The 288,358-nt window shown below is 38.0% G+C and overlaps 9 protein-coding genes across 22 annotated transcripts; 3 read left to right on the top strand and 6 right to left on the bottom strand.

The window, feature by feature from the left end:
* Window positions 1-47,777: 47,777 nt before the first annotated feature.
* Window positions 47,778-59,598, bottom strand: il17rel (interleukin 17 receptor E-like). Its single transcript, XM_046874417.1, has 18 exons — window positions 59,021-59,598; window positions 57,840-57,867; window positions 57,459-57,602; window positions 56,985-57,091; window positions 56,717-56,831; window positions 56,365-56,409; window positions 56,095-56,234; window positions 54,646-54,717; window positions 54,459-54,513; window positions 54,200-54,363; window positions 54,051-54,095; window positions 53,855-53,912; window positions 51,826-51,968; window positions 51,224-51,289; window positions 51,073-51,130; window positions 50,275-50,376; window positions 48,836-48,898; window positions 47,778-48,452 (listed from the first exon to the last, which is right to left on the bottom strand). Exons 1-18 carry the CDS (start codon window positions 59,129-59,131, stop codon window positions 48,313-48,315), a joined length of 1,656 nt encoding a protein of 551 aa, XP_046730373.1. The 5' UTR covers window positions 59,132-59,598; the 3' UTR covers window positions 47,778-48,312.
* Window positions 59,599-66,701: 7,103 nt separating this feature from the next.
* Window positions 66,702-94,533, top strand: LOC124401259 (protein phosphatase 1H-like). The gene is made up of 10 exons (XM_046873409.1): window positions 66,702-67,175; window positions 70,657-70,816; window positions 80,427-80,762; window positions 84,703-84,815; window positions 87,091-87,175; window positions 88,438-88,556; window positions 89,768-89,831; window positions 91,576-91,683; window positions 93,010-93,161; window positions 94,063-94,533. Exons 1-10 carry the CDS (start codon window positions 66,940-66,942, stop codon window positions 94,208-94,210), a joined length of 1,521 nt encoding a protein of 506 aa, XP_046729365.1. The 5' UTR covers window positions 66,702-66,939; the 3' UTR covers window positions 94,211-94,533.
* Window positions 94,534-100,564: 6,031 nt separating this feature from the next.
* LOC124400912 (ubiquitin carboxyl-terminal hydrolase 15-like) lies at window positions 100,565-125,458 on the bottom strand. Of its 4 annotated transcripts, none has more exons than XM_046872715.1 (22): window positions 125,324-125,458; window positions 123,682-123,809; window positions 123,170-123,300; window positions 121,805-121,931; window positions 120,820-120,965; window positions 118,622-118,683; window positions 118,098-118,187; window positions 112,650-112,794; window positions 111,632-111,805; window positions 110,456-110,614; window positions 108,343-108,567; window positions 107,435-107,518; window positions 107,253-107,347; window positions 106,707-106,895; window positions 106,496-106,608; window positions 104,974-105,249; window positions 104,747-104,817; window positions 104,545-104,660; window positions 103,409-103,558; window positions 102,741-102,844; window positions 102,533-102,621; window positions 100,565-102,402 (listed from the first exon to the last, which is right to left on the bottom strand). In XM_046872715.1, the coding sequence occupies exons 1-22, from the start codon at window positions 125,410-125,412 to the stop codon at window positions 102,187-102,189; spliced, it is 2,979 nt and encodes a 992-aa protein (XP_046728671.1). In that variant the 5' UTR covers window positions 125,413-125,458; the 3' UTR covers window positions 100,565-102,186. The 4 variants fall into 4 exon arrangements, with proteins under 4 accessions (XP_046728671.1, XP_046728672.1, XP_046728673.1 ...); XM_046872716.1 differs by having other exon boundaries at window positions 106,520-106,608; XM_046872717.1 differs by lacking the exon at window positions 118,098-118,187.
* A 2,315-nt stretch (window positions 125,459-127,773) lies between these two features.
* Window positions 127,774-136,542, bottom strand: LOC124400914 (sodium- and chloride-dependent GABA transporter 2-like). Of its 3 annotated transcripts, none has more exons than XM_046872719.1 (15): window positions 136,426-136,542; window positions 135,895-136,068; window positions 134,364-134,498; window positions 134,129-134,269; window positions 133,903-133,990; window positions 132,691-132,823; window positions 131,830-131,964; window positions 131,296-131,399; window positions 130,896-131,020; window positions 130,543-130,655; window positions 129,462-129,599; window positions 129,038-129,140; window positions 128,584-128,684; window positions 128,125-128,295; window positions 127,774-127,963 (listed from the first exon to the last, which is right to left on the bottom strand). In XM_046872719.1, exons 1-15 carry the CDS (start codon window positions 136,430-136,432, stop codon window positions 127,814-127,816), a joined length of 1,818 nt encoding a protein of 605 aa, XP_046728675.1. In that variant the 5' UTR covers window positions 136,433-136,542; the 3' UTR covers window positions 127,774-127,813. The 3 variants fall into 3 exon arrangements, with proteins under 3 accessions (XP_046728675.1, XP_046728677.1, XP_046728676.1); XM_046872721.1 differs by having other exon boundaries at window positions 135,895-136,102; window positions 136,426-136,537; XM_046872720.1 differs by having other exon boundaries at window positions 135,895-136,062; window positions 136,426-136,536.
* A 2,464-nt stretch (window positions 136,543-139,006) lies between these two features.
* Window positions 139,007-165,391, bottom strand: kdm5a (lysine (K)-specific demethylase 5A). The gene is made up of 27 exons (XM_046872536.1): window positions 164,608-165,391; window positions 163,753-163,830; window positions 162,633-162,755; window positions 161,760-161,930; window positions 159,030-159,230; window positions 157,998-158,076; window positions 157,763-157,854; window positions 157,199-157,357; window positions 156,909-157,028; window positions 156,636-156,794; window positions 156,250-156,431; window positions 155,359-155,521; window positions 155,159-155,278; window positions 154,847-155,041; window positions 153,451-153,632; window positions 153,170-153,294; window positions 152,932-153,082; window positions 151,752-151,869; window positions 150,999-151,354; window positions 150,681-150,819; window positions 150,407-150,586; window positions 149,607-150,329; window positions 149,219-149,347; window positions 147,672-147,813; window positions 147,111-147,328; window positions 146,381-146,818; window positions 139,007-139,968 (listed from the first exon to the last, which is right to left on the bottom strand). The coding sequence occupies exons 1-27, from the start codon at window positions 164,752-164,754 to the stop codon at window positions 139,735-139,737; spliced, it is 5,124 nt and encodes a 1,707-aa protein (XP_046728492.1). The 5' UTR covers window positions 164,755-165,391; the 3' UTR covers window positions 139,007-139,734.
* A 2,283-nt stretch (window positions 165,392-167,674) lies between these two features.
* On the bottom strand, window positions 167,675-172,939 carry LOC124400790 (aldo-keto reductase family 1 member D1-like). Its single transcript, XM_046872553.1, has 10 exons — window positions 172,821-172,939; window positions 172,185-172,346; window positions 171,908-172,075; window positions 171,106-171,222; window positions 170,911-170,988; window positions 170,335-170,457; window positions 170,059-170,168; window positions 169,414-169,579; window positions 168,417-168,499; window positions 167,675-167,876 (listed from the first exon to the last, which is right to left on the bottom strand). Exons 2-10 carry the CDS (start codon window positions 172,275-172,277, stop codon window positions 167,834-167,836), a joined length of 981 nt encoding a protein of 326 aa, XP_046728509.1. The 5' UTR covers window positions 172,278-172,346; window positions 172,821-172,939; the 3' UTR covers window positions 167,675-167,833.
* A 156-nt stretch (window positions 172,940-173,095) lies between these two features.
* trim24 (tripartite motif containing 24) lies at window positions 173,096-186,671 on the top strand. Of its 6 annotated transcripts, none has more exons than XM_046872540.1 (18): window positions 173,096-173,835; window positions 174,737-174,858; window positions 175,794-175,941; window positions 176,515-176,644; window positions 176,734-176,850; window positions 176,956-177,070; window positions 177,809-177,955; window positions 178,038-178,152; window positions 178,374-178,768; window positions 180,932-181,066; window positions 181,148-181,268; window positions 181,703-181,760; window positions 181,867-182,002; window positions 182,112-182,350; window positions 184,936-185,068; window positions 185,174-185,248; window positions 185,420-185,572; window positions 185,877-186,671. In XM_046872540.1, the coding sequence occupies exons 1-18, from the start codon at window positions 173,550-173,552 to the stop codon at window positions 186,252-186,254; spliced, it is 3,003 nt and encodes a 1,000-aa protein (XP_046728496.1). In that variant the 5' UTR covers window positions 173,096-173,549; the 3' UTR covers window positions 186,255-186,671. The 6 variants fall into 6 exon arrangements, with proteins under 6 accessions (XP_046728496.1, XP_046728499.1, XP_046728498.1 ...); XM_046872543.1 differs by having other exon boundaries at window positions 173,097-173,826; window positions 174,740-174,858; window positions 176,512-176,644; XM_046872542.1 differs by having other exon boundaries at window positions 173,097-173,826; window positions 176,512-176,644.
* Window positions 186,672-188,993: 2,322 nt separating this feature from the next.
* Window positions 188,994-198,667, top strand: LOC124401122 (fibulin-1-like). The gene is made up of 15 exons (XM_046873112.1): window positions 188,994-189,069; window positions 189,919-190,030; window positions 190,253-190,385; window positions 190,467-190,605; window positions 192,068-192,136; window positions 192,747-192,842; window positions 193,909-194,046; window positions 194,137-194,274; window positions 194,406-194,549; window positions 195,718-195,843; window positions 196,436-196,561; window positions 196,643-196,762; window positions 196,895-197,026; window positions 197,105-197,228; window positions 197,845-198,667. The coding sequence occupies exons 1-15, from the start codon at window positions 189,015-189,017 to the stop codon at window positions 198,224-198,226; spliced, it is 2,034 nt and encodes a 677-aa protein (XP_046729068.1). The 5' UTR covers window positions 188,994-189,014; the 3' UTR covers window positions 198,227-198,667.
* A 389-nt stretch (window positions 198,668-199,056) lies between these two features.
* On the bottom strand, window positions 199,057-237,475 carry LOC124400785 (potassium voltage-gated channel subfamily A member 5). 4 transcript variants are annotated; one of them, XM_046872546.1, is made up of 3 exons: window positions 234,790-237,475; window positions 201,439-201,699; window positions 199,057-201,320 (listed from the first exon to the last, which is right to left on the bottom strand). In XM_046872546.1, the coding sequence occupies exon 1, from the start codon at window positions 237,161-237,163 to the stop codon at window positions 235,529-235,531; it is 1,635 nt and encodes a 544-aa protein (XP_046728502.1). In that variant the 5' UTR covers window positions 237,164-237,475; the 3' UTR covers window positions 199,057-201,320; window positions 201,439-201,699; window positions 234,790-235,528. The 4 variants fall into 4 exon arrangements, with proteins under 4 accessions (XP_046728502.1, XP_046728501.1, XP_046728503.1 ...); XM_046872547.1 differs by lacking the exons at window positions 199,057-201,320; window positions 201,439-201,699 and adding exons at window positions 225,423-225,644; window positions 225,725-225,857; XM_046872545.1 differs by having other exon boundaries at window positions 199,057-201,699.
* Between the last annotated feature and the right edge of the window lie 50,883 nt (window positions 237,476-288,358).

Genomic DNA, 288,358 nt, shown 5'->3' with positions numbered 1-288,358 from the left:
GAGATAGCTAGCCAGCGTTTTTTCGATCCTGGGGCAACGACCTGAAGCCACATTCAGTCCTACTATATTCATATTATTATATTGTATTTATAGTTTCTATCTAAGTAATCATTTGATTGTTGATCATAAATATGATAATATCTTATGTGTCAGGCAGTCATTCATGCAATTATATGCAAAATCGTAATCCTATTAACCAGCTACTTTAATTAGGGTACAATATTCACCAATCAAATATTTATTTATCAATCATTGGACACCTATTTGAAAGCTGGCAGCCTGCATGTTGCTTTGACCACCTTCTTCCATATGGATACATTTTCTGTTATGATTTCAACAAGTCTGGGCAAACTATTGAGGCCGCATTTTAGATGTCATCATGTAGGCTTCTTACGAAGTATTTTACAGTATTTAAAAACTTCAAAAATACAAAACAAATATATTTGAATCAACTACAAATTACAAAATTGTTTTTTATATTAAAAATACATGTATGATAAGTACTGCCCATCCCTGAGCACAGTAATATTTTGCTTATAAATTTGCTGCCCATGTTTGATTAACATAAATCACCAGAATGCAAAAAGCAGCGTGAGAAAGGCAGACAGATTTGTAATTTACCTGTTAGTTCAGAATGGTTATAAAGGAATAACAAAACATTATTTTTTCCTCACTGAGGTAGAAGCAGAGACAATAATGGAGCAAGGACAAAAATGTTTTTTTTTAGCTGTGACTGAGCATCTGAAGTGTTCCTTCAGAATGAGACAACTAAAGTGAAGAATCGCTCACAAGGCCTTTTCAAAAGATCGATCTACTCTCAGTTTCATAATGGCAGTATTTTCATTTTGAGTATTCTTGCAAAATAGTTCAAGCACTTTGCTTTACAATATCATGTGAATGAAGGCTAAAATAAACTTTCCTGCCGCTCACAGGGGGAATATTTTATACATACATACACTACAAAGATTTTTTTTTTTACCTTCACATAAAATGAATAATCCAATACATTTAAATCTAAATATCAGTATTTCACATAGCCTCTCTTCCCACTGGCACAAGCATTTGTTTTTATCATGTATTTATTTCTTGTAATTTTGTTACATATACAGTGAGGAAAATAAGTATTTGAACACCCTGCTATTTTGCAAGTTCTCCCACTTAGAAATCATGGAGAGGTATGAAATTGTCATCGTAGGTGCATGTCCACTGTGAGAGACATAATCTAAAAAAGAAAATCCAGAAATCACAATGTATGATTTTTTTAACTATTTATTTGTATGATACAGCTGCAAATAAATATTTGAACACCTGAGAAAGTCAATGTTAATATTTGGTACAGTAGCCTTTGTTTGCAATTACAGAGGTCAAACGTTTCCTGTAGTTTTTCACCAGATTTGCACACACTGCAGGAGGGATTTTGGCCCACTCCTCCACACAGATCTATATATATATATATATATATATATATATATATATATATATATATATATATATATATATATATATATATATATATATATGACATTAGCATGAGGTATTTTTATACAAATGTGGAAGACAGAGGATAACAAGTAAAATGTATATATTAGGAGTGGCAGCATGTGGCAGCAACACAGTGCATGGAGACACAGGTCAAGAGCCATGTTAATGCTCAAATCAATATCAGAATAAGGAAGAATTATGATCTTAATGACTTTGACAATGACAGAAATGCATGTCACAATATGCATATATATATATACAGGAATCATCTCTAGGTTATGTATGTAACCCTAGTTCCCTGAGAGAACGAGACGCTGTGTTGAAACGCTTTGGGAACGCGCCTGAGTGTTCATGCTCTGAAATAATGTGTGTGTTCAGTCAAAAACTGGACATTAGCCGTCACCGGCAGGGTGACATCACGACCAGGAAGCATAAAACGCACATTGAGTGAAGCCATCACCATCTTCTGTAAAGGAGAAGGAAACACACTGCAAGGATGCCGGAAATGTGGCTTAGAGACGCAGTGTCTCGTTCCCCCAAAGGAAGGGCCGTAGCAGAAGAGCAGCAGATCGGTTTTACTCCAAGGACCCGTCCTGTGAACGTAAGTGTTTACTTCTTGTTTCATGACCAGATCCTGCTGGGAAGGATCAAAGGAGGTTGCGAGATCTCCTGGGCCACTATGATGCTGGGTGTAATTCAAAGAGAGAGAGAGCTGGAGCTGGCCGTGCCCTGAAGCACCATGGGTGGCAGGGTTAACGGACCAGGTCCCTGTGGGGGGCAGGTTGTGACACGGGTGTTAGAAAGCGCTCATCTAATTTACTGGATGAAGGCACTTTCTGCTCATAAACCAGCCAGGTTATATCAAACTTGGCAACGGCACATGTCACAACCTCTATAAGCTAATCAACTTCGGTATTGCAGAGCGTGACACCCATCCCCTTCTCTGAGGAAGAAAGTCGGAGCTGCATGGGCTCATCACAGGGGGAAGAATCCGCCAAAAGGCGTGCTTCTGAAGCCTGCAAGTGAGCGCTGGTCTGTGCAGGTAAAGTCAGAGATTGGGACAAGCCCGTCTCAAAACCCTCTGCAAGGTCCATCTGCGAACCCCACGAGCTGGCATGACACTCTGCCTCGGCAAAAGCGGGGTCAGAACCGTGTGGAGTAAGGGCATCCTCCTCAAAGAGTGCCCAGTGGGAGCGGAACGAGCGCAGAGACATGCGAGCAGGGTAAGCGCAGTTGGGTTTCTCAAGAACCGACTTAGCGTGCTCCGCTCTCAAGCAAGCCACACACAAGCTATGCATACCCCCCCTCTTACGTCCCCACCAGAGGTGATGGGTCTTTCAGCAGGACAATGACCCAAAACACACTTCAAAAAGCATTCAGAAATGATTATAAACAAAGAGCTGGAGAGTTCAGAAATGGCCAGCAATGAGACCAAATCTGAATCCCATACAACACCTGTGGAGAGATCTCAAAACAGCAGGAGGCATCCTACAAATCTGAATGACCTGGAGCAGTTTGCAAAAAAAGAGTAGTCTAAGAGTAGTCCAAAATTCCAGTAGAGGGGTGTAAGATACTCATTCATGGTAACGGGAACTGATTGATTTCAGTTATTTTTTCCAAAGGGGGTGCTAACAAATATTAAGAGTGCTAATTTTTGTCCAGTGCATTTCTTGGGTTCTGTGTGGAATTGTATCAGATTTGACTTTTCTTCTTTGTTTTTTTTTTTTTTGTGTTCTATCGCAGACAAATAAAAAACCATGTGAGAACCAAAACATTTAAAACTGCAACAATATTCTGAGAGAAGGGTTGCATTTTCGGACAGAATTGCAAGGGTGCCGATATTTTTGTCATTGTGTGGCTTTTTCAATCTACCACTGGTGTATCATTTCCTGGATATCACACACCACAGACATATGCTAGCCTATGAAGCTAACAACAAACACGGCAGAAGGCAAAAAGAACTATGGTTAATGGAGTCAGCAATGTAAACATGACTGAGAACAGAAACATTCCTGATCACCTGATCATCATCATCCTTTCTCTGCTTGTGTTCTATATGGTGGATATACAGCCTGGATACATTCATTAGGTAACAAAATTTGAAACTCATTTGTATTAATATATTAATATAATGTGAGGTCCAGTTACCAGCGAGACACTAAAACAGGTAGTAGTAATGGCTACTTTTTACTTAAGAACAAGCCAGAGCCCAAATTTCTCTACTTTAACTTGAGTCAATAAACTGTGGTCAGTACTTCAACTTTCACCAGAGTATTTTAAAACATAGGTATCTTTACTTCTACTTGAGTAAAGGATGTATGTACACCTCTGTTATGGAAAGCGTCCCCGGAAAGCTGAAAAATGTAAAATGTAATAAATAATAAATAATATGCGATAAATAATAAATTATAAAATCCTAACTTGTTGACTTACAAGTAACATCTATTGGGCATTGAGAATCAGTAACTTTGTTTTACATATCACATCACTGTGTCATGGATTGGTTTCCAATAACAGCACAGTCTGTCAGTTGTTACTCCTTATAAAGTAACTATTTTTCTGAAGCAGCCAAGAACCTTTCATCATGTCTCCTGTAATGGAAATATATATTTAAATGTGGGCTACTTAAAGCCAATTTGCCAGAATCAAGGCAAATACAATATGCAAAGGCAAATGTAATTCAAGAGGGTTCAGCGTTGGTTAGAATGCAGAATGCAGATTTGTGCCGGTTTTGGCTTGCTGTGCATTCTGGATAGTGGGCCAGATCAGCTCAGTGGACCCAGCCCAAGTATTATGATACATCCGGCAAATGTTTGAGCTATTTGAGTAGAGTACTAATCATCTGGATAAAGTTTCTTTAAGTGCACTGTAGTTATAACTGTCATAATGTCTTTAGCTGTGTAGTAAAATGTTTTAAAATAGCGCAATGCAGTGGCCAATGCATGGTCTCTGCAGTGTCCTGCTAAAAAGCAATAAATATTTTCTGACACATAGAACAGTCTGTGTGTGTGTGTGTGTGTGTGTGTGTGTGTGTGTGTGTGTGTGTGTGTGTGTGTGTGTGTTATCTGATATGCTACATTAAGAGCGAGAGCTGTAGCACATACTGTAATATACATGCAGCATTGCAGTAGATATGTATGGTAAATATTAGTGCGCCTGCATGCAGTGTAGAATTTGTGTGTGCATTTGAACGTGACTGTGTGTGTAGGCATTAAATGCTGCAGCAGCACAGTGGCTGGGCGGGCCTTGGTGCTGAATGGCTGCCAGCACAACCCCATTTCACCCAGCCTCGTGCTGCAGCAGAACCCAGCACAGCAAAGCTTTATTAATGTAACACGACCCTGCTTCTCTGTTTCTCCTGCCTGCTCACCTCCTCATCTCCTCATCTCTCTCTCTCTCTCTCTCTCTCTCTCTCTCTCTCTCTCTCTCTCTCTATCTCTATCTCTCTCTCTCTCTCTCTGTCTCTCTTTCACACACACACACACACACACACACACACACACACACACACACACACACACACACACACACACACACACACACAGACATACAGAATCTGGACATGCATGCCTGTAGGGAATGAGTAGCACTTGCTGTCGCAGTGCAAAAAGCATTGCTTTGACACATCTGGCCTGGACAGTTTTAATCAAGCCAGAGGGTGCCGGGTTCATTCTTGAGCCACACCTCTCGCTTCTCCCGCCAAAACCCGAACACGTCCTGTCCACGCTGCATTCTCAAGTGGTTTTGCACACTCTCTTGCAAAAAGTTTTTTAAATGGTTCCACTTTATTAAAGTCGGTGTATTTTCATAGACGTAAAAAAAAAAAAAAACAAGTAGCTAGTAATGGAAAGGCTAATTTTCCTATCTGTTCTTTAATTGGTTAGATGTGATAACATATATAATAATATGTGTGTCTTACACAGAATAGATGTAAATGAACGTTTTGAGTGAGGTGCTTGTCTTGCTGTGTGGCTCAGGTATGGGGCTTTGCTCTGCATATCAGAAGGAACTCATTGACCTGAAAAAGGAGCCGCACCCTGCCGAGACTGCTCTCTCTCTCTCTCTGATCCCCTGCTGGTCCTCGTGAGAACTGCGGTCTTCTGTGCCATCTCTCCTCCTACTCCTCCTTCTCAAGAAGCACAGACAGAGGCCCAGTGTGTGTACGGGTCCTCCCTGCACACAGAAAAACAAACAGTGTGCTTTTTCTCCACAGCCTCGCTAACACAAAAAAACAATTCTGATCTGTAAGAGACTCAAATCTATTGCTTGCTTTCCCCCCCGACCAGTAGCCTCCTTTTCAAATGAACACAGCTCAGCCTGTTCTATTCATCCACTGGCTAGAGAATGAAGTCGTTTTGGATCATAAATGGCCCAGTCAGCGTCGGTTAGCATGATGGTGCGCATTCCGATTGTTTGTCATCGCAATTTGTCTTGAAACTATGGGATGCCGGCCAGAGAAATACTCATAATTTCTGATGAGCAGCTAATTTGTTATGGTGCATAAGCCTGACAGACGTTAAATTATTGTTACGTTTTGCTGGCCTCTTGCTGATTTCACAGTTGTTGGAGAATTATGAGCAATGATCCTGGCTTATCTCATGCCTTTTTGTTTCTGCCTGTGGCTCTGGTGCCACTCATATAAAAGCAGCCACCCCTTGTGGCCGATGGATAAAGAAAGAGACAGATGTTCATGGATGAATCTACAAAGGTAAAGAGATAAACTGTACCACTTCAGTGCTCTTTTTTCTCCACATTCAAACTGAAAAAACTTTCCGATAACATTTATTCGAGGAAGTTAGTTTGACTGAACAAAATCCATGTCATGTCTCTTTTCACAACTAATGTCACTCATACCCTAAACAACAATACCTGTAATCTCCAGCCAAAAAAGACATACTATAGTTTGGAGGGATATCCACCAACCAGGCATACCATTATGGCCACATATCAGGCATAACATTCCCCTTTTGCTGCCAAAACAGTCCTGACCTGTCAAGCATTAACAGCAATAACTTCTTCAGCAATTTGAGCTACTAAGGCCAGCCTTCGCTCCCCACATGCATTATTGCGTCTTGGCTGCCCATGACCCTGTTGCCGGTTCAACGCTGTTCATTCATTGGACTATTTTGATGCTCTTACCCAGTCATCTAGCCATCACAATTTGACCCTTGTCAAACTCATTTAAATCCTTACACCTTACCTTTATTTTTTCTGCTTGAAACACACAAATTTTGTTCACTTGCTGCCTAATAAATACCACCTACTAACGGTACCATGATGAAGAGATAATTAGTGTTATTCACTTCACATGGATATGTGGATTACATGCAAAATTCCACACAGAACAATAATAAAGAAATAAAACAGCATTGTCTTCAAAAAAGCACAAACACTATTGTCCATCTTCTAATATTTAAATTCTTATTTTCTGTCAATATGATTATCTTCATATATTCATCTGCATATTATTTATGTATTCCTGGCATGGTTTATTTCCTCCCTTCCCTCAGGCTTCGACTCTTATAACTTACTGCTATTAATATTACACTTGTAGCAGCTGTCTGCTCATAAAGCTCTAGAGATTCCCCACACGGGTGTGATCTATGCTGATCTGCCATAATCAATGTGTATTATATATATGACTTGCACTACTACATTACAACATGAAAATAATGAGTACCAGCAGTTTAGATACCAATATACTCCTGGGAACATTCTGGCACTGGATGTTCCCTACATCAATTAAAGATACGAGAGGGCTTTTGATATCATCGTGTGACCCGTAACAGGGTTGTTACTCACTTCCGAGACACAACAAAGGTAGAGGTTAGGAAGGGGAGTTTATATAGTAAGTGCATGGTCGTATGAGCGAGGGCCTGTGTGGCCTACAGATCCATGTAAGCCCTGTATGCAAAGCATTAGTATATGCCGATTGTGTTTCTTTTGCTTGGCTTCAGAGAGAAATACATTGTTTTATAAACCCACCGTGGAACCTTGTTAATGGCCGAGTTTTGGGTACATGTGAGTGGGCAGGGGTACAGAGATTGCATTTTCACACACACTCTCCAAAAAACGGCATATTTAAACACTGGAATAGGGGTTGTCATGGCGACTAGCTTGCTCCACTGAGACTGTGTTCTTACAGAATCCCGAATATGGATGCCATTGTAACTGGGAAACACCTGCCTGCACAACATTCATTTGCTTACACATTTTTATTTCATACACTGTAAAGGATAACAAACTTATTATCTTTTGAAACATTGGTACATTCCTTAAAATGTTTCTACTCTGTTAATCATCTCATCATTCTTATAAGTAATCCATGCATGTCTATTGCATTTGCTAATGGCATAATATTATGATGATCCAAGCAAAAGAATAACTCACATTTGCGGTAAAATGAGAGCTGGTTTGTAGCACCAGCTTGCTAAAGGTGACAGCAAGGTCACTACCTACTTGACCAAACCAAATCAAAGAATTAGCAAAAACCAAGATGGGTTGATTCTCTGGAAAAGGTTGCCTAAAATTGCAAGCAATCAATGGAATGAGGGACATGATTTAGAATATAAACTATTACAATGACCTTATGAGTCACCATCCCTGTTTTCCATCCTGATGAAATGAGAAATTGAAAAATATGTCTGTTTTTGACAGTGGTTTGCATTCTTTCCTCACTTTCTCTTTTCCTGCACACTTTTTTCTAGGATAAAGAGGAAAATTATCATTCTTTTTGCTGCATCCTACAGGAGTTTATTTGGCACCGACAAGTACTAACAGGGGCCATTTTGTAGGGCACACACTGTGAAACCTACATCCACTGAGAACCAGTGACACTCTTTCTTCTGTTTTCTTAAATAAAGGAATAATAAATTCCTATTTTCGATTTTTGCTCTTGAATTCTTACGGTCAGATTGGTGTGTCAGTGGCAAGGACGAAAAACATGTTCCGATGGTCTGCACACCATTAAGATAAGACAAATGGGTATTAAGTTCCTACAATATGGCTGATAGTGGAGCAGAGGCCATGCTTACTGGAAGATAACAAACACTGTGCAGCCATCAGATGTTAATAAGCATTAGAATTGTGACCATTGACATTTGATGTTTTCAGCATGCCTATCATCTTCCTGTAAATGTGGCCACTTCTCTTCAATCAGCTCTTGCTCATTTACTGGAATTCCAGGCCTACTTGGGACTTTTGCTGCCAGGTAGTGAGTGTGTTTTCGGTTCTAGCAGCCTGGTGCTAAAATCTCTCCCCCTTTCATCTCAGAATCAGCTCTGATTTTATGACAAAATGTGAGTCACTCTCTTTGCTGTTTTTTTCTCTGCCTCACCATCACCCAAAGAGGACAAGACAGTCACGACACAGATCTGTGGAGATGAATCAGTCACAAGAAGCATATAGAATAATTTAAGAGATGAGGATAACGAGAAAATTAAGGCACAAAAGGAGAAAAAAGACATTTCATTTGATAAGAACAGAGGAGAGAAAAAAATAAGAGAATGATGGGGGGGGTAAAAATAGGGGAACAGATCGAGAGATGCTGAGGTTTTGTTGGATCAGTAACGCACAGACAGCCAGCGCTTGTGCATTAAAGAGGGAGGGGATTCCTAGGAAAGGAGTGGGAGAGCCTTGCTACTGTGTGTGCCACCCCCTCAATGTGTGTGCATGCTTGAGAGAATGAAAAAGATGAAAAGAGAGAGACGGAGGGGGTGTTTCGACACACACCCAGAATCCCCCTGCAAAAATACTCTGTGCATGATAAACAGAAGACACTACCTTTATGCTTTCTCCCCCCTCCTTCTGTCTATTTTACTTCCATCTGCTAAAGCAACAGAGAAAAATGAAAAAGGAGAAGGCAAGGTAAAGTATGAAGGCAAAAAATGGCAAGATGACGGAGGGAAAAGAGCAATAGTGTGCATGGTTGGGAAAGGCGGGAGGTCTGCAGTGCAACAACCTGAATAATTCATGCTCTGTCTAATAGTGCACACCCAAACAGAGAGGCAGAGAAAGAGAGAGAGAGAGAGAGAGAGAGAGAGAGAGAGAGAGAGAGAGAGAGAGAGAGATTTTGGTAGGTGTGTTTTGCTTTTAGCTTACCACTACAGTCACGTTCAGACTGTCTGCAGACTCACTCAAGAATCATACAGCTGTCTAATCCCACAGACACACTCTTTAAAATATAGCTCAGCTTAAACCTCATGATTTCACTTCACATAGGACGTTTCCCTCAATGATCCAGACCCAAATCTATGAATATGACCTCAAGAAAGAGGCATAGAGACATTCAGTATGAGTTCAAGCATATATATTTAAGCTCGCATGTAGGTCTCCATTTTTTCCAAAAGAAATATGCTTTAAATCTGGCCAGCAGGCACATTCTAAGAACCCATTACTAATTCCATTGGTATTAACACACCATGGTGGTATGATGGAATATGAAATACCACAGTAGGTGGGAATGGAATGGTTTAATAGCTGACTGGAAAGCTGTAGGCGAAGGTTTTCCATCACAGGAAAAAGCTCCGGCTGACAGAGACTTGGTTTGGATTAGGCTTGTACAAGTTAAATTATGTGCAATGTAGTCATAACTGAAGCCTGCACTATAAAAGCCACAAAGTTGGTTTTAAACTTTCAAAAATGACAATATAATATATTGTTTAATAATGTGTAATAATGTTTAAAGCATTGCAAAACAATATTTAAAAGTGGATTGATGTTTCAAAGAACATCGCTTTTATATAAAACGTATGTCTAATAAACATTTATAATACAAGTTCTAGTCACCTTTGCGGTGGCCGAGAAGTGCAAAACACATTAACAAATCAGTAAACAAATTATCACATTTGAAAACACTAACAAATCCGAAAACAAAATAACAAATGCAAAAACAAAATAACAAATGCAAGAGCAAATTAACAAATCTAATAACAGATTTGTTTGTTTGTGAATGGAAACTTAGAGATCATTGGACGAGACACCTGTCATTCAAGATATACAAAAAGTATGAAATCTAACTTTGTTGCTTGTACATGCGTAAATTTCTCAGTTTAATTTAAACTATTTTTTTATTCTATTAGTGCACCTTGAAATATAAGAAAATAACAGAAGTAAACATTGGCAAGCAAGGAGGAAACTGTTGTACTTCCTGTATATCTTAAATGACAGGTGTCTTGTCCAATGATCGGTAAGTGTTCCATTCAAAAACTATTCCAAAAAAAACAAAACACAAACAAAATAACAAATCAGAAAACACATTAATGAATAAGAAAACACAATGACAGTTCAGACAAACCGGAAAAGGTAGGTATAGTTTGTGAATGGTACACTTACCGATCACTGGACAAGACACTTGTCATTCAAGATATACAGGAAGTACAACAGTCTTTTTATTTTTATTTTATTCTCTGATTAAGCAATTAGCCATATACAAACAATGTGGCAAAAACAAGTACAATTTACATTACAGTACATAGAACAGGTGCATAAAAATACAAATATATACACATATTTAGTGGAAAGAGGAAAGAAATTGATAAATAAATACATTATATTATTTATAATATTAAATTATATAATAATAATAATAATAATAATAATAATAATAATAATAATAATAATAATAATAAAATTTAATAAAAAAAAGAATAAAAATAAACAGGGCTATGGTTTATTCTGTAACTCATATTTTTCTATAAAGGACAAAATTGCATTTTTCTTTTTAATGACTTTTTACTTTTGTAAAAGAAATAAACTCATTATATAACTGCAAAAATTACAATGAATTTTGGTTTTACATTTAAGTATTTCGATTTGTGTATATAATATTTTCCCATCAGCAGTATATTATTAACAAGAAAGTCATCTTTGTTATTGTTCATTACAAGTCCAAAGATAATGTCTCTTACAGTGAAATTTCTTAGATAGGGAGCCTTTGGGTAAAGCCAGTTATGGATATCAGACTATAAAGCATCTGAAGTAACAGTCTGCAGCAGGAGAAAGTTTGAACGTATGTGTAAAAGTGTACAAACTAATCTTTATGTCATGATATACTGCAGCATCTCTAACATCACTGCATATGAATGGTCTTCTTTAAAGTAGATTTGAATTAATTCCAGTTTCTCCTTGCTTGCCAATGTTTACTTCTCTTATTTTCTTATATTTAAAGGTGCGCTAATCAAAATAAAAAATTGTTTAAAGTAAACGGAGAACTTTACACATGTACAAGCAACAAAGGTATAAGATTTCATACTTCCTGTATATATTGAATGTCAGGTGTCTCGTTCAGTGTTTGGTAAGTGTTCCATTCACAAACTATACCTACCTTTTCTGGTTTGTCTAAATTGCCGTTGTGTTTTCGGATTTGTTATTTTGTTTTCTAATTTGTTAATTTGTTTTCTGATTTGTTAATGTGTTTTGCACTTCTGGGCCCCTTAGTTGTATGAATGAGATAAATGTAAGTCATTCCTGGATAAGGTCATCTGCCAAATGCCATAAATGTAAACATAAATGTCAATAAAGGTATCTGCTTCAAGGAACTGAAAGCAAAATTCAACTAGTCAGAACAAAGAGGCATCTGTAGATGCTGACAGTCAATTGCCACTCTTGTTCAGGTTTTGTGCATAATTTAATAATGCCTTTGAAATAAGCACTAAAAGTCCACAATCTTTCTGATGGAAATTTTCAGATAGTAAACTGTACATAGGTCAGTTTACAATTATGGATAGGTCTTAAATTACCACTTTCAAAGTCCACAAAAAATGGAATCATTTAGTCTGTCACTTCTTATGCACCTATTACTGCCAGAGGTTTTTTTCAGGCTATTGTTGTTTGTGCCCACCTCCCAATTACAACAACAGACAGCGGATTGACTCGAAATTGCTCCTAGGTGTGAATAAGTGAGTGTGTGGTAGTGTGATCTGCATTTCGGTAACTGACATGTCATTTAGAGTGTTTCTATTCCTTGCATGTTGTATTTAAAGATTCTGGATCCACCACAACCCTGACCAAAATCATACCAGTGCAGGTCAAGAGCTACATTTAATTTTCAGACCAAAACTTCAGAATAGTGAACCTGTGTTTACTGTAGCCTCAGATTCCTTTTCATGATGATGTCTGCTGCTGTTGTAGTCCGTTCATCTCAAGGTTTACCATAATGTGCATTCTAAGATGATTTTCTGCTTGTCTGCTAGTCATCAAGAGTCATTATTTGAGTTAGCAAAACCTTCTTGTCACCTTCAGCTTCTTAACTGTATTTCTCAGTATTATATAACATTTATCAGTTGCATCAGTTATTAGTTATCATTGCACACTGTTGTATCAGTTATCACTGCACTCTGATAGTGTTTGCTAGTGTTTTGCACAATAAAGATTTTTATTGTTTCCAATAACACTCTGCTATTTTGGGTTATTTTTCAAGGCCTACAGTGTTGTTTTTCTTTCTTCCTCCAAACAGTGTTTCTGAGACTTTATCTTAATTTAACCTGTAGGACAGGAGCATCAGCCCAAAGAGTCATGTACAACAACCTCTAATCCTCATTTATAGATTATGGGGTCACTGGGCCTGTGGACAATTTTTATCCAAGGCCATTATCCATTTGTTTAATGTTATTCAGCTGTATTGGTCTGGAACTTGCAAAGCTCCACTCACATTCAGCAGAGTGTATAAGGCTTTAAGCAGGTGGTCTGCTAGAAGGAAACATGAGAGCATGTGTGAGATTGACAGCTCATGGTATAGCCCTCACATTCCTCTGAAAGCCAACACCAATCTGTCAGTTCATTCAAATGTTTATGTCTCACTGTCAGTTCAGAAACATTCAGTCATCATTCTAATTTGTCATCTGATATTTTTGGCACATTACACGCCTCCGGTATATTTCCATCAATTCAACTATATCCTAATTACTAATATAAGAAGCATAACACATCTTTGTGGCTTTTATTAAATTCGAAAACATCTCTAGTTATTCTTTGACTATCATTGTGTATTTGCCCACAGATAAGTTATTATACGTATTATTCTCAGATTATAAAATTGCTACACAATAATTTTTTTTTTATGGTTCCTAAAAGTAAAATAAGTTTAAAACATTTTTAGATTTACTTTTAGATTTAGCTAAAAAGCACAAATACTAGGACTATGCCATAAGTGGTCACCTGCTGCATTGTTCATTAGAACTCAAATGTAATGCAAAACTGAGGTAGAAAGGGTCTCCAGCTTTAAGTTCTTGGGAGTCACATTTCCGAGTATCTATCCTGGCATCAGAACACTTCAGCTCTGGTAAGGAAGGCATAACAGCACCTGTACTTTTTTGAGGAATCATAAGAAAGCTCATCTGTCCCCAGGGATTCTAACAAGTTCTTACTGCTGCAACATTGAGAGCATCCTGACCTCCATTGTATGGTATCGAGGCTCCACTGTGTGTAAACATAAAGACCTGTAAAATGTGGTCAAAACCGCTCAACACATCACTGGCACCCAACTACCTGCCATTGATCAACTTCACCACAGCAGATGTCTGTGCTCACAACATCATCAAGGACTCCTCACATCCCAATCACAAAGTGTTTACCCTCCTTCCATCAGGAAGGAGATACAGGAACATACGCAACAGAACTTAACTAACAGCAAGTTGCGGATTATCTTAAAATTCTCGGGAATCCGCAGCGGGACCAAATGTTCAGTAACGTCAGGAATAACATCTTAAATAATGTATTGTAAATAATGTATTTGGTTAAATACTTTACAATATTTTTGTTTATAAAGTCACATAATGTCTAGATAAATTCACTAAGGTACCATAGGGGCTGCAGGGGTGTGGATTTTCAGAACTCGCAGGAGGTTTTAGAACGTAACCCCCATGAGTTCTGGGGGACCACTCTACCCCTCATTCTCTACACATATTGTGGCTTACATACATCTGTACTAATATTTATATATAAGTATATAATTAAATACTTATTTACATGCATGTGTATCTATATATTATTCAGCTTTGTGCACCTTTTCTTTAATGGCATAGCATTAAAAATATTTATTTGTACTTTTCAACAGTCAGCACATTTTTTTTCACTGCTATAGCCTTTATATTTATTCACTGTATACATCTATCTATCTATCTATCTATCTATCTATCTATCTATCTATCTATCTATCTATCTATCTATCTATCTGTCTGTCTGTCTGTCTGTCTGTCTGTCTCATTATCTGTCTCACTAACTATCGATCTTTAATAATATTACTGTAATTCCTCATTTTACCATTGTTGTCATTAATTCATTATCATAAATACGTGCACAAAAATGTAAATGTGCAATATTTCTGAGGCCATATATTAAATGTATGTTGTGGAACATGCTGAAACAAATACATTTTATTTACAAGCTTCTCTTAATTACTTCTACCTAATACAATAAACTTCATATTTTATAATAGGAAAAGCATGATTAGAAAATCATATAATATGTTAATAAACATCAGGGAAACCATTCATCATCAGTATTTGTTTAAAATCTAATTCCTCATTATTTTCTAGGAAAGCTTTATATATGAAATCAAAGGATATGGCCTTTCAAGTAACAGTTGTGTGAAACCTACACAAGAAGCTTGAATTATTTATCTAACAATGCAGAAGAGCTCCACAGCCATTATCATATTAGCTTCAAATTCCAGCTGATCACTTGTTTCCATAGGAGCCAGGACTTTAGACACCTCAAATGATCTCAATTGCTGTTCCTGGGCTCATAGCCTTAAAAGAAGAGCCCATCTGATTGCTTGCTGCAGCGACATGGGAATAAATGTTTGCACTGCTTCAGCTTCACTGCTGGTGTGTGTTGTAATTGTGTCTCGGGAGGCAGAAGTATGCTGATTGTAATAATAAACACTTCAAATCCAGCTGTGAGCTCTGATGTTTGAAATGATTTGATAAACATGACTGGCATTGGACTTCACAGTGTGGGAGATATTATGTGACAGGATGATTTAGTGGGGGGGCTGTTATCAACATCTGCCTCACAGACATGTGTAGACCTATTTTGCTGGATTTTGTCTGCTACAATTTTGCCTCTGCATAACAGCTCCTAATGTCATTCTAGTTCAACAATAAGGAAAGTCTAAAGCCCAGCATAACTAATAGCACCTCTAAGCACATCTAATAATAGGATTAAAGGATGCTCGCAAAACAGCTCAGTAGGCCAAATACACTGAATTTGGTGCATTCTGAAGCGTCCCAATAAAACAAAATCTACCAGTGTATTTCTCCTGTGATTAATTGAGGGAACCTGAGCTCATTTAACACACAGCTCATACTTTTTTCTTCAATTCCACCTGCTGAGAGCAGCAACTGAAATAGCAATGCAGAGAAAGAACAACTCTGGGTTATTGAAAGTGCTGCCTGCATGAGATTTTCTTGGTACACTCACATCTAAGAGATGCTTCCCTCTGCAACAGTCAAAACCATGCTGGATAGTGGAAAAATTAAATTAACCTCTTGGACTGCAGACATGCTAAATGCCTAACTATAACAAAAAAACACACGATTTATCTAGCATAGCCATCTACATTACAGGAAATGCAATAGAAAGAAAAGAAAATATTAGCCTTACTGTATATCAGCCTATAAATGTACCTGCATGACTTGACCTAATGACTGAGAAATGAAACAGGTGTATATGTATGTCTTTTCACCCTTAAATGATCCAAAAAATGCAGTGCTAGAAAAAGTGAAAAAGTCTGTCTGGTTGGAAGAGATCTCAAGTGACTCCTCGCCTCAGCATGCAGTGTCTCGCACCAATCTCTCATCTTGTGTGACCCTCGAATCGTGGCTGTTGCCAAGGCAATGCGGCACAGACATGGTTTATCAATCATGCTCTCTATACCCCTCTTTTACCATTTCCTCTTTTTCTCCCTCACCTCCGGCTTTGCCCTGCCTCAGCACTGAACTCACTGCCCGCTTGCTGTCACATTCATTACTTATAGTCCTCTGGGATTGAGCACAATATTGATTCTGGCTATGCTATACCCACCCATCTTCTCCAGAGATGCTAGACTGGCGAGCTCATTACTTTCTGACGTCCCTGTTTCCCTGTAAAATGGGAAATTGTTAGTCTGGTACAGGAAGTAGTTATTGATCTCATGATGCGATCTGCATCCTGCTTTCAGTTCATGTTCCAATGCCAGGATGATGTGTATGTGTCAAAATTAATCTTATCAAACCCCATTAACCTAATCAATGATGGTTTAATCATCTAAAGAGTATACACAATTCTTTTGCTATTGCTAAAGTACTGTTATAAATTCAGAGAATTTACTGTCTCCCAGTAATGTGAATTATTAAATAAACTAGACATTGCATGCTAATTACCTCCAATTATATAATTTTTTTCGAAATGCAATCTAAGTGCAATGGACCAGCACTCGTTTATACTTTTGTCACTAGGTAGCTAGCAAGTAGCTTCCTGTTTATTCAATACATAACGTTACAAGACAAAATTTCTACTACTAAAATTGCCCCATAGTTCCATGCATGTAATTGATTGACAGCAGGGGAAAGTTTGAGAAGTAGAAAATAATAAGCAGGTAATGATTGATTGTAAACATCTGTACTTCATTAAAACCAGCCTTCTTCTCAGCCTTCTTCTCAGCTTATCTTTTCCAAGTAAGCTGCCATGACCTGAAAAAAACATAAGCCCTTTGGTAATGAAACTTGGGCAGATCTGCTGGCACAATAGGGAAGGAGAATCAGTGGCCTATCCAAGAAGTGAAAGTTCATACACCCACTTTCCCTGTTCAATACCTGAAGTATAACAGGGCCTCTCAGGGAGTTTTATTTTCCACATTAACATAGACTTTGAGGCTTCATGACAAATCTGAAAACTCAACTATGAGGTAAGATGAAGTAATGGAGGCTTTGAAAAATAAACACCATCCTAAAACCATAACAACTTAAAGAAAAAAGGTGTATGGGTTATTTGAAATGGTTACTCCAAAGAGATAGGAGTAAAATAGAGTTACAATAATCCATTCTGGTTGCCTGTGGAGAGTACCTCCCATTAGAAAAAGGACAATCAGTTGGAAATTTTGAAGGACTAATTCAATCCCTTACTGACTGGAGTAGCCTATTTGGCTCTGTTCAGTTTAGAAGGTTCCTGCAGGTTCTACATGGATTTTGTATATTCAATTCCACACTTTTAAAACTTGCTGGATATTGTCGCTTTTATTCAATACTGGATCTGACTAACGGTGGATTCTCTTGACTCAAATACATGTGGAAATATTACATTTATAAACTGTTTGAATTTCACCAGTATGAAATTTATTTTTCCATTTGTTGAAACCTTGACAATGTGTCAGAGGCATATATGCATAATTATCTGCCCCCACAGTTCATATGCATCACATGTAGTGTTTGAACGATCCTAAAAAGTGCTGTATATTGTTGGGTATACCTTTATATTCAGATTTAGTAGCATACCAAGAGCTTATTTTATAACTAATAACATTTGGCATCTTTTTGTCGTTCATATTCCAAGGTCTCACTTTGCCTGTAACATACAATATTAGATCTAATTCAGTTTTTAAAGAATGCAGCAAAACATCTACAGTGACTATTTTGGAACTTTTACCAGTTTTATTTATTTTAAAAATTATCTGGAAAGATTTGTCCTTAAACTCGTTTCAGAAGGTTTATACAGAGAGAAAAAAAATAAAAACTGGCACTGCTGTCAGTGTCATTTGGACCAAAAAGGTGCATGAACTCCACAAACTTTCCTTGCATTTAAAGCATGAAAAGCATTTAGTTAAATATAGAGTAAAACTGTTTATTTTCTAGTATTTACGATGCCAGTGGACAGCTTCTATAAATATGAAAAAGCAAGCGCTATGAATGAAGTATTTGCCTATCGGTCCATATGTAGTGACTACAGTGTCAGACAAGCGGTTTCCTTACATAGTTTGGAAAATTATTACATACTGGCGAAATCAGAATTATAAATAAATGTTATTACATAGTGTTTGCATGGTAAAGCAAATCATCAATGTTGATTAATGTCAGTTCTTAACATAAAGCTATTGTAAAATATAGCAGATTTCTTTCTCTCAATTTTCTTGCTCTGAATCTCCTCTCTTTTTTCTGTGCTTGTGCACATACACACATGTGAACAGAAGGCCCTCACACTTGCACATAAAGACACAGTTTACAATATCATATGGAAAAAAGGCATGTTTCAATTAGCAGCTGAGTGTGTATAGAGGGGTATAAACAGTGGGGCTCTGGTTACAGGCAGGCCAGCCTAGCCCACTGAAAAGGCCCATAGATCTATCAGGCAGCCCATGGAGACAGGCAGTCTGCCACACTACCAGCACCATGTGTTAAGGGTGTGTGTCAGTGCATATTGGTGGGTGCATGAGGGGGGTTGTGCAAACACTGCTGTGTGTTTGTGTGAAATGCACACTTACGAGGGTCTATGAGTAAAAAGTGTGGAGGATCCCCCTGTGCTCTCTGCGTCACTGCGAGAGGTTTGGTTTGGTGGAAAACCAGTGCAAGAAGACACGACAGAGAAAAATTGCCCTGCAGAAACAGAAGTCCTGTATGACCTGAAAACCCCCTTAAATCCCCTTCGTCTTGCCCCCTGGCATTAATGAACATGGATCAGTGTAATAAATGGTCTGTGTATATACATTTAAGAATGAATAGCACTACACATATGATGACTTGTGTGTGTGTGTGTGTGTGTGTGTGTGTGTGTGTGTGTGTGTGTGTGTGTGCGCGCATGTGAGTGTGTGTGCGAGAGAGAAAAAAACAGAGAGAGATAGAGAGGGAGAGATAGGGAGAGAGAGAGAGAGAGAGAGAGAGAGAGAGAGAGAGAGAGAGAGAGAGAAAATAGGAGAGCTAAGAGAAGATCCAGAAGCTGAGGGAATGACAGCTCAGCACCATGTGCTCCTGAGTCTAGTAGATACATATGGCAATATAGATTTAATTAGGCTGATTATTTGAATGATTGAATATTTATGTCAAGCATGGGGAGTGACAAAAGACAGAGAAAAATGAGGGAAGAAAGTCTCTCTCTCTCTCTCTCTCTCTCTCTCTCTCTCTCTCTCTCTCTCTCTCAATCTCTCTCTCTCTCTCCCTCTTCTCCCTGCAACTGCACAACTCCACTGCCCTCCCTCTCATTCACACACATGTAATCTGTCTCACTCCTTCTGGCTTTTCATTCCTCTTCTCTCCAGCGCGTACCTCCACCTCTCCAGGCTCTTCTCAACCTGTTCACTACTCTTACCACAAAACATAATATCATCCGCAAACATCATAGTCCACGGAGACTTCTATCTGACCTTGTCCATCAACCTGTCCATCACCACTGCAAACAGGAAAGGGCTCAGAGCCGATCCTTTATGCAGTTCAACCTCCACCTTTAACCAGTCGGTCATTCCTACTGCACACTTCACTGCTGTCACACTGTCCTCATACATGTCCTGCACCACCCTCACATACTTTGCTAAATGTATGACTATAGCTGGCCTGATCTGGTCCTATGTAGGACCAAACAAGTTGGTTCCAAATCTCAGCCTCAGCAAAAATGCTTCATTGTCAAAGCCATTTTTTTTTTTTACAAAACCCATGAACATCTATGTTTCAGTTCATGAACAAGCTGCATTGTGCACACAACTCAACATCCAAACAAGTCACAAGTCCGTTAGCCTGTTGTACTCTCTTGACGCTTTTTCTCTTTATCCTCTCTCTTCTGTCATCATCCCTATCCATTGGCAGATATCCCCCTTTAAATTGTGGAATTAATTTCCTTTTCTGTGGCTGCAGACTTCAGGTGGTTTCACCTAACAGCTGATAAAACATATAAGTAACATTTAACTTCCTCATAGAGCTTTTTGCCATGAGGTGCCATGTTGAACATCCAGTGTCCAGCATGAGAGAATTGTACTCAAAGCACCAAATTTGAACTGCTCTTATACAAGATACTCAAATTTGTATGGTCATGTCAAGCAGAATAAAACATGATCATGATGAATAGGACATTTGGCTTTGCATGGTTATACAACATACATTTATAGCTGTTATCACTTAGGGTGTACTCATTATTGTTACCAGTTATTTTGACAATAATGGCTTTATGTTGAGTTATTTATATATTGAAATAGTAAATCTATACTACTATAAAAGCTGCACATTGACTACTCTAAAATATATTCATTTCTACAGTATTGTCCCTTGAGAAGAAATACTTAAATGGTTCCTGAAATGTGAGGGGTGTACTCACTTTTGTGAGATACTCTTCTTACTGTTTGCAGGACACTTGCACACATTTTTTGAAGTAACTCTGGCATTTTCAAAAACTAAGCACTGATCTTCTGTGGATGTGGGCTGCCTTAAATCCCTCTGTCTTGTCATGTAATCCAAGACAGACTTCATAAAAGTAAGATCAGGACTCTGTGGGGGCCAAACCATTACTTCCAGGACTCCTTGTTCTACTCTAAACCAAAGATTGTTCTCAATAAAATTGGCTCCATTTTGAGGTTCATTGTCATGCTGCAGAATCAAATTAGGGCCAATCAGTCACCTCCATGTTGGTTTTGCATAAAGGATAAGTATCTGCCTGTATTTCTCAGCATTAAGGACACCATTAATCCTGACCAAACGTGCATCCCCATACTTGCAGGGAACCTCCACCATGCTATACTGTTTCCTGCAGACACTCTAGTTGCACTCTATCTCTCACTTTATTATTGCATTGCTCTCCAGTCCTTTACCAAACAACTCATTTTTCGATATAATCAAATATTTAAGATTTTGACTTATCAGTCCAAAGCACCTGCTGCCATTTTTCTGCACCCAGTGCCTTTTTTTTGAATAGTTAATTCACTTAGCCTAGTTTTTATGTCAGATGTATGGTTTTTTTATAATTCTTCTGGTCAGTCTTCTCTGGACAGTAAATAGGTGCACCTGGGCCATCTTTTGATGTCGAAGGGAATTAAGCATGATCTTTCATTCAGCATTGAGTTTCCTTGGCTGACCACTGCGTCTACAGTCCTAAACATTGCCCGTTTCTTTATGTGTCTTCAAAATACAACAGTCTTCAAGAAACACCAGTTTGCTATGAAATCTTGCCTGGGAGAGAACATACTGATGAAGTATAACTACCTTGGGTCTTGTTGCTGTGCTCAGTCTTGCCATTGTGTATAACCTGTGACATAAAACTGTCTTACACAATTTCAACTTACTGGCAGATCTTGGTGTACCTCACCCAGTTTTAAACCTCGAACACAGCCTAGTCACGTGATTTTTATTAATTCCATTAAACATCAGAAAAAGTCTGACTGTTTGGTTCTTTTGAAGAGACATGTGCATGCAGTGAGTTCTGGATACACACATTAGGGCTGTCAATTATCTTCAAAGAAATGTTTTCAATTATAAAATACATTGAAATTGATTGATTGGAAGTAGCATTTATTAAGCAAGTTAAATTGATATGTTCCATGTAAAAAATATTTGTATTTTATTTTGCCAGCAAAATAAATCGCTGACTGTTACTTTTGCTTTGACAGTCTTTCCATAAATGTTAAATATAGAGCACAAGCTTATCAATTTAATTTTTTTTTTATTATATATATTTTTTATTAGATTATGTAAATTGTGTGCCATACAAACATATTTTTTTTATAGGAAAAATATGCCATTAGAACAACCACATTAATACAATTATTTAAATCATTCACTTCAATTACAGAGTGAACAAGGGAAAACAGATTTGCTGATATAAATGAATATAATTAATGAACATCTTATCTGAGCATTCAACATCAATGTTATATAAAACATTACATTATAAAATTTACATGGGCAAAACACTTTTGGCTACCGGTACAGAAAACAAAAGATTGCTTCATCACAGTGATATTAGAATTATATATCAGAAGTTTTCAGAAGTTATATATCAGATATTTCTGATATCAGAAATATTCCTTGTAAACTTGTTAATTCAATGCATAAAATAAAACTTTCTTTTATCAGCAAGAGTCCTTTAACTACAAAGACACGCTAGGGTTAAGTAACTAAAGTAGAATATGCAAAAATGAACAGTGATTTGTTTTTTTTATTCCTTTGAATATGTAAATATTATGACAAGTGAAATTCATTCATCACTAACACATGCACATTTCTTTTCCTCTCTTTCCCTTTCTTGCACTCTGTCTCTCTGTTTTGCCCATGCCTCAACTGATTATCCAGGTCCTGCCATCAGCAGGCAGCACAAACTTACTGCTTGACTGTGTTTGAAGAAGGGGGCAGGGTTTGAATCTACCACTGATCTACCGTCAAAATGACAGGCAACACCCTGCACCTGTCTCTGGTGGGCTAATGGGGGCACACGGAGTGTGCCGTGTGCTCTTTAGCCCCCCCTCAGCTCACTCAGGGGGGTACAGAATGATGGAGAGTATGATGGAGTAGCCCTCTGTGACTTCCCTCTCCCTCCCTCCTATCTGCCACACTAATTGCCCCTGCTCAACGGAGAGTGGGGGAGGAGTATAGCACTACAGCCTGCCATCTGTTCTTCCTCCTGACCCACAGCTCCAGCCCTCCTTGGGGAACTCTTGCTGCTTCTCTTTCCTTGCTAAAGGAAGCTGTAGCCTGGGTATATCGACTGGGCATGACACACTCTCACCCTGTCTAGCACTGACACATGCACATACTTACACATTCACCCATACACAATAGGGCTGGTAACAAGTGTCTGCCTCCATTGTGTACACTTTCATTGTTCTGCACTCAGAAGTGACAGTCATTAGTGTAGTCTGTAAATGACAGCACAATACAGAAACTGTGTTTTACTACGAGTGGCCTAGAGTAACTCTGACTTATGCATAATGTCATCTGTCTTTATGTCAAGCAGGAAAATTGGTTTTAATGTAATGACAATAGTGTTAACTTGTAGGGAGGAGATTCAAGTAGAGTTCGTTTTTTATGGAAATCCAATTTCCTCCTACAGTGAGCACAAGTGTTTTTCATGTCTGTTAAAACTTCTTCTGTCTGTTCCACTGCAGAGCCACAGAAAGTAGCTGTTCAGATCATAAATCCTTATGGACATAGTTTGGTACTGAGCCATTCCCTACATCTTACAGTTAAAAGGCTGCTGCTCGGAGCAGCAGAACTGCTTGGGTGGGATGCCTTAGTGGTGTTAACATTTTTCGAATATTTTTCAATGCTTCACTATATATCGTTTTACTTTTGCTTTTAGTAAAATTGGAAGCACAGCACAGCATAAAGGGTTGGTCAGTAAAGGAATACTAATTGTGCTAAAAAGGCAGATGAACCCAAATAAAAGGAATGTTTACTTATTGTGTAAAAAAAAATGCATGACAATTTTTGAAAAACTTTTATTCGGGTTTTTTACTTTTTAAAATGTGTTCTTCGGGTTCTTTAATTTAGGAAAGACTTACTCTTATAGCTTTAAATCCTCTAAGAAATACCCCAGCTGGACAAAGAAGGTCAATGCAGGTCTGATGCTACTTTTAAGGAACAGTTTAAATCCAATTTTCACTTGTAAATTAAGCCTGCATGTAATCAATATGATTAACTTCAAATGCACAACTAAACTATTTGTATAAACAGTTTAATCTAGAAAAAAACGCACTGTATGTTCCACAGAGAATAACCAGCTTGCTAACATAGTACAGGTTTTGGTCCTGCACATTTTATTAGCGCTGCTCTTTTTTTTCCCCTGCTATAATACACCCACTTCAATTCAAGGGTTGTTAATTAGCTGTGTAGTTGGATCAGGTGTGCTGGGAAAACACTAATATAAAAAGAACAGTATGTACTTTTAGACCAGGGCTCGGAATCTGAGTGCCAAACAATACACAATGTACAATCTATCAGATACTCACATCATTTTTGAGTAGTGAAATAAAACCTTTTTGCCAAATGCCTTGGTAGAGCATTTGTAGAGACTATAATTACAGGAAAACTGTATTTTATTGGAATATATTTGCATTATGTCCATAGAAACTCATTCAATTTTCAACCAAAGTGAGAGTATGACTGCCAAATGGCCTTGTGTCTGTCTGTATAAAATGATGTAAGCAGCTATTTTGCACATTAATATGTATATCTCTAGTTTGCAGCAGAACAGAACAGCAGAACACAGAACAGAAACAGTCATTATTTGTAGCTATACATTTCTTTGGCTGCTTACAAATACAGCTTGTTCCTGTCATTTTGTGGGCTATGTTTAAATTTGTCAGCATCCTTGTGTTAAAACAATACAGCTGTGTAGCAGCTGAATGCACACACTCAAACCACACACATGCATGTACACAGACCTTCTCTCTATAGTAGTTTACTGTACCAGCTCTACAACAGTAGCTAGTGTCATTAAAATGCCCTCACTGCCATATGGGAATTGTAGAATAATTACACTATGATCCCCTGAGGTGAGCAGTGTGCAACCCTGCCTGAAGCATCTTCAGGGAGACCGAGGTGCTCATTAAGACCCAAGAATCAACGACACAGTCATGCATGTATTGCAGTATCAGGCATAGTACTACACAAGAAAGGAAGGATTTCAGAAATGTCTTGACATATGCGTCATCCGTGCAGTATTTAATTAAAATAGTATTAAAATGGACAACTGCATGCAGAACAACCATCCTTATTACTGTTTTATCAGATTGATTAAGCATCCCAGGTATAAATTCAGATGTTCTTTTTAAATAGAACTATTTAGTGTGGGAGGTTGTGGGAAATCCAGAGAACACCTACACAAGGGAAACCCATAGTGGCCAAGCAGAAAAGAAAATATTTTTATGGTATGGATATATTGAATTTATCGCTCAATAGAAAGGTTAGTTTACTAAGCTAACCAGATTTCTCCAAATGTCATTAAGCTGCTTATAGCTAGCTATCCATGCTATGAATGAGTAGTGACTCTTTTTGCATTTTAAAATGAGCATCAAAATGAATTACGAATCAGTATTACATAATGACATGAATTTACATATAATGCCATGAATATAAAAAAGGACTATAAACAATAACCCTCAGATCTGGAAAATAAAACACTACAATATTTGTTGACTTTCCTGTAGACTGTGTGCAGTATATACAGTTTATATATATATATATATATATATATATATATATATATATATATATATATATATATATATATATATATATATAGTACCAGAACCACAACACTCGGTACCTTGACACTCGTGACCTCGATAGTTCGCAAGATGCCGCAAGTGGCTAGAAAGTTCGAAATAACATTTCGAAACAGTTTGTGCTAATAAAAATACAATATACTATTGTATTATACATTTAAATTAGTAAATAAAACATTTATGACAAGTAATTCACAATTTTTGTTGAGTTTTCCCCTTGAAAAAGGAACCATCAAAAGGAGAGACTCAAAACCGTGATTTTTGGTTACTCGCGAGGGGTCATAGAACTTAACCCCTGTAAGTATCGAGGTTGCACTGTATACAGATTTATATATATATGTATATATATATATATATATATATATATATATATATATATATATATATATATATATATATATAGAGAGAGAGAGAGAGAGAGAGAGAGAGAGAGAGAGAGAAGAGAAGGAAAGGGAGAGAGAGCATCTGTCACACTCAAGGTCTCGGTTTTACAAAGTTAAATTGAAAAAAGCTTCAGCACTGTAACTGCATTTGACTGGCGCCACAGTTATAATTCCCCTCTCTGACATGGCAAGTGTTGTTTGAACCTACCGCCCCCTCTGTGCACTGGCAAAGCACAAGCGGGAGATTGACCCGCCCATTTTTCCCTCTCCCCTGCTGAATCTCCCTCTCTGAGGCCATCTGATGGGCTCCAAGTGCAGGTGGACCTGCTGTGCCACGGAATGCCATTGTGAACAGTAGCTCAGAGGCTTCTGATAAAATGCCAAGGGGGTAGGCTGCTATAATGGCCACTGGGCTTTGTAACTGTGGGAGGCTCAGGTAAACCATGCTGCTGTTTTTCAGACTAGTTTCATGTGTGTACATTATAAGCTAGCAGTACTGGGGTCTGATTCTAGCCTCTAGATCAATGTCAAAACACCACAGAGTAAATTTCTTTTATCTGGTGCTTTGCTGCATAAAGCTGCTGTCTGTTAGTGAGAGTATGAATGCTTATACATAACATAGTGTACTCATTCAACTCTTTTCAAATCAGATGTGCTTTTGATGTATTTATTTTTCTTGTTTCCATTTTGCCTTTTGCTTCAATTAATTTTAAAATCTCTGTAAAGCACTTTGATCATCTATTATGCAATTAAATGTGTTGTATAACAAAGATTTTATTTGACTTTTGGACATAAAAGCCTTTCTCACAGAACCTTCACTGAAACTTCAACATGTCTCCTTGATCATAGGAATCACGCAGGGTCTCTTTTAACATACACCCACTCTTCCTTTATAGATTTGGTAAAGTTTGGCTTTCATGGTGCTAACAATACTGTTATATAGTCAAATAAAACATATTTTTGGCTTTTAAAATGCCTGTGGAAATAAACTTAATGGTTCACCACTGGCTGTTTAGCACCTCTCTGAAGGTTGGTTCCTGGCTGTCTATCTACGCATCCCCTAGTTGGAGGTCAACCAGTGCCCTTCAGCAGATGGTACTCCCCCAGCTGTGGCCCATTGGGAGAAAGTGTGTGTCCATTGTGTTTGTGTGTCTAACATAAAAACAGACATAACAACAGGGTCAGTAGGGGGTCGGTGGGGTCAGAGATCTAGGTGGCCACAAACCCAGGCACTCTGCTGAGCTTAGCAGTTCCAGTCAACAGTAATTAGCTGTTCTGAGCTGTTATTGGTCATGAGCCATGCACATGTGACCTGGTAATTCCTTTGGTTTTAACAGACAAGCCATCGGATAAACTGTCTCTGATAAATAAACAACCCAACCACCCCCCTCACCCCCCAATTGTAAAAGCTGTAGATTTTTAGTAATAAAATGGCACAGAAATCAGTGAAAACAGCCAAGACAATCTCACAGGTAGTGCAAGAGATAAAAGGTTTTTTGTTTTTGTTTTTGTTCCGCCTAACCCTTTTTATCTATAAGGGATCTGAGTGCTGAGTTTGATGGGTTCAAGCAGGGAGCTTAGTTCCTTTGTAACAGGCTGCAGGAGGTGCATGAATCAACACTTTAAAAGTTCACCTCTACTTTGAGCTTAGATTTTTCCTCTTCCTTGTCTGTGTTCTTGCTCTGTCCTTCTCTCATCTCATCACTATCAGTCTCAATTTTGCTCTGGAATCCTCAGCTTCAATGCCTCATTCCTTTCTGTTGACATCATGGCTGCATGCTAAGTGCTGGGTTTATTTAAGGTAAAGCTCTTCTACCAAAGTCCTGCCAGTTAAAGTGCCATGCCTGAACAATGGGACACTGATATGAGCAAACTGCTCAGAAACATAGATTCACTATTTCTGTTTGCTTTTTATAACATACTTATAATAGGATGTCCATGGCTACAATGACACCTCTTGAAACAATGTCGATGCAGTAGACCATATTGCCTGATGTCTTTAGGTGTTTTGGGAATGTCTGTGTGTTATTTAGCCATCTTATGGTGTTGCATTTGTTTTTGTTTTTACCGAATACAGGTTAAATCTGAAGATATTGATGTATTTTTTCATGTTTTGTTTGTTTGTAGTAGAATTGTAGTTTTGAAGGAACACTCGTTTTGAGTGTCAACACTTAAATGGAGCATTTAGTGGAAAAAACGCCAACCTTATCCAATACTGCCATCTTCTGGTGCAAACATCAGCCTTACCTATAAACATGCTAATTTTTAATTCTGATCCCTGAGATTGTTGGTGAGGGCTAAGATGGTCAGCAGTCAGCAGTTTCTCCTTATAAAATGAACTACTTATCATATGTGTCTGGAGTTGTCTGACAGTTTTGGACAGGTGCTTATAGCTCTATTTAATTCCCAGTTGAAATATGCACTGATGTAGCACAAGCACTTCCTAGGAAAGTGAAGAAAGGAAAATGGAGAAAGTTTTTGTGTCACTGGTGAGCGAGTGGAGGGTGTAGCCGGATGGAACGAGCAGCAACACCTGCAGCTGATGAGACTAATCAGTGTGCTCAGTGTGTTTTAGTCCAATAATGCTAATAAAGAGGAGCAAGACACCAGCCCCGGGGAGAGATAGGGTTGTCGAACGGTGACTAAGCGCGGGCAGGCGCCTGAGAAAAGATGTACTGGCTGGCGAGTGCATTCGGGTGGATGCTAAGAAAAGGTGTGCCGGTCTATGAGGAAATTCGGGTGGGCCTGCCTGCCTATCTGTGAAATGTGTGCCAATCCATGAGTGGGCACTGGCTGGCGTCAAAGAAGAAAGGCGTCCTGAATGTTCAGGGAGAGAGGTATGAAGCCAGGGACACTTTGCTGTGGAGGGAGCGGGACCAGGCAAGAAGGAGTGCTGCATCCTGTCAGCTTCTCTCCCTCTCTCTCATCTCTGCTCCACCAACCTTCTTAACCCACCCACCCGCTCCTTGGAGTGTGGGAGCATGTTCCACCAGCTTCTGCCTCTCATGACGTAGGGGATTCAGGTCAAGCCAGACAGTACCCTGACCTGAGTCAGGTGTTGGGGGTATGTGCCAGCCGTGAGCCAGTGGAGGGTGGAGCAGGACGATGGCAATAAAGAGGAGCGAGAAACCAACTTCAGAGAGAGAGCCACCAAGCACAGATGTGTTGCCAACAGACGTCAAGATGGAAAGGTGTCCCAAACCACGTGTGTGTGGGTGAGCCCCGGTGTGAGTACTGGAAAGGAAACTGCAGGGGTAAAAAGGTAGATATGTACAAAACTTTTGAAGGTCTATTTTTCTTTCAGGGTGGAACCAGTAAATGTTACAGTTTTGTGTTCATTAAAGTGAAATTAAATCAGCCATTATATTTGTTGTTATGTTTCTCCCTCTCTCTCTCCTTCTCTCAAATTTAAAACAACATGAGCACAGCTAGGAACTGGTACAGGTAGAAACACGTTTATGGAATATACAAACAATATTTAATGATGTAAATGTGTTTCTACCTGTACCGGTTCCTATCAATGTTTCTATCAGTAACACTTAATAGACACAGTTAAACAAATCATATTATATTTCATAGCAGTTGTTGACCAGTTACATAACGCTTCACAGACCTGTGATGGCTTGAAATAAATATTTATTTGTTCCTGAATAGATAGCAATTTCAGCCCCGTATCCAATGCATACCAGTTAAAAAAAAAAAATTAAACCTTTTTTTATTATTATTATTTTTTTTATGAATGCATATCAGTATTCCACAAGTACCATCATGCCTTTGAAAATTTGCCTTGGACAATGGAGTGTAAAATCCTTTCAGTACCAGGAAAATTAATGACGTGAGTCAACTCAAGCGCTACATGAACCACACCAGGCTTAATACTGCTTGTCCCCAGAGAACTTGAGCTGCTTTTGGGGATGCTTTGGGAACGATTTCACATTGTCCACACTCTGAATCACTTGCCACCCTCAAATTAAGATAATAAGAAATGGAGCATTCCTTTCATTCATGCAATCCTCCCTGCCCCACTGGGGCACTGTATCCAGAGAGCACTCTTTGAAAAGTGTGAAGAATTTTTTTACCAGACCTTAGAGGCCACCATGTGTTGGTCATTCGGACAGCACTTTGGTGGTTTCATACAACAACCACCAGGGGGGTCCGCATTCTCGCCTCCTGTACAAGCTGGCACGTCAGATCCTCCTGTGGACCCAGGGGAAGCTGCTCTCCCAGAGGGCAGCATACATCCTAGACCACTTAAATGAGGGAGAAGCCACACTTGACCTAAATGTGGTGGAGCAAATCTAGGAGAGATTTTCCCGAGCAAGGGGGGGACCTGTTGTGACTCAAGAGACATTGCACGGTCCCCTCTGGTTCTCAGCCCATCCCTGTGCTTGTACACTGTCAGTCCTGCTGCGCTGCTCCCAGGAGTTCTGGAGAGAGTTCACCGGGACAGAGTCTGTCTCCTCCTGGTGGCCAGGCAGGCCATGGTTTGCGGACCTGGTAGCCCTTCTAGAATACCCTCCCTGGGAGATTCCTCTATGAAGGGATCTTCTATTTCAGGCAGGTGGCTTCCCTCGCTTAGATCCAGAAATGCCTGGTCGGCCAAGTACTGAAATTCCTTCAAGAACAGTTCACCTAAGGGTTGGTTCCGTCCACCCTAAATGGTTAACGTGTCGGTCATTGCAGCCTTTCATGCCCCCCTCGCAGGGCAGTAACTGGGTAAGAACCCGTTATTGACACGTTATCTCCGCGGTACCCAGAGGCTACCAAGGTGCCGTTAAGGTTCCTCACAGTCAAGACTGTGTTCCTCTTGGCCATCACCTCTCTCAAGAGAGTAGGAGATCTTCAGGCCCTCTCTGTGACCCCTTCTTCCCTGGAATTTACTTCAGGCATGGCCTGTGCTTTCCTCTACCCTAAATCAGCTCTTTATCTGCTATGGCCCTCCAAGGAGAGGTCTCCTTGCGAACAGCAGACGGTGAGAAGAGTGGATTGCGAAAGCTATTTTATCTTTTTATGAGCCCTCTGTTCTCCTTGCTCCTTTTGGGGTCAGAGCTCACTCGATTCAGAGTGTGGCATCCTCTAAGGCTTTGTCCTCTGGAGTTTCCCCCCCAAGGCTGTGGGCTGGCACATGCCACTGACCATGTCAGGTTTAAAGCCTTGACCTCAGTGCCACTCCTAGCTCCTTTGCTTATCCACACTAGGCAGGGATTGGTCAGTCTGGCATGATTGGACTCCATCCCAAGCGTTGTTGACGCAGCTCAAATTCCTGAAGGGTAACGTCTACAGATTATGTATGTAACCATGGTTTCCAGAGGGAACAAGATGCTGCGTCTCCAGGCCACACTGCTTGCATCCCTGGGTGCTTCCTTCCCTTTTCATGTGCTTTTTTATCTTCCTGGTCGTGACGTCTGCCCATTGGTGATGCCGCATTTTCAGTTGGACTGTTTGCCCACGTGATTTAGAGTGTGGACAACATGGAAGCCTTCCCAAAGTGTTGACGCAGCGTCTCATTCCCTCAGGAAACCAGTTGCTTCTGCACTTCCTACAGCTGTCTTACATACAGTCAGGCATAATTTTGTTGACACCAATCAGGCATAGCATTATAACCACCCACCTAATATTGTGTTGGTTCACCTTTTGCTGCCAAAACTGCTCTAACCTATCAAGCATTAACAGATAAACTTCAATTTGAGCTACAGTACAGCTAGTCTGTTGGAACAGATCACATGGGCCAGCCTTCACTCCCTACATGCATCAGTGAGTCTTGGCCACACATAACCTGTCACTGGTTTACCACTGTTCCTTCTTTGGATCACTTTTGATAGAGACTGACCATGGCAGAGTGGTAACACTCCACAAGAACTACAGTTTTTTTAAATGCTTTGATCAAGTCAACTAGCCATCACAATTTGGCCCTTGTCAAAATTGCTCAAATCCTTACACTTGCCCTTTTTTTTTTTTTTGCTTCTAACACAACACTTTTGAGGACAAAATGTTCACTTGCTGCCTAATATATCCCACTCACTAACCATAATGAAGAGATAATCAGTGTTATTCACTCACCGGTCATATTGTTATAATGTCATACAGTTATTTCTGGCCAGGATACTTTTAAGCAATATTATAAACAAATGTTTACAGTCTGTCTTTATGTTTGTTAGTTGTTCTCTGGTTACAGACATTGAATGGGGCAATCATCATACCAAGGAAAGAGCTCTTATTGATGCACAAGAAGTGATCTGGAACTCAGTTAATATATATTTTCCATAAATCTGCACCAAATTATTCCCAAAAGGCTATTCTCTCCATTTCATAGCTTTTCTTTTGGTAGTGCTGCTTGTAGCAGTGCATGTTTATGTTAGAGTTTCTATCTAATCATATTTCAGCTATCATTTGTTGCAAGGGTCAAAGAAATCTGCATTTAGGCCTTCAGAACAGTACAGGCACCTGTAGTTTAAAATAGATGACAATAGAGGTGTTGCTTTAATCAATCAGATTACGAGTAAGCAACACCAGGGATTGATGAATAATAACAACAGCATTTTCATGTCCTTTGATTGAATGATCAAAGATGGTCACATCTGTAGCAGACTCAGTTTATATTAAAATGAATATTTATTTATAATTAATATAATTCTGTTTTTTATTCCAAAATGGCTGACAGAGGAGAAAAAAAATATTTGGTCACAAATATACAGTACTTATATGGCCAGTTTCAAGCCAGACTTTTTAGGAAAAGCTGAATATAATTGAGGAAAGGTCAGCCAAAGCACTCAAAACAGTCAGTAAACTTATTAAAAACCATTTATACATTTGCATTTTTCTTTCCTGTAGTATTTGCATAAAACACACAATTTGCCTTAATTTCAAATCAGAGAACTTAAAAAGTATTAAAAAGGAACAAAAACTCCAGAGTGGACTGTATTTTTTGTAATTTTATTAGATTAATATTGATACTTCTGCTAAAGGCATTGGCAGCAGTGAAAGAAGACTTTATGAATTTTGTTAATATAGTTTCTTAGTAATGGCATTCATTCTTGATGCATGAGATACTTGTCTGTGATGCATCACTCTATTATACTGCGTTTCTGTGTAATATTAATGGTTTCTATGGCCATGGTAATGATGAATTTAGGACTAGTTCACTATTGTGAAATGCACAGCCCTCTACTGACACAATAGGGTATTTATACTAATCTGTTTGACTAATTAAATTTTAAATTTTGTAATTAACATGCACATGCATTCAGTGCTATTTGCAAAAATGATTTGTAGTCTTTATCAAAATTAATTACTCATGCTAATTATAATAATTCACAAATTATAGTACTAAGCCATGAAGAAGAATTAGTAGTGAGTGGTCAGGGCTAGCAAAGCCTTTTCTGCTGGCCTAAACTCTATCTGAAGCACTGACCTACATATACAACCTAAATTCTAATATTTGTTCCATTTAATTGTATTCATTTATTTCCAACAATTTATTCTCTTCATTTTGTAGTGTTTCTCTTGGCTGCACTGCTTCCAGTACGTGTATGTGAATATTAGATTTTTTGCCCAATCAAATTTCATCCTCTATTTGCTGCCATGTCAATCTAATCTGCCCAGGGCCTTCAAAGTCAATACTGCTGGCCCTTTTACCATAAAGAATATTAGTAACGGGTCTGTTTCTTCAACCAATCAGATTTCATATTAGCCTCACAGGGCAGCTAGCTGGCCCAGAAAAGCGTCAGCATTTTCCCTTCCTCTGATTGGTTGGTCAGAGGGAAACTGTTACAGCCAAGTTCGACTGGCAAACACGTGTGTAGCACTCTGCACACATTACTATATCTGAGTTTGACTTTTTTTACCCCTACGGAGAAAGAGAAATTGATTTGGTCTCGGACATACTTGAAAATTCATTTTGAAGAAAAGCTAGACATGGTGAGGAGAGGTCAGCCAACCCCGAAGCTACCTAGCTTCAGCCCAGTAAAGGGTTTGTTTACCACTTCCAGTTCTCCACTAAGAGTGGCTGGGGTTGATTCCCTGACCGGGGATTGAACCTGGGCCGCAGCGGTGAGAGTGCCGCATCCTAACCACTAGACCACCAGGGGACGTCATGTTATTTGACAAATATTGATTCTGAACTGCTCCAGATGATGTGGGTGGCACAGTTGCAGTGTTGAGGGTTGGAGTCTTAACTGGGTTTCTCGCTTTAGTAAAATGGTATTCACTCTCCATACGCAAAATGCCTCTCTCTCTGTAATGCCACGCGTTGTTATATTCCGTTTTTGTATAGTATTGGTGGTTTCTATAATTGCAACGTGATAGTGGTGGTATTAGGAGGTGGATTAAGACAGGTACATCCCCACTGAAGGCCCAGGTACCAAATGCACGGCCCGTCACTGAGAAGAATAATCCACAATGTAAATGCACTTATATCACAATGTATTTGTAAATAGAGTTTTAATGAGTAACAAACTACAAAACTATTAAAAGATTACTAACAGACCAGCACTTACTCAGTGCGATAATATTTAACAATGTTTCACTGGCTTCCAGCCATAAATGGAACTTGGTCCAACACATCTTATTATTTTGTTGTACTACATTGATGTGTGGCATTTAGACACAGCTGAAAATGTTGCACTTGTTGTAGCTATTGAATGGACAAGCCATAAAAAAAGCCTTTTTATATAATAATTTACAATGTTTTTCCTTTGAATTATTGTTTAACTGTGAATAAATAAATGCTTATATTTTTCAAGACCTTAGCCAGTAATCCTTTTACCTTTTTAACATTTATCTCTTTAATACAGATTAATTTAAAAGTCAACTGTCCTAATATTATTTAAATGTGAACAAAAATAGGGTATGCATGACAGCAATAGAGATTTATACCTGACATCTCCTTAATCAAAATCTAATATTTAATATTTATTCATTTTATTAAAATTGTCATTTAATTATAGTTGACATTATTTCATAGAACTACTTGATAATAATAAATGCTTTACAGGGTCAATATGAATAATATTATTAAAGCCATATTTATGTATTTATTGTGTATATGTGCTTATAACATCATTCTATAGTTTAGTGAGTGTAATTACAAACTGATATATATATATTGCTGTTTTATTTATATCATGTACATCATGTAAATAGATATTACATTAATTATAAATAAATGTGTGTTCATCATTGTCAGGTTTTGGTTGGTTCCGTAGCTTGTAATCAGACTTCCACTTTATGCAAACCTGTCAGTTCGTGCTTTGAAGGAAACAAATAGATTCATTCATGTTTTTAAATGTTGCCAGGGATATAAAGTGTTTCCTTCATTTGTTTAAAGCTGAAAAATGCCACAAATAAGGAAATAACCTACATTATTTAAGAGGAAGCTCTTTTTTGTGCCGACGGCCACTTAAACACAAGCACTGGCTCTCCACACCTGCTATGCCAATAGAAACATTTGTCACATGATAGCAACCAAACACCACACAGATATAAACATCACCATGGGTGGGACAGGAAGTGTGTGATAATTTGCATACTACGTACTGTAGTATTAGTATTTTTAGTATAGCAATTGTATCTAAATTATAGGCTCAGATAATAAGGAATTGAAGTTAATTATATGATGACTACATATTATTATTAGGTATATTTAAATTATTTAAATAATAATTGTGAAATGCGATTTTGAAATTCTAAGTTTTCTGAGGGTGGGGGCTTGTGGTGCCAGAAAACTTTACATAAAACGTCTCCAGGTTACATATGTGACTATGGTTCACCAAGGGAAAGAGGTGCTGTGACAACAACAATGCTTTGGGAACGCTTCTGTGTTGTCCACACTCTGAATCACGTGTGTAATCAGTCCAGTGGAAAGCACAGCGTTATGGCAGGGTGCCATAATGACCTAAAAGCTTAGAAAAGCACATGAAGTGAAACTTGTGCTAGCTTCTGAATAGGGGAGGAAGCACTACAGGGATACAGGCTGTGTGGCATGGAGATGCAGGGTCTTATTCCCTTGGGAAACCATTGTTACATGCATAACCTGGAGACGTTCAGGAACCTGAGCTGTTTCAACAACGCTTTGGGGACAAGACTGACCAGTGTGGATGGGCACAGCTAGGTCGAAGGAGGGAGTGGCACTAAAATCTAGGCTATAAAACCTGACAACGGTCCAGCCTGCAGCATTGCAGATGTCTTGAAGGGAAACTCCAGAAAACAAAGCCTTAGAGGCTGCTATACTCTGAGTTGAGTAAGCTCTGACCCTGAAAGAGCTATTAGGAGGATGAAATAGCATCCAAAACCTACCTGCCGAATGTCTGCTTGTTCGCAGGGAGACCTCTCCTCAGAGGGCCATAGCAAACAAACAGCTGCTCCGACTTCCTCCACAGTTCCGGTCTGTTGACGTAAATGTCAAGTGCTTGCACTGGACATAATTGGTTGAGCTTCTACTGGTCTGGGACCTGAAAGAGGGGAGGAAAGAATGCCTGGAGCATAGCAGGTCATGGGACGACAAGGGTACCTACTTAATATACCCTGGTTTAGAAAAGAAAAAGGCACTGGCCATACCTGGAGTAAATTCCAAGAAAGAGGGGGACACAGAGAGGGCTTGATGATCCCCTACTTTCTTGAGAGAGGAGATGGGCAAGAGGAACAAAGTCTTGACTGTGAGGAACCTTAAAAGTACCTTAGTCAATGGCTTAAAGGGAGGCTCTGACAGGGCCTCCAAGACAATGGCCAAGTCCCACGCAGGCACTCTAGACCTCTGGAAGGCCTTAGCCTCCAGGTACTGTGGAGGAAACATGTCACCAACGGGTCCTTGCCTTCAGGGTGGAACTGTTCTTGGAAAAAATTCAACACTGGGCAGTTAACTGAATCCAAATGGTACCGCTCGAACCATGCCAAGAACAGGTACGCAAACCATGGTCAGCCTGGTCACCATGGAAAGACAGACTCCATCCCAGCAAACTCTCTTCAGAACTTCCGGGAGTAGTGTCGTTATGATCGGGGCTCGAACCAGGGTCGTCAAAGTGAGAGTCTAGCGCTCTGAAGATCTGCCACAAGCAGGGCCAAGGATTTACATGGAGAGAGGAACAAACACGGTGGTGCAAAAAAAATATTTATTGAAGAAACAAAGAGAACACCAATAAGCACGTTTTTATGCAAGCCGACTGAGATCCCGAAAGTGACAAACGACTCTCAGCCTATACCCCAAGAGATAAGAAGAAAAACACAAAAACCTCAGGCTAAGTAAAAACACACAAAGAAAAAAAATAAAAATAAAGCAAAAACAGGATAAAAGAGCAAATGGAACAAATGGACAGATCGCGGAGCAAAGCCTAGCAAAAAACATGGAAGATATCGGCAGGGGAAAACCAAAACCGAGCGAAAGGTAAGAGGAAAACTACCACATAAATAGTCTGTAAGGCAGGAAACTAAAGGAAGCACTTGCTGACCTCTAGCGGATACAGGGAAAATTCCTGACACAGTACAACAGGAGGGAAGGCCTGGGCCATGCCTGTACCCTGGCATCCAGCCCAATAAGGGCTGGGGGTGTAAGAAAGCACCAAAGGGGACAGTGTGATGTCTCTTGAGGTCAACCTGAGGTCCACCTTTACCTGCTCTGTAAAATCTCTCCCAAATTTGCTCCACCACATCTGGGTGGAGATGCCATTCCCTGGGACTTGGGCCCTTCCCTTAAAAGGGCATCTACTCCCTTTTTTAAGTGTTCTGGGACATAGGCCCACAGGAGGATCTGATGTGCCAGCTTATACAGGAGGCGAGATCACAGACCCCCCTGGTGGTTGATATAACACCCATAATATATTGGGGCAAGGAATGCAAGGACGAAAGCAATGCTTCGTGTACTTAGTCGCTTTCATTTATTTTTATTTTTTTATTTAACACTTACCAAGACAAACACACACAAAGCGCTTCCTGAATAAACAGATGCTGGTGCCGGTTTAACTCCATGTGCTTTTGATAGCTTCGTGGTCGTGAGGTCACCCAAAGTGTTGCTGTTGACACAGTTCGAGTTCCTAAAGGGAAACCAGATTGACCTGACAAGGAAAATGAAAACACTCACACAAGGGCTATACTCAATGAACGTCAAAACAAGGATATACTGTCAATGTCACATGTGAGTGGAATGACACCTTAAAAACAGCAAATGTTTAATCATTTTGCAACTTCAGATAATATGAGTCACTTGGACATACCATCCAGAGTGGTTTTCTATGAGGCATCAAATGTAAAAAGTTATTTTATAGATGTGTTTCTTTGTAGGTTTTTTATAATATTATTATAAATAATTATAATAATAAAATACAATCTATTTGTTGTTCAAGGAGGCCCACAAGGGCTTATTTAAAACCTCTGCTTAAATAAATAAAAAAAAAATTAATTAAATTAAGAAAATAACTAAATTATAATAACAAATATGTAAGTATTTAATTGTAAATGACTTGAAATTAATTATGTGTCAAAAACCCAGGAATAAGTACTTCAAAATCAAATATAATGCATAAAGTGAATAATAAGGTAGAAAATATATATATATATATATATATATATATATATATATATATATATATATTAAAGCGCAGCTCTGAAATGTTCCTTTATATATCTTTTATATCATGTTAAAGTAGAAAATTTCTTTACTAGATGGGATAAACCATTCCATAATTCAATACTCCTAATTCATATAACATTTTGTCCTCTACAAGTGAGAATTTTAGAAAAATGAAAATCTGAAAATGTATGTATGTGACAGTGGACCTTGCGAATTTGCTTTAAAATACATTCTAGATTGCTTTGGAATGTTTCTGAAATAAAGAAGTATATGAAGTATACAATATGTCTAGTGTTAGTCTCTTGTAACCTGTTCTCTCTATGTTGCTTACTTTTCATTCATAGTTCATGTTTATGATTCTAAGGTCTATGTTGTTTCTTTTATTTGCTAATTGCATACAAAATAACTTTTATTAATTGCTTCTCCTTGTATCTATTTTCAGCCAACAAACATGACGAACTACACGTCTCAACCCACGTGCCCACTGTCACGTTCACAGTGACTGGACTTATGCACGCCCGTTTTCAAACAACACAGCCTTTGTTTTTAAACTGCCAATTTGCCTTTGACTTTGATTGTAACCTGGTTCAATGAATTTATGCTGTTTCCTGTTCATTTGAATCTAAAAACCTGTTTTTTGAAAAGAAAGTGTTATGATTTGGAGTTGCTTTAGTTAGTCAGGTTTAGCACTGTTATGTGCCTAAAAAATTAGGTCAGCTGACTACGTAAATTTACTGAATGACAGTTTTGTGGCAGGGTTAACGAGCCAGGTCCCTCAGGGGGAAATGGGCACCAAGAAAGCGGTGCTACACCCCCACGGGTCACCCCTTAGTAGATCCGGTCAGGACCTCTTGGTCAAAGCCCTCTTATTAAAGAAGACAGTGCCTAGAACTGTCATCTCACAGGGCTTCGGACCAGAGTGCCACGCGGGATCCCTTACAGGGGGAGAACGCGTCGTGACACTCTGTGTCTGCACTTCCCAGTGGGAAGTGCTGGGTTGTGGTTGGGGCTGCGCCCCCCAAGCAGCTCCATGGGAGCACCGTGGAAGGTACCACTGGAATGCCGCCGATTGTTTCTTCGCTTCCTGAAACCTTTTTACTACAGGCAGGTGAGGAAGGAGAAAGGGACAAGCCCATCTTCAAACCCTCTGCGAGGTCTATTCTCAAATCCCAGGAACCGGAATGCCCCTCTGCCTTAGCAAGAGCGGGACCAGAACCGCGAGTGGTGGAGGCACCCTCCTCCAAGAGTGCCCACCGGGTGCGAAGTGATCGCATAGGCATGTGAGCGCAGTGCTGGCATTCGGCTCCCTTGAATTGACTTAGCGTGCTCTGCTTTCAAACATATCCCCCCATGATATATCAAGGGCAGTGAGGTACACACTGACAAAAAGTGTGGTTGGATTTCTTCTATGCCTTCTTTTTTTTTATTTTGGAAAAACAGACCAACAATAATACAATTTTACACAGAGCGCTTTGTTAACAAACAAAAGCTGGCACCAGCTTCACATTTGATACTTCCTGGTCGTGATGTCACCCGGCTGGTGACAGCCTGCCTCCAATTTTGACTGATTGCACACATTATTTCAGAGCCTGGACAACGTGGCCACGTTCCCAAAGTGTTCCGACGCAGCACAAGTTCCTGAAAGGGAACAAGGTTGTGGTTGCAAAAACAAGTTTTCTTTAGGCAGATGCTTGTATTTATAGTATTTAACATTTTTATTTATTATATATTACTATTCATTAAAGATTTATGTCTAATATTTTCAGGTATTTACACATTTATATATATTTTATATTTTTACATTTGATTACCACAACAAAGTGTTTCCTGTGTTCACAGATTAGCTGAATAGAAAAAGCATTTAACTTTATGTTTGTCTTCCTGGTTTTCTAAAAAAAGATCCTGAGATCTCTCCTCACTAAAACTAAAGGTCCTAAACATGTTTAAGCATAACAAAGCCCCTGTACAAAGCTATGTGAAGACATGACTTGGCAAACTTTAATAACAGCACCTTAGGAAAGAAATTACAGTACCAACTGCATCCCAGACATCTTTACTTAAAATCAGTGCCTGACCTCATTAATGCTCCTGTGGCTAAATTACCAAATCCCCACAACCTTGATCGATTGTTTGATTGGTTGATTAATTGATTGATTGTTTGATTGATTCATTTGTTGGTTGATTGATTGTAGCAGGATAAATTGCAATGACACTCTACTGTGGTGTAAAATATGCCTTAAGATGTTATTTTTCATGAAAGATTTGTTGTGTTTTAATATTATAATTAACAATAATTAATATTTATTTATTAAAATAAAATTATACATATTAATTAATTAAATTAATTAAAATTAATATAAATGAATATATAATAATTAATTCATGCAATAATAATAATAATAATAATAATAATAATAATAATAATAATAATATACAATTAATGATATCCTGTGTATTCCATTTGTGTAGATCATTCATCACCTTCAGTTACATAAAGGTGATGTAACATGTAAAATACACATGTAAAAAAAACACAGGTTAATTATTTTCAACCAGGTATCACCTGGATTGTGATTACCCATATAAAACAGAAATAGCTGCACTATTTAGGTATTATAGTCAATAAAACTTCTGCAACCCACCAATCAGGTTAGAGCGTTCGTTCTTTTTGAACTTGTTTTGATTGCCACTTGGTGGTATCTACTTGGCATGAACATACAGTTCAGTGTCTTTTCAACAGCAAGCAGAACATTTTGAGAGTGATAAATGATGGAAGAAACTCCTGACTGAAACTTGCCACAACACCTATGGCCTTATTTGTGTGAAGTACTTAGACAATACAACCATCTTTTTGGTTATGCAATAACTAAACTTTAAACTACGGGAACACACCCATGCACTTCACTCCTTTCCTCAAAGGTCAATCTTTTTTACTTCAATTGGTTATGTAATAATAGAATAGAAAGACTCTACAATTCTTCCCTCCCACACTAACAATATCTATTTATTAGCACCAGTGGCAACATCAGTTCTGGTGCATAGAGTTTTTGGTCATTGAGAGAAAATTGTCTCATTCATTAAGTGTCTGAATTTTTTAATGTTTATTATAAATGCCCATGAACCTGGTTATATTTACAGCTTCAGAAATGAACACATGTATTTGACCATAATTCTTTCCTGCTAAGTACTAGTACCACATTTTTTATGAGCATGATTTTACAGAAGCAGACTATAAAATGCTTACTCTATCCAATTATCATTATCTAACCGTACTCAACAAGCTGAGAAAGCACCTAACTCAGGGTAGTTTCAGCGGAAATGTAAGCAATGTGTCAGCCTTTTCACAGATGTTATGGTAACACAATGTGCCTGATAAGAACTGATATCAATAATAAATAAGTATAAATACTATACTGAATTGATATGGTAAATTAACCATCCTCATAAATGTTAAAAGTGCTGAGACACGTTTTAGGCTGTTGAGGTCAAAAATCCTTCTTATCAAGGATAGGAATCATTCAACAATTAAAAGCTTAAGTGAAAATCTTTTATTTGTTTTAGTTTTAGACAATAACTACATTTCTGGTGATTCCAAACCGCTTCTATTTTACAGTAGTGGAGACCCTGTGAGGCTTTAGAAATGTTTATATTTTGCTGCTTTAAATTAAATTAAATGCAGAAGTCCATGAAAAGTTATTTAAAATTCAGAACATAGATTTGGGTCTGTCATGCACTCTGAATTGTGAGATCTTATATACATAGGTATTTCCATGTCCATATCTAGTCAGTTGACTGCACTTAGTACCAATTCTGGATTGCACAGTGAGGCCATTGTTTTCTGTGAAAATAGAGATCTGAATCTTTAAGTAAGGTTACAATGTGTCAACAAATAATCCACCCTCTTTGTTTTTTTGCACAATGTATGGTATTATAGATAATAATAATAATAATAATAATAATAATAATAATAATAATAATAATAATAATAATGTTTTATCAACACAACGCATCTTCTACCTGATTGTATTGGCACAGTAGTTACTTGACAGTTGTGCATCTTCCTCAGACACAAAATCACTTGCAATTTTTGCTCCCCCTGGTGGGAATTTTCTTTGGCTTGCATTAGTACGTGTAAACTCTTTGTGGAAATCCTAGAAATGTTGCCGTACTAGATGTCTTGTATTTACTTTGAGCACATTGATATGATGATTTAAATTTTCCTTTCACTTTCCCTATCAGTACCCCTAGCTTTGCTGGGAGGCATTTGTTGTCATATTTAATTGCAAGGAGAACATCTAAGGAAGTACCTGGCAGAAGAACAAACTTATTAAATGTATACCTCAGGGCATGTATGTCTGCCCTTGTCACTGACACATGCTTTTAACTTAAATAATGTATATACTGTAAGATGATATATAAGCTTTTATTTCCTCATCTAGATGTGTTAAATAACTTTTATACCATTGGCAGGTAGTTCAGCCAACTTCCAGTTAAGCAAAAATTGAAGGAACAGATAGACTTAAAGTATACTAAATAAATAACACAATATTTGACTGCATATCCCTTGTTTGAAATAACTGTAACATGCTAGCATTACCAAACTTTAGCATTCATGTTTTGTGTTGCTTTTTCAGGCTAGTAAATCAGTTTCAGTTCAGTTGTGTTTGTGTTGTGGGGGTTCTCAATCAGTCTTTAGGTGAAATGCATGCTCAGTTGGATTAAGGTCTAGTCTACTTTTTTCTCTTGATAAAGTCCTTTGTTGTTTTTGCAGTGTACTTTAGAATAATGTCTTGCTGTATGGTGATGTTCACCCAGTTCAATTCTCTGCTTTTCTAAGATGGCAAAGAGAATGTTGCTATAGAACTCAGAATTCTGCTGTTGCCATTTTGAATGACATCAGTTAAGATTAGTGAGCTTGTTCCAAAAGAAACCATCACCATGACCATCCTCCTCCTTGGTTGACCAATAAGCTTGTAGGTGTTGGATCATGAACAGCTCTTTTTTTCCACACTTTTTCTTCATTTCATTTCACGAGTTCATCTTGGGTCCAAAACTTCTGTGGCTTATCTTTATATTTCTATGATTTTCAGTCTGGCCTTCTACATATATTTATTGCTGAGGAGTGGTTTGCATCTTGTGGTGTATCTCTATTTTTCTGTAGTCTCATTCAAGAGGTGGCTTGCCTTCATCCCAAACCATGAAAATGTATTTATTTGTATTTATTTTTTTTTACAACAAAACATTCTTCTAGGATGAAAACCAGGGCTCAAAACAACAGTAAAATGTTTTACATATTCATTGTTTAAACAGCTACTTTAACAGGGCGCACATGGGCAATAAGAAACATCTGTCACATGTTAAAAAATTACTGATCACTTGAAAAATGTCTTATAAACAGAGGTCAAACAAAAGGTGTCGTTCTAAATTTAACTTATCTAGATCTAAATAGAAGGAAATGAAAGCAAAAAGTCTGACACACTATTTCATATTTATCTTTTGATCTGTTAAACATATAACAAAAACTTTAGAATTGACCTTGTCTTTTGGTTATACAGTATACAGATAGACATATACAGTCCTGTATATTGGGCCATTCATAATTGAAAAGTTACCCTGATATAGAAAAAGAGTCCCGTAATTTCCGGACTATTAAACGCACCCAAATATAAGTCGCACCCACTGAATTTTACAAAGATTTTTATTTTGAACATAATTAAGCCGCACCTGTCTATAAGCTGCAGGTATCTACATTGAAACTAATGAACTTTAACAGGTTTTAATGAAAGACAGTGTCTGTTACACGGCTTGTATCTAAACAGTAGCCTACCAAGAAAGTCATTATTCACTGTCTTCCTCCTTCCTTTCACAACAATTTCTCTCGTGAGTTTATTTTTTGGAATCGTCGTGCGTTTAAAAATCACCATCGGTGAAGCTTTTCTCCCGATGCCGTGCAGCTCAGAACACAGATGAAGTGCGTTTTTAATGCCCGGTTGTTTTCAGCGTGAGTAATGATTCACATTTCCTGTTAACAGTTCGAGTGAGCGGCAGGTCAAACATCAGAGGAACCTCATCCTTATTTATGATGTGGTGCGGCCCGATTCAGTGGGAGCGCATCTGATTTAATATAAAGAGTTTTATTGGTTCACCTGAACCCGTTCAGCAATTTCATTGGTCTAATGTTATGGGGCTTCGCTGTTTAAGCCGCGGGGTTCAAAGTGTGGGGAAAAATAGTCCGGAAAATACTGTAGTTGTTTTGCAGTGATTGTCTTTTCATTGCCAATCAGGCATTTATTGCTATAGAAAACGATAAAAAAAAATGAATTTAGTAAAAAATACCATATGGACCTATACTGTATTTGCAGTCAGCAGTTGATTTTAGAACCAAAACTTGGATCCACGCAATCATTCTTAAGACGTTTGAGCATACCCTGTTTAGGCGTACCACTGTTGTGTTCTGAGTTGCTATGGTGGCTCTTTTACAACCAGCCTTATGCCAGAGAAATGGGCCAGTACAGATGAATGACGGTCACATGTTTTGCTATGATGTCAAATAGAAGCAGATGATCACTCATCCCATTTGTAAAGGCAACTGGTTGAGCATGTTTGTTTAACCAGATTCCAACAATGGTATTTGAGCCAGCTAATCTAGTCCCCTCTTTTGTGTTAATATCCAAAGTTATTCACCACGCCCTGTTGCAGTGACTACCGTATCTTACAGTGCTGTCACATATTTTCAATATGCAAGTGCTCAACCCTGTAAGTGAAACAACTTACACCCACCTTTGTATTGAGATTTCTTTTCAAACCAGCATATCAGCTCTTCCCTAGTAGACTTGTCGGGAGCATGTCTTTACAAGTTTCAGTAGTCTCTACTATCAATGAAGCAGGTCATCTTCTTACGGGAGGCATTGATCCCAATCCTAATTTGCATCTCTTACTTCCATCAATATGCCTTCCTCTTATGTTAGTGCTACCAGCTGTCTCTGCTGAAGTGGACCTCAGTTTTATTGCTTGTGTTAAAGGCCACTAAAACACACCAGGTCACATGTTTGCATGTAATGGGCTGTACAAGGATGCTTCAGATTTGTGCTGTTGCATTGCCACTGACAGTTAAGAGCCTTTATATTTGGTCAATGTCCAGTGCCTGCAGTAAATTATTTCTCCATGCAACACATGCTATGAATGTAATGCAACATGAGTAGCAGTTAAAGAAAAAAAGTTGTTGGCTGGATTCACGTATCTACTTCAAGAATGATAGTCGTCACTCTTGGAAGCTGTCGTGTAATATAGGATAGTACAGTATTTGAATGATTTCTTTGTTTCATTTTCTTTATCTTCCTTTCTTTTCCTCTTATTAAGGGTAGGGTGTGGCTAGTGTCTTTTAGATTTTATGTCCCAGGTAGTCATTTTAACCTTTAACATTTGCAGTTCACTCAAAGGACAAGCACCACGTTTTACACCTCTATTGGTATTTCGTACCACAGTGTCGTTACCCCAAACACACACACACACACACACACACACACACAAGCACACACACACAAGTTTATGCCTGGCATTGGCGATTCCACCAAAGATGGGTGTGGCTCAGGGTCCTTTAAAATGTCCTGAACCACACCAATTGTAGCTCAGAACCTCTTCTCTGAGATGGGACTCAAACCCTTTGAGGCAGATCTTCCAGCAGGCTTTACCTTCAAGAACTTCTCCAACTCTGATCTTCAGGAGATCCTGGAAGAACATCTAAGACCCTCCCCTAATGGACTCTTCAAGAATTCACTTTTTCTACCACATCCGGACTCTTGTGCAACAAAAGCCAATGCCAATGCGTGATTAAGCTTGAGTCCGTTATTTTTTAGGTGAATTTGAATTTCTTGATGATTCTCATTTAGGTTGTGGTTATTTTGAAGTTAAGGTTGCCATTCCTCTTTCTTCCTTTTTAGTTCTCTTCCTCCTTTTACATATTCTTAACTTTTTGTTACTTTTATTCTTTTTTATTAATTTCTTTCTTTTTGTATATTTGTGTAGTTTGTTCTATATTGTGTTTGTCTCATTCATTAAACGCTGTATTTATAAATTATAATACAGCATGTAAATGATCAAATAATGTGACTCCCATTAAAGCAAACTAGGTGCCTTTAACAAGTTCTAGTTTACTCTTTGGTTTAGGGTTAGGGTTAGGGTTAGGGTTAGCTCACCATGAACGGTCTCTTCTAAAAGAGCTCATTACTGGCTTGATTTCTCTGCTGTTTTTGTCTGAAAGTAGTGGTACCTGATGTGTTTTTTTTCTTTTGTTGTAGTCAATTCTTCTTGAGGTTTGATGTCTTGTACATTCTAAAAGCATGATTATTCTAGCCTTACAGTTTAAGCCAGTTGTTCTGGTTTGATTTGAATAAAGTTACTGACTTGTATCTGCATTGTGCTACTGTTACTTAATTGGCTGATTAAATAAATGCATGAAAGTGCAGAAAGTGCAGAAAGTGTAGTTAAAATACAGAAGAAAATAAGTGTAAAAATGTTTTATTTATAAGCTGCTTAAATGAATATATAAAAAGATCAAGCATATATATGTAGCAGGCCATGCATTTTATACCTAACACTTCAGTGGTGTCCTACCTGCATCAATCCACCCCCTAATGTCATAATTTTTATGCCACGGCTATAGAAACCATAAATATTATACAGAAATGCAGAATAACAGAGTACTGCATCACAGACAGGTATTTTATGCAGCGAGAATGAATGCCATTACTAAAGCAGGAAACCCGAATTTATACAAACAAACGTATTTTTTTACGGCAGCCACAGCTGCACCTCACACTTGATCTGTAGCAGAAGCTTCAATATTACACCTTATAAAAAGACCTCAGGTTTTTCTGTGCTTTTTTTTAGTGCACTACAGTTTTCCTGGGAATTTGAAGGCATGTTGAGGGCGAATTGGGTGTTTTTCATATGGGAAATAAAATGCAAAAGAATAAATAGTTCAAGAAAAAGCGTAACAGCGTAACAGTTTTGAACTGTTTTAGAGAAGTCCTTTCTGGCCCTGATAGGCTTACTACTGATATAGTAAATTATATCAGTAACTTTCTATTTCAAGCAGTAGGGGTTTGGTCTGTGAAACCTGTGCAAAAAAGAGAAAAGCCCAAACTCTGAGATTAAATAATCATTTGGCAGCAAATGAAAGTCATGGTTGTCAGTCAACATGTACTTTATAGAGAACTTTCACATACAAAATGGCAGTGTTTAAACATTAATAATATCAGAACCATGTCAAGATAACAGTGACATTCAACAAAAACAAGTTTAAAAAAGTCTAATGAGAATATAACGTATCACATAAATAAATCTATTTTGCTCTGTAACACAATATATATATATATATATATATATATATATATATATATATATATATATATATATATATATACGTAACATTTGTTTGTGATTTGTTTGTGCTTTCGAGCCTGTTTATTTTACAAAAGACCTGTATAAATGTTTTATAATACCAAGCTATAATTCTACTCTCATTAAATTACATATTCAAAGAAGAAATAAAGTGCAAAATAGTCACCCATAACAACAGTCTACATCAAAATACATAAACAATAGAAGCAAACATAGAAATATATAATTTTATGGTATGTTTTTAGGAATCTAATATGAAAAACCATGAAATGCAAAACAAAATAATCCTTGAAACACTTTCAGAGTTATACTTCTTAGTGATTTCTGAAGTCATTCAGTAGATTGGACATCTCAGAGTCTTGTAACTGGGAGCATACTGAGCTAGTTCTCTCATCAACTATTGTCGTTGATATCAGCTTTGAGTTCATCCCCTCAGTTTTTGGAGAGAATAAGGCTGAAATGAAAATATTATTAGATGCTTTAGAGAGAAAATCATGTCCAGCTTCAGATTACTGCAAACTTAATTGAATCACAAGTTAAATTTTTATACATATTCTTTCAGATGTATATAGTCAAACTGACAATTGAAAAAAAGCTAGTGTTTAATATATTTAATACCAAATATGGTAAGTATTTACAGCCCACTAACTCGCATTCCTATTTGCCTAATCCTCCTCATAGCACCCCACGATCTAAAGGTGTATGATGATCTTACTAATCATTTATTAGGTGAATCATGTGAACTAAATGTGTTAAATATACTAAACCTAGACACAGATACAGTGCATGCTTATAAATGCAGACAGGTCTGGCATAAGATAACAAACTTAATCTTACCTGTGTGCGGTCCTGGTAAGTGCACAATGCCCTGAGCCTTTATCGTCCTTTTGCTGTAGCAACCTGAATCCAATTTAAATTAGCATAATGTTAGTTTAAGATAGCAGAGTATATCTGAGTAACATGTATTGGTTTTGCTTAATTTCTATCTTGGGTAGTCAATGCATGTCCTTTTGCATAATCAATGTATATTAAAAAAGGTTTATGTGCAGGTTTTCCAGCATAAGAACAAAAGAAAGTCATTTGTTTTGAAATGCTTTAGCATTTTTGACCAAATTTTTTTACCTTTTGTTAATTATACTTAAAACACGAATAGGTGATATTTCACATTATTTAACTCGAATTACTCTTTAACACGGAAAAAAACTGTCTACCATGTCAATGTGATCTTTTAGATATGACCACCAAATCAATACAGTAGCAGCAGCCAGAATTACACTAGGAATTTCAAACAGACCTACAATGCTGTCAATCAAACCAGATTATTTTCAGTTGGCTCATCTGCATTTTTACTGGAGGAAAAAGAAAACTGCTCTTTTGGTTTACTTTGTGTAATAAGTCTATTGTAGTACCACCAAACCCAAAAGAGCAGAGAGCTCAAACATCTAAGTATATTCCATTCTGTGGATATAAATTCTCTGAAGGACAAAATACTTCTAAAAAAGGAAACAGCCACTAGTTGGTGAATAGTTAATGAACTGTGCTATTGATTTCAAACATCTGACTCATTAAGGAGGAAATAGAGTGGTAACGATGACTGTCCCATTTTTATTTCAACATTTTGTAAGTAAGAGTATGAATATTTCTTATTATTTGTTACTCGTTATACTCAGTGGACAGTAACAATATAAATTTAATTTGTTACTATACTTAAGTAGCTTTTTCGTCGTATCACGAGAAACATTTAGAGAGGAATAAATGATGGAAGAAAATTCTGACTCGAATTTGCCACAAAACCTGTGGCCTTGTTTGCATGATTTTAAGTAGTTGAAAAAAAGGGTTTTGGCTCATGATAATTGTAATAGATATCAATCACTGTTTGACTCATTAATATCATTCTATTAATAAATCAGTGAGCTGAGAGTAACATTAGAGCCTTTTCACCTAAACTGAGTTGATTAAGCAAAGAGTCTTGTGACAAAAATGCTATTATGAACATTACAGCCATAATAAATCATAGTACTTTGGATACTTGAAGGCAAAAACCTTCGTAGTTCGACTCACTTTTTACTGGAGTAATTTTTATTTCAGAAGTATTTCTACTTTTTTTTTAAATAGATGCTTTGTGTACTTCATCTACCACTGGTTATACTTATTTGTCAGCTAGCAAGCTTAATTCTTCAAGCTTCAACTATCTTGAAGCTATAATGTAAAGCATTTAGCAATGATACTACATTAAAATATACAATACAAGTATATACAGTACATATGCAACTCACCAATCATCGTAATGATCATCACAGCAGCAGCCACAGCTACAGCTGTAATCAGGGTCATTGCTGGCACAATGAAATGCATGAGTTGAGACTGACTTTCACTGTCTGTGAGTTTGGAGGAAGAACATGCGGCAAAGTGAAGAGAGAAATGTATGTTTTAACATACATGCATTTGACAATCCACATAAACTTCCAACAATTTTTTGCATATTTCAAAAAGGAAGTAAACCCAACCAAAAAGATTCATTACGTGCTTTTTTGTGTGTCGAGAAAGTAGCTGTAACATGTTTGCCTCAGGGATTCTAGAGAGCCCTTTTATTATACCTTGGGCGCATGCCATGTGATCTCATATGTGATCAGTGTGTCATTAGACGTGCTAGGTCTTGTTTAGTAGTTTGATACTGTTTTCCTCCAAATTCCCAGATAATGGTTGAAATCCGAGGACTAGCCTCTTGACAGAAAATGACATCAGAATAGGTTGTCATCAGATTGCTGTTTTTAAAGATATCTTTCGAATGACAGCACAGTAGCGCAACAGGATGCATAGAATCACTGTACAATTTCCCATGTCCTTCCCAATGTATGAATTTGTTTTTGCTAGGTGCTCCAACTTCCTCTCACTTCCCAAAAACAAGTTGATAGGTGGACTGGGCATTTCATTCAGATGTATGTTTAGACAAGTGTGTAAATGTGTATGCATGGTGCTCTTTGATTGGAGTCTTATTTAAGGTATATTCCCATATCAATCACCGGAACACTGTAACCCTTACATTTAAAATAAATATCACGAAGAGAACTTACAGCATGATGGTTGGCAATAGAGAGAGGTAACTCCATATTTTACACCCACACGCTTTGCCTAAAAAAATATATATATATGGTTTTAATTCATGCCAAGCATTAAAATAATTAAGACACTGTGCAAGCATTTTAGAAATTTCAACTTCTTTACCTTGATACAGAGACCTGGTGTACACAGATCCAAAGCCAGATTTGGCTGCACATGTTTAAATTTGTCCTGTAGAATCACAAGATACAGTTTGTTTGATCATATCTTATGGCCTTTTTTTCTTTTTTTTTCTTTTCATTGCGCATTCAAAAACATGAACCCTTCCCAACAGGAACCAGTGGAACTTCTGGAGTTTGTTGTTGTTGGGGTTTGTTGTTGTTACAGTTGTTGTAGGTGTAGTTCAATTATTTATTTTTTAATGTATGTATGAATGTTACTGTAAGAAAATCTAACAATGCTGTCAAGTAAATAGAGTTTTTTTTTTTTTTAATAAAAAAATAAATAAAACACAAATAAACAAATAAATAAAAAGGTCCTGTTTCTTAATTGCTCATAATTAAATTGATCATAATTCACTCACAAGCAACTTCAGTTGTTTTGCTTTGTGTGTGTGTGTGTGTGTGTGTGTGTGTGTGTGTGTGTGTGTGTGTGTGTGTGTGTGTGTGAAGTTTTTGTAGTTCCTGTATTGCATTTCCTGTACTTTATTTTAGTTGCCTATATTGTTCCTCTAGGGCTCATTAACAGCCCACTATACTCTGACTTACCATATCAACTAGGACAGTTTGTGTGTCTTTGCATCCAGAAGCCCCTTTCTTGTAACACACACTCAACGAGAGACTGCCTTCAACTTGGGAAGTCACAAGCAGTTGTGGCCGGCCCTGGTCAGTCGAAACTTCTACGTCCCAGGCTAAAAGAGATGTAGTTACATGTGGGTTTACTTCCAACAAACTAGCAGGCCAAGCATTTGTAAAGCATTTATATTAATATATAAAGGTTCATATAAAAATTTGCCAAGAAAATAGCTTGGAAAAACAAACATTTTATTTAAAAAGTAAATGATGCATTTACCCCATCAAAGACATCCATTATTAATTTTTGTATTTTAATCCATTTATTAGTTTAAATAATTGGACATATAAAGCAAATGCAGCTTACACAACACAAAGCTTGAAGGCATTAAATTAAAAATAGTATTAATATTACAATTATACTTAATTGTGTCAATTGTCTATACTTGGTGTTTAAAAAAAATGAAAACCATCAGTTACTAAAGATGAATGAATTCTTATTTATCTGTGAGATTGTTCACTATTGGTTTTGTTGGAAGATATTGTGGTTGATAATGATTTTAGGGTGTTTCCAATTTGTTATGACTTTTAAGATGAAAAGCATTATAAAATAAAAACATAACTTTAGACACAAAGCTTTTTGCTAGTCAGTTACATTTTGGTATGAATATAAAATGTATATAAGATAAAAATAAAACATAAAACATTTTTCTCTAAATTACAATGCATTAAAAAAATTGCCATTCATTACTATATTTTTATTCAAATGCCACAAATTAGGAGAAAGTTGCAATTTCTTTATAGTAGATAAACATATTGTCCCACACTTTTTGGTATAAAGGACACTACTGTTCCACACTTTAGTGTTTTCCAGCTTTTTAAAGATCGAGTTTTTTCTGATAATTTTTGCAAAGAAAATCAATGCAGGGAAATCCCTAACCTATGAAACAAAAGCAGTTCAAGGAAATCTCTAGGCAACAATGCCCTTGAAGAAAGCACTGTTGACTGAGATGATTTTCCCCAATGAATGTAAAATTTATTAAAAAATCAGCTAAATGAATGTACTTTTTGTAGGTTGATGTTTGTTAATTTTGAGACTTGCATGCATAAGGTAGTACAGTGGAACCTCGGGTTACGAATTTAATTCGTTCCGGTACTTTATTCGTAACCTGAAAAGTTCGTATCCCGATACAAATTTCCCCATAATAATGAACAGAAACTTCGGTAATTCGTTCTGGACAACCAAAAATATTAATTAAATAAAAATAAAGCCAATATTCACTAATATTATTTACTTTTAACATGTTATATTAAAATCATACCACATAAAAACATACAAAAGAGGAAAACATCTTTACGGGTACTTTCCTTTGAGAAGACTCGCTGCAGGAGACGACGTCAGAGAAGGGGAGGAGGGAGAGTTATTGTTTGAAGGAGAATCTTATTATATTATATTATTTATATATTATTATATATTATATTATAGAATATTAAAGACAGTGTTATTAACACGAACGCTGAGACAATTGTTGCATTAGAGGGAAAATGAGAGCTGTTTCTTTAAGGCTACTATCAGTTGGTATTGAAGTCCAGAGTGAAATTCATTATGGGTATTGTACTTCGGAAAAGACTGTAACCCTGCTAATCTATCTTCATAAAAACAAGTAAAGTGGTTATGCATCGGGCTAATGTTGTCCATCTCATCATTCCACGAGCATCAACTAACGAATTGTTACGCTGCCGCCGGGAAAAGTTCAAGCAGATAAGTAACACGATGCTCTCGCTAGGGACACAGGATGCTAACTGATGTGATGAGCTGCGTGGATAGAGCAAAAACAACCAACTTGCCTGCGATTTTTTGGTGAGCGACGTTCGTATCCCGATATATTGTTCGTAACCAGGGGCAAAAATTTTGATGAACTGCGATTCGTAACCTGAATTATACGTATGCCGGGGCGTTCGTAACCCGAGGTTCCACTGTATATTAAGGAAAATAATGAATTACCTGGGAAATTCCCTCCTGAAAATGGGCACTTTATCCATGTCCCAGCCTCTGTAACAAACTAAAAAGTAAAACACATTAAAGCACACATTGTTTGAATGTTGAATAGGAACATGCTAAAGGAGTGTCTGCAATAAAACTTGAGGCAGGAGGACACAGTGTCTGATCAAAGGCACTGAGGTTAAGCAATAATATTTACCTTCATGCAAAGCCGAGGATGAGGATCCACTGCTTTATATGTCACCTGAGAAGAGGTTTGTGGTTACACAAGTAATTACTAGAATTCTTAGTTTTTATGTGTTTTTCTTTCCTGAAGCTTTCATCAACTTATTTTGTTACAAAGCTCACCATTCCTTTGACATATTTCTGAGAAGAGTTTGCAAGTTGTTGGCACACGCCTTGTTCTTGCAGTTCACACAGTGAAATGACTGCATTAACTTGGCATGAAGCTTCCCATGAAATTGTCTCCTCCACAGGGTCAAAGGTTATCCCAGACCAGAGTTCCTCAACACCTATAAAACATCAATTATTATATAATGTTAGTACATAATTATATGGTTCAAACCATTACCTGTATTGCTTATTAAAGAATAAAGTTCACACTTACGGTTTTTGAAAGGGCAGACTCGAACTCGAGAAGCATCAGTCATGACAGACCAGCCCTATGACAATACAGCATAGCGAGTTCTATCATTGCTACTAAAAAAAAGCAAATGTTTATGTGTGTGTGTGTGTGTGTGTGTGTGTGTGTGTGTGTGTGTGTGTGTGTGTGTGTGTATTTAATCAGTTAATACCTCAATACACAAGCAGGGGACTGGCTTGGTGTACTTCAGAGTGATATTTTTGACTGGATTCTCCTTTTTTAACTGTAACAGGAAACAGGAGTGATTGGAAAAAACATATTACGTGTGCAAAACTTCTCTCTGAGTTTATCTTCCCAGCAGAAGATGGTAAATCATAAATGATAATTGGCTTATTTCTTTATAGCCTTCATGACAACGGAAATTAAGCTCATGGTTACAACCATCATTGTCTGCATTCTAAACTATAAATGCAATATAATTCCTATAAATAACTATATGCTGTTTAAATGTTCATACTGCCTCCAGGTGCTTTTGGACTTACTGTAACTATGGGTCAAAACACAAAATGCTCTTCAAAAAATATAGATTTTTTGTGATGATTGGCTTTCCACATAGTCTATTCGATCTTCAGTGAAAAGAAGAAACATGAAATCATACAGTGTTTTACTGAAGAAAGGAAGGTTTATTATTATATTTTACCTTGATAATCATTAAATATATACTTTTGCAGTGAATTTTTCTTACACTTCCACGTGTCAGGAAATGAATGTATTTTAATTGTAAAACTTTTGACATTGATCCATATGGATTAATCAATAAAAAAAATAAACTTCAATTTAAAAGACTACAATTTGAAATGATTCAAAAATGAATAATTATAAGACAACTAATGTGTAAAAATATAAATAATTTTAAACAATTAGATATACTAGCACAGTGGTTTATGCTTAACCGTGATATTCTCATTGTCTATGTCATTATTATGCGTGAGTTAACAGTAGGATTACCCCGGGAATTCTGAACAATGTTATTCACATATTGATTTAAACCTACTATATTGTAGAATACTGTACAGTAGAAGATTCATTGTTATGAAATATTCTGCTATAACCTTGAGACATGAATTAAAAATTTTTTGTATTGTGTGGAAGACTGATGCTTTCATCTCTCCAAGATTTAAGAATGTTTCGGAATACCTTGTTTTTTAACCTTACCAATTTAAGCTTGCTGAAACCAAGAAATAATTTATCTTTTAGGTTATTTACTGTTTCTAAACATAACTTTTTTCTGTTTACTTTCTTACATCTCTAACTGTGTTTGTATTTTGTCCATTTTTAATATATTTTTTCCAAATGTTGGGAAAATATTAAAATAGATCAAGCTTCTTAACTACTATATAATGCTGGTAGACTTCATAAATATTTACATAAAAGGCTTCAGAGTTTTTTAGCATGTAGGTTCCTCAAACACATAAAACAAGACGCATTCTAATTGATGTTGCACAAATCAAGCTAGCTGTCAGTGTGGACAGTGACCTTGATATCACTAAAAATGTATATACATTTGTTTGATTTCATAAACAGTAAATGTCAAAATTCTAATTCTAACTTTCATACATTCATGTGTCATGTGTGTATAAATATTTAAAAGGCAGTTTACCAGAACGTGAGCTCCAGTCCCAGCGCAGATGTAATCCTTGTGGCAGAGTCTAACATGGTAATCCCTGTCCTCCAGCATATCTGACACACTTATATGCAACTCCTTTCTCTCCAAATCAACTTCATAATCAATCTTGCCAGCTGCCAGAAATAATAAGATTTTTCATGACACCATATTAACCTCTTTAGATTATCTATTCTTTTTTTCTTCTCCAGAAGTTAAATATTTTGGAGATTGAAATAAAAATTTAGACAATAATTTCAGACTTACTAGTGCACTCCGGGATGTTTCCTTGTAAATCTTTGTTGCTGCAGGCTGACAGAAGAAAATAGAAAAAAGAAACCTTTTGATTTGACAGGATAATTATCTACTGTTTTAAACTTGCAATGAAAACATCTACACTACACAACAATTACATGTGGCTGGATAAGGATATCTGCCAAATGCTATAAATGCAGGTACATTATAACATAAAGCTTTGTCATTTTGGGCTTGGCCCATTTTGGCTCAGGAATGTAGTGTTACTAAATTTGGCATCATGACATTTCACTTAAACATAAATGAAATTCTTGTGCTTTTGTACTATTTCTCATCTATCATGACACCCCACCCCATCCCGTACCTGGTACATGGTATGCTCTTGAATGAGCCACATTACAGAATTGCGGCCAGGTTTGAAGAGTTACGTAAACGTCCTGCCCGATGCCTACTTCTACACAATTGTCCTGAATGTTCACCTTCCATTAAAAGACACACAAAAGCAATCAGTCATCTTTTCTTCAAAGTCTCCAAACAAAGACAGTTGCTTCATTTTATTTTTTAAATATGGCACAAAATTAAACAGATTAGCATCAGAATTAAAATTGTGCATGAAATCTAAACAATAGTACCTGATGGTCCACCATTTTTTCTTTTTGTGTACGTGAGAAGCTCAAGAGCCTGCACTGTTCCATCATGGCTGCACTGACAGTGCACATGTAAATGCCTTGGATGTGTTCTGGAAGAGAGGAAAAGACTTACCGTCACTTACAAAAACCGGTTTTTGATTATGTACAGTGAGAGACCAATAATAGAGTGTATTAGTCATGTGGAGAAAGAAGACAATGCGGACACCTTTAAAGATTAGATTTGCAGGGGCATCCTGGTAATCACACTAACTAGAATTTCTCCTTGTATGAGTCACTCGAGTAGAGAAGACCATGACTCATAGAGTAATGCAGCAGGAAATAACAATGCTATATCTAACCTCCTACACTACATTAACCTGCGCTAAATGAACTTTCACAGTTAATCTAAAACTAACTTATTTTGCTTGCAAATGAATACCGAGTTCATTGACTTTCCTGAGAGAAGATTAAACCTACTCTTTAGCTGTAAATGAGTGTTGACTTGGAGGTGAAGAGAACACTGTCGAACTCCTTCACATCTCATCACTGTGGAGATGCTTGTGTTTGTGAACACATCACTGGACATGCCATTCGGCCGTTTCTTGCATTGGTTGAATGACACTGTAAAGCACAGATCCTGTCAAACACATATTCTAAAACATAAGCCATGACTTCAAAGAAAACTGAAAATACTACTGAAAAGTAACAGACAAATAGAATGCAAGTCATGGCAAGTGTTAGTCGAGTAAATCTTTGAGTTAACAATCTCAGGAATATCTGCATCAGTTTTACTTGTAAGATCTCATCTGACACAAGTTAAGCAGCATGTATGTGATCTAAAATAGAAATAGTACTCACAATGAGGCTTTGCCTTGCAACGGAGTCCCTGTAATTAAAGAAGCCCAAATTACAGTTCAATTTCAGGTTATCTAATACACAGGATACCCAAACTAAACATAGAACTGTAGTAATGCTGATTAAACTTAGTCATAATAGTCCTGGCAAGAGGAAGCAGCTGAGAACAGTAGGGGTTTGCCCAGAGTGCTCTGCATAGGCCAACATCCTGGTTGTTCACACCTCACATGAAGTTATGACTATATTTATGCATCCTCATCAATAAAGTCCTTACTGGATATTTCTAATGTAACTGGAACTTTGGCTATATGCTTCCTTATGTTTAATGCCAGTAACTTTAAATATAAATATTTCTAAAATGCTGTACGTTAACAAGTACAAATTGCATCAGTATGAATCAGTATTAGTCATGTTTTTTGCAATATTAATATTTAATAAGAAAGAAAGTACAGTAAGCACAGCTGTTCTGCACAATTGTGTACATTTCCAATGGCAAGACCGAAAATGGAACAGGAAACATAAAAATCACACTTTCATATTGTGTGTGTGTCACAGCACTTAACCTATAACTTAAAGTGATTGACTAAAAACCATCTAGTTTCCTGGTAAGGTAATACTTATACTAATTTAAATGAGTGGTTTATTTAAAGGGAGCACATGCAGCACAATTGCCAAAACAGCACTGCCTGGAACTTTTTACTGAAGTTGAATTATTCAAAGAAATCTGTAGAGATGACCTGTGTTTACATGTATGTCATAATCAAAAGATACGTTTGTATACCATATAAGGATGTGAGCAGTTATGCAGGACATCACAGCTGAGTGTGGTTTTTAATAGTGACCATTCCAATGCATTATGCTTTTATTGGGAACTTATATCGTTACACTAGTTAATGATCAACCCGTTTTAATTGATCTTTAATTGCTTATCCAGTGTTGATTGGCCCACTATAATGGCAATTGCACAATATATTCTCAATAGAGATAAGCAGCTCTTAAAAAAATATGTAAAAAAAAAATGTACGGTTCTATTATGCTGTTCAATGTTAAATATTTAACATAGTTAAAAGAATATGCAGTGAGACACTAGACCTTAGACATGAAAGACTTGTCCAGCATCACTAGGACTTAATAACACATTGGTTTATAGCCAGAATAAAGTGTAATAACTTTAAATCAAATACCTGTGAGCAAAGGGATTGACATTGTTCAATCTTCATTACTCGTTCTCCATGCAGTCTGGAAGTGCAAATAGCCAGCAATAACAGTAGCAGTAGCAGCAACACACTCTTCATGTTCAGTAAGAAGACTGGAGCTGGTGGAGAGGTGAACAGCTGATGGACTAAGGACAAGTCTGCTGTTCTGATTTCTGTTTCCTTCTATGGCTTTATAGCCATTAGATTTTAAAAAGAAGGTGATGAGCTCTTATTATATATGACCAAGGGGGAGGGACTCTTGCTCTCTCTCTGTCTCTCTCTCTCTCTCTCTCTCTCTCTCTCTCACACACACACACACACACACACACACACACACACACACACACTGACTCCTCTATTTACGCAAAGTCCACTCTATTCACATATGTTCTCTATTCTAAATTTCACATATTCACATATGTTCTATATTCTAAAAGCCCCTCTTTATACTTTATTTATGTAAAGTTTTTAAGAGTAGATACTATGAATAAAACACCTCTACAGAAACCTACCTTTCTCTCTGTCTTTCTTCTCTAACTAAATACACTATTTCAATCTTGTTCCTCCTTCCCTCCTTTCTCCTCCTTTCTCATCTATGCACATTCTTACTATTTCTTCTTTGCTCTCTCTTCCCCCCTACCCGCCCCTGCCCCCACCCCCTCTCTCTCTCTTTCTTTTCTTCTCACACATGACCCTTCTCTTGTTGGATTCACTGCTTACTCATCCATAACCTTTCACTTTCTGCTTCTACTTTTATCTCAGTTCCTCCTGTCTTCTCTGCCTCTCATACTTTGTTGCCCCTGTTCTCTACCTCTGCCTCCTCCTCTGCAAAACCAAGCTCTATCTAATAAGAATCAGCCTCTAGGTGGCTTTTTATCAAATTTTGCCTTATGGCATGTTTTTGTCATGTTTTGTGCCATAAGGAATGTAATTGCTGATCATGACTGCTTGAACATGCTTTTCAAAGGAAATGTTAAACTTACAGATTTCCTGGTCCTTCAACAACTCTGTTACCCAGGCCAAGAGAGAACTTATAAGGTGTTAAGGTGTGTGGCAATAACGTGCAAGCAAGCATAACGTGTTGATACTGATTAATCCTTCCTGCCAGTTTTGTGCAACTGTACTGCTGTTGATGTGTTAATGCTGATTGTAACTGTCAACTTGAAATGAAGGTGAGCATTTTATTGGTGCAGGTGCACAGGGAAGCGGTACAGTTAATGAAACTGCTGCAGAGGTTAGTCAGCTGTAGAGCTCAGTGCTAGTTTGCGGTCTTTAGCAGAAAATAAGTATGTTTTTTTATACATTTATTTTATCAATTTATTTCATCAATGTATTTTTTCTGTACATGTTTTGTCTTGTGTTTCAAAATACACCTGCATTTCAAACACCTGGGATTTGCAAACATTTGCACTCAACTGTATTGAAGATCAACTCACACAATGCAAGCAATTGTGTGGTTTAATCTGTGTTATTGTATCATGATATATATTTTTAGCAACGAGGAACTATAGAATAAAACAGAGCAAAGCGTCATAATACTAGTAGCTCTTCCACAGGTGCTTGTGCTCACAATTGATTTCAAACACTGTTGCTTGCTGGCAGCCAAAATGTACCAGTTACCACACAGCTGAAGGTGCTTCTCAATCCTGATTTTAGATTACTTCATGTAAGCCTCTATCATGTTTCAGTTTGGTCTGCTATTCTTTAAGTTCCAAGCAAAATCAACACCAGTGACCTTTTCCTTCAGAGGAAGACTGAAGACTGTAAGACTGAAGAACTTTTCACTAAGCATTGATTCAAGAAACAAAAATAAAGCTTATTGAATTACTTCCTCTCTAAAGATTTGGATTTAAGTTTTGGATAAATCCAATACATAAACCAATGTAATACTTATTCAAAGTATTCACTGTTGACGTACAGGAGTGATATATGTACAGTGCATTTGAATGTTAGAGCATGTGACATCAGTTAGTTTGGTAAAAAGGTCATGCAGAACTGTATTCATTTCCTTTGTCCTGTAGAGATACCACAGACAAAATTCACTTGTTCAGTTTCAGTAATCTGACCCAGAGAATTAGAGATCAGCCCTACAAAGTGTGTTATCAGGTTATCTTAATGGTTGATTTGATTTCTAGTATTACTCAGTCAGCATAATGGTTGAATTTGAGATTTGCTTCATTATTACTGAAGAAAAAGCTCCATGCTTTATTTATTTATTGGTTAGTAATAATTAATAGCCAAACAATTGATTGTTTCGATCATTTTGTTTACGACTTTGGCTTGTTATCTTTCAACTGAGCTACTTAGATCATTCAGTGCAGGAAACAAATATGAGTTATATGTGCAATAAAGTGCAAACGTCACCATTAAATTAGGAACATCAGAGTGGAAAAAGGAAATGTGACTCTGTTCCTCAACTAATGTTTTCTTTAGATCCGTTTTTTATAGCCAAAGGTCACAGTGACTCACAATGCACAACGTCATTAGACATAGTCTCTCTACATGCTGATGCAATTGTTAAACATTTCCTAATTAAGCATAAAGGTAACCAAGCACAAACTGTAAAAAGATTTTAGAAACTACATCCATTCAAAGCATAATGTCTAGTCTAATCATGAGCACATTGACTGCTTGAGCGTGTAGCCATTGTTGTATTGAGTTACAGTACAGTACAGTATAATACTTTTTTCTAAACACTGCTGTGATTGTGAAACTTGAGAATGACACATATGACTAAGCAGTGGCACTAATCGTTTAGCACAGTGTTTGGTTACAGCAGAACTAGGTCACTTGGGTAATTCTGTGAATTTAAAAATTGTCCACGTAGATGCTAGATTATTGCCAGTCTAAATGTGTACCTATATAGTAATTAATATACTATTAGGTCTGTGAAGAAATTAATTGAATAGAAATAAAAATGGTTATACATAAGATTCTTGTACATGCCCACGAAACAGAAAAAAAGAAAAAAAAAATCCTAGCTTGTGTAATGATGAGTCATGTCTAGCACTGGGTGAATGATGGAAATATTGAGGAGGATTATTTTCCTAGGAGATGTACAGAGTGGGTGCATTCTTTCCAGGCTGAATAAATGAGATGTCTATGCAGCATGCAGAATCTAATTAACTGAGTCACTTGACTGTATCTATCACGGGACTTTCTTTTAGTAGGTACCAGGAAAAAGGTAACCAAATTAACTGACTTCACTAATGTGCCACTTTGAAGTAATTGCTTTAGAAAATAAGGTCAAAGTCAAAGTCACATAGTAGCTTTCATTTCAAAACTGTATTTACATTTTTTAGATCATACACTGTCACTATAGTTTATTTTTTTTATATTGTCTATTGCCCAATTATTATCTTATAATTTTTCTTATCAGCCTAGTGAAACTAATCATTGGTAAACGACTCCACCTACTGGATGCAATTGATAAATACCTTTGACCTGTTCCAAAATAAACAATACATTATTTTTCTGTAACACTTTATATTTCTTAATATATTTATTTATATATATTTATTAAAAAAAATAATAATAATAAAAAGTACATAACAATTCACAGCCTTTGCTCAATACATTGTTGAAGCACATTTGGCACCAATTATAGCTCAAGTCTTTTTGAGTATAATGCTACTAGCTTGGCACACCAATTTTTGGGAAGGTTCTCCTATTCTTCTTTACAGAATCCCTCAAGTCCAATCAGGTTGGATGGGGAGCATCAGTGCACAGCCATTTTCAGTTCTCTCAAAAGATGTTAAATCAGGTTTAATTCTGGGCTCTGGCTGCACCACTCAAGGACATGTAGCCACTCTTTTGTTATCCCAGCTTTGAGCTCAGGGTCATTTTCCTGTTGGAAGATGAACTGATGCCCCAGTCTGAGGTCTAAAGCGCTCTGGAGCAGATTTTCATCAAAGATGACCTTGCTGCATTAATCTTTCTATCGATCCTGACTAGTCTTCCAGTTCCTGCTGCTGAAAAACATCCCCACTGCATGATACTGCCACCATGATGCTTCACTGTAGGGATGGTGTTGGGCAGGTGATGAGTCTGGTTTCCTCCAGACATGACGCTCGTCATTCAGGCCAAAGAGTTCAATCTTTCTTTCTCATGGTCTGAAAGTCCTTTGGGTGCCTTTTGGCAAACTTCAGGCAGACTGTCATGTGCCTTTTACTGAGGAGTGGCTTCTGTCTGGCAACTCTACTATACAGGCCTGATTGGTGGAGTGCTGCAGAGATGTCTGTTTTTCTGGAAGGTTCTTCTAACTCCACAGAGAAACACTGGAGCGCTTTCAGAGTGACAAGGGTTCTTGGTCACCTCCCTGACTAAGGCCCCTCTGGCTCGATCACTCAGTTTGGCCGGGTGACCCACTCTTCGAAGAGTCCTGGTGGTTCCAAACATCTTCCATTTATGGATGATGGAGGCCACTGTGCTCATTGGGCCCCTAAATGCTGAAGAAATCTTTCTGTACCCTTCCCTAGATCTGTGCCTCCATACAATCCTATCTTGAATGTCTACAGACAATTCCTTGGATCAGTGGAAACAGGATGCACCTGTGCTCAATTTTGGTTATATATATATATATATATATATATATATATATATATATATATATATATATATATATATATATATATATATATAATTATTATTTTTTATTTTTTATTTTTATAAATTAGCAAAGATTTCGAACAAAATTATTTCATGTTATATATATATATATATATATATATATATATATATATATATATATATATATATATATATATATATATATATGTTAGTTCATTTGGATTTTATTTTTTTTTTTGTATATTTTTGTCAGAATGCAAAATGCAAAGTGAGAGAACAAAACAGAAAAAAATCTGATCAATATTTTATGGCTTCAAACCAGCATCAATTCCTACACTTGCCCAAGTTCAGAGATTTTGTTGGTATCAGTTGTATGATTAACTAATTATATGAAGCAGGTCCTAATGATCATAATTTTAAATTTAGGCTGAAACGCAGTCATTAACTGAAACAGAAACAGCTGTGTAGAAGGTTTTTTTTAAATGGTTGAGGAACAGCCAAACTCTTCTACTGAGGGTAGGTCGTGGAAGACAGTTTCATGTCACAAGTCATACACCACGGCAAGACTGAGAACAGCCACATGACACATGGTAGTTATACTGCATCAGCCAAGCCTCTAATGAGATTTAATTAGAAGCACAAATATATGGGCAATGTAGAGGAGTGTAGATGCAGTGGTCAGCCAGGAAAAGATGAAAGACAGGTCCAACATGATATTTCCCTTTAACATCGAAAGATGTCCAGCAGTGCTATCAACAAAGAACTGGTGGAAACCAGTTGGACCTAGGTACACCTATTTACTGTCCAGAGAAGTCTGACCAGAAGTCATCTTCATGAAAGAATTGAGGCCAAATAGCCACACCTCTGATTTAGAAACAAGACTTAGAGACTCAAGTAAATTATGGGGTGCCACAAAGGTTCAGTTCTAGGACCCCTGCTTTTCACAATATACATGCTTCCCTTAGGAAATATTATTAGAATGCATGGGATTAGCTTCCACTGTTATGCTGATGATACCAAACTATATATCCCATCGAAACCAGACGATACAGCTCAATTGTCTCGGATAACTGAGTGTGTCAAAGAATTAAAAGATGCATAACTTTCTATTATTCAATTCTGATGACAGAAATTTTGCTCATTCACCCAGAAACCAGTACACAGAAGCTCCAGCATTTTAACCTGCATTTAGAAGGATGTACTGTAACTACTACCCTAGTTTAACAGTAAAAGACTTGGGAGTTATTTTAGACAGCAACTTGTCCTTTGAAAATCATATCAACCATATTACAAAAATAGCCTTGTTCCACCTTAAAAATATTGCTAAGCTAAGAAACATGTTGTCTATATCTGATGCAAAGAAGCACGTCCATGCATACATGACCTCCATACTGTACTATTGTAATGCATTACTATTTGGATGTCCTGCATCATTAATAAACAAGCTACAGTTTGTCTAGAATGCAGCAACCAGAGTTCTCACAAGGTCGAGAAAATATGACCATATAACCCCAATCTTATCATCCCTGCACTGGCTACCTTTAAGACTACAAACTACTGCTACTTACTTACAAATCCCTAAATGGTTTGGCTGCCATGTATCTATCCAGTCTTTTAACACGTTACAATCCGTCACGCTCCTTGAGATCTCAAAACTCCAGACTTCTAGTAGTTCCTAGAATAGCGAAGTCCACTAAAGGCAGTAGAGCATTCTCACATTTAGCTCCTAAACTTTGGAATAGTCTTCCTGGCAGTGTTCGGGACTCAGACACACTCCCCCAGTTTAAGTGCAGATTAAAAACGGATCTTTTTAGCGAGTTCTACACATAACATATGTTACATATCATAACCTTGTGCTCCAGTACATCTGATCACATGCACATTATCAACTTGTGCTTGCTAATATTATGAACAGCAGCTACGCTAATTCTCCCCACTGCTTCTCTCTATTTACCCATCCAGGGGCATCCTGAGGTTGTGCCAGCTCCAGTCACATCCCACCTCATGAAGATTATGGACCTTTAAAGAAATAGATGCCGAGCCTGCAAACATCCCGAACCATCTAGAGATGTGCCAGCGCCATTTGGATTCCACCTCATGTGGAGTTTGGACATTGGACCTCTTTGAGTGTTAAAGGCTCTGGCATGGGGAAGCTGGAGTTGGATCTATGATGATCGCAAATGTTGAGCTATTTTATGAGTTGCTCAGTAGCTCCTGTTTCCAAAATTTCAAATGACTGTATAAGACTGTAGAAAGGACATTACTTTTAATCTTGTATTCCGGTTCTCATGTTAGTTCTCACTCTCCAGTGTTCTGTATTGTTTTAAAGACTATAATCACACTCTTGATTTCAACCAAATGAGGATGGGTTCCCCTTTTGAGTCTGGTTCTTCTCAAGGTTTCTTCCTCATAACATCTAAGGGAGTTTTTCCTTCCCACAGCCGCCATGGCTGCTCATCACGGATAAATACACATCGTTTACCTTAACTCTTAATTTCTGTAAAGCTGCTTTGAGGAAATGTCCATTGTCCAAAAGCGCTATAGAAATAAACTTAACTTTACTCAACTATGTATAAAATATAGGAACTGGGGTGCAGAAAAAATGCCAGAGGTGCTCTGGACTGATGTAGAAGATGTGGAATGTTAAGAAAGTAACATGTTTAATGTAAACTTTTAAGAAAGTGGCATTTGTAACGTAAAAGTGGCAAGTGCAATGTAAAATTTAAGAAAGTGGCATTCATGACACAAAGTGTCATGTGCGATATTAGTAGGATGCATGTGTGATGTAAACTTTTAAGAAAGTGGCATTTGCAACGAAAAAGTGGCATGTGCACTCAAACATTTTAATATGACAGGTGCGGTGCACAATGGTAAGAAAATGGCATGTGCAATGAAACATTTTAATATGACAGGTGCGGTGCACAATGGTAAGAAAATGGCATGTGCAGTGTAAAATTAGAAGGAGGTGACAAGTGCATTGTTACGAAAATGGCATGTGCAGTGCGCAGTGGTAATAAAGTGGCAGCTGCATTGTAAATAACTGGCATGTGCATTGTCCAATCACAGTGCGTCAAATCATGCAGTGGGCGTGGTTTTGGACGCAAACTCAGGCACAATGGTTGGTAAACCCTAGTCCGGCTCGCTCTCAGTCACATGACAGATAATCCGGAGCGGCAGTTCCGCGTTTGTTGCGACAAGCAGAGCAAATTACAATGACAGGCGAAATGGATACTCACAGCAGTGTCTATCTGTATGGTTTTGTGTAATCGTTTCCGCTGTGATCGCCTCTCGGGTGGACCTCGGTGGAAAAGCGGAGTGGCGTGGGGACCTTCAGCAGCATGTTCAGCAGGGTCAGGTCGGCCGTGGCCAGTTTGGTGGGCGGCTTTATGGCCGGATCATCCAGCAGCGGAGAGAGAGCCAGCGGCGCGGATTTGCCGATGAAGTTTCCGTACGAGAGGCCGGTGTTCCTGGGACTGTCTCAAGACGAGGTGGAGTGTTCGGCTGATCATGCTGCGCGACCCATCCTCATTCTCAAAGAGACCAAGAGGTTACCGTGGGCAACTGGATACGCAGAGTAAGTCTCCACTGAGCAGCTGTAATGAGTCCTTCATTAACCTCCATTATGCCTCTTCACTGTTTAGTTTCACTAATTTCAGCTTACAAAAGTTGTGAATGCACAGGCTTGGTCTATTGCAACACACTGAGTTTCCTATGTGCAATAGGAGGACATGAAGAAGATGCTGTTGCTGTTGCATCAACTATAAACCACGTCCTTTTTTTGCAATGTATACACAAGACCCCTGAAATGCTGCATCTGAAACACCTGTTGTCCTGTTTTTCATTGTACTGTACACTCTGCTCAAGCCCTCCTCCATCTTCCTGATTGGAAATCCATATTACGAATGTGTGTTGAGAGTGTGTTCATTATGGTTGATTTATGTCAGGTTTAATTTGTATATACGCAGGTGCAGCTCTGCCCACCCAGTGTGTAGAAGTGGCTGAAACGCATATTGGAATGAAAAGGCTCTCTGTTCATATCATGTAAATAACATCATCTGATGTACAATACACATTTAACAATTTGCATGCATTATCTGCGTGTTCTAGTATAACAGTAAAGAATAAAAGGCCAGACACTGGATTGTCTGTAATGTCTTACTGACACACAGTGACCCATATTAGTGTGTTAGGAAAATTGAAAGGAAATATGGAGAAAACCATAGTGAGAGCAAGTTCATTTGGAACATCTGATGGAGATGTTTAAGCTTTAGTTGCACGTTTTCTGTAAACATAAGGCAAAGTGATAATTCATTTTATTTCATTCCATATATATATATATATATATAACTTCCCATGAGTATTTTATAAGAATAATTTTTAAAAACCAGTCACCACAGAATTTGCTGTTACTTACAGTTAGGGTGTGGATTGTGCAAGCTATGAAGCATCATTGGACACAGGAAATGCTTCAGGCCTTCAGGGTGTGCTAGTGGACACTAGGGTTCATGCAACCAGTAGTGTTATCAGAACATAATTCAATATTAAAAATGTCATAATTATATATTTGAAGGCAACAAATCCCACATTTTGTATGAACAAGATTTAGTAGCACACTTTTAGTGCACAGCAGGTATCATTGCTTAAAAACTGATTCCTTGAATGTGGGTTTTCTCTGGGTTCTAAGGTTTCCTCCCAGAAACATGCCAGCCCAGGATAAAGTAGTTACTGAAGATGCATGTACAAAAGAATGAAATAATAATAATGAATGATTGAGTAGTAATGTTAATGGCCCTAATGGCATTTGTGGAAGCACACTTTCCTTATTTGCCTATGCCCCATAATTCTGGTTAGACCCAATCTGCATTTCGTTGCCTTGTACTTGTACATTTGTAATGACAACAAAGTTGAATCTAATCTAATATTTTAGGTGCTGCTTGGATATTTTATGTAGGTCATTGTAGTGTTTTCATGATTTGTGCATGTTTGAGAGTGTATGCATGCACAGGCCTGGTCTAAATCACATTCCTCCAAAGGATAGAGTGAACTCTCTAATAGTGGTTGCACTACTTTTTTTTTTTTTTTTTTTTTTGCTGCAGCTTTTTAATTTGAGTTCAGCTGAAAGATATGAAACAGCTTTGCTGGTTTAAAAAGAAAAAGAAAAAAAAAAAAAAACACTTATTCATGCTTTTAAATTTTTTTTGCTGATAGAGCAGGGACGGCTTCACCAGGAATTAAGTCACGAAGAAAATGAACTCTAGCATTCTCCCACATCCTAGTATCTGAAAATATAGCACTTATTCTGTGGTCATTGACGAAGGGGAAATCATTTAAAAAAAAAAAAAAGTATAATTATTATTATTATTTTCATCTGAAATTGCAGGGCAGTTTGCACTTTACACAGATGATATGCATATTTATTATAGTATTCCAGTTTCAGATACTGCAAGTGAATTTGTCTGTGTGTTATAATGACATGCTCCTGTTGAACAAATGACATACCTTCGATTAGCCTGGGGTGAAGATGTGCAGCATAGCAGAAAATTATCAGTGCCTGACTTGAAGAATTTTTAGGCACAGAGAATTAGTGTGTCTGAGGTTTCAGTTTTATCTTTTGAAATGATCTCTTGCAATATTTGTGTCCTTCATTAATTTTTTTTAAACTTTCCCAAAGCTCTATTAAATATACAGTCATGAGTTAACACAAGTATACCGTTCTCAAGTTCATGTTTTTAACCATCAATGCATAAATTACAATTGTATGGTCTTCATCAACTTATGTAAACATTCAGAAACCAGGTGGGGAAAAAAGTCCTTTTTATATTTCAGAAGAAACATATTTAGCAACAATTTAGGTTGAAGTAAATGCTATTTGTTTGTGCACCGCTCAATTTGGATCCTGCCACAGGATCACAATGATGTTGAGGTCTGGACTTCTTCTTCTGGCGATTTAAACACCTTAATTTACATTTACGGCATTTGGCAGATGTCCTTCTCCAGGACTGAGCAGTTGGGTTGGTCAAAGGCCCAGCATTGGCAGCTTAGTGGTGCTGGGATTTGAACTTGTGATCTTCTGATCCACCTCCCTTTTTAGCACTGTTTTACAGTTTCCTGTAATTTTGCACCACCATGCTTAACAGTTGGTATGAGAGAATCTCAATCTTAGTTTTATTAGGTCAGAGGATAGTGTTGCTGTTATACACACACTGCTGGGAAGATCTTGCAAAAAAAAAAGTTCTCACTGTAGATTGGTAAATTTCACATTGTTTGAAGATGGCTTTAAAAGATGGTCTTGTGGCTTTATCAAAAGAGCCAGTGTTGGGCCCTTGAACAAACTCCCATTTTCTTAGTCATGGAGCTCTAGTGTGTAGGATTGTTTTGTTAAAATTTTTTTATAAAGCATGATATTCTTGAACTGTTGTGAGTCACCCTGGCTGTTCTGTAAAAGTAATACACAGTCAGAGCTGTTTGGGCTTAAATTGGCAGGTATTTGATAAAACTGGGTCAGATCTGCCCTCTTTTATCACACTCATAAGAAGTACAACCAGTATTTTTGGTGCAGCTTTGCACAGAACTGTAAGCATTTCTCTTTCAAAAAGTCCTGGGCATTCAGGATTCTATACATTGTATACATTGAGTGTTTTGCTTGCGTTTGCTCTTGGGTTTTGTAAATATGCAAGTAGAATTGTTAGTTAGGAAAAATTATTTTTCCCTAAAGCTTAGCACACTGACATTATTTAATCTTTTTACCGGCATCCAGCTTATTATTCTGCCTTAATTGCACAGTTTTCTGTTCAGAAGATGAGAAATACAGCAGCCAAGCTTGTTTCACCACAATTTCTAAATGTTAAGAGCTTGCTTACTTTATATCATGGGATCACAAGTGCGTCTTGTACTCAAATGTCCTTTTCTTTTTAGATTTTCATGAATTGGTGTGTAAAACTGTTAATAAATGCACATTTATAACATGTCAGCACTGCTGTCATTTACAAAATGATCTACATGTGTAAAGGACTGATTATGAGTACATAACTTATTTTTTTCTATGTGATTGTCAGGGTGATAAATGCTGGAAAAAGTGCTGTAAATGAGGACCAGGCCTGCTGTGAATTCATGGTGGTGAAGAAGAGGCCCACTGGGTCCTTCACACCCTGCAAACCATCCAAGAGGAGATCTTCACTGCCTAATGGAGAGGGCCACAACCTTTCTGAGAGCTCAGTGAGTGCTGTGTTTTGTCTTCTCAGTTCTTCGAGTGTTCTTACAGTATACAATATTTATCACTATTTATCACATTCATCTACTTTCACCACAGTCTTTTCACCCCATTTGTTTCTGTTGTGCAGTATTATTGCATATTGCAAATTTAGATTTTTACAATTTGCAGGAAAGTACATGAAACATTTTTTTTCTTCCGATACTAATGCATTTACCTTTTGTATCTGATTAACTTAAAAAGGAAAAACAGTTGTGACGTGCAAAACACTGGAAACACAACTACTCGCAGCTTGCATAAGCTTTCGTTTGCCAGTTAGGAGACTTTCTGTTCTTGTTTTAGTTCTGAGATTGGTGGTCATCTTGCATGCACAGCATGTTTAATATATTCCTCAGGGGATTTCGGATATTCTTGTTACATGATTTTTTTTTGCTGAGGTTTTGGATCATTGTACTGTTAGTGTCTCGATTGACCGTGTCACATTTGATTACAGATTTTGCTGATATTTGCTGTAATCTGTTCCTTTCTCATCCTGTACACTTTTACTGTGCCACTGGCTGCAGCGTACAACCTAATAGATTCGCCTAAATACCTAACGTCAAAATGTTTTTCTCAACAAACGCCGCTCCTTTTAAATCGTAAAACACATTTTTGATAATTGTGGCCAGAGTTCAACTTTTCCTTATCTAGATGTTGTTTTACATATTTCAAATATTTTGTGTTGTGATGACTTCCGATGACTTTTCCATTCATATCATAAAAGTGCAAGGCATTCGGCACGGCAGAATGGTGCATCACCACTCCTCTGCCAGCTAAACCTTCCTGAGTGTCTGTCTGTGCCTTACTGGTTTTTCTGTTGTTTCAAATCTTGCCTTTATTTCTACACTTTCCCCTTATCTGACATTTTTAATTACATTTTGAATAGTGGAAAATTGCAAGCTAGAAGCACTTGATACAACCTTCCTCTGCTTTGTTGGCAGATTGTAGTTCATTTTCAGATCCTCAGCAGAGAAACCCGCGAGTTTTAAGTTTTATTGTTTGAAGGGTCAGAGACTCTACTACACTCTACAATTGTCATCAGCTGACAATGATCATTTTTGACCTTTCTAACAAGTCCTGATGAGTCAGGCTCAACAAATTCATTATCTAAGACTACAACTGTAAGGGGGATCAAATCTTTGTCCATTAATCCATTTTTTAAATGTAAAATATAAAGTAGCTGTGCATTAATACTCACTTCATATTTTGAGGGGTTTTTTTTTATTTATTTAAAGAAACAAACGTTGTTTGGCATGGCTTGTTCATACAACTATGCCACTGTAGATCATCACATTGAGAGGAAATAACATTATTTCTAGGTGACAGCAAGTTCCTTAATAGTAAAACTAAAACAATAGCCAATATTTTTATAGACAATGGGAAACTGTGTAATTTGTGTTTCATTAAACAGATTTTGAACGTTTTGAAATGCTTGCTATTTAAATACCCCAACAAGCTGTCTAATCAGCATATGCTGTTTATTTTTAAGAGCCCATTTTAGCTCAATGGCCAGATTGTGAATGCTAGACAGCTGGGTCAGGGCATCTAAAAAACTGCAGCTCTTGTGGGATTTTCCTGGTTTGCAGTGGTCAGTATCTATCAAAAGTGTTCCACGGAAGGTACAGTGGTGAACTGGCGACTGGGTCATGGGCAGCCAAGGCTTGTTGAGGCACGTGAGGAGTGAAGGCTGACCCGTGTGGTCTGATCCAACAGACAAGCTCCTGTAGATGAAATTGTTAAAGAAGTTATTGCTGACAGGTCAGAACTGTTTTGGCAGCAAACACAATATTATGCCTAATCAGTGGCCATAATGCTATTCCTGGTCGGTCTATATCCGATTATTTGAGTAATCAGGCAAAATAAAGGAAAACTGTTTAAATTTCTTGATATCCCACTGATGGCTATGGGTTATTCTATTTAAAATAATATCTTCACAATTTTCCTCCAAAATAAATGAACTAACATATTTTGATATAGAACATTTAATGCCATCCTCTTTGAAATAGAGGCTTCGCAATTAAATCCTGCGACATGCAGTAAACTATAACGTACGATTCATTTCTGAATTCAACAGTATCTAAGTTTGTCTATGACCTTATCTCAGTTACTCTGCACATTCCTGTTTCCTTTATATCACCCTCAGTTTCAGCCCACACTCAGAAACATGTGCTTTCTGTGTGTACTTGAGCATCCCAGAGTCCCTGCAGTCATATCACACTGCAGTCACAATTACATTCTTTCTAACTCCCACATTATTTTTGAGCCACATGAGTCATCATGTGTTTCTCCCCCTCACACTCTGCCCTGGACTGATCAGAGCACAGAACATGAGCTATGCAAACAGTTTCATGGTCAAAATTTCACACACAATCGGTACAGTTTAAAGTTTACACAGGATGGTGTGCAAGACTGCAAAACATCCATTGACTGGTTGTATGTTTTGGTTAGCTGGTTGTTTTTCAAAAAAGTTTTTGTCAGTTCAGCAATCATTATTACAGCCATTATAGGCTCAGTAACAGTAACCTAATTTACTACTACTTCTTCTTTCGGCTTCTCCCATTAGGGGTCGCCACAGCATTTGCCTCTTTCAAACTAACTACCTGTATGTCTTCCCTTACCACATCCATAACTCTCCTCCTTGGCCTTCCTCTTTTCCTCCTTCCTGGTGGCTCCATCCTCAGCATTCTCAAACTAATATACCCAATGTCCCTCCTTTGCACATGTCCAAACCATCTCAATCTCGCCTCCCTCACCTTGTCTCCAAAACGTCCTACATGCGCTGTCCCTCTAATAAACTCATTTCTAATCCTGTCCATCCTCGTCACTCCTAACGAAAACCTCAACATCTTCAGCTCTGCTACCTCCAGCTCCACTTCCTGTCTTTTACTCAATGCCACTGTCTCTAAACCATACAACATTTTAGGTCTCACCACAGTCCTATAAACTTTCCCTTTCACTCTTGCAGATACTCTTCTATCACAAATCCCTATCCCTCTCATTTACACGCATGTACTCTGTCTTACTCTTACTGACTTTCATTCCCCTTCTGTCCAGTGCGTACCTCCACCCCTCCAGGCTCTTCCCAACCTGTCCCCTACTCTCACCACAAATCACATCATCATCTGCAAACATCATAGTCCAGGGAGATTCCTGTCTGACCTTGTCCGTCAATCTGTCCATTACCACTGCAAACAGGAGAGGGCTTAAAGCCGATTCATGATGCAGCCCAACCTCCACCTTGAACCAGTCCGTTGTTCCTACTGCACACTTTACTGCTGTCACACTGCCCTCACATACTTTTTTGACACACCTGACTTCCTCATACAATACCACAATTCCTCTCTCGGCACCCTGTCATACGCTTCCTCTAAATCCACAAACACACAATGCAAATCCTTCTGACTTTCTCTATACTTTTCCATCAACATTCTCAAAGCAAATAATGTGTCTGTGATGCTCTTCCTCGGCATGAAACCGTACAGTTGCTCACAGATGGTCACCTCTTCTCTCAGCCTGGCTTCCACTACTCTTTTCCACAACTTCATGGTGTGACTGATTAACTTAATTCCCCTTAATCTTGAAAATAGCTACCAGCACACTCCTTCTCCATTCCTCAGACATCCCCTCACCTTCCAAAATCTTGGGTTAGAACAACCTGGTTAAAAACTCTACTGCCATCTCTCCTAAACATCTCCATGCTTCTATCGGTATGTCATCTGGTCCAACTGACTTTCCACTCTTTTCATCCTCATAATCGCTGCTCTCACTTCTTCTTCACTAATCCTATCCACTTCCTGCTTCACCATCTCCACACCATTCAACCTTCTCTCATTTTCCTCGTTCATCAGCTGCTCAAAATACTTCCTCCATCTTCTCAACACACTCTCCACATCCTTCCCAGCTCAGTCCCTCTGCCTGGCCAATCGGTACAAATCCTTTTCTCTTCCATAGTGTCCAACTTCACATACAGCTCCTCATATGCCTTTTCCTTGGCTTTCGCCACATCCCCTTGTTCTCCTGATAACTTTTCTCATCACTCTGTCAATCCCAATTCTGTTTTGCCAACCTCTTCTCCTTATGCTTTTCTGCACTTCCTCATTCCACCACCACGTCTCTTTGTCTTTCTTTCTATTTGCAGATGTCACATTAAGTACTTTTCTACCTGTCTCCCTTATTACTCCTGCAGTAGTTGCCCAATCATCCAGCACCTCTTCAACACCACTGAGCCCCTGTCTGACCTCTTACCTGAATCTCATACTACAGTCTTCCTCCTTTAGTTACCACCATCTTATTCTTCTTTCAGTCCTCACTCCCCTCATCTTCTTCTTCACCTCCAAAACCATCCTACAGACCACCATCCGATGCTGTCTAGCTACACTGTCCCCTACCAACACCTTACAGTCTCCAATCTCCTTCAGGTTGCATCTCCTGCATAGAACATAGTCCACCTGTGTGTACTGTGTACACCTCCACTACACTCTTACTGTACTCTTACTTCAGATTCACCCCTACACCCTTTTTCTTTCTATCCACACCATGATAGAACAGTTTCAACCCACCTTCAATGTTCCTGGTCTTACTCCCTTTCCACTTGGTCTCCTGAACACATAACATATATACCTTTCAGCTATTTCTCTCCCTTTACCAGTCATAGTACCAACATTTAAAGTACCAACCCGAACATCCACTCTCCTACAATTCTCCTTTCCCTGCCGTCTCTGTAGATGTCTTCCTCCTCTAATTCTCTTCCTTCGGCCAACAGTAGCCCAATTTCCACCTGTACCCTGTTGGCTAACAATAACCTCATTTACTTTAATCTTGTTATCCTGTAATGTCTATTAATTATTCAGTAACAACAGTGAGACTAATCTGGAAAAAGTGAATGACCTGCCTGGTGATTAAGGGGTTAATTTATTGTTCCATAATGCGACTTGTTTGATTCTGAAACTGTAGACAGGTATTAGAACTACACAATATGTAACCTGATAATAGCTATCGCAGTATTGATCTGTGTAAAACAGACATCAGTGAAATTTATATAAAAAAAGGAAATATTTTCTTTCCTCTGATTTACTGACCTCTCTGAGGTTTTGGATTTCAGTGTGTGTATCTTTTTTAGAATTTGTTCCACTGACCTGATTTAAAAGCACAATAAAATGTCAGATTAATTGAGGACGATCTTTAACTGGGATTCAACGTTTTTACAGTTAATATTATTTAATGTAAACACAATGGGCTTTTTTTGTCCATATTCTGCATTTAGTTCCAGCATAATTACCTAAAAAACTAAATAATAAATGCTTATTTCTTTGACTGCTTGTCTCAGGTTCCCAGCTCCCCTGCTGTTTGTGTTTCCTAAGTGCCTGGTTATGCGCTTGAATTAGATGAGGAAAGCCATCAAATGCAGCATAATGTATTCACACATCCTGTGCATACATCATCCTTCACATCAAGGGCATTATGTGATATCGTAGGATGGCAGTCGTTTATATTTAGATGTACTCATGTGAATTGTTTATATTCTCTGTGTGCAGACTAATCCTTTTAGTGCTTTAATCTAGCTTTGAGGGTTGTACAACTTTGCACAGAAATTTAGTTTATAGAAACAAGATATTTACAGTTATTTACTTTAAATAGTAAAGGTACAGGTTAATAAATTGAAATGCTCATTTGTTGCACAGGATTTACTAAAAACGGCGGTTAATTCTTTGTACCTGGATTACCCACTTATCTGGATCGTATTATTGACGATTTGACATGAGCCAGGATTTTTCAGTTCTTTCAAAGCTCATCATGTAGTTGCTGTCATAGCAACAGATCCGTGAGCAGGCTTATTTCACGTAAACAGGATTAGATCATAGCTTTATAAGATGAGGTGGTACGGGAAGTGTGTTGCAGCCATGTCCTCTCTATTGTTACAAGAGCAGCCTGTTGCAGAAAAAGCAAGAAAAGTACAGGTGCATAATGCACGATAAACTGGATCCTGCAACATTGCAAAATAGTTTACTTTAAAAAAGATGTTTTTCGTACGAGTAAAAGATATATTGTTTTTCTTTGTTAGACCCTCATAATAAAAGCCCATCTAGTCAAGTACAGTATTAATAGTGTTTATTTTTAAACAGAATGTTCTTGTATCTATTTTTGTAAAGCAGAAAATGTTCATTGTGTTCATTGTGCTATACAAATGAAAATGAATCAAATTGCATATTCTGACTTTTACTTGTTCTCACATAGTGGGTCCTGTGTTGGCTCTGACATAAAAAAGTAATATCTAATTTCATTTCAATTCAATTTCATTTATCAGAAACTTTCTGCATGTATCCTTGTTTTGAGGTGTTTTCTGCCATTTTAATACGGTTTTAAAATTCTTGATAACCTTAAAGCTATAACTCTTGCTCTGCAGGAGTAAAAAAAAAAAAAACGTGTGCGCTCTTTGGCCATTGTACCACTGACCAGACAATCACTGTGTTGCCGATCATGGTAGCGATATACAGTATAAAGCCTTTTCAAGCCATGCATGACTGTGTAATTATTTTAGGCAGCTCGATCCTGATATACTAATCACATCAGCACATGTGTTGAAAGAACCTAATTAGCCAGAAAATTATCACAATTAAATGATCATGGATGTGTCATTTGATCTCGGATGTGGTTAGTGATGCATGAAGAACAAGCCTCTGCATAAACTACATGTGCCAGTTTATAAGCAAGATTATTTGCACGTGTTATGGGTTCTTGATATCCAAAGATTCTAAAATTTGAAACTGAAGCTTAACCTTGTTCACTTCCACATAATTGTGCATCTAGTATATTTCCAAAGCTTCAAGATGTGTAGAAATGTTCACAATAAAATACAAACACAAAATAGTACTTTGCATTCATATTGTATTCATAAGGTACTTGTTGCAAAGAAAGAAAGATTTGCTGCATCTATAAAGTGCAAAGTGATTTTTTATGTTTAGTATTTTTGATGAATTGCTCAAGCAATTATCATTTATAGTCATGTTACTTGGTCATGTGATCGCTGTACCTGAAGATGTGTTTAGTTATTATGGGTGCCTAAATAATATATTTGCATAGACACCTCCCTGGATTTTTGTACTTTTAGAGCACATTAATAAAGGGAACTCCAATACAGCATGTTGTTTTGCTTATTAATAAAATGTACCTTTTGTAAAAAATAATGTTTTGAATTTTTTTTTAGATTGATAAATTACAGTATATTTTATGAATGTTGTCAATAGTTTACATGCAAACATTTAGTAGATCAGGTTCATTGTGTAAACTAGACATGTTCCTTTATTCATACACTTAACAAATAGTGTGTGTAAATAAATAAATAAATAAATAAATAGTCTTTTTTCTGTGCAAGTATTATAGTGCCTAATAATCTAATGACAATTTTCTATTACCGACAGTGGTGGCAAAAGTACACATCCTTCACTCAAGTAGAAGTACAGATGCTCATGTTTTAAAAGACTGTAGTTGAAGTTCTGACTACACTTTTTCATTCAAGTTAAAGTAAAGAAGTTTGGGCTCTGACATGTACCTAAGTAAAAAGTAGCCATTACTACTACCTGTTTTAGAGTCACGCTGGTACCTGGTACCTGTTCCTCTAATAAACTCGTTTCTAACCCTGTCCATCCTCATTACTCCCAACGAAAACCTCAACATCTTCAGCTCTGCTACCTCCAGCTCCACCTCCTGTCTTTTACTCAATGCCACTGTCTCTAAACCATACAACATCGCAGGTCTCACCACAGTCCTATAAACTTCCCCTTTCACTCTCACAGACACTTTTCTATCACAAATCACTCCTGCCACTCTTCTCCACCCACTCCACCCTGCCTGCACTCTTCGCTTCACTACTCTAACACACTCTGAACATTACTTTGCACTGTTGACCTCAGGTACCTGAATTTCTCCACCTTCACCACCTCCTCTCCCTGCAACCACACCACTCCACTGCCCTCCCTCTCATTCACACACATGTACTCTGTCTTACTCCTACTGACTTTCATTCCCCTTCTCTCCAACATGTACCTCCACCTCTCCAGGCTCTTCTCAACCTGCTCTCTACTCTCGCCACAAATCACAATATCATCCGCAAACATAGTCCATGGATACTTCTGTCTGACCTTGTCCATCAACCTTTTAATCACTATAAACTTAAAATAGAGCATGAAGACAAAATATTCTTGTAATTGTTAAAGTAATTGTGCCGTTTTTAATTACGTAAATCCTCAAGACACCAAACAGAATTATTACTATGTTTCCCCACGGACGATTAATAAGGTGATACCGGAGAAACGGTACCTCCTATAACTTTCATACCGATTACATAATGAAAGAATACTTGTTTTGGATGTGAATAGTTTTATTTGAAAGGCATCTTAAGCTTTCTATACATGTATTTATTATGTCTGTGAGGCAAGTATTCACTGGGATTCAGATTGTTTTATTTACGTCTGTGAGGAGAGGCGACAAAGATGGCAAAGAGCGCCCCCTGTCTGTTTTCTTTAGTTTACAAAAACAGAGTTTTGTTATTATGGGTGTATACAAATTAGAGTAGACCCTTTACAGATTCAAATGATGTATTGTTTTTATCTGTATATTAACTTAATAATTTAATAACTTAAATTTAGTATTTTAAATTCGTTTCGGCGTTATATGGTGAAAAATGCCACAAAATGCGCCGGCTCTTTTGTTGACCCCAGAGGGATTTAATTGCATCATGGCGGATTTTGGTGTTTGATTTGAGACTGTTTACTGATTTAACGTGTTGATTTTCACAGCTCTCATTAATATTTAAAAAAAACGAATTTAAGATTTTGTTACCAAATGAATGTGTCCAGGCTGAACATCCACCATCTAGAACACAAGCAGAGAAAGATGATGATGATCAGGCGATCAGGAATGTTTTTGTTCTCAGTCATGTTTACATCACTGACTCCCTCTGTTTCATTCACGTTACCCCCAGACATCTTGTTGCCTTCTGCCCTGCTAATTGTTCACTTCGTAAACTAGTCAACGCCTGTGGTGTGTGAGAGCCAGGAAATGATACACCAGTGGTAGACTGAAAAAGCCGAGCAATGACAAGAAATAGGTTGATGGGCTGGAAACAGCACGCAATGAAAAGAATAAATATTGATCAAATCACAAAATAGATTGAAACTAAAGTAATGAGGATGGATTGAAAGTGTAAGAAGTAAAAAAATACAGATATTTGTGTAAAAAAAGAAATGAGTGAAAGTAAAAAGTTGTCTAAAAAATAAATAGTAAGGTAAAGTACTGATACTAGAAAAATCTAATTAAGTACAGTAATTAAATATTTGTACTTTGTTTACTTCCCATCTCTGTCTATAAGTACCTTTTATAATGAAACCTCTTTTGTAACCTTTGTCCAACAATTATTTTTAATCATTTATACATATGATTCTTATAATAAGCAATTTAAAGATTTGTCTGTTGGTAGTACTATAGTATATCAAATTGTAAATGCACTTTGCTGTACACTGTATGCTGTTTTTTTTTTAAACTGTCTGGTTTCTCTGCTGTATGTTTGTGCATCATTAGATGGAGAATGCGGAGCTGGTCTTCCACTACTGGGCTCTGTTTGATGGGCACGCTGGCTCAGGTGCAGCTATAATGGCCTCCAGACTGCTGCAACAGCACATTGTGGAGCAGCTCCAGGAGATTGTGGATATCCTGCAAAACCCAGCATTGCTGCCACCCACTGTAATGGGAGACGACCTGGATCATACCAGTACCCCCTGCATGCCCCGAGCTCTAACACGAGCATCCTCGCTGCGCAACTCACCCTGCACAGCTGCGCCACGCTTTTTCACAGAGAAGAAGATCCAGCACGAGAGCCTGGTGATTGGCGCCCTCGAGAATGCCTTCAAATACATGGTGAGGATTGTCTGAGGTTTGTGGACTGCACCATCATAAAAGTTACTGTTTGTAGTTTTATCCTACATATTGTTTTTACATAAGTTTATATAACTTCAACATGTATTTATGAAGTATTATTTCAGTTTGCTCCACTTCTAAACATGGATGTAAACAGTGATTAGAACATTGTGTCATAAGACTACACAAATCAATGCAAAAGTGTGGGAGGCAGAAATCATTAAACTAACAATCAGTAAAAATGTATCTATCACAGATACTTCACTCAGAAGTCATCTCTGTTGCTATAAAACCTCTATATTAGTTCATTTGAAATATATGGTTGCAGAATTAGATGTTTGTTCTGCTGATGCAGAATTATATATCATTACCGTATTCTGACAGAGTTTATCATTCTGTTTGGTATACTAGTAGAATGACTGACTAGCCCTTTTTAATTTTTTAAAATTTTAATTAATTATATAATTTTATTTATTTATATTTTTTTAATGTTTTCCAGGATTAGAAACTTTACTGATCAGTCATCAGGCTGTTCTATAATTCCATCCAGCACTATGATGTACTCAGATGTAATATTATCTCTATACAAAAGTATGGAATTAGCCCACCTCTATTCATACAAAAGGTCTATCCGAATAAAACTGAAAGTGCACCCTGGTCTGTAATAAATGTGTAATGAACTCCTCACTCATTCTCATGCAGTACGTATAAATTTAGAGGTTAAAATATGATGGTTTTTAAAATGTACAAAAAATTATATGTAAGAGTTAGGGAAATTACAGGTTAAAACTTAAAAAGGCCTAATGAGACATCTTATCAGCTACTTAGTAATATATACAGTTATTTTTACATATTGCTGATAGTACAGAAACTTGAATATTGCTGCTACTTTTAATGTAAGGGTTGGTATTTATATTTACCATTTTCTTAATGATTTTATTATAAAGTACATTATTTTCAAACTGTCAAAATAGAATCCTGGTGCATAAACACAAGTGCTTTTATAAAGGCCTTTGTCCAGTCAGTCGTCCATTCATAGTCTCTGGACTAACAGTCCCTAATGATCACTAATGATCATGACTCTTTGTTGCCAGTGACATTGTTTTGTGTCAGCAGTGTCACTTGCAATGTAATTCTTTCCACATACATGCTTATTTTAGTAATTGTTTACAGGCATAAGGTAATTATTTGGATTTCCAGGCTTAGCTAATGTGTGGAGCTTAAGTATTACGGAAATGTTTTCTGCCACTAGATGGCAGCAATTGATCTGATGTGCAGGCAAATTGCCACGTGACTCATTGGATTCCTGGACTGAAGTGGCTTTTATCATGATTATTATTCTTTAGCAGAGAACTAACAAATGCAGAAAACACAGCTAAATCAGATTTACACTTATGAGGACACTGAGTGTACAAAAAAATAATAATTGAATGTGCTCCATTTGAACAGGCCCCCTAAAAGTGACCCCTTTTATCAGTTAATAAATATCATTAGAAACAGAAATATATTACCAATATCATTAGAACAGAAGAGAAGATTCTTCTTCCCATGATCATCAGGAAATGCTCATTATCTAGCTTTAGATGATTATGTAATCTTATTGTGTGAAATGTGTTCAGGAAAAGGGTTTGAGGGAATGCCTAAAATGTACACTTGTCATAATTTACTGCCTAAAATGGTGGCTCAAGAATGAGATGGTAAATGGAATCACACACCGATGCAGATATAAAACTCGGGATGTATTTTAATGATTATCATGTAAAAAAGACGTTATGGTGGACTGGGCCAGGCAAACGAATGTTGCTTTCTTCTTTACTTTTGACGTATTCATGTCTTTACAAAAATACTTGTAAACGTAATACCTGTTGGACACAAATGGCAAACCGATCACTAATATCTTCAGGATGGAGCACGACACATGATGATGCATGTTTTGTCACAGCTCAGTGTTCCAGAGGGAGATCATTATAGTCAGAATGTAACACTTTACAATTTAAAAAGTTAAAGTAGATCATTTTAAAGGAAAAGCTACCATGGAAACAAACACACACATAGACACTCAGTATTAATACAATCATCAGATGGTTCATTTGGAAGCTCAAGGGGGAGCTGGACAGAGCTGTACTGCACTTCCTCCCTCCCGCCCCGAGACCTTCTGCTCAGTCCACCGCCTCCTCTTCATGCCCGCTCCATCTTCGATCTGCCTCCTACACACCTCTATATACACTGACTCAGCGCTCTGATATACCCCTGTGCGGGCCTGGTCTTCCCAAGTGACTCTGCCCCCCTGAGATGAACAAAAATAAGTATGGTATCTCACTAGAACTGAATTTCAGTTAAGTATGTTCTTCATCTGTATTGTGCTATTAGCAATGTGTCGATAAGACTAATAGGTGATGGGATTTTCCATTTATTTTTTATTTTTTTTACTGTAATTTTCCGTTTTTTTTACATATTAATGTTTTTAATATTCATACTAATATTTCTGTATTTAAAAAATCTATATTACCCATAAATTATTTAATATATACCGCAGGAGAAAGTGTGAGTGAGCAGAATAAATTTCTCACACTGCAGTAAGCACTCATTTATTGCACTCATGTTGCATTTTACTGTTATTCAGGTAGATTTAGTTGTACTAACAGTGTAGGTCTAATTCCTTATTTTTATATTATACTCCATCTGAGCACGTAATACTAGAAAGAGAGAAATTTCTTGCTATGAAATGGACAACCTCATTAGGACACCGGACTTTTCCTGCTTTTTGTGGTTCATCCTCACAAAGTAGAGTTCTGTTACCACAAAGTTGGTGACAGACAATAGGATAGAATGTCTATTGTATGCAGTAGCACTAAATTTTCCCTTCATTTCGACCGAGACTCAAACCTGTTGCAGCATGCCATGGCCCTATGCACAAAGAAAAAGAAAGAAAAATGCTTTTTACTAGTAAAATTCTTTCTTCACATATCCGAGTGATGTTAGAAATCTGGGGTCAGATTGCAGGGTCATCCATGATACAGAGCCCCTGGAGCCCAGAGGGTTAAGAGCCCAGCTCAAGGGCCCAACAATGACAGCTTGACGATACCAGGGCTTGAATCCCTACCCTCTGACCAGTAACCCAGAGCCTTAACCAACTACCTTTTCCCCAACTCTAATAGAACACATTTGGGATGAATTGTAATGCTGACTGCACCCAAAGCCTCATGCCATTGTGGCTAAATGAGCACAAATCTGCAAACTACACTCCAAATATTTAGTGGACGTATAGAGGTTATTATATATACAGGAGATATGTAGTTATTTCATCACATAGATGTTTAAAATGAGAGAAGGCTCATTGGTGTTTTGCCATATTGCTGATCAGTCATTTTTCCTTCTGCAGGTACTGACATGCTTGAGTCTGAATAGGCTTTGAAGCAAGAGAAGCTTTAAATACAGAGCACAGTGTTTAATAATTATTTGTATTCTCTGTACATAGCAGGAACTGTTATATAAAAACAGTGTGTGTAGAATGTTCGAACACAAGTTTTTTTAGGACATTTGTTCATCTTGGCAGATTTACAGAAATATTTTCAAGTCAAGTCAAGTCAAGACTTTCTCAAACAGAAAGAGACCGAATTAGTGCACTGTTCAGCTGGACAGCTTCAAACTGAGGCGATTGCACGAAATTGTCAAAATAAGGCTGTTTATTATGGCCAATGTATAATGTTAATCACAGTTATTCCTCACTACGGTTCAGATCTTCTAGGAATTAAACCATTGTATTGTAACTTTTTATTCACTTTGATGAATTTATAATCTTCTATTCATTAAGTTGTACACAATTTTGAATCGCAGTGACTATTAGATATGAACAGATGAATGATTATTAATGTACAATGATTAAATGTATAGCTAACAACACATTTGTCATGATAATGGGTGTTTGTGTGTGCATTAGGATGCCCAGATCGAGAGGGAAAGAGTTGTGTATAATATCACAGGTGGATGCACTGCACTTGTGGTGGTGTTTTTTCTGGGCAAGCTGTACGTGGCCAATGCAGGGGACAGCAGGTGAGTCACACCGACCACAGCTCATTATCCCACACATGGTACATCCAGCACTGAACACACTGAACACACTGAACTCTCTTGATTTTTCATTAGCGCACAGTAAGGCTTGTAGTGCTGGTGACACTGGTGATCCACTCTTACTTCTGTTCTAACATCATGTGTAGTTACCAAATAACACTAGTCTACAAGGAGAAAGCCTTGGAAATGAAAGCAGCTACATTTGACTAGAATTGGGTCACTAATTAAGGAAAATTAAGTCATTAAAAGGTAATTGGCTCCAGTTTCCAAGATACAGCTTCAGGTCAAAATTGCATCAAAATAATTTAAAATTAGAAGGAAGGTGTCCAATTATGCGCCATAACTTATCTGCAAATTGTGAAAAAGCCATGAGAATGGTGTCACACCAATCATTATGAATGTATCTTTTTATCGATACCAATAACATTACTTCTCATTCATTTATTGTTTATTTATGTAACATGCTTTTTTTTTTCTTCATGAAAAACTGACCAGATTGTGGGTGAGATGGTCCCATTGCTGTGTAGCTTCCCGGATTATTAAGATACAACCTCAAAATTAAAGTATTAAAGTTTCTAAAATAAAATGTGAATATCAGATAATTACAGAATACAAACATCAGATTAAACGAGAAAGTTCCACATTTATTTTCTATCTAAACGCCGCTGTTTGCTTTGTCTCTTGTGAACTGTAGTCGGATCATCCTTGGAGAGATTCCAGCAGTAATCGGCAAGCATGGACAGACTCTATTTCTCTTGGTATTTTTTCTCTATGCCTGCGATGTCTTGGTGGAATCTCTCCCACAGTTATCTCCAATCACTCACTGCCCCACAGTGCAAAGGGAAATAGTCTACATTTCGTGTATAAAAAGCTAGCCAATGACGCAGTTGCACATGTAATGGTCCAAGGCCCAACTCTTGTCCTGATCTCCTATTTTGCATCCACGATGCCTTATTTTTATCATTGCTGTTATACTGCGCTTTTGAGGTGGCAAATAACTTTGCGACACATGTATCAGCTGTTGTCTGTGTTGTTTACACAGTTTTGGGGCATCTTTGTTTCTGAGGTAAAATATCACCTGACTGCTGACTGAAATGTTAGGCAATGACACTTTCACAAGCCACCAAATGTCACTGTATGATGCGTAAATCTGACCAAGTTAAATGTACTTTGCAATAAAAGAACAATAAATTACAGTTAAATAATAATCTTTAGTCCCAAATTAAAGATAAATGTATTAGTTTTAATTCAGATACCCATTTCATTGTTCTACCGTACTTTGTTGAGAAGTTATGAGGCATCATGACAGACGTCATCAGACAGCCCCCTCCCTTATAGGCAAATATACTATGCTGTGTATAGATGATTATAAATCTTTATCGTGAAATATCTTGGAACCATTAGCTAACCAGCACATTTATCTCCTGTTTTCTAATTCATCTCATTAAAATATGTAAGAATTAGCACATTTTATTTCAGAGGATAAAGACCAGTGTAATCAGCGCTGCAGATTTTAACTGGTCCTAATATTTAGGTTTAATGATAACGGTGTTTATCAGGGAAATTTGGGAGACAATGGTGGTGTAATCAGTACAGATGACTTTTCTTTATTTGTAGAGTATTGTTATTGATAATGTTGGCCTACAGATGACATCGAATGACTTATGTATGTGCAATATTGACTCACTTTAACGTAGCTTAATTGTGTAAAACATGCACATAAGTGATTTGATAATTAACAATTGATTGACTTTATAATAACTGGGAGGTTAAATGTTTTGCTAAACAACATCTCCGAGCATGTATTTTTCTTGCGGCAGTGGTAGAAGTCACTGTAAGCAAGCTCTTGCAGTTCACCAGCCTGATTTCGTACATTTTATGGTGTAAATGAGTGGTTATTTGGTGTAGGATGTGGTGCAAAAATAATTCAGCCTCACTGACTTTACCTTGGAAGCTCCCTGGAGAGTGAGAGAGTGAGCTCCACCAAACAGTCCCAGAGTTGGCATTAAATAGTGTGTGTGTGCCTATTAATACACACTCTAAACAGCCTATTCTCGCGACATCCTTAATTTGTGCTGGCGCACACTGAGAAACATGGTTTGGTGTAGCTGTTTCCTTTTCATGCAAGCGAAGGCTGTATTTAGCAGACTTTCACTGAGCTGCTGTTACAGTTTTAGGTCTTAATTAACCTACTTTTCAACAGTTAATCAGTTTACAATGAACTTTAGTTGGTTTTCTGCTTTGTGTGTTTTTTCAGAGCTATCATAATCAAGAATGGTGAGATCATCCCCATGTCTGCAGAGTTCACTCCAGAATCAGAGAGACAGAGACTGCAGTTTCTGGTTAGTATAACATCAGTGGAAATCTGCTGCATTATAAAACATAACATCATAAAAGAGTAATATACAATGATTGACATTAACATAAATTTTACTGAAGCATTTTTTTTTTTCGGTCAAAGTGTTTATGATTAACCAGGAATAAAATATGTTGGGTGTCAATAATCAACGGGGTGGTATAAATGTGGCAGGATGCAATGTGGAGTTATAGTTACCTTCTTCAAACTGGCCCTAATAATGTTATTTATCTTATTCTACAGAATTCTGCTAACAACTGCACATCTTTTTTTTTGTTTATTAATAGACTACATGATCTAACTGTTTAGTTTTTATGTTGCTTTTCAACAAATCGCTATTGCATTTTTGCACGAACCATTTTGTTGACATTTTGTTAAATTACAATGTTTACTCCCGTACTTAGTTCTCTTTAACACACCGCACTGTGTAATATACAGCAGGTTTACTGGTATAGGCTCTTTTGTGTTTTGTGTATTTGTCCTACACTGTCTTGTGTTGTCTTTGCACTGTCTGTCTTGCACTGTTCGCACCAGGTTGCACACGATGCACTTTATGTGGCGAGGACTCTTACTAGTCCTAAGCTCTGTTTTTTCTGTTATGTTATGTTAAAGAACGCTGTTTAATTTCACTGTGTACTGCGTCAGCTATATATATGCTTGAAACAACAATAAAAGCTACTTGACTTGACAAGACAAGTTAGTTCCTGTTATTGCAAACTGTATAGCAGCTATAAACAGTCACACACCTTTTGTTCTTTCTTGAATTTAATAAGATCCACATTGATCATTAGACAGACGTTGAATGAGTTATTAGTATAGAACCTATTTGATATATTAGAATGGCCTTCACTCCCCACGTGCAGACTTTAACCACTGCAGTCTGGGAAACACCCCACAAGAGCTGCAGTTTTAGAGATTCCATGACTCAGCATTTTTCCTGCATCTCGCATTTTATAATCAGTGTTATTCACTCACCAGTCATAATGTTATAATGTCATAATGTTATGCCTGGTCAGTGTATATGTAGAATGTAATAATATAAGCCCGGGGCTTACTTACAGCCTATAATGCAATCTGAGCTGTACTGTTTTAGAAAATGGATTTCCCAATTGGAAAATAACCAACTTGAATTAAGAATCCAACAATACTGTGGTTATAGTCATGATTCATAATTGCTAGAAGAATTGAAGTTTATTATATGAAGTAGAATATTAGATTATCATATATATGTGTATCATTTGTGTGCAGGGTTACATGCAGCCTCATCTCTTAGGCGGAGAGTTTACACACCTGGAGTTCCCTAGGAGGGTCCAGAGGAAGGAAGTGGGTAAAAAGATGCTGTACCGTGACTTCACCATGTCTGGCTGGTGAGAATACTGGAACATGTGTGCTATGACGTGTTATAAGGAAAGCGCAGGAGAGCTGAATTCATGATGTCAGGGGTCATAAAATAGCTTTAATTCACTCAGAACAGTAAATTCCTTAATGTGTGGCTTCAATGGTGAAAATGGCAAAAAACAACCGAAAAGCCACACAAGCATCTATACTTTTGCACTTATTAACAAATTTAGGACCTGTGTACATGCGAATTGTAAATGTCTTTAACCATACACATGCTGAACTTTGTGGTCTTCATATGCACTTTGGAACACACTTGTCACATGTCCAGTTTTAGTTTACAAACTTAGGTCTTTTTAATCCGTAAAATACTTTCAAATGTCTAGTCTAATGGATTTTAGCAAGATGTGATACATTACCAAGGAACAAAGGAATTTCATAATAATTTTTGAAAAATAATATACAAGTTTGAACTATAAAGTCCTATTTGTATAAATCTTCAGCACTATTAAGATCCAGATTTGTGATGTGCTCTCTTATATACATAATGAGCTGCTTTTGGTTTTCCTTCTTTCATCATACTTTTTTTGTATTGTTGATGTTTTTTGTGAAAGCAAAGGCGCAAATGAGAATCTTTCCATCAGACAGTTTCCAAACGTGTTTGCTTTTCCCCTGCAGGATGACCTTAATTTACTCTCTTGTGTTTGTCTCGAATTTCAACAGCCATAGTAGCTTTGCTAGGTACCGACTATTGATTGTTTTTAAGAGCATGATTTTAAAACCCAGTCAAGAGATTAAAGAGTGTGATCTCCATCTGATCTTTTAGGATCCTTGTAAGTTGCATTGTGTTATTGAAGAAAGATGTTCTGTGTGATTATTATTCTTCAGGACACACAGTGCAATGGAATACAGCTTAAAACAATTTAATCGTTTTGGGGGGAAATTTGTTTAATAATTGATAGTAATAGCTCAGTGGTAAGGTTGTGAGTTTAAATCCCAGCACCAACAAGCTGCCATTGATGGGCCCTTGAGCAAGGCACTTAACCCCACAAATGCGATAATTCTAAATCACTCTAGATATATATATATATAATATTGGTGCCCTTAAAATCATTGTTAAAAAGATGGGTGCATGTAAGAGATGTGCGTTTGTGTTTAAAGCACAAACAAAGTTTAAACTTCAGTCTGGTGTAAAAGGAAAAACTATTCAACAAGCTTTTTATCTCTGACCTGCTTTCAGGGCGTACAAAACCATCGAGGACGAGGACCTCCGATTCCCATTAATATACGGCGAAGGAAAGAAGGTAAGAAGGCGATGAGTTAACGAAGGTCCATAGAAAGAAGAGAGTGAAAAATGATTGGATGATCTTACCGGAGCAACAGCCATGGGTTCAGCACTGCTCTCTAAAATATAATACATACAGGAATGTGGAGGAGGAAAAAAGAGATAAATAGAAGGTGATGAGTGGAAGTGCTGAGTCTGAGAGAATGAGGGCAAGGGTAATAGTATGAGAGGAGTGAGAGCTTAAGTGTGCTAGTGGGGCCGATGAGCAGAGAGCTTTTCTGTGTCTCCCTGAGGCTCGGTCTGCTCTCTGCTCCTGAGTAAATGCTCTCAGTGGAAAGTTGCTCTTCTGCAGACTGTTATTAGATACCACTGTCGCTCAAATCACCGAGCTGCTGCTCCAAAACCCGGAGGAGCTGTCTGACTGGACGCAATGAACACACTACATCTGGTTTCTTGCACACAAACACTGACACAGTGTGCTTTTCTGGCTCTTTCTATGGAGGGCTACACTGGGAATATAGTGCAGAAGAATATATATGGGAACTGTATCCCTGATATGTTGGTGACAGTGCCATTAGAAGGAAAGACAAATAAATTGCAAAGAAAGACTGGATAGACTGGAAATGTAATTTAAATACATTTTCCATAAACGTTTCTAACCTGAGGGCTCAATTGAACCTAATTTAATAAACAGGCTCAGACATTATGTCTCCAGTTTGTCAGCTTTGGCATCGTCATTAGTATTACTTTTATTACCATTGTGCAATTACAATACCAGAGCATGTAAACTTAAAGTTTCCATTAAGCAATGGTGGACATGCTCAGTCTCCTAGTTCCTGTCCTTCATCTTACCCCCCTAGATGCCAATAAACACTTATGTCTTAACACTTAATGTATTATTTTCCTGACTTGCTTATCTATTGCTTAAAACTTGACTTAGCTCATTAGCTTGAACTTACTTCTGTATATTTTATGCAGTTTCCTAAACAGAGAGCATTTTTGGGGCAGCGTTTGCATGCCCAAACAGATTGTGTTGACTTAAAGTAAGCAGACAAGCTATACTGTATTTGAAGGCTGTTTATTATCAGCACACATACCATTTTGACTCACCTTCTTCTTTATTTTGAGGTAAAATATGGTGCTGTTTTATGATACTGACTTATATAAACTAAGGAACCATAAGAAATTTGCAGTCTTCATGTGACCATCCAAGCAGCACACAAACATTACCTCAGAAGTGTAAATACTTCCCAAATATAGCTGTCTTCCAAACTGTATGATGCTGATTTTTTTCTTTAAATCTTACTCAATTTGGTTTGCTCATAAATGGACCTTAAACATTAATCTACTGCATGATAATTATAGAAATTTCACAACTTAAATTCCCAGGGAAACCCAAGTTTCCACAGATCATATTCGAGACTTGGCTTGAACTTGAGTAGCAATTTATTTACATTGGAGAGAGTTGGATTTGAGGATGTAAAAATGGACCAATTATTGTGATTATATTGCTGGATATTGGATTATGAAATTTTAAAACATGTCCTACAGTATGTAAAGAACACATTACTTGATGTGTTTCCTCCTGAACAGGCATGAATTCTCTGTTCTAAAATTGAAAAATCACAAGATAATAGCAACAGCAACTATGTGCATATATTGGGCAGTTTCAGTAATGTTTATTGCAGGTACTGTAGGGCAAGATTTTAAGGTTGGGGGCTGGAAATCTAACCAGGGTATGATGGAATGTGTTTCCTCCACAGGCTCGAGTGTTGGCTACAATCGGCGTGACACGTGGGCTCGGTGATCATGACCTCAAAGTGCACGACTCTAATATCTACATTAAACCATTTTTGTCCTGCTTTCCTGAGGTAACTTACCAGACACAGCTGTACTTTCAGTTTAATTTTTTTTTTATTTATTGAATTTTTTTGTCAAACAAGATTTATAGAAATCTTTCTTAGATTGGAATTCTAGCTTTTCTACATTTTGGAGTGTCCCCTGGAACTGAAAATGATTAGGGAATATAAACTACTAATGACTAATTTTGAGGAATAATGAGCAAATATATCATGATCCAGATGTGGAAAACCAATGAACATTCTGTAATTAAGCCTTGTTAATATTACACAATGTGAAGAACATTGATGGTAGCTTTCAAAGTCATTATGTTGTCATGTTATCATGCAAGCCGTATTTTTACTGGATTCTGTGAAATGACTGTTAATGAATGAGCAATAATTAATGTAAATAAATCACTTATCACTGTACATCTGCCATTATTTTAGAAACTGTATTCCACGAATGTTGTTCAAGTTGAGGAGTTTTCAGATAGAGAGCAGAGCAGGCTGCGTTTCTCTTTCAAGCTTGATTCTCGGACTTAGGGGAGCTTTTTTTTTTTTTTTTTTGAAGTGTTGTCTCAGTCAGTCCTTTTGGACTTCTATAAATTTTTTTTTACACATTTTAAATCTAAACACGTAAGTGTTCATTCGTGTACCTTCAATGCAATAAAGATACCTTTATCATGTACTTTCTAGTTTACCTATTTCTATAAATGAAAGTGCAGTTTTACAAACTTGCCATCAGATTTGATCCTGTGCAACTCTTGCTCTGATTATAGTGCACCCTCGAACAGCTTTGGATGTCTCATTCGCAGAAAGTCTCATATCCTGACATCCAAAATTAAAAGCTCTGTTTTGTGTCTTCCCTGACTGTTTGGATTTTTTGCAGTGCTTTCGAAACTTCCCTTTCTCTCATTCACCACAGACTCTCTGATCTTTCTTTCCGCTTCTTCCAAGCAACTCCTTTGATTTTTAATTCATTACACTTGGAGTTCAGTGAGAGTTCATCTGGCAAGCTGCTGTTATCTGTGGCTTAGCAATACTTGCCCTGATTTTGCACTTTCGTTATGCTTTTTTGCTTCTTCTTCTCCTTCTCCTTCTTCTTCTTCTTGCCAGCCATTTTAACGAAACAACCTGTATTTCTTGTCTCCTGTCTGCTAATAAGGTGCATTAAGCTTCTGACTTGTGCTTTTAACACTTTACAAACCATACTTCTGTTGAAAAGGCTACATGGCGAGCTATTACTTCTTACTCCACATGCTCACTTTGTCTTCTGCCCTACAGCCATCTCAAAGTTGAAGATGTTATATAATCTACTGCAATACTGGAAAGTAACTCTCTTGCTTGTTTGTGCAGGTGAGAATATATAACCTGATACAGCATGAGCATGGCACTGATGATGTGCTGGTGATGGGCACTGATGGCCTGTGGGACGTTCTCTCCAATGAAGAAGTGACCGAATACGTCACTTCTTTTCTCGCTAACTGTAATCCCGATGACCTGAACAGGTACACCCTTGTTTGCGCATAATGGGAAATATTATCTTAAAAGTATCTTTGCACTTTCGAAGGAATGCAAATCAGACCACCCTGATTTCTGCATGGTATCTAGTTAAATTTTTACTTTTATAACACTTTTATGTTTTATTTATGACACTTTGATTTCACATCCTTGTAATTTACTGATATGATAACAGCAGCATAGCCTAGTGGTGGCTGCCTGAGTATAGCCATTTCACCTATATATTGCTTCTGTCATGCTGAGAGGCATGCACGTTTTTTTTGGCTACATTTGAAGGATTTCTAAATATGACTGAACTAAAATGTTTGTTTATGCACCTTCACTTTTTATTAGACCATATGCTGGTTAGGTTTACATTATCACAATAATCTTTGAAATCTACAAAAAGCAGCTAAACAGTTGCTAGGACATTTATAATGATCGGCTAAATTATATTAAGTCTGCATATTCACTGGCAGGCCAACAATGTCATTGTCAGTAATCAGTTTTTTAGACTAATTGTATTGTAAATCTGCAAAACACCGATGAGGTATGAGGATGTATTTATTGATGGAGTCACTCTGGATTTAGGGCGTCTGCAAATTCCATAAATGTAGATTCAAAAGTAGACTCTTTTACACCTAGAGGCAAGTTGGCATAGCCAATCCATCTACTGTAGAAAACGTTCAGGGACTCAGGGAGAACATTTGAACCCCATACAGAGTAACCTGAGCTCATGATCAAACCATAATAAACTTTGATTGGCCATTTTTGGTTGGTGTACTTCAGTGGGAGTGAATGAAAACATGTATGAATTGCATTGTTGGCCAAGTTGTTCCTTTAGGTATTGAATGTATTTGGAAAAATATATATATATATATATAAAGTAATAGTTAACTGTTTCTGCAGGTACACCATGGCAGCACAGGATGTGGTGATGCGTGCTCGGGGCACGCTCAGGGACCGTGGATGGCGTATAACAGACGACCGCCTTGGCTCCGGTGATGACATTTCCGTTTATATCATCCCACTTATGTATGGTAACCGACAGTCATAAAGCAGGGGTTTCTCTTCTGAACCTGTCACTTTAATACACACTTAGATATCTTTCCACAATCTGTAATACAAAGTGTACAGTAGACAGAACAACATGTATACAATTCCCATTTCCAGACACTTAACAATAATCCTGTTTGGTGGTAGTGTTTGTGTAAGGCTGGATGAAGGCATGTTTTATTGTTATTTAGCAGGGAATATGGATGTGTAAGAAAATGAGCATTTCCAAATCTGTAATTCCATTTTTTAATGGTTGTTGTTCTAATTCATATCTAAGTGCTCACTACATTTGGTACATTTATTAATTAAGCAATATTCAAGGTATTCTTTAATGGCTCTATGTTGTAAAAATCATTCACGGGAGCAGGTTGAAGTCTCACTATATTCACTTTCAGCTTTAGAGCCGTTTCTCTCTCTCTCTCTCACTTTCTTTCTCTCTCACACACACACACACACACACACACACACACACACACACACACTTGCGTTATGACCTTCTAGCACTTGATTTGTCATTGTGGTGCTTCTAAGCAAGGTTCATTTGATCATTAGGAAAGTCAGTTTATCCTAGATTACTTTTTCAACCATGATAGAAATGCATTATATCTCAGGATAACATTGGTGCATATACTATGTGTGTGTGTGTGTGTGTGTGTGTGTGTGTGTGTGTGTGTGTGTGTGTGTGTGTGTGTGTGTGTGTATATAGATACATATAAGTGTGTGTGTGTGAGTATATGTCACACAAAGAGTATATGTCTGGTATTAAGTATATATAGAATTTGTGTATGTGTGTGTATATATATATATATATATATATATATATATATATATATATATATATATATATATATATATATATATATATATATAAATACCATCCACAAACAAAGCATTTTCAGCATACTCTGTTAATTGTGTTTTCTAAACACCTTTCTGTTGCACAGTACAGCCAATGCAAACATTTTACCCATTTCTACACAAAGTACATAACTTACTTGCCACTTTTTAAGGTATACCTACCCTTATATATCTATACTATACTCAGTGGTCATTTTATCAGGTCAGCCTACCCTCAGTAAGTGTAGGTGTGTAATTACAATCTGTAGCCCATCTTCTTGCTATGGACAATTTGCCAGTTCCTGTCTACGCCACCCATTATTGAAAAGGAACATACAAATGACCACCACCATGTGACGCTCACAACACAAACTGCACCTGATAGAACAGCCATTAAGTGTAGCTACACAATTTGTGTATTGTGTCTTAATAAACTACTAATTCAGTGTATGTCTTAAATTTAAAGTGTATTGCTTGTGTTCGCTGTCATGCCGCTTAAGACTATATAAATATGCAGAGCATTACACACACGTTTTTCCAGCCAATCAGATTTGAGATGGATCTGAAACTGAAGGCACACCAGCTTTTGTCCACGGGGTTAATTCTGCTTAATACTACTGTACATGTTAGAGGAACCAAACACCAGAACCCATGCTTGTAATACATTCCACTTTCAATAATGCCGCTTGCATGGAAATGTCTTGTGCAGCATTGTAAATATTTTTTCATAGACAATATGCTTTTTATGTACATTATGCAGTATGAATTCAGTTGCGATTACTGTTTATTAGAAAACTAAACTAAAGATGGGCTGATTTATGTTCAATTTTACATTTGCTCACCAAAAGCATCATGTATGTTTATCATTTAGTAAACTATGCCATGCAATGCCAACCCTGCGAATAGAAGAATACTGTAAAACTCAGGGGTTTCAACGGTATGGAACGTATGAATGCAAAACCCAAGCATTAATGCTGCTTTTCAATTGGGAGCTTTAATGTTGTAGCCCGTGTGTTTGTGGTTGTTTATCTGCAGCACAATCTTTTGTGGAGAAATATTTCAGCATGTGATGTCTCCAATGTAATGTGTGAATTGAAATATTGATATTTTTATGACACTTAGTTCCAAAAGAATTGGTTCGTGTAAAGTGCCAAATTACTCTGTAAATTTACAAGTGAGTTTACTTATAAGAAACCTATGTTGTTGTTCTTTTTCCTGTATGGAAAAACTTCTTAAATGAAAGCCTGTACATGTGCATGTTATCAGCTACCAGACGTTTTCTTTCTGTCAGGTTTTTTTCTTATCCTCAGAGCTGTTTTGCAGACTATGTGGGGTGGGTATTTATTTTTTCTATGTACCGTATCAGATCAGTATAGTTCTAACAAGTGTGATCTTGGCAAATTGTTGAACTTGATTCTCCCATGTGAATGTGAAATGTACAGTTTGTATTGTTTAACGAGCTGAAAGGATATTTTTTAATGTTTGTGTATTTTATGTGAAGATAACATTTTCATCATATTTTTGTTTTTCATTATGTTTCCAAAAATAATAATAATAAAAAAACAACAGATGATTATGATGACATGGCTTTTCTGTTTAGATTACTGCTTTTGAGTTTGTATATCCGACCTCTATTACCGTTTTGATCTTAATGTTTGCAAAGTTCTGTAGTATATTAGAAAGGAAGATTTAACCTGAGGAGTGTGTGTGTGTATATGTGTGTATATGTGTGTATATGTGTGTATATGTGTGTGTATATGTGTGTGTGTGTGTGTATGTGTGTATATGTGTGTATGTGTGTATATGTGTATATGTGTATATGTGTATATGTGTATATATATATATATATATATATATATATATATAATCAATGTCAATCAATTACAATTTTTGGGCAAGATTAATGGCAATGATCATAAAAAGGCATGATTTGTTAACTTGATTAATGAATCACAACTTAATCGCCCATATCTATCTGTTCTAAATGTACTTTAAATTAATACTCAAGTTTTTAATACTTTAATTAACATGGGCATTGACAAATATGGATGCATTTTGCAAATATATGTTTCTTATTAGTAAACCAAACTTAACATAGAGCTTAAAGATAAAATATTGTAAATGTTAATTATGGCGTTTTAAATGACGTAAATCATCCGGACACCAAACTTAACTTTTGCTGTGTTTCCACACGGACGGTTTTAATGGCCGGATGTGTGCATCATTTTTGTGTTTGATTTGAAACTTGCCGCATCAGTAAAACAAATGTTTTGTGATTAAAAATAATTTTTCGGTGGAGTTTTTTTATTATTATTATTTGAGTGAAGAAAGAATACATACATGGATAAATTAATCGTCATGAATAAATGTTGCATTCAAGGTTTTAATTTCGCCTCTTAAAGAGGCGCTGCATTAATCGTGCATTAATATAATATAATATAAAAACCTTGTCATGTTTTTTTTTTGTTTTGTTTTTTCATCTTCTCCACTTCATCACATTTTGTGCTGTTGATTCCTTGACACCTTGCCCACTGCCCATGGAGGGAACAGTTTGAGTGTGCTAGTGGAAAATTCACTGCCTGCCGTCAGAGAGGTGGGAGATTTCCGAGGGTTGCTGTGGAGGCACAGAATTCTGAGATCAGTGAGCCATCTGCTCAGGACATATATTTACTTCATCACCAGTACCCTAAACTCAGGTTTAATCTTCTTATCCTCCCCTAATGCCATTCTTAGTTAAGTCCCATCTACTTTGCCATGCAGCGCATGTTTTAGGACATTATACCGACACTGTCTGGATATTTTTAAAACTCTCATCTCATCAGCTTTCCTCTCACAGGGGTGCTTTTGACACTTGCCAGCTTTACTCCTGCTGCCTACACTGATGAACATTCATTCTATGTTGGCTATGGTTTGCTAATAATGCTGTAGTAATGCCCAAATGGATTACTCTAAAGATCTGTAGATCCCAAAAACAGTTTATGACCCAGGCTCACACTCTCAGCAGGATAGTGTAGATTTATATTTAATCATAAGGACTTTCTTGTGCTCATCCTTGGCTCTTTTCACAAGCTGCTCATACTAAATATCCTTCCACCACAGTACTACTTGTCTCTACATATATTTACTGCATTGAAGCCTGCAATGTCACCCAGAAGGCTTTTCCTTTTGAATGTGCCTCAAGATTCCTTCCTCATATCTCAAGTTTTCAACTGTTAGCTTAATGTTGAATAATCTTCATTCAGATTGTCCCAAAGCTGCTTTACAGTCTATAGTTAAATGCTTTATACAAATACATTTTGATTGACCAACCACAGCAATGATGAGTACTTACACAAAACTTAGACATTTCAAGCTTTTCGAGCATCACAAGCATGGACCACATTCTGGTGAATGTGAACTTCTCAGAATGACTGGGTTAAAACCTGAGGGATGTGAAATGTATCTCAGGATTTGCAAATTAATTTCTACTTTTGATTTTGAGCTACTAGGCAAATTAAATGGGTAATGAGGTTAAAAATAATTGATTACTGGAAAAAATTATCTAAACCCAAATTTATACAAATGGATCGAATATACAGAAAAAGAATATAGAGACACAAACAAAGACACTGGACACATATTGGGTCAAATGTTTTTATTAGTTTAGACAAGAATTGAGCAGATAGTTTAGATTAAAAAAAAAAAAAAAAGACCAGGTTTATAGATAGATGACTGTTGGGTAAGTTCATAGAGAAGGTCTTGTAGATTCATCACCAGCTCTAGCAAGGCAGTGTTTTGCGCCGTCATCTCCATCAGCGGGCAGAGGAGCGACCCGACCAACAGCACAAAGCACTACCTCAGCCAGCACATGGTACTCATCTCCATCAGCAGCAATACAGGAACCACACACACACAAGAAATGCATGAAAAGTGGAGAAATTCAAGCGCATGCACAACCAGCATCAAGCACCATGAGAGACTTAATGCGTGTGTATGGCGCCATTTGGGGATTAAAGACACACGAAGATCCGCTGCTGGTAGTCAAGCAAAATGGTGCACATGATGGTGCACCAAATCTATGCAGATCCACATGCAATTTATTACAAATAAAAAATAAAATAAGATCAGTCTAACTTTAATCTAAATATGAAATACAACTAGAACATTCAGGTCACACCACAAACATTTATACTTACACGTACAAAAAAAAAAAATTCCCGATGGCGACATGTGCACGTGAAAAATAAATCACTGCAAAGTACAGATTTATTACTGAAACGCGTGCATGTGGCTCGTGCACACACAATCTTTCTACAAAAAAAATAAAAATTATGCCTGATTTGATCTGTAAACATCTCAAAATTACTCCTATAGCGATTTCTTTAATTATAATAACCCAAAAAAAAAGGCATAATCCTGTATCATGAACCTGACCGAAACCGTGCACGCGCCTCCCGTAACCGAAACGAAAAGAAGAAAAATGCCACCGCGGCATAAAATTCGCGGTACCGCCAGGCAACCGGAAAAGGGCGTGGCCTATATTTTAATTGGTGGAGCTCGTATAGAGGGCGGGGCAAAGTCTGCTATTGGTGGGGGTCGTATAAAGAGCTGGACAAGGTCTTCTATTGGTTGAGCTTGTACATAGGGCGGGGCCAAATGTGTAAAAAATATATGTAATGGAAGCCATAGTAACTCAGTCTGTTTCTACCACTAGATGGCACTAGAAAAGAAACAAAATCGCTATTTGAACGTTCCATTGAATTCTTACATGATTGTATTTTTTTTTTATAGCCCAACAAAACGCGTTCATATGGGAAAAGGGAAGTGGTAACTCAGTGGGGCAGATGTTGGCCTGCCAATATGAAGGTCGTGCGTTTATTTGCTCAGCTGTATAATTGAGATAACAGTTTTTCTGGATAAGAGATCGTCTACCGAACGCCATAAACATAACTGTTGTATACCACAATTGCGATCACTTTGTCTCATTTCTGTCTCATTTAAAGGCATTAAGGTTGTCGATCATTCATAACTGTTACAATCAAAGAAACATCTTTTCTATAAAGTATGGTGAGATACGTGCACTGTACGAGGATTAGTGGATTAAAACTCGACAAACATCCTTAAAAGAAACAAAGCAGATGATGTATAAGACTTGATGAGATGTACCCCATTGTCATGCAGCCACAAAAATATTTAAGCCTTCTTGTATTACTTTTGCCACCTCACAAAACGCACCCTTAATAAGGGTGCTAATAATTCTGCAAACCGACCCTGTAAGAAAACTGCTGCAGAATTGGCGAGTAAACCATCAGGCCCTTGCCGGCCAATGCACCTGACACCGTGTGGGTACTAAAAAATAAAAATAATAATAATAATAATAATAATAATAATAATAATTCTGCAGGTTCAATGTAATTTGGTCTAATTACAGATCTCTCAATACAAGACTGAGGAATAAAATGGACAATTTGGACTGCATAGGAAATATTCAAAGTGACTTACCTTAATGCAGCATGTGCAAAGGCAAAAAGGCAGCAAAAGACTTTACACAACTTTATTGAAGTTCTGTATATAAATACACATGCACATTTCAAATGTAAACCCAAGTGAACTCAAGTGCAGCCAAACGCTGAAACCCCCGTCGTCATGCAAGGATGTCAGAGTTTACCTTTACAAAAAAAAGACTCCAAGCAATAGCACATCCTTTAACAGACCTAAATCTCAGTCTCGTATATACTCCTAGACGATACATATTCTCTCTTCTTGTGGTTTTAAATACATTTGTTTTGTAATGCTTACATATAAATAAATTAATTTATCAAATGTGCACTCACAGAGTGAATTATTATATACATTATTTATAAAGCCTACCAGTCAGCCTCACACAGTCTGATTATCCCTGTGCCCACGCTCCCTGTTACACAAAGCACATACAGCAGTAGCCCAACTCTTTCGTGTAGTTCATGTTAAAGGCGAATCAATCACCCTCCCCAAACCCATAAACTAAAACTAGCAAAAAAACAAACAAACAAACAAACAAAAAAACGAGGTATCAATCCAAAAACAGGTCAATTCTGTAGTCAAATACATTCTGGCTGCCAATTGGGGAGAACTGGCAAATTTCAGCAGTCACTAGAGCATGTGTGTGTTAAGGAGTTTGTGTGATGAATAAGTGAGCTTGCATCCAAGACAGCATCTACACTAGGGGTGGGTGTCTGTGTGTGTGTGCGCGCTTGTGAGTATGAGAAATGCAAATAAACTAATATCTGTGCAAACAGGCAACAGTCTGAGATTAGATTTAAGGCGAGGTGATGGAGGCAAGAGACAAACCTATTGCATCACCGAAATGTTCATAATCTCATTAAAAAGCATCTATGGTGAAAAAGAACGGGACTTACATCTGAAGCAATGGTAAAGCTATGGTTCTTAAAAGACATACCTTTAAGAATAAACTTCTGATATAGCGTAGAGTCAAAAGACCCTTATTTGCTAGGCTTAAGTTACCCTAAAAATCCATAAGGAGGCATACAGCAGCACAAGAAGTTTTTACATTACATTATCAGTGCGTTTCTGGACACGTGTGAAATAGCTTCTTGAGCTATTTTACCATTGGTTTAAAGACAACCGTCTGAGCAGCTGATAGACTGGACACCAGAAAGCTATATTCCGATTCTGCAGTATTTGTGGCACTAATACTAGCTCTAAAAACAAAATGGAGTGTGCAACAAAAACAGTCAATGAAATTTCTTTTACCTTAAAACCCCAGAGGTTCACTGTCCATCCAATGTTATATACAAGGCAAAAGAACCATAAAACCTATAAATGTGTCTCTTCAGGAGAAAACAAAGAACACCACACTACAATGAAGGATACTGAAAGAGCAACATTGTTGACTTTCAGACACATTTAGAACTCTGTTCAGCTAGTTCAGCTAGCTTTCTTTTAGCATCAGAGCTTGACATGTGTAGAAGGAGCAGAGGCAGGGGAAACCTTGTGGAAAAGGGGTAATAAAAATAAAATCACCCTGCTGTGTTAGAGGCTCAAATCTCAAGGGCTCTCATCACCTAGCCCATCCAGCTGTGGTACTTTCTGGACACTCCGCTCTCGATATGGCTTCAGATAACTGACCCAACCATCCTATGGTGCCAGCTCTGTCTCATCTCAGTTGGTGTTCATGGAAATATCATTTGGCTCTTCATCCGGCTCATTGTCATTTAGGTCTTCCTCCTCTTCGTCGTCATCTTCTTCACTCTGCCCGTTGACCCCTTGTGCCAAGCTGCTCTCTTGCTCCTCAACGTCCTCGCGGTCTAGAGCAAAGTAGCCTGTTCCTTTTACCGTGTCCTGACGCTGATAGAATAGGACATACGCTGCTTTGGACTGCAAACACACATATTTGGGTAGATGGTTTGTACAACCATTTCTTGTGTACAAATAAAGCATAGCATAAATCCCCCCAAAAAAACAAAAAAGATGAATTGAACTGATAACTGTATAGATAATCTCTCACCACAATCTGATCCTCACTGACAGGGGATACAATGCTGTCATCAAAGTTGTACCACTTGTCATCGTCCTTGTTTTTGGCATAGGCCGTATCTGATAATTGCAACAAATTTACGTGATTGAATATGTATATTAAAGCAACCTGAAGCTGGTGGCAATGTGTGGGTTTTGTGTGTGTGTGCGCGCACGCATGTGTGTGCATATACACTCACAGTGGCCTCCTCCCATTCCTCCATAGTGGTTAGACACAGCAATGAGGTTGTAGCGGCAGGGCCCAGCATTGGGGTTAATTAGGAACTCAGACATGTCCAGGTCACTGAAGGCCAGAGAACAGAGGTCTTTGTGTATACAAATTATACATTAAGAATGTACATGTAATTAAACACTAAGATAAAAAAGAATAAATAATTAATTACAGGTGCTTTGATATGCTCTGAGGTGAAGCAAAGTAACCGTAACATACATTTTTCTAGCACCGCGTTTTTTTTTTTGTTTTTGTTTTTTTTTTTTTTTTTACACCAATCACCACAATTGCTGCTGATTGTCATTTCGATTTATTAAAGAATAACTATAAACTGGTAAAAAATACTGTCATAGATATATATTTATTTTGGATGATTAGCAAATTAGGTCACCTAAAACTTTTTTTAGGTGATTTGGCTTGCTGTAACTACGGTCTGAATCATGTTTTTCTTTTTAACTCTAAACTGAGCAATCAGCAGTAGAGTACAATATTATTACACATACAATACAAAAATAACCTGAACCATACAATCTAATGGTCTTCTCATAAACATAAAAAATTGCTTATATATTGATTGCGTGGGTAAAATGTATTTGCACGTCACGTAATAACAAATCGAAGCTTATATGAGCCTACCGAATAGGAAAGTCTACTAATGAGTCCAGTTTGTCCCTCATATAGCGGCTATAAGAGAAGCGTTTTAGATGGACCACTAGTACAGGAGGCAGGGACCACAAGTCTAGCTTCTTAGTGGCTTGCTGGTGCTGCTTACAACTGGGACAGTACCTGGAATTACACACACAATTTACACACACACACACACACACACACACACACACACACACACACAATTTACACACACACACACACAATTTACACACACACACACACAATTTATACACACACACACACACTTTACACACACACACAATTTATACACACACACACACAATTTACACACACACACACACACATTTACACACACACACACACACACACACAATTTACACACACACACACACACACACACACACACACACACACACACACACACACACACACACACACACACACACACACACACAGATTATTAATATTAAAAAAGCATTTCTATTTGCAGAAAAAAATCTGTGCTCTCTAGTGTTTGATATATGATACCAAGTAAAGAAATTAAATAACTAAATCACCTCAACACATAATAATAAGAGATACACTGTTTTTAATTAATTATATAGTGAAATGCTGGGTCTGCATTTCCATGGAAACTAAATTATCATACTCTCAACCGTACAATACTGGCAGGACTATAAACTGATAAATTGTGGTTTGACACTAAATGATGAGAATCTTGTGTATCAGCAGCCCCTCAAAGCATTGTCTTCCTAATTGTGTCTGTCCGGCAATACAAATCAGATTCTTGCCTACATTGTTGAACTAAAATATAAAATGTTCATAATATTAACCAGCAGAAGGCCAGCAGCTCAGAGGCCATATGAAGTGAGCCTCTGAGCTGCTGGCCTTCTGCTGGTCATATCCTCTTGGCCAACACTTTACTCAACACAAAAGTCATACTCGGGTGTGGCCCAAATTTCATGGATGGATTTGTGTAAAAACAATCAATAAATCAAATTTCCCACGGCAAAAACATCTTGGCTGATCACCCATTAGTGAAACAAATGAAAGACTATTTTTTGAAAGATTGTGTTATTTCTAAATAAACTATTTCTTTAAGTATCATATAGAAAAGGCAGAATGGACATGCCAAAACTCACCATGGGTCCTCTGCTCCTAACTTTTCTTTTGTAGTGAAGAGTTCTATGCAGTCCTTTAATTTAAAGAAGGTCTTTTTCTGAGGTTTGTATTCCATGCTTTCGTGCTTATCAAAGTCCTGGGGCAAGAGAGCCATGAACATGGTCGTGAACAGTGTAAAGAAACACGAATGCCCAAAAAAAAAAAAAAAAAACCCAATCTTACCTCCACTACACTTTCATCAAAGTATTTCTTCTTCATCTCTGGCTCCCAGTCCAATGAGAGATAGGATCTGTCTGCAGGGTAGAAGGGAATCATGATCATAGGAGTTTACATCAATATGCTACTAATATATAAAGGATGCAATTATTTGAATGTTGTCAAAATGTATAAATAACCACTGGCAGGTTATTGGTGTAGCTATCGTTTTTTAACGATTGATTATGTCATACCACTGAGTCGAAGGTGTCCCTCATCGAATCGGATCTGTCGTGGCTCTTCTTTAATGAAACTCAGATCGGTTTTGCCCATGTTGTTAAACTGGAATGTGAAAAGTCGCTTTTTGTGGCCTGTGAGCTGCTGGCCTTTTGTCGCGTTCTCTAGGCCGACACCGTTTTCCAGGTCATTGTCCCCGCCCACCGAATCCTCTGATTGGCTGTTGTCATTCTCTGACGGGAGTTCCTGGTCCTGACTGGATTCATCATCCTGTTCATCAGTTTCCATTTCACCTAAAATCAGATCGTCTATTATATAAAGACAATTTTCTCACTTGTACTTAATTGGTTGTTAAAAATAAAAAATAAAAGGTTTGCATAATATTCGACTTACTGCAAATGTATTTGACTAAATGAACTGTATATGATGTATACTTCTAAATTTTGACAACAAAAGTCTATCACATGCAAAATCCTTTATGTAAGCACATGCCTACACACTTGTTATAAACTGCATCCAGTTCAGACTTAAATGCAGCTTAGTTTTAGTTGTTTTTGGATTAGTATCAGCCATCCTGCACAACTATTCGCTATTTCCTTAACATCATATACTATATACTATGACTCATAGGAAGAGCATCTGATATCTTTTGTACACATTTTATACAATATTAGGACCTTGAGGACTGTAATCTTGTTAGATGTCAGGCCCTGTGCTGGTCTGCCAGTAGAAAAGAAACTGCCTAAACTTTTAAAATTGTATCTTTTTTAATTTTTTTATCATTTAAAAGTAAGTAACGAGTGTCTGATCATTTGCCATGTCGGGCGATTTGCTTCTTTACATGGAAGTAGCTGGTCCTTAATCACATTAACTAAAACATACCACGTTCTAGCCACAAAAGACAAAAGATAGGGTTGAATAAACACCCAGACACACAATAAAAGAAGTTACATGAGTTGTGTGGATGAGACTACAGGTCTTAAAAAAAAAAAAAAGATGATTGCTGTTATTTTACAAAACAGCTTTTATTTTAGACAAGTATACATCGATTTCTGAAAGGATTTTGGTTGAGCTAAATTTCGCTTATTAAGGACATTATTATATTTTGTAGTTTTGTCTAACCATTGCCTTAACCATTATTTCAATGATTTGCCAAACCATTCACAGCTAAACATGCTTTACTAGTAGTAATGTGGAAAAAATGTTTATACAGAACTCATTTGGGGAAAAAAATAAATCTGTATAGTTCATAAACTCACCGATCACATATCTTGTGCTGTTAACTAGATTTAGAAATGTTGAGCTTTGACTTAAAAAAGAGAAAATATATATATGTACACAAAATGCAAACTAGAGGATCTTGGCTGATGTGAGTCAGCAAAAATGTTCATGTTTCTAAGGTGACTTTAGCTTATCTATATTTACCCTGAAATGATGAAATATCAAGAACTTGAGTTTGCTAGTACTTAAACTAATGAACATGCTTTCTGAGAACGCAAGGGCATTAGATTAAAGGATGCACCCAAACAGCATGCTTACTGGGCGAGCCCTCCTCCAGAATACCGTTAGTGGCATTGCCGTTGATAGCGTGCTGCTTGGACAAGTGTGTCTCGTCACAGTCCTCTTCTTCCAGAGCAGAGCGCACAAAACGACTGTGAATGTGACACAGAGAAATATTTGAATAACTGTGCAATAAAAGTTGCTACTGAAAAAATGACTTCAGGCGGGAGGGAGAAGGTGGAAGTCGTACCACAGACGGAGAAGTAGCATGTTGTAGAATTTCTCCTCGCTGAGAGTGCGTGGGATGGTTACGAGGAAAGGAAGGCCAAACAGGGGCGTACTGCTATGGTTATAACCAGACTGCTTATACTTCTCTCTCAGGTGCACAGGAATCACTACATGCTCGGTGTCCTCAAGCCGGTTTACTCCGACTTCAAATCTGTACAAAAGAAACACTATATCATGCAATTAAGACGAGTTTCACACAGGTAAAACTAAACTTCTTACCAAATAACCAAAAAAAAAGCATGTATTACATGACTTCCTGAACTAGTGGCATCAATCTAAAGGTATATACTGGACAGAAATATAATATATTGAATTGAAAGCTTCAGTCACAAAAAAAAAAAAAAGATAGCTCATGTATGTATAGCATGTTATGACTAACACTGATGCACAAACAGCCATGGGGATAAGGAGGATCACTGGACCTGCTATGTGACTTGATTTCAAAATTTGAAAAGCTTTGCCAAACAGTATATTCTGGTAAATAAAAAAAACTAATCATAATACTTACACATATATATCATCCCTTTCCATTATACTGCTCAGGTTCTCGTTGGTGGCAAAGATTCGATGGAACCGGTGATTGTAGATATCAGTGACAATCATCTAAACAAAATAAAATTTGGTTAGCAAATAAGTTGACTGCAGTAATGCTGACTTTGTGGCCTAGACTAGTTAAAACTGACTGTTCACCTTTTCAGCAGGGACTCCGCACAGGACCGAAAGAGAAGCGCAGAGGTCTGAGATGTAGCCGACTTTGGGTACCGTCAGCTTATACTATAAAAGGTAGAAAATTATATTGGATATTTATTGACTCTCATCCAAAGTTTCGATTTTCACTTATGAATAAAAAAGATAATATAATAAAATAAAAGGTTGAATAAAAAAAACTTATTAAAACCATCAGAGCAATCAGTATGTCCCTCATGACAGTGATATGTGTGCTCAGTCTGGCAATAATGTCGAGGGTGTGATTAATGCATAGTGCATGCAGCACAAATTGTGCTTCTCCGCCAAACAGCATGGCTTGCTAATAAATCCAAACCCAGTACAAGCTGTACCCCGTCTATGGAAGTGTCACTTTAACACAATGTCAAATGGACCCATGAAAGTATGAGGAGTTTCTGAAGCGGTTACTGGATGGAGAAAAAAAAGAAACACAATAAAATCCTATTTGAGAAATCTGGCATATATCCATTTAGCACATTGTCCTGTTTTCTCTAACAAAGCGACATCCTGAGCAAAAGATAATGCCAGTGCACCCAAATGTCACACTCATTGTGATGATATTTCACTCTCGGTGTTTGTGACCATAATTTGTTTCATATTATCATTCACGATGGGAATAAGTAGGGTGTTACCTACCACACCTCCCCATTATCCTACACAGGAAGCAAAAACTGAGAAGCCATTTGGGATATACTCACAGGGGATACATTTTACATGGATCACAAATAAGATATGTAAAATCAAGCTGTGGCAAATAAGTGTAATATTTATTTCCATGATCATACAGTGATCTGCTCGATTACCATCTGTAAGTCCTGGGGTATTTTGCAGAGATGTGTGGCACCATCTGGTGGAAAAACACTATTATTCACCTGCATGGGTTTGTTGAGGGGGTCTAGCCGCACCAGATAGACCTCCAGTGTTCGCTCCTTCTTCATGGGCAGAGGAAGCGTCAGGTAGCAAAAAGGATCAAAAGTCACAGAGATTTTCGAACACACAGGGCAGACCAACGTCGACTTAAAGAGGCCATGAAAAATATCTACGATGATTGAATCGTTCCTCTTGATGTGGTTCTCCCAGGCCTCTTCGGCTACTACCTGAGAAGCAAACAATTAGATTCATTGAAAGCAGTACTGATGTCTGAATAATAATTATAAGGAATACAAATTGCAACAGTTAACGATTGGCACATGAAAACAATTCTGTATTGTAAAAGCTGCTATAGAATTATATATTGTCTATCATATGGTCGCAATTTAAGCACGTTGTATGGCAGGATTGAACCTATATAATCTGAATTACTTATACATGTTTAAATCAAGAAGAAAATGTTTACTTTAAATTGTAATTTAAAAAAGGTCCATTAACATTAAACATTAAAAGGTCCGTTATCTTTTTTAATTATGAGAGTACATTTGGCTGTAAATTAAGTCAAGATTATTTCTATAGCGCTTTTCACAATGGACTTTGTCTCAATGCAGATTTACAGACATTAAGAGTTAAGGTGAGCGATGTGTATTTATCCCTGATCAGCAGCCATAGCGATGGTGGGAAGGAAAAACTTCCTTAGATGTTATGAGGAAGAAACCTTGAGAGGAACCAGACTCAAAAGGGGAACCCATCCTCATTTGGGTGATATCAAGAGTGTGATTATAGTCTTTAAACAATACAGAACACTGGAGAGTGAGAACTAACATGAGCACTGAAATGTAAGATTATGATTAATGTCCTCTCTACAGTCTTATACAGTCTTTTGAAGTTATGGAACCAGGAGCTACTGAGCAACTCATAAAATAGCTCAATATCTGAGATCATCATAGATCCAGCACCAGCTTCTCCTCCGCCGGAGCCTTTAAACAATCAAAGAGGTTCAATGTCCAAACTCTTCATGAAGTGAAATCCAAATGCTGCTGGTACGTCTCTAGATGTTACGGAATGTTAGTCATATGATCTTTAGACTATTAGTCTTTAACAATAATGAAATAATATTTCAGTGTCAGCATTGTGTCAAAAGTGATGTCAAAACTGGTGGCAACTTTCTGTACATGTTTCATACACTAGATGCAACAAACTTCATACATTATCCTGCCATCAAACATCATCCTGCCCAGCCACATATGAAAGATCAGAGCAGTCAATCAGGAGTGCGCTTATATGTAAAATTTAAAACGAAGCAAACCAGTGCCTTTGAGTAGAAAAGTCTGAGAATAAAAACATGTTCAGGACTGAGGAAATCTTTGGCTGCATAAATCAGGCATTTGCATACAAAAACGACACTTGCATATATAAGAAAAGTATGTAAATGTACAGTACAGACCAAAAGTTTGGACACACTTTCTCGTTCAAAGAGTTTTCTTTATTTTCATGACTATGAAAATTGTAGAGTCACACTGAAGGCATCAAGGGCTATTTGACCAAGAAGGAGAGTGATGGGGTGCTGAGCCAGATGACCTGGCCTCCACAGTCACCGGACCTGAACCCAATCGAGATGGTTTAGGGGTGAGCTGGACCGCAGAGTGAAGGCAAAAGGGCCAACAAGTGCCAAGCATCTCTCGGGGAACTCCTTCAAGACTGTTGGAAGACCATTTCAGGTGACTACCTCTTGAAGCTCATCAAGAGAATGCCAAGAGTGTGCAAAGCAGTAATCAAAGCAGAAGGTGGCTACTTTGAAGAACCTAGAATATGACATTTTTCAGTTGTTTCACACTTTTTTGTTATGTATATAATTCCATATATAATTCTACATGTGTTAATTCATAGTTTTGATGCCTTCAGTGTGAATCTACAATTTTCATAGTCATGAAAATAAAGAAAACTCTTTGAATGAGAAGGTGTGTCCAAACTTTTGGTCTGTACTATATATGTTTGTGTGTTTAAAATGTGAAATTTTATTCACTTGTTTTCCAACACTAAACATGTGTTTCTTCAAAAGTCTGAGAAGAATTTATGGCACAGGAAAAGGCAGATGAAAAAGGGGTGAGGTACCTTGTCTGGTCTTCCGTCAGCATCTTTGAGTTGGATGTAGGGCTTCTTCCTGATGCGGTTTAGGTCCTCATGCAATCCGTCGAGAAGGAAGGCTAACAGTTCGTGGGAGTCCTGTTGCTGATAGCCTGAGAACTGAGGGGCAAAGCGGCCCACTTGCGTCTAAACACGCAGACAGAACACATTTGTTGATTTATGAACCACTGAATTTTGCAAATAGTTACTTTGTTTTACTGCAACATTTAAATGTAAACTCGTTTCGCTTAATCAGGGTTTCTGCACGTTTCACAAAGTCAAATTTTAGACTTTTTAAGACCATTAAGGAAATTTAAGACTTGAAAAACAAACACTATTCTGGCGGATGTTGTTTTTCACCCTTTGCCTTTCCATGGTCACTTTCTCATATTGTTGTTATATTGTTATTTATATGCTTGAATGCATGCTGTGTGTGTTGACTGATCGGCTCTGTTATAATAACAAATAAAAAAAATAAAAAAAAAACACCATGTTGTTTGCAACTGGCCTTAACCAAAACTTAAATTCCTTTTTTTTTTTTTTTTTTTTTTCTCTAAAGCTAAAAAAATAAAATCCATTTAACATATTTGGTCCAATCCTAAAGAGAGATTCGTGCCAATAACCAAGTTTTGATTGGCAGTTGCATGTTAGTCTTATTTGTAGTCACAATACAGCAAATTATATTTAGACTAGCGAAAGAACGAACTACAAAACCACAGAAACTAACAAGCAAAAACATTCTAAAGTGCTGCACGAGCATTTCAATAAGCATCAGAGGTAGCATTTCATGGACATCAGAACATTTAGACCTGTATTATTTTATTTTAGACTTACAATGGCATATTTAAGACTTTTAAAGGCCTAAAATTTTAAGACCCTGTAAAAAAAACCCTGTTAATTTAATAGTCTGATAAAGTCTCAAATACGGATGCCATTGGTAACAATAATCTTAACATCTCTTTTGTTAATATATCTAAATAAATTAAGGAAATAACTTGGGGATTAAACCACATCTTAAACGCGCTACTACAACTCGCCCACAAAAAAATAACACTAAGATACCCACTATATAGACAATTATGCAGATACCACAATATATAAAAACAAATAATTATCTCAAGCTATTATTCATGGTTTGTTCTGTTGTCAAATTTACACCCTTACCTTGAAAGGTCTAGGAGTGACATAGCTGTATTTGCCAGACCAGAGCTGTTTGATGAGCTCAGCATAAGCCTTAGCGATCTCTCCGTTCATTCCTAAAGGGTTATCTTCATTCAGCTCATCCTGATATTTGTCCTTCAGGAAGTACTCAGTGAGTGGAGGAATATTACTCAAACACTGCAGGACACAAAGATGAGGTAGAGTAAGAAACATTCAGACTGCATGGAGTGAAGTCACAGAAGGTAAAAGGTACACTTCCAGCTTTCGCATGAACACTGACTGTTGCAAGTGTCATCACAACACTCAGCACTACAAAGCATCAACGTTCATCCTGCTGGCCCCTGCAGTGAGAGTTTGTGCTGAAACCACAAATTCCAATTTGCTGAGGCAACAATACAGCCTCCCAAGGTTTTTTCGGTATTTTTTAAAACCTGCAGTCCATCATATTATACTCAACTCAACACTCAAGGTTTACAATTAGACTTTACATTCACTGGCCTCTTTAGGAGACAGAAAATTAATCAATTCATCCAGAAACAGAAAGCACAATTCCTGATTAAAGCAAATTATTTATGATCAAGTAAACAACATTCTTCTATATTTTATATCAGACATCTAAATTTCAGCCCAACACATTGGTAGTGCATGCATTTTTTTTAATGTATGCATGTGCACAAATTGAGCTGAACTAACAGACTGCTTCTGCTCCCGATACAAATAAAACTAAATTAAAATTGAACTAATAATAACGCATTATACTTTTCCTTCAGTATTTATTTTTCAAATGTAAATTTAAAAGTTGTGTACGGTCACCTCAGCCACATAATTAGATCAATAATTTACCTTTTAAATATCACACCAACATGCTGATTATAGATACAGGGCATGTAACTTTCCTAATAAAACAAACATATTCAAGCTATAAAACATGCACCGCTAATGGCATCACAGCAGTGACCAGGAAAACTGTAGTCTGGTAGAGAAAAGGGGTAAAACATTAGGAGCTAAATCCATGACTTACCTGTGTAGCAGAGTTCATAAAGCATGTATTGCCCATGTTGGAGAGCCCACAGAGGCCTGCTTTTTCACTGTGCCTACTCTGGTCCGAGTACTCGTAGCTGCTATAGGGAGGGTAGGATGACAGGCTGTAGCTAGAGTTTTTCACACTGCAGTGAAAGAAATGCCAAAAGGAGAGACAGAGAGACAGATGGGGGAATACAAGAGGAAAAAAATTATAATTAATAAACAAGGCATGAATCCGAATGCATGATCCAAAAAAATGATCACAAAAAAAAAAAACAAACAAAAAAGAAACGCTGACTTGACTTTCCTGGTTCCATAACAAAATAACCTAATCCTATTATTACTAAGCCCATCCTCCTAATTCCTAAAGGTCCTACAGTCCGAACTGTCCTCCAGCACATGCAAACAAACTCAAAACATCAAAACCGGCATGCTCAATGACTACGATCAGCGCTCCAAGTCTCGCATGTCCTCCCCGCCAAGGCCCCAGTGAAAGCACATGGCTTTGCAGCAGACCTCTGGGTGCAGTGCACGCCTCGGTCCCATTGATCCGGCTGTGTGGTGTCGCCACTCAGCACTCTCTCGAGCCTCTCCGGCCTCAGGCACCACCAGCAGCAAAGGAGCATCTCCCCTCGGCCGCCATGCCCACATAAACATGCAGAGAGACAGAGACAGAAAGAAAGAGAGAGAGAGCGCGAGAGAGAGAGAGAGGAGAGGAGAAGAAGGATAGAGCAGTTCCCAGTTACTGCTGAAGCAGGGGAGCTCTGCAGGCCAGGAGTGTCATCCGAGCTTGTCCTGTCCCTCCCGCTCCAAACAGGAGAGATGGAGAAAGAGAGCGTGAAGGGAAGGGGGAGGAGGAGAGATGGTGGGTGATATTTATAGAACAGCAGCAGCAGAAAGCTAGTAAAGCAGCTTCAGTTGCTGGCAGGATGATCAGCTGGGGAGGGGGGGGGCGAGAGAGAGCGAGAGAGAGAGAGAGAGAGAGAGAGCGCGAGCGCTGAGGCTGCGGTACGGTAAGCAATCCAGGTGCTAAGAACTCCGGATGAGACTTGGTACAGCACTCTTGTTGTGTGACTAAGCATTTCTGTGGAGAGCTACGATCCAATACACGGAGATGAGATGCCTGTAATTGAGCACACCAGCCTAAACACAGCACTGGATAGTGCACAAAAAACATTGTATGAAGGTCAAAAAGACTGCAGAGTATGCAGAGCTAAAAAGCATGACAGACAGAGATGGAGAGAGTCAAAAAGGAGGAACAACAGAAACATACAGAAATAAAGCAGGAAAAAAGCAAAGGGAAAGAAGAAAAGAAAAAAAAAAAAAAAACAGCTACCTACTGTTACCCACTAGATGAGTGGTTAATTATTTATTAGGAACTACTTTAGCACATCTCTATCTGAAACAACTGAACTGCAATTTAGAACAAAAAACCCTGTACCATTCTAACAATTACAGGATGTCAAATTCTGCCTTCTTGGCAGAATTGTCACTGCTACAATTACATGAGGGAAAATGAGTTGAGTAAAAGTGAATGTAAACAGGAGGGTGTGCTCAACATTTTAAATAGATTTGATAAGCGAGATGTTGCATAATGTGGCGGTGCTGAAACCTAGACACAAGCGGTGTCTTAATTCAACCCGCTCACTATACACCGCACTATTTGGGCCGCAGACATTTTCAGCTTGTCCGAATTCTCAGCAGACAAATTATGCTCCTTTTATAAATGGACTGTAAATCCAGAGAACTGGTGCACACTAGAATACAAAAAAATAAATGCAATCTGCGATCAGTTTAAAATGTACAGAATGGATGGATGGATACAGTTCAGAGCAGTATCAGACACTAGGGCTGACAAAAAAAAAAGTACAGTAATCCCCCGCTTTACCGCGGTTTGAATCTGGGTTTAATCGCAGAATTGCATTTGTCACATAACTAATTTGCTTGGCTGATTTTCCCGGTCTCTCACGGATAGCACGATAGAGCAAAAATCTTATAGGGAAATCTTTTTTGTGGAGTTATGTTGAAATAATAAAATGTATTAATAAAAAATATAATTATTAATTATAAAATGAAGTAAAATGTTAATACAGTACTGTATACATAAAATAGCATTTTTGGGGTGGTGTGCGTTTATCGCGGTTTTTCGTTTATCTTGGGTGGTTTTGGAACGTTACCACCGGTATAAATGGGGGAATTACTGTAATTTGCATTTTCCCCCGAAAGTCAGGTGAAGAACAAAACCTAAACAAAGACATTTAAATTGCAATATGTTTTACTACTGCTTTAGAAAAGAAAGGCTTTCAAATCTACCAAATACTCTATAAATAATCCCTTTGTTTTGCGAACATGTTATTTCTTCATGATCTTTACTCTTTTTATATTCAGGCACTGTCAATATAACAAAATTGGGACAAGTTATAATCACCCCACAAGGTCAGAAATAAATTATTCACATTATTAATTCTCTACCTCGTTCTGCATTTGTGCTGCAGATATTTCAGTAGTATTATTGCCTCTGGAGAGTGTATCGGTATGATTTCTGAGAAAATGACACCCTGAAAAGCTTTTTCAGCCTTGAACACATTTTTTGCTATTGAAGCACAGTTCATTTACTTTCTGCTTCTTCACATCTGTCCAGGTGTTGTATCTAGAGGACAAAAGTCCAGTACACACTTCTCTAGTTCAAATAAAATTATATGAATGAGTTCATATGATAATGATATGAATGTTCCATTAAAACAAAATGAGGAAGTGCTCTGTACACCTGTATAATGTGCAAGTGGAAATAGTTTTGCATCAAAGATAACAACCATTATTAGATCCTTTCTTCATCGTCTGTCTCGTTACTGTTTTTGGTTTCCCCTCTCACTATTCAAACAAACTGGAAGCTCAAGTTAAAGATTTGGGCTACAGGTAAGAAGTTAATGAGTTTGAATCTCAGTAAGACTAAACTAACACTGATGGAATATATATTTTTGAAAAAAAAAAAAGCCTTAAATTAAAGACAGTCACCTGGGTTTCTGTACAGGTTGTTGAAATACAGGTAGTCCCCGACTTAAGATGAATGAGATGCATTACAATGGCACAATTGTAACTTTAAAAAAAATCATTACGTCGAGAAATGACCTAGCCTACTCAGGAGTCTTAAAGAATGGTGACCAGTATGGGGTGGTATACAGTATTTTGTCAATTGAGCAATTTATAGTGCCATATTGATAAAATTGTGGCAATGGACGTGTGCATGAGCACCAGTTCCCGAGTGAAGGGCAGAGCCAGACGCGATCTTTTCCAGTGTCGGGAGACGCCAATAAAAAGGAGAAAGACGGGAGCTAAAATTGGGCTTTGAAACACCATAAACACAGAAAAAGAATAAACACCAAAACAACTGAACTCGGTTGACAGCTAGCAAGAGTAAGACATCTCACAATGAGGAAGAAGTTTTAATTAAAATGCTATGCGAAAATGTTAATATTAAGATATTGTAAGTCACACCATCGTAACTCGGGGACTACCTGTATCATGAACAAGTCTATAACTATATTATTCTCGCACATTAACGGCAACCTCATTATGTCACCACCCACAATTTTTTCCCCACTAAGGTGATTATGTGCTCTTCTGGGTTCTTAATACAAACACAAAATCTTTGGTCTTATCTTGTGCTGCCTTATGTACTCTATGTACAAGCTGCTAATATACCATAGTACCTCATAAAATAATCATTTAGTACTCATGAATATAACGGTCAACAAACAAGAAAAACACAAACATTTTACCAAAGCAATCATACAGACAGCAACTTGTATGTGAGTAGTTTTATAAACGATGGCCTTCTCAAATGCATGCAAAATGGTGAACCTGTGACTCCAACAGTGTTTAGAAGTGGATATTGATGTCAACGCTTCTTCAGGCTTGTGTCAGCATGCAGCAGAAAAAGAGAGTGGCAAACACACGCAAGATAGTGAACTAGTGGACACTACAAGCTAAAACTAAACCTGTGCTTTCTTAAGCACAGCTTCGAGGGTCAGTGTGTGTGCTGATCTAAAATCCTCATTTCACCAATGTGCTGATTCTCGCACATTTTAAAATGTCAGCATTTCATTCCAAGGTTATAAACTTTTCTTTAAACAAGTGAGCACCTCACAATATAAATATTCTATTAAATGAAATCATCTCTCATCGACACAAAATGACAACAATTTACACAAGATGGTCCGAAAACAAAAATTATTACAGCTACATGTTCATTCCTCAAAATAGATCCAATGTACATGAATCCTCAGAGTTACAACAGTGGTCCTGAAGCTACAAGTCAGAAAAATTTTACACTGGGGTCCAGAGCAGCCTCTAAGTAAACCTCCAATATAGTATACCAACAAAGAACAAAATGTATATTCTCTCACTGTATTCTCAGCAAATTCAACATTTCATCAGCATTCACAAGTAACATTGTGCTACAACAAAATCGAGAGGTTAGGGAGGGGGAAAAGGTAGTAGCAGAGATGTTGGTGTCTCTGGAGGGTGTTTGAGACTAGTACAATTAGCTTGAATAGTATGACACGTAAGTAACGTGTAAATCAACCAGCAGCCACACACCCACACCAGACAAACTGCAAGTCAGCTGTCTCGATGGTAATCATAATAATTATAACAATAATTGTGTCACTTTCTGTCACTCTGTACTCTTAATATGAGGTATAAAAACTGTCAACTGCAGCATTTTCTGCCTGCCTTGCAGTCTCTTACACACACTTTCATGTAAAAAGTGAGTCTGGGGTTAAGAAGGAAAAGTAAAAAAAAAAAAAAGACATCTTAAAGTAAACTTATATTACCTACATATTTATATGAGGTAACAAAACTGAAAAATGTCTGTCTTTGACTATTTAAAAACAGACTAATGTAAAAGTCTGGGATTAATAAAATAATCTGATGAAATTATAACTGATGCCACGGATTTTCTCCAGAGGAAAGCCAAACAGATCTTGAGAGTACTTAGATCCACTGTAAGCATCCCTAGTAAGCTACAGTAAATAAGTGGGAATAACCTCCACCTAATTTACAATGGATTAAGCAGTGATACACTGCAGAGGAACCCAACACACACACAGACACTCCAAACTGGCTAAACATACACAGAGAAGCTCTGTCCCAATACTCCAAATTGTTCCTGCCCTCCTTTCCCTCATTCTCGCAGCCAGAAGAATATATCCCACTGAAGACAACGGCCTTGTTTTAAAGATTTTGCTAGAATTTTGCTCTCGACGCAATGAAAATCTCTCATTACTGGATGGCGGAGGACGAAGGAAAGGAGGCTATTTGGCGTACTTGGCTCTACAGAGCACAAACACACAAACCCATGCTACTGTTGGGTATGTTGTTAATGATTTAAGACCCGCCCTCCCATAAACCCCTCCCAGTGAACCACGCCCTATTTGGGGCTTACTTCCTGCTGCTGAAGCTGCTGCTATGATTGTTTGTGAGAGATGAAGGGGAGATCTTTGGTAAAGCAGAGAGATTGGAAGCACCAGATGACCTTTAAAAGATAAAAAAAAATACCATGAGTTAGAAAAAAATGAAAGCAAAGACTTCACAGCCTTTTACAGCCGTTTCTTTCTTCTTCTTTTTTTATAAAGAATGAAATGGGTTATGGAAGCCACGTAAGCAAAGTATAAACAGAGCGTAGAGGTTATGCACAACATGACAAACAGTGAGAAAGAAAGGGATGAAAGAATGAGGAGCAGGAGAACTAAACTAGGAATAAGCAATCGCAAGACTCCTAGACATTAAACAAAGAATACACTGGAAAGTAATGAGTTCATGGAATAGTTCTAGTAGTATGATTGGGAGACCAACGACACTAAATAAACACCTACAAGAAATATGAGTGAGAGACAAACATATTTAGACACTTCAACTGTTGACCTGCGATGGTGAAATGCAGTGGAGAATAATGTATAAATCACTTACTTCTGTGTAGAGGAACCTCGAGGCCAAGTTCCATCCTCGTTTTTCTGCTCTATAACAAGAACCTGCAAAGAAAAGGTCAGCAGTGTCACACAGAATGGCTTGACTAATGTATGGTGCAGCTTTAATAGCCAGGTACTTGTGATTACTACTTGCATGGGTTTCAAACAAAACTGCAACATACACTATTGAGACACCTGACTTTTTCAGGCACATGCGATTCTTGTCAAAAATGTTACATCAAATTTGGAAGCACACAATTGTAAAAGATGTCTTTGAATGTGGTGGCAGCATTAAATTTCCCTTCATTTGAGCTAAGAGACCCAAACCTGTTCCAGGATGACAATGCTCCTGTGCACAAAGACAGCTCTATGAAGATATGATTTGCATGGGTTGGAGTGGAAGAGTGGGTCACAAGGAGCCTGCTATAGAGTTTTGACTTCAAACCTATTGAACACCTTTGGATTTAATTAAAACTCTGATTGCACACCAGGCCTCCTCACCTCACCTACTTCAGTACCTGACTTTACTCACACCTTTTTGGCTGAATGAGTACAAATCTCCAGAACCACATTCCTAACTCTTGTGGAACATCTTGCCAGAAGAGTGGAAGTTATTTTAACAGCGAATGGATACCAAATGTGGAATGGGACGTTTTCAAAAAAAAAAAAAAAAAAAAAAAGCAAATACCAATTTTATGGTCAGGTGTCTGCACACCTTTATTTATACCACTTTACCAGCCTGATAAATGTTCTAGTCCACCAAATAAGTAAAAAAAAAATAAAGAAATAAAAAAATTACAAAATGTAATAAAACTTTTTTTTTATTTTTTTTTAGCCTATAATAGACCTAAATTGAATCTTTATTCTTCATTGTATTACACTAGAGGGCAAAATGCTCTCAGTGCTATAAACACAGCCAGATACAAAATGTGCTAATATTACCTATTTCTTCATTAGCATGCTAATGCATTTTACATGTAATTTTAGATAGATCCATTTAATATATGAAGTCCATTTTAATTCACTAAAAGACTGAAACAAGCAAATTACGGTTTGATATTAGAGAGATTGATATTCTTTGTATCTCTATATCCTTGTAATACATTTCAGTGTCATCCTGATGTTTAGTCGTGTCAGAATGTACCTTTCATATAAATGAACACATTTACAGTAGATCTGCTCGTGTTACAGGTCACTACATTGTTTTCTTCCAGCCAACTTGACTTTGGACTATAGATATATATAATGTGACCTGTTGCCACGGAATCTAGAAATCTTTCTGGTCTATGCTGAATGACTACACAGAAATGCAAACTGCAGTTGAACAGGTGGGACACACCCCCTGCTGCTTACCATCAGTGTCCTTAACATAAGCAGCTGTCCTTTTACCAGTCAGTCCAGAAACATCTGAAAACAACGAGGACCTTTTATAACGTGTTCAAAAGTGGGGCTGAAACAACACCAATATGGTAGCCTGCTTATGTAAAGGGGAAGGGTGGCATACAAACCAAAAATAGCCCCTTAAAAAGCATGTCAGAAAAACATGGTGCATTCTGTTTCAGGAAAATAATCAGATGGTGTAAAGTGAAGCTGAAGGATATTTTACAATTGCAGCATGTCCTAAAGTGTTTTATTCGTTTAATAATACAGGTATGTGGCAATGATTGAAATTCTTTTTTTTTGTAAGAATATAATTTATTCCTTTTTAGTTACATGTGAGCTATAAACTCACCATCACTTCTCCTGAGGTTAATAAAAGAATAACACATTGCAGCTTGTTACCAAGAAACTGCACAAACACAACAGCCCTATACTTTCCATTCTGATGCTGAAGACTCCCCTCTATGAAATATTATACATCTTAAACAAACCATCATATCAGGGATCTTTCTGTTTAATAATATTTGTTTTAAATAATGGGGAACCTCTACCTCAAAAGTCCCTACGAATTCACATTTCTTAAAGCGATAATGTATCTGAAATACTCCTAACTATAAAAGTCTGCCAGTGTCAGCCTCATTACTGAACTATTCTTCGTCAAAGCCAAACCACAATAAAACTCGAGATCATGAATAATGTTTAATTAGAGCAGTACGGTTTTAATGAAAGGAATAAAGATTTAAACCACACAGAGAGATTGAGAGAAAGAGATGCAGTGCTTCTTATGAGTCACAATGTTCACATCTGTTATTTTCCTACCTGCCCCTGGTAGAGTCCGGCATCTTGAATGGTGCTGTCTGGTTTGTTTAAAGGCTCAAATGTGTTGCTCATGTATTTGTTCCACAACCTGGTCTCCTTTTCATCAGGAATGCTGAATAGTTTGCGCATCTCCTTTTCAATAGTGTCTGCGAGGGACATGTCTCATATTAGGAATCACTGAATTCAGACATGCTCTGTAGTGTGTCTAGTACAGGTTTTAAATAAATAAATAAAGAAATAAAACAAATAAATAAATAGATTAATAGATAAATAGATCATTAAGTCAAAGCAATTTTGACATTGGATTCTGTTTTCATAAAGCGAAACTACTCAAAGTTGAGCCCTCAATGCTTTTTAGTTGCAGTGATCAAGGTGTTTGAACGCTGAAAGACTAATGAAACGTAGAACAATGCAAAAATGTATTTAAAGAAAAAATAAATGAAAAAGTTTCCACATTAATAATAACATTAACAACAAATTTCCATTACTTTAACCCTTTTTGTTTCTTAACTAAAATGCATTTTGAAATTGCAGTTCCATCAATTTCCCTTTGATCTACAATGGAAAAAAAAGCACTTATTCAACAGACTGATTCTTTTCATTCTGACAAACAATTTAAGGCATAAACAAGTTAAACACATGTTGCCATCCAAATTAAAGAAACAGATGGTCAGCATAAAAAACACTTATTTGCTTGAATAAAATTAATTATTCATTGAGGAGAAGAAAAAAACTAAAGTATTTGCTTGCAAACAGTAAAGAAAAAAGATAGATAGAAAGACAGAAGAAAAAAGAAAAGAAATGAAAAAAAGAGAAAAGATTTAAAGAAAAGAAAGAAAGAAAGAAAGAAAGAAAGAAAGAAAGAAAGAAAGAAAGAAAGAAAGAAAGAAAGAAAGAAAAGAAAGAATGAATTGAGAATGGCAGTCAAGCATCACACTGGATTGCATTTAAATCACCAGATCATAACCAAATCACAAAAACTTACCTATTGTGTCCGCTTTACTAAAGCGTCTAGTGATGACATTGTCCATGTTGCTGTCTTCACATAGCTTTAACTCGGTGAGGTAGACCTCCACTTTGCAGTGCTTCACAAACATACCCTGCTCAACCACCTACAGAGAGCAAAGGCAAAATGCAGATGGGGAAATTAAATTGTTTAGCACAATTTTATTCCTCATTATTACCCAACTGTAGAAAATAATTTTGCAAATTATAAAACCGCAGCCAAAAAAAGCAGTGTGTGAAGTGTGTGAAGTCATTGCTCTATAACAGAAAGCACGCAAATGAGGGACGCTTAATTTAGCAACCAAGCACAGAGACAGCTGAAGGATCCCCTACTATTTATTTCACACCACTCTGCCACTAGTGAACCAGAATGATCTGCTTCATGTTCTTGGTTCGCGCTTACTGTCGTCAACATAGCCAACGTTTATAAATTAACACGGTGACTCCTACAACTCTCAATAGTAAAATGACTTGACTCTAGTCATGACTGCGATATTTGTTCTGGCTCTAGCACACAACTGCTCACACCCTGTCTCTCCCTCTGACCTCAGGCTTCATTCCTCCTCTTTCCAAACAAGGACACACAATTGAAGGTGCCTAGAATCCTCCAGGCCACGTCGCGCACCGGGCAAAATGCTAAATCCCAATCATCCTCCGTGCAGAAAGTGAGGAAAAAGAATTAACCTCTTGCATGTTGTGCCTAGCAGATCGCTCCATGTAGCGTTCCAGTCATTCAGAGTACCTCTTAAAATAGTAACGCATGGGCTACTCGATACCCCTCTGACATACATGGCAAAAAGGGGAGGAACGATCTGGGCTGAAGAGAAACTCCAGAAGCGGCCATGATGCCATGACTGGGTAAATCTGAATAATTAGCATGACTACCTGTTATAAAAGAAGTAAGGCAAATAATAGAGCAGAGGTAAAATAGAAAGACAAACATTTTCAGATTTCATCTATTATCACTTTATGTAATGTAAAATCAAAAACATATCAGTATAAAAAACAAACAAACAAAATAAATAAATAAATAAACTCACTTTAGGAACAGACCTATGCCTCAAGTACAAAAGCACAAACAAATTCAGAATGTATGTTATATTCTCTAAATAGAGTACACAGTGATGACTGAGATAAATAGAAATGTCTCTGTAAAGAACTCTATGCAAATATGCCACACACCAGAATCTTGCCAGCTGTCACTGAGCACAAAACAAGCTTTTAACACGCCCAAAGCAATCCAATCAGCACTGAAATAAACTGAACTGATCGGTAGAAGCATACAGTGCACTTTATATAGACTTTGTGACAACATATACACATACACAGAATGATAAAACCATACCTTCCGAGCAATTGGTTCCTGGCCCTCGGTCAGCCCATACCAGCTCACTAACTTATTCCATCCCTCGGTAGGCACAAGGATGTAATCCAACTCATCGATAAGATGCTCCTTAATAGCAAGAACGTCCCCATCTTAAAGTACAGACACAAGCATTGATCAGTTGTGCGGCTAAGAGAGTACATTTTTAATGGGAGAAAATAAGAATTTATATATATATATATATATATATATATATATATATATATATATATATATATATATATATATATATATATATATATATATATATATATATATATATATATATTTATATATATATATATATATATATATAAAATACATACATACATACACACACACACACACACACACACACACACACACACACACACACACACACACACACAAAAAAACTCTCAACAGTCTCAGATTTGAGGCAGATCGTCTTACATTTTTTAACGTAGATATAAAGCATGCTTTAGCACTGATGTTCAAGAAAAGCTCTGGCTAACCTTTAAGGAGACCCGAGTTGTCCACTGGTCCAGGGTAGACATGCTGATCTCCCATCTGGTACTTATCCCAACTGTCAAAGCCCACATATTTTTTCCACTGTTTGAACCAGTGACTGTCTATTAAGTACCTGTTAATAAAAAGTTAAATTTGTATAGTTAAACCTCCACATAAAAAAAAAAAAAAAAAAAAACGATGTGCCCATGTAACAAACTGTATACCAAGAGATCAGATTTACGGGAAAACCTTTTTTTGTTAATTTAGTCATCTTGGAGCATTGTTTCATTTGACTGTGTACTTTACCAGTATTTAGTCGGAATGACATTAAAAAGACAACTTCAATATTATTTCAATTAAAACAAGAAAAACAACTTTAGGCCAGTTTTACGTTTCAATGTGTTCTGTGTTATACCAAATATCCACCAGCTGTGTTGTTATAAACCTAAATGTAAACTTTTAAAAAATAATCTAAAATAGTCTCAGTCCCGGTCCTGAAGCAGCTCACACTGCGCATAGCGCATAGCGATTGCGCAATATTTAAAATAATTAATAAATAAATAAAATAAAAATAATAAACGAAATAGACAGTGATCTAATATACAAGCTCTTAATATAACATCCATCAAAACTACCAATATTAGACCGATCAATATGATCCTGGAGTTGAGATCTTGCTGTATCTACAGTTACATCAGAGCTTTCAGTCCATGCAACATAAAAGAGCGGGTGTACTGTGACAATCAGTCCCAGTCCTGCTCCTAAATCAGCTTGTGACATGAACACACTGATCACACGGTGCATTTCAATATTGAAAAAAATATTAATAATAAATGGACACACATCTGAGGCTTTCACAGTCAGTGAAAATGCTGCTACAGTGAGCTATAAGCTCTTAATATAATATCCATCAAAGCAACCAGTATTAGCCCGATCAATATGATCCTGGAGTTGAGATGTTGCTATAGTTCTACAGTTACAGCTTTCAGTCCATGCAATATGGAGGTGCAGGTGCGTTAAATGACATTGTTTGTCTCAGTCCTGTTTTGGAAGCAGCTCATCACTACACATGTGAATGTGTCTCTGCTCTTCCTCCTGCAGGTATGGTAGAAGGGCTGATGAGTCAGGTGTGTTAGGGCAATTTTTGATCTTGCTTGTCCACTAATTTAAATCACAGTAGGTCTATGAGACAGTAGGATGAGTTCTGGGAAAGGAAAGGCTTACTGACATGGAGAGAGAGTTTCTATATCGAAGAGAGATACAGATGACAGGTGTCAGTCTCTCGTCTCCGCCCTGGCAGACGTTAGCTTGCGAGCTAACAAGCAACTGAATGCAAGCAACTAAATACAAGCTCTGACACGGACATTTTAAAGAGTCTGGGACGTATTTTCTAAATAGATTATTAGCCTAATATATATATATTTAATGAGGGTGGGTAAAGTAAACAGTACGCACGAGGGAACTACTCTATCAATATTTTGCTCTAACGAACGCTCAGGCCGGCTAGGCTAGCTGCACCGTTAGCTAGCTGTCAACACGGGCCGTTAGTTCCGCGAATTTTTCCCGCTGACGCCGCGCTTGTCGCGAGGCAACCCGGGTCACCCGAGGCTACACCTCACCCTAGGAAGCGTGCTGTTAAACTCTCACCAAGTGTCTCCTTTCCGGAGCTGAGTTTTGAGCAGCGTGGCGACCTCTCCTCTCTGAGTATCCAGATCAGCTGCTCCTCCCTCCGCCATCTTTCCCTTAGCGCCTCGGCCCGCTGCATTGTGGGATAGCGCGAGCGTCACAGGCTTACGTCAAGATGAACGAAGAGACGCGTCTGAGCCAATCGGTTCCAACATTGCTGACACGTGACCAGAACAGCGCCTCTGATTTGTTGCTCAGTTCCGAACCCAGGGAGTTAAATAGGGCTTTTTGAACCAAGCGATTCAGGAGTCGACTCCTATTTAAATGACTGAGAATCGATAGAGTCAATTCCACACACGTGTCAAGTGTTTTATAAAACAGAGTTTAAATGATACATGAGTTTTAAAGTTTTAATGATACATTTTAATACAGGTGAATAATTTTATTTAGCATAGGAATATAGAAAAGCACTGATGCTGAAACTAGTTTTGTCATTTGGATAATTAGTATTAGTATCAAACAATTCAGTGTTTATGTGCACAGTATTTATTATTATACAGCTAAATCATCTATACTGTACTGATCGGTGCCACAGTGTCACTGTGTTCACTGTCTTACTGTCTTTTTTCACTAAATATTGCACAATTGCACTCTATGTTCTGCCCCAGTTAGTTTTGTGTAGTTCTCTGGGGTTTTTTGTTTGGTTGGTTGTTTGTTTTTTACTTTTTGTTAGTTTATGTTGTCTTGTGTAGCACGTTGGTCTTAGGGAAACGTTTCGTTCGATGTGTACTGTATATGGTAGGAATAACATTAAAAGCCTATTTGACTTGTTTGATGTTTAAAAAGTGTAGAATTAACTCCAGTTTTGATTTCATTAAGAATCAATATTTAAATAAAAAAGCTTTGGACTCAGATTGTAAAGTCAACTCTTGATTACCCATGCCAAAAATAGGACTGGGATTCACTTTAAGTTCCCCCTCTTTGTTATCAAGGCACATTGTGGAAATTGTATACTAACTTGTGTACACTATTTGGTAATTATGTGGTAAGATTCTGCAGTGCATTGTGAGATTTCCTAAGCAGACTTACAATGCAATTTTGCTCTTTGATGGCACAACTTTCCAAAAGTGTGCAAATGGTTTTAAATTTATATTGAACATAGTCAAGTTTTAGCCATAATTTTAATGTTCACCTATTAGCCAGTAAGTCCAAAATGTGGCATACAGTACACTCACTCTTTTGCTAGTTTAATGAGAACGTCTCTACAGCTGCTTATTCATGCAATTTAGTTAATAATCACCAGTTTAATCGCTCATGTCTGCGTTTCCATCCACAGAACTGTCATTTTATGATTTTTGTTTTCTGCACCATTATGTGTTCAAATTAGAAACAGTTTTGTGCTTTTGTACAATATTTAAAAAAAAAAAATTAATTGTAAAAAGTTTATTAAAATAATTATATAAAGTCACCTTTTCTTGTGTTTCAAAGAAGGTTTATGGTTGAAGTTATTATTATTATTATTATTATTATTATTATTATTATTATTATTATCATTATCATTATTAGTAGTAGTGTAGTGGGGAGTTTTTTTTATTTTTTATAAATGAATATATGTATATATCTGTGCATGTGTGTGTCGGGTGGGGAAATGTTAAGACTCTTGATAGGTTCCTTTCTCCCCTCTGTGTTTCAGCAGTTCAGCACAGCAGTGTAGCACAAATTGATCGGCACAAACTGTACTTGCATGCATCTGACACAAGGCATTGGAAATTAATAGGATAAACAAAATAACTAGAGCGAACTAATTATTTTGTAGACATTTGTTGAAAAATGAAACTGTGGGGGAATTAAAATAAATTGGTAAGTAAGTCAGAGTTGTGTTCACATATTTAACGTTTTTTTTTTTTTTATAAATATGAGAAGTGCTATTTTTTCACTTGAGCCCCTGCCCCTCAAAAGGTCTGTGCACATCCCTGGTATAAGTCTTAATAATGGTAGTATTGCTGATGTAACATTCTTGAAAGTTTAATGACATTAATTTCCAAAACTTATAAATTCCCCCCTATTATATTTTTATTTCAAAGGTAAAAGCATTAGGAAAATTAACATAATACACCATGTACAGTACATTTAAATTTAAAACAATGCAACAGATAACAAAAAATAATGAATACTAATAATATATATTTCAATATTTTTTATTGTATTACTTCTGTAAGAAAAAAAAACCTAGGGGCTATTTAAAGCATTAAATGCATGCAGTCATTTCATCAGGTATCTGACTTGGCATATTGTGCACAGTAATATACAGTCTGCATCAGCACCTGTATGATATAGCAATGCTCAGAGTATTACTAGAAAAGAAGATTATTTTAGTCCTTCTAAGTAAAGAAGGTGAGCATGCACATGATTGTCTACTGATATAAAACCTTTCTTTCTCTCATTATTTATATGGTTTTTTTTCGCTGATGTGAAACATAACTATCCAAATTATGGCTGGTACGTAAAGTTCTACAACTTTGTGTCCATCTGTTGCCCTGGATGGGAGCCATCTTTATTAGGAGAAGCTGATTCTGTCAAAGCGAAGACACCGAGCAAACTCTCTTGTTCCTTTTTGGTTCTGGGTAAATCAGAAGATGGCCTGATCAGGATTTGTATACGCTGGAGACAGAGGAAGACAAAGAGAGAGAGAGAAAGAGAGAGCGAGAGAGAGAGAGAGCGAGAGAGAGAGAGAGAGAGAGAGTAGTGGAAGGAATTTGTTTTCAGTTGTACTCTTTAGAAGTCTCACAATATTAGATAAATTTTTGTTTGAGGAATCATACTTCTTTTAGAGTTCCTTTTGTGCTGACTATTTTGTAGATCATCCATGCAGGGATACAGAGCATTGAGGGCAAAGCCAGGAACCAGCCTAATACATAACCCCACCAAGGATATTCATATTCATTGTTGTATTTAAGAGGTGTATATTTAATGAGGGAAAACGCAAAAGTTCCCTAAAAACAGAAATAAATAAATTAGTTAAATGCAGCATTTACTCTCAGTGGTCTCAGTGTGTGGCCAATCTTCTGACTACAGTGTAATAATAATAATAATAATAATAATAATAATAATAATAATAATTACAACAACAACAACAATAATAATAATAATAATAATAATGCAATTAATCAAGCAATCAGTATTTGTCTCAATCTGTCTTCAATTATATAATTGGTAAATGTGATGCTTGCATCTATTTAACCTTTTTAACCGTGTCTAGAATAGAGTAAAGCGTGTCTTACAATGCAGGTGACTGGGGTGAAAAACATCCAGCAATACTTAATCAGAGGGCCTGGGCGGTAGCCAATCATGTCCTCCATATTATCATAGAAGCGATCTGCACCTGAGAAAACAAAGTGTCATATGCCCTCAAAAGAGCAACAAGTAAAAACATCAGTCATTTTCTTTATTTCACCTAAAACTGCAAACTGGACAAGAAGAAATTGCCTAGTCAGAAAGCACTGGAAGAGATGAGTGTTATATAATTATAAGATTTTGAAATATATTAAAACTTTTGCTGTGTCATTAATACAATTTTACCTGACATATTCTTTAATATATGTTTTAATGCTTAAGGCCAGTATTGATATTAAAGGCAATTTTGAATATTATTCATCTTACTCTGGTCAATTATAGGCCAATATTGAATAAAGTTTATATCACTATCATCTTCTATTACCTCCAGTTATAGCATACCATAAATCCAGGCAATGCAAACCGTCTCAAATATGGCCATGAAGAGCAGACACATGCCAGAGGCTGCGTAGTAGTCAAAAAGCTGGAAGACGTACATCCCACCCTGTTTAATATAGAATTAAATATTTAGGTTATATAGGAGAAACAAATCTAAAAGGATATTTGCTCAACAGAGACATATTCAGAGGACTTCAGCTTAACCAAAACCAGTATGCACACACACTTACGTCACAGACAGACAGACAGACAGACAGACAGACAGACAGACAGACAGACAGACTAGCCTTAAGTGGGAATTAGACTGTCCATACTCCCAGCAGTTGTTCCCTGTTTTTTTCCCTTTTAGATCAGAATGTCTCTGGTAATCAACCCAGTTAACCAAACTAGATGGTCTGTGTTTTTATTGCCAAACTGAAGTGCTTACTTCCATCAGCATAATAAGTCCCATAAAGAAGGAGATGATGCACACCACGAGCAAGAACAACTCCCTGCGGTTCTTACGGCGAAACACCGTGGGATGCATGTCAACTATGGCGGTAACCAGGCTCTCTACACACACAAACTATGATAAAAGAAAAAAAGAAATTAATCAATTGCTTCAGTGAATCACATGATAATCACAAAGTTTGTACCACAAAAAGAAAGGTTTAAATACATGTTTACGAGAAACAAAATATCATCTGATATCAAGACTCAAATGTTTTTTATATTTTAACAACTGTATTCAAGTGCAAATATAAAACCAACATCTTTCCCTTCAAGTAAAATAGTTTGACAGAGTTTAAGTTTTATTCGGGGTCTATCACATCATGCCATTGTTTAATTTTTACATGACAGCAAGCCATGATTTCTTTTAAGCACACCAGTTAGCTTCCCATGTTATCTGCTGCCTTAAGTTCAACCCAATTCAGATGTGTCCAAATGTAGATCCATATCTGCACCAGAACCTCATACCCAGCTAAATTTTATTAGTAAATATTAATCTGTAAAGAGGACACAAAATATGCACAATATTGCTTAAAGTATGTGGATATCTGACCATAACACTCCAATCTGTCCTGGAATATTTTTTTCCATACCCATAAGCATTAATTTAAAATGGGAGTTGGCGCCCTCTTTGCTGGGATCACAGCTTCCATCTTTTGGGATGGTTTTCCACTAGATTTTGTGGCGTTTTTGTGGCAGCAATATTGAGGTAAACCCCTAAAAGGTATACAGTGAGGTTAAGGTATGTGCAGTTTTTCCAAACTTGGCAAAACATGGATTCACCATAATTAGCTAATCTTGAGAAAAGATTGAAAAAATATATATATCCTGAAGCTATAGCATACAATAACGTATGCTAAACTGTGTATGCTTCTAGCTTTTATGACAGCAGTTTGGAGAGGAACCACATATGTCTGTGATATCATACATGTCTACATATGTTATAAAATACATGCCAATGAATGCAGAGAAAAGCATAATTAAAGATATTTAGGAAAGAAAAGGGGCTAATCACTAACCTGGCTGTCCAATCCAAGAAAAATAATCATGACAAAGAAACAGCAGGCCCACAGAGGAGAGAACGGCATCAATGTTACAGCACTTGGGTATGCAATGAAGGCAAGACCAGGTCCTAAAATGTAGAAGAACATTGTGAAATGTTCTAATAAGTAATTTTCAACTTACATATGCATACAACTGTTAAAAAATGCTCGCTCTCTGCAGTGGAAGGCAAATGATTTTAATATTAATTCACATTTAATAAGGTGATGCTGAAAATACAAAACATAAATAAATAAAACAGACACTGTTCAAACACTTCATCAATGCACATAATTTCTGATAATTCTGCTATTTCCATAGAGAGACGTACCGGATTCTGCCACTTCTGAAACTGACACATTCTGCTCATATGACATAAAACCAAGAATGGAGAAGACGGCAAAGCCAGCCACAAAGCTTGTACCGCTATTTAAAAAGCACAGAGCCAAGCAATCCCTGTGACAGAAACATTTGTTACTGAAAGCTGCAATTCAAAATTTCATATTGTGTGTGTGTGTGTGTGTGTGTGTGTGTGTGTGTGTGTGTGTGTGTGTGTGTGTGTGTGTGTGTGTGTGTGTGTGTGTGTGTGTGTGTGTTTTCTCAGTCGTATTCTTGACACTTGGATCTAACTGATCTCCCTGAGATGATATGAGGAAGAATGTCCTTGACTGGATATTCATTCATCAATTATGATCAGTTGTCCAAATACCAATGATGATCATAGGTAATACCTGTAGCAGTTGTTGTTGTACTTGTTGTAGCTCCCTAGAGCTGTAAGACACCCTAAGCAGAGGGCATATGAGAAGAAAATCTGTGTTCCTGCATCCATCCAGACCTGGACAAAAATATCAAGTAAAACCAAAAACAGTTGGTCACAGCAATATCTACAATAATGTGTGGTACAATTGAGACCAATCTCTGAACAATCTAGCATTGTTCATATTAAATCCATGTCAAACTTAGCTCAAAGGGCAAAGCATTCAGAGTTTCCAGAGTGCTGTGAACTTTGAAAGAATGTCACTAAGCAAGCAAAGCTGATTAAGAACACTAAAACAAAAACATTTAGCCTGTGTGCTGGGGATCACTCTGTTTGTAATCTCCATTCTGTGATCTCCATCCCAGAACCCAGATGGCCTCAGTAAACACTCTGAACGCCCACTGAGGGTCTCGACATTGAATAAGGCACCTGTCTGTTGACTCTTGATGCACCATGAGAGATTTACTGAATTTAAAGCGACAGAGTCTTATGGTAGAAAAGAGTCTACCTGTGGATCAGCTAAACGTCCAAGGTCAGGGTACAGATAAAACTGGATTCCTATGCTGGCCCCTGGCAAGGTGAGACCCCGAATGAGAAGCACCAAGAGCATGATGTAGGGGAAGGTAGCGGTAAAATACACAACCTGCAATAAAAAAGACAAATTATCATATATTAATAATTATGTATAACATGATTATATAAAAATATATTACTATAAGTCAGATAAAACAGCACATCGAAAAACATAGAGGAAATTTGTTATAACTTGATAGTGTCTATACAGCAATAAATTCCTTCACTTTTTACTAGCAATGCTCATGTCATTAGTGTTATTACTTAGTTGGTGGATGCTCGAATAGGCTTTGTACCTAATTTTTCTGTTAATAATCGCTAAAACCATGTGTTATTTCTCGCAACCTAAATAGGACAATACATATAGGCCTTGCATTGGTTTTCCCCTCATTAAACCTTGTTGGTGTGAAACTGTTTGAAAACATAATTTCTTTATTTCCAGTAGCTACTTTATTCTGGTCAGGTTCACAGAAATACATCATGTAAAGGACACCAGTCCATCACAGGACACTTAGTCATTTAGTCATTCAACCTACATACTGGAGTTTTTGTTGATCAGGGACAGAGAAAGGGGAGGAAAACCAGGTGGACAAGAGGAGAACATATAAAACTCATAGCCAGCAACCTGAGCTAACCTTAAGTGTCACATGATCTCAATATAAATAACCTTGTTCCTGGAAGGCCAGAACATAGCAAAACAAACAGCACCATGAAGACCAAGGAGGTATCAAAACAGCATATGGCACAGCCAAATAATATAATGTTTGCTACATCTCCTAGCCTCTAAAAAACCAACCTTTCCAGTAGATTTCACTCCCTTCCAGATGCAGAAGTAGCAGCTGATCCAGGCCACAAGCAGACACAAGGCCAGATCCCAATTTAGGGAGCCCATGTGGTCGATACCCGAGGAGAGTCTCAACACCCTTCTCCTGTTCCCATGTACCAAACAGACATTATTTCACTTCAGTGGTATATCTGTTACATCCATATTTTTTAAAAGTATCTTTTAAAACATTTTAATTTCCCTTTTGATACAAATATTCTCTGAATACTTATATGTTTACTATCTGTGATATGTCCCCCCTATTCTTCTAAAAGCGTTTCAATCCCTTTAGTGACAACATCCATCCAGATTTTTTTTTATATCGGTTTTATTTTGCTTGAACAATTTGGCCTATACCTCATACCCTGTCTGTTATAGCTGATTTTGAATTTCTCTCTTGCTGCAGGATAGAGCCCATTTTAACTATTTTTGACATTTCATTAATAGATGTAAATTTTAACATAAAATTGCTTTCACACAGTTTTAGGATTTAATCAACTGTTTTGCAATATGACACTTTAACTCTGGACTGTCACCTTAACTCTGGACTTGAACAGCACAGTGCCACTTTATATCACTTAAATTACTTTGATTTTTACTTCCAGTATCTGCCATACTCATTTATGTATGTACATATATTAGTATATATTTTATATAGTTTATACGTTTTATTTATCTAACTTTTTTATCCTTAATTCAAATCCTTTTCCAAAGCATTTCACTGCATGTCGTACTCTGTATGTATGTGTATGTGACACATAAAATTTTATTTGATTTTATTTGATTTAATCCCGAGCTCAGGTTACTGTGTGTCCCAGTGTGTTTGGGCTTTTTCCGGCTTCTCTGGTTCAATTTTACTTCCCAAAAATATGCCTGTACACTATTCTACTATACTCAACTCAAAAATGCCTGTGTGTGTAAATCAGTGTGTGACTGCTGATCCGGTGTAACATCAAGGGTATATTCTTGCCTCATGACACTGGTTAGTTTAAAGCACTTACTACTAATAAAGAAATTAATGTAACACAGTGCATGCAAACTTCTGTTGTTGACTGTAGAAGTGACTACACAGTCAAATTCCGAGCATCAAACAAATGCCCAATAAAAGAAATTATGAAATCCCCTTATTTGAGACCATTTATTTCTAGAAAGCAACTGATCTGTTTTTTGTTTTTTTGCACTTACTCCCAAAATTCAATGACAGGAGACGTAGCATTAGAAGGCATTGTGAAGTTGACAGAATCATTCCTCTTATGGAACTCCACACAAGTGTCTTTAAAAAAAACAAAAAAAAAACAAACAAAAAAAAAACAAAACAAAGCACAACAACCAATTACCATCATGACATGCACTTTAATAAATATTATAACAAAGACTAATAGGCAAGGCAAGTTTATAGTCATATAGTCACCTTGATTCCATTCATTTTGACATGAAGACCATGGCAACTCCCAGGAAAATGAGTGGTAGAAGTAAAAGATGGCCCAAGCCAGAACAATGATGTAGTAGAAGTTTAGTAAGGTTAAAATCACCTGCGTCCCATAGCCCAGACCTGTGGAAGACATTGTCAGGGAGGACACAAGACAGGAAATAATGACAAAAAATGAAAAGGGCATTTGATTCGGTAAAAAGTATAGATGTTTTACCCTCAAAAAGAGGGCTGATCTTTCTCCAGGCAGTAATACCACCTTCACTAGTATATTGGCCTAAAGCAGTCTCTAAGATGAACACAGGGATCCCACAAGTGAACAGGAAAATCAGATAAGGGATGAGAAAGGCACCTGCAGTTTTTACAGAAGAAGAAAAAAATGTTTCATATAACAAAACACACAGGGGATGAAGCTTAACATCTAGTAGTATTAAAGCTACATTTGTAACAAAATAAAATACAAAATGTGATAACTTTATTGATCTAACCACATTAAATTAGATTTGATTCAACTGTATAGTTATGGTGCAAGATACATGTACAGAGCCAATTAAATGCAGATAGCATCTAACCAGAAGTGCATAAGTGGCCTATTTACAATAAATAACAGTGGATAAATAGGGTATGAGATCGATATGTACAATGATGAGAGTAAATAATGTACAGAAGGTGCAGTAGGTAAGAATACATGGTGTGTATATATAGTTATATATAATATACTATGCAAAGATTATGCATAGATAGACATGTCAGAAGTTAATATACTCAAATGATATGATCATGATAATAGTTATGTACAAGTATGAATGTATGTATGATACAGTATATACAGAATAAATATGGGTGGAATATACAGTCGTGCAATGATAAACATGAGTTATGGATGGTGCATAAAATGCGTAGTGGATAAGCAGTGCAAAATACACAGAAAACAGAAAATAAAGCAGTGCAAAATACACCGAAAGTGACAATGCAGTAGTGTATCCACATGCAATCATCCATTCAGACAATAATGTAGAGGCAGCACAATCTATAAAATCATGGTGGACAAAAGCTTCTGTTTCACCTTCAGACTGGGAACAAATTAGATCTTAGTGGTTCTGACTGTTTCTAATTTAAACATCTAGTAAGTGGCAGGTCTGAGTTAAAATTCCTTGATGAGAGATTTCCAGATTGCTTTAAACTGACAGAAAGGCTACAGAAAACTTAAATAACAACTTTTTACAGCCTTGGTGAACAGAAAAACATCTTGCAATGTACTTCTAAAATCCTGAGGCAGATGGACTCCAAGACCACACCAGGTTTCAGTTCTATCCTCCAAAAGTCTGAAGCTACTACATACAGGTTCACCATAGGATGTAATTAAAGACTGGGAAAAATCCAGTTGTGCGTGCTGGATAGGGAGCGTATATGTAGTAGATGAATATAGATGAATTGAAATTGAATGTGGTTGTTTAAGTATTCTCAGATTTCAAAGGTTCCAAAACAGTCACATCTGACAGCTGCCTGAAGAAAACAGTGATGGGAATCCAAGCAACTGCTGTCACTCCAAACTTTTACTTCTAACATATCTTCATGGTCCTTAAAGTTAAATACAACCCTCAGGCCTATTATAGATTTTTTTAAACGACATCCAAAATTATAAATCTTTGGTAACATGAGAGAGCCTACCATTATCCAAGTGGAAACATCTCATTTACACTCTTTAGCAGCCACATTGCAGCTTGTGAGAGAAGAGAAACCCTTACCTCCTCCATTCTTGTAGCACAAGTACGGGAATCGCCACATGTTGCCTAAGCCAATGATGGAACCAGCCACAGATAAGATAAATTCCAGCTTGTTGCTCCATTGTCCTCTTTCTTGGATCTTCTCTTCGTCTACTTCGCAACTAATTCCATTAGCGTGGCTTGTGTTGGCTGTATCTTTTAAAATATTTGAAACTGTGTAGTTGTGCCACTGAACATCGCATTAATAAGACAAAAAGCAATCATAAAAAGCTGAGATTACATTTTATTCATGGAAATATTGTCTTTCTCTGGTTTTTAATTTGGTAGATGCCTTTAACAATAGTGAAATTCACCATAATTGAGATTGTGTCTCATTGTATGTATCAGTGGTTCCTTTTAAGAATGAATGAAACCCCTTTAGAATCTAATAATAAAATAATCTCTAATGGTTAGAATGATTTACACATGTTAGAACATTACACATAATTTAGCCACAATATCAGCCATTCTTTTACCATAGTTACATTTGATTTGCACAGCCTTATAGCTTACCCTTCATTGCACCAAAGTACAACTGCAGCAAGTAAAATTCCAGCGTACAGTCCGGTTGTTACTATAGAAAGAAAATGCGGGTGAAGGTTTGAGTGTGTAATCCAACCTCATACTACTTCCCACTAACCCCCTCCCGAACCACTCCGTCCCCCCTACACCCGCCCTTACTCAGACACACACTGTGGATATGTTTTAAGGCCCCACACTAATGACTGTGAAGTTCCACAGCATGCAGAACAGCCACTGAGGGGAAAGAAACGTGTGTTTCATAACGTTTAAATCTGTGGTCTCAAATGCAAGCAAGGATTTTAGATAAATAATGAACATGGGTGAACTACTATTTGCACATATATTATTTGGATCCAAGTCCACAAGTTCAAGGTCAATGACCTTACTCAAACCCTTTTTAACTTATCTATCTATCTATCTATCTATCTATCTATCTATCTATCTATCTATCTATCTATCTATCTATCTATCTATCCATATATATATATATATATATATATATATATATATATATATATATATATATATATATAGTATCTCACAAAAGTGAGTACACCCCTCACATTTCAGCAACCATTTTATTATATGTTCTCAACAGACAATGATGTGGAAATAAAACTTGAATATACTATAGTCAATGTGCAGCCTGTATAGCAGTACAGATTTTCTGTCTTCTGAAAATAACTCAACATAAAGCCATTATTGTGAAAATAGCTGGCGGCAAAAGTGGGTAAACCCTATGTGAACTGTCAAATGTCAAAACTGTGTCCAAAGTGTCAATATTTTGTGTGAGCACCATTGATATCTTGCACTGCCTCAATCCTCCTGGACATGAAATTCACCAGAGCTGCACAGGTTGCTGTGGGGATCCTCTTCCACTCCTTCATAATGATATCACAGAGCTGCTGGATGTTAGACACATGGCAATTTTTACACCTTCCGCTTAAGAATGCCCACAGGTGCTAAATAGGCTTCAGGTCTGGAGATATAATTGGCCACTCTCTCACCTACAGCATCCTCAGCAAAGCAGTTGTCATCTTGGCAGTGTTGGGGTCGTTATTATGTTGGGGTCATTATGATGTTGGAAAACTGCCATTCGGCCCAGTTTCTGAAGAGGGTGAATCATGTTTTGTGTTATGATTCAAAATGACACATTACATGTTGGAATCCATATTTCCCTCAATGAACCACAGCTCCCCAGTACCAGCAGCACTCATGCCCACACCATGATGCTACCACCACCATGTTTTACTGTAGGCAACAAATGCTGAATACCATCTGAGCCGAACAAGTTTATGTCTTATCAGACTACAGGACATGGTTCCAGTAATTATGCTCTTGAATTAGTCTTCCTCAAACTGTTTGTGGGCTTTCTTGTGAGCCAGCTTCAGAAGAGAAGGATGACTGGTATGCAAACTGACTTTTTGCAGTGTGCCGTGTATAGGTTAACAAGCGGACCTTCTGCTTCTGTTTTTTTAAGCAGCTTCTGCACCTGACGCACAGCAAGAGGATTGAACTTTTTTTAATGGAACCAGTCTTGGAAAACCTCTGTATGATCCTGGCCACTGTACTGTAACTTAGTTTCAGAGTGTTGCTGATCTTCTTATAGCTGAGGCCCTCTTTGTGGAGAGCAACAATACTAATTTTTAAATCCTCAGTTTTTTTGCCATGAGGTGCCATGTTGAACATCCAGTGGACAGTTTGAGAGAATTGGACTCAAAGCACCAAATTTTACTGCTTAAATACAAGAAACACAAATTTGTATGGTCCTGGCAAGCAGACAAAAACATGGAACATGATGCGTAGAACATGTGGCTTTGCATGGTTACACAATTTTACTCACTCACTTTTGTTGCCAGCTATTTTGACAATTTTATTGTTTTCAGAGGACAGTAAATCTATACTGCTATACAAGCTGCACATTGACTACTCGAAAATATAAAAATATAATGTATTAAAATCAGAGAAAGATGATGTTGCAAACTTAAATGACTCTCAAAACATCAAATTTATTTTCAGTGACGGCAAAAACCAGTAACTGTATTATGTTATATATTTGTTTTCTCTTTTTGATTGGTCTCATTTAGCTTTGGCAATTTTATTTTTGACATTTCATTTAATTTTATGGTATTTGGCAGATGCCCCTAATCCAGCATGACTTACAATAATCTCATTTATACAACTGAGCGGGAGATGGTTAAAGGCCTTGCTGAGGGGCCTGGCGCTTAGTGGTAGTGGGAATTGAACTCACAACTTTCCGATCAGAAGTCCAACAGTAACCGCTGAGCAACCACTTATTTTTACGATTATAATTATAATTGTTTCCACCACTTTCATCCATAAGTTTACCATTTACAAAAATATTGTTACTATTATTATTAGTTTTTCTTCAATTCTTTATCATTGAATCCCTTTTTATTTTGTACAAAGCTTGATTTTGAAAGATGAAAATGTTGAAAGGGTAAAAAAATACTACTACTTAAATACCAATGTAAACTCCTAACTTCTTTTAGATTATTCTTAGAAATTTGTAAGATTTGCTTACACACACAAGAACCCCCTTAACAAAGGCTTTCACTAGGAATTGATTTAATAAAGTTGAGCAACAAAAACATCCACAAGGACTCATTAATTCTTTAAAATCTATTTACATCATAAATATTGAACCTACATACATCCATTTTAAACTAGTACTAGCTACATATTTGCGTGGTAACTTGTTTATGAAACAGGTGTATCCAACAAATAGCTTATTAATCCTCCTCCAGGGCGTCAGTGATGAGATGTCTGAAGCAAACCCGCGTTGCTTTGTGGGATACTTCTTATAATGGATGACAGTTCATTTATGCAGGTTAAAACAAAGCTGTGTAAATCCAGTCTGATTCAAAAGACAAACTAGAGCTGATGTGAGTGTGAAGAAAGGACACACAGTAGTCTTAGACTGAGCTGAGCTCTATGGTCTGACAGTATAGCGGGGGGAAAAAAACAGATTAATGACTAGTGGAAAAATGTAAATCTGTACCATGTAGCAGAGTCTTTTCCCAGATTGTTTACACCTTTAAATATCCATATTAATTGTACAAGCCCATGCACAGAATCCTTAAATGGATTCACCTCAGATTCAAGCAGTCCAGTTGCTTTAATTCATGCAATATCCTCGTCCGTATCGTTAATGCAACAATCACATGAGATACAAAAACTCTGCTGTCTGTTTCCCAAGCAGACAAAGAAGGACAGCTTGCAGTGAAGACGAAACAGCAGTTGTAGGGTGTACATGTGTGTGTGTGCACGTGTGTTGTGCTAGCTGCCCTCCTGAACCTCTGCTTGGTACAGGGGGGAAAGAGTCTGTGTGCTACACATGGCTGACGCCATTACAACAGTCTCTATGCCCATTTTGACTCCCATCACTCCTCCGGCTTTACGTGAGCAAGCCGAGCAGATGTAGTCTTCGTTCTCTGCCATCTCGCACGACACGCCCACACACACCTGATGGAACCACTCGTCACATCCGCCGTCACACTGAACCCAGTCCACCTGAGAGCAAACGTGAGAAACTGTGATATAAGAACATATATAAGAGTGCTTTAACTTTTACTCTTTGCATTTGTAAAAAAGTGTGGATGAACTGTGTGATGCTCCACAATGCAGGCTACAGTAACATCATTTCAATATTAATCCATCATTCTATTACATGGTTGTTTTTATAGTAACAGTTGATTTAAAAGTCCCTGTAATAAACAGTACACCATATAATCTATTGATATGATTTTAATAAACATGTTTTTTTCAGTAAGCTGACAGGGTGAAGGTTTCTGCTAGAAAAAAAATTTATGGGATTTTTTATGGAAATGAGGAAACAAAGTTCTTCACTATGGAGAGTCTGGTGAGGGATCGACTGTTAATTGCTTCTATAATGTAAAAACCAACAGGAGCCAACTTGTTTCCTGGAGATTTGTAAAACCCCAAAAGTGTGACATTTGGTTTGGAAATTATTCAAAAATCACATTTTGTGATGTTATGGGAAAATAATCCATCACTTCAGTCCACATTACACAGCTCCAACATGGATTATTTTCCTCTAACAGCATGCAGAGTCACCTGTTCTACCTTACTTGTACCTTATACCTTACAGAAGTTTTGACAATAATCCCAGCAAGTATTATATTAATACGCTTGTTATAATATACAGTGCAACCTCATAACCCGCGGGGGTTTCGTTCAATGACACCTCGCGAGTAACAAAAAATCTTGCGGGTCTCTCCTTTTGATGGTTCCTTTTTCAAGGGGACTTGTACATGTACTGTAAACTCAACAAAATATGTGAATTACTTGTCAATAGTTTTTTAAACATGTTTATGTAATTAATTAGTACAAACTGTTTTGAAATGTTACTCCGAACTTTCGAGCCACTCGGGGCTCCTCGTGAACTATCAGATTTTTGCGAGTTACTCCAAGTCCGGTTCCAAATGAAAAATCACAAACTATCGGAGTCGCGGGTTTCTAGGTTCCACTGTATTATTATTTTAGTAGTAAGTAATATGTAATATGTTTGGAAGGTGAGTCCAGTAGCAAGCACAGTTGTAACTAGACTTTCTGTAACAGGCAGGGAAACATTCAGATAAGAATAAACAATTGAAATGACTAATGTCTTGTTTGTCTACGATGCTGTTTGCATCCAGCCCTATAATAGCACATTTATTTTCCTCTATCCACCTCATGAAGCAGGGATTTTAATAAAATGTTGTGTGCTACTATACAAAAACTTTTAAAAAAAAATTAAAAATAAAAACCATTTGTATATTAGCACAGTTTAAAAATAACATTGTGTGCATGTTCTAACTCATACAATGCTTCATGTTTATATCCAGAAGAGCTAAACTCTCACTAGCTTCTTCCAGGGGGCATTATGGGATGGAAAAACAGACAGACTGTTACTGAAGCTGTGAGCTTTGATTTGACATGTTTGCAGAGGTATGGTATCCTTAAGCCTTTGAATTTTTTACTTGTGTATATATATGTATAAGAGTCTGTCGAATGTTTGAAATCACTTTTTTGAGTCGCAGCCATGTTCATTTTGTATGAAAGCCCGTTTCCGCCTGTAATTTTAAAATAATTTTTTTTTATAAAAAACAAAAACAAAAAAAAACAACAAAAAAAAAGGTTATTGTTTTTCATCTCACAATTCCGAGTTTGTATCATGCAATTGTGGGAAAAAATAAAAAATCAGAACTGTGAGATAAAAATTACTTTTTTTTAATTCAGTGCCGGAAACTGGCTTTCATAATTTTGTTTCTATCAAACTAGGTAAAAATAAAACAACTAAACACAAAAATTGGACATTGAATAATTGTAAGATGGGGACAGAGGAGTCCAAATTTGACATTTTTTTTGCTTGAACCGAAGAACCTATGTAAGAAGGAGAAATGAGTTGCCTCACATGCAGGGGGAAGCTTCATGGTTTGAGGTTGTTTTGAAGCAGGGAAGGCTGCAGACGTATCCTGGGTGAATGGAATACCATTCCATACTTCAACAACATGCAATTCTGTCTGAACTGCAGCTAATTGAATCCAACTTCATTCATACAAGAAACCGACCTGAAGCGCATGTCAGAAATCTGTAAGGGGAGTGTTCTCTATGATGGAAAGCCTGCTCAGTAGTGCTCGGGTTCGATACTTTTTTGAGTACCAAACCGAATTGCCTCGATACTATCGAGTATCGAAAAATTAATTTTTGTTCGGTACTAAATTTCAATACCTAAAGGTTAAATTTCGTCAACACCAGTGAACCAGTAATCGTGCAGTGTGCTTGACGTTCCCAAATCAAATGCTATAGCATAGATTTCATATGTGTTTAAACGATTAAATGTGCGGCTACATTTCGCCAAGGTTGACGCAATTAGTGTGCAACACAAAATTTGCAAGAAGATAATTGCTGCCAAGACGGGCAACACATTAAATATGATGAAACACTTGACCGTGCACGGAATAAACATAAGAGCAGAGACTTGCTCCGTATTCGACTGCGAAAGGGCCGAGCTGGTGCAGTCATCATCTCAGCATTTTCCTACTTCAGGGCCTATTTTAAAATTACCACCACAAGAGTCCTCCATTACCGATGACGATAGCGGCGCTATGACTGGGGCTCGGCCATGTAAACAAACATACAAAATCGGCTAACTTGTAGTGCTACATGCTTGTGTACTTTTTAAGTTAAGGTAACGGTTGTGCACAGTGACTTAGTCCTATTTTATAGGATCTACGCTATGTAACGTTATATACTGTTTTGATGGCTATAGCTAGCTAAATCGATGCTATAAGTGCTTTAAGGTTAACAGTAACTGATCAAGTTGAACTTACTGTACATCGAACTTGTCATCTTGTTTAAATGTCCTTACCCGTGGCTGCATTAACAGGTTTGTTTTCATGTTTTTTCCATTTTTCACATTAATGTTATAGCCTCTGACCCTTAAATTAGGAGACCAGCAAGTGTTAACCCATTTACACTGGCAGAAAAAAGTAAGGAAAAAATGAATAAAAAAAGGAAAGATGAATGCCACAGGCCCGTCACAAAGTTTATTGTTAAAGGTTTGCTCCCTTTTTCTACAATGGAGGCTCCATGGTGAAGGAACGTAAGCTGTAATTGGTGTTGTAACTTTATCATTAGGATGTTGGCCAAGTTTGTAGGTAGTCTCTTAACCTAGATAATGTTTTTTTCTTTTAACCTTTTATAGTAAGCAAAAATTGTAAAACAATACTATTTTTTAATTTTGTGTTTGATGTCAACTATAGGATGATAAGCGCCTTAAACCCCAGATATCAGTCCCCCAGCCGAGACATGCTCTCAAACACCCTCATACCTCCATGCACACCTGCAGTAGAAAAATAAAATGTCAAGAAAGAGTTACAAGAAGTGAGGGATGTGGCTGTGACTGCTGAGGGCTGGACCAGCATTGCACAGGAACACTACCTGACAGGGTCAGTCCACTATGTGAGAGAGGGCTCCATGAAAGAGAAAGTCCTACATACAAGGGCAGTTTAACACATCCCAGACAGAGTAGTTGCTGTAACAGTGGATAATGCAGCAAACATGGATGCAGCAGTAAAAAAGGACGAGTATTAAAAAAATTGCTGCTTTGCTCACACTCTCAATATTGTTGCTCAGAAGCTTTCCACTATAACCTCAGTCTCACAATGGGCAGGAAGGATCAGAGCAATGATAGTTGCCTGGCTAAACCAGTCCTCAAAGAGAAGAAGCATCTTCTCGGTAGGTAGAAATCCCAATAGATTAACCTTAGTGCAAAACATTTTGGCCAAATCGTTTAGAAAAATCCTTTGCTAAATGCTGTCATCCTTGATGTGAGAACAAGGTGGAATAGCTTGTTCCTCATGGTGGAGAGATTCCTGGAGCAGTTCCCTGCCATCCAGGTCACCTCCATGGACCCTCAGCTTAAGAAATCAATGGAGAAGGACAGGTAAAGAACTCTGTAATTAACTTATTCCATTTTCAGTGAGAACCATTGTGCTCATAAAACTATAGTCTTGCTAATGGATCTGATTAGATTTTACAGACTGCAGAGAGTTTCTGATGAGGTTTTTCAGAAAAGCAGAACAGTTTGTCAAAGTTACAAAGATACTTTACACTTCAACCATCTGCATCTCTGCTGAAAGGAGCCCAACCTTGGGTCAGATTCTGCTCATCTTAAATAGACTCCAGCACCACTTCACAGTTAATGAAGAGGACTCCTCCTTCATAAAGACAGTCAAGGACACTATATGGAATGACCTCTCAAAATAATACCAGGTGTGAAGTGTAATCCTGAATTCTCACTTGTTTTCTTTAGGATTATTCAGGGACTCATACTGTTTTTGTCTTGAAGGGTGGCAGCATCAGATAATTCTTGGAGGAGGGCAGAGCCTTGGATCCTAGATTCAAGTCAAACGTGGGAGATGAAGTGAGGAACAGACTGGAGGAAGAGCTGATGAGAAGGACCTCAGAATAGGTGTTAATTCTTATTGGTAATCTACTTCTCTTGAATTGTAGATCAATGTACGTGACCTTCATATTCTATTGAATACAGACTCCGACCGAGCAGATAGAACAGGGGCTCAAAGTGAGAGCAGGTGACCAAGATGACAGCTCATCTGATGAAGACAGTGCATATATACAGTGCCTTGCGAAAGTATTCGGCCCCCTTGAACTTTGCGACCTTTTGCCACATTTCAGGCTTCAAACATAAAGATATGAAACTGTAATTTTTTGTGAAGAATCAACAACAAGTGGGACACAATCATGAAGTGGAACGAAATTTATTGGATATTTCAAACTTTTTTAACAAATAAAAAACTGAAAAATTGGGCATGCAAAATTATTCAGCCCCTTTACTTTTAGTGCAGCAAACTCTTTCCAGAAGTTCAGTGAGGATCTCTGAATGATCCAATGTTGACCTAAATGATTAATGATGATAAATAGAATCCACCTGTGTGTAATCAAGTCTCCTTATAAATGCACCTGCACTGTGATAGTCTCAGAGGTCCGTTTAAAGCGCAGAGAGCATCATGAAGAACAGGGAACACACCAGGCAGGTCAGAGATACTGTTGTGGAGAAGTTTAAAGCCGGATTTGGATACAAAACGATTTCCCAAGCTTTAAACATCCCAAGGAGCACTGTGCAAGCGATAATATTGAAATGGAAGGAGTATCAGACCACTGCAAATCTACCAAGACCTGGCCGTCCCTCTAAACTTTCAGCTCATACAAGGAGAAGACTGATCAGAGATGCAGCCAAGAGGCCCATGATCACTCTGGATGAACTGCAGAGATCTACAGCTGAGGTGGGAGACTCTGTCCATAGGACAATAATCAGTCGTATACTGCACAAATCTGGCCTTTATGGAAGAGTGGCAAGAAGAAAGCCATTTCTTAAAGATATCCATAAAAAGTGTCGTTTAAAGTTTGCCACAAGCCACCTGGGAGACACCAAACATGTGGAAGAAGGTGCTCTGGTCAGATGAAACCAAAATCGAACTTTTTGGCAACAATGCAAAACGTTATGTTTGGCGTAAAAGCAACACAGCTCATCACCCTGAACACACCATCCCCACTGTCAAACATGGTGGTGGCAGCATCATGGTTTGGGCCTGCTTTTCTTCAGCAGGGACAGTGAAGATGGTTAAAATTGATGGGAAGATGGATGGAGCCAAATACAGGACCATTCTGGAAGAAAACCTGATGGAGTCTGCAAAAGACCTGAGACTGGGACGGAGACAGACAAGAAAATGATCCAAAACATAAAGCAAAATCTACAATGGAATGGTTCACAAATAAACATATCCAGGTGTTCGAATGGCCAAGTCAAAGTCCAGACCTGAATCCAATCGAGAATCTGTGGAAAGAACTGAAAACTGCTGTTCACAAATGCTCTCCATCCAACCTCACTGAGCTCGAGCTGTTATATAATTTTTTTTTTTTTTTACTTATTTTTTCATAGAAGATGTCAAAGCTCTCTGCCCTTAAGGAGCTGTTTGCTGTGGAGGACATGGCAGTTAAAGCAAGAACACAGACCACTGTCAGCAGCACTACAGAGAAGATTCAGACAGAGATAAATCAGTACAGACTGCTTAAGTCTACACTGTCCTCAGTGAGTCCAGTAACCTGGTGGTGGGACATGAAGGACACTCTGCTAGTGCTTTCAGATTTGGCTACAAGGTATCTCCGTGTACAAGCAGCATCCACATCCACATGTTTGTCAAAAAACGATAAAAGTAAGTGTTTCCAAACTTTTGACAAGCACTGTCAATACACACACATTCCCCATTCCCTCTAGTTTTGACAAATGGGTCTAAATAGAACCATCAAATAATCATTTCATTATTATAATTCATGCAGCACAGATCAGCTGATTAATGTCTGCCTTTATCATCAGGAGGACCGGAAATCTCTCACTAACCTTGTCCTTGCATGGTCTCTGGCAGTTTTTTGCTGCACAGACAGCATTCTCATCGTTGGAGTCTTCTGCACCCGACCAGTCATACTTCGAGGGAATGTCTAGAATCTTCTTCTCCTTCTTCTTCTCCAGACCCTCCTTGGTGAACTCTGCTTTTGCTGCAGCTTTCTCCTTCCGCTTTCTTTCTTTTTCCTCCTTGGCGAGACGCTTGGCCAGTTGCTTCAGCTCACGTGACTTCTCCGGGCTGAGTTTGAGCTTCTTTTTTTTGGGCTTGCCACCAACCTCGAGTAGCCTTTTCATGTCTTTGCATTTGGGCCGGCCTTCCATGCCTGTCGAAGCCAAAAGTAACTGCTGCTCAGCTCGCTCTAGTTTCCTCTTTCTCTTCTTTTCCATTTCCTTGACCTTTAGCTTTATTGGCTTCTCCAGCAGAGTGTCTTCCGACTGAGGAAGTGCAAGAAAATTGAATATTTAAAGGAAAATTTGTTTGAACTAAAAATATACTGTACACTGTAAGGTGGTGTGGTTGCAATAACAAGCTCAAGAGAACTTTTAGACAAAATGTCCTAAACAGTAACATTTAATTTACAAATTATTGTAAAAGGGCCCAATGTATCTGAATGTAGTGTAACTTATTTTAATCACCACTCTGTAGTGCCTTTTGAAGTGAAATGGCACAGCGGTGGTTTACCTTTTTCCCTAAGCATGCTTAAGCTAACTTCCCTGAGACACTCACCTCCACCTGCAGGAAGCGCTCCTCTGAGGGTGGATGTGTGGCCTGCAGGATTCTCCAGATGTGCTGAGTTTCATCCAGAGAAACCTCTAAAAGGTCTCCCTCCATCATCAACACCTCCAACTGGCCCTTGGCAGCCAAAGACAGTTCCAGCACAGGAGGCTCCAAACTGCGTGGCACCAGGGGCGTCTTCCTGGGCTGTTTCCGTGGGGTGGTCGGATCTAGAAGAGAGATACAGAAACCAGAAAATGATCTGTTAAACTGGCTCAATCGATAAAACATTCATACTTAGTGCTGTTTTTTTGTACAAATCGTTGAGTATAAACTTCATAGAGATGCACTCAAATCCCACATTTTCATAATTCTATTCCACAAAGATGTCATGACTGAAACCTATATCTGCATAACCAAGTGTATGTATGCAATTTTGATTCACCATAAAGACAAATCTGGAAAAAAAATATAATTAGAGCTATATTCTTGCCATAAATTTCTTAAACGTTCATCACATTTCTGAACATTTTGAAGATATGTCATATATAAGGTGCTTGTGAAATTACTTACTCTGGGGACAGGACTTTGAGGCAGACGAGTAGGCATGTTCAGCACAGAAAGAGGGTGTGGCCGGCCACATGTGACTGACAACCTCTTCTGACTTCACAGGGATCTCATCATCACAGAACAGGTAGGGCTTTACTTCTGAATCCTGCAGAAAGAGGAAAAAATATATTACCATAATTTCCGGACTATAAAGCGCACCCTTATATAAGCCGAATATAACTTTTACAAATATTTTTATTTTTAACATAAATAAGCCTCACCTGTGTATAAGCTGCAGGTGTCTACACTGAAACGAATGAACTTTACACAGGCTTTACCGAAAGAGAGTGTCTGTTACACGGTGTAACAGGTGAAATATGTTGTGGCTCCTTTAAGAGCAGAGCGGCATTTTGCGTGTGATACTGAGAATTATGTGTTTATTATTTTCTGATGCTCATTTCTAAGTTTCTTTGTCTAACCCATAACGCTGTTGCCAAAAAAATTAAAAAGCACGAGTTTTGGAAACCTGTCTTTGCTTAAAGGATTTTATTTGCAACTGGAGTTAGTGAGCTCTCCCTTTACCCAGACTCAACGTGTTACAACGGCTTGTATCTAAACAGTAGCCGACCAAGTAAGTCATTGTTCACTGTCTTCCTCCTTCCTTTCACAACTACTGTATTTCTCTCGGGAGTTTATCTTTTAGCATCGTCGTGCGTTTAAAAATCAACACCGGTGGAAGTTTTTCTCCCGAAGCCGTGCAGCTCAGAACACAGGTGAGGTGCGTTTTTTCGTTTTCGTTCGGAAATTTCATTGGTCTAATGTTATGGTGCTCAGTTTTTTGGCTTGAAGTTTGTGAAACCGGGAAAAACCCAGGAAAAATCCATAAATTAGCCGCTTCGTTGTTTAAGCCGCGGGGTTCAAAACGTGTGAAAAAAGTAGCGGCTTATAGTCCGAAAAATACAGTAATATGAAAAAATAACAATTTAATATATGTATAAAAGCGGAAGTATAACCATATAAAACCCAATGGCGTTTCTGCCTAAGCAATTAATGCTCTCACATATAGGAGAGTTAAAACATACAGTGTACAATAAATCTATAAGACTGGTCTATTATATGGGCACAGATAGATATGTCAGCAATATCATGGTTGGAAAAATAAATAAATAAATAAAAAGGAAAACAATAAAAGCGTGTGTTTAATCGCTAGTGTAGCTGAGCACTAGTTTGTGAATGGCGAGCGGTCGCGGAGGAAGCGAGTAGTAAGGATCACCCACCTGTGCATGATTCAACTAAGGAATGCAGTGAGCGAGGTAGAAAATAAAAAAGGGAGAGGGAAGAGAGCCGAGAGAGAAAGAGACAGAAATGCCAAGCCGAGTGTGTGTTTGTATGTGTGTGCTTAAACGCCAAAATATAAGTAAACATAAAAGCAGTTCAGACTATGGCAAAATATGCCTTTTATTTCTGTATTGATACTGCCATCTGCATCCCATATTTTCCCACCTGAGCCAGAGAGCTCTTCACACCACGAATAAAATAGTCTACCTTTTTTTCATTTTCTTAAAAGATACCTTCACGTTGTAGCCGTAAGTCTCACGGATGTCCTCATCCGAGTCCGTCTCCTCATCATCATAGTCTAGAGATGGCCGTGGTGAAGTTGTCCTGTTGAATCCAGCCTGCTGGAACGTCTGAATGTGTCCCTGAGAGGAACAGATGAAGGAGCCTTGATTAGTCACACATACTGTATATTATAGCACAGTGAAATTCATGGCTTGCATTTCCCCACTTGGTAAGAACTTAGGGGGTTTTCTAACACAAACACATGCCATACCACTGTAAAGTTGAGTTTATGCAAGGTTAGTTTTATAATTAAAAAACAATCCAGAAGACTGTATTAAATATTAGATAATATTAGATAAAGTTGCTTTAAAATAATAGTTTTGGAGGTCACAGTCTCACCTGTAAATCTGGATTTGCAGCAGCTTTCTGCAGCTCAGCATTGATTATCTTCTCGGTCTTCTCACGTGCTGCGAGCTCCACCATGCGCTGGCTGAGCACAGACAGTTTGGCCAGAGCAGAGGAGAGTTCATCAGTGGCCAAAGCTTGCCGTGCTCGGTCCTGCCAGCTCATGGCACGCTCGGTCAAACACTGCAGCGCCTCCCCCTCAGGCAGTCGCACAGGAAGTTTCTGCAGCGACACTAATAACGAGAGGATGGTCTCAAGTCGGGGTCGTCTTGAACGCTGGCATAGTGGGCACAGAAACTTTGACTCTTTGCTAGCACTCTGCCAGCTGCTGCCCGTTGTCAGTTTCTTCTGCGTGCCTGCTTTAGGCAGAGGCACACATGCGCCATGGAACCAGTCTTTGCACAGCTCGCACTGTAGCATTACACCTGCAGCCGTCTTGCGGCACAGGCAAAAGCGAACTTCATCGATGCGCTCGGCCATGCTCATCTTGGCCAGGTTGGCGGCTCGCAGCGAGTGCATGGCTTCTGCCTCCTGCTGCTCCTGAGCCTTAAAGGATGCCACCACAGCAGAGGGCGTACGTTCCTCGTCCACAGTCTCATCCAGGTCACTCAGGCTTTCCACCTCTGCACCTCGCTCTTTTTCCAGCAGCTCTTTCGCTCGCCTGCGTTTACTTCTGCTGCTGCCGTACACACCAATGTCAGCCCGCGGACTCAGAACCTAAGAGGCAAACACGCAATGAAAACAAGAAAACGAGGCAAACGCTATATTTCCTTGCCTTCCGTGCCGTCTCTCACCTGTAGCAGCGTGTATGTGGAGTTTTTCTTAAGGAAGGTGCGCGCTGTCCTCTCTCTCCACGCTCGTGCTGATGCCACCTGGGACTCGACTTGTGGCAGGGCATCCAGACGCACAGGAATGGATCGTCCCCTTGCAAAAAGAGACTCCAGCTGGTCCAAGTACGCGTAATTGGTGCCGTTCTACCCCCATATATATAAAAAAATAATACAGCTCATCAGTTCTACACAGAAATTTCTATACACCTTTAAAATGCTTTATCTTAGCTCTATTAACCTGGATGGCTTCTACTCTTGCTGTCCACTCTTTTGCTTTGTGAAGAGCTTCCCGAAGAGCCAGAACATTCGGCAGATAAGCAGGGATGTTCTTTGCCTCTACGACAATGCTTTCCAGGGTGGCCATACTATGTCGAGGTCTAAAAGAAACATGAAGTACAGTGTATAAGTTCCTTTTTTTTATAAACCATGAAAAGCTTTAGCATTACTGCATATAAATTACCTGCATTAAACCTACCTGCTCTCGAAAGAACAAGCTTTATAAAGCATGGAGAAAAAAAAAAATCATCTCTGCATGTGTGTCTGTTTTGGTGATTACCTGGCATGTAGGCATGCACGCGCCTTGTCCTCCCAGCGCTCAGACACTGTGAGGATTTCTTGCAGCTCAGCCATGGCTTTCTCCACAGCGTGGTGCGGCGCCAAACCCACACCTGAGTCGATGAGGCGTTTCATGAGCTCGAGCGTGACGCGTTGTGGCTCATGCAGGGTGATACGGACCTCGTCTAGCCAGCGAGCCTGCTGCAACTCCTGCTTCAAACGAGCCAACTCCGGCAGCTCCACATCAAGCCCCGATCCAAGCTCCACCAGAACCTGCAGCTTAGCTGAGTCCGGGGTCTCGTCTGCCAGGGCCAGTTGAGAGCGCTCATGGAAATCCTCCACATTCTCCAGCAGCTCCTAAAAATAGAAGAACTTAGTGATGGATAAGATTGAGAAGTTGAATAAGGGTGATTCTGGGTCTAAAGTCATTTTCAAGTGCACCCGTGGCACTGCTGCTTGTTTTGTCAATTCTAGATGTTCATGAGCAGACTCTTCCTATTTTTGCTCTTCCACAAAATGACTACTGCTAAGCCATGTTCATCGATGAACAGCTATGTTCTAAAGAAGTTCATAATTCAGAACTTTGATTCAGGCAGTGCAACTGAGCAAAATCTATTCAAGATTCTTCCACATGCAATAAAACAGCAGCAGCATTAACTTAATGTTGAGGTTGCATTAGATTTACCTAGAATCACCATCAGACATACTTTGGCTGCAAGGTAAGAAGAGTTTGAGAGAGAGGTTGGTGTCTTACTTTCACCTGCCGTGCCTGGCTGATGATACATGGCAGACGGTACAATTGCTCCACAAACGCCTTCAGCTCCTCCACAGTCAGCTTGGTGCGTATACGACTGATCTCCGGGCGCTCCCTCCTTAAAACCATGTTAATCAAACCCATCAGTTGGTTAAACAACCCATTTCCAGCTAATTCTTCATCTAGACAAAGGCAAAATCTATGGCTTTTGTTCATGGAAGTTGCATGCACAGGAACAAATCTCAACCCAACCGATCACTTTAGGAAGATCATCAAAACATGAACTGAGAATATATTTTGGAGAAATGGTGTTCATCTCTCTAGGAGAGTTCCAGATACTTCCTCTTCTTCTTAGAATCTGTGGCAAGTTTTGCCGAGCTTTTCTGGCGACATCTGATAACCCAAAACTTTACTACCATACATTCCCCTTTATATGCCTATATATATTCTATATATTTCTTTCGACTTTTCCCATTAGGGGTCGCCACAGCGGATCATCCGTATTCATGATCCGCATATTCGATTTGGCAGTGCAACCCTAATGGCTGGGGTTGGTTCCCTTACCAGGGATTGGATAATTGCTTGTATTTATGTTAATCAATGACAAATGTAACATCAATAAAAAATAATCTGGAATGTAATAATACCAAAAATTACATTGACAGTGTTAGGCAAGTTTCTCTTACCTAGAGCAACTTACAATCATCTTATTTTTATACACTGATTAGGTGAGAGTTAAGGGGCCTTTATTAGGGGCCCAGCAGTGACAGCTTGGTGGTGCTGGGATTTAAATTCACAATCTTTTTTGAACACCTTAATGGGGAGGTGGTAGCTTATTGGTTAAAGCATTGAACTTAGAATCCTAAGGTCATGAGTTCAAATTCCCACCACACCAAGCTGCCACTTCTGGGCCCCTGAGCAAGGTCCTTAGGCCCATAGCTGTGGATGAGATAAATGTAAATCGCTTTGGATAAGGGCATCTGCCATATGCCATTAATGTAAATGTGACCACTGAACTACCACTACATTCTATTGAAAAAAGAACACCGCTACGTATTTTTTATAGGGACCTTACAATGCATATGTAATTCATAAGTGTGTTAGGAATAAATACATATTACATATCAATACATATAATGCATACATTAATTAACAAGTATTTAATTTAAGTTTAATTTACTTGTGCCTCTGTTTGTGATTGAGCAGAAGCTGCGCTACAGAAGAGCAAGTCTCTGCCTCCTTCACCATCTCTCTCATCTTACGGTACAGATTGTTCTCTGGGTACTTCCTGTCCTCTGCGTCCTCCAGCAACACCTTCAGCTCAATCAGATCTGAAGGGAGATATAGAGAAGAGATCAGTGTGTTCGAGTGCCAATGTGTGCACTTGTGGTTTGTGTGTGTGAGAGAGAAATAATCACCTTTCTTGCTCTTCTGGTCAGCTGACAGTGCCTCACTGACTCTTTTTGCCCAGGTGTCGTATGACTGGGCACGAGACTTTACCCCATACAGCATGGCAGGGAATTCCTCTACATCATACCGATACCTGGAACCCACACACAAAGTTCAAGAATCTGTCTGCATTACAATAGCTGACAGTAATTTATTATCTAATGTGGAGAGGATACACCAGCTTCACATAGCTGCATGACACCAGATATTTAGGATTATATGATGTCTGATAGTGTGTCTGTGTGCTGACCTGAGGCACTTGTTTGTAAGAGGACAGTTGCAGAGCTCAATAGCATGGTGCAGACAGACTAGGCGGTCTGGACTGCACAAGCACGTCAGAGCAGATAAGAAGCATGTGGTTTTACATTTGTAACACTGCCGCTCATCATCTGGAACCAACTCAAACGCTTCCTGTTCCAAAGACTGGAGCCCCTGCAGGCACAGAGTGGAGAAAAAAAAAAACTTTTTACCAAACTCAGTTATTTAGAAGCACCAGCCAAAGTAGAGATATGGTAAAAGAGAATGTAAAGCTATAATAAGGTTTTATTCAGTGTATTTTCCTTGGAGATGAGGCGATAAGCGGAGGCGGAGGGAAAACTTGTTTTTTAACTATCACTCCTGCACACTACATATCCCTTAACTTTAAATTTTTTACTTTTTCTTCTTTGCTTATCTTAATTTTCGTCACAATCTTCGCTTTCTGGCTTCGAAATCGCCATCTAGCAGCGGCGTCTCAAGCTCGTATCTCAATTTTTTGCTCGCGTATCAAAGCAAAAAATCAACCGAGTGACCGCTCCTATCTCAAAAAACTTGTATGTTGGGGCACTCGTATGTCGAGGTACCACTGTACACATTTATAAGATAATTATAATTCAGTATAACCGTGGTCATAAATCTGGCAAGACTGCATGCAGAAGTCTGGCGTTAGAAAATCTAAATCAGAATCAGGTTTATTAGCCAAGTGTGTTGACACACACAAGGAATTTGGTTCCAGCTGTTAAGTGACTCTAAAAGTACAGACATAAATAAAACTATACATTCGGCTTGGACTATACAAGACAAAAACAGACTATACAAGACAATGTGAGACAATATAGACGGTATGAGTATTAAATAGAGATACAGATTATATGACAAGGTAAGTAAACTGGTCAATCTAAGATTAATTATATTACATTAACCTTTAACACATAGAACAAACTTTTTTTAAAGCTTTATTAAAGTTGACATAACGAAGCTTCTTGGATAGAGGCAATCATATTTTCTTTGCATGAATGACTGTTATAATGCAAGAGATCTCGTTTTGCAGATGTACCACAACATTAAACAAAGTTTGTATGAGGTGTTGTTCATTTATTCCAATTATTGGCAAATTATTGTTGTGTAATGGGGGAAAAAAAGACTTCAGGACACGCTGTTAATGGAAAATCATCAGCTTTGGGCTGGTAACAGTAACTACTTTGCATCAGGCTTTATCACATGATGCCACTGTGGAATAGTTTTCTTATAGCAGTATCCATGTTTTAGTTCTTATGTAAAGAGCATACACAACATTAATTAATCGTCAACAACAACAACAAAAAAAAAAAGGTCTGCAGATCCTAAACATAGAATGTAAAATGATGTACAAAAAAAGGGTGTCTTACCATGTCCAGCACAGTCTGACGGAGTTTGCTTTCCTCCTCAATCACCTCTTCCAGCTCTCGGCACACGACTGCTGCCAGCTCCACATCCAGGCTCTCAGGGTCCGCCGCCATCTTACACAGAAGCTCCTCGTGGGAGAACACACAGTAACGCTGCAGCCGCCGGTAGTGTGCCACGCACTGGCGGCCCATGGGTAGCTACATGGTGAACCGCAAATAGAGGAATAATTAAACAAATACACATACTATAGTAATAGAATTAAGCCAAAGATGTTTTTGCTGAAACATTGTTGAAGAGAAGCTTGTCAGTGTTACCCAGTCTGCAGTGCAGAAGTTGACAGCTTCGGCAAAGTTGTAGCCCTGGTTGAAGCCGCTGTGATAGGCTCTCGGGAAAGTCACCACAAATTCCCCAGCGCATTGATTGGTCCGATAGACCTGTGGAAGAAAAATATCTGTAAGGTCTCAGTTAAAAAAAAAAATCTGAACTTGTCAGCTGTGCAAGAATGTTGACCCACTGGAACACCGTGCTCCATCAGAACATTGGGGTTCATGATGGTGACCAGCTGGTGCAGGAGATCAGGCTGAGAGTCAAAAAGCTCTGGTGCCAGTTTCTTCATCACCGCCTCTAGTTGCTCTGCAGCATGAGCTGGGACTCCGTACCAGGTCTTGGGCTCTCCCCTGATCCACAGAAAAACAAAATGACAACATTGTATCCAATCAGCATCATGATACAAATACCGACTTATACAAAGTGAACTGAAAGTTTTACTGATGCAAATTAAAAAACATAGTAACAAACAAAATATCTGTGAATTTAACATTGGTGGTGATTTCGTCTTATTCCTGATATCCAAGGAAAACCAATTCCATCTTGAAATTATTCCTCACTGATATAATGATGTTAATCTTTTTTTTTAAATTATTAATAGATTCAGTGAGATTTAGAAATGCAACAGTTCACCTTTACATCTCTAGTTATGAGCTACACCAGGGGTCCCCAAACTACGGCCCACCCCGACATTTTGAATGGCCCACTGAACAATGCCAGAGACGTATTTTGACTAATGTAATTTTAAATATATGTTTTACTCATATCATATCTAATTCACTTGTTATTTTTTAGAGCAGGTGCTACTGCATGCAAGCCAGTGGGAAAAATTTAAAGAGACAACAAAAATGGCCAAATGTTTGAGAAAGAGAAATGTTGATTCAGAATGCAGGGTGTTTAAACAAAAGTGGACAAGTGATTCATTTTTGTTCAATACGAAGATGTCGGTTTGTCTCATCTGTCAAGAAACAGAGTCTGCGTACAAACAATAATTTGTGCAGACACAGACAAAGGTTTGGGGACCCCGGATCAACTGTTATAGCAAAGCCTCTACATGCTGTCTTGGTGCACATCTTACCAGTGCAGATAGTTAATGGAGTAGCTCCAGTGGTCCTCGATGTGCCAGCAGAAAGAAGAGAAGCACATGCCTACGTAAAGCCATGGTACCTTCATCCCTGAGATGTCTGCATTAATATGGCTGAGCACAGACTGCTCCAGAACTGGCATGTTGTTCAGGTTCCAGCCTGAGTTGGTGTAGTCCTGAGAAAAACAGCTTCATTATTAAGATGTGGTGACATCATTGGATTAACAGAAAAATGAGCTGAATATGCAGAGCTAAGACGCATATATACTTACAAGCAATTCTTATTATACACCAAACAGGAACACTGCATGTAAGTGTAGGTAGGGAGCAACACAATCTTTTAATAATTATTGTCAGGAAAAAAAGTAACTTATGCTGACCTCCTCATCGCCCATCAGTCTTCTTTTTCCATCTCGGATAGGAAATCCGCTCCCGACATCTTTGGAGCTGATATCTGCTCCATACTCGACTATCACGTCCTCTTCTATGCTGCTTACTAGCCTCCAGAACTCTTTCTCCACCAGTTCTGTAGGTACCATCTTTGAAGTTTGCAGTTCAAACAGCAGAGTTAGCAGCAAGTTATAAACATGTAGGATTTTTAAGTAGAAAATGCGTGTCGTGTTATTGTTAGCCATTGATGGCATTGTTCTTACATGAACGGGCATGCTGAAGTAGTCCGATTTAAAATGGTCTGCCATTTCGCCGAAGCTCTGGAGTGTGTATTCACGTACGGCCTGCTCAAACCCAAATGCCTCCCGGGGCTTGTTGCATTCCTGAGGGATAAATATGAGGACCATCAACCCAAAGGAAGCATTTAGCAGTGCCTACAAAACCCAAGCCTCAGAAGCTAGGACAAACTAAAATTTAAAATCTGTGGATCTGCAGGAAGTGGTTTGTAATATCAGGGAAATATGGCTGTGGAAAGAATCTCAGCTTTGCATACCTCTGCCACACATTTGGGGCAACACCAGTCACCTTTGGGTACATCCTGAAGCGGTGGGATCAGGCAAAAGGTGTGGTAGCTATCATCACAGCCATCACACAACAGGAGGCGGTCCTCCTCGTCACCCCGCCCACACGCCATACACATGTACAGGTCAATCTATAAAATGATAAAAATTAAGATTTTCAGTGGAACCTCGATACTCGCGAACTTGACACTCGCAACCTCGGAGTAAAATTTCAAAACCGAGTTTGTACTAATAAATTACATCAAAATATTTTAAAAACTATTTTATTGTTGTATTATTTATTTTAAAGTAGCAAATAAAACATGACAAGTATTTCACAATTGTTGAGTTTTCAGTACAGTACATATACAATTGAAAAAGGAACCATCAAAAGGAGAGACTCAAAACCTTGCGATTGTTTGTTACTCGTGAGGGGTCATAGAACGTAACCCCCGTGAGTATCGAGGTTCTAAACATTAGTTTACATGTAACACAAAAAGTCTTGTGGTTTAGTGCAGCAGTCATTCAATTACTTAATACAAATACTTCATACTCACAAAATTGACCTCCAGAGTCTCTTTGCGTGGACGCATCTTAATAGCAAACGCTTGAGCCTTCAGGTGCTTCTGCTTCTTTATGAAAGAGTCATCTGTATCACAGAAAACCAAACACTATTCTGAAACCATGGATGCTTCTTTGCACTGAAGAAACTTTAAACTTTGTAGGCCAGAACTGACAAAATCACTACTATTCATTCAGTCTCTAAATAAGGTGAAAGTGTGTAATTCTTACCTGCTGGAATGATCTCAAAATCCACCACTTTAGGACTGGTACTGAAGACCTGCAAACCTTTGGGCTCTTTGTTTTCTCTCTAAAAAAAAAAAAAAAAAAAAAAAAGATTTTTGTGCCTGAAGTTGTGGTGCTCTGAGAAGACACAACAAAGTAAGGGATTGGCCTATGTCCTTAATGCACTGTGTGCTGTTGGTAGCTGGGAATTCTGTTCTGATAAACAGACCACATTTCTTCCTATTGCTCTGCATGTGGGTGTTTGAGGCACTCAATACAAACACAAAATAACTATTATTTTGAGAAAGAGGACATTTTAGGGACTCTCATGTAAACTTTAAATCTCCAGAGTCAACGCAAAAATGCTTTATTGCGATTTCCTTTTTTCAGCAGGACTTAGCACCTGCCCAAAGGGCCAAAACTTCTAACTGGTTTGCTGACCATGTTACTGTGCTTGTATGTAGATGGCAGAGAATCTATGGGGGATTTGTCAAGAGGATTAAACAATTCAGTTGAGTAAAGTCAGCTATTTCAACAACCTGGGCTTTAATAATGCCTTACGGGTTGATCGCCACCATGCCGCACTACATTGATGCTGTAATTTATGTGGAAAGAGGCTCTATCAGTGCTGAGTAAATAAATTAACATTTCTGTAGAATAAATACATATTTGAGTGATCTTGAGAGAATGGTCTAATATTTTGAGATACAGCTCAAGAACAAAAAAAATCCAGTAAGTCATAATCATTGAAATGGTTAGGTTATATTTGAAATATTTCACTTTGCATGCAATGAGTTTAGAAAATATGAAAGTTTCACTTTCGGAATTAAGTGACCATATTCTCCATATTCACATTGTTTTTAATTAATCACTGTGAAAAAATCTTTTAAAATATTGCAGAAATGTTCATCATCATAATTCATATCTCAAACATTTCAAACGAAAACAAAAGGTTACCACAGTAAGAATTAAAAGGCAGACATGTGCACACTACATCACACCTAACCCCAACTAACCATGAAGACTTCTACAACTTACCTCAGACTTCAGGCGTCGTGAACGTCTCTCAGGGAGATTGTGCTCCCTCTTCTGTGACTTGTCACACAGACCCTCTCTCTCCTTGCTTTCCTTCTCTTTATGTTTCTCTTCTTCTTCATCCTCATCCTCCTCACAGCCCCGCTCTATTCCTTCATCCGCCTCTTCAGTTTCGTCTCCTTCCTGACACAGCCGGTGGATGCCCTGAAACATAAATATGCCAATGTTTCGAAGTGGCGCTTAATAAGATGACTTATAACATGGCTATAGACGCCTCTTAGCATAAACAGGAAACGTTAGCAATAATAAATATTTTCAAAAATCATAAGGTTTATGTAGTTCCTTTATAAATTCATTAATGCATAAGTATATTTTCATGCCTAATAGCTGAGTCCTGTCCATATTTTGTTATCTGATCATTTGTATTTTCACGTCACCTGCGCACATAATGAGCCTCTGTTCAAGTTTGTTCCCGAGGGCTCTATGAATCCGCCTATTTGCTTAAAATGGCATTAAGAAGTCTAATAAAGAGCAGTATGTAATGGTATTGCCCTATTACATTATTATTTGAAGATCGTGCTGATTGGTTGAATATAAAAGTCTGTATATCTGCAGGACAAACTGAAACTAAGAATTTTATAGCATAGAAATAAAAGAATTATTGTGTTCGGTTTTACAATTGACATCATAAATGACAATTTTCTATTCTCTCTCCCTCCCCTAACAACTACTTTTTTTTTTATAATAACTTTGAATGAAATGTTCTTTGTACATTTTTAAAGAAAACCATAAAGCAGATGTTCACTAGACTTTTTTCATTTAGAACCTGTGGTGGATGCAAACATTTGCACTAAACTATGGCCACTAATTTGACAAGCTGGCATTGCCCTAACAAAGAAAATTTGTTCAAAATAGCTTTACATAGATGTGTTTTGTTTCCGCAACTTTACAAGTCACCATTATGTACACCAAAATACAACCGTAAATGTATTGGTCATCGTTACATTTTTTATCTTATATTCTGACGTTTTGGACAATTTTGGCAGTAATGTACAGTAAATTAAGTATATTTTTTTTTTTTTTTGGTTAATGGTCTTAAGTACTACAAGTATCCATTTACTTTACATTGTATTTCCACTTTGACTTATTTGAATGTGAACAATGTACTTTTTATTCTACTACTTCTCAGGAAAACATGCTGTTGCTTGCTACTTTGTAGTGAATACACAAATTCGCTGACCACAAGCGTAACCCTGGCGAGAGTTTGTGTGATATGTGTAATGGTTCTCTTTGTGTCTGCCCTAACAATAGAAAAATCCTTAAAAAAAAAAAATGGTATGATATGAGTGTCTGGCAATAAATTTCATTCATAATTACAATACAATTCTAATAAATCAGATGTTTTGCCAACCTCTTTCTCCTTGTGCTCTCCCGCACCTTCTCTTTTCAGATGTTACACCAAGTACCTTTCTAGCTGTCTCCCTTATTACTCCTGCAGTAGTTGCCCAATCATCCAGCACCTCTTCAACACCACTGTGCCCCTGTCTGACCTCTTCCCTGAACCTCACACTAGTCTTCCTCCTTCAGTTTCCACCATCTTACTCTCCTCCTCTTCTTCTTCACCTCCAAAACCATCCTACAGACCACCATCTGATGCTGTCTAGCTACACTGTCCCCTGCCAACACCGTGCATTCTCCAGCCTCCTTCAGGTTGCATCTCCTACATGGAACATAGTCTACCTGTGTGCACCTTGCTCCACTCTTATATGTCACCCTATGATCCCCCTTCTTCTTAAAATAAGTGTTCACCACTGCCATTTCCATCCTTTTAGCAAAATCCACCACCATCTGCCCTTCCACATTCCTCTCCTTAAAGCCATACCTACCCATCACCTATGTTCCCTTTACTTACAAGCCCACTGAAATCTGCCCCAATCACCAATATTTCATTCCGAGGTACACCTTCTACCACTTCATCTAACTCACTCCAGAATGTTTCCTTCTCCTTCATCTCACAACCCACTTGTGGAGCATAAGCACTGATAAACTCTCTTTATCTCCACCACACGCTTACTGTACTCTTCCTTCAGGATCACCCCTACACCATTTCTCTTTCCATCCACACCATGATAGAACAGTTTAAACCCACCTCCAATGTTCCTGGCCTTACTCCATTTCCACTTGGTCTCCTGAACACACAACATATCTACCTTTCTCCTCTCCTTCATATCAGCTACCTCTCTCCCTTTACCCGTCATAGTACCAACATTTAAAGTACCAACCCGAACCTCCACTCTCCTCCACTTCCTCTTTTCCTGCAGTCTCTTTAGACGTCTTACTCCTTTCCTTCTCCTCCTTCGGCCAACAGTAGCCCAATTTCCACCGGTACCCTGCTGGCTAACGATACTTGTGGCGGTCGTTGGTAACCCGGGCCTCGACCGATCCGGTATGAATTTCTCTTTCGTGTTCCACATATTTGATTTGGCACGTTTTACGCTGGATGCCCTTCGTAACACAACCCTCCCCATTTATCAGGGCTTGGGACCGGCATTAAGAGTGCAAAGGCTTGTGCAACCCTAATGGCATTTTTACAATTTTCACTTACACAGAAATGTATATTTTGTGTGCTTCTTTCACTACTAAGTTTTGGTGTTAGACCACATTCTACATCTTACTACCATTTCTGTTAAACTATCATTTACGACGGTCAGGAGAGTGTAATGCAGAACTTACAGAGAGTGACGCTCCAGACTGGAAGAGCTCGTATGGGTAGAGGATCCTCTCATAATGAGAGCGCAGCAGGGACCCAATGTTTTTTCCGGCTGGGAAACCCATACGAGTGGCTATCTTGGACCAGCGCTTTTCCCTACAGACAGTCTCAAACCCTCCCTCGGAAGACACGGTCTACAGGAGAAAAATATTTTCATAACACAGATATGAGGGACAATCGGAAAAGTAATAATCATTCCTTGTTTTTTTAATAGTATATTTAAACAGGACGTATGACAGACTAAGAAAATCCTTCACAGGGTGAAATTTTGAGAGAATGTATATTTCTGAGGTAAATAAACTCCACAAAAAAAGAAAAGAGCTATGATAAGCACATTATACAATATCAGCTGAGATTCTCTGGAACAGAATAATCTTGGGGGCCTGACACAAAATCCCCCAAATCCAGTTCGGTTTTTATTTCTGTGTGGGACTAAAGTTAAATGTAATCACAATAATAATGCTACTATAAGAACATCTGTAGTACATCATATGATTATAATTACGTATAACAAAAGTAGGAACATGTCATGCAAAATATAAAAATATAGCTAATGCTTCTTTACATTTTGACTCCAGTTCTCTTTGCATAGACAATTCTTCCTGTCCACATCTCAGTTTTTTGTACAAAACAGTGCAGAAAGACATGACACTCGCTGTGTTGCATTTTCCCCCCCAAAACCACCAAACATACATGCTACAAATTAAATAAATTATGATCGTTTTAAACAATTGTATTTGTAAGCTAACTTATTTTACTCCTGTGAAAAAAAACTAAAGTATGTAGAGTCCTGCTACAGTCCAGCATAATGCCTAATGTCAGTGAGGAAACCTTACCTTACTGAGAAGGTACAAGTCCAGGATTTTTCTCTCCACATGCGGAAAACGTAGTTTAGAGCCCTGGAGTTCCCAAAACTTTGCGATTTGATCCAAGAAGTTAAGTTTAACTCTGGTGATCGCCTGAGGGGGAAGATATAAACACTGACGAATTTACAACCACAGTTTGTTTGAAGGAACAGCCTTATATAAAGATACTTGAAACAACTTATGGCAGGTTATTTCCTTTACTCAGATCAGATGCAATGAAAATGGATATAATCAGTTAGACAAACCAGGCGGTCACTATTATACATTTCATTAAAAACCCAGACAGTGTCTGAGAAGATACACTTGAGTATAATATTCATTTAAACTGTATATCCACCTACACAAATATATACAGTGACAAAAAAGCGCTTCTAAACGGCCAACTAATATTATTAAAATGACATCAAATTGTTTGATTTATAAATCACAATCCAAAATTTTTATTAGACATTTACAGATTAGCAGCATGAGCTAAGTGTGATAGCCGAAACACACTCCAGGGACACATCAGATCTCTGGTAGCTCTTTCTAAGTGTTATTATAATTTTTTTATTTCTCCAGACACATATTTTGAGACATTGGCTATAACAAGATTGCACTTATGCATTTCTTCTATTTGTTTTAGTGTTGAAAGCAGTAAGTATAAACTTTTCAGTATCAGTTAAGTTCAGAGAGAGAAAATACAAAAAATATCTCGTACCACATGCGTACCATTTGCTTAAAGTTGAGCAAATCCCAGCTTACATTGTTGCACCGATGCTTTGCGCTTGCAGGTGAAATTGCAGCTCATCGCAAAGCAAAAGTTCACCTCTTGCTTGTTATTATGAACACAGGTATAAAAGTGATAAGCGACAAAACCAAACGCACCCAACTGCCCTACTACTATAAATCACACTGGTTTGTCTTGATTTTTTGCTAAGGGTGTGCAAACATTTGCACTTAGCTGCACTTATTCCATTCAAAACTAATTTAAACAGCACAAACGTACGCAAAGCGAGGAATCTGAAAGCGAGTCACTGTGCACGGGAGAAAGTGACAGAACGAGCAGAACAATGGTGTTGCTGTTGAACGAGCTGAGAGGAAACCTCACCTCGAGCTCATTGAGCCGCTGGACTCGCGGTGTAAAGCGGAAGTTGCGCACATCACATGCAAACGGGGGCTGCCAGTCCTACACCGGGAAAACACCAAAATGAGAGAGTAGCATTTTACCCAGTGTTTATACCATTTAACTCCATTCACTGTAGGTAAAGGATAAAACATTACACAGACAAAAGTTTGTGGACACTTAACCATAAGATTCCTGTGTGCTTTCTGTCTGATCACTGCAATTTTTTGCTGTTATAATAACCTCCACTTTTCTGGGAAGATGTTCCACTAGATTTTGGAGTGTGCGTGTGGAGATTTTTGCTCATTCATCTACAAGGGTACAGTGTCTCAGTAATATTTTAATTCTAACATCTGAAGCCGGATTGTGTTTTGTTGGTGTTTAATGTGTTATGCACATTTATTAAGATATACATTAAGATTGCTTGGGTACACTTTCATTTTTTTAAAGATATAATATCATCAGCAAACAGCTAACAAAGAGTGACTGATATGATTTCTTATTAATTTTCTTATAATAAACACTGAACCTATTGACCTGTAATATTTTGCCATGGGTTGTGCATGATCTTTCATCTTTCTGCTATTATTTATTAAAGAGTACATATGGATTGTATCCAATAGTTCAATGATGTCCTGTGTTTGACAGGAAGGGTGAAATATATTTCAGATTAAACATGGCTGTGTGTGTGTGTGTGTGTGTTTGGACATGATGTCCTCGGCACACAATTAAAGGACCCTGAGTGTTGTTTCCCAGCGGTTGATTTACTCTGCCTGCGTCCAAAACAGTAAATAAATAGAGCCACGTGTAAACGTGAAGCTGGGTGGAATCTGGATTAACCTGAGGTGGTCTGATCTTGCAGATGCCGCATTTCTCCGCGATAGGTCTGATCTTGCTGATGAAGCCGAGTGGATCGGAGAAGTCCTCCCAGCTCGGCTCAAACACCGGACACTCAGGAGGAGGCAGGAACTCTGTGTACACCGCCATGATGCGGCTCCAGAACCGGATTCTTCCCCGCACAGCAACGCGATCTTCACACGCTTCCGATCCAAGCAGACATGCTCTCCAAAGCTCTCATTACTGCACGCGTGATCAGGGGTCGCGAAACGGCACAAAGACGCAACTGAGATACCGGAAACTTCTTCATGTCCAGGATCTCATCGCCATGATTGTGGCCTTCAAGTACAAACGACGTGAAAACAACCCCATTCAGTACCACGCACGAACATTTTATCAGCTATACAAACACAGCACGGTGTTATTTACCCCCAAAATACCTCCCCTGGGTGCAATTCCATAAGGTGTAGGATGAAGTCTGTCTTCTGTTTCTAACAGATCATTGAGTCAAACCCAAACCTCCACTACACCACTCCCGAGTTCGTTTCTCCTACCCTCTTTTAGGCAAATCCCACCTCCTACAGTCGCACGTCTCTGATTGGTTAAAGTTGTTTTGAAATAAACTACGAGCCAACCACAGCGCGGAACTACATCAGCGACTGACCAATCCTAACACACGGGGCGGGATATCTCGGAATACGGGTGAGAAAAATAAAGCAAAGCCTTGCCACAAGCTTTGTAAAAAAAAAAAAGTGACTATTGATATTCACATTGACAATAAACTCTATATTTTCAAATAAAAACACATTTGGGTCAAATCTGTTTTAATGTTTTATATAATGCATTCTTAACGTAAAACACAAGCTTCTTTGTCTTGAGCTAGGTAAGCTAACAAACGAAGTGCAGGCGACGCACAGTACTGATGACGCCACACCGGAATACACCGGAAGTATACATTTCACCATTCGTTTTAATTTCTATAAAAAATCCTCACACGCGTTAAACCGCATCGTTTCCACTCATTCGTGCGTGTACAACTGCAAATAGCCAAAATGAACCAGATTTAATTTCAAATCACTGCAGTTGTGATTAGTGGTGATAGTAGAGAGAAGGTTGAAAAGGAGCATGGAGAGGTGGAGGTACATGCTGGAGAGAAGATGAATGAAAGTAGGAGAAAACAGAATACATGTGTGTGAATGAGAGGGAGGGCAGTGGAGAATGATTACTTTCACGCCTCCATGTTTTTCTCTACAGTGAAGATAGTGTAAATGACATTGGCTGTATGTTTAGGGTTGTTGTCCAGCTCTCCCGTGATGGTATTGCATGATGAATGCCTGTCATTCTCAGCATTGAGGGCACCATTAATCCTGAACAAATCTCCATTTGCAGAAGTGCAGCCCCAAACTTGCAGGAAACCTCCACCATGCTTTACTGTTGCCTATAGACACTCAATATTAAACTACTTGTTTTTTTTTCTACAGCCAAATATTTTAGATTATTGATCATTTTATATACAGACTGTATACCAGTTTCTCTCCACAAGCCAATCGACTACTCAATACAAAGGGACAGGACTGACACACACTAAATACAAATGAACAAATTGCTGGTAAAATATTCAGTGTTTACATATACTGTATTTATTATTATATAGACAATTCATTTGCAAAATCTCAAATCTAATATTCCTGGTTATATATGTAATATGCTGTTTTTGCAGTAAATGTTGTACACATGCGCTTTATGTCCTAGTTAGTTTTGTGTAGTTTTTTTTAATTGGTCTTATATGTAGTACATTTGTCCTGGGGAACGGTGTTCGTACTGTATGTGGTTGGAATGACAATAAATGCCAAGTTGACTTGACTTAAAGAGCTGCCGTTTTGGAGATGCTTTGACCCAGTCATTTAGCTATTACAGTTTGGTTCTCATCAAAGTTCCTGTGGATGTCATGGATATTTGTGTTCATCAGCCACAAGGGTTTTATGAAAGGCAGGTACTGATGTAGATGAGGAGGCCTGGGGTGCAGTCAGCCAATTCATCCCAAACGTGTTCAGTAGGGTTGAAATCAGAGCTCTATAGCAGGCCACTCAATATCTTCCTCTCCAAAGCATGCAAACCAGATCTTTAAGGAGCTCACTTTGTGCACAGGGGCATTGCCATGCTGGAACAGGTTTGAGTTTACAAGTTCAAGTGAATGTAAAATTTTATTATAGCGCATCTAAAGACGTCCTGTACAATTGAGTGCCTCCAGCTTTGTGTTAACAGTTTGAAATAGAACCACATATAGCAGGAAAAGTCATGTGACCCAATACTTTTGGCAATAAAGTGTACCTTCCTTACTAGGTGCCAGTCTAATGAGATAATCAATGCTATTGATTTCAATTGGCAATGGATTTAAAATGATGGCTGACTAGTGTATATTTGTGGTCTAAATCCTCTATATTTTCTGGATGCAATAACTCTAGAAAGATTGGTAGTGTTTTTTTATTTTGCTTTTCTAACAAGAATTGTAGTGTATCAAGACAAATAAAGACCAGTTGCATCATTTGAACTAAAAGAATCTGAGATGTCCAAAGTAGCTTGTTCTGGTACATGGAACAGTGGCATCTCTGGCTCTTCACCAGTTGCTTCCAGTTCCATCCAAGCCTCATAACAAGCCTTTTTATCCCAGCAGTAAATTTGGCTTACTTCAGCAGTATTTAGGGTTCTTGTTATTAAGGTTTTTAGACCTGCACACACAGTATCACTGCTATCTACTGTCTTTTGCTGCTTTCATTGGGTTGTTCAAGTTGCAAACGGGGACACAAGCACCAATTATTATGGGATGCAACACCTATTGAACACTGACAAAATGTACAACACAGTACTTTTTTTTTTTGGGGTACTTCTGATACTTCTAAAAATCTTATTTTGATCTTTAGACATTTTATCTTACTGTGTTATTTACTCATAGAACATTTAAATAAACCTGCCACATACAGGTGTGTATATTATATATATTAATTATATTATATGAATTAATATATTAATACTAAAGGCCTTAAATCAGAAATACAAACAAATGCAGGAGTGATGTGTTATAAAATTATTTCTTTTATTAATTATGAGGTAATTGTAAGATGAAATAATGGGGCATGCTAATAATATTTAAAAAAATGCATTTATATCATTTATATCATACATTGTTTTGTTTTTTTGCTCTAATCTCTTCATTCTTCATTCTTCATCTCTAATATTCTTCATGGAACGGATATTCGGGATGATCACTCCACCTACAAACAGAGAAACAATGATTAGGCTCAGATCTGTTTATTCAACGATCAGCTCTATGCTTGGATACACATACACTCTGTGGACATAAGTGTTGGCACCCCAAACCTTTTATTGCAAAGCTAGAAATGGACAATCATAAAGGATGTCTTTTAAAATAAATTTTCCTTTCACTTGAACTAGGAGACTCAGACCATATTTTTTTTATGGAAGGCCTTGAGTTGCCTGCTATGGAGCTCTAACCTTAACAGAACACCTTTGGGATGAATAGGAACACTGACTGCACCTCACGCTACTTCAGTACCTGACTTTACTAACACCCTTGTGGATGAATGAGCACAAATCTCCACAAACACACTCCAAAATCTAGTGGAACATCATCATTCAGTCATTTACTTAAAAGAGTGGAAAACAGAAAATAGGCACTTAATGTGAAAAAGGATGTACCATTTGTATCCAATTTTTTTTTTTTACTACCTTGAATAAATATTTGTCAAATGAATAAATACATGTCAGTTAAAAGTTGTATATGAATAACTTACATGAGAAGCTCCACAAAGCGAATGTTTTTGTTAAGCCCTTCAATCGCCTTCATTTCATCATCAGTCAAATTGAAGTCAAATATCTAGCAAAAAAGATAAATACATTACAGTTAGGACAAAGACGTCAAATATATCATATAGGTACACATCTCTTTTTGTAACCCTTGTACTGTTGCGATGAAGATAGCCTCAAGACACGCTGGTGCAATGTGCAATGATTTGCTGGTTCGAATCGCAACCTGTGCAGTGATTCAAAGCAGTAAATCATTAAACATTACAGCAGTGTTGCCCATGCTCACATCAAACACCTGAAAACCAAATTGGGTTCAGCTATGTTTAGATTTTTCTAATAAATAAAATGAACTTAAATAATTGATTCAATAATTAATTCATCCTATAGCAAATCACACCACAGTTAACTTTTTTTTGTGCTTTCTAGTAACTTCTAGTGACCTTAAGTCTGAGAAAATCACAATATAAAACTGGCCTCTTTTTTTTATAAAAAAGAATCTCATTCAGAAATATAAAATATTTTAAAAGGCTAATATCGTAAAATGAACATTTTAACAAATCTTCTGCACTTGCTGTGATAAAGAAACCTTGTAGAACTTTGAATTAACCTAAAACCTACATGTCTTGTTGGTTATTATCTAGTTTTTTTTTCTCATTAATTTTTTTATGGTCGGTAGGGGTTTGTTGCTGCACCAATCAATTTATGACCTTGTTATCATGCCTTCGGTGGGCTGCATAATGTGTGGCAGATAACTGGGTAATAAGTAATCTTTATGGATGTTTGAAGAAATGTATGTGTGTATTTGACATCAAACATTTTAACCATTATCCCAATTTTGCGTTTTCATACAAAAAGACTATATAAGGAATTTTCCTGTTTCTGGCTTTACCACAAACAGTTTAATATTTGCCATTCTGGGATTGGTCTTTTTTTTTACCCCAATGGTTGTACTTACTTATAGATTGTTACTGAGAGAAAACAAACCTCAAAGTTCTTCTTGATGCGCTCTGGGTTGAAGCTCTTTGGAATGACCACTACACCTCGCTGCACATTGAACCTAAGCGCTACCTGAGCTGTGCTCTTCTTATACTTCTTAGCAATGGCCACCAGAATCTCATCCTCCAGCATAGGGGGACACTTTAAATTCACCCTATGTAACAAAAACAAATCTTTATACACATAGAAATGAGTGATGAAACGATTCAGACTTGTTTAAAGCTTTGGCAATTTTTTCCTGTTAAATATATTCAGTGTTGGATTTTTTTGCTTAATGAAAGAAATGTCTTTTTTGAATCATTTGTCTTAAATAGGTCCTCTTTATTTAGTTTTAGGATTTAGGTGAAGATTTGATCACATTTCACGTCAAATTTGTACAGAAAATTGCAGATTTGAAAAATGAATAAATGCGCTTAGCTATAAAATAGTTTCTACAGTATGTCAGTTGACATTTGGTCATTTATTAGCTCCTATATAAACAGAACTTCCGCAGATATGAACTTCCTTATTGACATTTATGCTTTACATTTTTTTTTGTTTCCAGATTTTGTCTGTCTATCTTTATTCATTTGGCATAAAGATCTGCCATATGAATTCTTATAAATGTGAAGTGAAGAAGTTTTTTTTTTTTACCAAGATGGATCTCTGGATGTTCCTAGAGGACTGTATCCAACAATGACAATTTCATTCTGCTTACAAAATTCCATCATTTTAGGCTGAGTGAAGTACGGGTGGCATTCAATCTATATATATAAAATAATAATAAAAAAACAAAACAAGTACATCATTAAGAGCATGTAATGCAAGTGCATCAGTGGCAGTAGCACTAGGTAAAGAAAAAAAAAGCTTTCCATTGATTTGCCACACATAGGGGGCTCTACGTGCAGCATGCTATATGCTAAAGATTACCTGATTCGACACAGGTTTGTACTTTAGACCTGGCTTATTCAGAATCAGCTCGAGCTGCCGTTTATTGAAGTTAGACACGCCGAGAGATTTTACCAGCCCTGCGTCTTTACAGGCCTCTAATGCCTGAAAGGTGGGAAAAATAAACATAAAAAAGTTAGAAAACTGCTGTATATGGGGGAAACTGTGCAAAACTTTATATCGACACTTTGTTTACATGACTTTAATTGTATGTGTGACAAATAAATTGTGTAATGCTGTGTAATGATGACCTGTGCAAATTGTTTACCAGGGATAACCAATTAAGAGATAAGAGACTAAAATTGACAGAGCCTTTGTTAAATTTGTCTAAAAAGGATCACCACATATGAAAGGGATTTCAGGGTCCTATTAATATCAGTAAGGTCTATATTGTTTATTGGTGAAATACTGATAAATTACAGGTTTTGGATGATAGGATACATAAAAATTGTTTTATATATTATATATATATATATATATATATATATATATATATATATATATATATATATATATATAGTTATTTTTTTATTTAATCCAAGCAGCACATTCAAATACCTCCCATGTGGCACAAAGGTCTGTGTGATGGTAAATATATTTCCCGTTCTCATCCTTTGGATGGAAAGTATCCCCTGGCTGGGGAAATGAAAATCAAATCGTATGCAATCAATTCACAAATAATTTAAATATCTGCATGAATTGACGTTTCTGCATTACAGTACATTGTGGATGATGTGAGGATGGTGTAAAGACCTTAAAAGCTATGGGGAGTTCGATGATGTAGAGATCCACATAGTCCAGTTGCAGTTCTTTGAGAGTTTGTTCCAGTGCTGGTCTTACAAGCTCAGGAGGATGAAACGTGTTCCACAACTGGCACGAGAAAGAAGACACTGTGGTTAGATTAAAGAAAATATAATTTTTATATAAACAATTAAATACTCATTTACAGCATATGTTTCATTATACACCATCATGCCATTGTCCATATCCCAACTTAGAAAACTGGGTTTGGAGCTCAGGGTCAGCCATGGTGCGATCCTGGAGCAGAAAGTGTTAAATGCCTTGCTTGGCAGTGTTGGGGCTTGAGCCCCTGACCATCTCTTCAGAAATCCAGATCCAAATTTGCAAATATAAACATTTTTATTTGGCCATTCAAAATCATATAGTATTATCAGCCAGATAGCTGCTATGTTGTGCCATTATGGGTGCCTACAGGTCTGTAGATCTGTAGCTGGAAAGTGTAAAACACCTAGAAGCTATAATTTATCATCAACAATAAAACAAAGTTTTCTGACATTGTCTTCAGGTGTCTTTGTACAAAATCAGCCATTAGTAATCATACCACGTTATGCTTAATAACTCTCAACCAAAGAGATTATTTTACGATGTAGAACTGTGCTTGCAACAGCTCTGAATACCGTACAGTAACAAAGTACAAATACTAAAAGCACATTACCTTCCTTTCCTTCCTATGGGTTCTAACACAGCTCATGATGTCTTCCCACAATCCAGCAACAAATGTTTTTATCTTAAAGGAAACACACTTGTCATTTACCTTTCCACAGTAGTAAATGTCCTCTCTTTTCACTGTCCCATCTGCAATTTTGTCTCGGATGGCTTGGCCGACTTCATGCTCATTGAAATACACCAAAGCTCCATCGATGTGCCTGTATCCAACCTCGATAGCCAGCTTGACTGCGTTATACGTGGTTCCTTTAGGAGTCTAAAAAATTTAGTAAATGAAAAATGCAGTAGCAGAAACAATTCCAGAGGGATAAAAAAACACATCAGGGGGGTGAGTGAAAAAATGAGGAAAAGCTGTATCTCCTTACCTTCCGAGGGTCTCCATAGGTCCCTATACCCATAAGAGGCATTTTCAACCCATTGTTCAAGGTGACAGAATGACTTTTAGCTGTCAGCTCCATTGCGTATTTTTTTTAAAATCCCAAATTCCCAAACGAGGAGCTCAGCTTGAACTGACGGTCAAATCAGTTCTGCAAAGAGAAGCCACATGTTAAATATCTTTGCAGGTTAATCAGTTATGCTGTGATTGCCAACTTTTAGTCGTGGCTGTTGACCCTGTTCAAAGGGTGTGCACACACATTTCTCCCAAGTAACAAAAAAAGAGGGAAAATGTTTTTCAGACACATGGTGTATCCTGAATTGTGATTGGACACAATTATAGAACCTACACTATCATGTGCTTAAAATAGTGAATAAAGAGGACCATTAATAAGCCATACAAATCACTGATAACCAAAAGTAATTGGCCTTTGGAAATTAAGCTCGACCTTTTACCAAAGAAAAAACCTGTTATAAACAGAGCCTTTAACCTTTTAACTTTTGTTACAGATTAATTTACTTGTTTCCCTTCTTTAAAAAAATATGCAAATATTAAGAAATTATTAGTTATAGTTAGTTAATGCTGATTCTCTTTGCTATGCATGCTGTTTAAAGAAAAGACTAACAATTTCTTTTCAGATTTCTTTCCTTCTCCACCCAGTCGATGGAGTCCACAAAGTGGGTGGTGAGTTGTGCAGAAAAAAACGCTAACAGAACAGTGGAAGTTTGACACGTCAAGCTTGCCGTAGTCGTATTACTGCGGCCTCGTTACATTGGCTAAAGCTCAAATAGGTCCGTCTTAAATATCTAGTACACTAGGTCTCTCCTATTTTGTGTTGAGTAGTGCACTTAGGTAAAGGGTACAGTGGTGTATTTGGGTTCCGGCCCATCTGTTTGTTAGCTATCGGCCAGCGATAAACAGGATTTCGTAGCTAGTTAAATAGATACGAACAAAAAGCTTTGTTTTTGAGTGTAGTGTTCGCAAACGCATAATAATACGCAGTAAAGAAAGTGTATAACTTGGGTTTCGTCCAAAATAATTTCTCTAGGATGTGTATATATATTTATGAATATATTTTTTAGAATTAGCCTTTGGCTTGCTAGCTGCTTGCTGTTACGGAACTAGCTGTTTTTATATTTATTTTCTTCAGTGCTAACTGTTGGTACTTAGCAATGACTCTCTTCAATACGAACGAGTCTTTTCATTAGAAAGTAGCAGGTTTTCGGTATTTCTTCTTCTATGATGACACCGGAATGCGTTTGCTAAAGGCTCCTCGAATCCGGATCTTCCTTGTTTTCTATACACTGGTGTCATTAGAGTTATAGTTTTCAGGCCCACGTTCTGAGACACGGTCATGGAGGAGAACGGAGAAACGCTGGAAGCCGACGATCTCGTGATCATCGTGGAAAACGAGGCCGAGAGCAAACCAATCCAAGAGGCCAAACAGAAAGAGGAAGGCAGCCTGGGCCTGCTGGACATCTGTCCCCTGTGTAAGCTAAGCTTCCACAGCAGGGAACCCAAACTGCTGCCCTGTCTGCACTCCTTCTGCAAAAGATGCCTTCCGTCATCATCGAGGAACCTGGGATACACCGAACAAGGCACGAACCAGCACATGCCGTCTGAGGGACAAGGCAAGACATGTATGATCACCTAAAATCATCCTCATTCCATACACACGCTAGGATCGGACTGTCTCTGTTTTCAGGAATCCTGTGGATTTTGGGGACAATACTGTAGAAATTAAACTTGAAATTATATATTTTAGAGTAGTCAATGGATTCACTTTTGTTGCCAGTTATTTTGACAATGATAGCTGTATGTTGAATTATTTCCAGAGGACAGTAAATCTATACTGTTATTTAGACTATTCTAAAGTATATCCAATTTTCATTTTTATAGTATTGTCCCTTGAGAAGAAATACTAAAACGGTTGCTGAAATGTGAGGAGTTTTGAGATACTGGATGGATGGATGAATTGATAGATAGATGGATAGATATTTTATTTAAATTAAGCTGAAAACTTTTCAAATGTGATGTTTTTTTAAAGATTATTTCATGCCACTTTATACAAGATGGTCCCAAAAGTCCATCAACAAATTCTTCTACAGCTAAAAATGTCAATATGTCTACAGTAGTGGCCATGGCTATAGGGAACAGTACGTTCTGACTGAGAGGAAAAATAAACACTACTTCTCTTGAACTCATTCTAGGAATGTTTGTTTATATCAGCCCATTTTCGGCACAAGCCGCAATCCTGCTGATCGATGACGCAGGTGGAAAGTTTTCATTTTCTTCAATTAGTCTGTATAATCTGACACTGACGTATTATCGATTATAGAGTTTGGGATTTTCTCTCATTGATCATATTAAAATCGTGGAGGATGTGTCACTTCCGCTTTGTAGAATTTATTATATGGCCTGTTGTGGACACCTGACCTAATCATTCAGGACCTCAGATGACCATATTTCCATAATTTGTAATAAACCTTGTTGTCTAGGCCATGTTGCAGTTTGAGACTAATGTTGCTTGTTTGCACTCAGCAGTAAACGTGATCCGGTGCCCAGTTTGTCATCAAGAGTGCATGGAAGTTGAGGTCTTGGATAACTTCTTTGCCAAGGACACCATGGAGGTGCCTAGCAGCACTGTAGAGAAGACCAGTCAGGTACATGCCTTTATTCCTAACAAAAAAATTTACTGTGAGCAATGAATAACGTCACAAAGCAGCTTCAGCAAGTGTGGGAAAAAACTGAGTGTACATGAGGATGAAATCTTAGGCGAAACCGGGCCACCTTCTTCCGTGTGACCGCTCATTGTAGTGTGATTGAGTTAATACTCTATAATAAGTTTGTTTATTTGTTTAGCGCTTTTCACAATGGACATTGTCAAATTTAAGAAATAAATGTATGCACTTACAATGCACAATAATAAGTGAAATGTAAATCATAGTGTTGGGTGTGATGAAAATCATTGAGTGCTACTTTTTTCCCCAATAGAGTTTTTTAGATTATAATTGTTAGAATCTTAAAAGAAAATCCTTGAGCCCCTTGCTTTAGAGCACAATCGCAGTCATTGCATTAGGCAAAGAAATACGATTTAATGTTATTGGTCATGGTGGAGCATATCAACAGAGGCAGGTCTGCATTTTCATCCTAAATGTAGTTAATTTCTAACACATTTCTCAAACTGTCATGTCTCTTTCCTGTCTGCTCTGGAGTGAAATACTCCATCACACCCCAACAGTGATCAATTATTGCATCATTGGGTCCTGAATTCTCTTTATTCAAATAACAAGTTTAGACTTAAGTTCAATCTGTCATGCAACATAGTGGATATTTATTAGCTTGTGCTTCTGTGAACTCCCAACCCCTCCTCAATGTGCTAAACCATTGTTATTTTATCAGTGTTAGGCAGTTCAACAATTTTACAAGTCATAACATCTCATTAAAAAAAACCCTCGTACTCTAGCACAGTCTTTTATTCTACAGGACAAGCAGAAATTCAATACAGTTCCATTGCAGCATCTCAGACCAAGCTCTGTTCGAACTTCATTTCATGCATCACCTGCTAATGCTGCATTCATCCTCTTTTTGCTTTCAGCTGTGTATGAGCTGCGACGACAACACGGAAGCCACTGGGTTCTGTGTGGAGTGTGTGGAATTCCTGTGCGTCACCTGCATCGAGGCTCATCAGCGTGTAAAGTTCACGAGAGATCATACGATCAGGCAAATGGAGGAGATGTCTTCAGGTAACCGAACTGTCTTTATACATGCAGGATGGAATCAAAGTTAAGAATCTGATTTTGTATATTTTTGCAAAATAAAACTCGATGGGGTGCACTGTAATAGGGAAATAATAAATCACAGGATGATGATGTGTGTTCTGATGTGACCTGCAGGGCTGTTATTACCTCAGAGTTGATTATTGTAAAACGCACAAAAGTAAAACTTGTCATGGCATTAAATTAGATGGTTTAATTCTGACCATTTCTATTATATTATCCTGTATTATCGACTAGACTTCTCAAAAAATTAAAGTTTTATATAAAAATGTCAGTTGTAGACATTTGGACAGCTGGTATCAAGATGAGGCTTGTGTGTGTTTCAGTACAGCCTGTACATATTAAGATCTATTCAGGGAAGTTCTGGCAGGAAAAAAAAGTCAATAAAACAAACACGAAGAGTCAACATCTGTCAGTCTATTAGGCAGAAACATCCGATCTTTGCCTGAATTCAGCTACAGAGACAAATATATCTAGATAATGATTACTGACTGTTATTGTGGTTAAAAGCTTTTTTGTGGTTGTTGTTGTTGACAGAAGCAATGGGTGCTTCCACGCAAAAACCGGTTTTCTGTGATGTCCACAAGCAAGAGCCCCTGAAGCTTTTCTGTGAAACTTGTGACCGTCTCACCTGCAGGGACTGTCAGTTACTCAAGCACAAGGACCATAAGTAATTATTCCAGTCTTCCTCGTTACCTCGGTTCCACCTTTTTACAAAGTCGTGCGTTTTAAATCAAAATCTTATGACATGCTTTGCAGCTACCAGTTTCTGGAGGATGCATATAGAAACCACAGGGAACACCTAGAGAAGATGACGGTCCAGCTTCAGGACAAACGGAAGGCCATTGGGGAGGTGTCTGACACTATAAATAATGGGTAAAGTATATTTCCGTTATACCTCCCTGTGCAGTGAATTGACACGCAATGTTTCTAAAGACATAGGAAACAGTCACGCTTAATGGTTGCCTTCTTATTTAACAGCCTTCAGCAAGTGGATGAAAACCGCAAGACTGTCACCAATGAGATTAAAAAGGCAATCTGCAATCTGATTATGGAAATAAACAGAAAAGGGAAGATCTTAATCAACCAGCTTGAGGTATTGAATAGTTATTGAAGCACTTTATGCAATGGAGCAGAATATTTCGACCTTATCGATAATACATATGTGATTACTATGAACATGAATTTTCACCTGCATGGAGAAAAGAAGTAAAAGGCCTTGGATTTAAGTCACCTGACACTTGTTGAAATCAGAAAATTTAAGTCTGCGACTGTATAAGGAATACAACAGTACACCCTGAACCCACTGTTTGGAAAAAAAAAATTGTATTCATCACATACACATACGTACAGGGTACGACATGCAGTGAAATGCTTTATACAACGGTCCGGCATGAGGGGAATAGGGTGGGGAGAAAGAAAAAAGCAGATAAATAAAGTATAAAAACTATATAAACTATATAAAATAAAATATAAGAATATAAGATATAAAGGATATATAAATATATGTATGTGAACAAAGAGAAAAATGTATATACAAAATTTTTTTTCTTCTACTTGTATTCTTTTAGTAGAAAAATAAAATATTCAATTTGGACTTCCAGAATGTGTCCGGTATCTGTGTGCAATCAGGCACAAATCGGTATCGCAGAACAATAAATCTGTATAAGACTATGTGAAATCTTTTAGCACTGGCAATTCAGGAAAAGTTTTTGTTTGTGGTAATCACATGTGCCTCAAATAGAGTTTGATGCAAGATTGGGTTTAAATACAGTTGAAGTATTAATTTATAAAGATTTAGTGAAATGGTTATAGTGGATAATTCTCTTTAAAGGCACTGACGAAAGACCATGAAATGGTGCTGAAGAAACAGCAGGAAGACATCTCCTCCATCACCAAGCATCTTGATCATGTGATTAACTTCACAAAGTGGGCTACAGCCAGTAACAGTGGTACCGCGCTCCTGTACTGTAAACGGCTGGTGAGAGTTTTTCAGCGCAGTCAGACATGAATACTCTGTGTTCGGTGTTGAGTTTACAAATGATTTTTATCTCTACTTTCAGATTTTGTATCAAATCCAGTTCCTTCTTCGAGCAAAGTGCAATACTTCCTACGTTCCTCAGAGCTCAGTTCGCTTCCAGTGCCGGGCTGCTTTTTGGGCTTCAAATGTTGACCTTGGTAAGACTGAAATCAGGGACCCAGCCATGACCTTTCGTTAATTAGTTTTTTTTACCCTTTGCTGGAAGACCTCAATAAACTACATACTCATTACATGCAAAAACGTAGAGAAAAGATTTTGGTTGCTAGAGACATTCATTAAAGCCGTAGTTGCTTGTCGTCACAGGTGTACATCTATACAGGCAATTGTAAGCTTTCTCTAAATATATTTTCTCCATCAGGGTCCCTCGTGGTAGAGAAAAGCTCAGCTCGGCAGCAGGGTGGCCCCCAGCCATTTCCTTTCCATCAGATGAACCCGGTCCCCAGGGGTGAGGGGCCCCCTTTGTCCCTCACAGGATCTCAGGCTCAGCAGCACAGGCAGAGCACACTGGCCCAGCTGCAAATGCAGGTGGAGAAACTTGCTCAACAGCCAAACCGACACGTGTCTCCTAATCACTGGTCTTGGGGAATGCGTCCCCCTGGGCAGCCACCATCCACTAGACCAATGCAGGGAGGATCACCTTCCCAGAATTTAGCCGGTATGCCCCAGCAGGCTTGGAGGTATGGCAGCCCGCACATTAATACAAGAAGTCCACCGACTCTGATCCAGAACTCCAGCATTCCACAACAGGTAAAGGTGTGAGAAAACCCCAATACTCAAATACAACTTTTAATTTAATAATGATGCTCTTCTATGTTTCATACAGTGACATGCTTCATATGGTGTGAAATAAGTTTCTTCAATACGCTGGTGGCAGTATATTCATAAAGTATCTTACAGAAGTTAGTACACCCCTCACATTTTGGCAACCATTTCAGAAGATCTTCTTAAGAGGCATACTATAGAAATGAAACTTGGATATACAGGTGATTCTCAATCAATTAGAATATCATAAAAAAGTTGATTTATTTTGGTAATCCAATAAAAAAAGTGAAACTCGTATATTATATAGATTCATCACACACAGACTGATATATTTAAATTGTTGATTTCTTTAAATTTTTTATATAATTGCATATGCTTAATGAAAAACCAAAATTCAGTACCTCCAGAAAATGTGAATATTGTGAAAAAGTTCAATATTGAAGAATCGTGGTGAACTCTAATCAGCTTATTAAATCCAAACACCTGCAAAGGTTTCCTGAGCCTTTAAATGGTGTCTCAGGCTACACAGTCATGGGGAAAGACTGCTGACTTGACAGTTGTCCAGAAGAGGATCATTGACACCCTGCACATGGAGGGTAAGACAAACGGTCATTGCTAAAGAAGCTGTCTGTTTACAGAGTGCTGTATCCAAACACATCAATGGAAAGTTAAATTAAATGAAAAAATGTGGTTGAAAAAGGTAAAACGAAGCCTATTAAAGAATTTGGGGAGATTCAAAAAGAGTGGACTGCAGCTGGAGTCAGTGCTTCAAGAGCCACCACACGCAGACGTATCCATGGGCTACAACTGACACATTCCTTGTGTCAAGCCACTCCTGAACAAGAGACAACGTCACAGGTGTCTTACCTGGGCAAAGAACAAAAAGGACTGGACTGTTGCTCAGTGGGCCGAAATCGTCTTTTCAGATGAAAGGAAAGAAAGTTTTGCATTTCATTTGGAAATCAAGGTCCCAGAGTCTGGAAGAAGAGAGAAGAGGCACAGAATCCAAGTTGCTTGAAGTCCAGTGTAAAGTTTGCACAGTCAGTGGTGCTTTAGGGATTCATGTCATCTGCTAATATTGGTCCACTGTGTTTTATCAAGTCCAAGGTCAGCACTGTCGTCTACCAGGAAGTTTAATTGTCAAGAGGAAAATGAGAAACAAGAGACCCCAAAAAAATGAAGAAAACCTGGGCTTCTACACCACCTCAGCATTGCCATAGACTCATCACCTGCATGCCACGCCCAATTGAGGCAGTAATTAAAGCAAAAATGAACATGCTTTCCAGAAGGCCAACAATTCACTTAAAATGTTTTTTTGACTGATTTTATGAAGTATTCTGATTTTTTGAGATAGTGAATTGGTGGTTTTTTATTAAATGTGAGCCACAATCATCAAAATTAAAAGAAATAAACACTTAAAATATAGGTCTGTGTGTGATTGATCTGAGTTTTACTTTTTGTATTGAATAATTACAATAAATCAACTTTTTAAATGATTTTCATGTTTTAAGCTGCACCTGTATTTTAGTAGTCAGTGTGCGGCTTGTATAGCACTATAGATTTACTGTCCTCTAAAAATAACTCAACATACAGACATTATTGTCAAAATATCTGGCAACAAAAGTTAATACACCCTAAGTGATTACAGCTGTATGTCGGGTGACCACCTCATGGCAAAGATCTCTCTTAGTATTTGAGAATTAAAGTTGTTGCTCTCCACAAAGATGGCCAAGGCTATAAGCAGACCAGTTACACCCTGAAACTGAGTTACAGTACAGTGGCCAGGGTCATACAGACGTTTACCTTCTATTCTTAACAGACCTCGCAAAGGTCGATCAAAGAAGTTAAATCCTTGTGCTGTGTGTCAGGTGCAGTTTTGGCATGTTCACTTAGGGTGTACTTACTTGTTGCAAGCTATTTTAACAATAATAGCTGTATGTTGAGTTATTTTTAGAGGACAGCAAATTTGTACTGCTATACAGGCTGCACATTGACTGTAAAGTATATCCACATTTCAATTCTATAGTGTTTTCTCCTGAGAAGAAATACTAAAATGGTTGCTAAAATATTAGGGGTGTACTCACTTTTGTGAGATACTGTATTTACATAAGATAGGGGTATATTGTTACGCTAAATCTTACATATCTGTTTCAGACCTTAAGGGGTCTTATCAACAGTCCTAACTTCCCTCCCAAACCTATGGACGTGCTTCAAGGACCTTCTCGCTATTCCCAGAATGCACCTCTCCAAAACACTGCTCCGCACGCATCTCAGGTGTCTTACATGCAGGTAAATAACACTGTTACGGTTTCAGTCTACAAGTCATGGTTATGTGTAGTTGGATAAAAGTTTGCAATGTTTGCTTTGCAGAGAAACATGATGGAACCCTCATACCTCAGCAGGAGAAGTGACCCTTCTGTTTCTTTATCAGTGTCTGGCCCGAGAGCTAGTTTTGTTCCAACTCTGCCCCCTACTATGCATGAGAAAAATGGTGTGTATTACAACTTGGAAGTTCAATACTTGGTTAATAGACAATATAGATTTTATACACAAGCCACTACTTTTGCTTTTTGCTTATTGTATTTGAGTTATTAAACGCTTAAATCTGGAATATATTCCTCTGATAAGAAATAATGTTTTATAATGAATTTGTGATTGTGACCAAATGATGACTGGTTCTCTTTGGTCTGATTTTCATCATAAAGATTGACCAAAACTCTAGAGTGGGTGGCCATAAGATAAAAAAAAAAAAGATAAAACCAAAATTGTTCTGTGTTATTGGTTCATTCTTGTTACAGTTAACATTTGGCAAATGTGGTCAAAGTTTTTTAATGTGAATGAGAGTGTGAATTTTTTTTTTTCTTTTTATAAAATGAAAAAGAATTAATATTCAAATCGATATTTACTCTTCCCTTTTGTTCTTAGCACCAGTAAGACAGATTTCTCCCATGTCTGCACCTTCATCATCAGAAGCAAGGACCGGGTACTATCGCTATATACAAACTGTCTTCTTCAAGAATTTGTACTTCTTTCTCTGTGTTTTGCTCAGAGTTTTATGTTGTGGCAATTAATTTTTTGTACAATTTTAGGGCTGGTCCCTGGAAGCGTTCGGAGCCTCCAGCGAGTGGGCCAACAAGCCTTACAACCAAGAGAAGGAGAAAGTCCTCTCCAGGGCCAGTCATAGTCATCAAGGATGAACCTGAAGATGACGACGAAGTTCGATTTGTAAGTATCTATGTTATATCTGGTTTCCAGGATCTATTGCACATTTGGATCTAATAGATCAACCATGTTCACTGATGCGCAATCCCTTCGTGTTTGTTGTGTGTGGTAGGTCCAGACCACTAACAAAGCTAGTCTTCCAGATAGCACAGGCGTGCAGTCTCAGACCCAGCAACAGGGGTCGTCTCCCACAGAAGAGCAGCAGACAGAGAAAAGCCCTGAACCTGAGGAGGACCCTAATGAGGACTGGTGCGCTGTGTGCCAGAATGGAGGAGAACTGCTCTGCTGTGATAAATGTCCCAAAGTCTTCCATCTCAGCTGTCATATTCCCACTCTCAATGCATCGCCAAGGTAAATTTTTTTGCTATGCCTGTGTATATGCATGAAATGTCTCCTTCAGGACTGGCAACCAACAGACCCTGGACCAGCCTGATTAAAGGCTTTAATCGAGCCAATCAATGATTTTCGAATGTGTTTATATCAAAATTGACCATTTAGTTGGACAGCAAGGATTACTCTGCAAAGGGGCAAAATAGAACAATATTGTCAGAAAACTGGCGAGCTAAATATTTTATGCTTTCTGTATTTCCATATATAAATGTAAACACTTGTGTAATCTTTGAATGCACAATTACCGTATTTTTCGGACTATAAGCGGCAAATTTTTTCCCGCGTTTTGAACCCCGCGTCTTAAACAACGAAGCAGCAAATTTATGGGTTTTTCCCGGTTTCACAAACTTCAAGGCAAAAAACGGAACCCCATAACATTAGACCAATGAAATTTCCGAACGAAAAACGAAAAAACGCACCTCACCTGTGTTCTGAGCTGCAGGGCTTCGGGAGAAAAACTTCCACCGGTGGCCCACGACGATGACAAAAGGTAAACTCCCCAGAGACATACAGTGGTACCTTGACCTACGAGTTTAATTTGTTCCGTGGACGAGCTCGTATCTCAATTTGCTCGCACATCAAATCAGTTTTCCATATTGAAAATACTTAAAATGGCATTAATCCGTTCCAACCCTCAAAATGACACCCCGTTTTTATGTTTCATGTTATTAAATTGGAAAATACATTTCTAAATAACAAATCTTGTATAAAAACATAATAGAAAGAGTATGTAAAGATATAATAAGGTTTTATTCAGTGTATTTTCCTTGGAGATGAGACGATTTGAGCTAACGAAAACGCCTGTGTGTGTGTGGAGGGGTGGGGTAGAGGTGATAAGCAGAGGCGGAGGGAAAACTCGTTTTTTACTATTACTCCTGTACACTACGTATCCCTAAACTTTAAAATTTTTACTTTTTCTTCTTTGCTTATCGTAATTTTCGTCGCAATCTTCGCTTTCTGGCTTCGCTTCGCCATCTAGCAGCGGCGTCTCGAGCTCGTACCTCAGTTTTTTGCTCGCGTAATAAAGCAAAAAAATCGACCGAGTGACCGCTCGTACCTCGGAAAACTATTACATTAATGCACTCGTAGGTCAAGGTACCACTGAAGTTGTGAAAGGAAGGAGGAAGACAGTGAACAATGACTTACTTGGTCGGCTACTGTTTAGATACAAGCCGTTGTAGCGCGTTGAGTCAGGGTGAAGGGAGAGCTCACTAACTCCAGTTTCAACACAAATCATATAAGCACAGACAGGTTTCCAAAACTTGTGCTTTTTAATTTTTCTTGGCAACAGCGTTATGGGTTAGTCAGAGAAACTTGGGACCGAGCATCAGAAAATAATAAGGACATAATCCTCAGTCACACACACATAATAGCGGAAGAATGCAGTGACGTTTTGTTCCCAAAATGCCGCTCTGCTTTTAAAGGAGCCACAACATGTGTAACATGTAACTGTGTAAAGTACGTTAGTGTAGACACCTGTGACTTATACACAGGTGCGGCTTATTTATGTTAAAAATAAAAATATTTGTAAAATTTAGTGGCTTATATAAGGGTGCACTTTATAGGCCGGAAATTACGATAAATCTTTTAGTCTACTTTTATATTGTATTATGCAAAGATTGACCCATTTTTACCAATTCTGATACCTAGGTTAGATCATTTTTGCCGATAACCAATTCTCTTCTTCTTCTTTCGGCTTCTCCCATTAGGGGTCGCCACAGCGGATCATCCGTCTCCATACCTCCCCGTCCTATAAATCTGCCTCTTTCAAACCAACTACCTGCATGTCTTCCCTCACCACATCCATAAACCTGCTCCTTGGCCTTCCTCTTTTCCTCCTTCCTGGCAGCTTCATCCTCAGCATTCTCCTACCGATATACCCCATGTCCCTCCTCTGCACATGTCCAAACCATCTCAATTGCTTCCCTCACCTTGTCCCCAATACTTCCTACATGCGCTGTCCCTCTTGCCAATAACTGATTAATCAACGGAAAAAAACTAAAAAACACTCCATGTAAAATATTACTGAACTTTATTATAAAAAAAAACCAGCACTGAATCATGAAAATGTGCTAAGTCAAAGAAATATGGATATATGAATTATATCAATGAATATTGAGGAAAACAAGACATAAATAAATCTAAAGATTCAAAATAAATAAAACCAGTTATGTCCAATATGAATGGGGGGGGACCCTTCAAATAAACAGACTGCTGCGTCTGATTCACCTCATACCACTCTTGTACCGTATAATGCCACCCGGAAAAACTATCCGTGTGGAATTTTGTCAATAGCTGACTGCTGGAATTATCAGCTATGTGTGATTTATTTATTTATCATTTTGCACTTTTTCTCAATGTCAGTTATGAAAACTACAGTGTACATCATGTTTAATAATGAATGTATGTTATAGTTAAAATTACATTTAGTATGCCTTCGCTTTTTGGCCATAGAAGCCACACTTGAGAAAGCATTGTATAAATTGCTGTAAGACTATATTTAGAAAGTGCGGTTCATTGCCTTCCCATGATGTTTTCGTCTGCAGTGGCGAATGGTACTGCGCATTCTGCCGTGATCTTAACGAACCCGAAATGGAGTACGACACCGATCGTAGTGCAGAGTCTAAGAACGTGAAGCCCGATCCTGATTCGGTTGCTTTAACTCCTGTGGATAGACGAGTATGGTCCAGTATTTTCCATTAATTTGCTAATTTAATGTACATTTTAATTGGTTTTCATGTAGCAGTCAATAATGATGTGCATTTTCTTTTTTTCATCAAACAGAAATGTGAGAGACTGTTACTGCGCATCTACTGTAATGAACTCAGCACCGATTTCCAGGAGCCTGTAACACCGTCCGTAAGTTCACCCATACTCCAACAGCAATGATGTACACACAGAGGAGGCGTAATGGTTTAAAGAAATGTCAACTTATATGATGATCTCCAGGGTCTGGCGTTTAGAGTTGATTGTGCAGTTATGATGCGAGAAGCGTTTTTTCTAACAACCTGGAATATCTGTTTTATACAGTCAATGCCAGAATACAACGAGATTATTAAAACCCCAATGGACCTGTCTAAAGTGAGGAGCAAACTGGAGGGCAAGGAGAATATCAGTTACAGCACAGAGGACTTTGTGGCAGACATAAGGCTTATTTTCAAAAACTGTGCTACTTTCCACAAGGTATCATTTTCAATTTTTTTACATGGTATTTGAGGTGATAAAAATTTACTTTTCAGTAGAAATGTGTGAAATGTATTCTTGAAATATCTATACATGCATAGGCTTTTTTTTTTAAAGAAAAAACGATGAAAGAATTCTAGACCCGGGCTGGCAAACATTTCGTTACTCATATATTGTTGTCCATACTTGTAAAATGCAGCATACTGAAAATCAATAATAACACTGCACTGTCTATTGTAGGTCATACATCAAAGATGATATAATAAAATGTAACCACTAATCATGTGAGTGTGGGTTGTTTTAGGAGGACACGGAGATGTCCAGTGTTGGAGCTAATCTGGAGAGTTATTTTGAAGAGCAGCTGAAACTTTTATATCCAGATCGGACCTTTACAGATGTAAAAGCAGAAGAGCCAGCTCCAGAACCAGAACCCGCACCAGCTGCTCCATCTCCGAAAGATACAGCAGAAGCAGCAACGCAGTCACCAAAAACACTCATGCCTGAACCACCTGCAGCAAATGAGGATGCCGAAATTCCTAATAAAAGTCCTCCTAAGGAGGAACCTCAGACAGAAGAACCTGCGGAAAATACTGAGGGCACGGAGAAACCACAGGAAAACTGTAGTGCTGAGAACACACCTGAGGAAGACCATGATAAAGATCAGAATGGGTCATCAGCCTAAAGTGTCATCCATCTTTCTTCATGTCTCTCATTCTTTCTCTCTCTCTCTCTTTCTTTTTCTATCTGTTTCCCTCTCTCTTCATGGACACTTGTGATTTTTCACCTCACGGTGTATTAATTCTGCAATAATAGGAATATTGCATACAGAATCACGGTTAAAAAGAGCAATATAGCTCATTAGGGTATGTAAAATAGGCACAATAAATGCAGATGTAAAAAATAAGATCATGATTTTGTTTTTGAAAAACTGCGTTACTTTGAAAAATGCAAAATTGTGTACATTATCTGTGCTTCTATTATGATCGATTCTAGAAATAGAATGATTTGACTTGCTTTATATATTTATTTGTCTTGTACCCATGTTTAAGTTGGTGCTCCAGAGAAGAGCATGCTTAGAAATAAATTAGATGAACTGTTAGTCTTCGCTTTGTTGTCCCCCTCCCGTTACCTCTATCAATTCAAGGAGAGTCAATTCAAACTGTAGGACCAACCCGTCGCCTAGCGGCGCCCAAAGGAATTGCAGGGTGAGGGGAAAAGAAAATCCTGAAAATGATGCCTATCTCTTGCCTAAGTTTGTAATCTAACACTTAAAAAAATTATATGGATAATGATTGTAATTGGACAATGTTTTCAGTGTATCTTGATTATGTAGAAACTATGCTGTAGATTTTATGCTACAAATTCCCTTGTTTTTAAATAAATGTTAACCACATAAATCGTTTAAATTCAAGGTTTAAGCAGAAAAACAAAACACAAAAACATTTTCCTTCACTGGCAATACAGCTGGTAACATTGCAACCTCCCGCATGCAAATGGCCCTGGATTCAATCCTGGGCTCTAGTTTTAGTTCAAGTTTCTCATGTCTGCATCTGGTTTCTTCTGGACTGTCTGGTTTTGTCCCACTCCTGCACAGTGCACTGGTGACTATATTGCTTCAAGAGTTTGTGCATGGGCTGGTGCTCCAGCCAGAGACTATACTTCACACTCAGGACTAAATTATCAGGATCAAGTGATTACATACAATGTAATTTAACCAACCAGTCTTTATTATCTTTTTTCTACATCATTACTGTTCATCAGACTTTCATTTTAAAGCAAATGTTCATTAAAGGTCAAATTTATATTCCAGGGCATTTGCGAGAGGTTTCTATAACAATTTTGTACATTCACAATTATTTACTGTTATACTGTTGTTTTTGGTAGGTTTTGAGACCGGTCATATAGAGTACCATCAATTTAAAAGGGGTTCATCCAGCACACTAATGCTCTGGCCACTTTAGCCACAAACTGACTGGAATATAGTTAGAATTAAGTCAAAGCATGATCAAAAGTCTTCTAAACTTTAATGCAATCATTGCTTGTAAAGAGATTTCTGTTTCAGTAGATATGGACCCAGATATTCTGTAAATCCAATCAGAGTTAGATAAGGTGAAAGTAATACTGGGCGACAATGATTTTAAAAAAAAATCTCTTTTTCAGAATGTTTGACCGATTCACGATTTCGATTTATTTTTTGTATAACTAGTCAACTTTAAACATTACTAAAACATGACTGAAGTGAAATTCTCTTTATAAGTAATCTGAAAATCCATCTGGGGAAGGAATAATGTATTTTTAGTGGGCATGCCGTAAATTAAGTGGTCAACATAAAATTCTCTAGTTGAATATATTTGCAGAAGCAATTCTTGGCATAAATTGTTTGGCATTAGAAAATGATGACACTAATAACATCTGGCATTTTGCAATTTTAGGTGGACCTGTTGCACTTACCTTCGAACAATCTTACCATACAGCATGGTGTCTTTGTCACAAATCCTGGAATAAATTAGTGGTACTGCCGCTACTGGTTGCAACAGACTTTCGTCATATTTTGCATTTGACAAAAGTTTGTTCAACCCACAGAACACACGTTAGTACCCTACTTTGAAACAAAGTCATCCTGATGTGAAGAGCCATCTAGGGTTATTTCAACATCATATGAGGCATCATGACATGCATCAAGAGTGAGTCATAGACAGATGTGTGGGAGAGAATCCGTTAATTTTACAAAATAAAACATTGTTCAGAATTAACTAAAAAATACAATGAATATAATTTAGGTTATGAATTCTATCTGTGCGCCCCGGTACCAATTAACTCATGGACCCGGGGGTTGGGGACCTGTGCCGGTGCCGGTGCGAGGCCCGGGGGCCACCGCTGGTTTACACCATTGTGAGATGGTTTACATTGTCATCACCAATCTTGGTGGCATTACTTCAGGTGCTGTATTACTTCAGGCATATTTTGTCTACATTTTTTCCGGTGATGCATAGTAAAATACAGACTGTAGGTATGTTACACATAAAAGCTAAATATGCACATGCTAAACTTTCTGGCAACACTCGGTATCACCATGTCATGGACTTCCATGGCAACATGCATCATTTAAAATCTTAATTTCACCGAAGCTATATGGCACTCTGCAGGTTTTCATATATTGTATCATTGTGCTCAGCAAATATATTACTTCTCACTTGTTTTTGGGATCAAATTCCCTTCAACTTTCGGTGGGTTTTTATTGAAAACTAATTTACTGACAGACAGTAAGTCAGTAAACTTCATGGAAATCACATAAAAGATATTTAAATAAAACACATTTCTTTTAAATCACACAATGATTGGATCATTATGGGGGTGTGGCAGTAGGAAACACTTTCCACTGTCTGGGCTTGTGACACCTCAGTGTAGTCTTAGTCCGACCTCTCAAGGACACAGACCAGCTATGGCTTCTGAATGGAAAATAATATTCATTGCATTTGGGGTTCTTTCTGTAGAAGGTAAATTTTGTGTTTTACACTTTCTAAAATACTATATATATATATATATATATATATATATATATATATATATATATATATATATATATATATACACCATATGTAAAACAGCATAGACAGGAGATAAAATAAATATTATTTTATAAAATATAAATTTTGGGTTTTTAATTTTAGAATTTGCATGGTGATCTGAATGTCTCAGCTCTCTATTATATTGGAGTTTGCACGATACCTCAGCAGAGCTACACAAGGGTCGGTCAGACTGAGGAACAGTCTTGGCTGTTCAGAGTACAGACCTGAGGTGACATCCTATCTTGCTCCAGACATTTAAAATGTGGTCTGTTGTCACAGCTGACTGTCTCAGGGACCCCAAACCAAATTACTTCTCATTTCTAAATAGGTGTTCACCTTTTATTCATAATTCTCATACATATCAGTTGTTACATTTTACTAAGAAAGTTTGGGCAAATTTGTGGCAGTCCTTGTTCTGTGTATGTGTATCCAAACATTGTTAGCAGTGCCCAGCCACCAGTCCTGCTAAATCCTGCTTTTAATGTGGGTTGTCACACTTGCAAGAATGACAACAATGATTTCTTGTGTAAAAATCTGTTCTGTTCCTTTCTCAGGGAAGAATTGTTTTGCAGGCAGCATATAAATATTCAACAGTACTTTACTCTAATTTTCCTAATACTCACTCTTTCATTCTATTTTTGTTAGATTGTTGTTTTTGTTGTAATTTTAACTTGTAGATTTTGTAGGATGCAAAATGGAGAAACACACTCACTAATATTATTCACTAATAAGCTATGTGTCCTGTATCTTTGTAAAAACCTATCCTAATCTCTTTAGCATTTGGCCATGAACAGATGTCTTCAGAGACGTGTTGTAAAAACGGGCGAGTCTATGGTCTGGGCAATCAGCATTGTGCTTCCCTTCCTCGTCTATCCCACTCCTTCTGCAGGTAGGAAAACACCTGGTTTGGGCCTCCATTATAACTGTTAACACCCCAAATGCTATGTTGAAGGTTTTCAGGAAAGCAATAACTTCTGCATAGTTTTAAACAGCTGCCTGGCCCCCAGGCTTAATAGGCACCTCTTTTTGCAGAAAGCAAGTGTGGATTAAAAATAAAACTCTGGTCAAGCTACAGTGTTCATGTGCTCTGTGTTTCTCTATTCTGTGCTAGGATGGCTCAGAAACAATGTTGTAAAGCTGCGCTTGAAGAAAGTGTCTGTACTGATGGCATGGCCAGTGCCAAAAGAAATGAAGTGTGTGACATAATTCTTCAGACGGACCCTTTTAAAGTCAACACTGCCAAGGTATGCACCTAGTTTCATTTTTTTTTTTTTTTTACATAAAGTGTATATTATTTGTTCCATGTTTCTCTCTTCTTGCTCCAGATGTGCTGTGAGTGCTGTTTGCTCGGGCTGCTGACTCAGAGAGAAAACCATAGCTGTGAGCTGCAGATTCCTATCACTGTTCACTGCAGGAATGTAGCAAGGGCCTGCTGCATGGAGAAAAAGCAAAGCTTAGTAATAGGTAATTACATTGGTGAATGCCTCATTTTTCTACACAACACACTCGTACACAACACACAAGCACCTGTCCTGTTACCAGTGTTGGGGGTAACGCGTTACAAGTAACGTGCGTTACGTAATAATATTACTTTTCTGGAGTAATGAGTAAAGCAGCGCTTTACTTTATAAATGTACACATTAATATCTGATTTACTTTTTAAAAAAATATAATGCGAGTTACTTTTCTGTTAAATTATTTTGCATAAACAAAATTAATACTGAATTAAAATGAACGTAGCCACGTAGATTCGCGCACTCATACGTGCAAGCAGCAGGAACAGAAGCTGGTCAGAAGCGGAGATGGCAAACCAGAGCATTACATTACTGTGATGGAAGTATTCTTATTTTAAAATAGTCGAGGAAAAGGAGAAAGGAATAATGGTTAAGTGTAGATCATGTGTTGGTAAAAAAGCTCTTGTCAACTGCAAAAAATACCACTTCAAAAAAACAAAACAAAAAACATCTGAATGCAAAGCACAGCACTACAGATGTGTGTGTGTGTGTGTGTGTATAAGGTTGAATATATGCAACATCATGCAATGTTGCATATATGGAAATGGAGACAGAAATATAGAAAACTTTCCACCTCTGCTGATCTATTGACTGCTCAGAATAAAAGTTTTCCACATGTACGATGCCATCACAGAGATAAAGAGCAAATTCACAGCTCATTTGCTCTTTGTGGGAAGATAAACTGCCACGGTCACTGATAATAGCGCGAACTTTGTAAAAAGCGTTCAGAATGTTTCAAGCTGATGATGAAGAAGAGAATGATGTAGACGAGGACGAGGTCATGTTTACGGAATTGCACGAAGTTTTATGTGATGACAGTGAAAGGTATGTTCTCCCTCCACATCACCGGTGTGCAGCCCACACCCTCAACCTTATATACACAAACAATAGTTACATTTCTTACGGCGAAGGCAGATTGAAAAGCAGTGTACAGAAGTGTGACTGGAAAGTGTTCAGCCTTGTGGTCAAAATTTAGTCGATCATCTTATTGTTCTCAGAAGTTATTAAGCATTTTTAATGTTTAAGACATGTATTTTGCCCTAATATAACTTATTTCTTAATGGCAATTATCTATTATTACACCTGTTACACCTGTAAGGCGTGAAAGAGATACAAGTAACGCAAAAGTAACGTAATATAACGCATTACTTTCCATAAAAAGTAACTAAGTAACGTAATTAGTTACTTTTTTGGGGAGTAACTCAATATTGTAATGCATTACTTTTAAAAGTAACGTTGCCCAACACTGCCTGTTATGTTGATTTTCTACAACCTCAATTCCAAAAAGGTCTGGATATTGTGTGAAATGTGACATGATGCTACACAGTGCTAAACATGGCCCTGTCTGAACTTTTTTAAAATACACATACCAAGAAATAATCAGCATAATACTTGCTTATGCTTTCACACAGTGTCACCTCTGCTGAATAACACAAACACCAGTGATGAAGGTAATGCTCAAGACACTGACATATGTGCAGGTAAGGATTAATCTCTTCAACCTGAAACTTGAACCTCTATCTATCTATCTATCTATCTATCTATCTATCTATCTATCTATCTATCTATCTATCTATCTATCTATCTATCTATCTATCTATCTATCTATCTATCTATCTATCTATCTATCTATCTATCTCTATATATCTATATATCTATCTATTAAATAACATTATAAAGCAAGGGTTGGCAGCAAGTGAGTCAAGGTTCAAATACAGACTAAAATATTAGTGAACAATAAACTTTAGCAGAGCCAATCACGTACAGTGTGTCTGGCTTTCAATGGAACTGCTTCCCTTGTAATTATTGATGGTGTGTCTAATTATTAATGACATGTATGGGGCCATATTATCTGCTCAGATGTGGTTCTAAGCTGTATGGTTTCTTGTCTTTTCTTGGTTTGTGGTTTTTACTTACTTGTGTGGTCAGATCACTGCTTGCTGTACTGCAAAATATGCATGCATTTTAAATGCACAGTTGTTGAGAGTATATATATTTTTGTGTTGTTTGAGAAATATAGTTTGAGAAACAATTATCATTCTTCAAAAATGATGAAGTGAAAACATGCTCTGACATTCGTGTTTGACATAGAAGGAGTAACGAGATGCTCTCAGCTGTGTGTTGGAAACGGTTCTTGTGTCTGCTTGAGAGGTTTCCGCCTTAAATCTGATGGCTATAGCTGTGAGGGTAAGTCTATTTTCTTAATTTACTTTTTTATACTTTCTTTTTTCTTTTTCAGTTTTTGTAACAAGCATGCAAAAGTAGTTTTAATATAAAAAAAAAAAAACTTTCCCAGGCTGAGACAAGCTAGCTAGCTTTGGGTTTGGCCGACCTCTCCTCACGATCTCTAGCTTTTCTGGAAAAGTCTGTGACCAAGTCAATTTCTCTTCCTCCGTCAGTCATTGTGGGCATAAAAAAAGTCTAACTCAGATGTATTGTGTGCAGAGCGCTACAGACGTGTTTTGCTAGTCAAACTTAGCTGTAACAGTTTCCCTCTAACCAACCAATCAGAGGACGAAAAAATGCTGACACTATTCTGGACCAGCTGGCTGGCTCTGTAAGGCGAATTTGAAATCTGATTGGTTAAAGAAACAGTCCCATTGCTAATATAATCTAAAATAATTAGGCCAGCACTACTGAGTGTGAAGGCTCTGGGAAGATTAGATTGACATGGCAGCACATAGAGGCTGAAATCTGATTGGACAAAAAAATCTAACATCCACATACACGTAATGGAAGCAGTTGGGAGAAATTACATGGAACAAATATTACAATTTAGGTTGTAAATGTAGGTCAGTGCTTCTGATAGTGTTCGCCAGTGGCCCGCCATTGTCAAAAAATTAAAAGCTGAAATGCCCAGTACTGGATTCAAACATCTTGTCTCTTACATGACTTTTGGGATTATTTCTAACTCAATTGTTTTATAAGGTTATGCTTAAGAGTGCAATTTAAAAAGAAAATGTGAGCATTGAAGTGCAGAATGTAATTAGGATATAAACAGTGCAGTATATAATTAGAGTTGTGTGAGATCAGTAGATGACTTGACTACAAACAAGATTGTATTTACATGAATGTGTTCTGTAGACATTGAAGATCATTTTTATTAGTTAAATATAATAATAAAAGTGTATTAATATAAAAGTAGGAAATTAACTCTGGTCAGCTGAAATCCATTTCTTAATAATGAGCATAGCATTAGGAAATCTTTTAAACCAGGAAAGATCTGTTATATGTCTTTCCATTTTGCTCTCAGATTACAATGAGTGTCTGTCAGGCACGCACAGTTGCAGGCCAGGCGAAAGGTGCATCAACACCGAGGGCTCGTACCGCTGTCAAAGAGAAGCCAGCTGTGGCACAGGATATGAGCTGACTAACACCAACACCTGCAAAGGTTATCTCCTGTTCCCTGTTAATTCTGATTATTTGTAATACTAAAGTAATATGGTGCATAAAGTTCTTAGTTATGTTTCAATTCTCTTAGATATTGATGAGTGTCTGGTAGGAATACATAACTGTGGACATGATTTCACGTGTCAGAACACTGCTGGGTCATTTCGTTGCCATCCCCGACATCAGTGTGGGCTTGGCTACATCCAGGATGCTGTCGGAAACTGCATTGGTTAGCTATTTGTCCATATAAAACATTTTATATAGAAATGGCATTCAATTTTGAAATATACTTTGTAACATATACATATTTTCAGTACTATTTATATTCAGCAGTCATTCAGTGCTTGTTCTTTTTCTAAGACATAAACGAATGTGTACATGGGAAGAGCCCATGCCAACCCGGTCACACGTGTGTTAACACGGTGGGTTCCTATATGTGCCAGAGGATCTCAGTGACATGTGGACGTGGCTATCACCTGAACAAAGAGGGGACACACTGCATGGGTAAGCATTTGTGTTAGTAATTCCTATATATTGTTTTATTCAAAGCTATATTTTTTGTTTTTATGCAAATTGATAAAGTTTACTGATGTCATTGATCAGAATTAAAAGTATGTTGCTCTCTCAAGTGTCATATAAATAAGATACAATACTTTATAAGATAAAATACTTTATCTTATATGTTCCCTGTCATTATCTCTCTTTTCCATCTCATTCTTTATTTACACACGTAGATGCTCTGGCGTGAGAACAGCTTTGCTAGTTTATAGAAACAATATAAATGACATGTGGTCAGTGTATAGGTGTTCCTTTTGAAATGGATATTAAGAATGTATGTACAATATGTGTGTATATTTAAAACACAATATAACGCTTTCTCTTGTCTGCAAGGTGAATTGCAGTTCAAATTTTCCTTTGCCTTATTCAGCTCTGAATAAGGGGTCTTTAATGTTTTTCAGGTCAAGAACCGATTTGGCAAAAGACACATGATACAAAATGTTTCAAACAAAGCCACTGATAATAGAAACCAATCATATTATGCTAGTTCTATTATGTTAAGCCAATTAGAACTATGTTTTTGTTGTACATGCACCATTGTCTGTATATTTTCATAATCTTTCCAAATGATTTCTGCATTATAACAAACACATATTTCGCAATTAAAATCACAATTTAATAAGTTGTTCACAGCTATTTGAATACATTTCATATATTTTTATTTTTCTATCAGGTGGACTGTTATACATTTATACATGAATGTGACCTTTAATTTTATTAGAACTTTAATTTAATTATAATTAAAATGTGATATTTTATCTGTGATGTTTTTACCCATGTGTATTTTTAACAAAAAATAATTTGTGATTTAACATTAATTAGCGGACACCCTGCAGTACCGCCGCGTACCCCCTAGAAATCGCAGGCCCCTGGTTAAAGACACATGGTCTAGGCTATTAATATATAAACAGATCTCAGATATGCATAGATATTAGACCCAGTAAACATATACCTTCCCAAAAAATTTTTTTTTTTATATTAAGAGTGCCGTGTGCTCAACCCAGGACTCCTAAAACAGTATGCTCGTATTCAATTTTGTATCAAAGTGTGTTTTCCTGAATGTTAAAGAAATGGTTCTAAAAACCCAATTATGTCTTTTTCACATTTTTGCCAGATGTTGATGAGTGCACCCGACCATCCAGTGCCTGTCAGGGCCATGTCTGTGTAAACCTTCTGGGCTCCTTTCGTTGTGATTGTCGTTCTGGATTTATGTTTAATGGCATCAGTAAAACCTGTGAGGGTAAGTCCAACGTTTCCTCCTTGGCCCTCTGCCTTACATAGTGGTATCAAAAAGTTTTGCGACTAGCTCTTTTTACAAGAAAGTATTTTACACACTATCAGCTTTAAAATAGTCCCCTTGCACAGCAATACAGTTCTCCCAGCATTCCTGCCACCTCTGGAATGCATCCTGGAAATCTTCTTTTCGAAGCATGTCAAGCACCTTCTGCGATTCGTGCTAGATCTTCCCAATGGTGTCAAAATGGCAACCTTTGGATTTCATCTTCTGCAAAGTCGGCATGAGCCAAATCTGGAGAGTAGGATGGGTGCAGGTGTAAAATCATGTGGATTGTTCTCCAATGATTATCATGCACAAGCAAATGCCGTATATCAAGCGTATGCCATATCAAACGTCTCTGTGGCAGTTTCGCTCGGTTTCGTGCAAAATTCCATGTTTGCTTTTTGTTCTAACTTGCTGTTCAGGATGAAATCGCAGACATGGTAATGCATGTGGTCAGAATCGCACCATTAGCACTTAAAACCTTTTGATACCACCTCGTATATAGTATAAATATCTGTACATCAAATAAATGATTTGTACATATTCTTCTTAGACAGTAATGAATGCAGGAGCGATCAGGGACGCCTGTGTGCTCACAAATGTGATAACACTCCTGGATCGTACCGATGCAGCTGTCATCACGGGTTCAAGCTGGCGAGTGATGGCAAAAGCTGTGAAGGTGGGTCCTTAATCAACCCATGTAATTGCTGTTGGCAGAATTCATAGCATTGGTGTGCACTGAACTTGATCGCTCCTTTAGACGTGAATGAATGTGAGAGCAGCCCATGCAGCCAGGAGTGTACCAATGTCTATGGCTCCTACCAGTGTTTCTGTCACCGTGGCTATCAACTCAACAACATGGATGGCCATACATGTGAAGGTAAAATATTACTTTTATATTAATGTTACTTGGAGATCCAGGTAACTCTTTGTCCATTTGAAATTTTACGGCCCTATCCTACATGTGGCTGACAATTATATAACATCATTTATTTGTATTGTTCTTTTCTAGATATTGATGAATGTGCCTTGATTTCTGGGGGCAAAGTTTGTTCATATGATTGTTTAAACTCACCTGGTAGCTATGAATGCATCTGCCCTCACACAGGCTACTCACTCTCCCCCAATGGACGCACCTGCCTGGGTAAACATCATGTTTTTATAAATATATCAATTATATTGAAAATGATGTAATCTTCGGATGCCAATAACTTGTGTGCAGACATTGATGAGTGTGCAACTGGAACACACAACTGTTCGGCCACACAGAGCTGCTACAATATCCATGGGGGATTTCGCTGCCTATCATTTGAGTGTCCACAAAAATACAGACGTGCAGCCGAGAAGTGAGTATCTTATACTTCTAATGTAAGAGACATGAAAGAAACTTATGATCAATTAAAACAAGAAAAAAAAAGAAACACACACAAAATAATACTGTGCTTAAATTAGTAGCTGAAATTTGTGGAGGATTTTATCTGCATTCTACCTGCAAGAGTTTTGCTTAAAAAAAAAAAAAAGAAAGAAAGGAGTCTGCTTGACAACTATTTTATTGCATAGTCATATTCAAAAGAAACACAATATCTCACCATATACGTAACTTTTGTTACGTATATGGTGAGATATTGTGTTTCTTTTGAATAACAAGTTTTCACATGGAAATATGTAAAAGCTACATATTTAAACAACTATACGCTTAATTAAAATATCTTACTCCAGTTGTCCATTTTCCATCATCTGTTTATCTTATGTGCTCAACCATGTGATGCTCAATAAGTACCCCCATATTTCCATTTGAGTTAATATCGATGTGTTTCTGAGGTGGCTGTTGGATTTTTAGTTTACTGTTGTGTTTTCTGATTTGCTCAAATATCCCACTTTTATATTTGTCTTCAAATGAAATTTTATTTATACCTCATATATGCTGCTGTTTCCATGCTAATTCCTGTGCTGCCTTTCCAGTCGTTGTGAACGCTTGCCTTGTGAGCAGAATAAAGAGTGCCAGTCTCTGCCCCTGAGAATCTCCTTCTACAATCTGACATTTTCCACCAACATCCCCATACCTGCTGCTGTGTTCCGCATGGGGCCATCCAGCTCTGTACCTGGGGACGATATCCAGCTCTTTATCGTGGATGGTGACGCAGAAGGATACTTTAGCATCCAGAAAACAACCCATGGTGCAGTGGTATCTGTGCAGAGAGCGTTGCCAAAACCCCAGGACTTCGTGCTTACTGTTCAAATCAGGCTGATTCGATACGGCATCATAAGCACTTTTGTGGCTAAGATTGCCGTGTTTGTTGTTAACGATCAGCCCACTGTGCCAAACAGCTGGCCAAAACATTGATGCTGCTTCACCTAATGCATCTTATTATTTTGTACTGTTGCAATGTAATTTAGAGTCATGGGATTTAGTGTCTATATTTTTTTTCTGGAGTATCTGGAACATGCTGAATTTTCCTATGCGCTCCTATGTTATTAATAGCATCTCATCTTCTAGTAACCATGAGTTTACAAGCATTGCCTTTCTTTCGAAAGTTCAGGGCCTCCCTTCAACCTGAACGTCTTTCATTTAATAGTAAGAACCATGGTTACACGCATATTCTCCCATTTTACTTCTCTATGTTCCAGACTTCCAGGGCAATTTCCTTCCAGAACAAGTTGCATACAATATTATATATAGTGTATCCAAGAAAATGTCCACTATTGAAAGTTTATGTTGTTCCATATAATCATTTTTCATGGCCACCAAACATTATCTATAAAAGTGCTGGTTCATGCAACCTTCCATACCTTCCATACCTTTAAGAAATATTTATACTATTTGATATATAAGATTTGGCCAGTTGTGTGCAAACACATCAGATTAGATTAACTTTAGGTGCCTCTGTACACCAAAGTAGGCACTTATCTTAGACAGAAAGTATTCATCATTTATAGAGCTTGCCTGCTATTCTACATCGATTTTTGTTCACAGTGTGCACAGCATTGTCTTCTTGTATCACTATTGAGGCCATAGGTCTCTCAACTTACAGCATTGATTTTGAGCCCTGTCTGTCTCAGCTAGTGCAGCCATTATGTGTGCACTTAGTAAAGATTCCCTGCTTTATCAAATGGATATAAAAAAAACTGTGGAATATCCTGGACACTTTGATATGTGGTATATCACAAATTTAGTCAGGCATTTGCTAATCACATGTTGCATAATCACACTTTGTTTTGCTCTGGTTTCTTTGATACCAACTGCATTCACAACTAATGTCCCATATTTTGGGGTTTTCACGCTGACCTTCTCAATGTTCTATTGGTGGGCTAACAAGCGTTGTTCAGAGTTGTCTTTAACTTAGAGAATCAGATGCAGCCACAAGTAATGCATTTAATGAAATTAGGAGTTATCTCCACATATGCACAGGCTGCACTGCATTTCATTATCATAAAAGCTCTTGCTCAGACCCACTGCCATCACCTCCACACTGCCTTCTAATGTCAGTAAGGGCTCTCATTCTTTCCTCTCCATGGGACTGAGCAGGCAAACATTTTTTCTCGGTTGCTGTTATTCCCTTTGTTCGTAACACAGAGGAGTGGGCCTTTTAGTCACGTTGGATGCCCACTTCACTCCCCACTGTACTCCTACAGCATGGGAGAGGTTGTTTAATAGACAGCAGTTCTTCCATAGCACACATGGTACATTTCCCCCACTCGGAATTGGCATTATTAAGCTGTATTTGCAACAATGGTGCACGCCAACACAAACAACACGCCAAATGTCTGGTTTCTGAGTAAGTGGCAAAAAGCAATATATCAATACTAAATTGCCATCATCTTAGCTTCTTTAATCAATGCCATCAGCTGTTCTGGAGGGTGGATGAGTGTGATTTAGTAAGACATTTTTGTATAGATTACACAGTGTATGAAAGATCATGGTCACAAGACATTCTTGCCCTTAAACCTCAGCTAGGAAACAAGCACACTGTTTACTTTACTTGTCACAAATTTAAATTATCCTGAAAGCCCAGAAATGTAAGAAAGCAGAAACACACATTTATGCAATTTTACACTTGAGTAGCCACATATTTTATTCCTCACAATGATTATACTAGGCTATAGAATCTGTTATAGATCTGAAATGTATTATATTTGGCAAATGCAATAATTTGAACCTTATCTTTATTATTTCAGGGATTTTAGATTTTTTTTTTTACTGCATATCTACAGACAATATAATTTATGTAATCAGAGACAAGGCTAACAGCAACTTAATTATATTAATAATTTTATAAATGCATTATTATTTCTTTACATAACAGTATTTCCTAAAATATATGGAACCAAAAGCTGTTTCCTGGTTGTTTGGTTGTGTTTTATACTTTTAAATTCAAAAGCTCATTTAATTCTCTGATGGATAAAATTCGACAGCTTCAAATATGCTGAAAATAATGAAACATTTAGCATTAATAAATAATTATTAGTAAGTCACAGATTGCACCAATAAAAGATTATTATTATCAATAGTTGTAATAATTGATTTGAGCACAGCATGGATTATTACACTGTTCAATGTAAATGCCACAAACTCAATGTTTGATGTCTCTTTATATTCCATTACTGTATCACTAAAAAGATACACCAACAATCATTTACTTTATTCATGACTTCAGACCGTCAAAATGTTAACAATTTAGAAAAACATTGCGACATTTAAAGGGATGACTTTTAAATGAAAAGAAGGCTTTAGACCAACTTTGCTGCTTGTTTTTCTGGGTGTTAAAGGACAGTTGGAGGTCAGTAAAAGTATTCTTATTATCAGAACTGTTATTAAATTATGAAAATGATGAAAAAAACTCCAGTGCCTAGTTCCTAGACTACTGACAATAACAACATGGTTTGGTAAAACAGGTACAATGGGCATGTCATATAAAGACATGGTTTTACACAGAACAGAGGTATAACAAAGCAACACTTGATTGCAGGATATAATAAAGGTAGCACACTGATTAAGTTCATCATATCATATCAAAATATCTAACAATAGCATTATGTCACTCTAGGCATAGGTTTTACACTTCCTTAAAGATGATTCCAGCAGTGTCCCTTTGATTTCAGGATTCCGTTTTGGTTTTCAATTGTCCATTATTAAAGAAACGGATGAAAAATGGCTTGAAATTCAGGAAATCTATAAAAACAAATAGTATAAAGAAGGGAAAAAAAGCTTTTGGCCACACATCAACAGCAAATTGAGACCCACTTTGGTAAATCAGAAAAGCCTAATGAGGCTCCTGTTCTACACTGAAGACTAAAATAATTCCCATATAGTAGAAACAATAATATAACATACATACCCTGATTAAAAAAGTGAGCATTTGCTTTTCTGAAGCCTTTATATTAAGCACCTAAGCTTAACGTGTGCTTGGGGAGACTTGGCCCTTCACTGGGAAGGGAAACTTCACATTAGAAAAATAGAAATTAGGTAAACATCATTACAAAAATAAATTATCACTCCATAATATACTTCCATATGACAAGACTAATGTCGACTGATATTGCACGGTGAGGGATCACCTCTCACACAGACTGATTTGAGTTCCACTCCAAAGGTGTGAATCCAGCCTTCATATATATTTTCAGAGTCTAGTTTGCAGAGAAAAAGCTGAACTGAAGTCATCATCAGGATCTGTTTTTATATTGAGGGTTGAGTGTGTTCTATACACCAAGAGAGTGTCAAAAAACAGTGAGCTTGTTCAAGGCACAGGTGTTTAGATTACTCTTAAATAGGTGGGAAGAGTTATGGCTAAAACCTCAATGCCTCCATTCAATTGTGATCTGTCAAAGAAAGAAAAGAAAATAATTAATGAGACAAGGACATTAGACACAGAGATATCATATTAATAAAAAAAAATTAAGTCAATAGGGTTATTATAAGAAACCACAATAATAGCAGAAACAGTAAATTGATAGGAAAACAATAGAGATGTCTTATAGTTCCTCCTGATTATAGTACATGATTGGGGATGAAACATATATATTATTATTTTCAATTACTATAATTAAAAGACAGTGGGCCAATGAATGCCCTGGAGAGACTCCAGACCCACTGCAACCCTGACCAGGATAAAGTGGTAACTGAAGATTCAGAAAAAATTTAAATGAATTCATAAATAGTAAAAAAGTAAAATAGCTGCATAAAAGCATCATTAAAAAATGCATGTGGAAAGAATGCATTAAAAGAATCAATTCAGCACACTTAACCTCACTAAGGCAAAAATCTTCTTAACAGAACTGTAAAATGTATTTTTAACAACATCAACAAAAAAAAAAAATCACAGCAAATAAATAAGTAGCAGTTGAGTTGTGTTGAATGATTCCTATCTGGTATCCGCATATGGAGATGGAGTTGAAGAATTGAAAAATATTTGGATTTGAATCGAAAAGATATGAGATGATAGATCGGAATTTTAGTTTAATCTTTTTACTTTATCTTGTAATGCTTATATCTACAGTAGATATGTGACCTAATGCAATTTTTACATGAGGAAAAGGATGGGAAACAGATCATCTTAAAGCACATTACAATTAATATTTGTTTGCATATCACTTGCATCAAGCCAGGGACCAACTGACATCACCAAACTGTTGCAGTCACCTTTTGTGATGCTTTTCTAAGCTTGTAATACAGCTTCTTATAGATGTTTTGTGTGTTTCAAAAGATGTTTTGTGTGTTACTCTCCTTTTGTAGAGTCTGGTCTATTGTCCTCTATTTGTCTTTTGAGCTCAAAGTGACTTTCCATTCTAATATTTTTGGAGGGGAACATATAAACAAATGCTAATGTATAAACAAATGCTAATGTATAAACAAATGCTAATTCCCCTAAAGGTAGGTACATGTCTAAATAGTTAATATAAATAATGATTAGCTTGAATATTTAATTACATTTCTACATATGTCGTATTTTAAGTCAAAAGTTCACTCTGACATTTTGAGCAGCTCTCAAAATACATGGAAACGTTTTAGGATCTGAGGGATCCTGCTAGGTCTCTTCTTTCCCTTTAACGTGCGTTTCCAATTTTTGCCAACAGATGTCGCAATTTTTGTGTCCTTAATTAGCACCTATTTCTTCCACCGGAATCCTGTGAGCCCTGCGTCTATTTCAGTTCCCCCAGAGTGCTATATGTTGATTTTTCTTTCTTGAGTTATGAACTTTTTGTGCTCTGTTTTATAATTATGTAGTTTCATGCTATATAGTTTTATGCAGTCAACAACCCTGTTTTTAGCTCTGACCCAGACACAAAAGCTCCACTTAACATCTTAAAAAATTATTTACTTTGGCTTTTTTTTTGTTTTGTTTTGTTACCCAATGAGTGCATTTCTGCATTTTTTTTGTTTTTGTTTTAATTTATAGTGTTGGTTTCTTCATTGGAGGGAAAATAATTAGATTTGATGCACAATGATTTAAGTTTAGGAAAAGTGAATGTGGTAAATATTCATCTACTGACTCTTTACTGTTCTATCTTGAACTGACCACCATTGGCACATTTACATTTACATTTGCGGCATTTAGCAGACGCCCTTGTCCAGAGCAACGTACAAAAGTGCTTTGAGTCTCTAGCAATGAATAAATCTACACTGGTACGATAGATTACAAACTTAATATGTATATAACTCTTGAATTCTACAAATCAAACTTGACACTATTTCTAATGAGTACTTGGCCACACAGATCAATACTGGCAGGTATAAAACAATGACATTGTAGTGTAATGCCCTGCATTCTCTTTACTAATTGGGAAATCTAGCACGTCAGCAGAAGCTCATAAATGTACATCAATCCTCTATCAGCCTGCAGCCCTCAGTACCCCATTAGTGTGTGCCCGGACCCTGTTTTACTTCATTTCTCTTCAGGTCACTGAACCTTAAGAAAACACTGCTATCTTTCATGCTGTTGCACAACACATCCCGTCATCCTCTCTTTAATCTCCCATGATGTTGCTTTTCCTCTGGGCTGTAAATAGCCTGTGCGAATGTTAAGTGCCATTCTCTGCCTGAGGGAAGGTGAACAGAACCCCCCAGTGATGTTGTTGCTGCTCTCAAATCCACTTTCAATCATAGTAAGATCGAGGAAAATTTTGAAAAAAAAATGACCAGCTGCTGAGCAGACCCTGACAAAAAAAATATCTCTATTTTGATGCTCTTATAATACAATCATTGTGTAGCACCATTACTGCCAATCTATAACATCTACATTATGTTCTACATTAAGTATTTAATTAGATACACAGTATGCATATATTTTCTAAAAGTAGGGTATGCAGTTTTATGTATGTATGTATGTATATATGTATGTATGTACAGTGCATCCGGAACGTATTCACAGCGCTTCACCTTTTACATATTATATGTTACAGCCTTATTCTAAAATGGATAAAATTAATTATTTTCCCTAAAATTCTTCAAACAGTACCCCATAATGACAACGTGAAAGGAATTTTTTAAAATCTTTGCAAAGTTATTACAAAAATAAAAAATAAAAATAAAAATAAAAATCACGTACATAATTATTCACAACCTTTGTCATGACACTTAAAATATAACTCCTGTTGAATCCTGTTTCCATTGATCATCCTTAAGATGCTTCTACACCTGTGAGTCCACCTGTGGTAAAATCAGTTGATTGGACAAGATTTGGAAAGACACACGGAAAGTCCAAGGAATTGTCTGTAGACATCCGAGACAGGATTGTATGGAGGCACAGATCTGGGGAAGGGTACAGAAAAATTTCTTCAGCATTGAAGGTCCCAATAAGAACAGTGGCCTCCATCATCTGTAAATGGAAGAAGTTTGGAACCACCAGGACTCTTCCTAGAGCGGGCCACCTGGACAAACTGAGTGTTCGGGGGCGAAGGGCCTCAGTCAGAGAGGTGACCAAGTACCCGAATTCTGAAAGCGATTCAGTGTTTCCCTGTGGAGAGCGGAGAACCTTACAGAAAAACAAGATCTCTGCAGCACTCCACCAATCAGGCCTGATCAGGTAGTGTGACCAGACATAAGCCACTCCTCAGTAAAAGGCACATGACCGCCTGCCTGAAGTTTGCCAAAAGGCACCTGAAGGACTCTCAGACCATGAGAAACAAAGACTGAACACTTTGTCCAGAATGTCAAGCATCATCTCTTGGAGGAACCAGGCACTGCTCATCACCTGGCGAATACCATCCCTACAGTTATACATGGTGGTGGCAGCATCATGCTGTGGGGATGTTTTTCAGTGGCAGGTTCTGGGAGACTAGTCAGGAATGATTGAAAGATTAATGCAGCAATGTACAGAGAAATCCTTGATGAGACCCTGCTCTAGAGCACTCTGGATCTCAGACTGGGGCAACGGTTCATCTTCCAACATGACAAAACTGGCTACACAAACTTGCCCTTAGGTGTGATTGTGTGTCTGATCTTGTTTGTCAAATACACTAATGTCTTATCCATGGAAGTTGTGCCTTGGGCTATTCCCAAGAAAGACTCCACGATTCTGATTAAGATAAGACAATTATCAGATTATGTAATTAATAAATGAATAATGTCTTTGTAGGGAAGATAATGTTAATAACTGTTTTTAAAGTGAATGTCTCCATTTCTGCTTCATTTAAATATAAATTTTATGCTGTTGTCCTTTTGTGACAAGAAAGTGCTTCCTATTACATATTTGTTCTTTTCTTCACACACACTGTTGTCTCTGCATTTTGCTACATGAGCTTCTGCTCCGTATGTACACACATACACTTATACATGCACACACATTCACATACATTTATTCAACCCGTGGGCCAATTTAGCATTGTCAGTGCACCAGCTGAAATGTTTTTCGGGAGGTCTGAAGAAATCCACAAAGACCCATATAAGACTCCACAGAGACAGTACCCTGAGCTCAGGGTCAACCAGGGGACTCTGGATCTGCTGCTTTCTACATTTAAATACATGCTACACTTAATGGTGAACCAATCTAATCCAGTGCTGGACTTGTACAGAGTGCACTGACGCATTTTACCCCATGTAGAAGCCAAGTCTTGCAACAGACACAGGACACAGCTGTCATGGTTCTGATGTTTCAAATAACTTGGTGGCAGCAAGTCTGGTATTAAGAAGTAGTGAGCATAGAATCAGTATTGAATGTCATATGATCACTTGATATCTATATTGTTTAAGCAAAGCAGTCATTAGGGTTTAGGACACCTTTGTATTTATTTAAAGCGAATGTATAAAATTGTCTCACTGCGCTGTTTACTAGTTTAAAATCAAGACGTTTAGAAGAAATCTTCAATATCTGAGAGATCACACATATACTTAGTATTGACTATTCATTTAACAATTTAATTAATTTAGTTTAACTGAGTTTGTGGTTCATTTTGACTGCATAAATTTGCATAAATAAAGCTGCTGATTAGCCTGTTATGCTAGTGGCAATTGCATCTCCACTAGATGGCCTCACACCTCTATCTACCTAACATTGCAATGTCTTAAAGCAGATTTTGATGTGATCTTTCTGATGTTTCCATTGTGCACTAAAGAACATAGCTACTGTCTAAAGTGCACACTGTATTCTGTGTGCTCTGTGAGACTAATCCCCTTTAATTGTTTTATGCTTTTCAATAATCAGAGCACACAAAATGATAGACAGAAAGAATGTGAAAATGCTCCGGATGATCCAAGTTCCAAGAATTCATGGAAATTGTAACTGCTATGTAATGCAGGCTTGTCACCTTTACCACAGCAAATGTGCAGAAATTATATACATGAAAAATTAAATATAAATTATAATTACTTATTCTATTAAGATTAAATAAGTAAGTAAATAATAAATAAAATAAATAAATAAATAAATATGGATGTACGGAAATACCAAGATAAGCCTACCTCCTGTTCAAGTTTAAGATTATTTCTATAGCGCTTTTCACAATGGACATTTTCTCAAAGCAGCTTTGTAGAACGTAAGAATTAAAGTGAATTGTGTATTTATCCCTGACAATCCTAGGGCGACTGTGGCAAGGAAAAATAAATCACTCTTGATATCAGTTATATTGGAAAATAAGAGCCTTAGAGTCAGTGGTCCAAAGCATACAATGTAAACAAGAGAAGGACAAAGAAGAACTACACTTCAAAACAGATGTGTTGACAGTCTATTGCAGTTGGAAAAGCCGTAAAAAACACACATTGTGTAGAACTGTGCGAGATTGCCTAAGGGAAGGTTGAGGGACCTCTCAGGGATCATAGAGCTTAGTTTAGTTGATAACTCTTAATCATCAATTTCACATCTTCTGGCATTTGTGATTTTTTTTTTAACCCACCATATGAAAAAAAAAGTGTCTTTAGAGGTTTAGAGGACATCTACAATCACACTCAACATATGAAAAGAGTTTTGGTTAAAAAATTTATATTTTCTTGAAAGAAAAAAATAACCTATAAAATAATATATAACATTTGACCAACAAATCATAAGTATAATTGAAAGAAATTTAATTAATCATTAATTCTGATAATTTTTCCTCTATGGATGCAATAATAATAAATATTTGGCAAATATGTCATGGTTGTGTGCTAATACCTTTACAATCTTCAGCAGATCAACTGTATCACAAGATTAACACATGCTGCATACTCACTGGCACAGCTTTTCATTCCCCATATAACTGTATTTATGCAATATTGAAAAATGAATAATTGCAGCCTATTAAAACCACATTTGTAAACCTGTTAATATTCATGGTTAAAGACTTTGCCTGAATTAGTTTGAAGAAAACAATTTCCGTTGGTTGGATGATGCGAACGCTGTGATTCATCCAAACCCCCACAGGAACTCTCATTTGAAATGAGACTAGTCAGAATGCTCACAGCTCTCATTTAATGATTAGTCATAGGGCTTATTTGCATATTGCAGCCTTCTATGATATCACTACTGCAAAGGGCATTACTCGCATAACAATTAACAAATGTTATATAGTGCAGTGTGAATCTTCAGAAATGTTTTTCATTTCTATTCTGGCGCATTACATTAGGTCATTAGTCATTCATAACCTTTTTATCCTCAGGGTCATTGGATAAAGTGGTCAGGAGCAATCACTGAACATGAGGTGTGAATACAATAGATGGATAGCAGGTCCAAACACACCAAATGCCAATTTGCCCCACAGAATGTTGTTGGAAGCTGGGAGGAAACCAGAGACCTTGAGGAAACCAGGTGTTGACATTGAGAGCATGCAAACATGAAAGAGTTAATGCTCAAACCAGAAATCCTGCAGCCATTGCCTTTATATTAGCTATTATGCTGGATTTTTGGGAGATAAAGCAGGAAGTGTACACACAATACAGCGGGGAAAATAAGTATTTGACACATCAGCATTTCTATCAGTAAGGGGATTTCTAAGTGGGCTATTGACACAAAATTTCCACCAGATGTAGCCATCAAGCCAAATAATAAATTCATACAGAGAAATCAGAACATTTAAGTATACAAGTTGTCATAATAAATGAGGTGAAATGACAGAGGGAATAAGTATTGAACACATGAAGATAACAAGGTGCAAAATGGCATAGAAAGCCAGGAGATCACCTAAAATCTGTCAGTATTGAGAGAGGAACCCTGTGGCTGAATGAGCACAACTGTCCACAAGTCCATCCAAAATCTAGTGGAACATCTTCCCAGAAGTTTGGAGGTTATTATAACAGAAAATGGGGACTTATAATGAATCTTATGATCAGGTCTCCTCAAACATTTGTTCTTATAATGTATTATCAGGAAAACTCTATAGTTGAAATACTTTAGTTATTCATAGTAGATAAGAAGAGGTAAGGTAATAACCAGAATAAAATTGCACTCTCTTCTCCTGGTAAGGAGTTAATTATAGACAAATTTGTTAAAACTGAGTTTTGATGACTATCACCAATTTTCACTACAGTGCTGTTTTTGACCTGCCTATGTTTTTTGTTTTGTTTGTGTTTTTTGTTTGTGTTTTTGACATTGCAGACTCGCCTTTATATTCTTTCATTATATTGAATTTAATATACTTAAATATATTAAATTTTCCTACCAGTTTGGATTGATTACTTTATTAATTTGAAAACAAATGTCTTAGGAAACATGAACTTTCAAAACTGTCCCTGCTCAGATACTGTTTATTGCAAATATGAGCAGAAAAAAGCAGTACTTTAACTGTGTAATTATGCAGAAAGAACTGAACTATAGCAATAAAATAAACACACTGTCAATCAAAGTGTGGGCATGAGGACCTGACAGCTGGTGTCTTCTTCTGCTACATATAAAATCTGCACCATCCCGAAGTGTGGTGTTTGGAGTATATACACACTGCACAATGTTTTGAGTGGCTGCATGTTAAGTAATTAAATCAGTACCCTCATATATAATAATGCATATATATAATATGTGCCAGGATGTGGGAGTTCAATGGCTAAAAGGGTTGTATGACTTCTGCCACCTTTTAATGTGGGAAATGAAATACAGGCAACCAGTCTTAGGCAGGACTGAAAACAGTTCTTGAGTATGTCAAATGAAAATACATGAGTGAATATGGAAGGATATATGATGGATGTGTTTTGATGTGTGGGAAAAGACATGTGACAATGTGTGTGCTTTTCAGACCTATGTGGGAGGGGACCAGCACACGCATAATGCTGTAGTAGTAGTACATGTTTATGTATGTGTGTGTGTATGTGTGTGTGTGTGTGTGTGTGTGTGTGTTAAATGACATGTCTTCCCTGGTTGGCCTCTTTGGTTAAAGTCTGATTGTTGTAGATAGTGATTTGAGGAGGATACGTGGGTGGACTCTCAGCACTGTTCTTGCAGAGAAACTGTGTGTGTGTGTGTGTGTGTGTGTGTGTGTGTGTGTGTGTGTGTGTGTGTGTGTGTATTGGGGGCTTTAATCACACTGTGTGCTTTTTTATCCCACTGAGTGTTATTGTTCATTATGCAGAATGCCACTACAAAATGCATTCATACAGTGTCTCTCTCGATGGTGTTTAACACTGAACACAACAGCGTGTCACTGATGGGATATGACCTTATGACCACATTCATTTATAAGTCAATATCCTACAGCACAATGGTGTAAGTACATTATGGCTGACTGTACTGCTTGCACCTTTTTTCTTTCTTTCTTTCTTTCTTTCTTTCTTTCTTTCTTTCTTTCTTTCTTTCTTTCTTTCTTTCTTTCTTTCTTTCTTTCTTTTGTTCTTTCTTTCTCTTGCTATAAATAATCTATTATATTTTTTATGTTCTTGCCATTTCTATTGTTCTAATGTATTTAAATTCTTTCTAAATTTCTTCCGAATATATATTATATATTTGTTGCTTAAACTCATTACAATCTTATATTTAATATTCTTTCTTTCTTCTTTCTTTTTTCTTTCTTTCTTTCTTCCTCCTTCTCATCACCTGGATATACTATATCAATTCTATGTAACAATAGTGTCAAATTATAATCATCTGTCCCAACTGAAATAAATAAGTCACATCGAGGTTTAGGGGGGTTTTAGTAATGGGTGTTCACATCGTGAAATAATGGCGGAAGCAGTTGGCCTGCTAAAGAGCATGTTTTCCAAAATGCATGTTTTTCATGGAGCCACCAGCTACTAGAGAAGCAGAAATAGCTGCATAAATCACAAAAGCTGTTCTCGCCATAAGTAATGTGGAGATTGGCTAAATGAGTGTACGGCCCTCCATTTTACAATGTGTTCACTCAGATAACGATTAGAGCACTTTTCTCTTTTTTACTTCATCACATTCAGCAATTTTTTTTCTGGTTTCCTTTGCAGTGAAAGAGCAATTTGGATTTCATACGGATCCACTTTTCAACATGATATATACATATTTCGCTGTGATTTGGCAGGTGGGGAAATTGAATTATTAATGCTGACACAGATGTGTTTCTGTAAGGCTTATAGCTTACATATTTTACCTTCTGTAAAATTAACAGCAGAAGAAAATATATTAAACCACAAATTAAAAATAATACATCAAAGTAGTACTTTAGTTATCAAGTACTCAGCTTCCAGATTTTTTTTTATTGATTTATTTTATTTATGTTGAAAAATTCTATTTCATTCCTCTGTTCTACTGTTTTATTTTATTATATTTTTAAAGTTTTAACAATTTTATTATTCTATTGTATGTAACCGCAAAGTCATAAAAAGCATTTTACTTCATGTCGTACTGTGTATGCTTATGCATGTAAAGCAGTCGAAAAATAATAAGTAGCAAATCTGTAAATCAATTTAGAGGCTGTTACCTTTCCTACCACTCTGCACTATTCTAGTCTCTAGACTAGATGATCACTTAAACAATTCCTGCAGAATAAAATATTTTGTGTTAGTAAGAAATAGCATCTTAGTTTTATTTGGGGAAGACAGTCTGAGATAACCTGGTGCTTAAAATGGCGGTTTCTTCATTCTTGACTTTTGGATTAGCACCAATAAAAAATAAAATTAAACACCTCTTAAATATTTAAAGAATACTTTTGAAAATGTTGCAGAACATTTAAATTAACAGGAGATTGGAGTGAACAGGAAACACATTAAGCAACAGCATCATAAATCCACTATAGTGTCTGTCGAAATGAGTAACCTTGAACCTGAGAACCACTCTTGGCCCTACTATGGCCTGGCTGTCCATTATCAGTTCACTTTTTAGTGTCCCTTTTTGATGGCAACACTGAGTTGACACACTGTGACATAAGTATTAACCACCTTAAAACTTTCCACATTTAGTGTTACAACATGAACTTGAAATTGACCTATGATTGGCATTTGATTAACATTTAAAACTGCAACATATATATCAATCCCTTGGACATTATTTGTTAGAACCATATTTGGCTGCAATAATTGCAAATCATCTTGAGTCTCAGTTTTGCACTGTGTCCTGATATTGTTTGCTCATTATTATTATTTTTATGATGATGATTATTATTATTATTATTATTATTATTATTATTATTATATTTTATTTTAGAAAACTTGGATTGGATTGAGACCACTGGTGAACAGCAATTTCCAAGTCAAAATATTTTTATTACCAAACTCTGAATGATACTTTGACAAAATATTGCCATGTGTGACAAACCTGATAACCGAAATCAAACCAATGTTCAGAGATGACCATTAAATACAACTGGAAACTTCTTTGTCGCAAGAAAAATTCCAAATGCAACAGTCACCAGCAGAAAACAATACAGAGTAATACAGAGCCATTTGTGAACATGCAATCCTAATATATAGGTGCTATATTAGATTTTATTAGACAGCTAAATGTCATGGTGTTTACATACAGTACAGACCAAAAGTTTGGACACACCTTCTCATTCAAAGAGTTTTCTTTATTTTCATGACTATGAAAATTGTAGATTCACACTGAAGGCATCAAAACTATGAATTAACACATGTGGAATTATAAATGGAATTATATACATAAAAAAGTGTGAAACAATTGAAAAATTTCATATTCTAGGTTCTTCAAAGTAGCCACCTTTTGCTTTGATTACTGCTTTGCACACTCTTGGCATTCTCTTGATGAGCTTCAAGAGGTAGTCACCTGAAATGGTCTTCCAACAGTCTTGAAGGAGCTCCCGAGAGATGCTTGGCACTTGTTGGCCCTATTGCCTTCACTCTGCGGTCCAGCTCACCCCAAACCATCTCGATGGTGACTGTGGAGGCCAGGTCATCTGGCGCAGCACCCCATCACTCTCCTTCTTGGTCAAATAGCCCTTGATGCCTTCAGTGTGACTCTACAATTTTCATAGTCATGAAAATAAAGAAAACTCTTTGAATGAGAAGGTGTGTCCAAACTTTTGGTCTGTACTGTATATGTTGTATTCTGGGTAAAAATTGTGTACTTGGAATTATCTATGTACTTCTTACCCATTATATATTGATTTCCAATACATTTGCAAGACCTGGCAGGCAGAAGAGGATTAGTGTTTTCTAAAAATAACCTAAATACCTTGTGGCAAAATCCCACTCAGTCACTTAGGTCTTTACCTGACCTAAATAAACAGAATTCTGTTTTAATGAATTTCCCCCCATTTCCTTCAGAGATTCTATTGATTGAACACTAAAGATTAAAGCTGTTCAATATAACAATATACTAAGTAAAATTATCTATATAGAGAGAGCTTTTAGGAATGAACATTTTTACAAAGCAGCTCCACATAAATGCACTGATTCAGGGTATATATTCCAGATAAATACATTTTATCCTCTATAAATGTATCACTAACGGGAATGGCACAGACCTTGATGGCAAGAAAAAGGTCCCTGAGAAAATATATATTTCATATTGTGAAAATGGTAAAGATTAAGTAAGATTAAACAGCACACCTTAAGTTATCTCATTATATAGTGTGGTATTATCTTCTTTAACATTAAACATATGGCAAACTGATTAGAAACAGATGATTTGATGTTAGTATTGTATTAAATTTTGTATTAAAGGCTATAGTTTTTATTTACTATAACGATCAATTAGAATTCCTATTTTGTCTATTTTTTGTAGACATTAAATTAAACATTATTAAATGCAACTGTAGTTTATTTTGTGCCAAAGCTTTGCAAATATTACATATTACATAGTCCCAAGCCCAGATAAATGGGTAGGGTTGCGTTAGAAAGGGGATCCAGTGTAAAAATATGCCAAATGAAACATGCGGGTCACGAATACGGATGATCCGCTGTGGGGACCCCTAATGGGAGAAGCCAAAAGAAAGAAAGTTTTTACATACTCTTTATTGTCTTTAATTATTGCAGTTTGATGATGGTATGACAACCACTAATGAAAGATGTTAATAATCATTATATAAGTAATACCTTTCCCATGTTTGCAATGCAGTGACTTGTGATCACCTGAAATAGATGTTACTATTAGGTGTGAAGGTGAAGGTCTGAATTGTATCCAAGTTTATTCACTGTAGAGCAGCAAAAGTGTGACGTTTTTTTAATTAGTTTCAAAACCAATGACAAATTTGTCAGTGATGTTAAGATAAAGACTCAAGATGGGCATGTGGCCCTTCAAGCCTAGCTTCTCTCTTTTTCTTTCTCACATTCTTTCTCTCTCCACTACCCTGTGTCAAACTATCCACCCATAATATTCCCACATAACCACAGATGAACAAAAGAGTAGAAAGTATGTGCGTGTCTGAACTTATGTGTAGAGTGTGTATGTGGGTGTAAATAAATGTGTGGGAGTGCAGAGAGCAAAGCAGAGAGCAGAAGAAAGATTACATGAGGGAGTGTGTGTTTGATAGAGTACAAAATAGGAAGAGCAAGTGTGTGAGTGTGAACCTGCTCAGATATTCAGGACAGCAGGAGTGAAAGCAGGAGTTTGTGTGTGTATGTGTCCATGAGCCTGTGCTTCTGCATCTATTTGTCAAGTTGATGTCACCCAAGGATAAGTGTCAATCCTGTTGTCAAACAAACCATCCAAAATAGACCTGCCATGATTTGAGGAGTCTCATCTTCTAAGCCATCTTAGCTGCATCTATGTAGTTCAGCAATAAAACAAAGATATTAGACATCAACGAACAGGCTGTCATCAGTGTGCTCCACACACGCCGCCTCTGAGCAGTTTGTGAAGGGAACATTCTTGCCTTCTGCCATCATGCTGACACTGACGTCAAAGACTAACAGTCTGTCTCATGTTTTGTTTGGAGAACTAGTCATATAATCACTTTTAGTGGATTACTGCATGACTGGCGATTCTACAGCAATAATACAATGCATTCACAAACACTGACCATACACTTTATCAGCACAATCAATCATTCATGCAATTATGCAATTAAAACGGCACAGCTAACGTTCAGGGAAATTTTCCCAACCTTCACCTGTCTAGTATGGGCACCCAATACAATTTCAGATTCCTGGAGTGGAACACGATGTGGCCTTCTGCTGTTGTAGTCCATACCTCAAGATCTGAGATGTTTTGTGTGCTGAGATGCTTTTCTGCTTTAATGGTTGTAAAGAGTGCTTATTCCAGTTGTTGATGCCTTCCTGTCAGCTTAAAACTGCCTGTCCGTTCTTCTTTGACCTTTCCTATCAAGACATCACTGCCCACAAACTGCTGCACACTGGATTTTCTTTCACACCATTTTGTTGTGTGGAAATCCCAGAGGATCAGCATTTTATTAAATACTTGAACCATCTTATATTGCATCAATAGACAGTGAATCATTCAATCATCTAATCAAAATTGTGATTTATTTATAACCATTTCTGATGTTTGATGTGAACAGCAACTCAAGCTCTTGTCATGCTAAATAATTGGTTAATTGGAAAAAGTTAGTGATATTAAAGCAAAAAGAATAAAAAAAAAAGCAAAAGGTTTAGATAAAATTTGTACTGATGAGCACATTTTGGTTTGAATCAATATAAAAATTTTCATTTAAGATACTATCTTTCAAATGTTAGTGTAATTATAGTTTTAATGAGGATTTCCTTTTGATTTTGCTCAATAAATATGATGATGTACAGCACTGTTATATTAAATATATAATTCTGTTCAAAATTTGATTAAAAAATTTTGGTTGATGCAAAGAAATATGACATGAAAATGAATTTTAAAACAGCAAGTAAGTTAGAGAACTATTTCAGATGACCAAATAAGAAAAGTCAAACCTGTGCTGCATTCCATTTGCCATACTATCCATTCTAAATAGTAACTGAGATTATTGATATTGTGTCCCAAATTGTAATATGTTGAAATGTATATTTTGAAGGTACCCAGATTGTCTACTATTTCGGGTAGAATTTTGAAAATGTGGATTCATCAACATGTTCTCTGCAACTTTTGATAAACAAGGTGGTGTCAAAAAGTTTTTAGTCTAGCTCTGTTTACAAGAAAGTTCTTTATTTATCTACGTTTACACACTATCACCTTTAAAATAGTCCCCTTGCAATACAGAAATCCCATCGTTCCTGCTACTTGATCAGCATATTTCTCTACCTCCATAGAAAATAACAAGCATAATCCTAGATTTTTATTTAGTATGGTAGCAAAATAAACAGAAAATAAAAGCACTGGACTAACATGCAAACCATCAATAGGTAGTAATGATTTAATGAGCTTTGTCAATAATACAGTTGAAAACATCAGGCAAAAATCCTAACTATTTTATAAATAACCCTGTAGATAGCACTGTAATTATAACAGACAATCAATTAAAAGTTTTACTTCTATTTAAGAGAATGAATTAATCGTATTTATTTCCTCATCAAAATCATTAATTGTATTCTCGATCCCTTGCCTACAAGTTTCTTCAAACTGATAATTCCTTTATTGAACGTTATTGAACCTGTTCTAAAAATAATAAACTCTTCCATTAGCACTGGTTATGTATCTAAATCCTTCAAACTGGCTGTTATCAACCCACTATTAAAGAAACCTGACCTTGACCCTTGTCAGCTGTACAACTATAAGCCAATATCAAACCTCCCCTTTATCTCCAAGATTTTAGAAAAGGTTGTAGCACAGCAGTTATGCTCACACCTACTTAGGAATAATATTTTCAAAATGTATTAGTCAGGATTTAGGCCTCGTCAAAGCACAAAGACGCCGCAAGTTTAATGAGCTGTTAATGTCCTCTGAATAGAGTTTTGTCTCCTTACTATTTTTTAGTTGACCTTAGTGCAGATTTCGACACCATCAATCCTACTATCTCTCTTGCTAGTTAGAAAATATTGTTAGAATAAAGGGAACAGCTCTCTTCTGGCTTCGGTTTTATTTGACTGACTGCTATCAGCTTGTTGATGTAAATGATAAGTTTTTAACACTCTCTGAGGTAATGTTTGGTGTTCCACAAGGATCTGTCTTAGGCCCACTGATTTTCTTTTTATATATGCTGCAAGACGGAAGTACTATTACTAGGACCACATGCAGCTACAAGTAAACTTTCAGATTATGTAACATCTCTGGATGGTGTTTCTGTCTCAGTGTGTACAGCAGTCAAAGACCTTGGTGTGATTATTGACTCTTGTCTGTCATTTGAGGCTCATGTGAATAACATTACCAGAACCTTCTTTCACCTTAGAAAAATTGCTACAATTTGAAATATGATGTTGTTACAGGATGCGGAAAAACTAGTTCATACTTTAGTTACATCTAGATTAGACTACTGTAATGCTTTACTGTCTGGTTGTTCGAGTAAATGCATAAATAAGCTTCAGTTAGTCCAAATGAAGCTGCAAGAGTCCTTACTAGATCTAGAAAATATGACCACATCACACCTGTTTTAATCAGTCTACACTGGCTCCCCATTTAATCTCACATTGTTTAAAAAACATATAAGTATAAAGCACTTAACAGTCTCAAGCGGCAGCATGTGAGTGTAGACACAGGCTGAAAACATATTTATTTAGTCAAGCCTTTTATCAGTAGATTTTTCTTAGGTAAAGGAGCAGATCTGGAGAGATTATCGATATTGAGTGTTTGGTAAGATGGAATATTTGTATGCTGTCGTCCCCTCACTCTCACATGTTCACGCAGGTTTGTTGACGGTGGTGTGGCGGGCTGTCTCTTATGCCAGAGATCCCTCATGTCTGTGGTACCTTCTGGTTCTCCCTTTTATTTATGCTGCCAAAGCAAGTCTTGCCAGAGTCCCCAACTGCACAGTGTCCTTAAATTGTATACAGCAATAAGGATCCATATCTTTATCCCCCTGTCACCTCTCTCTCTCTCTCTCTCTCTCTCTCTCTGTCAAGTTAAACATGCTCCTCAGGCACCAGTGACCACTGTTCCTACCTCTTTCCTCTCCATCCCTAAACCCAGATTTGTCCCTGCCTGCTTTAGGATGATGTTCTCTTCGATTGGAGGCCACTCTGTGCAGCTGGGGATGGTTTCACATCAACCGCCTGGGTATCCATGAAATTACAGAGTAAGACAGGAGCTTTGAGGATGGATTTAGACTGCAGTTAATGTCAACAGTCTGCTACACTGATACAGGACTACAGTTTGAATCTGATCACCATCACTGCACACCCCAACATCGTTTAGCTGTAATGAACGGACATTTGGTACCACCCAGATGATCACCCTGGTTTCTCTCAAGGTTTTTTCTTAATGCCACCATGAATCGCAGAAGGTGATTGACACACTTTAAAAAGAAGACTTACAGGAAACATTTGTATTTTATTTGTATAGCACTTTTAACAATGAACATTGTCCATTCCATTCCTGGAAGTCTTCTTTTTGAAGTGTCAAGCACCTCCTGCGATTCGTGGTGGATCTCCGCAATTGTGTCAAAACAATGACCTCTAAGCTGGACCTCATCTTTGGGAAGAAGGAGTAGTCCGCAGGAGCCAAATCTGGCGAGTGGGGTGGGTGCAAATGTGAGATCATGTGGATTGTCTGGTTTTGACATTTTCGGTGTTTGAGTTTGTTGATGGTCTTCCTGATCTCTCTGGGTTTTCCAGTGATGGTTATCTTCTCTTGAAGTGTTCATGCAACTCAAAATACTTCATCTGTTCACAAACTTTTATTTATTATCCAATTCTTGTGTGTTTTTGTGTTTTATCTAGTTTGTTGCATATCAACAAAATGGACATGCAGGTGTTTTAAAAAGCAATAAAAACTAGGTGTTTACAAACTTTTGATAGGCAGGGTAGTATAAAATTATAAGGAATAATAAATAAAGGAAGGCTGAAATGTTTATGGCAACAGTGGCATCTGTTTATCGTTGTTTTTCGTTTATCATCGGCGATTTTGGAACTTAACCACCATGATAAATAAGGGATTACTGTACATACAAGGTATGAATATATGAATGGTGTGTTAATTATTTTTCCTATATAAATGATACATTTTGCATCAATTTTATGTACAATTTCAGTGAAATTGCATGTATGCTGGTTCAAGTATTTTTATGACATTGGTTTTAAAATGTTAGAATATTATACTATAATGAGCATATATGAGAGGTCATCAACTGGCAGACAACAGTCTAGATGGGGCCAGAAGCAAAGTATTTTTGATGACTGAATTAAGCAGATGATGAGGAAAGTACCGCACCTAATACTGTAAGAAATCAACTAACTAACATCAGTCCACCTCAACCTTTACAAAGTCATTTTCTATTCTATTATCTCTTGTGCAATTCTAGGTGGCGGATGCTATGTAGTACACAAACCATGTACTTGAGGTAAAGTAGAGATTTACTCAGTAAAATATTACTCCAGTAAAATATTACTCCAGTAAAAGTAAAAGTGCTCCTTTTAAACTTTCACTTGAGTAAAAGTACAAAAAATATTTGACTTCAGATGTATTTAAATATCCAAAGTACTATGATTTATTTTGGCTATAATGTTCCTATTATCATGTTTGTCAGAATGACAGTAAGGAGTCAAACATTGATATATATTAAAATGATCACGAGACGAAAATATTCAACAACTTTTCTTGCAAATAAGGCCGCAGGTGTTGGTTTCAAGTTAGAGTAAGGAGTTTCTTCCATTATTTATTCCTCTCAAAATGTTCTGGTTGCTGTTGAACTGATGCTGCACTGTATGTTTGTGCTAGTAGATACCACGAAGCGGCAATCAAAACAAAATCACAACAGAGCGCGCTCTACAATGATTGGTGGCTTGCTATGTGTTTGACCAGTTAAGTTTTTGTCCACTAATAATTATCAACAAATGATTGATTTTGCAAAATGTAGTTAAGTAAAAAAATAAGATATTTGACTTTGAAATGACACGAAGTTAAAGTCTCCCCAATGGAAACACTTCAGTAAATTACATATACACAAAAAAGCTACTTAGTACAGTAACAAATAACATTTACTTTTAGATTTTACTTTCAAATTACACTTACACAATCATATCAGGTTACATGGTGGAACATGGGTTACATGTTGTTGTTTTTTTTTTTATTTATTTATTTTTGTTCTCTCTATATCTTGTTGAGGCCATTTTCTCATATGGGTTTTAATACCACTACAATGCAGATGACTTAACTCATACTTTTCCTTTCCTCCCCCAGACACTCATGTTTCTTTTTGGATCTCAGCATGTTTAGCAACCTTCTAATCATGCATTGCATTTCCTCAGCAAAATTTAAGACCAGCAAAAGTGAATGTTACTCATTCCAGGAGATACATCCCAACATCTAGGTTGAGGTCTCTCTGGACGACTTTTAGATCTTACCACCTGTTACTGCACCCAACCTTGTGGTATCCATGGACAGTCAACTGTGCTTTTTTTCACACATTAATATATACAGTATCAGTGGGAGTCATACAACTTTATCCACTGTGGTCACTAAAGTACTTGCTTATGCAGCTGACAGCTTTTACATGCTTCTGGCCACTCTGCGTCTCTACAACATTTAACCTCTGTAACTCATACAGAATGCAGCTGCACATTTTCAATCTTCTCAAGTTTTCCCAAGCCACATCAAAGCAAAAGGATGGATCATAAGACATTTAGCTTAAAACACTTATCACACCTTGCATGCAAATGCCAGAATACATGAAGGCATTTCATCAAACCAGAGAGTAGTCACAGGGCTATAGGTATTAGCTGAAAGAAAGCATTAGCACAGACCTTCATAGATTTTCATTCTTTTATTTACCATCTTAGTGATTTTATAACATGGTTTATTACTAAAAAAAAGTAAATATATGTATACCTCTAATGAATATTGTGTACTAGTCAAAAGTGGTAGCATTAGGTGCAGATAAACATAATATGAAATGAGCATAACCCATAATATTTTTGGATGTAAAGTATAAATTTGCTGTAAATATGCTAGATATTTATCTGCACTTTTGCACGACTGCTACATTTTGCACTTCTGGTAGATGCCAAACTGCATTTCATTGCTGTGTACCTGTACTATGCAATGACAATAAAGTTCTATCTATCTATCTATCTATCTATCTATCTATCTATCTATCTATCTATCTATCTATCTATCTATCTATCTATCTATAAATTTAAAAATGTTTCTAAGCCTATGTAGGAGTTTATGTGATTAAATATAATCATCTTATATCAATCAATCAACTTATATCAACATCAAATTATATTTCACTTGCTGCAGCTCATGGATGTTATGCACGTACATCACTTATAATGTCAGAAGGCTTGTCTATTGCTTCCTGCTTAAGATATTTACAGCAGCCTAACCCTAATCCAAATCCAAATATCTGAAGTACTGTATTGTACTGTATGCTGGAAATATAACATTTATATTGGACACATAGTAAATCCCTTGCCTATGAAAAAAAAAACAAGAAATAAAAACGTGCATGCATTTTTGGTTCTACCAGTAAAAATGTCATTGCTTAGTAAAGGCCAATGTTTTAATGGAACACTCATATGTTTTCATTACACAGCAGTGAAAGATGAAGCTGTGGGCAGTGTTGAAAGCAGGTTATGTAAGAAGCCTGTGCATTGTTTTCCCATTGCTTCGAGCACTTCCATATGAAGACAGGATACACACTCACTGTCATGGTTTTTGAGCCCCCATTCAAACCCCCCTCTCATAGAGATTAACACTAGAAGCCCCACTTCAGATAGTGCTCTCAATACACAATAAAGCAAGCTGTCTTCAAAATAAACACACAGATGGGGAGGTTTAGCAGAACTGAATGTGCTTTACCTACAATTTATCAGATTTCATTTGCATTTCGGTCTTACATCAGATTTACAGGCAGTCAATACAGGAATCCAAGTAAATGCATAACTTTCCTCAATTAAACATTTCATATAGATTGTGCTCATGGCAGACTAGGCACAATCTCACAATTTTTAGAGCTATGTGTCAGACTTCACATTAAACATATAACATAGTGTGACATTTTGAGGTTATGTAATCTGTGCTAATGGCATAGAAGTTTATCTGTTAGCAGAGAAAACAGGATAAATGAAACAGAAACATAGTAATGAAGTGCATTGTTTTCACATAAATCCCCAAAAACTAAAATCTGTATGTTTTTACTAGCTATTATTAGTGATATTGGGTGGGATATAAGCAGGTCAAAAGCATACACGGTGTGTGGGGTGTGTCTGTGCTTGCATGCATATGCATAAATGTATGTTTGTATATTCATACAAATCAGCAAAGGATAAAACATGAGCTACCTGCACATCTGTTTTTAAACTTTCTCCTTTTCATTAAATATCCCAATAATCCCACCTTACACATGTCTAGTTCTCATTGCTTTAAGAAACTAAAGGTCAGTTCATACAAACTGGGATATCTTGAGCACTGTAGAATGCTTAAACATTTAAAAAGAAGATCTTAAATTTCTCATTTTGCCAGCAGGTACAGAATTGGGAATTGCTTTAAAATTATGTTTAATCCTTTTTTCTGCACTGGTGATAGACCAACTGCAATCCATGGATTACTGCTGTAATTTATAGAGATTTAATCCAATTCCTGCAAAAAAAACCTGGAAAGCAGAACGTTCTCAAGAAAGTGGTCGAACTGTAGGTACAATATTGCAATTTTAGTTTCATTAAAATCTCTATGAAATTGATTCTAAAACAGTTTAGTAATAAAGGATTGGTCTGAAATGAGTTTCTACAGGAACAGCAAATGTTATTTGAAAGGGGGGGGAATCAAACTTGAATTCTATTTGGGACACATACGGATTTTAAGGCTATTAATTAGTGACAATTTATCAGTTTTTGTGATAACACCAATAATTAACCCTTCTGATAAAATTTTTGAATGTGGGGAAACAGAAACTATTTAAATGTATGCACTATTAGGTAAAAACATTTATTATATTTATTAAAGCCTCCATGAACTTTCCCTTTGGATTTTATTAAAAACAGATGTGCCAGTCGATCCGCGAGTAACCACCAGCGAACATTGAGATGGAAAGTCGTCCCGAACCACCAGACTACGGGTGAGCCCCGGCGTGAGTACTGGATAGGAAAGTGCCGGGGTGAAAATGAACGTAAATAAAGAAAGCTCTGCTTGGTGAACTTTTGCCTGTCCCTCTTTCTTCCAGCACGGAACGAGTGGGTTTTGTTACAACAGATTAATATGTTCTTACACCAGGTGAAACATTTTAGGATTTCAGGAGAGCAACACATGTTTCTGAAATACATTTATACAAAAGTCAGTCTTTTACCAAAGAGTTGATAAGTATTCATTTTGACCAGCGTATAGTGGCACATTGTACATATTATTCTCGTTCTAGTGTAATAGTTATGGTATGTGGGTGTTAAAGGGCTCTTCATTAACACTTTCCTCCTTTTTATTTATTTTTTTGTTAACAATTTAAAGAGGTCACAGCTGCCTCACCTTCAACTCAATTACAACTCTACTTTTTCCCTTTTTTCTTTAAGGCAGATTTTTTTTCAGCAAAATGAAAGTATTTTAGAAATACAAAAAAAAATTTAATAACATAATATAAAAATCATATTTCGCTCTTCCACTAGTAATATACAGGTAATATACAGGTAACCCTGACAAAACACTGATTTCTAAATGACGAAGAATAGAATGTTTTAAAAAGATTCTGCTAAATCCTTGATTCTGAGGCTCATACAGTGAGAAGGGTTTAAATAATGATTCAGTTTGAAAGAAAAGTGAGAGAATCTGTCTTTTTATCTGGAGTCCACACCTCTGAATATTGTTAAACCTTTAAATCATGCAGTGTAGCCCAGGCATCCAGTGATTATGTAATAACTGTGACAGTCTTACTCTCAAGTGTACAGTGTCACCAGCCTACTGACAACTGGCCTGCCACCTCCTAACAACACATTCACCTTTTTAATAACCAGAAAAAAAGAAACCATTAGGACTTCAACATACAGTATAACCCATAACCTGTTTCCGGATTTTGTAAAATCTCTATTCTCCACTTCTCTGACATTCTCAGCCATGGTAATTCCTTTCTAGAATAATCTTTCAACTTTTATCTGTTCTGCACAAATACCACTACTGGTCTTTGTCCTGAAGTCATTACAACCTGTTGTAATTGTAATTATCCTGTGCATGCACTTCACCTTCTACATTTATTTGTTACCTTTCTCCTCCCCCTCTCCTCCTTCGGCCAACAGTAGCCCAATTTCCACGGTTACCCCGTTGGCTAACAATACCGGTGTTATCCGCATATTTGATTTGGCACATGTTTTACGCTGGATGCCCTTCCTAACGCAACCCTCCCCATTTATCCGGGCTTGGGACCGGCACTAAGAGTGCACTGGCTTGTGCAACCCTAATGGCTGGGTTTATTACCAACAATAGTATGTTCCAAAATACTTTATTTAATATATATTATAGCAATTTGCTATGATTTAGATCAACACCTCAATTTTTATCCATAAATATTTACATTTAACATTTCATATACATCACAGCATTACATTAGAATTTATTTTATTTTAACCTTGGTGAATGCATAAGACAATATTGTTAATGTAGCATTGGTTTGTCACAGGCATTAAGGAACGGAATTGCAGCTCATCCATTCAGGCTGTTAATGGCACATTTCTAAAGCAGGCCAGTTTTGTGGAGCTTCCTGCACTCAGACTGTTACATGAAAAAGAAGAACGCTGATTTTGTTAAATGCTACAGTTCAGTTCGGTGTTGAGCAGTCAGTATTGTGAGAAAGCACACTTCCAGATTTAACCTAATGCCACCTCCAGTGCAATGTCGCACTTTGCAATGTTCCCGTTCATGTGAAAACGAACGGGAGGTGAGAGAAGCTCTGGATAGTTAAATGAAATCTGATAATAAAGTATTGACAGCAATTCTTAAGAGCCAGCTAGAGAAAATCATTGTAGATAGCACAGAAAAAAAGTGTTTTACTCACTTCTTCTGGTGAAGAGAAAGATGTTTAACATAATGCAAAGACAAACAACTACAACACAATTGGGCAAAAAAGGAAAGGTTAATCAACATAAATAAATAAATAAATAAATAAATTATATATATATATATATATATATATATATATATATATATATATATATATATATATATATATATATATATATATATATTTAATATATATATTTTATATCGGGTTTCCCTTTGAAAGGCTCGGCATGGACCTCGTGGGTCCACTTCCAAAGAGTCCACAAGAGGACACGAGTACATCCTCGTCATGGTGGACTATGCTACGCAGTACCCAGAAGCGGTCCCGCTGAGAAAGGCTTCAACAAGGAACATTGCTAAGGAACTAATGCTTCTCTTTAGTGGAGTGGGAATCCCGAAAGACCTGCTTACCGACCAAGGTACACCCTTTGTATTAAAGTTAATGGCTGATCTCTGTTGGTTGTTGCAGGTAAAACATGTCAGGACATCAGTATACCACCCGCAGACAGACAGACTCGTGGTTCAACCAGACACTGAAGCGAATGCTCTGATGGGTGATCGACGAGGAGGGGAGAAACTGGGACCTCCTACTCCCATATGTGTTGTTCGCTGTGAGGGTGATTCCACAGGCATCGACAGGATTCACACCCTTTGAGCTCCTGTTTGGTAGGAGGCCTCAGGGACTGTTGGACGTGGCTAAGGAAGCATGGGAGGAACAGCCTTCACCATACCGATCACTAATCCAGTACGTCCAAGAGATGCAGGGTCACATACAGAAGATAGCACTGATCGTAACAGAACATATGGAAGAGGCACAAGGCTGAACAACGAGCAACATATAACCGGCCAGTTCAACCAAGGGAATTTAACCTGGGAACTTAAGTCCTTCTGCTTGTCCCAAGCATGACCTGTAAGTTCCTAGTCCGCTGGCAGGGCCTGGTCACAGTCCTGGAGAAAGTCAGCCCGGTAAGAGAAAAAACACACAAGTGTACCACATTAACCTCTTGAAAAAGTGGATCGAGACAAACCCAGCAATGTCAGCTCTCTGCATATCCCCCACAGATCCACTAGGGTGTGCCTTGGTCAAAAAGGGGGAGGGGCTAACATCGACACAGCAGCAGGACCTGACTGAGCTTGTGGACCAGTTTGCAGACGTTTTCTCTGTAAGACCAGATGTATATATGTTATTTAGTGTTAAGACATACTACATTCCTGTAAACAGAAAACTATGTGGAACTATAGTCCTTATCCTCTCCTTGTAGCATAATTATTTCAAATATCAAGACTGATGTCAAGACTATGACTAACATTTTGGCTGTGTGTTGTGCTAGCATCTGTGTTATATAACAATTTAAGTCTTTACGCTTCTGTAATTAGCTCAGTTTCTACATCTTATGTGTTTATGATTCTAAAGAAAAAATTTTTGTCACCTGTGCAAGTGAATTTATCACAGGAAACGTTGTTACTATCATCACATCTCCAGTGTATTGTCACAGGTGTTGAACGTTTTTTTGTTATGTTTTTATAAGTCACATGGAGCTGGGGTTTTCTTTCTCTGTTTGTTATACAGGAGGAAAAACAGCCTTCTGAACCTGCTTCTCCACCAGACAAATACAAATAACCTGACAAATAATTGGCTTGTGCTAATTGGGGTAATTAGCTGTCACATTTGTAATAAAACATTGCTAAAAACATTCCAATTAGAGGCTCACTTTGAGGTTAAAGGACGCTATTGTTGTAAAAACAAGCCACTTTTATGTAATTTTATAGACTGCATAAAAGATTTACTGGCTGTAGATACATCACCATGAATATGTATTTGTTTTTTTCGTTTACTTTTAATTTCAATATGTAATATTGAAAAAATATTTCAGCAATTTCCAAAGAGTCTTTTTAAAATTAAAATCCCAGATTCCAAACATGGTAATTGTAATATCATTATCACGTATCACTGTAAGATCTTCTACAGAGCTGTCTTTTTAATTAAAGGTTGCCTTAGAGCATGGCGAGCAGCTTTCCTGGAGAGAGTAATGAAAACTAACTGCATAATGTAATTGGCCATAGAATGCAGATGAGACAGGCGTGTTTGGGATAATCTCACGCAGAAGCTGCAGGAATCAGCAGTGAAATCAGTGTGCATAATTAGTATGCTGTTAGCTCTGCAGGTCGGCAGTGCAACTAAGCATATGAATGTTTTGGGGAAATGATTTACTTTAGCATTGTAAGACAAATCTAAGCTGGGAAATTTCAGCCTCAGTCCGCTGATTGTTTGATATGTGAAATGCAGTTTTTTTAACTGTATGAAGAATTCTAATTCTATTTGGGTTTTTTTTGTTTTTTTTATACAGCTGTGAAATGTAAATGAGATTATGATCTCTGATGCTTGCAGTTATTACACCTGATAGCCTTGGCTAAGTCAAATAATTGAAATTGGAATCACCGAAATGAAAATGCTTAAATATGCTAGTCTATTCACATTAACACAAATTAGCCCCATCCATCATCTTTTACAAAGATTAGCCCCACCAATTTTAATAATTGGTTATTCTTGCTCAATCATGTTGACAGGTACAGCACTTATTGCAGTGAATCTTGTACTTATTGCAGTAAGCAGTTGAACACTGGGTTGTTTCTTTACTATTAAAAAAACAAAGGATACACATTTTTCTTACATGCCTGTACATTCTGAATATGTAAAAAAAAGATTAAAATGTAAACACATTTATCCTTGAAAGGATTACAGCTGATCTGGTGGCTATCCCATGATCACTGGCTACGAGGCATAAATACCGTTCATCACAGGGCACTGTGCAGACATATTCACACCCACGGGCAATTTAACCCAGCCAGTGCATCTACTAGCATGTTTTACAGACTTGGGATGGAAACAGAGAACCCAGAGGAACTACATGTGCACTTGGGAACATAGTAACCATGGAGCCATGTGTCAACATTGTGTATGTCAACAAAGTATGTTCGCTAGTGCTGATTCTAGCTAGAGTATATGGCCAGAGGTATGTGGACACCATTACACCTATGTGACTATTACACCTGACCATTACACATATGTGTCTGCTTAACAACATCACTCCAAAACCATGGCCATTAATATTATGTAGGTTTCACGTTGCTGCAATAACAGTCAAACTCTTCTGGGAAGTTCAAACATTGACGCAAAATAGTATCTGTAAGGTGTCAGAGGAAAATAACTGACATTAAGTCTTTGTTCCAAAGGCAATCTTGTCTCCCATGTCTTCATGGACCTTGCTTTGTGCACAAACACAGTGTCATGCTGGAACATGTTTAGGCCCTTTATTTCCAGAGAAGTGAAACCATGACACTACAGCTTGCGAAGACAACCTATACAGCTGTGTTCCTCCAACATTATGGTAACAGTTTGGAGAAAGAACACATATGGGTTTGATCATTAGTTGTCCACACACTTTGGCTATGCAGTGTAGCTACTGTAGATTTTGCATACATTTGATAATGCAACAGATGGTCGTAAATCAATAACGATAGAATTACTTTCACAACTATGTACTTGAGTAAAAGTAGAAATACATTTGGTAAAATATTACTCCAGTAACAGTAAAAGTGCTCCCTTTAAACTTTCACTTGAGTAGATGTACAAAAATATTTGTCTTCAGATGTACTTTAGTATCTAAAGAACTATGATTTATTATGGCTATAATTTTCCTATTATCATTTTTGTCACAAGATTCATTGAATTAACTCAGTTTATGTGAAAAGATTTTAATGTTACTCTCAGCAAACAAATCTATTAATAGGATGACAGTAATGAGTCAAACACTGATTGATATCTACTAAAATGATCATAAGCCCAAAACATTCTTTTCAACTACCTAAAAAACAAATAAGGCCATGGGTGTTGTGGCAAGTTACTGTCAGGAGTTTCTTCCATCATTTATTCCTCTCAAAATGTTCTGTTTGCTGTTAAACTGACACTGAACTGTATGTTCTTGATAAGTAGATACCACCAAGCGGCAATCAAAACAAGTTCAAAACATAGCCTGCAGTTTTTATCCACTTATAAATAAAAAGAAATGACAGATTTCGCAAAATGTAGTTGACTAAAAAGTAAAATATTTGATTTAAAAATGAAGTAAAGTTAAAGTCTCCCCAATTGGAAACACTACAGTAAAGTACAGATACACAAAAAAATATCTAATTAAGTACAGTAACAAATTACATTCACTTCTTTATTGTCCACCACTGTGTATAAGAGATAAAGAAGGGGATGAAAATAATCAAGTACAAATATTGATCATTGTTTTTATATATATTCAGTAGCTAGAAAATTGCACGTAGATTTCAGAGAGTAAGATACAGGAATACAGTCTGGGATATAGGAACTTTGGGGTTAGCATTATGCATAGTGGTGCATTTAAATGGAAATCATGGATTTATATATTTTTAGGTGGTCAAATTCATATTGACCACATGGACACGAAAGCACAGGGATGGCCATCACTATATCACCTCTTATAACCCTCATTCTTGATATCACTGCAGTTCTAGCTGTTCTCCATCTTTTTGCAGCTGAATAGAACCAGACACTTAGCTAAATATAATAATTACAGTATGGGAAACTTCTCATCTTTATTGTATCACTAATGTGAGCCCAAGGCAAGATTAGGCCTCCGGGATGGCAAACTTTACAATATATGAAGTTAGACAGAAAGACAGAAAGCAAAAACTGGTTAGTTGCTACTTACCTACAAAACACTAAATGATTCCCATGTATTTATCCAGTCTTTTAACACGCCACAAACCGTCACACTCTTTGAGATCTCAAACCTCTGGACTTCTAGTAGTTCCTAGAATAGCAAAGTCCACTAAAGGCAGGAGAGCATTCTCACATTTAGCTCCTAAACTTTGGAATAGCCTTCCTGGCAGTGTTCAGGGCTCAGACACACTTTTTTAAGTTTAAGAGCAGATTAAAGACATATTTTAAGCAAGGCCTACACATAACACATAACACATATTACAACCTTGTGCTCCAGTACATCTGATCGAATGCACATTATCAACTTGTGCTTGTTAATATTATGAACAGCAGCTACGCTAATTCCTCTCCACTGCTTCTCTCTCTTTACCCATCCAGAGGCATCCCGAGGTTGCGCAAACTCCAGTTGTGTCTCACCTCATGAAGATTATGAAGAAATAGATGCTGACGCCACAAACACCCTGAACCATCTAGAGACGTACCAGCACCATTTGGATTCCACTTCATGTAGGGTTTGGACATTGGACCTCTTCGAATTTTTAAAGGCTCCAGCATGGAAAAGCTGGTGCTGGATCTATGATGATCTAAAATGTTGAGCTATTTTTATGAGTTGCTCAGTAGCTCCTGGTTCCACAACGTCAACTGACTGTATAAGACTGTAGAAAGGACATTACTCATAATCACACACTCCGGTACTCATGGTAGTTCTCACTCTCTGGTGTTTTGTAAAGTTTTAAGATTTATAATCACACTCTCGATATCTCCCAGTGAGGATGGGGTCCCCTTTTGAGTCAGGTTCATCTAAAGGTTTCTTCCTCAGAACATTTAGGGAGTTTTTCCTTCCGACAGTCACCCCAGGCTGCTCATCACGGATAAATACACACAAGTCACTTAAATTTTTAAGTTTTGTAAATGTGCTTTGAGAGAATGTCCATTGTGAAAAGCATATAGAAATAAACCTTAACTTGAGCATGTACTGTATTTACTTGTAGCACGTACAACTGGTGGTCATTATTATTATTATTTTTTTAGTTTAATCACCGTTATTGCCAGACAGAAAATGTAAGGTAGGAACTTTAAATAAATTAAATGAATGTGCACCATCCAAGAACTATATTATTGTATTTAGAGCTTTATAATGTGACTAAAATGGGTACTTTATGATTGGCAGGCACTCATATGCCAGTTAAGCCTGCAGATAACAGACAATTTTCAATGTTTTAAGAAAAAAAAGTCAAACACATTTAAATTTCCTTCTGCCTTAATTTCCTTTCAATTTAAATTAAACCAATGCTTTGTTAAACTCCAATTTACAATACATAATGTTCAGAAATGTTATGTCTGCACTAAGTACTAACATGCATAAATTTAGATTTTATCAAATTATAACATTATTACAATAATATTTCCATGAACCTGTGCCATTTTTTTACTGTTTAAAATACTTCTGGCTGATTTGCATTAAAAAAACAAACAGTAGATTGTGCATCACCAAACTCATGGCAAACCAAATTACTTTCAAACACAAATGCATCATGCACAGGGCTACAATTATTCCTCATGGAGCTGTATTATTAATAAAGGTTGTGTTGTTTGTTACAGTAGGAGCTTTAAGGCAGATTCAGGTCAGACACGAGGAACAGATGTGTTTCCCTGCAGCTTAGTCTGCCCGCTCTAATGAAGAAAGTGTGTCGTTATTTAAAATGCTCTTGTGCTTCTAGCTAGTCATTCAAACAGGCAGGCTTGTACAGGTTTAACATACATGTGGTTTTTTTTAATATACTTTTAGGGTAAATATTTATCTTGTAAAAATGGAGGGCTGTATTGTAGAGCTCAGTGAATAAATCACACACTGTGGTTTTCTAGTCATTAGAGACTTTAGATTTAGATAGATCTAGTTGAACATTTCTGCAGGCACTGTATGCGTAGGGTGAGGTTTACCTAAAACAAAGGTATTAGTTATGTGTGATCCTAAGTTTGGAAATTTCTTTTGCACAAATCAAGACCTATCTCTAACCCTATCCCTAACCCCTAACCCTAATCCCAAATCTAACACTAACTTGTAACACCTAATCCCCAACCCTAACTTCTAACCTAACCTCTAACCCCAAACCTTAACTAACACCCTTACTTCTGCCCTCAACTATTACCCCGTGCTAACCCCAACCCTAACTTCTAAACTGAATTCTAATCCCTAATCCTATCTCCAAACCTAATTTCTAACCGTAACTCTAAACTAAGATCTAACTCCTAAACCGAACCACAACCCTAACTTCTAACCTTAACTTTAAACCCCAAACATAGCCATAACCTAACTCTTAACCCTGATCCCAACTTAAACTCCTAACTCTAACTTTATCCCATGCCTTTGTCCCCAACCCTAAACATTTTTTCTTTTTCAGTTTTCAAAAAATGTATTTACAGTTTGTTTTAAGATTATAAAATGTTCCATGGACCTATTATACCACAGAGCACACTCAAAAATTGTTAGGGAAGTGTCACTTTTTTAAAACTGTCAGTCAAATGACTTTAAAAATGTAAAAAAGATTTTACATAATTAGATGACATATAGTTCTAAATAAGGCCCAGTGAAAACAAGATGAATAGGTCAAATAGGATGCTATAGGTTTCTCACCTACAACACTGATCCAAAAGTCTTATGAACAATAAATTGTCATCTGAGCACGGGAGCATTTCCCATTGCCCTTTTGCCCTGTGTTCTATGTCCGTGGATATGCCAACCATTTTGTGGCAACTGTGCCAAAGCCTCATGATGTTGGCCTTTTCTGGTCTGTGACCTTACACCATGCCATGCCATCACAGCTATAATCACTTCAGCCTCCAGAACGGATGGAATACTTTTAGTCTTGCCATTTGCTTTAGTCCCTGTTATTAACGTAATTATGGACGAGATTCAGAAATCCAATGGAAGTAGTCTCTTCCTTTTCCTTATTAGCTTGTGCAGGGTGCTAAGAATATTTGTTTGATTATACCACATTTACTACTCCACATTTCCTAGTCCTGGGATGAGATTGCTGGGTTTATAGAACCTAATAACTAACTCTACAAATAGTGTGTGATTTTTTACATCATGTCAAAGTCAAAGCTAATTCTCTTTATCTCTGCTGCTGTTAGATAATACTCTCCAAAAGAAATGTACTTACAACCACTTTCAGTATCAATGCTTCATTTTTTACCATCCTTCAAGTTTTAGGCTTTACTGATGTTCACTTTAGTTTCTAATACACACATTAACAGCATTACTACCATTGCAAAACACACATATACTTGTAGAATACGTGTGTAATATCTTTTATATTCATATCAACAAATTAAATAAACTAGCCTTCTTGTATACTTTGATCACAGTTCTTCATAACCATGTAAGCTGTAGTGTAGTCCATTTCAGCCTGGCTTTCCCACATTTCAAACATTCCCCCGAGAGTTTTTAAACGACTTTTCGCAGACATGACAGCATTTAACATTAAGAAAGAGATCCAAGCCCCCTGTGAATGCACTACTTAATAATGCAAAAGTATCTATAACGGTGGCATGGAGATTCTAGTCCCAGCTATGGAGCAGTCATGTTAGTAGTTAAACATGTTTTTTGGCTCTGCACTCTAGGATATAATATTTCAAATGCAGCAGTGACTATAAAGTAAACTCATCAAAGTTTCACTGTAGTCACTGTAGTTACTCAATTATCTATAGTAAAATGTACTAATTTGCTTAATGATAAATAACTAAATGATCAACTATTTTTAATGAGGTTTAAGAATATTTACATTAAGGCATATATAAAGTAAAATACATTATAGATCATTACATCGGGACTGGAATTTCACTGGACCTAACCTAAAAATATTGAAACGGAATGTTTATATTTTCCTGTAGACAAGAGCTGTTGATAACAGCACACACACAAAAAGGTCAAATTCTTTAATATGATGGGTTTCTTGTGGGTCAATCTCCTGTATGTATACTGTATTCACTTACTCATCTAAACCTTTTTGTACTGGTCAGGTATAATGTAGGTTTACTTGCACAAGATTTTAGAATTAATGCTCTGTGGTACCATACAGGGTTGATAAAAAAATGGGTCGGAATTCCTTTAAAAGGTGGTGGGAGGGTAATTAAATTAACAAACCATTCACCAACAATAAACTTCTGAATATAATGAGGAAACTCTTCAGGATGTAGGCAGAAACAACTCAGTAATGTTATGAAGGACTCTTTACAGATCTCTACATGGTTCTAAATTGTAAAACACAAATGATCCTGACTTATGTACCATTGCAAAACCGGAGTAGTAAAAGGTTTTACTTTAATAAACTTCCCTGCTCTTTTTTTTTTTGTTGTTGTTGTTAAAATGCATTGGTTCAAGCTAAATGTATCCATAACCTGTACATAAAGTCTAATGCTAAAATATGCTAAGAGATTACTGAACTGTGATTAAAAAATAATCTAATTATTAATTATATTATTTACAATATTTATCTCTACCTTTGCATCTAAATGGTGTTTTCCTTTTTTGGCCATATTTTTTTAATGACAAAAATTGACATAAAGTTTGTGTTTGTGTAGCTAAAATGGTAGAACTGATTTGAGATTTTTTTTTTTTTGTATGACCACATTAAGACAGAATTTTTTTTAACTGTTTTCCAAAACGTAATTTCTATAAAATGATTATATAATATTGAAAAGAACCAATATGACAATGAGAAAATGTGGAGAGAACAAAAAAAAAAAAAACACTCATGAGCCAAAGCTTACACGCTCATCTGTGAATCACTGTGGCCTGGGTATGTACGGCTGCCAGCGCAACTGGCTTTCTTGTCTTTACTGGTCATGTGACTCACGTTAGTGCCAGTAGGATGGATTCTTTTGTGAAGAAGTGTATTTTACCTGCTTGGCTCAGGCCAAATGCCTATTAAGGGGTCAACTGATTTGAAACAATTACCCTAGAATAATTCTGCCCAATCATGCATGTCTATCCATTCACCTTAAAAGAAATTCAACACATTTTCAGATGAAAAATAAATCATTTACCAAAAGGTCAAGTGTAACATATGTCTAATGTACATTACTGGCAGATCTGTTACTCTTATTTAACACATTCTAAAAATGTTCATGTTCATTTTTACTAATAAAATGACCAGCATTTACAAACATAACTATATGTTGATATCTACAGTTAGAAATGTTATGATTTTAAAACACAACTTGTCAATATTGGCAACCTGTATCAGTACACATAGGTTGGTGCATTTGCATCCACAATAACACTAAGTTTTTTAATTTTTAACATTGAAATATGATGTGAAAAAAAAAGTGATTACTGACCTTGTATCTGGAAGATCGTCTAGAGGTGATGCACTTGATGACGATTAGTATTGAGCACACATGCGAAAATGCTTTCACTGCCACTCTCACTATTCCCCATATGCCTCTTTGTCCATCCTGATTCTGATGTTCTGATGTCCAGGTCAAAAAAATAGTTGTATCCTTATGAAGTCAAAACAACAACAACAACAAAAAAAACCAAGCTTTCTTTGCTTTTGTGCAATACCTTTTAAATCGGAATTCATCTATTTAAAAGAATTTGTAATAAAATAAATAAAAAAAAATCAAAAAACTGGATTCTTTATATACTTCATACTCCAAGTTAAAAATTAAATAGTAAAGTTTGCTTTGGAAGTCTCTATAATTTATTCAAAAGATTTATGTGTGTCCACGCATCTGAAATACTGTAGCTCCATGAATTCTGTTACATTTGAAACAACCATATCAGCAACCATGATCCTGACATGGTTGAACTGAAACCTAGTGTTAACTCTTAAATACTATTTATAGCGTCCAGCTTGGATTCAGAGAGACAAGAAGCTCTGTTAGGGGTCTAATGAAAAAAAAAAAACAATAAAAAAGCTTGTGGTGGTGACATGTTGATCATTTCAGGTGCGTAAAGACTTAAATCAGTGTATAAGACTTAGGGTGTCTTAATGTTTTTTGACCAAACTCTACTGATAAAATAAAATCCAAAAAAATCCACACACCTAACTGAAAATCTATTTGCAAACTGGCACTACAAATCTGTTTCCCTTGTGTCTAAGCAAAAACCATACAGGGAATCTTTAATGTCTGTGCTGCTGTTTGCTTTAATGTTAGCCTTTCCCACTGGTGTACTCTGACTTTCAACATCTGTAGAATTCAGGGGCGACCTGCTGCATCCATGGACATCGCTGGAGGGCTCATCCTTAAGTGCTGCTTGGTCCTGGTCGGTTTCTCGATGGTAGAAATAATTAAAGTTGGAAACGATCACAGGCACAGGCAATGCAATTGTCAGCACACCAGCGATTGCGCATAGTGAGCCTACAATTTTTCCTCCAACTGTTACAGGCCTCATGTCACCATAGCCAACAGTCGTCATCGTAACCACAGCCCACCAGAAGGCATCTGGGATGCTGGAGAAATGAGATTCGGGCTCATCAGCCTCAGCAAAGTATACAGCGCTTGAGAAAAGTATTACACCAATAAAAAGGAAGAAGATGAGAAGGCCTAGCTCTCGCATGCTGGCTTTCAGAGTCTGCCCCAAGATCTGGAGACCTTTGGAGTGCCGTGAGAGCTTAAAGATGCGGAACACCCTCACTAGTCTTATAACTCGCAAAATGGCCAGCGACATGGCCTGCTGTTGCTGTGGCCCATTGTCATGATCCTGACCGTGCTGCTGCTCCACAAGCTCTGTCCCTACTGTGATGAAGTAAGGCATAATGGACATTATGTCGATGATGTTCATGACTGTTTTGGAGAACTTGGATTTGCTGGGGCAGGCGAAGAACCTGACGATAAGCTCAAAGGTGAACCAAATCACACAGGTAGTCTCAACAACAAAAAATGGGTCGGAGAATGTGAGTGATGGGCGTGCTTGTAAAGTGGAGTTGACAGATGTCCTGCCTGCTGCTTGAAGCTCCCTCTCATCCCTGAACTCGGGCAAAGTCTCCAAGCAGAAAGTGATGATGGAAATGGTGATGACGATCACGGATACAATGGCGACGCCACGGGCAGGACTAGAGCTTTCGGGGTACTCAAAAATGAGCCACACCTGTTTCTGGAACTCATTTTGTGGTAAGGGTTTTTCTTCTTCCTTTATAAAACCCTCATCTTCACGAAAGCGTTCCATAGCCTCTTCACCCAGCTGGTAGAACCTTATTTCATCGGCAAATACATCAATGGACACATTGACGGGTCTACGGATTTTTCCACCTGACTGGTAGAAGTACAGAATCCCATCAAAGCTCGGCCGGTTTCGGTCAAAGAAGTACTCATTTCGAAGTGGGTCAAAGTACTTGATCCTCTTGTCTGGGTCTCCTAACAAGGTGTCCGGAAACTGGTTGAGGGTCCCCAGCTGCGTTTCATACCTCAGCCCGGCGATGTTAATGAGCACACGCTCGCTGCTGCCGTCATTGTCCAGGTTGTCCATCACGTCCACCACGTCCGACAGGTCCTCGTCGAAGAGGTGCGGGACGCGGTCGGCGCGCAGCAGCGCTTCCGCGGCGCTTTCGGCACAACTAAGCGAGTCGCTCACGTCGCGCATCCTCCACGAGCTCGGCTCCAGGTTAAGCTCCTTGACGCACCCGACGTCTCGGGTCGACGACGTGAACTGCTCGCGTGCGCCCCGGCAGCCTTCTCCGTTCTCCAAACTCACCAAGGCTATCTCCATTCCGGAGCCATCAAATGTTCACCAGAAAAAGCATTAAAAAAAGAAACCTGTAGATGACAATCAGATTCTCTTATAGCAGTAACAGTTTTCTTCATCTGACTGATTGCACTGAACTTTCAAAACGTGTTTACTCCGTTTCGACGTGCCGGATAATGAGCGCGCGCACGGAGCGCCAGCGCGAGCTCTGCGTTCACTGGAAAGTAAATAAAGCCCGTGAGAGGCGAGTTGAAGACCCGGATGACAAAAAAACAAGGACGCGTCCTGACGTGGAAAACGCGCACGTCGTTCAGCGTGGTGAGGGAATCCTCACAGTGTCACAGCCAGGAGGGAAACCTCCTCATTCTCCTGCCACTTTTTAAATACCACCCATCCTTTCTCTCCCTGAAAAAAAGGAGGAAGGAAGGTTGTGTGTGCAGTGAGTGAAGAAGGTTTCTGACCTTCTCAAAGTGTTCACAATCTCCATGCAAAGGAATAATGTTTAGATCATAATCTAAAGAAGCAAAGCTGACATCCGTCTGGGAATTTGAGACACATCACTGATTCTTAAGCACATGTTAATGTATTTAAAATATTATTTATGTTGTGGCATATGGCATCAAGAAATCAAATTTGCAGAAACAAGACATAATACAACATATTAAGATTTTGGATAAAAATCTTAATTCGTTGTATAATTAATTCCTTGTAGAAATAACAGGTTTCATTATTTTCCAAACCAGTAATCATTTTACCCCTTATTTTATAAAAAAAATAAAATAAATCAGCAAAACTGATTATCATTAATTCTACTAAACAAGAGCGGGTAGGTTCAGATTTTTGTGCAGATGAGATATCACCCATGAGATTTTAAAAGGACTGGACAAGATTGGGGGTTGTGTAAATAAAAAAAAAAAAACTGACTGGGAAGTTGGGACACATCATTAATCTTCACGGACATGTTTATATATTTTAAATATTATATATTTTGTGGGATATGGCATCAAGGAATCACAGTTAAGTAAAAGCAGATATTCTCCATATGCATAAAGATTTTTTCTGATCTTATAGAAACACAACAATATTAAGATTTTCAATTCAATTCATTTTTATTTGTATAGCGCTTTTTATAATGAACATTGTCTCAATGCAGCTTTACACAGATAATGTGGCGCTAAAAATTAATAAGATATTTTTTGTAAGTGTAAGTTTGTCACTGATGAGCGAGCCAGTGCCGACTGTGGCAAAAAAAACTCCCCGAGATGGCATAAGGAAGAAACCTTGAGAGGAACCAGACTCAAGAGGAAACCCATCCTCATCTGGGTTGCACTGAATCCTGTGTCCTGAGTCAGTGTAGCAGATTGTTGACATTAACTACAGTCCAAATCCATCCTCCAAGCTCCCCTTCAAACCACCCAAGGCGTTAATGAGAAATGAGAAACTATAACCACTTGCACAGAGTGACCCCTAATCGAAGAGAACACTATCCAGAGGCAGGCCTGGACGAAGTGGGAAGATCCAAAGAGGGAAGAGGGGCAGGAACAGTGGTCACTGGAACCCCAAGAGCATGTTTAACTCGACTGGCTTTTTGGCTTACATAATATTGTATTGTCGGAACGCGACACTGTGATTCTCGGAGATTCCATCGTCCGGCATGTCCGCGCTACCGGAGCTAACGGTAAGGTGCACACTCGCTGTTTTCCTGGTGCTCGTGTTCTTGATGTCGCTGCGCAGGTACCCGCGGTCCTGAAGGAGAACTTCGGAGCGGTTGTTCTTCATGCCGGAACGAACGACACCAGGCTGAGACAAACGGAGGTATTAAAGAGGGATTTCAGGATCCTGGTGGAGACGGTACGCAGCACATCACCCACAACGAGGATCATAGTGTCAGGACCTCTTCCCACTTACCAGCGAGGGGCTGAGAAGTTTAGTAGACTTTTAGCTCTAAATGAATGGTTACAGTCATGGTGTCGAGAACATAAACTTCTCTTTGTTAATAATTGGAACTGTTTCTGGGAGCGTCCTAGGTTCTTCCGCCCTGATGGCCTGCACCCCAGCAGAGTTGGAGCAGCAGTGCTATCAGATAACATCTCTAGGATACTTCACACCATCTGACTGGTAAGACATCAGGAAATCTTCGACAATGAGAACACGCATACAACAGACCAAATAGTTACAAGTTCACACACAGCCCAGTTTATAGAAACCGTATCTATCCTCGTGTAGCAAAACCAAGAAGTAAATACACAAGATCCAGAAACAATCTCATTGAAGTTAAAACTGAAAATGCCAGATAAACAAACACCAAAAAGTTTTAAAGTTTGGTCTTTTAAACATTAGATCACTTGCACCCAAAGCACTGATTATAAATGAGATGATCACAGAGAATAATCTCGATGCACTCTGTCTCACTGAGACCTGGATTAAACCAGGTGATTATATGGGTCTAAACGAGTCGACACCGTCAGGATATGTTTATAAGCATGAGCCCGTCAGACTGGTCGTGGGGGTGTAGGAACCATTTATACTGCTTCTCTTAATGTTAGTCAGATGTTAGGATTCAGCTTTAAATCATTTGAAGTGCTCGTTCTTAAAGTTGTACTTTCGGACATACATAGTAAACTCGCTCTGGTCACCGTGTACAGACCCCAGGACCCTACGCTGATTTTCTTCAAGAGTTTGCTTGTTTTCTATCAGATCTCTTGATCAATTTTGATAAAGTGCTGCTTGTAGGAGATTTTAATATTCATGTAGATGATGTAAACGATGCTCTAGGATTATCATTTGTTGACTTATTAAACTCTTTTGGGGTTAAACAAAACGTCACCAGACCAACTCATCGCTTTAACCACACACTAGACTTAATAATATCCCACGGAGCAGACGTCACTGATATAGATATTTTACCTCAGAGTGATGACATCACAGACCATTACCTCATACTGTACACACTACCGGTAGAGCAGATTAGCCGTGTTTCACCACGTTATCGACCTGGTAGGACTATTGTTCCAACCACTAAGGACAGATTCGTAAATAACCTGCCTGATTTATCTCAATTTCTCACTAAACCCATAACTACTATTAATCTTGATGAGATAACTAAGAACATAGACCTTATCCTCACTAGCACATTAGACACCGTTGCCCTATCCGGTTAAAAAGGTTAGAGACCAAGCACCTGCATCTTGGTATAATAGTCACACATGCCCTCAAGAGAACAGCACGTAATCTGGAGAGAAAATGGAGGAAAACTAAATTGGAGGTATTTAGAATCACAGATAAAGACAGTATGCTCAGCTACAGACGGCGCTAAAAGCTGCTAGAGCTGAACACCTGAGCAAACTTATAGAAAACAACAAAAACAATCCCAGGTTCCTTTTCAGTACAGTAGCTAAACTAACTACAAATCAGGGCTCTGAAAATTGTGTTCCATCACAGTTTAGTAGTGAGGACTTTATGATTTTCTTCACTGAAAAATAGATAACATTAGAAAAACAATTGTGGCAGTTCAACCTCTTACAGCATCTCCTGAGACAGTGTTACCTTCAACTCCACAACTCCACTGTTTTACATGTATAGGACAGGAAGAGCTGTATAATGTTATTGCCAAAGCTAAATCGACAACATGTCAGTTAGATCCAATTCCTACTAAATTACTGAAGGAAGTGTTATATACAACTGGTGAGCCTCTTCTAAATATTATTAACTCCTCACTATCTTTAGGTCACGTCCCTAAATCCCTCAAGTTAGCAGTTATTAAGCCCCTCATTAAAAACCTAATCTGGATCCAAACACGTTATCAAATTACAGACCAATTTCAAATCTCCCATTTATGTCTAAGATTTTAGAAAAGATTGTCGCTGCACAGTTATGTTCCTACCTGCAAGAGAACAATATCTTTGAAGAATTTCAGTCAGGTTTTAGGCCCCATCATAGCACAGAAACTGCTCTAGTTAAAATAACTAATGACCTGTTTTTAGCTTCAGACCAAGGCTTCATCTCGCTGTTGGTTTTACTAGATCTTAGTGCTGCATTCGACACTATAGACCATGATCTCCTCCTAGATCGCTTACAAAATTACATCGGCATTCAGGGACAGGCATTAAGCTGGTTTAAATCCTACCTGTCCGATCGTTACCATTTCGTAGATTTGAATGGAGAGCTATCCAGGCTAATGCAAGTAAATTATGGCGTGCCGCAAGGTTCAGTTCTAGGACCCTGCTCTTCACAATATACATGCTTCCGTTAGGAAATATTATTAGAAGGCATGGAATTAGCTTCCATTGTTATGCTGATGATACTCAGCTATATATTTCATCTAAACCAGGCGATACAGCTCAATTAACCCGGATGACTGAGTGTGTTAAGGAACTAAGAGATTGGATGACCCATAACTTTCTACTTTTAAATTCTGATAAGACTGAGATTTTGCTCATCGCCCAAAACTGGTATACAGACGCTCCAGCATCTCAACCTGCATTTAGACGGATGTTCTGTAACCACTAGTTCAACGGTAAAAGACCTGGGTGTTATTTTAGACAGCGACTTGTCTTTCAAAAATCACATCAATCAGGTTACAAAACAGCCTTCTTTCACCTTAGAAATATTTCTAAGCTAAGAAATATGTTGTCTATATCCGATGCAGAGAAGCTCGTCCATGCGTTTATGACCTCCAGAATAGACTACTGTAATGCGTTACTAGGTGGATGTCCTGCTTCATTAATAAACAAGCTTCAGTTAGTCCAGAATGCAGCAGCCAGAGTTCTTACAAGGTCAAAAAAATATGATCACATAACCCCGATCTTATCGTCCCTACATTGGCTTCCTGTTAAGTTTCGAATAGACTACAAACTATTACTTCTCACTTATAAAGCACTAAATGGTTTGGCTCCGTGTATCTATCCAGTCTTTTAACACGCTACAATCCGCCACGCCCCTGAGATCTCAAAACTCTGGGCTTCTAGTAGTTCCTAGAATAGCAAAGTCCACTAAAGGTGGTAGAGCATTTTCACATTTAGCTCCTAAACTCTGGAATAGTCTTCCTGACGGTGTTCGGGGCTCAGACACACTCACCCAATTTAAGTGTAGATTAAAACGTATCTTTTAGCAAAGCCTACACATAACACACATCACATCATAACCTTGTGCTCCAGAACATCTGATCACATGCACATTATCAACTTGTGCTGTTAATATCATGAACAGCAGCTACGCTAATTCCTCTCCACTGCTTCTCTTTCTCTCCCCATCCCGAGGCATCCTGAGGTTGCTCCAGCTCCAGTCACCTCCCACCTCGTGATGATTACGGACCTTTAAAGAAGTAGATGCCGAACTCACAAACATCCTGAACCATCTAGAGACGTACCAGTGCCATTTGGATCCCGCTACATGTGTGGAGTTTTGACATTGGACCTCCTGGAGTGTTTAAAGGCTCTGGCATGGAGAAGCTGATGCTGGATCTGTGGTGATCACAAATGCTGAGCTTATAAAACTCGGAGCTACTAACCATATAGACTGTTTAAGACTGCAGAAAGAACATTACTTATAATCTTATACTCCAGTAATCATGTTAGTTCCCACTCTCCAGTGTTCTGTATTGTTGAAAGATTTATGATCAAACTCTTGATGTCACCCAGATGAGGATGGGTTCCCCTTTTGAGTCTGGTTCCTCTCAAGGTTTCTTCCTCATAACATCTAAGGGAGTTTTTCCTTGCCACAGTCGCCACGGCTTGCTCATCAGGGACAAATGCACACCATTCACCATCACTGTTGATTTGTGTAAAGCTGCTTTGAGACAATGTCTGTTGTGAAAAGCGCTATACAAATAAACTTGACTTGACTTGACTTGACTTGTATTATTAATTTCAACAATAACAAGCTTTAACCTGAAAAAACCTAAGTTTTAAACCTGAAGCTGGTAGCCTGGGATGGTTCTTCATACTTAAAAAAACAACAAACAAACAATAAAATCAATTTAAAAAAAAAAGAGAACCTGAGGGTGTAGTTATATAAGAATCACAATATTCAACTTCCCAGGTAAAATCTCTACAAGTTTTAGAAGGGCATTAAACAATAAACGAGAACTTCACTGTTTATCTGAATAAAGTGAAATTGTGACAACATACCTCCTCATCGAGAAGTTTAAGCAGTTTTAATAAAAAGGTTTATGACAAAGAGATTGGGTCAATTGCAGTAGTGTTTGAGTGTTAGAGTCATGAAATTGATCGGGATTGGTGAAGCAGGAGCTTAGTTTTCATGTATGTACAAATTAGGTTCCTCTGCTTTGAGCATAGTCTACATAAATGAAGCAATTTGGTTAAGCCTTAGAGAGGAGCTGTTGCTCTTCTAAATAGAGAGGTGCCAATAAAGATGCTAAAGGTGTATCAGGTATTGGACAGAGACCTCTAGATGTGCTCAGGACTCACTTGAAGGGATTATATCTTAGTTAGCATTAGGTCTGACTAGTGAGACCCCGGAAGAGAAGGGACAATTTATTATAAATATATGCCTAACAATTGAATAAGCATATACTGATTATTCAATCTATAGTTTGAAGGCATGATTTACATGTATTCACTAAAGGCAGTTTGGTTCTGCAGACAGCTTTTTGTGAATGGCTGAGATTAACCTCATATACCTTCTACTGCATGTGCAGCTTTATGGCAGTAGCATCTGTCAGGACTTTTGAATTTCCGGTTACAATAGACATCTGTCTTTACCCATCTGTCACAATTACACTCCACATTTCTAAGCTTTTACATAATTTTCCTTTAGCTTACATAATAATTTACACACAGGAAAAACAAAGATTTGGCCTATATAGATGTGTATTTTGCTGGGTGACCTCTTTGTGACAGGTGTGCTGTGTTTAAAGTGTCAGCAGCAGCCATTAGAATGGAATAAAACATAGCAATGCAAATAACTGTAAAATTGTAGAAAATGTACATATTGAAACAATTCTGCACACATTTAAAAATGTGGCTGAGGTTGCCCAAGGACATTCCTAAATAGAATAGTGTTCTTTGGCCCACATAAGGGAGTCATAAATTTAGTGGCTGGGATGTAAAAAAAAAAAAAAATTATAACAAAAAAAAAAGATTTATAATGGGTTGGTGGGTTTGAATGTAAGGGTTTTATGTATACTACCAGGCAAAAGTTTGGACACCATTTTCTTTTTTGTTTTCTCTACATTTTTTCTTATTTTTAAAATTGTACATTAATACAGAAGACATCCAAACTATGAAAAAAAACATGGAAATATGTAATAAACAAAAACGTATCAAACAACCCAGAATATGTTTTATGTTTTAGCTTGTTCAACGTAGTTACATTTAATTGTGCACACAATTTGCTTTGTACACTCTTGGCATTCTCTCATCAGATTTACAAAGTAGTCACCTGGAAATGTCGTCTAACAATATTGAAGGAGTTCCCTGAGGTGTTGAGTACTTGTTGGCTGCTTTTGCTCCACTTTAAATCCATCTATAATTAGATTTATCTTTATTCATTTTATTTATTTATCTGATGCAGCACTCCATCAATCTCCATCTTGGTCAAATAGCTCTAACATAATCTAACCTTAAATAACATAGATGTGCAAATGAGATTAAATGCATGTTGCTGCAAAATGCTATGATAGTATTAACAGTCACCAGTAAAACACCCCCCACACCATCATACCTCTTCCTTAGTACTTCACAGTGGGAACTGCATCTATAGGAACCATCCGTTGGACCTTTCTACATCCAACAAAGACACAGCAGTTGAAAACAAAAATCTAAAATTTGGACTCATCAGACCAAATGACAGTCTTCCACTAATTGAGTGTTCATTCCGTGCATTTCTTTGCACAAGCAAATATCTTCTGCATGATGTTCTTCCCAAATAATTGTTTCAACAGTTTGAGCATGAAAGCCTGACTCACACAGTCTTCTCTGAACAGTGGATGTTTAAAAATGTCTGCCACTTGAACTCCGAGAAGTATTTATGTGGGCTCTAATCTGAGGTGCTGTAAATTTGTGGTTTCTGAGGCTGCTAATTCTAATACATTTATGCTCTGCAGCAGAGGTAGCTCTTGGTCTTCCTTGGACGGTCTTAATGAGAGCCTGTTTCATCAACGTGTTTGATGGTTTTGAAGGCTGCATAATTTCTTAATATGTTAGGAATTTGGATAGTTGTTGTAGTAGCACTAATAAATGTCACACCTTTGATTTAAAAAGCCATTTCGGGTGACTAACCTGTGAATATGAGGGGAGAATGCGAAATGAAGCTACTTTGGACAATCTAAAATATAATACATATTTTCAAACATAAACGTAAAATGTTGAAAATAATAAAAGTTAACCTAATTAACCTAGGTGTTACCTAATGAACCAGTATCAGGATGTATTTAGTGCTAAATCTTTTAAGCATTTCTTTAAGTTACTTTGGATGTGTTCCCCAAATGCCATAAATGTAATCTACATGTACAGTGTATTTATAATAATGAGTGAGTGTGTGTCTGTGTGTGTGTATGTGTGTGTACTCACCTCAAGCTCAGTGTCCCTGAGATATACACCAGATTAAAGTGGCTATTGACAAATGAGTGTAAATATGGTGCATAGTATCCTCAGTGACTCCTGTGGGACAGCTGTGTTCATGTGTGTATAAACACCACTGGCTGCTGTTGTTCTAGAAAAAAAGCTGTATGCTACTTCCTTTGGTGAAACATTGACCTTGGATGTTTCCTATGCTGGACACATTAAAAATGACAGGCCTGAGAAACATGACACCAGGTTTGCCTTTCACTGGAACATGGATACACAGAATAGAAAAGATGCTGAGAGAGTGATGAAGACAAACATTGCACTTTACCTTACTGGTTAACTTCTGCTCCTACCCAAGAGGCAAAAAGAGATGTGACCTACTTAGAAGTGTAGCTGCACTGGGCTAAATAGAACACATGGAAACACAACAGGAAGATTTTTATGTGTGTTTTTATACAGTATCTCACAAAAGTGAGTACACCCCTCACAACTGATCAACAATTTTAGTATTTCTTCTAAAAGGTCAATACTATAGAATAGAAACTTGTATATATTTAAGAGTTGTCATTGTGCAGCTTGTATAGCAGTATAGATTTTCTGTCCTCTGAAAATAACTCCTCATACAGCCATTATTGTCAAAATAGCTGGCAACAAAAGTAAGTACACCCTAAGTGATAACAGCTGTATGTTGTGTAAACATGCAAAACCACCTTTCTTATTCATCATTTTCATGTTTTTGTCTGCTTGACATGACCATAAAACATTTCTATATCTTGTATTAGAGCAGTTAAAATCTGTTGCTTTGAGTACAATTATCTCATACTGGATGAGATACCACTGGATGATCAACATGGCACCTCATACCAAAGACCTCTCTGAGGATTTGATAATTAGAATTGTTGCTCCCCACAAAGATGGCATTGGCTATAAGAAGATCGGTAACACCTTGAAAATTAGATTCACAGTACAGTAGCCAGGGTCATACAGAGGAATTCCAAGATGGGTTCCACTCGGAACAGGCCTCGCAAGGGTCCATCGAAAAAGGTTAGTTCTCGTGCTGTGCATCAGGTGCAGAAGCTGGCCTTAAACAGACGCATGAGTTCTGCCAGCATTGCTTTAGAGGTTGCAGAAGCAGAAGTTCTGCTTGTCAATGGTCAGCCCAAACACAGCACACTGCAGCAAGTCAGTTTGCATGGCTGTCATCTCACAAAGATGCCTCTTCTGAAGATGGCTCACAAGAAAGCCCACAAACAATTTGCTGTCCAAAAGCATGAATAACTGGAACCATGTCCTGTGCTCTGATGTGACTAAGATAAACTCAGATGGTGTCCAGCATGCAGAAGTGGCAAAAGTACACACATCCTTTACTTAAGTAGAAGTACAGATACTCATGTTTTAAAATACTCGGGTAAAAGTTGAAGTACTGATTAAACCTTTTTACTCAAGTGAGTCTTGGCTCTGACATGTACTTAAGTAAAAAGTAGTTTGTGTCGCCATTATGAGGGAAAAACCCACAAAACGCCACCTAGAGGGTTAATTGTGTAAAACATGGCGGATTTTGTGTTTGATTTGAGACTTGGCGCATAAATAAAACAAAAGTTTACTGATTAAAAATATTTTTATCTGGAGTTTATTTATTTATTTTATATCTAAGTAAAGAAAGGACGTCGTGGATAAATGTATTTTATTCCGAAGGTTTTAATTTCGCCGTTTTTTTGTATTTAGATATTTATTTATGTATTTACATTTTTTATAAAAATGGTAAAAACAGAAATGCGCGCTGAATTGATAGCGCGTTAATAAAATTTAGTGCCGTTTACAATAACTTAAATTTTGACAGCCAAATTATATATATATATATATATATATATATATATATATATATATATATATATATATATATATATATATATATATATATATATATAAATACAAAACGAATAAAAAATGTTGTTACCGAATGAATGTGTCCAGGCTGAACATCCACATATAGAACACAAGCAGAGAAAAGATGATGATGATCATGAATGTGTCTGTTCTCAGTCATGTTTACATCACTGACTCCCTCTGTCTCATCCACATTAACCCCAAACTTCTTACTGCCTTCTGCCTGCTCATTCTTATCTTCGTAAACTAGTCTACATCTGTGTTGAGTGAGATGCAGTACATGATACACCAGCGGATTGAAAAAGACGTGCAGTAACAGGAAATCAGTTGTTCGGCTGAAATCGACGCGCACTAAAGTAACGAGCCAGTTTTGAAAATGTAAGAAGTAAAAAGTACAGATATTTGTGTAAAAATGTAATGAGTAAAAGTAAAAAGTTGTCTAAAAAATAAATAGTGGAGTAAAGTACTGATACCAGAAAAATCTACTTAAGTACAGTAACGAAGTATTTGTACTCCGTTACTTCCCACCTCTGCCAGCATGTGTGGTGACACCTTGGTGAGAAATAGCAAGCATAGGCGCCAAGATGATCTACTGGTGCTCCCGAGAAAGAAGACAGGCTTGGTGATGCACCTAGCACACACGCGCCGCCTGGGCGGGCACTAAGGATGATAAGGGACAGGTTTCATTGACCAGGCATAGATCTCTGTCGGTTGTTGCTAGTAAAACATGTCAGGATGTCGGTATACCACCCGCCGACAGACGGACAAAGAAGGGAGGAACAGCCTTTACCATACTGATCACTGATCGAGTACATCCAAGAGATGCAGAGTCACATACAGAAAGTAGCACCAATCGCAAAGGAACATATGGAATATGTTCCTTTATAAATAATTAATAAATAATTTAACCCGGGAGATCGAGTTCTGCTGCAGGTCCCAAGCATGACCTGCAAGTTCCTAGCCTGCTGGCAGGGCCTGTTCACAGTCTTCAAAAATCTCAGCCCAGTGAACTACCGCCTGCAATAGTCAGTAGTAGTAAGAGAAAAAACACACAAGTATACCACATTAACCTCTTGAAAAAGTGGATTGAGACAAACCTGGCAGTGTCAGCTCTCTGCATATCCCCTACAGATCCACTAGGGTGTGCCTTGGTCAAAAAGGGTGAGGAGTTAACAGCTACACCGGCAGGACCTGACTGAGTTGGTGGACCAGTTCGTGGACGTTTTCTATGCAACACCAGGTATGACCCACCTGGTACAGCATGAGATAAAGACACCACCAGGGTGATAGTCTGTCAGCCTCCCTACAAGAGGTGGACAAAATGCTGCATGATAAAAAAATTGAGCAGTCAGCCAGCCCGTGGTCCAGCCCCATAGTGGTGGTGCTGAAGCCAAACGGGAGTCTCAGGCTCTGTAACGACTTCCGCAAGCTTAACTGAATTTCATAGTTTGACAGCTTCCCACTACCCAGAGTGGACGATCTGGTGGAATGCTTGAAAGGGCCAGATTTATTTCCACCTTGGATCTGAAAGAGGAATACTGGCAAGTAGCACTGGCCCTGGAGGCCAGGGCTAAGACAGCATTCAGCACTGCTAGCGGACACTGGCAGTACCGGGTCCTCCCGTTCTGCCTCCATGGAGCACCAGCCCCCTTCCAGGAGTACATAGTCCTGCGCCCACACCAGCACTTTGTAACTGCCTACCTTGACGACTTGGTCATCCACCTACACCATCTGAGCTCAGGAAGGCCGGTCTGACGGCAAACCCACGGAAGTGCCACCTGGGGCTGACTGAAACACAGTACATGGGGTACCATATTGGCAGAGGCCTGTTGAAACCACAGGAAAAGAAAATAGAGGTGGTGAAGAAACACCTCCACCCCACGTCCATTTACATTTGCGCTATTTAGCATACCCCTTTGTCCAGAGCCACCTGTCCAAAAGACAGGTACATTCTTTCTTAGGCTTAGCAAGCTACTACACAATGTTTGTGCCTAGCTTCTCTATATCATCCCCCGCTCAGATCCCATGAAATAGAGACAACCTGAGCAGGTCCAGTGGATGGAGAGAGCAGAACAGGCATTCCAATCCCTGAAGAAGGCGCTGACCAGCACTCCAGTACTGCGAAATCCTGACTTCAGCTTGCCGTTCGTCGTCCACATGGATGCGTGGGAAACTAGACTGGAAGCCATTTTCTCACAGGTCTTTATAGGAGAAGCACATCTGGTGCTGTACATCAGCAGGAAACTGACACCCGCAGAACAAAAGTATGCTGCGGTGGAGCAAGAAGCCCTGGCCATCAAATGGGAAGTAGAAGAGCTCAATTACTATCTAGCTGGCAGACAGTTTACCATGGTACCAGACCATGCCCCTCTTTAGTAGATGGTGAATGCAAAATATTTTAAATGCAAGAATAACTCGTTGGTTTTTGTCAATTCAGGACTTCTCATTTCAGGTGCAGCACCGGGCTGGCTTCATGAACGGCAACACGGATGACCCCTCATGTGGGCATGGACTCTGGGGATCAATCTCCACTGGCAGTAGGTTCGGAGCTGTGGGGGAGTACTGTGATTTTGGCCTCACGTCCCGCCCGCAGCAACAGGCAAGCTCTCCAAACGCAACAGCCAGATGGGTGCTGAATGGACAGCGCCACTTCACCACCTGTATTGTGGAGAGCTGTGGCACACATAGCTGGAGGGTGGAGCGTCCCAACGAGAAAAGACTGCAGCAGAATAAGGAGAACGGCAACTCTTCACCCTCCTCGAGTCCAGTAAAAAGTATAAAAGGAGCCACGAAGGATGGCAAGTTGGAGAATGTCTGGCTCCCAACTAATGGATGGTTTCTCTCTATTCTTCCTTGTAGGAAGCAGTGATGGCAGCTACAGCAGAGAGCGATACAGCAGCGACCCCACTTCCGTGACCCGCTAGAGCCCCTTACGTGCAGAGGTTCCTGAGCACCCACCTTTTACAGTCAGGACAGGGTCTCAGCTTCCCTCGGCCGGTCGTGGCACGGATCAACTATCCTAATGCGACTCCGATCTTTAGCTAGCCCCGATCAGCAAACTAAAAAAATCCTTCCAAGGCTTCACATGTATATATATATTGACAAATAAAAATTGAGCACCGACAGCAACCTGAAATAAGAGCACCACTGAATAACCAGCCCTGGGCTCCACTGAATTGTAGTGGACAAGGACCTTTGATTGCATTAACAATGTAAACATTTTTGGAGCTTTTTCTAATCATCAGTGCACATGTCTGGACTAACCTGCAGTTGTGCACGTGAGCACAAAGACAACACCACAAGTGCTGTTCTTTGTGCACTTGGCACCATAATTAACCCAGATGCAAAAACAAGACGATTTAAAAAAATAATTAAGAGGCATAGCTGTTGCTCTGATAAACTAAAAGGAACTATGCTTTGTTCTTTGCAAACATTAATTGTTAGGATTATTTTGGTATATTCTTGTTTGAGCCATTATAAATTTTACTCACAGTTTGCCTCCCATCTTACCATATCACCTATTTGTCAAACTGAAGAGTTTTCTTTTATAGTTTGTATAGTTTTATAGTTTTTATATACGCTTGTAGTTTGTAGTTGATATTATATCCTGGGAAGCAAGGTAAAGTTTCAGCATTTGTTTGAACAAAAAATACCAAATAAGTGAATACCAAAGAAATAGACACAGAAACATTTAATTGTAAAAAAACAGAAGACCTTAAACAGATGTTCCTTAAAAATAGCTAAATTTTACAAATATGAAAACATTTCAAAATACTGTTTAATTGTCAACATTAACGACTATAATCTAGAACAGGTTGAACCACACAAGTCACCCGCAGGCCTTTTCTAAAAATAGCTCACCATAGCGCCACTTACCAGTGAGCTGCATCAATTTGTTTTTGGTTGCTACTCTTTTTTAAATCTGTCACGGATAAACCAAGAGTCGGAAACCGGAGTATGGTTAAACACCTTGCCTTTATTTAGTCTAAACATATACAAGGCAGAGGCTTGAAGAGAATCAGAAAGCAGGTATAAACCGTAATGCAGGTAGGATCCGTAATGCTGGTAGTCCAGGGATGATCGCCAATGTGAACCATTGAAGGCAAACCTATCTTGAGCGTGTCCTCTGAAGCGGAACCAGGAGAATGGAAGTACGGGCAATACTAGTGGTAGGAAGTCTGGTAGCTCTCTTATGGCAACAAGTAGGGGACCTTATAAAGGGGAAAGGTAATGGGGAACAGGTGTAGGGGATTAGAGCAGGGAGAGGCTGAGGGAGCGTTAGAGCCTTGGAGGGAGGCGTGGCTGGTGGTTCATTGACAAATTTACACTTGCATTGGTGTGAATTTAAAAATAACAATATTAAAATATAGATGACTAGATATAGATAAATATCATTAATTATTAATAATAACATATGGTCCCCTGGTGGTCTAGTGGTTAAGATGCAGCGCTCTCACTGCTGCGACCTGGGTTCGATCCCCAGGCAGGGAACCAACCCAGACACATAAATTGGGGAGGGTTGCATTAGGACGTGCATCCAGCGTAAAACATGTGCCAAATCAAATGTGTGGAGGATCCGCTGTGGCGACACCTAACGGGAGAAGCCGAAAGAAAGTTTATTAATAATAACATATAATTTGAGATAAATTAAGCAAATTAGTTTTTTCAGAAGTGTGTATCAAACTGGTAGCCCTTCACATTATTCGGTACTTAAGAAGTAGCTCTCAGTTTCAAAAAGCTTGGTGACCCCTGATCTAGAACATGTCAACACAATAAAAACATGCTAAATAAAATCAGACATGATCTATTAGCCTTCAGCACCGTGCCTGCATGACCGATATGCCATTGTTATCACATGTAAATGTTTAACAACAGATTAAATGAAAAGATACAAGAGTAAAAATGACGAACTAAAAATCATTACAAAGGTCTAAAGACTGACACACTAATGCTTTTTGGGTAGACTTCAGGCAGTAATAAAAACTGTTTGTGGTATTTGCCATTTAATTATTTATTAAACTAATTACTATGTATTAAAATAATAGACACTAAATCAAATATATTTATTACAATTGTATTGAAATAATTAAAATTAATGTACTAGTAATGGGGGGTGGGTATGGGGGGTACTGACACCCTATGACACCTGCCTTTTTATTCCCCCTCTATTTTATCCCTTCTTTATCAGCTACTACCTCAAATCTTCTATGTTTAAAGTGTAGCCAGCTGTCGTTATCATACAAAAACAGGAAAAGAAATCATTATCCAGACTGGTTAATCTTCTTTTAAAACATAGCAATAAAATGTGATTTAACAAAGTTAGGAATTTGATTGGATGATGTCTCAGGGACAGTGTTCTCTGATGCAAAACATTGTTTATGTAAAAAAGAAGAGTAGCATTACTACAAACAAATGGAATGTAAAAGGCTGCATGAATTAAGTTCTGTATGAACAGATCCCAGAAAAAAGCCTCTTACCAATCAATCAAGAACTTACTAATGAAGCGTGGGTGCATCCTGCAACAAGACCATGAACCGAAACATGAGGTAAAGTCTACAGCAAACCTGTCAAACTATCTGACAGATTTAGTACAGATGTATCAGGAATAATTGGCCAATATTTTTGCTCATAGAAGCCACATATTGTTGGGAGGATACTCAAAAGGTTAGAGGCATTTTCTAAAGGTGAAAGGTGGCTGTACAGTACAAGTGTTAAAAAAAAAACACATTCAGACCACAAACCTTTGAGCTGAATGTATAAACCTACAGTAGAGGGTTTTTTTCCACTAATGATGTTTACTGTTTTTATATTATTCATTGTTTTTTCAACTTTTAAAAAAGGGACACAAAGGGGAAAGGTTTGCATTCAACTACATACCTGGACATGCATTTGTGTTTTGCTAGATTGTTGAGTGTGTGTGTGTGTGTGTGTGTGTGTGTGTGTGTGTGTGTGTGTGTGCGTGTGCGCAAATGTGTTTGATGAGGAACAGAGGGAAAAGACAGCATTTATGTCTAGTGTCTCTGCACTGACGCTGAGCTCACGAGCACTTCAGGTCTTGTTGCCAGCAGCAGAGGGAAACTGTAACCATAACAACAGGTATCCACTAACAACAGGCATTCATGGCGGTAAGCGCTCTGGCGAGCACCTCTAATTGCAGTGGAAGAATTCAGCGGCTGGAATTAGCAGCCTTGCCCTGATGATATCTGCAGTGCTGTGTTTCACTAACAGAGGAAACAATAGCAGTCTTTTTTCCCCTCTGAAACCCAAGGAGCCATATCACAGCAAATGCTTTATGGTAACAGCATCTAAGATTACAGCAATAGAGGAACAATAGCAGATCAAATGCATTTGTTTGAAGAGAAGAATCTCAGTTAATAACGCAAATGACAAGGCAGTTATTCCCTAGTGACTGGCAATGGCCTTGTTAAACTAAACTCATTATTTATAATAACAATGATAATAATAATAATAATAATCATAATAATAATAATAATAATAATCATAATAATAATAATGATAGACAATGTTAATCAGTGCATTAACCTTAGCTCCATCATTTCTGTTTTAATCCTGAGCTCAGTATTTACAACATACACCATTTGGAGTGTCACATATTCTCTCTGGGTTCTGTAAAACAGGCTGTTTGGTGTTTCTAAATTTCCTGTATGTATGTGCATGGCTTTTCAATGGACTGGTGTCTCAAAAAGGGTGTATTTCCACCTCACTCCTTAGGGAACATAATCGTGTAACATTACGTCTATAGTGAAATCCATCATCATGTTTGTAAATTGCACATCTTTAAAAGGTTAATATAAAAGAATATATAATAAAGCAGATAAAACATAATAAATATTATATATAATTAAATTAAGTATTTGAAAATGTTTATATAATAAGACACCCTAAAGAGAACCTTATGGGACACCATATTAATATTTTATTTATCCATATTCAGTTATTCTGATAGGGGTCACAGTGGATCCTGTAGCCTAACCAATAAACACTAGTTGTGAGCTAAGAATAAATTTTAGATGGGACACACATTCACACATATTTACACTTAAAAGAACATTTAGTGTAGACAATCCATCTACATGCATGGCAGATGGGAGGAAACCAGATAACCCAGAGTTCCACCCACATGGACAAAGAGAGAGTATACACAGAAACTCCACACACCTGAGGTAGCAAAACTACACACTACAGCACCATATTTCTAAACTAGCCTATGGCTTTGGTGTGTTATAGCCAGGAAATGATACACCAGTGGTAGACTGAAAAAGCTGCTCAATGAAAAGAAAAAACATTGATAAACATTGATCACCAAATAGATTCAAACTAAAGCAATGAGCCTGGTTAAAATATGTAAGAAGTAGAAAGTACAGATATTTGTGTACTAAATTTAATGAGTAAAAGTAAAAAATATTGAAGTAAAGTAACGATACCAGTAAAATGTACTTAAGTACAGTAACAATTATTTGTACTTCCCACCTCTACTCAGTGAGAGACAAGCAGTATGTCATGGATAACTTTAGCCAGTATATATATATATATATATATATATATATATATATATATATATATATATATATATATATATATATATATATATCAACGGACTTACACAGCAAATTCCTGATATTTTTTATCTTACTATTGTCACTGGTTAGATCTTTTACCAACTCTAGCAATGGTTTCTTATGATATCCTTACATACCTACTATATATATATAATACGACGGGCGCACCAGGAGAACGGTTTTGAATAAGGCTCTAGAATGGTTTATGTGATGTTTATTTTTAGTGTACAGGAGTGATTGGGGAAAGGGATAAGTGAAGATGTGGCAGAGGATCCTTTTTAGTCCGGTGATTGGGGCTGGCTGGAGCTCATAGGCGCGTTATAACAGCGTCGGTTTTGGTCCGAGTTGATCTATGCCATGACCAGGCCAAGGGAACCTGAGATCCGGTGCTGCCTGTACAGGTGGGTGCTCGGGAACTTTGGCACGTAAGGGGCTCTAGCGGGCTGTGGAAATGGGGTACATGCCAACATAATTGCTGCTGTAGCTCTCGCCGCTGTAGCTGCCTTCGCTGCTTCCTACAAGGAAAATAGACAGAAACCCGTTAGTCGGGGGTCAGACATTCTCCAACTTGTTATTCTTCGTTGCTCATTTGATACTCTTCACTCGACTCAGGGAGGGCCCTTCAGTCATGTGTGCCGCAGCTCTCCACAATAAGGGTGGTGAAGTGACTCTGTCTATTCAGCACCCATCTGGCAGTTTTGTTTGGGACGTGGGGCCATTGTCACAGAACTCGCCCTCATCTCTGAACCTACTGCCAGTGGAGATCGGGCCCAGAGTCCATGCCTACGTGAGAGGGCATCTGTGTCATTCTTGCATTAGAACCTTTTGCCTTCGCCATCCACCTAAGAGGGGCACGGTCAATTATCAGGGTAAACTGTCTGGCAGCTAGATAGTAACAGAGCTCTTCTACCAGCCATTTGATAGCCAGAGCTTCTCACTCCACCACAGCGTACTTTTGTTCTGTGGGTGTCAGTTTCCTGCTGACGGACAGCACCGGGTGTTCTTCTCCATTATAGACCTGTGAGAGAACAGTTCCCAGTCCCATTTCCGACACATCTGTGTGGACGACGAACAGCAAGCTAAAATCAGGGTTTCTTAGTACTGGAATGCTGGTCAGTGCCTTCTTCAGGGACTGGAATGCCTGTTCTGCTCTCTCTGTCCACTGGACCTGCTCAGGTAGTCCCTTTTTCGTGAGATCTGCGAGGGGGGATGCTATAGAGAAGAAGTTAGGCACAAACCTCTGGTAGTAGCTTGCCAAGCCTAAGAAAGCACGTACCTGTCTTTTGGACATGGGCAGGGGTATTCCTTCACAGCCTCTATTTTCTTTTCCTGCAGTTTTAACAGGCCTCTGCCAATACGGTACCCCAGGTACTGTGCTTTGTTCAGCCCCAGGTGGCACTTACGTGGGTTTGCTGTCAGACCGGCCTTCCTGAACTCTCCCAGCACCTTGCGCAGGTGGTGTAGGTGGTCCATCCACAATCTGGAGTGGATGACCACGTAGTCAAGGTAGGCAACTGGGTAGTGCTGGTGTCAAATCAAATCAAATCAAATCAAATTTTATTCATCACATACACATACATACAGGGTACGACATGCAGTGAAATGCTTTATACGACGGTCCGGCAAGAGGGGAATAGGGTGGGGAGAAGAAAAAAAGCAGATAAATAAAGTATAAAAACTATATAAAATAAAATATAAGGTATAAAGGATATATAAAGATATGTATGTAAACAAAAATAAAAATGTATATACAAAGAAAATCCTTATGGCAGCAGACAGTGAAACAGTAAACAATGTGTACCAAAGTGTAAACAATAGACAATTTTAGTGGTGGGTTGTCCATAAAGTGTCCGTGTGCAGTATGGTGTGGTGTAAAGTGTCCATAAAGTGTCTGTGTGCGGTATGGTGTGGTGTAAGGGTCCATAAAGTGTCCGTGTGCGGTATGGTGTGGTGTAAGGGTCCGTAAAGTGTCCGTGTGCAGTATGGTGTGGTGTAAGGGTCCGTAAGTGTCCGTGTGCGGTATAGAGTGACCATAAAGTGTCCGTGTGCAGAATGGTGTGGTATAAAATAAATAAATATAAAGTGCACTTTGCTGTGCAAGTCCGGAGTTTAAAGTGACGTGGTGCGAGAGGTGAGGTATGTACAGAGAAGAAGTGTGATGATGGAGAGAGTGGACCAGCTTTTAGATCCTGGGTGTTTCCTGGTTTAAACACCGAATGGCCTGCGGGAAGAAGCTCCTCCTCATTCTCTCTGTGTTCGCTTTCAGGGAGAGGAAGCGTTTCCCTGAACGCAGCAAAGAGAAGAGTCCATTGTTGGGATGGCTGAGGTCCTTCACAATCTTCCTGGCTCTGGTCCGGCACCGTGTGCTGTAGATGTCCTGCAGGTCAGGGAGCTCGGTGTGGATGGTACGTTCAGCTGAACGCAAAAGTGAGTGCATTGTACACCAATAGATATGAGTGTCTTTGTCATATCTAATGATGTCCATCTTGTGTAGATGGAAGTGTAACTAGTTAAATAAAAGTACAAAATAAACAAAAAAGAGAAAGGGTAGCCGGAGCCGGCGCCATCTTAAACTGTTTAGTGGATGTGTAGTGTGGGTGCAGAACTATGTCCATGAGCCGCTAAAAGGTGGCTGGCGCTCCGTGGAGGCCAAATGGGACCCGGTACTACCAGTGTCCGCTAGCGTTACTAAAGGCTTTTTCGCTTTGGCATCTGGGGCCAGTGCTACTTGCCAGTATCCCTTTGTCAGATCCAAGGTGGACATAAATCTGGCCTTTTCTAAGCATTCCACTAGATCGTCCACTCTGGGTAGTGGGTAACTGTCGAACTCTGAAATCTGGTTAAGCTTGTGGAAGCTGGCCGGTTATATATTCTTTGTTTTTGCTCGGCCTGCGCCTCTTTCATATGTTTCTTTACGATTAATCCTTCCTCCTGTATGTGACACTGCATCTAGATTAATGATCGGTAGCGTAAAGGCTGTTCCTCTCACGCTCCCTTGGCCACGTCCAACAGTCCCCGAGGCCTTCTACCAAACAGGAGCTCAAAGGGTGTGAATCCTGTTAATGCCTGTGGAGACTCCCTTACAGCAAACAGCACATACGGGAGTAGGAATTCACAGTTTCTTCCCTCCTTGTTGATCACCCATTAGAGCATTAGCTTCAGTGTCTGGTTGAACTGTTTCACGAGATCTGCTCCACTGGTGGTGGTATACCGACGTCCTGACATGTTTTACTTGCAACAACCAACAGAGATCAGCCATTATACAAAGGGTGTACCTTGGTTGGTTAGCAAGTCTTTTGGGATTCCCACTCGGCTAAAGAGAAGCATTAGTACTTTAGCGATGTTCCTTGTCATGGCCTTTCTCAGTGGGACCGCATCTGGGTATCGTTTGGCCTAGTCCACCAATTCCCGGTGACAATCCATAGCGGTCCAGGATTTCTTCTGTCAATATATCATAATTTTCAGCCGACTCTATGGGGAGGCTGTAGTTCACGAGTTCATGAGGTAGGGAGCTACGAGCTGCGCCCATCTACGTTTTGGCCAACTCTTGTATGTTGGGATGCACTTAACCTTGTGTAGAAACGTTTGTGGGTCATCCCTCACAATCATTTTAGCCAGTAGGCATTGTGCTTCCTGTGGCAGGCTAAGGATGGGATTGCCGCCATCCTCTTGCTTCCTCCACAGATTGAGAAGCTCTTGCTTAGCTGCGTGGATTCCTTTCACGATTTCCTGTATGACCGTCTTTTGCTGGATGTTTGTTTCCAACAGGTGTTCCAATACGGGGTCCATGGTGTGGGGCACGATGGGGACTTCCTGTTTTGTGTTCCAGAACCTGCGTTCTACACCAGTGTAGCGATTCGCTCGGACGATGAGTGGTACACAAGCACCAGAAGAGTGGTTTTGTACGTGATGTTTATTTACAGTGTACTGGAGTGATTGTGGAAAGGAAAAAGTGAAGCCGTGTCAAAGGATCCTTTTCAGTCCGCTAATTGGGGCTGGCTGGAGCTCGGAGGCACGTCAGAACAGCGTTGTTCTTGTCCGAGTCGTTCGGTGCCACGACTGAAGGAAGATGAGATCCCGTCCTGCCTGTACAGGTGGGGGCTCGAGAACCTCGGCACGTAAGGGGCTCTAGCGGGCCGCGGAAATGGGGTACTTGCCGGCATAATTGCTGCTGTAGCTCTCGCTGCTGTAGCTGCTGTCGCTGCTTCCTACAAGTAAAAATAGACAGAAACCTTCGGTAGTCAGGAGCCAGACAATCTTCAACTTGCTATCCTTCGTGCTATCCTTGCATTATACATACTCTTCACTAGACTCAGGGAGAGTTGACGCTCTCCTCGTTGGGACGCTCTGCCCTCCAGCCATGTGCGCCGCAGCTCTCCACAATACAAGTGCTGAAGTGGCACAGCCTTTACTCCCCACGTGCATCAATGCGCATTGGACAACTTGTAATAGATACTGACTACTGCAGACCAAGAACACCCCATAAGAGCTGCAGTTTTGGAGCTGCTCTGGCTCAGTCATCTTAAATCCTCACTTGACTATTTTTCCTCCTTTAAACACATCAACTTTGAGGACAAAATGTACTTGCTGTCTAATATATTCCACCCACTAACAGGTGCCATGATGATAGCATAATCAATGTTGTTCACTTTACTGCTCATAATGTTATAAGACCAGGACACTATTTTGGACACAGCAAATGTTAAATAGGTTAAATGAGTGTAAGAATGAGTGGTTGTATATGAGTATGAGAATGTGTGTGTGTTTGTGTGTGTGTGTGTGTGTGTGTGTGTGTGTGTGTGTGTGTGTGTGTGTGTGTGCGCGCGTGTGCATGGAACCCTGTGATGTTCTGGCATCCCATCCAGAGCATTTGAAACTTGCGCCTAGTGTTCCTGAGCCCATGAAAGTCAATAAAGTGCCCTATGATTTATATATGTCCTTGTATTCTGCACTGGCAGTAAAAATATTTAACATTTCAATATACAATTAAGGAAATATCCCTTAATGTCAGGCAGCATACAGAAAGAAAGTGTCACTCCTAAAAGGAGAAATAGTCTACTGTTGAGGGCATGTTGAGGCTATAGAAGAGAGGAAAAGGGAAAGAAAGTGACAGAGAGACAGAAGGACAGAAAGAGACAAAGAGAGGAATGACTTATGCATGCTGGCTTGAGCATTAGAATTCCTGACAACAGTTGCCTACATGTTAATACAAAAAGCAAAAAGAGGTTACAGACATGCAAGGGGTAGTGAGGACACACCATGTCATTAGGCAAACACAAAAAAAAATTATATTTCCTTATGAACAATGTATGAGTATTTACAAAATAAATAAGACATCCAATCAAGTGGATGTATTGCTCAATTTAATTGTCCAGGCATTGAACAATGCTTGAAAAATCCATAAATCTAAACCTGTGTTAAAAATGGCATGATAATATATTGTGTTTTTACCCAGTATTTACTGTATTAAACATGTTTACTGTATTTTTATAATAATAATAAAAAGTCAATTAATAATTTTAATTACCTTAGACATACTGTTAAATGTAAAAAGTAATTATATATGTACATTTATCCTTTCCTATTAGGGCATTGGACTTTTTCAAAATCTTTTTTTGTATAAATGAATCAATCCTGATTTTGTTCATTTATTTGTTTGTATGTTCATTTTATTCCCTGCACGATTCCTTTTCTATTTTAAACCCTCTCTCATTCCCTTGTTTTCTTTTACTTGCTATGCCAGTCGGCCAGGTTGAGTTACAACAACTACCGGGATGGTACTGTGGTATGGTAAGCCATCAATGGTATCGGCTATTTTTAAGAAGCACTGTCATGGGCTATGCTCGATGGAGTTCATAATATGTGCAAGAGGAAGCAGACAGCAGCTGGCTTAAGTCCTAGTACAGAACACACAGTGCAGCAGGCCAAAGGTTAATTATATCAGTTCTAGGACAAATGAGCCATCAGTTGGAGATGCACATATGCAGTTCAGGATGAAGCAAACTGACAGATGTCATTTTGACTGAACACTGGAAAACAAACAAAAATCAGGTTTTGACCCAAATGGCATTTTCTGCCAGTAATATGCTTAATATACTGTATGTTCTCTAAATAATATAATATTTTATATTTATTATAGCAGCATAATGGTGACCTGTTAGTGAATGTTCTCCAGATAAAATTAATGAGTTAATTTAACCAAAACAAAGCTAAGCAATTACATAAATTACTAACAGATATGCTTAACAAAAAAGAAAAAAAAACAAGACAAGGGCATACATTTATATTTTTAGCATTTGGCACACATCCTTATCCAGAGAAACATACAATTACCTGGTTTATACAACTGTGCAACTCAAATCCAACTGAGGATTAAGGGCCTTGTTTAGGGGCCCAGGAATGGCATCTGGTGGTGCTGCTATTGGAACAACCTTATGATAAGAATTCCAACATCTTAACCACTAAGCTACCACACACGTTGTTCAATTAATTATGCAAAAAATTAGAACAGAGGAACACAGAGCTATGTCATGCTTCAAAGTGACAGAAAGAGACTGTGCCCTAATAGAAAAGCAGGCAGACATATTGACTGAGAGCAAAGCAGATAGCAATTCTAATTGGCAGCTATCCAAATCCCTAGATGCACCCTGGTGGTTCTTTCTCCCTGAGACTTGAAATTAAGAAAAACTATTACAAATGGGGGAGGGGGCAATAATCACACATCTGTTTTGTGAAGATAACACTGCCAATTTGAATCCATCTGCTGTGCTCCAATCCACTGAGATTTGCACTGACACCCTCAATGTGATACAGCAAAAGAGCCCTAATGCGTCATATGATTGATTATATGTGCATTATGGGAAACGAGCAAAATAACAGATCTATTAGTTAATTGCTTCTATACTGGAATCTGCTACAGGATGAACTTAGAAATAACCTGTTTTCTACACATAAAGTTTTAATTTCTAAATAACTAAAAAATATATGAAAAAAAAAAAAAAACTTTTTTGGAGGGGGTGAAAATCAGAACAAACAAAAATAAAATGTGTACATAATAGTTCATTTCATTGAATTTGTTGTATTATTAATTTATTTATCTCCACAAACATAAAGGTTGTGTTATGGATGAGGGTGTTAGCAGATGCTCAATGGAAGTGATCATGTGAGACCCCATTTGAGGAACCCTAGGAAACAGCTCAAAAGGGAGTCCAGTCTTGGATTCAGACTGTTCTTTTTGACCACACACCTTCTCTAAATAAAAGAGAATGACAGAACGGAGCTGGAGTAAACACCCCGCCCCCAAAAAAAACACACACACACACACACACACACACACACACACACACACACACACACACAAACACACAGTGTGCCCTGTGGAGAAAGTCGGACCAGCTTTTCGTCTGCTACGGTCCATTTAAGAAGGGTCTCCCTGCAGATAAGCAAAGCCTCAGCAGGTGGATTGTGGATGCTATCTCCTCCTCTTATAAGTCCTCAAGTCTCTCCACTTCTCTTTGCGGTCAGAGCTCACTCAAACCGGAGCAAATTAGCCTCTAAGGCCTTTAACTCTGGAGTGTCTCTCCAGGACATTTGCAACACTACTGAGTGGCCTACACCACTGACGTTTGTCAGGTGTTAGAGCCTTGATATTAATGCCACTCCTGGCCCCTCTGTTCTTTGTCCTAGCTGTGCCCATCCACAGTAGCCAGGGATCAGTCAGTCTGGTGGTACTGTACTATCGTTTCCAAAGCATTGTTGACACAGCTCGAGTTCCCGAAGGGGAACATATGTAACCATGGTTTCCCAGAGGGAACAAGACGCTGCATCTCGGTGGCACACTCCCTGCATCCCTGCGAGCGTTTCCTTCCCTTTCCGAAGCTAGCGTCATCTCCACAGCTTGTGCTTTTGTAGTTTTCTGGTTGTGACGGAATCAGGTTGCATACGTAACTTAGAGACGTTCTCTTTTAAAGACTAAACAATGTAATTCGTAAATCACATAAGTTTTGTCATAAGCTTGACATAAAAGTCTCCAGTATAGCTCAAAAAATATTTTTTTTAGCTTTTGAATGTGTTATGAATACTAAATTTAGTTATCCTTATGAAGTATTTTTTCTTGTTTACAATACATCTATGGACATGAAAAAGACAAATATACACATGATCTGTGTTGTTATTCCAAAATCTAAAATATCACAGGATAGCTGAAATAGCCTTTACAATACATTTTGAATATGTATTTGTCAGGCTGATGACGCGGAAGCGGAAATAACTCAATCATAGTCTTTATTGAAAGAGTTAAACCAAAAACACTCACACACGCCGAGGAGAGAAACAAGCAAAGATATCCACTCAAGACGAGTAATCCAAAATGAAAGTAGAATCCGGAAACGAAAGTACAACTCCAACGGCTAAGAGTAATCCATGCAGAACGGAGTTCGGAGACAGAACCAGCGGGGAATGCTGGCGGTCGAGCAGCCACGGGAATCACCAGCATGACATTCAAGAACCAACAGCCTGTGACTCGAGAACGTGAGTTTATATAGTCTAGTCCTTAATAAGCCACCAAGGGGGGCTACCAATGCTACCAAGGGGGGCGTGGCAGGGTGAATTCCTGACAGCTACCAAGAGGGGCATGGCAGGGTGAATCCCTGACAGCTACCGAGGGGGGTGTGACAGCGGGATCCTGGAGGACCGATGTCGCCATCAGAGGGACCTGGAGGCGGCCATCGCCCTGCAGGGAACCTGGAGGCAGCCCGTCGCCCTGCGGGAAACCTGGAGGCGGCCCGTCACCCTGGGGAGAACCTGGATGCGAGCCGTCACCCTGCGGAAAACCTGGATGCAAGCTGTCGCCCTGCGGGGAGCCGGCATGCGAGATGTCGCCATCAGGGAGACTTGGGGGCAAGCCGTCAGCCTGCGGAGAACCGGGAGGCGAGACGTCACCCTGCGGGGAGCCGGGACACGAGACGTCACCCTGCAGAGAACTTGGGGGCGAGCCTTTGCCCTGAGGAGAACTTGGGGGCGAGCCTTTGCCCTGAGGAGAACCTGGAGGCGAGATGTCGCGATCAGAGATGCTTGGAGGCGAGTCTTTGCCCTGCGGAGAACCTGGAGGCGAGACGTTGCCCTGCGGGAAGCCGGGAAATAAGACGTTGCCCTGCGGGAAGCCGGGAAGTAAAGCGTTGCCCTGCAGAGAACTTGGGGGCGAGCCTTCGCACTGAGGAGAACTTGGGGGCAAGATGTCACTTTCTGTTAGACCTGGGGGCGAGCCGTCGCCTTGTGGGGAACCTGGAGGCGGCGGTTTGACATCCTTCTCGCGGCCAGGCGGCGGTTCGACGTCATTCTCGCAGTCAGGCAGCAGTTCGACGTCATTCTTGTGGCCAGGCGTCGGCGTCCTCTTCCCCTTGAACGGGGCTGAGCTCTCTTGGGGACTCTGGAATGGGGTTGAGCTCTCTTGGGGACTCTGGAATGGGGCTGAGCTCTCTTGGAGACTCTGGAATGGGGCTGAGCTCTCTTGGGGACTCTGTGGCGGAGCTGAGCTCCCCTGGGGACTCTGTGGTGGAGCTGAGCTCTTCTGGGGATTTTGGAGCTGAGCGGCACCCTCTGCGGAACTCTGGAGCTGAGCGGCACCCTCAGCGGGACTCTGGAGCTGAGCGGCACCCTCTGCGGGACTCTTAAGCTGAGCGGCACCCTCGGCGGGACATTGGAGCTGAGCGGCACCCTCAGCGGGACTCTGGAGCAGAGTGCCACCCTTGGCCGCCTGGCCCCCTCAGCGGCACCCTTGGCGGGACTCTGGAGCTGAGCGGCATCCTCGGCGGGACTTTTAAAGCTGAGCAGCACCCTCGGCGGGACTCTGGAGCTGAGCGGCATCCTCGGTGGGACTTTTAAAGCGAGTGGCACCCTCAGCGGGACTCTGGAGCTGAGCGGCACCCTCAGCGAGACTCTGAAGCTGAGCGGCACCCTCTGCAAACCACTGTGGTCAGCTGCCAATCCCTCGCGGTTGAAATCGCGGTATGGCGAATCCGCTTTCGGTTTTGGTCGGTTCTTCTGTCAGGCTGATGACGCGGAAGTGGAAATAACTCAATCATAGTCTTTATTGAAACAGTTTAACTAAAAACACTCACACACGCCGAGGAGAAACAAACAAAGATATCCGCTCGAGACGAGTAATCCAAAACGAAAGTAGAATCCGGAAACGAAAGTACAACCCCAACGGCTAATAGTAATCCATCCAGAACGAAGTTCGGAGACAGAACCAGCAGGGAATGCTGGCAGTCGAGCAGCCACGGGAATCACCAGCATGATATTTAAGAACCTACAGCCTGACTCGAAAACGTGAGTTTATATAGTCTAGTCCAGGGGTTTTCAACTGGTGGTCCGCGGCCCCCTGGTGGTCGCGGCGGCATTGCATGTGGTCCGTGACAGCCTACATAATTTTACTATTAAAATCACTTTTTTTTCCATAATTTATTTTTCCAAACGTTTCCAGAATATTTGCACATTAGTGGGAAAACTGAATTTAATGAAAATATCTAAAATATTCAAACTGACACAGGATAGGCTAGATTTGCACCTATCAGGCCTATGCTTGCTAACGTTGTGTTTTGCGTCAAAATACGTACACATTCATCTTAATAGACCAGCATCCATCAGTGTGGAAGTCATCACGCCAAGAAATCCCACTAACAGGTAAGGAGTACGCCCACCCCCCTCCCCCCCACACACAATAGTGGGCCGCGGATTACTTGTTAGTCAGAATGGTGGTCTCTGGCACAGAACCAGTTAAAAACCCCTGGTCTAGTCCTTAATAAGCCACAGCTATCAGCATTTACGGGAGGCACGGGATAACGAGGCAGCGTGACTGCTACCGAGGGGAGCATGGCAGGGTGAATCCCTGACAGCTACTGAGAGGGGCGTGGCAGGGTGAATCCCTGACAGCTACCGAGGGGGGCGTGGCAGAGGGGTTCCCTGACAGTATTGTACAGAAAAGATTCCCTGGACTATGAAACATAACTGCATCTTTTTGTTTTGAGACATACTTGAACAATGATATGTACCAAGAGTTTTTTGTTATTCAATAGCAGAACCATGATTAGCTTAGACACCGAGCCAAGTGATTATTGCTCCATCAAAAAAATTGCCAGTGCTGTATGACTCATATCTCAAGATATTATGGTGACACAGCATACCACAAAAGAGGATTTACTCTAATACTGTCTTGAAAATAATTAAGAAGGAGAAATAGGGGTGAAATATTTTGTGTTCTGAACAAACAATTCTGTCTCAGCAGTGCCTCTGGTAGTCATTAGAATTACTACAGACATTATGGTACTGATGCTCAGAAGAGAGTTTTTTCTATTTTCCATCATTAAGGTTACATCCCACTATCACTGAAAATGTGGCCTAGTTTAAAATAATTAAGCACCCTTTGATGGTCCTAATGGATTTAGATAAAGCAGGATTGGCTTGGAAAGAATAACTACTCAGTTTATAATCCATCAGCCTAAGGAGAAAAAAGGAGGAAGGAGTCATCCTGGACAGGGAGCCAACTCATCACAGAGCATTATTGCACACATATTCCAGCCCAGTCTCACAGCATTTCATGATATACTCTCGAAATGTAATCTATAGATTCATGTTTATAGAGAATCTTTTTTTAATGTCACTGAGGACGAGTTTCTATGTAATGCATTTCAATAGGAAGTATTTTTTGGTGCCTCTGCCAAAGTTTTCTTTCTGACACTGGATACCACAGATGCTGTATTGTTTTTTTTCTCATTTGTTATTGATTGTTTAATCTTCAAGCACTATTACTCAACATTCAGGAGACTTTATCCTTCCTCTTATTGCTTTATATTCGGTAAGCTACTCGCTTTTATAAACCATTCTCAGTGGTTCCTTCCAGTCAAAATACAGTAAATATATTATCATAGCCGAAGAAGGAAAAGGAGAGGAGGAAGACGTCTACAGAGACAGCCGGGAAAGGAGAAGTGTAGGAGAGTGGAGTTTAGGGCCGGTACTTTAAAATGTTGGGTTCATGACTGGTAAAGGTGAGAGGAGAGAGGTAGCAGATATGATAGAGAGGAGAAAGGTAGATAAGTTGTGTGTTCAAGAGACCATGTGGAAAGGGAGTACAGCAAGAAACAATGGAGCTGGGTTTAAACTGTTCCATAATGGTGTGGAGAAGATAGAGGGAGTATTTTGAGCAGCTGATGAATGAGGAAAATGAGAGAGAGAAAAGGTTGGATGGTGTGGAGATTGTGAAGCAGGAAGTGGATAGGATTAGTAAGGAGGAAGTGAGAGCAGCGATTAAGAAGATAAAGAGTGGGTAATTGGTTGGACTAGAAGACATACCGGTAGAAGCGTGGAGATGTTTAGGAGAGATGGCAGTGGAGTTTTTATCCAGGTTGTTCAACAAGATTTTGTAAGGTGAGAGGATGCCTGAGGAATGGAGAAGGAGTGTGCTGGTACCGATCTTTAAGAATAAGGGAGATGTGCAGACCTGCAGTAACTAAAGGGGAATTAAGATGATCAGTCACACTATGAAGTTATAAAAAAGAGTAGTGGAAGCCAGACTGAGAGAAGAGGTAACCATTTGTGAGCAACATTATGGTTTCATGCCGAAGAAGAGCACAACAGACACATTAGTTGCTTTGAGAATGTTGATGGAGAAGTATAGAGAAGGTCAAGGAGTTGCATTGTGTGTTTGTGGATTTAGAGAAAGCGTTACGACAGGGTGCCAAGAGAGGAGTTGTGGTATTGCATGAGGAAGTCAGGTGTGGTAGAAGTATGTGAGGGTGGTGCAGGACATGTATGAGGACAGTGTGACAGCAGTGAAGTGTGCAGTAGGAATGACAGACTGGTTCAAGGTGGAGGTTGGACTGCATCAAGTATCAGCTCTGAGCCCTCTCCTGTTTGCAGTGGTGATAGAAAGATTAAAGGATGAGGTCAGATTAGTCTCCCTGGACTATGATGTTCGGATGATATTGTAATTTGTGGCGAGAGTAGGGAGCAGGTTGAGAAGAACCTGGGGAGGTAGAGGTAAAGAGAAAGGGAATGAAAGTCAGTAGGAGTAGAACAGAGTACATGTGTGTGAATGAGAGAAAGAACAGTGGAGTAGTGCAGTTGCAGGAAGAAGAGCTGGTGAAGGTGGACGAGTTCAGGTACCTGGGGTCAACAGTTCAAGGTAATGGAGAGTGTGTTAAAGAAGTGAAGAAAAGAGTGCAGGCAGGAGTGTTTGTGATAGAAGGGTATCTGCTTATAGGACTGTGGTGAGACATGCTATGTTGTGGTTTAAAGACAGTGGTATTGAGTAAAAGACAGGAGATGAAGCTGGAGGTAGCAGAGCTACAGATGTTGAGTTTTTCGTTAGAAATGATGAGGATGGACAGGATTAGAAACAAGTTTATTAGAGGAAAAGCACATGTAGGACGTTTTGGAGACAAGGTGAGGGAGGCATGATTGAGATAGTTTGGACATGTGCAGGGGAGGGACATGGTGTACATCTGTAGGAGAATGCTGAGGATGGAGCCACCAGGAAGGAGGAAAAGAGGAAGACCAAGGAGAAAGTTTATGGATGTGGTGAGGTAAGACATGCAGGTGGTTGGTTTAAAAGAGGCAGATGTAGAGGACAGGGGGGTATGGAGACAGATAATCCGCTGTGGCGACCCCTAATGGGAGCAGTCAAAAGAAGAAAAAGAAGAGGATATTAACACAGTTAATTAAGGAGACTGTTAATTAGAGACACACACAATTATTACAGTATAGCCCAAACACTTACCCTAACCCTAACCAGATATTTTCTGCCTTATTCTCTGATAAAAAAAATTGGGTAAAAAATTATTATCTTTGGCCTTTCTGTCAGCAATACCCTTGATCCACTGCCTCTGTTGCTATAGAGACGGAGCCAGGCAGAGGCAGTCGTGCTGAGTAACACGTAAAAAGAAGGAAATTTGTGTTCATGAATCAATAGATTAAAGATTGTGACTATATTACGACATGACGTGAGAGTGTTGCATATTCACACTAATTTGGAAATACCAGTCAGCCTATGCATGTCTTTGGACTTGGGGAGGAAACCTCTGATGTACAGTGAGAACATGCTAACTCCATACAACAGGATGGAAGTGGGAATTGAAAACCCAATCTTCAAGTTATGAGGCAAACATGCTAATAGCTTTCTTTTGGCTTCTTCCATTAGGGGTCGCCACAGCGGATCATCCGCATGTTTGATTTGGCACGTTTTATGCTGGATGCCCTACCTAACGCAACCCTTCCCATTTATCCAAGCTTGGGACCGGCACTAAGGCTTGTGCAACCCTAATGGCTGGGGTCGGTTCCCTGACCAGGGATCGAACCCGGGCCGCAGCGGTGAGAGCGCCCGCATCCTAACCACTAGACCACCAGGGAACGCAAACATGCTAATAGCTAATAATTACAATTTATGTATGGCTTTATGCACAGTAAAAAATATTCTAGTTATTGTGCATAATTTATAATGGTGTGTGCGATTATCAGAATCGTATATTATTATTAGAATGGATTCACTGAACTTGACCTTGAGCTCTTACAGTGCAAATAGACATTAAATGTAAGCATAAGATAATAAAGACAATATAAATCTAAAGCAAATCCTTTAGATAAATTTACAAGAGTGCCAAGTGTCCTGTAAATAATGTCAAACTGAGATCTAAACAGACATGATTTTTAAATAGCTTTTATTAAAAATAATCCTGACTTGTTGCTATTATCATTCAGGTCTAGCTGTCATGCAATCCTAGTGTGTGAAGCTTGTGGCGCCTTATGAACCTCCTGCTCATGCCATCCTGATGTCTTGTTACCATGGAGATGGATATGCAAATTCTCACGATGCGTTTTTTTATTTTCAATCCAGAAGCTCAACGCACTGTAGCAGGGCAGCACTCTTCTTCAGCACTGTAGTGAAGTGAATGAATGACACGCATCTCTCAGGTGTTCTTTCCACGGCTGCCACAAGCTGGCACTATTGCATTTGGATGGTAAAAAATGCAGCATTCACACACAAGAACATTTGTGTATAAAGGTAAGCAGCAAATTAATAGACACTTAGGCACATACAGTAGAGGCAGAAGTGGACCAACCTTATCTATAATTATTAGCATTTTCTTCTAATGTTTGATCATTGATATAAACATTTGCGGATACGATCAGGATTTCTTCACAGTCATGGTGCTACAGAGAGAACAGCATTTAATATCTTTATGTGAAATTCCAGTATGGTTAAAGGATTGATATATTGCTTGAAATTTTGTGAAATGGCATGAGACATAAACCATAGCAGGATGAAGATATAGGGGCACTCTGTGCTTGGAAATGCACAACACCTGCAGGCTGCCTCTTTGCCGCAGAGCCCAGTCAATAGTTCCCTCTCTACTGCCCAGTACTGGTGGACATAAGCACTGCAAGAAAGGAGTGGTGCAAAGGAATGATTATAGAAATACACATTTATCCCATCAATTAAAATACATCAAATGTTCAGTATGCGCATTTATTTTCTTACATAGCCCCCTGTTATTAAACTGATTTGATACTTACCTACTCATGTGTGTAATAGTAAAGGTTTATAGATTTTTACCATATGCATACATCAGTATCACATACACCATGCTGCATTATTATGCTGCATTATTATGCTATTATTATGCTGTATTATTATGCTATTATACCTGAAAGATTACTATTTCTGCCCAGGCACCACCACAAGATGGGGTAGCATATTTATGCTACATGATATTTCCAATTGGCTTAGGAGTTGTGTGTCTATATATAGTCCATAGGAACCTGTGAGCTGTTATGTTAGTGCAGGAGTGATCTGTGATGGTCTATATCAGTTTTTACACAGAAACATAGATGTGTTTGAGGCCAGGGTCAATTTTGCAGTTTTCGTGCTGGGGTTTTTGAACATATTAACAATGCAGATCTCTTTTTGGAAGAGGTGTCTGCCTGTGCTCTAGTGAAGTCTAACCACATGCGCCGGATTTTCTCCTTGACTGAAGGCGTGATGCTATTTGTGACAGCCATTTTGTTGTTGCATCCAGGTCATGTTACCTCAGGCCATAAAGAGGTGATGATGAGTTCTGTTACACATTGTACACTTTGTTTAATCCCAGAGACAGCTCAGATGGACAGTTTTTGTATTCCCCAACTAACCACAGATCTTGGATGAAATGATGGTAAAGGTTATGTTGGGATATGGGCATTAAGCTCTGGGTGTTTGCTCAATCTCAATAAAAAGCTATTGGGTTTCACACTTTACAATAGCACACTGTAGTTGTGTTTGTGCTCTTATGTAACCCTCATCACTGTATGAATTTAAAGAGCAGCACTTCTTTACATGTTTTAGTGGCTTACAGAAACACTGCTGCTTAATGTAGGTTTAATATGGGTCACAAGTGAGTGAATTATTCTGATTGAAAATATAATTAGTCCCATATGACTTCAAATACTGATACAAATAGTAGGTTCACTACTCAGTTTTATTGTTCATTTGGTAATTTTTTTCTATACAAAAAGCTTTATGCTGGGGCAATCAGGATAAGAATCCCACAGGATGTAACTAACAAAGATTTTCACTTTGATGTAAAAATTGCATAAGGAACCCGTACAGTATACATTTGCACACTAAGCAAGATCTATGAAGATATGGATTACATAAGTTGGAGTGAAAGATCTTGACTGGCATAGTTACTACATATTGTATAAATTTGAGTTGATAGTCATTCAATCCTTCTTACCTTTTTTTTTTTTCTTTTTTTTGTGAGTATGTAATTAACATATTATATATATAAAAAACACCTGACTTTTCCTGCCTGCCATTTGTAGTTTTTCTCCAAACTGTTACCACAAAACTGGAGGCACACAGTTGTATAGGATGTCTTTGAATGGGGTATAATACATTTTTTCATTTACTTGAACTTGGAAACCCAAACCTTTTCCAGCATGGCAATGCCCCTGTGCACAAAGCGAGCCCCATAAAGATCTGGTTTACATGTTTTGGAGAGGAAGATCTTGAGTGGCCTGCTATAGAGCTCTGATCTCAACCATACTGAACACTTTTGGGATAAATTGGAACACTGACTTCCTCCTCACCCCACATCAGTACCTGACTTTACTAACACCATTGTGGCTGATGAAGACAAACATCCACAAGCATACTCCAAAATTTAGTGAAACATCTTCCAAAAGGGTGGAGGTATATATATATATATATATATATATATATATATATATATATATATATATATATATATATATATATATATATATAAAATTTTCCCACTGATTTGATTCTTAATCTAAGTGTATAACGAGGTCAAAGAGACTGTCTAGGCATCACATTCTGCTAATTCATGCAAGCACAACATTATATTAGTAATGCTTATGCTTGTGACAGATAAATATATGGAGAGGTGTAACAGAGAGAAGGGGTAAAAGGAAACAGTAAAACAATAAAAAAGACAGACAGAAAATTGGGAAAGAAAGGGAAAGAGAGGAAAGGGAGCGCAGACTGTGAGAGAGAGAGAAAGAGAAGGAAAGAGATGGTGAAATGACTCATTAAGAGAACAAGTGTGTGTGGCTTCCTTCTGCTTCCAGAATCCCAAAACATTTCAACATTTTTGAAATAATGCAACCCAGCTTCAATGGGGAACGGAAGAAGCATAACATGCAGACACTCTGTACTCTCTACTCATTTTTTTTGTATATGCAGTTATATTAACTGAGACAATGTGGTAGGTAGTTGATGAAAATAATCATTTGGGTGGATATTTGGGTTCTGTCTAGTGAGATGTAATAGTTTGTATATGAATACTGTGGGGAAATATAGGGATGTCCTTCTTTCAAACCAGAGCCCATATCTCAGTTTTTCACAAGCTTTCCTGCCTTCTGGCTCATCATTCTGTGCAGAGATGAGCAAGCCAGATTTCACAGAAACACTAGTGCTTACTTTTCATTTTGCTAATTATAACTATTTTTGGAATTATATTGATTGAATGTGTATGTTTTATAGTGCATAAATGGTAAGCACCGCTTGAGGCATGTGTTCACTGTGGTTTTGAAATAAAACACCTGTAAGGCTCACTGTTGGATCGAAGAACATCCGGGTTGCTTTTTCCCCACGCCGTGTCTTCGTGTTATTTATTACCAAGTTTTAGACCAAGTGTCTGATGATTGATTATCACTTATTATTAATCACACCTGTGTTCAGTTTCACATTGATTAGTTGTGTTATTTAAATCCTGATGTGGCTGTTTCATTGCTAAGTCTATGTTTTCCATGTCATGCAGTATAATCCATGTTGTTTGAGTTTCCCTTGCTTTTGAATATACTCAGGTCTTTTTTCATCAAGTATGACCAAAAGTTTGATTAGGGTCGCATCTGACCAATAGAAGATTCAACTGTAGGTCCACTGACACTTGTTAAAGTTCAGATGATGTGTTTTGTGGATTGCGCTTGGGATTGGGAATTTGTGTGCGCAATCCATTGGGTTGTTATGAAGGTGATGGTCTGGAACAACAAAACTGCAGCCATCATTCCTTAGCCCACAGACAAGTATAAGCTGGAATTTAGTTCTACACTCTCAGCACATGGGAGCTGTATTTTTAAAGTTATTTATTCCTTCTGTTCTCCAGTACAGAATCTATTCCACTCCACCAATAGACACATCCTAGAAGTTGTCAATGTCATGGTTAGAGATATAATGAGGAGACAATTCTCTCTCTCATTTCCTTTCTCACCATTTAATGCCATTTTACCTCATAGTCTTTTTCTATGTCTCAATCAGTCCCAATTAAGGCAAAGCCTTCAGCGTGCTCTTGCCATCTGGACACTCACTCATGTGTAAGAGAAGACTCTGACTCATACTCAGATATAAACCGACTAGAGAAAAACAATAAACAAGCTCTATGTACCTCATATATGGAGAGGCCTATATTCAAATGGGTATCTGTGAACATAGGGTCTGCCCAAAACAAATTAAATAAAAGGTTGTTTTTCAGTCTTTCATAATAAATGCTTTTTTTCCTCAGATTCTCAGAAAAGTATGTGGTTGCTATATGTTATTTCTTTTTTTATAACGTTACATTCATTCAATTAGATGCTGGCATCCATAAGAGCATAGCTCACTGCTATAATACTAACTTATCTGACTGGATGTAAGACAGTATTTCCGATCTGAACCTACTTATTATTTTTGTGGTCAGAAAACTGCTGTGGTTGGAGCCAGAGCTACAGTACATTAAGCTAATGCATAGCTTGGGGCTAATGTATATATATGGGGTCCAATCACCATCCAGCTCCTACGTAAAAGTTAGTACATAGAGCATTGAAACATCCTACACAAAGTTCATGGTTGTGGCAGGACAGAGATTCAACTGCAAACAGTAGCTGAACAGCATTGCATTAATATATATATATATATATATATATGGACTATATATATATATATATATATATATATATATATATATATATATATATATATATATATATATATACAGGTGCATCTAAAATAATTAATAAATTAGAATAGCATTAAAAAAAATATATTTTAGTAATTCAATACAAAAACTGAAACACGTATATTATATAGATTCATCACACACAGACTGATATATTTCAAGTGTATATTTTCTTACATTTTTATGATTATGGCTTATAGCTAATGAAAACACAAAATTCAGTACCTCAGAATTTTGAATATTGTAAAAAAAAAGTTCAATATTGAAGACTTGTGGTGTCACACTCTAACCAGCTAATTAAATCCAAACACCTGCAAAGGTTTCCTGAGCCTTTAAATGGTGTCCCAGTCTGGTTCAGGCTACACAATCATGGGGGAAGACTGCTGACTTGACAGTTGTCCAGAAGATGATCATTGATACCCTGCACACAAAGGGTAAGACACATAAGGTCTGAAGAAGCTGGCTGTTTGCAGAGTGCTGTATCCAAGCACATAAATGGAAAGTTGAATGAAAGGAAAAAATGTGGTGAAAAAAAGGTGAACAGAAGCCCATTCAAGAATTTGGGGAGATTCACAAAGAGTGAACTGCAGCTTGAATCAGTGCTTCAAGAGCCACCACGCGCAGACGTATCCATGGGCTATAACTGACTCATTCCTTGTGCCAAGCCACTCCTGAACGAGAGACAACGTCAGAGGTGTCTTACCTGGGCAAAGGACAAAAACTACTGGACTGTGCTCAGTGGGCCGAAATCGTCTTTTCAAATGAAAAGTGAGAACATTTTATATTTCATTTAGAAATCAAGGTCCCAGAGTCTGGAAGAAGAAAGGAAAGTCACAGAATTCAAGTGATGGATTTTCTATTAAATGTCCTGATGTTAATGGCAACCCAGCCATTATAGATGCACAAGCCAGTGCACTCGTAGTGCCGGTCCCAAGCCCGGGTAAATGGGGAGGGTTGCGTTAGGAAGGGCATCCAGCGTAAAACATGTGCCAAATCAAATATGCGGATCACAAATGAGAATTTCATACCGGATCGGTCGAGGCCCGGGTTAACAACGACCGCCACAGGTATCGTTAGCCGACAGGGTACCGGTGGAAATTGGGCTACTGTTGGCCGAAGAAGGAGAAGTAAGGGGGAAGATGTCTACAGAGACGGCAGGAAAAGGAGAAGTGTAGGATAGTGGAGGTTAGGGTTGGTACTTTAAATGTTGGTACTATGACGGGTAAAGGGAGAGAGATAGCTGATATGATGGAGAGGAGAAAGGTAGATATGTTGTGTGTTCAGGAGACCAAGTGGAAAGGGAGTAAGGCCAGGAACATTGGAGGTGGGTTTAAACTGTTTTATTATGGTGTGGATGGAAAGAGAAATGGTGTAGGGGTGACTCTAAGGAAAGAGTACAGTAAGAGTGTAGTGGAGGTGAAGAGAGTTTCTGATTGGGTGATGATCATGAAGGTGGAAGTTGAAGGGATGATAATAAATGTCATCAGTGCCTATGCTCCACAAGTTGGCTGTGAGATGGAGGAGAAGGAAAGATTCTGGAGTGAATTAGATGAAGTGGTAGATGGTGTACCTAGGAAAGAACGATTGGTGATTGGGGCAGACTTTAATGGTCATGTAGGTGAAGGGAACAGAGGTGATGAGGAGGTGATGGGTAGGTATGGTTTTAAGAAAAGGGGACAGTGTAGCTAGACAGAAGCCAGGCTGAGAGAAGAGGTGACCATCTGTGAGCAACAGTATGGTTTCATGCCGAGGAAGAGCACCACAGATGCCTTATTTGCTTTGAGGATGTTGATGGAGAAGTATAGAGAAGGACAGAAGGAATTGCATTGTGTATTTGTGGATTTAGAGAAAGCGTACGACAGAGTGCCAAGAGAGGAGTTGTGGTATTGTATGAGGAAGTCAGGTGTGTCAGAGAAGTATGTGAGGGTGGTGCAGGACATGTACGAGGACAGTGTGACGGCAGTGAAGTGTGCAGTAGGTACGACAGACTGGTTCAGGGTGAAGGTTGGTCTGCATCAAGGATTGGCCCTAAGCCCTTTCCTGTTTGCAGTGGTAATGGACAGGTTGACGGATGAGGTCAGACAGGAGTCTCCCTGGACTATGATGTTTGCGGATGATATTGTTATTTGTGGTGAGAGTAGGGAGCAGGTTGAGAAGAGCCTGGAGAGCTGGAGATATGCGCTGGAGAGAAGGGGAATGAAAGTCAGTAGGAGTAAGACAGAGTACATGTGTGTGAATGAGAGGGAGGGCAGTGGAGTGGTGCGGTTGCAGGGAGAAGAGCTTGGAGAAGGTGGAGGAGTTCAGGTACCTGGGGTCAACAGTGCAAAGTAATGGAGAGTGTGTTAGAGAAGTAAAGAAAAGAGTGCAGGCAGGGTGGAGTGGGTGGAGAAGAGTGACAGGAGTGATTTGTGATAGTAGGGTATCTGCAAGAATGAAAGGGAAAGTTTATAGGACTGTGGTGAGACCTGCGATGTTGTATGGATTAGAGACAGCGGCATTGAGAAAAAGGCAGGAGGCAGAGCTGGAGGTAGCAGAGCTGAAGATGTTAAGGTTTTTCGTTGGGAGTGACGAGGATGGACAAGATTAGAAATGAGTTTATTAGAGGGACAGCGCATGTAGGATGTTTTGGTGACAAGGTGAGGGAGGCGAGATTGAGATGGTTTGGACATGTGCAGAGAAGGGACATGAATTATATTGGCAGAAGAATGCTGAGGATGGAGCCACCAGGTAGGAGGAAAAGAGGAAGGCCAAGGAGGAGGTTCATGGATGTGGTGAGGGAAGACATGCAGGTAGTTGGTGTGAAAGAGGCAGATGTAGAGGACAGGGTGGTATGGAGACGGATGATCCGCTGTGGCGACCCCTAATGGGAGCAGCCGAAAGAAGAAGAAGAAGAAGTCCTGATGTTAATGGCACTTTTGATACCAGAACATTTGAATACAGCTCACCAGGATCTTTCATATCTAAACTTTGCTCTGTGATTTTTTTGTTAGTTTATTGTTAAAGGAAACTTTTCTTTTGAGTGCTACAATTTCTTGAGTGGACACAAACACAGAGGTACACCATGACTCATCCACATGCGAGATGGTAATCTTTTAAAACACTGGTACAGTCTGTTCGAAACTACTCTTTTCTTATTCTGGCCTTGAATCTATTAGGAACAAGGCAATTTCACTGCATGCTTCTAATACACTTTCACATGGGTAATTTTAAATAGAACAGCATGAATTCAAGAACAAGCAGAAAAGCCCCAACTCCACAGTGTACCAAGTATGTTCTTCCAGGTTTTCTTTTACCACCTTCTTTTCTTTCAGTAAAAAAGGGTCCAGCATGATTTTCAATTCACAGAGCTTCTTAGAAATGAGAGGGGAAGAACCAGTTAAACTTAAAGCAGTAGACAAAAGACAGACAATGGGTGCATAGACAATAAATATGTGAAGATATGTGCAGTGAACAGTAACTGTAGGTAAAACAAAAAGTGGTAGATTTTTAAGCAAAACTGCAAACTATATTTAAGCAAATTAATATAAAGGGTCTGAGTATTTTATACAGCGTAGGATAGTGACAACACAATGACAATTATCTATTTTCTATTTATTTGACTTAATGTACAGTTTTTATTTGTTTGACTTAGCATTAAGAACACCATTAATCCTGACAAAATTTCCAACACCACTTGCAAAAATGCAGCTCCAAACTTGCAAACAACCTCCACTATGCTTCACTGTTGCCTGCAAACACTCATTATTGTACTCATTATTCCTGCTCTCCAGCGCTTTAGACAGTAAATAGGTTTATCTGGGTCCCACTGGTTTCTGCCAGTTCTTTGCTGATGGCAGTGCTGGACATCCTCTGATGTCAAAGGAAAGTAAGCATGATGTGTCTTTAATCTGCTGCATTAAGTTACCTTGGCTGACCACTGTGTCTACAGTCTACAGCATTGCTCAATGTACTTGAAACCCCAGTCAGCTGTGAGCTCTTTGCCCAGAAAAGACCTTGGTGATGTGGTATATCTACCTTGTGTCTTGTTGCTAAGCTCAGTCTTGCCATGCTGTATGACCTGTGACATGAAATTGTCTTCCAAATTAGTAGCAGAGATTGTCTGTTCTTCATTTAGTATAAGCCTCCTACACAGCTGTTTCTGTTTCAATTATTGACTGTGTATCAACCTACATATAAAATTGCTGATCATTAGAACCTGCTTAATATTATTGCTTTATCATATACCTGACTCTGATCCCAGCAAATCCCTAACTTTGTGCAAGTGTACAAAATATACAAGTGTACGAACTGATGTTGGTTTGAAGTGTAGCCACACCAGAAATTTATCTGATTTAGTTTTTCCTTCTGTTTGCTCACGCTGTATTTTGTAAATTAACAAAAAGAAACAATAAAAATATATATTTTTAAAAGCTTCCTAGTGCATTCCTTCTTATAAAAAAAATTTACCAAATTGTTAATTTTGCCAAATGTAAATATTCTACTACCTCTTTACTGTTTTGTTATATATATCAAGCTGGCAGGAATGCACAATACACTTGATTGATGATGGTCAATTCTTTGTATAATTAAAATCAATGTTGTAGTGATTTACAAAAGTTGTTATAGATCCTCGGTCTTGATGTGCCCAGTCATACCACAGTGCAGGCATTTGTGTGATGGAGTACCTCTAATGTAAACATAATGCTGTATAATATCCATCACTTGAAGGTAAAATCTCCAACACTGATCTGAGACAGGCAGATAAAATGGAATTGCAGCAGCAGATGACTTGCAAAGAATCTATCATGTTATAAGTGTTATTAGTAATGAACATTCTGTTGAAAAATACTGAAGTACAGTAAGAAATACTTTCTGTGTACTGTACCGTGCAGTGCATGTAAGAAATTTGTTTAAATGATTTTAAAGAATTGTGTGTTCATTTATTCATTTTATCATCCTCACATGATTGTTTGTTTGACATGCAGGATAAAGACTGGTAGAACACTACTGCCTATTAGTCTGAAAAGATGAACAGGAAGTTAGAAGATAACCTGGATTAGGCAGTGGAAAATGAAACCAGAGCTCTGTGTGTGTCTGTGTGTGTCTGTGTGTGTGTGTGTGTGTGTGTGTGTGTGTGCGTGCTTCATAATGGTTATGGATGGTTTTTAAAATCTATTAAAATTGATCATACCCCAATACTACTATTTATTTGAAATAATGAAAAACAAGAATTTAGATTTTCCAAAAGATACACTGCTGTTGAGCTATTTTAAAGCAACCTTAAATACACATTGTTCTTGTAATTTACAGGGTTGTGACCTGACAAACATCTCATGTAGACTCACACACAAGGAAATGATATACTACCATCTGCCTTCTGCCAAGAGAGAGGTAGAGTTGCAGTGCTGGAATCACAGTCTGCCAAGTGATATATGGCTTCAACAAATACTGCATGTTGACATGCTGTTATAAATATTGCTGACGTGAATGGTTGTATTTTCTCCGGCTGAAAATAGGCAGCATGAAATACACTTCCGCTTCTTTCCTTTTGTTGGATTGAGTGAGATCTGGAGCATTATTAATGTGAATAAGTTAAATGTACTGCAGCAAGCAACTGGCCTATCATGTTGAAGTAAAAGCACCTCTTTAGAACACTAACTGTCCTGGAAGATATCCAATTTAGTTATTTTTATTTTATGCTACTTGGGTGTATCAGATGATTGTGAAACTTTCACATAGATTAGATCTGTTTGGACCAGAGAAAAAGGATATACTTTAGCATGGCTTATACTCTTAGACAAACAATAAATAAATAAACCTAAGTGGTTATTTATTTGAAATATTCTATCTATCTATCTATCTATCTATCTATCTATCTATCTATCTATCTATCTATCTATCTATCTATCTGTCTGTCTGTCTGTCTGTCTGTCTGTCTGTCTGTCTGTCTGTCTGTCTGTCTGTTAAAGTGGCAAAATTATTGCTACCATTTACTTTTCATACTTTGTGCTCCCTTCCTCTGCCTACACAATACCTCTGAGTTTCTCTTCTCTTCTCTTCTCTTCTCTTCTCTTCTCTTCTCTTCTCTTCTCTTCTCTTCTCTTCTCTTCTCTTCTCTCTTCTTCTATTTTCTTCTCTTCTCTTCTCTTCTTCTATTTTCTTCTCTTCTCTTCTCTTCTCTTCTCTTCTTCTCTTCTCTTCTCTTCTCTTCTCTTCTCTTCTCTTCTCTTCCTTTTAATGTGGAAATACACTGTAAAGGGATTCTTTTACAGACACCCAGGTATACAGTTTAGTAGAAATATACTTCAAAATTATTTTACTTATATGAATTTATTGGGTTGCCAATAATTGTGTCACATGTTTAACAATTTTTAAATATGAAACTGTATTGTCTGTAGTCTTTGATATCTTTGAGTATTTTTGTGAACATAAGATAAAAGTAAAAAAAAAAGAAAAACGTACAGCCGTCTTTGCTTACATTCAGCAAGGGCGCCAATATTAGGGGAGGAAATGTGTATTCAAAGAAACTGAAAAAATCCAAAACAGCATAATATTACAGAAATTGACAAGGTAGCGCTGATGGCTGCTGAACTACATTACCCATCAGTCCCAGCATGTCTCACAACTCCGTCTCACCTGTGACTCATTATGCCTTGTTAACGTCACAGTTAAAGATTCAGTCTTTCAGTATCTCAGCTTCTGTTGTAATCTTTTTTTTTATGTGCCACTGTATTGCTTTTACTGATTTATGTGATAAATAATCTGCAGGTTTATCTACCTCTGTCTGCTATCTCTGACAATGAGATATCACAATGAGTGTTCACACCCTGATTACTTTGGTATTTCTATTCTGTTAAACATAATCCTCTTATTTATTATAGATTTTTTTTAGAATTTATTATTTTATTTGTTGCTTTTTCCCAATTGTTTTTATTACTATGTAGTTTAATGGATTGATGCCTTTTGAATGTTGCATTTGAAAAACACACTTTGGTAGAGATACGTTGAAAAGAAATGCATCAATCACTTCAGGGTTCTAGATAGAACATTTAATTTTTTTCAATTGTGTGATGCTATTTTTTTTATCACACAGAATAGTTTATATTATATTAACAAAAGGATGTGTTGAAAAAAGTGTGACTAGTAAATATAAACTAGTGATACATTTGGTGGACATAGATACATTTTACACTACAGCTTCTCTCACTTTAAAAATATACACCAAACTATGGAGAATAAAGTGCAATAAGTATGCTGCACTGCATTGCTAAATCCTAGTTTCTAAAATTGGATCTATGTGTGGCAGTCAACATAGAACGTTTTTAGTTTTACCAGTTTGGGAGAAAACAATGCATAAATGACTTTCAGTAAATGCTTGCCTGATATTTTTCTATGAAGCAATCATAGTAAATGAAAGTAAAAAAAAAATATCTTAACATTTTTGCCATGATGACCCATTCCATTCAGGGCATATCTATCCCAAGTATCTTCAATCCAAAATATACCAGCACTCTGACCAGGATGAAGAGGTTGCTGAAAAATTAATGAATAACATATATCTTACATTGCTTACATGCAATCATAAATACATAATTTATATTTCTGCACATCTATGACTCACACCCCCATTGCTTTGACTCTTGGTTAGTGAAAGTCATGGAAACCATCCTCTTTGGCTTTTCTCTGATATTAATGGATTTTCAGTGCAAGTTTCTTTCAGAATACAGACCCTGACTAAATTTAGAAAAGGAAAGAAGAGGAAGAGCAAAAAGTCCACTCACAAGGGCATAAAGTTTATCCAGTTCAACTTGCTGATTTTTCACTTAAAGAACACAGCTATGTAGCCTTTCTCAGTAATTGAACAGTCCGTGGGCATTATGCAACCAGCCCACGAGTGGGCCGACAGAGCCAGAAGGGGAGAGGAAAGGAGAGGAGATGTGGACTGAGGGTGGTGCTGCTAGTAGGCAGGATGGTGGGGGTTAGCAGTGCTTGGGAATGTGTAGGAGGATAGATGTTGAGTGTGTGAGTGAGAAAAAAAAAAAACAACAAAACAAGTGATACAGTAGGTTTTGAGTTAGCAGTCAGTACATATACCAGTGCTATGATGAAATCCGTTGAAATGCTGTTTCAGTTGTTGAAATCGTTATTGTGAGCAAATGTGAGAGGAGAAGTAAGAGGAAAGGGGTAAGCCCTGGAGCGAAGGAACACCCAAATTCATATAGATGTGCCTTTGTTTTAGCCAGTTTGCCTAAAGGTATTAAGGATCATGATTTTTTTTTTTTACTTTATCAAAAAAATGTGATCTAAAAAAGAGAACAGTTTGTAAACTGTTGAGTTTCTGCCAAAAGACTGCCCAGTGTGCGAACATATGTTGGCATTAAAGATACCTCTATATTTTTAGTCATGCCTGTGTAGAGCAGCCAAAACTCCCCACATCCTGCCGTGCTCAATGTGCAACACATCCCACAATGCAACGAGTAAGAATCATTGCAGCTCTCAGCTGTGCCTCTGCATGCTGCTGTGTACATGTATATGCGTATCTATATGTATTTTCTTACTCTTTCTCTCCAGGCAGGTGTACATGCTCTATTTTAAATAGTGCTACAGCTGAATCACTGACTTTCACTCTGTATTTTTCCTCTTTCCCTTTTTCAATGCTTCTTTTATTTGCATTTTCATTTCTTGCTCACTCGACTCCCACACTCTAACCCCACATGCACCATGCCTGAGGCTCCACTAAACCATCCTGTTCTGGCTTTTCTTAAAACATCTGGATGCATACATAGAAATTTACCCTCATTTGGACAGAAGCAATTGTCAAAACATTTTCAGATCCTTTTGGCTCTCACATAAAATGTCACATACTCATACTTTTTTGTTGGTATAGCTTGATTTTATCTAACAATCTGGAATTTATACAGGTACATCTCTATAAATTAGAATACCATTACACCCCAGGTACCTGAACTCATCCACCTCTTCTCCCTGCAACCGCACCACTCCACTGCCCTCCCTCTCATTAACACACATGTACTCTGTCTTACTCCTACTGACTTTCATTCCCCTTCTCTCCAGCATGTACCTCCACCTCTCCATTCTCTTCTCAACCTGCTCCCTACTCTCACCACAAATCACAATTTCATCCGGAAACATCATAGTCCATGGAGACTCCTGTCTGACCTCGTCTGTCAACCTGTCCATCACCACTGGAAACAGGAAAGGGCTCAGAGCCGATCCTTAATGCAGTTCAACCTCCACCTTGAACCAGTCTGTCGTTTCTACTGCACACTTCACTGCTGTCACACTGTCCTCATACATGTCCTGCACCACCCTCACATACTTCTCTCCCACACCAAACTTCCTCATCCAATACTACAACTCCTCTCTTGGCACCCTGTCATACACTTTCTCTAAATCCACAAACACACAATGCAACTCCTTCTGACCTTCTCTATACTTTTCAATCAACATTCTCAAAGCAAATAATGCGTCTGTGGTGCTCTTTCTCTTAAAAAAAGAAAATATTATTGTAACATGGTAAAGTGGTGGTTCTCAATATTCAATATTCTTATGTCTTTTTACATCAAAAGAGAAAAATATGGAGAGGCTTGTGATTAATACAAAAAACTAATAAACTACAAACTGCTCTTGTATAAAAAGGAGTAATCTATTTCTGGGTATTGGCAGTGTCGGCTGTGGTCTTCTAAGAACACAGCCTGTTACTATACCCTTGTCAATGCATTCGGTAGATGATGCAGAATTCAGCCAACCTGACAGTAAGCCCATAAAGTCCAAAGTCTTATTCAGGAAGAAATTTAAGCATGTTAATCAGTCAATACATTCCCAGTAAAAAGAAAGGTATATAATTGAACAGTAAGAAATTTAGGTGTAGACAGCTAACAGGTCCTGAGATTCTAAAGGTTTAACTATAGGCCACACTACTGTTCTCAAGGGATTTATCTGAGATTTTATCAACACCCCAAATCTTTCATTAATAAAACATTGTGACTCGCTTCCCACATGCTCTCTCCTCTTTCTTTTTGAGTGCCACACTGTGAAATGATTCTGTGGGGAACGAACTGGAACCGAAAGCGCTTGATGCCTAATTTGTGATCAGCATCTGAATCTAACTGATCCAGTTTGATTTGACTGTATTTTGGACACAGTGCTTTGGGATCTATTCTTGTGAACTAAAAGAAATGTAAGATGTGTCTTTTTAAATTCCATGTTCCATGTCAGTGTTTGGTCTGTCTTTAGTTATTAAAACTTAAAGATAAGTTTAAGATTCAAGTTTTATGTCTTAGGTTTGTGGCATACGTTAATAAAGAGATGTTTTGGCAATGTAGCTGTAGCTGGAGTTAGAGTTTTACTGTATTTACAGTTCAGAAAATCACAACATACCATTATGAAAACTGACATGTTTATCATTAAGTGCCTATAGGTATTAGACTTTATTTAGATTTTTTTTATTAGGGTTATAAGTTTAATTCAAATATAGGGGATAAAAATAATGTAAATATGTGTTTTATCCTGCAAAATACACAAATAATAAATAGGCTAATATTATTTTACATAGTAAATCAATTTTTACTCCAATTTCACCACTATAACCATTTTTATTATGATGATGACAACATCATTACTCAACATCCTTAGCAACATTTGCAGGCTCTGACAAACTCCTGGGTCTCAGTTTCTTTATCAGCCATCACCAAAACTCTTCTTCGGTCCTGTAACTTTAAGGATTTATAATTACAAAATAATATATATATATATATATATATATATATATATATATATATATATATATATATATATATATATATATATATATATAAAATTATAAGATTTTATTTTTTTTTATACCCCTCGAGGCCACATATCCACCAGGCTAAAACTCGCTTTGCACAACCACGTCAGTGCAAATACAGGTCATACCAAACTGGATTTTTTAAAATATTGACTTCCAAGTTCAGGCCCAACTCCTACCTTCGACTTTCCGAAGCTGTTTTTCTTTCCAACCCTGTGTATTGTGCAGAAATCTGGCTCACCTACAGGAGACATTTAAAGTACTTGGTTGTAGCGACAATGTTATATTTATTACAGAGTAGTGATAACTCATTGCAATATTAGATTGAAGTCTAAAATCTAATATCTACTAATAGCTTGACAACTAAATTATTAGGGGTGAGCAATGCATTATATTCTGAGGTGTCAACAGTAACATATTAAAAATGATATAGGGGCAGACTATTAAACACACACTTAATAATGTTTAGCCAGCTCAATTTATTTTTCAAAACTGTTTTTAGTTTGCAATGCCCTGTTGGGTTTGTGTCATGTTTTCCCTGAATACGACACTTGGTGAACTGCTGAAACCCTTTCATTCAAATACAAACCACTTATCTATCATTTTATCTTTTTGTGTTTTTTAAAGGTTGATTGGATCATGTGTGTTTAATCTGTCCTATATAAGTTTTTTGTTAAAGGCATCCACCTTGTTTGCATTCAATACATCAAAATTTCAGCAATGTACTTCTTAATCACTTCTGATGTGTTACCGAAATTACCTGGCTATTGGCTGTAAATCCGACAGCGTAAGTCCACAGTATTTAAATGTCTGTTAACATCAGTCAATATTATAATATATTTTTCTGATAGTGTATGTGTTTGCATAACAGTATTCTATATAAATATACAATATGCTAGTTCACATGATGATGCACTATTATCATTAAGAGATTTCCAATGATTGTTATTATATAGAAGTGGTACTAATTACATGTAGAGCTTGCGATTATTATTGTGGTGCAGCTATTGACTGTGAAATTGTCTAAAATTGGTGCATTTAAAACATAGCTTTCAGAATAGAAAGATGAAAACATCACATGCTTTTATTTCATCTTCATAAAGTCATGTTGCTAGGAAACTAGGCACTATAGATGCCAAAAGGTGAACTCTTGTAGCCATTGAGACTGTGATACAAACAATGTAAAGGCATAGTTACACTGAAAAAAGTCAATTTCTTCCTCATTTGTATTGGCAAATTACATAAAATGAACTAAAATAGGGTGAACATATGACTAAAATCAAAGTGGGGCAACATCATCATCATTTTAGCTTAAATTCAAAAGATATGTCCTATTTTCATGTATAGTGTCAGCTTGAGCAGATGCTTACACTGATTTTCTGGATGGCTCATTAAAATGAATAAAATTGCCTGCGTTTAGTCCATGTCTCTAAAGTTGCTAGATTTAGAGTAGAGGTGTCCAAAATGAGGGTTTTTAATCAGTATGTAGACCAATGCCTTTAAAAACACACAAACATTTCCATTTAAGCATATTTTCTCTCTGCTGTCAAATGCAACATGATGAAACATAAAAACAAGAGACAATTAAATAGCAATAGTGTATTGACAGTATATTGTGTATAAATAACCTTAGTTGTATTTATACGATTATTCTGCAAATTAACAAATTTGGTGATTTAACAATAAGGCTTTTATCCTGCTTATTCCCCATTAAAGGTAACTTGACCTAATACATTTCAAATTTTGCTTAATAACTTAGAAGTATAAGCCCAAGAAGTATATGCATTAACCCTAAGGTGATACATTTTTTCAACATTGTGGTGAGAGGAAAAGGTGGTGGGTACCTGGCATTAATTTGGAACAGGTACAATAACCATCACAATGGCTTTTTGAAAGAACTGGTAGTAAGTCCAGATAACCAGACTTCCAAATAACTAGAATTTCCAGTCAATTATTAGAAATCCCTCAAATGAATGCATAGTCCAGCCTGACTGACTCTTTATACACTACAGTAACACTTTTATCTGTTTTCACTTCTCTCCCTTCCTCCTGTATACTCTGCAATGTTTGATCAGCTTGTCAGAATTTGTTTCCTCCTGCCTTTGGCTTTGCTAATAAATGTCAGCTGGGGCACAATTACATTGACTCACCATCGGCTGCAAGTCAACATACAGTATGTTCCTATGACTGAAAGACAAGGCAAGAACTGTTTGGTGTCTCTTCCTATCCAGTTAAATACAACACTGTCTGACTTTCTTTGACTTTACCTGCTGTCTTAGTAGACAAAAAAAAATCAATTTAAAGCTATCAGCTTTGCCATAACACTTAGCGATCAGGATAACTGTAAGAAGAGCGTGGAAAAGGAGGTGATCATTCCCAAAGCAATGAGCTTTCTCTATACACACTACATAGACACATAACCATAAAATATATAATTTTTGTACATGCCATTCCATATTTAGTCTCCATTTGCTGTTATAATAGCCTCCACTCTTCTGAGAAGGCGTTCAACTAGTGTGGTTGTGTAGATTAGGTTTCATTTGGTGTTAGTAAATTCAAGTAGCCAGGTAGGGTTAGGAGGCCTGGGGTGCAATTCTTCCCAAAGGTGTTCAATAGGGTTGAGATCAGAACTCTATAGAAGGCCAGCCCAGTTTTTCTCTTCTACCAATGTAAACCATATCTTCATGGAGCTGGCTTTGTTCACATATGTATTGTTATGCTGGAACAGGTTTGGGCCTCCTAGTTGAAGTGAAGGGAAAATGTAATGCTACAACGTCCAAAGACATTTTTTACAATTGTGAGTAAAAACACAGATAAAATATAAAAAACACAAAATTGTTGTTCATATAATGTAGGGTACATTTCTTGGTATCTACCCGGTATGTTTATTAAAAGTCTAGCAGTTGAGCATTAAAAGTTTAGTGAACAAAAGCTTTAAAAAAATA

Source organism: Silurus meridionalis, chromosome 18, assembly GCF_014805685.1.
Source record: "Silurus meridionalis isolate SWU-2019-XX chromosome 18, ASM1480568v1, whole genome shotgun sequence".
Classification (NCBI taxonomy): Eukaryota; Metazoa; Chordata; class Actinopteri; order Siluriformes; family Siluridae; genus Silurus; species Silurus meridionalis.
The sequence above is the reverse complement of the archived record's forward strand: the minus strand, read 5'-3'. Positions and strand labels throughout refer to the sequence as shown.

What these genes read in the sequence shown, in the direction of transcription:
- LOC124401259 (XM_046873409.1), top strand. Translation starts at nt 66,940, where the DNA reads ATGTTCAGCAGGGTCAGGTCGGCCGTGGCCAGTTTGGTGGGCGGCTTT. An exon ending in GCCAATGCAGGGGACAGCAG is followed by an intron (nt 84,816 to 87,090) that starts GTGAGTCACACC and finishes GTGTTTTTTCAG; the next exon opens with AGCTATCATAATCAAGAATG. An exon ending in TTTTGTCCTGCTTTCCTGAG is followed by an intron (nt 91,684 to 93,009) that starts GTAACTTACCAG and finishes TTGTTTGTGCAG; the next exon opens with GTGAGAATATATAACCTGAT.
- trim24 (XM_046872538.1), top strand. Translation starts at nt 173,550, where the DNA reads ATGGAGGAGAACGGAGAAACGCTGGAAGCCGACGATCTCGTGATCATC. An exon ending in TACTATGCATGAGAAAAATG is followed by an intron (nt 181,269 to 181,702) that starts GTGTGTATTACA and finishes TTTTGTTCTTAG; the next exon opens with CACCAGTAAGACAGATTTCT. An exon ending in ACTCTCAATGCATCGCCAAG is followed by an intron (nt 182,351 to 184,935) that starts GTAAATTTTTTT and finishes TTTCGTCTGCAG; the next exon opens with TGGCGAATGGTACTGCGCAT.
- kdm5a (XM_046872536.1), bottom strand. Translation starts at nt 164,754, where the DNA reads ATGGCGGTGTACACAGAGTTCCTGCCTCCTCCTGAGTGTCCGGTGTTT. An exon ending in GCCCCAAATGTGTGGCAGAG is followed by an intron (nt 157,029 to 157,198) that starts GTATGCAAAGCT and finishes TTTATCCCTCAG; the next exon opens with GAATGCAACAAGCCCCGGGA. An exon ending in AGCGCTTCCTGCAGGTGGAG is followed by an intron (nt 146,819 to 147,110) that starts GTGAGTGTCTCA and finishes GCACTTCCTCAG; the next exon opens with TCGGAAGACACTCTGCTGGA.
- il17rel (XM_046874417.1), bottom strand. Translation starts at nt 59,131, where the DNA reads ATGAAGAGTGTGTTGCTGCTACTGCTACTGTTATTGCTGGCTATTTGC. An exon ending in AAGAGCATACCATGTACCAG is followed by an intron (nt 56,410 to 56,716) that starts GTACGGGATGGG and finishes TTCTTCTGTCAG; the next exon opens with CCTGCAGCAACAAAGATTTA. An exon ending in AGTCTGCCCTTTCAAAAACC is followed by an intron (nt 54,364 to 54,458) that starts GTAAGTGTGAAC and finishes GATGTTTTATAG; the next exon opens with GTGTTGAGGAACTCTGGTCT.
- LOC124400790 (XM_046872553.1), bottom strand. Translation starts at nt 172,277, where the DNA reads ATGGAGCTGACAGCTAAAAGTCATTCTGTCACCTTGAACAATGGGTTG. An exon ending in ACATCCAGAGATCCATCTTG is followed by an intron (nt 169,580 to 170,058) that starts GTAAAAAAAAAA and finishes TTTGTTACATAG; the next exon opens with GGTGAATTTAAAGTGTCCCC. An exon ending in CGCTTTGTGGAGCTTCTCAT is followed by an intron (nt 167,877 to 168,416) that starts GTAAGTTATTCA and finishes CTCTGTTTGTAG; the next exon opens with GTGGAGTGATCATCCCGAAT.
- LOC124400785 (XM_046872545.1), bottom strand. Translation starts at nt 237,163, where the DNA reads ATGGAGATAGCCTTGGTGAGTTTGGAGAACGGAGAAGGCTGCCGGGGC.
- LOC124400914 (XM_046872719.1), bottom strand. An exon ending in TACAACAACAACTGCTACAG is followed by an intron (nt 131,021 to 131,295) that starts GTATTACCTATG and finishes TTTCTGTCACAG; the next exon opens with GGATTGCTTGGCTCTGTGCT. An exon ending in TTCAGAAGTGGCAGAATCCG is followed by an intron (nt 130,656 to 130,895) that starts GTACGTCTCTCT and finishes TCTACATTTTAG; the next exon opens with GACCTGGTCTTGCCTTCATT.
- LOC124400912 (XM_046872715.1), bottom strand. Translation starts at nt 125,412, where the DNA reads ATGGCGGAGGGAGGAGCAGCTGATCTGGATACTCAGAGAGGAGAGGTC. An exon ending in TAGTAAAGCGGACACAATAG is followed by an intron (nt 120,966 to 121,804) that starts GTAAGTTTTTGT and finishes TGTCCCTCGCAG; the next exon opens with ACACTATTGAAAAGGAGATG. An exon ending in TTATGAACTCTGCTACACAG is followed by an intron (nt 111,806 to 112,649) that starts GTAAGTCATGGA and finishes TGTGTCCTGCAG; the next exon opens with TGTTTGAGTAATATTCCTCC.
- LOC124401122 (XM_046873112.1), top strand. Translation starts at nt 189,015, where the DNA reads ATGGCTTCTGAATGGAAAATAATATTCATTGCATTTGGGGTTCTTTCT. An exon ending in AGACACTGACATATGTGCAG is followed by an intron (nt 192,137 to 192,746) that starts GTAAGGATTAAT and finishes TGTTTGACATAG; the next exon opens with AAGGAGTAACGAGATGCTCT. An exon ending in AGAGGGGACACACTGCATGG is followed by an intron (nt 194,550 to 195,717) that starts GTAAGCATTTGT and finishes CATTTTTGCCAG; the next exon opens with ATGTTGATGAGTGCACCCGA.